Raw genomic sequence first — 236,165 nt, 5'->3', positions numbered from 1 at the left:
CTGGCATTCGGGGGCCTTGAGATCAGTTTCCAGGCTCAGGATGTGTCCCCCGGCAGGGCTTTTAGCTCCATGTCCCCAATGGGGTCACCGCACTGCCCCCAGGGAGAAGGACCTGACCGACAGGAAGGTGCGGAGATGCTCCCAGGAGCTCGGGTAGGTCAAGCAAAGCATCCCCTGGCCTCAATGCTCTCCTGCCTTCCAGCTGAGACCCTCAGTGCACTTCTTGAATGCCCCCAAAGATGATCACACCCTGCAGAGGTGGCACTGAGGTGTCTCTCCCCGGGCACCAGGAAGCCTGGCTTCCAGACCGTCTCATGCAGCTAGAAAATTAAATGACTGAGCCCAGCTCAAAAAGCCCGGTGCCAAGCTGGAGGGACACCTCGTGATGCACAGCCAGCCTGGGACACCCTCCAGCTTGGGCACGGCTCCCAGCAGCTCCTCCAGGTACGAGCAGGGCCTTGGGCCTGTCCTCTGGCTCATCAGCTGGTACCAAGACCCCCGTCTGCACCCGGGGTTGAATTCTGAATCTGCGGCAGCCTCTGCAGCCCTTGCGCCATCAGCAGAGCAATAGGTTTGCTCAGATGCGGTGCAAGGTGTAGGCGGCGGGAACGTGGGCGTGAGTTAGGAAGCCTCAATCGGGAGCAGCGTGTGGTAGGAAGACCGGCAGAGATGCCAGGAAACCTGGGTGGTGGGTCACGGGGTGAGGGGGGCACAGGGTCCAGGCAGCACCGCGCCCCCCACGTGCTGGGTGACGTGGAGGCAGCGGCTGCAGAAAGCGGGCACGGTGAAATCCTTGCCTTTGCTGTGGTCTGGGGGATCCGGTCTTTAACCAGGTGTGTGGATGGATGCCCCACCGATCTCCGTAACGCTGATATTTGGACCTGAACTCTGCGCAGTGCCCAGTCCGGTGTCACACCGATGCTTTGTTTTCAAGAGGAGGCTGATGATTTGGGAGCATCCGTGCAGAAGTTTGGACCAGGTGAGCCTCCGGGTTCGTCCCAGCCCGGGGAGGCTACGATTTAGCCGGGGTCAATCGTAGTTATGATCTCATTAGAAAATGAGACCTATTCTATCCCAAGCCATGTTGGCTGCGGGTTTTTATGCTGCCTTTCTCAGCATAGTAAAGTTTACCCAGCAGCGTAGTACTGCCAAGTAAAGTGATTTATGCGCTTGACTCTGTCTTGTGACAACCTATCCGTGACGTTGTCCAAGATCAAGGGCACTGGCCTATCGCTATTCTTGTTAAATATTGGCACAACGTTAGCTCTTCTGAAGTGCCCTGGAACTTCCCCAATATTTTTCATCATCCAAAGAGAAAAAAAGCATCATGGGTATCTGGACTGCTGGGCTGGTCTCAGTGGGGGCAGATACAGGACAAGGAGCAATGGGCTCAGGCTGCGGCAAGGGGAGTTGAGGTTGGATGTTAGGAAAAACTTTCTCACTAGGAAGGTGGTGAAGCACTGGGACAGGTTACCCAGAGAGGTGGCGCAGTCTCCATCCTTGGAGGTGTTTAAGCCCTGGATAGACAAAGCCTTGTCTGGGATGATGTAGTCAGGGCTGGTCCTGCTTGGAGCAGGGGTTGGACTAGATGCGACCTCCTGAGGTCCCTTCCCACCTGAATTGTAAGATCTCAGAAAGCTCCTCGGCCAATCACTTTAAAACTCTTGAGTGTAAGTTTGAAAGCATTCAGTTTGAGCAGTTGCTCGTCCACATCCTCTCTAGATGCTGATGGGACAGAAGACATCTCCCGGTCCTGGTGAGACACAAACGCTTCAACGAGCCTCTTTTCAAACGCAGAACAAATCCAAAACACTGTTTTCTGCGTCTTCAGTCAGACTTACCAGTCTTTTCTAGTAACGCAGCGAGAGGTTTGCTAACAGTTCTTGAACTCCAAACTACTGGGAAAAAAATCCTTCTCCTTATCCTAAAACCTATAGGCCTTGGAGGTTTTCTTTTTCATTAATAGTTTTTTCTTCCCTTATCAAGGGTCTGCATTTCCTGACGGCTAACTTAGAATCCTTTCTATCCGCTCCCCCTTCGCTCATGCATTTATTTAAACCTTTTATTGCTGCGTTCACCTCTCATTTTAATGAGGCCTTTTTTTTTTTTAGCAGGCTGTTGTCTCCTTTTGCAATTTAAGGGTTGTAGCTGTTGGCCTGTTAATGAGCTTGCTTAAACAGCTTCCCGCTGCCAAATACAGTGCTATTGCCCATTGCCACCACATCTTATTTCCCAAGCCCTCGTTGCAAACCTTGGCTCAAGTGCACAGACTCCAGCCGTATTGCAGACAAGCCCGGCGCTGCTTTTTACCTTTCTTTTCGTGTCTTTTTCCCTGCTGCTGGCCATGCCACGGACGAGGACCTGCAACGCCATTAGCAGTTGAGAGCGAGTGGGAACAAAGAGATCTCTGGCATTTTAAAACACCTTTCTTCACCCTGTTACGGGAAGGAAATGAACGTGTCAGCGATTGCCAGAGCCCTCCAAACTGATGTGGAAAGTGGGTTCAGCGCCCAGGCTCCGCTGCCTGTGGATGGTGGTGTGGAGGGTCCTGGCTCTGGAGGAAGCCACGGGCCACCCCAGGCAAGGGATGGACCGGGGGCCTGGCGCCCTAGTGTAGACAGGTGTCTCCTCCATTCCCTTTCCTTTCCTCTGCTCCCTGTGCTTCGTGCTGGCCCCCCGCTCCTCGCCCTGGGTGGGGTCTTTGGTGCGGCAGAAGCCCCCTTCCAGCAGCCGGTTTCATTACGGTTCGTGATGAAGAGGGGGGCAAGCCCCCTCCCTTCCCACCCCCGACTCCCATTAGGAGCCGCTCTAATTAATCAGGAGGTGGCTCTGGGCAGAGGATGGGCTGGTTGGGAGGGGGGCGAGGGGAGGGGGTTAATCAGAAAAATAAATATTCATCTTGAAATTTAAATAATGGGCTCATCTATGGAGTTAAGTGCCCTCGTCCCTCCCTCCCCAGTCCATCATCGGGTCTCCGCTGGTCAGCTTGGCCGTACGCTGGTAGCTATCAAAATGGGCTAGGCTGGGAGGGTTCAGAGTGACCTCGACGCACTGGGGGATTGGGCCAAAAAAACTCTCACAAGGTTTAACGAGGACAAGTGCAAAGTCCTGCATGGAGGAGGGAGCGATCCCCTGCACCGGGGCAGGCTGGGGTGACGGGCTGGGCAGCAGCTCTGCAGAAAAGGACCTGGGGGGACGGGGCAAGAAGATGAACAGGAGCCAGCAGTGTGCCACCAAGAAGGTGACCGGCATCCTGGGTTGGTAGGAGCGGTGCCCGCAGATGGAGGGCAGTGATTCTTCCCTCTATTCAGCACTGGGGAGGCCACATCTGGAGTCCTGTGTCCAGCTGTGGCCCCCACTACAGAAAGGATGTGGACACGTTGGAGAGAGTCCAGCAGAGGACAATGAAAATGGTTGTGAGGCTGCGGGACAGGACTGGTGAGGAGAGGCTGAGGGAACTGGGCTGATTTAGTCTGCAGAAGAGAAGACCGAGGGGGATTGAATAGCAGCCTTCACCTCCCTGCAGGGGGGCTGCGAAGAGGACGGAGCTGGGCTCTTCTCAGTGGGGGCAGATGGCAGGACAAGGAGCAATGGGCTCCAGCTGCAGCAAGGGAAGTTGAGGTTGGATATTAGGAAAAACTTTCTTACGAGGAGGGTGGTGAGGCACTGGAGCAGGTTACCCAGAGCGGTGGTGCAGTCTCCATCCGTGGAGGTGTTCAAGACCCAGGAAGACAAAGCCTTGTCTGGGATGATGTGGTTGGGGCTGGTCCTGCTTGGAGCGCAGGACTAGACTAGATGTAACATCCAAGACTAGACTAGTCAGACTAGACGTGACCTCCTGAGCTCCCTTCCACCCTCGCTGTCCGTGTCCCGGTGCTGGGGGCGCTGACGTGGCCTGTGGGAGGCCGTGCCCAGCTGCGGGGACGCGAAGGCCCACTGCGCAGAGGCCGGCCGGACGTCTGAACGTGTGTGTGGGGCTGACACAGGGCAGGAGCGTCCCATTGCAGCCCACATAGCTTCTGTATTGCCTGCTGGCGGCACTGCGCGCGGGGGTCGCATCCCACAGCCACGCCAAGCCCGGTCCTGGATGGGAGAGTGTGTCCACACGGCACCTTTGGGAGACGTGTTGCCAGCTCCCTGGGCCCAGTGCCTTTCACGTGACTTCTCTGCAAGCCTGTGAGCACCCTTCACCTTTGCACCACATTTGCAAAGCCTCCAGGAGCATCTCGCTTGTGGAGGGTGTAATGCTGCCCTGTGCTGAGAGCTCAGCTCCCCTGGGCCCTCGTCACCCACGGGAGGCTCCGGCGCTTGGCAGAATTGCCCCGTGCGCGTGGCAGGCGGAGGAGGGCGGGGAGGCAGCCCGGCTGCCAGGACTGTGCTTCTCGCCCTGGATCCTTCGGTGCTTTCTTGTCGGTTGGGAATTGGCTCCTTCCTTCCTGCAGGGCACGTGGCCCAGGGAAGGGAGCGGGGGGTCGCCCGGCTGTGCCCTTTGCCTAGGAAACCCACCCCCACTTCTCCCCCTGCACGCACCCGAGCTAAGGGGGCTCAGCAGCCGAGGCCCTGAAACAGCTCAAGGAGCCAGGCACGAATGCTGCAAATAGCTTTCATAGCAGCGGCTGCGTCTGTCCGGCAAAGTTTGTGTTGGATAAAATATAGCCCCACGACGCCACGACACCTCATCGCTCACTCCGGCTCCAGCAGAGCGCGAGACAGGCCCGGGCCGAGCCGCCGGGGTCAGCTCCAAGGCACGCTTTGTTTCCGGTTGCTTGCCTCCCGGCCCAGCGGGCTCCGGTTCGCCTGCCCCGTCCCCGGGACAGGAGGCTGGCCGCGCTCTCTGGGCTGGTGCAAGATGAGCTGGGAGCCTGCGCGAGCCACGGACGGCAGAGAGCACGTGTGGGGAAGCCCCCTCGCTCCCCTGGGTAGGGGGCTTCAGGGCCTGTCCAAATGCTGCAGAGCAGCACCGTGCAACACCTGAGCTGGCTGTGCCTGGGCGCTGGAGCCGGCAGTGATATGACTGTACTGCGTGGCACTGCCGGGTTAGCACGGCACGACTGTGTTAGTTTGTCATTGTCGTGTTAGCATGGCATTGCTGTGTTAGCTGGACTGGTCTCAGTGGGAGCAGATACAGGACAAGGAGCAATGGGCTCAGGCTGCAGCAAGGGACGTTGAGGTTGGATATTAGGAAGAATTTTCTCCCGAGGAGGGTGGTGAAGCACCAGAACAGGCTCCCCAGAGAGGTGGGGGAGTCTCCATCCTTGGAGGTTTAAGATCCAACTAGACTAAGCTTTGTCTGGGATGATGTATTTGGGGCTGGTGCTGCTTGGAGCAGGGGTTGGACGAGATGTGACCTCCTGAGGTCCCTTCCACCCTTGTTTTCAGTGATTCTCTGATTGTAATGGCACTGCTGTGTTGCATGGCGCTGCATGCACTCAAATTACCTCGGGTGTCCAGTGCTAACACGGCATGGCATGGGATTGCTATGTTACTATGGCACTGCCGTGTTGTATGGCCTTGTAACACGGCACTGCCCTGCTGGCATGGCAGTGCCCGTGGTCAAGTGAGCTCGGGCACACAGAGCTAACATGACCCATTTGTGCAGCACCACCTCACACCTCGCGGGCTGTGATACTCGAGCTAACGTGCCCCCAGCCAACCCGCGAGGCAGCGCATTGCACTCCGCAGACATCCCCACAGCCTCCCTGGTCTGTCCGGGCCCTGGCTTGCAGCCGGGCAGGATCCCCTGGCCTTACCAGGTCCGTGCCCAGCTTCCCGGACGAGACCCCCGTTGGCACCAGACTTTCAGAAGAGCTCTGGTGCTTTCCAAAGAGCTCAGCTCGCCGTTCAGCAGCCCTCGAGCACCGGACACAAGGTCCCCACGCGTGGGTCTGGCTCTCCGTGTTTGGAGAAGGGCTATTCCTCATGCTGAAGTCCTATCTAGAAACCCCAGGAGGGATCAGGGCCAGTTTGGGGACCGCTGCACGAGACAGCACCGCTCCCCTGCGACTGTGGGAGTCGTGAGACGAGCGCGCCAGCCAGCTGCTCTGGTCCATGAGCCGGAGAGCACGGTCAGCTCCCTGCGGGGACCGGAGCGATGCAAGACGGGAAGAGCCGCCCGAGAGGAGGGGGCAGGGGTCAGTCTCGCCCGCAGGAAGCTAACAAATGTCCAGCGGAGAAGGAGGGAAGGGGGCCTTTCCTCCAGGCCTCTCCCTGCACGCTGGTCTTCTGTCTTGGGGCACATGGGTGGCGAGCGTCTACGTCCCCCGCCGGCTGCAGCTCTCGTGTCCGCGTGCACAGACTGTGAGCAGGGTGGTGCAGGGCCTGGGCACACCCCCAGTGCCCCCTGCCAACCCTGCATTCAATGCCACGACAGCTCCCGGGGGTGATTGTGCTCACGGGCACGGTTGGCGGGTCACCTATTCGGGTGCTGGTGTGTTTGTGCACTTGCCCTTTGCACCCTGAAGCCCATCGCACACCCCCTCGTTGCAGCGCGGGCTGAAGGGTCTTGGGCAAAAGGATCTGATCCCCAAAACCTAGCGCTGACTTTCAAGCCAGGTCTATCCGGACATCTCTGCAGTGGTCTGGGTCATTTTCAGAGACTTTCTTTGCGCCCCTTTATTTCTGCTCCAGTCTGGGACGAGCCCCCCTCCACGCGTGCGGCCTGCATCAGCGCCTCTAAATACACGACGGCGTAGCATCGGGTGACCGAGGGGCTCGCCGTGCATCATGTTCCAGCAGCATCCCGAGCCCCAGGGGCTCCCTGTTTCAATCACAAGTGCTTTTAAGTCCCAGCCACTGGAGACGGGGCCAGAAATGCTGCCGATAGCAGGGGGGAAAAATACCCAATTTAATTCCATTTCCGTCTCGGCGCTTGGCAGGCCCGATGACTGACGAAACAAATACTTCAGGAAACAGGAGCCCGTCTCCCTCACCGCTTCCCTTCCCTCCTGCCTCCCACGCACGCTGCCAGCTGCGGAGCACATTGCCGCGCGTGCAAACACAGCTGGGGTTTCCTCCCCGCTGCCCACAGGTAACCCTCACGCTGTCCAGGGCCCATCCAGCGTCTGATTAAAGATTTAACGTGGCGTGCAGTTGATCAGCTCCCGAACGCTCAGGAGGCTGCCAGTTTGCACGGATTAGACGGCTATGAAAAAGGGGGTCGCTCGCCCGCCGACCCAGCGCCACGTCGGTAGCATCAGGAAGGGGGAAATGAAAAGCAGGTCGCGGCAACACAGGGGCGCGTTGTCATTCCCGGCGGGATGGAGGTCAGGCCGAGTCTCGCAGCGTGTTGAGTGAAGTGCACGGTGCTGCTCTATTTGCACGAATCGCCGCCCAGGAGAAGATGCGACGCCGGCCACGGAGAGGAGCAACGTGACATGACCAAGGTCGTGGGAGTCGATGGCTGCGCCCGGCTCAGATCCCAGGAGTTCCCGCCCCGCTCACGAAGGCCCGGGAGCGGGCTGCATTGCTTCCCTTCTCTCCATGTGGGGTTTACACCCGAGGAGAGAGCGTGCGACCAGTTCCCACGGCCAAAATGTTGCTTTATTCTTGCTCGGGGGGTGGAGGGGGTCGTCCATCAAGTGACTCTCGTTGCACACACAGCTCCCGCGCTCTAGCAGCAACTTGCAGACGGTGCTGGGCTGGCGTGGATCCAGGCGGGTCGCGCTTGCACCCTGCTTGGATCCCTGCTCCACCCCAAAGTTTAAAACCACCTGCGTGGCGGGGGCAACAGCATTTCTAGTCAGGCGGGGGGGCGGGGGGGTCACTTGACTTCACAGCTCGTTATAATCCACCTGATCCCTTCGAAACTTGTTGTTGCACGGGCGTTAACGACCCTCTTGTCTTTTGAAGGGTCTTGATGTTGCACTAATCAAGGTGACCCTTGTTCCTGGATTCACCCCTGGTGTCAAAGAGCTGCAGGGGGTACGTCTACCCACCGTCCAGCCGTGCAATTGTAGCTCACACTGATCTACCCACGGTGTCTATCGCTCTGCAGCCACAGCACCACAGAGCAAGGCTTAGACTTGCCTACTAAGCATCTACCAGCATCCCAGGCAGGCACTGCTGTCCACACTGGGCGTGTCTACATGTGCATTTACACCCGCTAAAATGTACTGCGCAGTAAGTGGGAGTAGGCCAGTGTCTATACATGCAGGCATTAAGGTGGATTAACACTGTGTGTGGACAGACTCGGGACTAAAGTTAGTCCCGAGTCAGTCCGTGCACACACAGTGTTACTGCACGGTAAGGCGTCTACATGTGCATTACTGCACAGTAACTAATCAGGCATAAATTTGACACCTGCATGACACGGGCATCAAATTTAGGCTCAAGTCGGCATAAGTCGCCATATGTACTGCGCAGTACAGGCATGCACATGCAGACGCGTGCACATACCGTGCGGTAATTTTGGTTACGGTGCAGTAAATGCGCACATGTGGACGCGCCCACTGGGGACAGCCACTGTCTGTGCTGTTACTAGTCGCCAAGCAAACCGGTTAAAAGGCTGCGTGGGTGCGTCTACACGAGCTGCCTCAGCCCTTTGCTCTGCAGTGGAAACACGCCCCGTGTTACACGAGGATCTCGAGCTCCCAAGGCCAGCTCTTAATGCTTTGTCGCATGCACGGAGCACAGCACGTGTTTAGCAATGGACCGGAGCTGCCCAGTTTGTTGCTGGAAACCAAATTTGCTGCACGTCCACCGACCGGACACTCTGGAGTTTGACCGAGACTTTAACGTGTCGGGCCTTTAGTCACCTCATAAGGAGGCGGTGAGATGTGGGGCCGGGGCTCGAGAGACTCGGGCTCTGACTTTGCTGTGTTACGGGCCCTTTGAGAGGTCGTTTCATTTTGCTGCATCCTTTTCTCCAACTTAGTGCTCTTGTGAAGGATGCCAGGCAAGAGCTGCCATCCCTCGCCTCCCCACCCAGCCACAGCGAGGGAGAAAGACATCCCCCGAGGTTGTAACCGGCTGGACAGCTGGAACGATCCACCTTGGAGGTGGCTGCATTTCAAACGCAGGTGGGGTCATGCTTGCTGTGTACTTTGTAAAGCATTTGGGGACTGTTCTGTGCTAAGGAAATGCAAGATGGCTTTGGTTTAATTTTCAAGCTGACAATTTCCTCCGCAAGTTACTGTACCAGATTTAATAAATTAGCCAGTACTACATGAGTGTTAGAAACAATGCCAAGAGCTACCCCGCCCCGCAAAAATAGGCCATTAGCCACTTCTGTGCAGCTGCCTTCTCGTTGTGGTTGCAACGGCAATGAATTTTCCATCTCCTGCTGTCGGCCACCCCAGACCAGCTGGCTTCGCTGGAGAGATACCGGACTAAGACACAAATTGGGTTCAGCAAGGAGCAGCATGGTGAAATCCTATGGCCTTTGTTACACAGATGATCTCATAGTCCCTTCTGGCCTTCAACGCTGGGAATTTGGTGTTTCTGGCCCGCATTTGTCATTTTCCAGTTGTGCAATCGTCTATTAAGATAGCCGCTTCGGAGCAAACGCAGACCTGCTTGCAGATCCGTCAGCCAGGAGGAGGCTTTGATCGGGGTGGGGATTTGCAAACTCGGGGACTGAAAGAGGACGTTTGCCGCTAGCTCGAGCATCTTTGTGCGCTCCGCCTATCGCTGAGTGCCGGGCTGCGGATGGGATGGAGCAGCGCTTTCCCCCCCCCCCCCCCCCCCGTGCAAACCCAGGTCCCAAACACTCGTAGCCTTTCATAAATGCGGGCCAATTTCCTTCGGCCCAAGCGGAGGCAGCCTCCTCGTCTCGTCGGGGTAGGCTCTTCCAGGACGCTCCTCACCCCGGTATCCGAGCACCGTCTAGTAGTGCACTAAGTGATGTGACTAACATCTGTCACGCGTTGTTTGTTCTCTCCTCTCCCCTGGGCAAGAAGTGTTTGCAGTGCAGGGCTGCTTTGGTAGATGCTTGTTGGTTCGGGGTTTGGGTTTTTGTTAATGTTGCTATGTATTTATGTCAGGAGCAGTAAGAAACGTGCCCCACACTTCGAGAGCGATGCGGGGAGGTTTGTGACGGCCCCAGTCCTCCGAGGCCCCGTCAACAGTTGCAGAAATGGGAGCGTGTTTCTACACCGCGCTGCCAAAGGCAGCGACTGCAATGTGCAGGGGAAGCATTTGTGTTCCTGTTATTAGGAATAGGATCGAGAGAAGCTCCCAAACCAAGAGCAAAGCCGTCCTGTGCTTGGATGGATGTCCATCGGGAAGGACAGCACCCCACCCTGGAGAAATGCCAGTGTAGGCTGGGTTTTCGGGAGGCGAGGGGACCTGGTCAGCATTGCTCTGCAGGGGCTGCATCGCTGCAGAAAACCACGGACGGCCCTCCCGGTGCCGGACGTTCACAGGGAGAAACCCGATGGTGTCGCATCTCCAGCTGCAGCTGTTTCCAAAAAGCGTGGTCAGGCTCTTCTTTTCTTTCCAATGGGAAAAAAAGGATTTTTTTTTTTTTAATTTGCTTTCCCATAACGCTGATTTTCTCAAACTTTCCACGCTCCAGCCACGAATGATTTACGGAGGGAGAGACGCCGCAGCCAAAAGGCGTATTCTTCCCAACGTGTTCACACGAGAGCTGGTGAGAGCGTCGGGGCTGCCCGTGCTGGCTGAGCGCCGCTTGCCCGACGAGGTACAAGACGAGCGAGGGGAGCAAGAGGAGGAAAAGGGAGAACTCGGCCTGAACGGGAGCCTTGCAGCTGTTGAACAGCTGCCCGGGGTAAGTGATGCGAGTCCTACAGCTTGCATTTTAAGGCTAGCCCAACCCCAGAGAGTAGACCGGATGATCATTTGGATGTTGGTCACTGCCAAGAGCCGTGACGTGCGGCCGGACTCGTGTTCGGGGACTTCCAGCGCAACCCTTGTGCACCTCACCTTCAGGAACAAAGCGCCCAGGCCGTGAAATGTCGCGTGCCACGTTGGCTGTTACACGAATAGACCTGAGATTATCCAGGTGCATTACTTGCTGTGCGCCGGCACACTTCAATTACCTCCATTTTATCTATTTTTAGAGCAGTCGTGAGCCCCATTACCATGATTACTGCTCCGCTCCGGAAACTTGTACAACTCGGTTGAATACAACAGCGAGGCCCGGCCCGTTTTATTCCGCGGAGAAACTGCCCGTCACAGCCGCGAACGCCTTCAGCTGTTCCTTGCTCGAAGGAGGTGCAAAAACAAGCCTGTCCGAAGGTGGCCGGCAGCGCGGGCTAGCGGAGCGCCCTGCCCCTCTCGTTCCATCCCGGTTCCCGGGCAGAAATGCAGAGAAGCCCGAACTGACCTCTTGTCCTTGAAGTCGGTTGCTTCAGGTCGGGGCCGAGGGATGTTGTTGGGCAAAACGGCAGCTGTCCGTGGGATAAACAGGCCTCTGGGTCAAGCCAGATCCTCCCGTCGCTGCTTCTGAGCAACACGAGATGGGAAAATAAATAGATCTGCTTGTTCTCCCGCTGGCAGGTGCATGGAGGCCGAGGCCAAGCTCTACCTTCTCCCTGCCGAGCCCAGGACCACAGAAACGAGTCTGACCGTGCACCCCTCCTCCAAACGCAAGCCGGTAGCTTAGAGGGATCCTGCAAGTTGCTCTCTAATGACCTCCGTTCTGCCTAATTGCAAGGAAAGAGCGGGCAAATCTTATTTTTCGGCTTGCCCCTGGACTCGGCAGAGCAGCGGTGTTGACAGGGTTGGGGGGAGACCCCAGGAGCCATATTTCAGTTTGTCTCTGACCGAGCCGGGAGGACTTTTCCTCCAAAGACCCCATCCCACTGCCAAGAGGTTCAGGCTATTGCACCTAGAGCTACGGAGGAGAGCGGCCCGAGGCAATGTGTCGTGAAACGCCATCGCCCAGCTCAGAAACGCCCGGCACGGCTCATGTCGAAGCTCCCATACTTCCTTGGTCGGCTCTTCCCCCTTGGCCCACCTTCTTCTTCCAGACTTGGCCTACAACCCACCCGAGATGGGGATTGCCCTAATCAACAAGGGCCCTACCCAACATGCAACAAATCTGCAATGGGGTTGTTGTGGCTTTTTTAATTTAATTTGTATCCGAGGCCAAATGAGCCCAAACTAATTCCAGATTCAAGAGTTCAGGACCATTAAGTGGCTTGCTACTGGCAAGCATCCTCCACCTGCACCAGGGGCTTCAGATGTTTCCAAAACCTTTGGAGGGCATCCTACTTGCAGGCCCAAGCCTGCAGGCTTGGGGTAGTTTTGCTTGCCCTTAGCCATAAGGCCCTTGGAGCAAGCAAGGGAGGATATAAAGTTGATTGAGCAAGACAATTAATTAGTTATTAACCCGTGAGGCATCGCTGACCACTGATGCAGCCAGGAGCACCCAGCCGTTCGGTACTGGGGAGAATAGCAGAGGTTCGCCAAGGGTCCAAGCGGCCGAGGGCTTGGTGTCTTTGTGCTCGTCTTTACAGAGGTTTCCAGATAAACTTTAACTAATTGCACACGACATGTGGCTAATACTTTTTCACAATTAAAGAACGTGTTCAGGGCTTTATTCCCCAAAGCAAGAACTTCGGCAGGCCGGCAGTCAGGTACGGCCGCGTGCAAATCTGCCCTCGAAGCACATCTCTCCAGCGATACGCCGGGTACTCGACCGACCACGTATGAGCAGCCATCAGTCCCAGAGTAAGACGCCCAGGGCTCGTGAGAGGCCCCCAAAGCATGCTAGTCAATCCACATGAGCAACCCGTATGCCTCCCACGTCTGCTCATCGGGGCCAGCACTCGGGAAGTGCCTCGTGGTTCACATGTGGGACTCAATGCCACAGGATGCCATGGACGCTGGATTAAAAACAACGATGCTGGCCGGATGAAAGGAAATAAAGTGGATAGTGCAACCGTTTGCTTCAGAGCCTCTAACTCAACCACTAACTAAGGGGAGGGTTGGATGAAACTTTCCCTGTGTGTGGGCTGCTCCATAAGTGCTTGCTCGATGGATTCCTTCACTTCCTCTGACACATCGCAGGCTCCCATTAGAGCCACGGCGCCGAACCAGGGCAGCCGTTCGACTCATCCACTTTGGCATATCCTACAGTAAGTGCAGGGAAAGATTTGTTTTAAAATTTTTTTTTACTATAAAACTTAACTGCCCTGCAAAGGGAAAACGATGTGATCAGGAACAGGGAAGCGACAGCCGTGTGGCAGCCAAGCCCGGCCTGGCCCTCCGGCCCAGCTGTCGAATCCCCCGTTGGTCTCAGACGCATGGCAGGCTGCCGTGATGGATTACAGACAACGCAGCAATAAGAGGAGGCGTCGGGAACGCGATCAGATGTGGGGATTTTAGCCCTGGCCTTATAAGGAGACGTCACCAATACTTTTAGTTAAAGTGGTTTCCTTCCTATTCGGTTTCTTGAGTGTTTGAGTTCATTATTTGCAACAGGGCAGAAGGGTTTAGACCCGCAACCCCGCCCGGGCTTGAAAATAAGGACCAAGGAGGTTTGTTGGGATGTTCGTGCCAGAAGAGACCGTTAAATCACCCGACCTCCAGAAGGATGCACCGAGACCAGCGGCTTGTGTGTTCGATTCAAGCATATGTTTCTGAAAGACATCCTGCCTTGATTTGATGACTTCAAGCCATGAGCCCACCACTTCCCTTGGTCGTTTGTCCCAGTGGTGAAAAAAGCAAAGCCAAAAAGTGAGATTTATGGCTAATCCGAATTCTTCCGTCTTTGTTTGGCCAAGGGAGGCCTATTCTAGCTGGGATGCCGGCTCCTTGGCTAGAGGAAGGCAAGGCAGGCGAGAGGAATGAGCACAGACATAGCGGGCTGCCCTTCCCGTTCGGAGATAGGAGAAAGAAGCAGCATCTCCCAGGGAAAAGCCAGGGGCCTGCTCTCCACGTACAGTGCTTAGTTATACATTTTTGGTCGTGCTTTCTGTTAATGCACAGCTTAGAAAGAGAGATCGAATGGGTGCGATAAGCCTGCGATGACAGAACTGTGTGTTCGAGACGTTTGTAAGCGTAGCATTACAGGGGAATTTCTTTGGGTAAATCTGGTATCTTTTATTAGAGCAACTCCGATAGTTGGAAAAAAATTCTTCTTGGCAAGCTTTCGGGCACAAACACCCTTTGTCAGGCCGAGGAAGCATCCGCAGCTGGCGCATGCACTCTTCCTGGGTGGAGTGAATCGTAAAGAAGCCAGAGGCCGGTCTGCATGCAAGCAAGCCGGTCCGGGGAAGGGATTGATCAAGGGTCATGCGCAGCAGTAATAGGCAACCTATTGACTTGCTGGGACTCTTCATATTCAGTCAGCCATTTATTAAAGCATCAATTAACACTTTATAAAACCTAAGTCGAACTTCATAGCAACGACTTCTCTTTCTTGATGTTCGTAGGAGGCCTGTGAGTGTTCCCTTTCTCCGTGGCTCAGTGGTCATCGTGCTCACCTGGGACTCCGACGACCACGTCTGGGCTCCCAGCTCTGTCAGAGGCTGCGTGTGACCTTGGACCGTGTCCCCGTCCCCCCATCAGTAAAAAAGGAGCTATAGCATTGCCTCCTCGTGCAGGGGAGATTACGAGGACAGATGCATTGAAGACCGTGCGGTGCTCAGATAACTATAATAATTTGGTCTGATAAGTACCTGAGAGAAGCGGGCTGGGGTGCAGAGACGGAGGCCTGAAATTGCCTCCTTTCTTGCGCTCCCCGCTCGTTCTGCGCCCATCTGCTGTGATCTATACTTAGATCATCGGTCTGCAATCTTGATCTCTGTGTCCTGTGCTTGTACAGCACCTAACGCAGCGGGGTGCCAGCGCGTGAACGGGGCTGCTGTGTTTTGATAACAGAAATGATGCAGCGTAATCATACCGTGGGGAGGGCGGACAAAATGCTAACTCGGGCTCCACGCAGCTCAGGCAGTCGATATCAATTTGATCTTTGCAAATGCCCTAGTTCTGTGCCCGAGTCTCATTGCTATTCCGCCTGTCGCCATTGTCTGCCTGTCCATCAGCGTCTCACGAATATCTGCACGTCTTCCCGCGTTGCCCTTAACGCGCAGAACAACAACCGCGTTTTTTGGGTGTTGCCGTACAGTGCCACCGCCCGCCTCTTACAAACCCTCTCGTCCGTGCCCGGCTCTTCCGTGACCCCCCTAGGAAATCAGACCGTGACCCCTTTTGCAAACAATGGCCATGGCGAGGAGCAGGTGGAGAGAGCTGGCACGCTAAAAAAAAAGAAGATTATAAATATGTCTCATGTATTGTATCACACCCTCACCACCCCTCAGCACTCACCCACTTCTGTACCCAAAAGGGGCTGCTGGCGGAGCTGTACCAGAAACGCAGCCCCCGCCCCCACGTACGTGGTTGAGCTGCAGTTTATTATCAGCGAAGGATTTCTTTTGCTGTTATAGCGTAAACCCGTTTCCCCGGCGGAATAAGCTATGCTAGTTAAAGGACCATTTTCGTCTCCACGTTGCAGCTTTTGCCAGCAGAGCTGTGTTGATGCAGGGAGGTGATTTATATACATTTATTTATATATACACACGCGTCTACGTGTGTGTGTATTTGTATATATACACACACCCAGATGTCATACAAAACAGCTTATTGCTGCTCTGAAGAGTCCTGACAGCAGCATTCGGCACGTTTGGACCCAAGACCCAAGGTGGGTCTGCACTGTTGAACTGGGCCAGCTGCAAAATATAGCTCCAAAGCCGTATTTCCACAGGGCTCGGCTGGTTTCCAGTGCTCCTGGTCAGCCGGTGCACAGTTGGTTGTAATTGTGATGTTAGCCCGTGGAACTCATTGGTGCTAGACGGCGCGGACAAGAAGAGCCTGCCTTGATTTCCACGCGGCCCGCGGGCAGCGAGTTCTTCTTATCCACCTCCTCGCACTCGGGATGGAAAGTGCAGTATAAATAGATCACACTCATCTAGCAAGGCCCCTGGAGTGCATGAGACATAAAGTGTTGTAGGGAGGAAGGGGGTGTCTGCAAGAGAAAGGTTGGGTTTTTCTTATGGTGTTATGCAAAGGCAGCTGTGAGCCCTGGGCCCGTCTGTCACGTGCTTCCCTCCCCGGGGTGAGTTTTACCCCAGCAAAGTACCGGGGCATCACCCGAATATGCAGAAAGGGTATCAGACGTGCCTGCCTTGGAGCCCGCCGTGGCCCAACCTGAACTCATCGAGGTTATTAGGCTGCCAAGACGTTCAGAAATCCTGGATGGCGATCCCTGCTGCTGTAGAAAGGTGCTGACCTGAGAGCTCTGGAAAGGGACGTCCGTTTATCCACCTGACGGCTGCTGCACAGACCGCTTCCTTCACACCGAGTTCGCTCCCCGCCACCTGCTCAGCCCCGGCCGGGCCTCTCCGCTTTCATGGCCGACCAAGACATTTGCAAATGGGTTCTCCTTGCTTGCGTGGACGACTCTCTGCTCTTCAGACACAGCCCACGGGCACCTTCAAATGGTGCGTGCACTAAGGCTGCACCCCAGGCTGGAGCAGGGGCCCCAAATTTGCAGCTGTTTGGATTGTGTTGGTCTGTGGAAGAGTTCAGGGAGTCTGTAGTTGCTCCCTTTGGGGTCACACGCTTCCCCCAGCAACGGTTGGGGTTGGCATTAATGTTGGCGTTGGCATTGGCATTGGGATTGGCATTGATGTTGGCATTGGCATTAGTGTTGGGGTTGACATTGGTGTTGGAATTGGTGTTGGCGTTGACATTGGCATTAGTGTTGGGGTTGGCATTGGTGTTGGAATTGGTGTTGGCGTTGACATTAGCATTGGCATTAGTGTTGGGGTTGACATTGGTGTTGGCATTGGTGTTGGCATTGGCATTAGTGTTGGGGTTGCCATTGGTGTTGGCATTGGTGTTGGCGTTGACATTGGCATTGGTGTTGGCATTGGCATTATTGTTAGGGTTGGTGTTGGCGACACAAAAGGCAGTGGGGAGCTCCACCAGCTCAGCCAGGAGCCAAGCCCTTGTGGTGTGAGTATGGCTTCACCCCCGTGGATTTTGCCTGTCTCCACCGTGGCCGTGGGCTGCCCTCTGTGAAGACGGCCGCCCTTTCTCCTCAGTCCAGTTAAGACAGCCGCCACTCCCATTATTTGCCAGGCCTCTGGGCTTGGGCTTTGTGGGTGGACAGGGAGCTGTCATGGAGATGGGCCTTTTGCTGGCCCGAGAGGAGAGTCCTGGAGACAGGAGGCAGCCCGAGGGGACGGCTGGAAATTGGGGGGATGGAGGAGGTGGGCGTGGAGAGCAGACGACCGTGGGCAAGGGGGAACGGGGCAGCGAGAGAAGACGATCGCAAGGGGCGCGCTCCAGACGTACCCTGCCGTTGGACAGGGGCTGGTTCTGCAGCAGCGGGTGCATTTGAACCCCTCGCAGGCGCAGCGGTGAGCGGGTCTGAGTTTTGTGGTGCAGACAATGCAGAGATGGTTTTTGCGGCTGCGAAAGGTTTGCGACCGAGAGAGACTTGGTGGGTGCAGGCTTCACACGAGTGCAAGGAAGCAAACTGAGCGCTCACAGCTATCTCAATCCGAGTCAAAAGCCCACCTGGTCTCAGGTGGCGGGTAGAGATGGAGAATGATTGTCCGAGCCACATCTCGGGGCGAGACCCTGCAAAAAGTAAGCCAGGCTACCAGTTCAGGGTAACTGGGATCCTGTTCCCAGTTCCCTGTCTCATTCGAGGGGTAGCAGTCACTCCTGGGCGAGCTTTTGTTTAAAAGCAGGAGGACGGTGATCTGCAAAGCAGTGTGTGCCAGCGAAAAAGGGAGACCCTCCAAAGGTTGCAGAAAAATGTGTTACAAAGGGGGCTTGAAGGTCACGTGAGAAAGTAGGAAATTTTGACAGATTTTTCTTTTTTTTAACTGTGGCCTCAAACGGACACCGCCACTGGAAACTCCCGAGGCCTGTCACATAGTGCCAAAAACTCCGGAAAAATAAAACCTCATATTGGAAGCACTGAAAAAGTGGTCCCAAAAGCAAAGAGGACAGAGATTTGTGTATAACTTCTGCAATAAATTAGGTCTAGGTGTTATTCCTACTTCCTTGCAATAGTCCTATTAGAGAATGTATCAATCAGGACTCGTAGTAGAGAGAATATCTTTTATTAGACCAACATGATTTTTGCAAAAAAAAAAAAATGTCTTTATTAGATAATATGTGTTAGAAAATACTGCAGCTAAATGAGTATACGGACCATTTAGTTTTGCTGGATGTGGCACACCTGGCATAAGTATGCCTGATGAGAAGCTGCAACCACAGCTAGTGTGCATTCAAGAAGTCTGGCTTTAGACGGGCGATCTCCAGTCTCCGTCACCCCAGGTTAGCAGCATTTGGTGTCAGAGTAATACGGCACTAAGGGCACAAGGCTGCAGAGTCAGACACCAGTCTATATTTTACACTGTTAAATTGCAAGATGCAGCAACGAGGTATGGGTTGTCCCTCCCGGATATTTCATTTCATGGGATACAGGGAGCACGAAGGCCTGTAATATTAGAAACTGAAGGCAAAGGACCTGGGGATTTGCAAAGGTACAGAGAGATAGGGAAGGCCAAGCAAACAGCAAAAAACAAATCAAAATGATCTGGGGTCCTGGGAGCTGCCACTTTGCGAAGAAAAGCACGCCGGGTGCATTTGCAATGGGAAGCAATGGCTCCAAGAGACGGCTCCGTAGTCTTCTGGTGTAGCCCACAGCGAGGAGGTATAGGCATTAATTAGGGAGCACCTTTCCCAGCTTGCGGAAGTAGGGGACAGAAAAGACGCCGGGTTGCTGTTTTCTCCCAAGATGGCTCGGACAGGCATCAATCACGCGCCGTCCGAGCAAATGGATGCATCTCCTGATAGCCCGAGCAGTGATCTCTCGAAGTAAACCGGAAATCACAGACTTCCAACACTAATTGGACATGGTTATTAGGCTTAATTAGGAGGCTTGTTGCATTCAGCATTAATTGGTTGCTCTTGTTTGTAACTTTGGCTTGGATGAGGGGAACTGCACCTTTCAAGAGGCCGAGTCCCCTGGCACGGGACGCTGCTTGGAGCAGGTCGTTGTCCGCGCCGCCCCGGGGCTCGGGAGGGACGGGCAAGGAGCGCACGGTACGACGTGGAGATGCCGGTCCTGTCCCTCCGTCAAATGAAATGTGGTGACTTTATACAGCGGCAGCCCCATAGTCCAAGCTGTGCGTTGTGACCTCCGTGATGCCCGTTAGGAGAACGTGCATTTGATTTTTCAAGGCTTTGCCGTTGTGAGCCAGCCCCGTCAAGTCCCATTGTACGTGCTTCGGTGCGGGCCCATAATTGCTGCCGTTCGATCGCCGGCGCTGGGCGATCCATTCCTAATTCCTATCCGTATCCCTGGGTCACTAAAAAAGCTCTTCCCATTGCTCCCAGGCAAACAAGCCTCCTGGTCTTTGGAGAGAGAGGATGTTTGTGCAGTGACGACACTGGATGGGAAATCCCAGCTGATGTGGATTTTTTTTTTTTTTTTTTTTAAGGAAAATTGTTCATGTCCCAAATCAAATTAGCCAGATCATTTCCCAATCCGTTAAGTCATTCAAGCACCATATGCAGCCCTACTAGAAAGCAAGTCTCCCCCACGCCAGACGTTTCAGCCTGGGGCTTTATAGTTTCCTAGTTTCCTAGTAGCTCGGGTCAGGGGGGACCTGAACAGATCACCGAGCCTGACCCCTGCCACAGGCAGGAATGGATGCTGGGCTCACAAGACCCCAGACAGGGGATCGTCCATCCTCCTCTTGAATTTGCCCAAGGTAGGGGCGAGGACCACTTCCCTGGGAAGTTGGTTCCAGATTTTGGCCACCCTAACTCTAAAATATTGCCTTCTGATCTCCAACCTAAACCTATTCTCCATCAGCTTATGACCATTGTTCCTCGTCACCCCAGGTGGTGCTGGGGAGAAAAGGGCTCTGCCTGTTTGCTGTTGATCCCCCCCGATGAGCTTGTAGGCAGCCACCAGGTCCCCCCTCAGCCTCCTCTTGCTGAGGCTGAACAGGTTCAGGTCCCTCCGTCTCTCCTCGTAGGGCCTGTCCTGCTGCCCTCTCACCAAGCAGATGCCCTCCTCTGAACCCTCTCCAGGCTGACCACATCCCTCCTGAAGTGTGGTGCCCAGTACTGGACGCAGTACTCCAACTGCGGCCTGACCACAGTCGCATAGAGGGGAGAATCACCTCTCTGGACCGGCTTGAGACGCACCTTTGGATGCAGGACAAGGTACAGCTGGCCTTGCTGGCTGCAGTCTGGCATTGGCGGCTCATGTTCATCCTGGAGTCAATAATGACTCCAAGATCCCGTTCCACCTCTGTGCTTTCAAGAAGGGAACTCCCCAGCCTGTATGTGTGCTGTGCAGTCCTTCTCCCCAGGTGCAGCATCCTGCATTTATCTGTGTTGAACCCCATCCTATTCTCGTCTGCCCACTTTTGTAGTCTGTCTAAATCTAGTTGCAGCCTCTCTCTCCCTTCAAGTGTGTCCACCTCGCCCCACATCTTAGTGTCATCAGCAAACTTGGACAGCATGCTTTCCACCCCCTCGTCCAAGTCGCTGATGAAGATGTTACACAGTGCGGGCCCGAGGACCGAGCCCTGGGGGACCCCACTGCCCACATCTCACCAGGTTGAGTACAACCCATCCACCACCACTCTCTGGGTACGCCCCGTCAGCCAGTTTTTTACCCATCCAACTGCGCAGGCATCAATGCCGCAGTCGCCTAATTTATTGATGAGGATGGGGTGAGAGACAGTGTCAAAGGCCTTCTTAAAGTCCACGGCAACACCATCATCCAAGGATTTAACTACCTGGTCATAAAAGGCAATCAGGTTGGTCAGGCAGGACCTGCCTTTGGTGAACCCATGCTTCCGAGTCTTTTGCCAGGCATCCTACATGCAGGCCCAAGCCCCGAGGCTCGCGGTTTGGATGCCCCCGGGTTTGGCTCGCCCTCGGCCACGTGGCTGCAGGAGCGAGCTAGGAAGGAATCTCCTATTTCCTTGAAGTCGGTGCATAGCCGTGATCCTCCCACCGGCAGTGAGCTACAAGGCTCTTGCAGGGAGTCCTCCACTACACGCTGCCATTTTAATCGCGCTACCTTGGTCCTGGGATTTCCCCTGCCAGGTAATCATGGTGGTCGTACATTCTTGTTCCCAGGGCATGTAGGTTCAACCGCATTGAGCAAGTTAGTTGCCCTCTTTTTCTCTGCCTCGGTTTCCCCACTTGCACGGGACTGAGTGTAACTCTTCTTCTGGGCCTCTCCGGTGGCCCTGGAGCTAAATGAAGGCGTGCAAAGCACACTCGAGATGTGCAAGGGGGAGGTAAGATGTGCATCCAAGGCGGTAATGGTGCATTGTCGTTGAAGGAGCGTGTCCTGACTTCCTGGCAGAGCAGGCTGTTGGGGTGTGTGTGAAGGCAGGCTACCCGGATACAGCACCGGTTGATTGTGCAATGCGTGTCGAAGAAGTGTGAACAGCTGAGGAACAGGTCCTCAGACAGCACAGAAACAGGGGTTGCAAAGCTTGCAGACTGAGGCCCGGCAGTCTCTTCCCAGTCCAGCCAACGAGGCATCCTCCTTCACCAGGTGCCTTGTGTTGTTTTGTCCTTTCCCTCCTGGATTGCAGATGGTGAGAGATGATGGTCCGGGACTGAAAGTTCCCGGGTCCCCTTAGAGCAGGGACATCGGGGTGACCCCCGCCCCTCTCCCCTGCCCGCGTGCCTCTGGCCTGCCTGGTGTGGACCAGCAGCTCTCTCCTCGTTGCACTACTGCGGTATAACACCACCAGAGGGAGAGCTCGTGAGATCACTAGCACAGACGGGACCGTTGTCATACCGATGGGGGTGGGGGGAGGTTTCCAAAACCCATTCAGCCCTCAGCTAAAACTGCCAAAAAAGGAGCTGCTACTTCCTTGCCCTAAATAGTGCTGTAGTGCAGCCACGTACTATTCAGCAGCTGCTATGTTCCACCCCAGAAGCAGCTGCATTTCACTGCTGGATTAAGTGATCCCAGAGATAGCCGGGGCTGTAAAGCCATCTAGCACTGCTCCCCTCTAGACACGAGCTGTTTAAAGTGTTGGTGCATGCCATCATCCGGACTCGTTAAGGGAACGACAGGCTCCTAACGTCACGTCTTTCTAGTCCTCTGTCTTCCGACGAGTGCTTCTGCCGCCGTTCGCTGGAGCGGAGTCGTGAGCCTGGCTGTGCACGCCCACCCGGGAGGCTACCGGGTGCTCAGGATACTCATTACACACGTGGGCTCCCCTTCCCGCCACATCCTGTGCTGCGAGGGAGAGGTTTTCTCCACGCCCAGCGTAGGTGGAGACGGCTGCTGCTGCAGAGGGGGAAGTGGAAAGGCTGGTGCAGATCATTCCCCTGCGGGCCAAAGCGTGACGCCCGTTCAGCCCCCACCTGGCTCCTGCTACCGTGCATCTCTGCACGGCCTCTTGCAAGCAGTCGGTCCAGCCTCGGGGGACGACAATGCTGGAAACCCAGTGTTTCCTGAATCCGGTCTGCGTCTCCATTCGGGAACGCCGTGATTCCACTAGAAACCTGGTGTTTCTGTATGGCTGGTATAAGGGAGAAGGGACAGGCAATATCCTACTCTCAGGAACCTCCTATATTTGCAACTAAAGCAGTCGGGGCTTGGTTTCTGCTATCGCGCTGGGTGAAGAGCAGCCCCGTCTCCTTCCTCATGGTGCAGCACCCTGGAGCAGGAGACCTGCTTGGAGCTGAAGGCCCGGGATCTTGCTCCGTGGGCAAGCAGGGCAGCGATGCCTTGAGGTCCTCGGGGCGACCCTCATTGCGCACGGCTGGATCGGGGCAGCAGCTCTCGGCCCAGCCCGGCGTGTGTGCCTTTGCATAGTCGTGTCTGTCTTTGCGGCGAGGTGCATGCATGGTGCCGGTCGAAAACGGGGGCGAGGGGCAGGGAAATGGAGGAGAGCGAAGGCACCGACTGTCCCTTCCTGTCTAAAAATAATGCGCTGACGCGGCGAGGCAAAGGCGTGCTCCAGAGGATGCTTCAGTCCCACCTATTGCAGGAGCAGAGGTCGTGAGTCAGGGCCCCTGACGCTGTGAGATTAGGGGTGGGGAACCGTTTTTCCCCCCACCCTTTTGCCTTCTGGTTTCTTTGGGTCGCAGGCAGCTTTTCCCCAAACCAGCCAGAACTTCCCTTATTTTTTGCACCCACCCCCCACCCATCATGAGCTCCGGTTCCCATGCCACCGCACGATGCCAGCAGAGCAATTCAGCCACTCTGTGCCAACTGGGCTGACACGTTCAGGACGGACCGGAGCCGAGCCCACGCCACGCCTCTCCGGCTTCCCTAGCACAGACCCGATGCTGTGCACGGCTGCGGGCTCTCCGGGCTCTTCGGTGCGCGCTCGCCGTCCTGCTCGAGCTCCCTGGCAGCTTTTTAGAGCAGGGCGTGGTGCTGAGGAACCAGGAAATAACCCAGGAGCCCGCCGTTTCCATTTCTCAGGTGTCCCGGGGAATTAGTGACTGCAGAGAGTGAATGCACAGCTATTTAACCACACGCACACCTATGCACAGCCCCGGGCCGTGCAGTCCACACCCATCCCCGATGCCTCTCTTCCAGCTCTCGCTGCCTGGCAGGGGACGCTGCTCACCCACGTCTGCGGCTGGGACCGAGCCCCGCTTCTGCGGATTCGGTGGGCAGCCAGGGCGTAGGAAAGCCCAGTCTGCCTTCCCCAATCTCTCTGCGTGGGGGACTTCTGCAGGGCACCGCTCTGGGGGTATAACTTCGCAGTGCTGACACGATGGGGCTGGGGAGCAGCGAAGGCAGCCCTCTGGGTATTTCTAATCTGCCCATCACCGTGGCATCGAGCCATCTCGGGCCACGCGCGTGCAAATCCAGGCCGAGGCGGCCACAGCGGGCTTATGCAAGTCATCCCAGACAGGTGCTGATAAAACCTTTATCGCCCTCCCCTCCAACAGCCATTCTAGAAATGACGCAGCTAACAGAAAAGCTATGCTAGAGCCGTGGTTTTTTGACGTTGCATTGGGAGCGGGGTTTATTTTAAAAGCTTCCTCCCCCCCACCCTGTAAAGCCAGGCCTCAAAGGGAGAGGAAAATTATAACTCATGAAATCTGAGATAATGTCCCCAAAATAGCTCTTCTACACTCAGCTGCAAGAACTGACATCTCCAGACCTGCCAGGGCCATAGAAGCAACCACTGGAAAGCCCCACCCTCCTTCCAGTAGTGTAAAGACCCCGTTTCGTGCCTTCTGGGGCTGGGGAAGACCAGACTTTCCACCCCAGAGAGGAGCGACACACTCCGCTGGGACTTGGCCGCGCTAGCGACCTGGTGTAGACAGGTCTACAGACCCATGCAACGTGGTTTAAAGGCACACGGAGCGGGCTGCTGACCCGTGCTAGCACGCACCACCCAGATCCCAGGTCAGACCAGGCCAGGCATGCACGCACACACGCGTGTGCACACACATGCCTCTGTTAAGTGCTTCAAGCTGGAAGCAAGGATGCTACAGCTGAACGCCTGGATCATGGGAGAGAGGAAGTGAAATTAGCTGGGTTTGTTGTTGTTTTTGGCCTCCGCAGTGCTTCGCAGGTGCCAGCGCGCTGAACTTTCCCTGCCCCGCTCCCCCGTCTCCCGGGGCTCCTCGTGGCACGGCCTCGCCGACCAGGGGAGGATGCCCGCCCAGCGGAGGAGGAGGAGGTGGAGCTCCCTCTTGCTCCCAAAAAAAAAAAAAAAAGTATTTTTTTTTTTTTCCCCCTTTGGTTTGTGGCTTTGACGCAGTTTCCTGCAAATCCTGTCTCATCCTGCCAGGCACTGAGCGAATGCACATCCCAGCTCGCAGCAAAGGGAGAGGGAGAGTCAGCGAGGGGGGAGCCCGAGTGCACACACTTTGCCAAACTGGCCTGACCAGAATGTGACACAAGAGCAGGAAATGAGTCACTCCAGCGGGGCAGCTGCTCTCTGGAGCATTTGCATAGAAAGAAACAGCAGGCCAGGGGAAATGGTCCCGGGGCCTTGCACAGCCTGGGCGGATTCAGGCCTGCGGCCTGCTCGCCCGCCCTCCATCGCCTTCTCCGTCCACGCAGCCCACGGCTGCCAGAGCTGGTGGGGCTGCGGCGTCACCGGCGCCTCCTCCGCTGTCAGCGTTTCAGCCTCTGCTTAACACGGAGCAAAACAAACCCCTCCAGCGGGGTCGGCCTCCCGCGGCCCAGCACGCAGGCTGGCCCTTAATCGTGCAGTGTACAAGCGCCCGGGTCCCCGCTGCACCGGCAGGGTGTGCAGAAGCGGGGCTGGGGTCATTTCATTGTGCTCCTTGCCCAAGGACAAAGCTCTGGAGAAGGGGATGAGACGGCCAGAGCTGTTTGAGCATCCGCCCCGTTGTCTCGGCTGGGTCCTGCCTGCAAAGCCCTGAGTCTGGCCAGGGTGCTGGGGGGACCGGGGGACCCCCTTTTGTGTGCACAGATTTGGATAGAGAGTGGCTTGTTCTCCTGGCTCCAAGTCCCCTTTTATTAATCATTAAGGACAGGAGCCTGTCCCTTCAAATGGCAACGCCGGCTCTTAAAAGGGTAAAGCCGCCCGCACCCCGCTGGGGAGAGAGCGGTGCAGGGGTGGCCCCATGCAGCACAACCCCTCACATGCACACCGCTCCCAGGGCACGTGTGCACGGCGGTGCAGGCGCTGGGGCCGTGTTGGGCTATGACTAGCGTGTGTGGGTCTCGGGGAGGGGTGTGCGTGCTTTACCCGCTCATGCTAAGTGATCTCTGGCCTATGCTACGGTCCAGCGAGCTGCCTTGCAAGCCGCTGTATTCGTGGCTGCGGCCAGTCCGGCCCCGGTACCACCCTGCGCGGTTGCTTAATCCATAAACCTTAAAGCCGGTCTTAAAAACTTCAGTTAACGCCTTTAACATATTACTCACCGCAGGGGGAGACGGGTTATTTTTTCCCCCGTTTGGCTTTCGTGGAGGTGTAGCCTGAGTCAGGGACTTTCCGTCTTGCCCCCGGCTGTTTAGTTAAGTTAAAACACGGTTTGAAAAGTTCACCGATTTTTTTTCCCCCCCCCTCCACCCTCTCTCTTTCTCTCCCCTTTTTGCAAGAGCAGAGTTCGAGCCGTGTCCCCTGCACCGTGTCCGCGGCCCGGGTCCGCCCGCCTGGCAAGAGCTGTCACTTTAACATCCCGTCACTGTAAATCTGTGCAAACAAACTCGGTTCTCCAATCACATTATCAGGGGCTGCGGCCCTAAATAGCACACATACTTTCTGTACATCTGTGGGCTGATTAAATATCTCTCCAGCCGCTCGGGGAAGCAGAGGCAGGCTCCTGACGGGATCTGTCAGGCACAGCTACATCACCCTTTTTTCACAGCATGAAACAGCATTTTCATGCGTGCTGAGTGACAAAGCTGCCTTAGTTCCTCGCAGATGAGGCAGTTTTTCCTACCATGCCGCAGACATTTACAGTATGCAGGGGAGGCCCTCCAGCATCGCCGGGGCTGGGGGGAGCGGGTATGAGTAATAGCGCAGGGAGCCGTTTGCAACCGGGATGTCACCTCCGGACCAGCCCCTGGGACCAGTGACTGGAAACCGTTGCCGTGCCAGGGCTGGTATAGTGGCCCGCGAGGGGACGTGCAAAGAGCTGCCGGACTCGGTTGTTAATGGGCAAACATGCACAGCCCAAAGTCGTTAGCAGTAATTGGAGGCCTCGGTAGGCAGACGGGTGATTTAATGGGCAGACCTCCTCCCCGATCTCTGCAGCCGGGCAGGCGGGGCAGCGCCCGAGGTGAGAGGGGCCGCGGGACCGTCGCCGCGCTCTCACCCTGGCAGGTGCAATTAGGCGGCAGCTACCCTCGCTTTGCAAAGAGCCGCGGTTAGGCCGGCAGCAGCTCTTATGCCAAGGTGCGTGTTCGTGGCGAAGCCTCGTGGCTCTGGTTTCTTCCACCCCGACCCTGTCCAGCCTCGTGCACCTGCTGCGGGCATCGGGCGGAGAACTGAGGACCCGCCACAAAAGGTTGGGATCTCTTCCAGCTGGGATTTAAGACTCCCAGCTGGGGGATCGGGAGCTCTGTCCCACGCAAGTCACTTGATATCGTGGCATCGGGTCCCTCGGTGGGGAGGGCGAGGGGATGGGCAATAGCTAGCGAGAAGGGCTTGGAGGGCCTGGACAAGCAGCTACGGACAGCCCGAGCCTCCTCTTTGCAAGCCTTTCCCCCTCGGGGCTGAAAGGCGCTTGGAGAACCGTAATTAAACTGGCCCTTGGGTCAGAGGCGAGAGTTACCAGCAACGAAACACGGACGGCCTTGAGCTCAGTGTCTGTTTTTAGATCCTTTCTAATAGGGACGTGGAGTGTAATTAGCCGGTGGACCAGCTTTCATAGCTGTTTGAGGCCAGAAAAGGCTTTTTAGATAAAATCATAGAATCACGGAGAAAAAACCCCCAGTTTGAAGGGCCCTTGGGCGGTCGCACCGAATCCACCTCCCTGCTCAAGGCAGGATCAGCCCCGAATGAACCATTTCCGCCACAGGTTTATCTAACCTGCTCTAAAAACCTGCCAAGGATGGAGCTTCTCCGACCTCCAGGTAATCCGTTCCAGTGCTTAACCACCCTCCTCGTTAAAAAGTTCTTCCTAATATCCAGCCTAAATTTCCCTCGTTGCAATTTAAGACCATTACTCCTTGTCTTATCCCCCGGCGGACACACCGAATAGCCTGTCGCCGTCCGCTTGACAACCACTCCAGGTATTTGAAGGCTGCTTTCCAGGCCCCTCTCGCTCTTCTCCGGTGTGAACGATCCCCGCTCTTCCTGCCGTTTCTTGGATGTCGCGTTGGGTCTCAGCTGATCGGTGCAGCGCTCTCGTGATCGCCGAGTCCCGGCGAGTCGTGCTTGGTGAAAGGGATGTGCTGACACCTCGAGGGGCGGGCTGGCTCGCATCTCACCTGGGTTGCCTCGTCGCGCCAAGGCTGCTTTTCGTTTTCTTGCAAAAGATTGCTGCAGCTCAGACAAGGTCTGGGCCTGACGGTGAAATCGCTGGGTGAGGAGCTTCGCCCGGCGTTACGCTGAGCTCAGAGTAGAGGGAAGCCCACCTAGAGACGTGACCCCGGACCCTGGCTCCTCTGTGCAGCCAGCGACGCAGCCGTGTCCAGCCCGGTAGATACGATGACTCCTCGTTAGCTGCCATGTTCTGGCTTATCGCGATGTCATTCGGGGAGGCTCGTCCCCGTGGGTCCCTGACCAAGCAAGGAGGCTCTTAGCCTCGTACTTTGACTGCTTCGCTCTGGGAAGACGGTTCGGCTCTTTTCTATAGTAAATCGACTGTCCCCAAATGGAGTCAGAACTGCTCTGCTGTGTGTCCTAAGCCCCATACTGCTTGCAGCGTAAGGAGATTCTCCTTGAGGTCTTCTAGAGGGCGGGTGCCCTGCAGCAAAGCAGAAAATTCATCATTTATTCCCGTTGCTGCCGCGACACCCCCGATAGCGGCCTGGTAACGGAGGTGCTGGCCTCGGATCCGCTTTGCATTTCGACCAGGCCTTGTGCTTCGGGATCACCGAGCGCTTTGCAAGCGCCGAGCCTCCTTCGCAAGCTATCGCCCTTGTTTCCCAGCGAGGGAAACCGAGGCATAGCTCATTAAGCAACATTTCAAGGGACACGCAGGGACTCCTCCAAAAATTGCTAAGTGCTGGTGGGTGCAGGAGCGAAGGCAGAAGAAATCACAAGCACCGTTTCCGGTGGCCTCTTGGGCTGTTTTCCTTCTCGAGCTCTCTTCTCGGAGCCCAGGCCCCCCTACCAGCCCTCGTGAAGTCTTATGATAAGATCACAGGCCAGGGGGCTGGAGCTGTGGAGGCAGGCTGCCCCGGTGACCTCTCTTCCTATCGCTGGGGGAGCGCTAAGGAAATGCAGGCCACGGCTTCATGCAAAAACATCCATGAAGGGCACTGCTGTATGTTGAAGGGTCGCGCTGCACCCAGCCCCGTTTCCTGGCTTAATTTTTGTTCCTTCCGGTACTTCTAAAAACCAGGGGCTCTTGCTCCAGGGTCTCCCTCCCTCGTGCGCTCAGGCTGAGCGATCTGGGGACTCTCTCTGGGAAGTCATGTCGTGGGGTTTGCCTTCCTCTGTAGGAGGGGGCAGGGTCCTTTCTTTTCTTAGGACCATCTGAGTATACCTGAACCAACTCTTTCCCTGGACATTGGCAGTGCCCTCGTGTCCGCTGCCTTATCCCTGGCCTGGGGCATGCAATGCAGCTGAGCGCGAGGGCTTGACGTGGAGCTCTTGGGAAGTCGGCCACCCGTGAACCGGGCACGCTGGCCCCTTCCTGCCCCACGTGCGTAGCTTTTATTGCACACCAGACGCACAACGGCGCAGTGTGAGCGCGAGCCGCGCTGAGGGTGAAGCGGCGGAGAAGCCACCACCTTTTTGCCAGCTGCCCAGCTCCGCACAGCTGCTCCTTCGCCGCCCCGAGCCAAACACAGGTGTGGGCTCGAGCAGTTGTTGAAACAACAAACCCTGCTTTGTTCCCCGCGCTGCCGGCTACTAGAAGAGCAGCCGCTTCGGGCTTTGCGGCTCGGACACAATTAACAAGGGTCACAGGACGAGAACAGAGCCCGGCTCATGCCGGCCCACGGAGAGCCAGATTGTTCCTGCTCGTCGTTCCCATGATCGCGCCGATGGGGCTGGATCCCCGGGAGAGCAGACCGAGGCCGGCTCTTGGTCAGCGCTGCGAGGACACCGTTAGCCTTTTGCTTTTCAAGCCACCACGTGTGAAAAGCAAACTTGGCCAAGTTTGAAAAGCAAAGCGCTCCCCAAAGCTGGAAGCAAAGCAAACCCACGGAGCGCTTTCTTGTCAAAGCCACTGACCCCGTGGCCCACGAGAGACCCACGCCCTTTCCAGGGTGGAGACGGCCAGCTGTCACTCCCGCCTGCCAGCAAATGCTCGTATTGAGAGAGATGCAAGGCCTGAATAGTTTGGAGCTGAGCTTTCCTTCCTCCCCACGTGTCCCCCCGACACAACCCCTCCACCCTGCGCGGCTCCCGCATTTCTGAGTCTGGAGGGAAGACCGTGAGATCCAGGAGGAGAAGGACGGGCCTGGGCTCTCGGGGCCCGGAGAGAAGCTGCATTCCTTCGTGCCGATGCGCGGGTCCGTCCCACGGGCCGGCCCCACCCTCCGGGCTTCGGGCTTGTTCTCATTTTGAGTCATGTTCGGATCACGCAGGATTTTACAGGCGTTAGCTCATTCGGTCTTGCACCCCGCGGGGAGGCGCGGAGCGGGTCTGGGGGCGCTGCTTCGTTGCACGGCTGTGGGGTACCCCAAAGCAGTGCCGTGCAGTTTGGGACAAGAAGCGATGCATCCCCTACCCGGGGTGCGTTCAGGACCCCTCGAGCAGCGATTCCTTTGCAGATCACAAGATCTCGAGACTTGGGGTTGAGCTGGCAGAGCCTCAGCCTCCCCTAAAACCAGGCAGACGAGTGCCACCCGCTATGATGCCACCTCCCTCGCTTACCGTGCCCCGGGGCTCTTTGCCAATCTACCTGCCGCGAGTTGATACTCAGACCTGCCAGCCTCAATCGCGTTCGTGCCCGGCTAACCCGGTGCCCGGCCGTGCCGCGGGAAGGTGGTCAGACACTGCGGAGACTAGTAAAGCAACTTTAGTTCTTCTTGCATAGCATCCGCGGCGCCATTGCCTTCTCGAAGAGCACGCAAACCAGGACGGGCCCTGCTCGAAGTTCCTCGCACGGGGCACGCGGGCAGGGGAGGTTCCTCCTTCTCCTGCAGAGCCGGGAGCCCCTGGGGAGATACGCCAAGAAAACCTTTATTCTTATTATTCTTTGTCTTGTCCCCACGGCCATGGTAAGCCGGGATATTTCTCATTCTGCACCCTCAGAAACAGCAGCTGGGGTAGAAACCAGGCCCTAAGGAACCACCAAGGACCTGGGGCCTTGGCTTTGACTCGTCTGATACCAAAGAACTAGACTGTGGTTTTTATTATGTGCAAAATATACCGTTTCAGCACCCGGCCTCGAGGAAGCTGTGAACAAAGATCCCCCGAACACCCTCCCGTCCTATTCCAGGTGTTCAATAGCGACGGAGAAAGGGAAGGGGCCACGCTTTGTACTCATAGTCCACGGTCGCCAGAAGTCATCCCACCCATGCCATTGTTCGACATGCCTGCTAGCCTCCCGACGGCCCCAGTAATAATGAGGCAGCCTCGAGATCCCAGCTCATGGCCCGGGATTCGGACGTGCCAGGCCTCACGGGAACGGCTGCCTGGCAGGGAGTTGCCTTGGCTGAAGCGTCACTGTTACGTCTGCACGCTCTTATCACAGGATACGGGTGCACGATGGCTGTCGTTTTAATCCTAAACAAAAATGAATTATGCTGACCATGGTTTTGCTACCTTTATATTGCCCGCAGGGAGGGAATAGTGGCACTGTAACAGCTTATACTGGGATCGATGGGTGCTGAAGTTTGTCCACACCGCTGACTCTCAGCCGGGAGGCAGCAGCACCCCGGGTGCCGTGACATCCTTTGAAGGGTGCTGTGGCATGCCATATAATATCCCCACTGTTAGGGGTGCGCACCCCTACCTGCGCTTCACAAGATAAAGCCAGAGGTTTCAAACAGGACCAGCAGGGTCAAAATCGTTCTGCGCTGTTGCCATCTTTCCCAGTTCTTTGTGATGGAAGAATTGCTCTATGACTTTGCCCGTAGTCAAAAGTTGAGCGAGAGCCATTCAGAGGAGCATCTAGGAGTCAGAAACGGTCAAGAGCCACCGGTCCACGTCCGAACCAGATTGCAGGAGAACAGCAGGCTACAGCAGACGAGGAAACCTGGTCCGTGGGATGGGACCTCCAGAGGTTACATCTAGTCCAAGCCCCGCCTGAGCCAGGACTGGTCCTGGCCAAACCCTCCCATGCCAATCCATTGTCTAACCTCCTAGCAAAACTACGCGGGCAACCCTGACACAACCAGAAACTGCAGGTCTGCTCGGTCCGTGGGTGTTTCTTTGCAAAGGGATACCAGAACGATCCCGCAGGTTTTCTAAGCGGTGTTCCCGCTCCTCAAGAACGAGTCTCCAGCGCGGTTTGACTCCCACCCTGGGCCAGACACAGGCATGGGCAAACCAGGCAGCCTGAAAATGGTCATTCTGGTTATGATTATTATCGTTATCTCTGGCAAAGGGGGCCCAATACTAGAAGTTGGTGCGGGGCCGCCAGGAGTGTAGGTACGGTGCGGCTCCCACCCCTGGTTTATAGGCGCTGGAGTGGCAGCGGGCCAAGCGGTGGCCGTTGAGTTAAAGATCTATTTGGTACATTTACTGATTTACTCGCACATGGGATGGGCTTGCTAGAACAATGACACTTCAGTTGCAACCACGTTATTAATTGATCCGGTTTTCCGCCGCAGGTTGGTTTGCTAAGCTCGTGGTGCCTTTGCTAGGTCATGATCCCAGCTAGGAAATATGTCTGCTGTGTGCTCAAGGAGTACCCCGGCCTGTCTGAATAGCCTGAGTAAAGCAAATACATACATGTGGGAGCGTGTCTCTCAGCGCAGCCAGCAACCCATGGATGTTTGCTCTCCTGCTGAGCGGGGGAAGTCACACTCAAGCAGCTGCTGCTGCAGGAGTCCTTGGGCCTGCCCTAGTCCAGGCAGAAAGCAGGCTAGATTTGCACCTTCTAGACTAACTGGATCAGGGCTGTATAGTGGAAGCTCGTGTGAGCCCAAGCTCACTTCATCAGACGCCTTCTGCAGATTAACACGGCTATCTCCCTCTCTCTGTCCTTCCCCGGCCAGAAACTCCCACGAGCCTGGGTGAGAGCAGCCCCTGGGACCAGCACTGACCTGGGAGTAGGCACCGGCTGGTTTCTGGGGGCTCGGGGGGGCCTGGGCAGAGACAGGTCGGGTGCCGGGATGCTGCTGCCTTAGGAAAGGGCCAGTTATTTTCCAACGTTTACCATTGTCTGCTTCAAGACAGGATTGTGTGTGTGTGTGTGTGTGTGTGTGTGTACGTGTGTGCACACTACTTTATCTTACCAAGATCACGTGTGTGCGTGCGCGGGGGGTTGGGGGCGGGCTGCTTTATCTTATTAGGATCACCTGTGTGTGTGCATGCACCCACATGCTGCTTTGTCTTAATAGAAGCACCTGTGTGTGTGTGTCTGCATGCTGCTTTATCTTACCAGGATCACACGTGTGTGCATGCACGTGCACTGCTGCTTGATCTTAATAGGATCACCTATGTGTTTGTGTGTGTGTGTGTGTGTGTGTGTGTGTGTGTGTGTACATGCATGGGTGTGCTGCTTTATCTTATCAGGATCACCTTTGTGTGTGTGCGTGGGTTATGCTTTGTCTTACCAAGATCGTGTGTGTGTGTGTCTTATCTTGGATCACCTGTATGTACATGCATGTGTGCACCCGCATGCTGCTTTATCTTACCAGGATCACCTTTGTGTGTGTGTGTGTGTGTGTGTGTGTGCGCGCGCGCGCGCGCGCTGCTTTATCTTGCCAGGATCACTTTTGTGCATGTGCTTTATCATCTCATTCCTGCTTTTAAACCAGACCCAGCCTGAGGAAGGGTGTGATTCACACGAGCAGGCGCCTGGATGAAGCCGGCTCAGGGAAGAAGGGCCCTTTGCGGGAGGGGGAAATCCTGGCTGCGAGGAGACGGGCGAGTGTGGTGCAACCAGAAGCAGCTGGGCGTCCGCACCTGGCCCTTCCACTCAGTTCCCTCCTGATCTGAGCTTCGCCCTCCCCCTCACCCCATCTATCTGAATCACCCTTTGCCTTCCTGGCTGGGAAGCGTGTGACGCTTGGCACGACATCCTTTTGTATCACGAATGGCCTCTTGACCACTGGTGAGCCTCTTACTGCATGGGACCTTCCCAGGACCCCCGCCCTGAGGTCAGAGCCTGGCAGGCCACACGCATCCGTGCTGCGCGTCTGGGCAGAGAGGAAGAGAAGCGGTCCCTTCAGGAAGGAAGCGGGCTGCTTTGTCTCGGGCACGTGGGAGAATATCCCCTCGGTCAGGGAAGCTTTCCGAGCGAAAAGGAGAAGCGTGGAAAAAACCCAACAAACCCAGTTCATTCCCGAGCGACCGGACGCCGGCAGAGCTGCAAGCCCAGCCCGCGAAGCCCAGCTCTTTGTGCTGAGCAGGGAGGAAAGCGGGGCATGCGGTTCGGATGTGGATGCAGCATCAGGAAGCTCGGGGCTGGTCCTCCTTCTGCCACGGGCTCCGGGGACGGGGCCACCTGGGGCTGTGTTCCCGTCCCTCCTCTGCCCACGTCTCCGGACAGAGATGCAGGGAAGAAGGGTCCGTGGAGATGTGGGGGGGGGCCTGGCTGATGTTCTCCCCCTTGGGACCTTTGTCATTAACCTCTGACCTTCGCCCGTCCCTCGTTTGCCGTCCCAAGTAATCTATTGCTATGCATTTCATGGCCTCCCGAATTGAGGGAGGCGTAGAGCTTTCCTGGCGGGCCTAGGCCTGCTGCCCTTTGCAGGACACGTGAGCTTGGCTTCAGGAAACTTGGCTAAAGTAGTTTGGAAACTGGTCCTTCATTTTTGGGAGCCCACGGCCAGGGTTTGGCTTTGCAGAGGCGGGGAGCCGTCGACTCCAATCGGAGCCGTGGTTGCCTTGGGGTTTCTGAAAACTGGGCACTTCCAGTTGGGTAGCCAGGATCAGCGATGCCTGTTGGCTAGGTTGGCCTGAGAGTCCAGCCCTGAGTTTTCTCAGCTGCAAACCAGAAACAAGGAGTCCAAGAAATAGTCACCCAAGGGCTCCGAGATCCTGGGGCGGAAGAGTCTGAGAGAAGCGAGACGTACGATTCGGCTAGAAATCCTCCGAGTGCTCGATGTCCAAAAAGAAACGCCGCTGACTTGCATCGTCCCTCTTGGGCAAGGGTTTAACTTGGCCGGTGAATGTGGCGCATGTGCTCGGGAAAGAGATCTGCGGGATCTGAAAATGCGGGAGACCGAAGCCCGCGCTTTACCTGCAGATACGATAGTGCGAACGCTGCTCAGCCTGCCTTCCCACCCGTCCGTTTCTGGAGAGCTGAAGAGACGTCTCTCCCCAGGCCTCTGGGCTGAAATAGCTGGTAACGGGCCAGCGAGGTCCGTGGCCTTTCAGACACAAGCTCCCGTCCAGTTGGAGCTGGCCCCAAACCCACCAGCTTGTGCACAAAGAGCGTCAAGCAACCGCCGGCCTTGCCCGGAAAGTCTTGCAATCAGGTTAATGGGGGAAGCAGATTCAGACCCGGCATCCAGCTCCTGGCAGATTTAATCCAGAGTGAAACGCTTCCTCCAGCAAGAGCAGTGAGGTCTACGTGCGTCCTGCTGTCCTGGGTGCCACGGCGTAGACTGCCGCTCTGTGTTTTGCATGCCAGCCGCGGTCGTGCTCTCCCCAGGAGTACACCATATTGGGCTTGTCTACACCCCTTTTAAGTGGGATTAGCCTAAAATCACCATTTTTAAGGTGCATTAAGGGCACATGTCCACAGGTGCATGCCCTTAACGCGCCTTAAAAAATGGCAATATTAGGCTGACCTCACCTAAATTTGATTCCTGCTTAAAGCAAGTGCCCAAATTTAAGCCGGCCTAGCTAAGTTGCATCAGCCCACGCGTAATGCACACTAGTGTGGTGTGCGTCAGTGGATGCGTGCAGCATTAATGTGCATTAGCGTGGCTACACGTATGCTAATGTGACTTAGCTAATTTGATGGACTTTAATGCTCATTAGCGCGTCTACGTGTAGACGTGCACCTAAATCACCTTAAACAAAGGCGCATTAGTTTAGGCGCGTGTAACTACACGTGTAGACACACCCATTGTGTCATGCCCTAGCGTCTTCTCTCCGAGGATCTAAATGAGCTTCCTCAACACGGGTGAATTAAATCTCCAAGACAAATCGCTACTACGTCCATTTTCGAGATGGGAACACAGAGGCAGAGAGCGGTCATGCGACCTTCCCAAGGTCACACCGTGAATCTGTAGCAGAGTCGAGACCCATCTCCGGAGCCCTGACTCCCAGCCCTGCCCTGAGCACTCCTTGGTTGAAGGTTCGTTAGAGCAGGGTCTTGATTGGCACCAAGCACAGAGCGATTTTTAATCGCTGCTCTATTTCCGCGCCCCTCGGCGCTCTGCTAGCGGGAAGTGCAGTTAGGTTAGAAACATCTTTTTCCTCCCAGCACCCCAGCACATCCGACAGCAGTTGGATACACAACCCCCACCCCCTCCTGTGAAAGCAGCTGCTGATAAGGAGATTGGCAGGAGAGGCCTGATAACAGATACACCACTGTGTTTTCTTGCAAGCAAAGAAGAGAATTGCCCAATCTCTGGAAGGAGACAAAAGAGCCAGGAAGTTTGTGATTTAAAAAGACCCTCATGGGCGAAACATTGAAGTGGGGAAATAAGTGCATCTGAAAAGTGCGGGGACAGAGTGATGGCCTGATCCTGCTTTCAGGGCCCATCGACTGAGAGCTGTGCGGGGTCACAAGGGGCTCCCATCCCATCAGGCCAGGGTTTCTGGTATCCCGGGGCAGCCGGGCAGATCTCAAGGCCCCGGGCAAGAGGAAGCTGTTGGAAGAGCGGGATCAACCTGCTAGTTGCTCGCCTCCGTGCCTGGAGGCGAGACGGTGCATCTCATACGGGTACCAGAGGACGGGGAGGCAGGCTGCACTGGAGTCACCAAGCACGGGGACCACTGGGCAACCCCGGCTGGACTCATCTACCAGTTCGCCGTCCCCTTTTTGTGAGAGCCGCGGCTCGGGCCTGGGTCTGCAGGCAAAGTATAGGTCTGGTTTGTCGGGGCGGCTGTACTCCGGTGAGGCAGACCCCGGTCTCCTTGCACAGAGCCTTGCAGATCTCGGTGGAAGTGCAGATCTCCAGAAGGCAAGGCCACACATACCGTACCTTGTAAAAGGGGCTGAGATCACAGATTGCTGGAGGAGATTAGCAGCTGCTTCCCCTAACCGGGCTGGCTGTGAAATCCCGGCTGCCCTGGGGACAAGCCCAGCTGCACTGGGACTCGGGGTCACTGCAGCTGAATGACACGCAGTAGCACAGCCGTGCCCAGCACAGAAGCTCACTGTGATGGCAGGGATGGGGCAGGCGTAGGTGGAACCGCTGGGGAATTGCCGCTTGCTCAGCCCCTGTGCCCGGGTCTCTTAACAACCTTTGCAGCAGCAGGCCGTCGGCCACTGTGGCCCCTGCTTTACCTGGGCCAGGGTTGGGTGCCATGTGTTGTGTTGTGTTGTGTTGTGTTGTGTCGGGAGCGACCCTGAAGTTGGGCTAAGAGGTTAGACAACGATTTGCCCGGGATGGTTTGGACAGGGATGACCCCGCCTCAACCAGGGCATTGGACCAGATGACGTCCAGAGGTCCCCTCCAGCCCCGCTTCTCCAGGACGTTATGAGGGCAGGAGAGGGGCCTCTTCACCCCGTGTGCAGCTGGATGAGTGCTAGTGACAAACGTCACGCGGGTGCACAGCACCGGCAAGCCCACAACAGCTTCAAGCGTGGTCAGCGGTTCCAAGTCTAATGATCACGTATGATTAGCTGCTCTGGACTCACTTGAGCTGGGGGTTCAGAGTCAGATCTTCCCTTCCCAAGGAAAATGAGTGCTTGTTTCTTCTCCCTCGCTCCAGGATGCGGAGACTGCCCTCATCCCTGAACACGGGTGTCTGCCCCTTACCCTTGGGGAGCCAACGCGGCACTGCCGGAGGGAGGCAGATCTCGCTCTCCAGCCTGTATCTTCTGAAGAAGTAACTAAGGGAGGAGACATCAGATACCCTTCACATGTGTCACAGGCTGGAGTGGAGCTGGGGAAAGCTGGAGGCAGAAGCCCTAGGCCAAAGCCCAGCTTGAGAGAGGAGCTTCAGGGATAACACGGCTTCCCTTTGTCAGACAAAGTGTGGGCTCCCCCGGGATCCTCGGAGTACAATGCCATGCTGCAGTAGCAGGGGATGCGGCTCAGTGACCGGGCCTGTCCCTTTGATCCTCCCTTCTTCAAATGGCTGCATCAGGATCCGTTGCATTTTGGACCAGAGTAAGTCAGAGGCAAAATAAAACGCTAATATCCCACCTCCCCCAGGCCTCCCGGCTTGAGGTGCTCCGACCGGCCTCAACATGCAGAGTTGCACAGGATCCCAGGCTCAACGCAGAGACCAGCAAAGGGCAGGTCAGCACATCTAGCGGGGTGAGCAAAGCCGGAAATACGTCTACACCGTTGACCTTTGCCGAGGGAAGAGATCAGGATAACTGTGAGCTCTGACAAACCAGGATGGGCGCCTAGAGCCAGGAAGGCTTTTCATGCAGGAACAAACCTGGCGTCGCCAACTCTCACCGTGTCCATGCAGCCCTCATGGCGCCGGGTGCTGCCCTAACCGCTGAAGCTCCCGTGCTCATGTCATGCAGGGAGGTCCTGCCACGTTGTGATGTGAAAATCTCCACTTTCATGTTCTTTATGAGAGTAAATGCCTTGCTTTTAGCATTCGGAGAATCCTGGCGTCTAAAAGGGACCTTGAGGGCCCTCAAGTCTAGGCCAACTGGGCTGGAAGGGACCTCGGGGGGGGTCACATCTAGTGCAACCCCCTGCTCCGAGCAGGACCAGCCCCAACTGCATCATCCCAGCCGGGCTTTGTCTACATGGGTTTTGAAAACTCCCAAGGATGAAGCTGCCACCACCTCTCGGGGTAACCTACTCCAGTGTTTTACTACCATCCTCATGAGAAAAGTCTTCCCAATTTCTAACCTCAACTTCCCTTGCTGCAGCCTGAGCCCATTGCTCCTTGTCTTGTATCTGCCCCCACTGAGAGCAGTCCAGCTCCATCCTCTTTGCAGCCCCCCTGCAGGGAGGTGAAGGCTGCTAGTCAACCCCCCTCGGTCTTCTCTTCTGCAGACTAAATCAGCCCATTTCCCTCAGCCTCCCCTCACCAGTCCTGTCCTCCAGCCCACAACCATTTCCATTGCCCTCCACTGGACTCTCTCCAACGTGTCCACATCTTTGCTGTAGTGGGGCCCGCAGCTGGACACAGGACTCCAGATGTGGCCTCCCCAGTGCTGCATAGAAGGGAAGGATCACGTCCCTCCATCTGCTGGCAACGCTTCTACCCATGCAGCCCAGGATGCCGGTCGCCTTCTTGGCACAAGGGCACACTGCTGGCTCCTATCCATTTTATTGTCCCCTGTCCCCCCAGGTCCTTTTCTGCAGAGCTGCTGCCCAGCCCGTCACCCCCAGCCTGCCCCGGTGCAGGGGATCGCTCCCTCCTCCGTGCAGGACTTTGCACTTAGGCAGGAACGTTGCTCTAAGTCATCCCCTTCCACCCTCTTATGCAGCGTTGAGCTGACAGAATTGGTTTGGACAGGGCCGATCCGGCCTCAGACGCGTGGATGTGACCTCTGCAGGTCCCTTCCCAGCCCACGGCTCGGGGAGGCTGCGATCCAGTGCTCCTGCAGCCTCCGCCGGGGAAGGAGAAGCTGGAAACGTGGACACATGCCGTTTACAAAGAGACCCTCGTGGTTTCTAAGCCCCGCTCAAAGGCCAGGGTGGTGATTTCCAAACCCTTCTCCTTGCTGCCTGGTCCCCACAAGGACAAACCCAAGTCCTTGCAGGATCCCAGGCACCGCGCCTGCCCCAGCTGTTGGGGCCATGGGCAGGAGGGTCACTTGGAGCCCCTTAGAGCAGGAGCAGGCAATTATTTTGGGTGGACGGCCGCTTACTGAGTTTTGGCATGGGATTGAGGGCTGCATGACAGCCAGCCAGGGGCGGATAAATAGTAATTTTCTACATTTTTTAGGGACAGAACGGCTTGGCGGGCCGCATCCAGCCCGCGGGCCGCATGTTGCCCACCCCTGCCTTAGCAGCTTCATCCCGACGACCTCTCAGCAAGCATCTCTCCGATTTCAACCTCCCTTTGCCCTCTCCCCCGAAACGGCACCAAAAGTCTCTTCGAACCACACGGTCCCTTTCGACGAATACAAACGCCAAAATCGCTTGCAAAAAAAAAAAAAAAAATGTAAAAACAATTTAGTTGCAAAACGGTTGCGGCTGCCCCCCAGGCTCGGGGGTGCTCGGCGCTGCACGCCTCCCCCACCCGCCCGGAGCAGTGGGCCCCTCCGCGCCGGGCGGGCCGCGGCCCCTTTAAGGAACGCTGGGCTCGGAACGTTCAGTGTTGAATGTATCAAATTGTAGCGGGTCACGTGACGCGGCGGAGCCGCAGCCGGAGCAGCAGCCGGAGCCGGGCGGGCGGCGCGGGACGCGGCAGCGGGAAGGGCGAGGCCCGCAGGCGGCCCCTGCCCGCGGGGATGAGCCGGGACCGGAGCCCTTGACCGCCCTCCCTCGCTCGAGCGCTCGCAGGGGGCCGCAGCCCGGCTTTTGGGGCGGGGGAGCCGCGATGCAGCCCGGCCTGCCCCCCTAGCCCCGAGCCGTGCCCCTGACAGCCGAGCCCCCCAGCCCCTGCCCGTCTCGGCCCCATGAGCCGGCCCAGCTGATCCCCACCCACCATACCTTCTCCTTTTTTTTTTTGCCCCTTCCCCTTGGCAAAGGGGGCAGTATTTTGTTGCCCCCCCCTTCATCCTCCCCTTTTCCCTGCCCCCTTCTTGCTCTCCCGCTGGCGAGGGGCTCGGGGCGGCCTGCCGGGGGTGTCGCAGAGGGGCGAGGACGGAGCAGCAGGCCTCTGGGGTGTAATCCGCTCCCTTTTTTTATTCTTTTTTAATTTCCCCCCCCCCCCCCCCAAAAAAAGAGGGGAAAAAGCACAAAAAACCAAGATGGCTGGAGGTGGCGGTGATGAGCGGGTTGGCTTCTTTTTTTTTTTGATCTGATGATAAAGCCGAGAGGCTACAGCAGCTGGCGTTGCTCGGGCTCGGCGCGGAGTTTCCCCTCGTTCAACTGACACATCAGGCGCCGACTTTGCGGGGTGGTGCCGCCACCAGATCCAGCTCCTTCTTTCTCTCTCCTTTTTTTTTTTTTTTTAATTATTATTATTTTTTTGTGACGAGGTTTTTTGGGGGGGGGGTTTGCCCCTGAATTTAAATCCGCCCTTCTCGCTCTCTCGCTCTCTCGCGCTCGCTCTTAAAAGCCAGAGGAAGAGAGCGAGGCAACTCAAAATGGCTGAGGATTGAATAGATCCTGCTGGAATTGTACATTTCAGCACTCTCCTTTGAGCTTTTTTTTTCTCTCTCCTCTCTCTCCTCTCACCCCCTTCGCAGGCTGGATCTAAAAGGAGGAATAGCTTTCATGTCAGAGGGAAAACAGAGAAGAGGAGGAAAAGGAGGGGGCAGGGTTTTTCATTAGCAGTTGAGAAATTCCTTTTCAGTTTGATCAAGGCATGCCTGCCTTCCTCCCAGCGACCGAAATCCTCAGCATTTGATTTGATTTGATTGTCTTATTTCGGATGATTTTCTTTTTTTGGTGAGGGGGTTCGCTCGAATCGGGAGACCTCCAGCTTCTGAAAGAAGCCAGGCGCGGCGGCGGCGGCGGTTTTTAAAGCCCACCCTTAGTGAGGATTTAGAGCAGGTTGCTTTTTTGCTTTTTTTTTTTTCCCCTTCTTCCCCCAAACCGATTTCTTCTTCATTCCTATTTGTGCAAGGAGGAAGGGGCTGGGAGGTTTCCTTTGGCTCCGGGCTGGATTTTCATCTGAATGACTGACTGACCCGCGGAGCTTTCCCATCCAAGATTCGCCACCAAAAGCCTTTTTCCCCCGTTTTTTAGGCTGCTCGGCTGGGTTCGAAGCAAATCGTTGGGGCGCTTGCAAGAATCCAGCTTGTCATTTAAGGTTTTTTTTTTTTGGTTTTTTTTTTTTTAATTTAATATCATCCTCCTCCCACTTGGATCTTAACTCTTTGATTTTTATTTTGAAAGACTTGAATTCCTAATTCCCCTCAGGGAGACAAGGAGGAAAACAATAATAAAATAAAAATCGGAGGCAGGCTCTTCTCTGGGGCTCTGACCAGGTTGGTGGGAGGGGGACCCAACCTCCCTTTAAAAATCCTGAATGTCAGTTGCCAACCTAAGACGCGAAAAGTCAAATCCGGAGTGCTAAATTTAGGAGGTTTATATGGAACTTGGACTCTGCGACTGGATTTTGTATGGATTTTTTTGCAACCTTTGGTAAGTTTCGATTCGCCGTCTGGAAGCGCAAGAAACAAACTGCTCTCTAGCCTCGTTTCAAATTGCGGGTTCTCCACCCAAAAGCTTCTGTCTCTCTTTTTTTTTCAGCTGTTCATGCCGGGTCTTAGTCGAATCGTATGTATCGATTTCTGTTGTTTGATTGTGCTCGATTTGATTTGATTTGATTGATTTTTTTTTTTTGATTTTTTTTTTTACCTGTGCGTTTTAGGCTCTGTTGTCTTAGTTCCTTTCCAGCCTGTGTCTGCATATGTGATTTCTGTTTTCCCTTCTCAAATAGCCATTTACCGTGAGACTTCCTATTGCAGGGGGGGAACCCAGTTTCCGTCTGCATCTGTAGCTCTAGCTGAGATATTGCGAGAGAAACTGTAAATAGATCAGCAGACATGGCTGAGAATTGGAAGAACTGTTTCGAAGAGGAGCTGATCTGCCCCATCTGCCTGCATGTCTTTGTGGAACCTGTTCAACTTCCTTGCAAGCACAATTTCTGCCGGGGCTGCATCGGGGAGGCGTGGGCCAAAGAGACGGGGCTCGTGCGCTGCCCCGAATGCAACCAGGCCTACAACCAGAAGCCCAATCTGGAGAAGAACTTGAAGCTGACCAACATCGTGGAGAAATTCAACTCGCTCAACCTGGAGAAGACGCCCTCGGTCTTGCATTGCGTCTTCTGCCGCAGGGGCCCCCCGCTGCCGGCCCAGAAGATCTGCCTGAGGTGCGAGGCGCCCTGCTGCCAGTCTCACGTGCAGACCCACCTGCAGCAGCCCTCCACGGCCCGCGGGCACCTCCTGGTGGAGGCGGACGATGTGCGGGCCTGGAGCTGCCCCCAGCACAACGCCTACCGGCTGTACCACTGTGAAGCGGAGCAGGTCGCCGTGTGCCAGTTCTGCTGCTACTACAGCGGGGCCCACCAGGGACACTCCGTGTGCGACGTGGAGATCCGTCGCAACGAGATCCGGGTAAGTGGCCCCCGCGGCGTGCTCGGCGCTGTACGGGATGAGCCCTCGACCGCGCGGTTGGCGTCCGCCTTGGCCAAGCTGGGAGGTCTTACGGGGGTCTTGGCCACTGCGCTAGCGTGGCTGCTCGCTCCTTCCCCTTGGCGCGCGCTTCCCCCACGGGGCCAGGTGGCACGCGAGGTCTGCCCACGCTGAACCCCCCTTGCCACGGCTACGGGGGGGATTTTCCACCTCTGCCCCTGAAGCCGTTGGACGTGGGCAACCTGCCGTTGGATGGTGGGCCACCGCGGCATAGCCGACCCCCCGCCCCGCCGGTCCCGCAGCCACAATTTGACGTAACGCCCGTTCTCGGTGCTGCGCGAGGGGCCTGGCGGGCGCGGGGATAGAAAGGAGGAAGTAAACAAAAGCAGACGTGTTAATCTGCGCCGGGAGGGTGGGGAAGAGACCCCCGGGAGCGGGGCACCGGATCGGGTGCCTTCCTCCGTGGCTGCTCAGACAATGGCGAGGGGGAACCGGTGGCATACTATTGGACGGGAACCTTTTTGCACCGCCCGATGACAATGGGCCGTCGAGCTGCCTAGCAAACTCGTTAGCTCCGTGGAGGACGGAGGTAACTCGCTGAGACGGCTAATCGTGGGCGCCGCATAGGTGCGCTGTGCTGCAACCCGTCCTCCCGGCGGGGCAGGCTGGCGGGGCCGGGCGCCCGGCCCCGTGATCTGCCCATCGCCTGGGAAACAACAAAGAGAGGATCCTCTCCTTTGTAAGGCCCATCAATGTCAAATCGCTGTCTCCTTTCTCTCCCCACCTCCTGCAGCCCAGCTCTACCAAAATCCAGGGCGCCCCCCGCCCCCGTGCGCCCATTGCCTCGGGAGCCGGGTGGTGGGGCAGGATGTCCTTGGCCCCCGGGCTCGGGGTGGTGCGTGGGGTGCAGGGGAGGATGCTGGCACAAAATGGGCCTCTTTTTTTAAATTTTTTTTCCGCTGGTGGGGACTGGGCTTGACATTTGCTCTAACAATGGAGAGTTTGTGGCAGGGAGAGGGCTGAGACACGTCCCCGGCCCCGAAGCAGCGCGGAGCCCTGGGATTTTTGCAAGGCGGTGCCCAGAAGTGGAATAATAGGGGGTTTTGTCCGTCGGGACCACAGGGTTGTTGCCGGGTGGCCCCTCCTCTGCCGGGTCCCGAAGCCCTCGGGCCTTTGCTTCCCCGGCTCGTCAGACCCTCGCAGAGAGGCCCTCGAATTCCTCCCAGCATCGCAGCCACGCAGAATAAATATTTAACAATGAATTGAATGGTGATTACTGTAAAACGGGGATGATTTCCTGTGTATTTTAATGTTGCCAGAATGAGTCACCCTTCAGCCATAAAAAAAAAAAAAAAAAAAAGAAGAAGTCATAAATAAAAATTGCAGCATAATTACCTTCTAGTTGGATGGCTGGGCCCGGCCCGGCGGGGCGGGGGCCTGGGGAGAGAGGAGCTGGCATGGAGGGATGGGAAGGGGATTTTCCTCCCTGGTTTTGGGGGGAAGCCAGAGGCCGTGGTGGAGATGCTCGTGGCTCCGCTTCCTGCCCACCCACGGGAAGGGGGAAATCCAGCCGGGCCGGGGGAAGTGCTGCCGTGAGCCCGTCACTAGGAGTTTGTCTCTTTGTGGGGCAGATGCTCGGCCCCAGAGATGCCGCGGGTCTGGAGCCAGCAGCGGTCGGGAGCCCGTTGCGTGGGATTCCCAGGGAGCCGACACGGTTTTTCCAGCTCTGTTTCCAGGCTGTCCTGGAACGGCCAGGCGGAGCCTCTCGCAGCGTCGAGCCAAACCCTGAGCCTCTTGCCCAGCTTCTCTGGTGGGAATTTGGGAGGCAGAAGGGCCCAGTGGGCTCAGCCCAGCTTTGGGCATCGCTGGGGTCCAGGCCCAGCTCGCCTATGGCTGAGGACCGGTCTCCTGCCTCAGCCCCGCTCTTCCCCCATCGTTAAAGCAGCGAGAAACCCCCTTTCCCCCAGCTGCCGAAGGCCAAGGTGGTCGGTAGGATTTGGCCCTCTTCATACCCCTGTGCTCCTTGGCAGCCAGGCAAGAAACCACGGCTTTCCGACAGCGGTCAGGGCCTGAGAGTCCGCAGTCCGTGCCCGTCCTCCTGCAGCCAGGGTCGCTGTTGGCTGTCGCAGAATTAATTAGAAGTGGGGCGAATCCCTCGTTAGCCCCGGAGGGAGCCAGGGAAGGCAGGACGAGCAGAGTTGGGGTGCTGGTGCGGATGGGTGAGTGCCCCTTAGCTGGGGAGAGCTGGGAGAGGGGGAAGGCGCTGAGAGCTAGCGCACGGCTGTTTGCTCCCCGTGTCCCGCCGAGCTGCTCTTGGGGGGCGCGGGGGGCTGTAATGAGGAGATCGGGGGCTCGGCCTGGTTTTGCATGCTGGGACCTCGCCGAGGTGCGCTGGTCTAGCGGGCGCGTGAAACCCAGCCGTGGCAAGAGCCTGGGGCTGAGCTGGCCACGGAGGTCCGGGGCAGGAGATGATGGTAATTTGGTGGCGCTGGGCATGGCTTCCCCAGTGTGCCCAGCCTGTTCCAGGTGGCCCTGCCTGGCTTGTCTTGCCCACCTGTGCGGTCTCTGGGAGGGGATCCACCCCACTTTGTGTCGGCGCTACCACCTGGGCAGCGCCCCGTAACAAGAGGAGGCCTCCGGGTCCCGGGCTCAGCGAGGGTGTAGGGCAAGGTGCACGCGGCGTGAAGGCCGTGCTCGGGTGCAGCGTTCGTACAGCGCCTGGCACGCACGGCCCTGATCCGTGACTCCTGGCGCCTGGCATCAGGCAGACGGCACATACAGCGTGCGGTGAGGCTCTCTCTCACGTGCACGGTGCATTTTTTTCCTCCCTCTCTGACACGGTTTTTCCCCTTAATTTCCTGTTTTTGCAGCATTTAAAACAAAACCTGAACCCTCGGTGGTGCTGCTTTGACATTCGGTTTGTCTAGAGGCACCCGCCCGGCTCGGGGGGGGCACTCCTTTCCTTCCCGCTGTGCATCTCGTGGTCCTTGCTCTCTCTTCGAGCGGGACCTGTTTCCCACCCTGGAGAAACCCCAAAACCCCTCAACCCCCCAGCAGCACATTGCTTCCAAATTGTGAGCTCGTGCAGTTTGTCTGCAGAGAAAACAGCTGCATCCGATGCTGGTGCCGTGTAGCAGGGGGTGCAGGGAGGAAGCCCGGCAGAAGGGCACGTTTCACCCCAACCTCGAGCTGCTGCCCTGGGTTTTGCAGCACAGGCCACTGATCTAGACCCGTCAGCGTGTCCCCCTCCCCCCGCGCACTTGGGGATTCAAGATGCCGTTTCTAGCTATCGCCGCAGCCTTGCTTTCTGCAACGGGGACCCAGCAGGGTTTTGGTCCTGCTCTTCACCGAGCTTTGAAGGCGGAGCTGCGGATGCAGGCCGCGGGGAGAGATTTCTTCTGTCTTATACCCTTTTTTTAATTTTAATTAATTAATTGTTTTTGCAAGGATGCCGTTTTCGGTGAGGCCTTCCGAGCAGCGCTCCCTCTGCAGGCGCTGTGCCGGCATAGCCCTGTCCGTAGAGGATTTGGTTCGTGGGTGGGGAAAGAGGGTTTTTTGGCTCTGTGGTTAGTCGGAGGGAATTTTTTTTCTTTGAATCACCCAGGTAGCCGGGTTGAATTCCTCCTCCCTTTGAAATACCAGAGGACGGGGAAGTTGGCGCTTGCCCGTCGAAAAGTATGAAGCGCGTGGGGGAGAAGAGGGGTGGGGGACGATCCCTGTGCAAATGCACCTTGTGGCAGCGAGGTGGGGGCAGTTTGGTGCAAACCTCAGCCTGGTTCTGGCTTTTCCTACCCAGCTTCATCGACGGCTCCAGCAAGGAGCCACACCTGGTGGCTTGCTGATGGCCCCAAAGGGCAGGGCTCTTCTGGACCCACAGAAAATGTCAAGGCCCCGGACTGGGGTGACTGGGACCAGCAGGGGCTGTGGGCTTTTGCAGATCAGGTGGATGTTTCCCTTTTTATTAAAAAGGAACAGGTTTGGTAGCTTGTGCCTGGGGTTTGATTTCGGAGGTGTAGCCGTTCTCCAGGCGGCGGCTGCATGCGTGTGGATGCACAGCCGTGCTTTTCACCAGCACCATGGCGGAGGTCAGGATTTGTGACACCGGGCACATTTTCCTTGTCTCTTTGCTTGCACCGTTCTCGCCTGTAGCAGATCCCAGGGGGCCAGGCCTCGGCGCCGGAGGAAATCCCGCAGGGGCTGCCTGCACCCCCCGGCCCCGGGGTTTTGACAGTCATCGCTGTGCCTGGAAGTGTGGAGAAGGGGGGGTTGCACTGATTCACTAGCTGGAAATCCGGTGAGCTCAGCAAGGCTTACACCAGGCGCAAATTTGCTCCTCGGAGCCTGCGGGGAAGAAGGGTGGTGCCTCGCATTCTTGGGCCATTGTTGAGCTCAGCTGGCCGGGCCTTTCCTGGCCGGGCCGCGGATAGAAATATGCGTCTCCTCCTTCGCTTTCCCGTCTCCGGCTCGCGCCTGCCGCTCCGCTCGGGCCTTGCAGCGCCGTGGCATGCGGACAGCTGGCAGTCGCAGCTGCTTGCGACGGAGCCCCGTGCCCCTGCGCTTCCCACAGGCTTCGGCGCGAGCGGCGGAGACCGTGAGAAACGGAGAGGCCGCGGCCGGGCCGGGGGACGGAGGCGAGGGTTTTGGGCGTGGAGCTGGTGAAATGAGCAGGCAGCCGAGCCCCGTGGGAGGCGCCAGGCGGAGCGGCGGGGGGCTCGTGCTGTGACGTGGAGGGGGCGTGCGGCTGGGAGACGGATGTGCCGCGTAGCGCTCAGCGCCTCGTCGCCCAGGGGCCTGAACTGCCTCGGAAACGGCACAGACGAGGCCTCTCTGCACCCCCGGGGGTAGATTTAACCCAGTTTATAGCTCGGAAGACCGAGGCAGAGATCTCCTGGCGTCCAATGAACCTTGTTCGAATAGCAAGAAGATGATGGCGGGAGCGAGGGAGGGAGGGAATGGTTCTCCCCTGCCACAAAGAGCAGGACGAGCGGCAGGCGGTTCGAACCGCGGCGAGGAAGCATTAGATTAAATCTCAGGGAAAACCTTCCCGGGTGTCGGAGCAGCAGGACGGCGGGCCAAGCCGCCAGGGCGAGCTGCGCAGTCGCCTTCCCCGGAGAGGCTGGACGGGCGCGTGCCCAGGAGGGGCCAGGATGCACGCGCGGGGTTGCACTGGCCGATCCCCGTGTTTCCGGGGAGGGGTGCGTGGATCCCCCCAGGCCCGTGCACCCCGGTGATCCCAGACAAGCCTTGCCAGTTGCTGCTGCCCTTCTGGGAGCCTGGACATCTCGAGCCATCTCCCACGGCCGTGCTTGAGCCTGCGAAAACACAGCTGGTCGCGGCAGGCCTCGGTCCTCACCCGTGTGGGTTAGTCTGAACCAGCCCGGGGTGTTTATGCAGCGCCGGGCGCCGCAGGAGCAAGGCTGGCTCTTGTGCCTGGGGTCTCCGCACCGGAGAGGGGAGCAAGGGCTGATGGGGGCAGCCGAGACGCACGTCCGAAGACCTAGCAGAAGGGGGAGGAGGTCTCCGTCCCTCCGCTCTGCTGCAGCAGGGCCCGATCCTGCTCTGCACTCCTCCGGGTTTGGCCCCGGTCGCTTGGAGCAGATCGCCGCGGTGGGGGCGGGGAGCGCCTTTGGACAGCCTCACAAAGGCCGCGGGTGGTTGCATCCGTGCAGCCGACCGCAAATAAAGGGCTCCTGCTTCCCGGCAGCCCTGACCGCTCTCCCTCCGGAGGGGCCGGCGCTCGCCTGCCGACCCGTTGGAGGAGCCCCCAGCTTGCCAGCCCGGTTGTGTTGCCCGCTTGGGTTGTGCGTTATACAAACCCCCTCGCCCTGGCGATCGAGTAGGGTTTTGGCCTTGTTGCAAGAGCCGGAACCCTCCGGCCGGGACAAAAGTAACCAGGAGACGGGCCGGAGAGGAGGGAGCTGATGCCGAAACAATGCCGTAGCCGAGAGAGCGGAGAGCTGCGCCGAGCATTCGGGGGCCTGGCAGCAGTGCCGCCCGCGCCTCTCGCGTGTTCGCTCGGGGCTCGATTCTGCTCCGAGGTGCACACGGGCACACACGTGCACACACGCACCTGCGACTCCCGGGCAAGATCCAGCTTGTGCTTTTTATTTCACCCAGGAGAAATAAAAAGCACAGCCCCGTGACGGGCGTTTCGCTTAGCTCGCTGGTACCAGGGGTCTGCTCTTGCTGTGGGACGTTACCCCAGTCCCTTTGCTCTTTGTGCCCCGGTTTCCTCCGCCGTAAAATGGGGGCAAACACTTCTTGTCCCCTGCAGTGGGGCTGGGCGGGTGCCAGGCCAGCCGACGAGGTAGCATCGTGTGGACGGATCGTGCCTGAGATTGCTGACGCGGCTCGGAGCCGTTCGGCTCCGGATGCACCAGAGAAGAGGAGGATTTTGTTGTTGCGGCCGGGAATTGCTCCCCCTTCTCTTCCACGCACCCAAGGGCAACCTGGCCCCTGCAGTGCTGTCCTCCCGCGCGCGATGCAGCTCTCTGCCGGTTTTAATTTAATGTTATTAAATTGCACTGGCAGTTTCCCTCGCAGCGTAAAGGCTTAATATAAACCCTGGCTCGAACCAGCGCTTCTGCAGGTTGAAGACCCTGTCCCCTGGCAGCCGGCCCCCTCCCCCCTTTGCGCTCCTGGTGTTTTGCTGGCACTGCAGCTACGCTCGGGTTTTGACGCTTGACTGGACGCAGCCAAATATCGATCGCTCTCGGAGGCCGGGTCTCTGCACCTCCCCAGCCGCTGGGAGGCAGCGACGGGGGCTGGCTGGGTGCGGGGAGCAGGGATGGGAAGGGCTCCCAGCCCGTGGATGAAATGCAGGGGCGCGCTTTCCTCCAGGCTGGGCCGGCCCCCATGGCAGGTTGCTGGCTTTGCAGGAAAGCGGCCGTGTGCTCAGACAAAGGGAGTGTGTGTGTGTACACGTATATGTATGCACATGTGTGTGTACGTGCCTCCCTTTGTTCTCATGGCCGGGCACACCGGACTCCAGCGGTCCCCCTCGAAGCTTGGCCTGCCCAGGCCGTGGGTAAGCAGGAGATCTGTGTCCCATCGCATCCTGCAGAATAGGAGGGATAGGAGTCCGCTCCCTCCTGCCATGTTTCCTCCACGGTTTTCATGGGCACCCCAACGCCGTCCGTCCCTGCAGAGGGAGGTGTGGGTACAGCTGCTTCCCTGGGGCCGGTCCTGGCAGCTTCCTGGGGACTGAATCTGAGCAGTCTGTGCACCAGCGACAGTGCCCGTCCCTCTTCCTGGCCAGCAGCGATTGCTGCTCGTATATCGATGCGCCGCTCCCCAGCACTGACCCACGCTGGAGCGGAGGGACGTACTCCCAGGGCCGTGATGCGCTCGGGTGTCATTGTCCGTCCTGTGACTTGCAGGGAAACTGAGGCACAGGCTGGGCACGAAGGATTTGGTCAGTGGCAGAGAGAGGGAGGGGTTTAGGAGCTAATCGCTGGTCTGTGATCCTGCCGAAGCACCCCGAGGAGGTTGTCGACGCTAGAGCCCGCCGGTCCAGTGAGCTGCGCGGCCCCGCGCCTTGCCCCGCGGCCGTCGGCTCGTGGGCTTCGGCATCGTGCGGTGCTGGGCCCCCGCCGGCCCGTTCCCGTTCCCTGACCTTGACTCTTGTCAAGGGCAGCCTGTGATTCTTGTCATCATCCGTTTCATTGCGTTCGCCAGCACTAATCTCCATTTATCAGAGTGCTCCACGGCGATCTAATAATACACCCCGGCACCACGGACAAAAGCCAAATCTTCAGCTGCGGGCCCGTGTTAAACTCAGAGGGACGGCTGCTGCAGTCCAAAAGGCCCGGAGCTGGCGGGGAGGAGACCAGAAACCCCCCCTGAATAGAAACCTTTAATGTCACACTTTGCACATGGGCTCTCCCTGCTTGGCTCGGCCATAGGGGCAAAGGGTGGGACAGAATTTGATCCGACGGGGGCCGTGCGGTGTCCTGGGAGTCCGGACTCCCGGCCCCGTGGTCAGCCCGAGCCAGGCCCTGCTGGGGGGAAGGGAGCCGGCGCGGACCTTGGAAGGTCGAAGCAGATTTCAGAGCCGACGCCAAAGCGCGCTGTGCAGATATCCAGGTAGCAAAGCAAACGGCCATAAAAGCAGGCGGCGGCCGGGCTCTGGCAGGGCTGGAAGTGCGGGGGAAATGTCCCGCTGTTGGAAGGCCGAGGATGGGGCTGAGAGCTAGAAGGTCCCGGGAGCCCCTCGACCCTCGCGAAGGGCCGGGCTCCTGCGCACTAGAGCTGCAGGCACCTTAGAGATTGGCACCGGGGCAAATGCAGGAGGGACTCCTAGGCTGGAGACCTCCTCTGACACCATCGCCATCCGTGGCCCCAGTCGAGTCACTTCACTTCCCTGCCTGCGTTCCCTTCTTGTGCAAATGGGGAAAAGGTGGGGTCGGTCTCCCATTGCATAGGTTGTCTGTTGGGGCAGGACCCAGGTGAGCGCCAGGGGTCTGAATCGGGAGCCCTTGTTCCCTCGGAGCTGCTTCCCTGCCCTGCAGTGGAAGCTGGAGCAGAGACTGGCAGGAGCACGCCATGCTTGTGCCCTTCCTGCCGGGTGCTGAGAGAGGCATGAAGAGAGACCCCTTTTGCCCTCTTTGCAGAGGGTACTCCATGGACTTGCTTCTCCCATCCCTCTGCTTCTCATTTGGCCCCGAAGCAGCGTGCTCGGTGTGGTTCTGTGTGCCCCGCAGATACCAGTGCCATCTGCACAGGGATAATGCTGAAATCCAGGGCAGCTGTTTCCAAGTTGGGGGCAGGACACAGACCCAGGCGAAGGGCTAAAGGTCTGTGGATGCAGCCTGCAGACCCTGCAGCCTATTGATGCTAGCGAGATTTTTGCCCCGGGCTTCTTGCAGCTTTCTGATGCCCAGCTAGTCCAAGCCCCGGCCCCTGAAAGTCAAACCCAAAAGAAAAATGATGCTTCAGGGTCTTAAGATCAATAGTGTCAAAGGCCGCTAATAAATCAGGGGAGATTAAAACCCAATGACAGGCCTCGAGATGTTTGCAGAAATGAGGTCTTTACGAGCGAACGGCCGCGATTAGTTATTCGGGGTGCTGCGTTCTGGCGTTACTGCCCTCCTGGCGTGTTGTACGCTGGGGGGGGCGCCTGTCCCTGCGACGTGCAGAGGCATCCTGGATAACTCGTGTCTCATTATATGGATCCAAAGCGGGCCTTTGGATGGGGAGTTTGGCGAATCCTTGGCTTGGCAATGCAGGGGGCTGGCTGGACGGCTCAGGAAAGCCCTGCCAGCTCGGCTCCGTGTCGCTGAAGTTTCCGAGGGAAAGGTCCATTCAGATGTGCTTTGAGGTGAAGGCAATTTAGCTCGGGGGCTTTCGGAGCTGGAGAGCTGGTGGGTGGAGGACGGTGCGGATGACTTGGGGCACCGCAACCACGTCCCTTCTGCTCAGCCGGGCCCAGCGGTGCGGTCGGAGGGATGCGTCGCACAGGTGTGAGGAGCGTGCACGGACGTTAGCAGGTGGCGGGTAAGGGAGCCCAGATTCAACCCGGCCTCGATCGGCTGGTCTGAAAGGAATCGGATGAAATTCAAGTAAGGACAGGACCGAGCAGGAAGCGGCGGTCTTCAACTGCAACGAGGGGGATGTCGAGCCTGATCTAGGAAGACCTTCCTCCCCGGTAAACACCGGAACGGATCCCCTGGCGAGGCCGGGGAGTCTCCGTCGTGGCAGCGGTGACGTGTGGCTTAGACGAGGCTTGTTGGGGGTGGTTTAGACGGGGCCGATCCTGCCCCGAGCCAGGGGGTGGACGAGGTGACCGCCTGAGGCTTCTTCCAGCCCTGTTGTGTGTTTCTGAGAGCCAGCGAGCAGGGTTATATTCCCAAGGTCCCCTGTGCACCGGGCGGGTTTGCACAGATAAAACAGCGGGCAAGATTTTCCAGTTTTCAGTAGCGCGCTGTTGTCCTCGCTGCCCTGCCCTGCCCTGCCCTGTCCTGTCCTGACTGCCCGTTCAAGGGCAGCCGGGCCAGCGGTTCTGCTCCGTTCAGCTTGCAAAAGAGCACAAAGCCCGTGCGCTAGGAAATGCTGCTCCGTGGCATAGCCAAAAAGGTGGTTTTTTTAGGATTAATTCTCCATATCTGCAGGGCTAAAAGCACTACCCTACCTTGTCCTCTCCGGTTTTCACCGGAGGTCCCTTCAGAGGATCATCCCCAAGAGCTTTTGCAGCCAGCGACTGGATGAGCAGCACTTCGGGCTTTCACAGAGAGGACGTTTCTCCTGGTGCGTCTCGGGTGTTTGAGTTAATGGAGTGTAAATGAAAGCCGGGCGCTCGGGCCGGCTGCAGGCACAGCTGCTGCGCCACGGACTGGTAGCTGCAGGTCCTGGTTGCCAGCCCGAAAGGCACGGGGAGCTCCCACCCTTCACCCCCGGTATTTCCCTGTGATATCAGAAGGGCCTGGCAGTTTCTCGACAGGTCCAGAGAGCGGGGAAGGGGTCACCGAGAGGCAGGGAATGAGCAACCCCGGCTTCGCTCCAAACGGCAGATGCCCCCGAGGTCGGTGACATTTGGCCTGCTGGCACCGACACGGGCACTGGCACTTCCAGGCCGTGTGCTTGCACGAGGATTTGCCATGCCTCGTGCAGTGCGGGGTGGAAGGGCCCGGTCCACAGCAAGGGCAACAGTGCTGAGCCCCGACCCTCTTGGGCCCCAGTGCCCAGGAAGGTGATTACCGTATTTTCTAGCATACAACATGCCCCCAATAAGATACGCGCCTTGTTTTTTTGAAAGGCAGAATGAAGAAGAAAAAGTAGATCTTTCCTTGAGAGCCTCGGTTGCGGGGAGGGAGAGAAAGCATCCTGCAGCCGGATCCTAGAGAGCCCGGCAGCCATGACCATATTTCCTCATGTATAATATGCATCTTGATTTCCAGCAGCTGAAGTTTAGGGGGAAAAGGGTTGTGTTGTGTGCCAGAAGGTACAGCATCTCCCTTCTCGGGCACGGCGAGCTCCTTTCATGCCAGGCATCATGAACCTGCAGAGCTCCCTTCCCCGAGGCGTGGCGGAGGCGAATGATTTAAGAGCCCTCCAAAGAGCAGACGCTTGGAGATAACCGCGGGAGCCCGGCGGCTCAGGATTGCACTGCTTCCTCGATCTGGATTCAGTCTGGCTGGAGCCCAGTGCAAAGTGGGGTAAAGGAAACTGGGTGCGTTCAGCTTCCCTCATACTTCAAGCCTTACAGCAAACCCCGTGGGGCTGCTGTTGCCTGGCCCGCTGCGGCGGGAGGAAGGGTTCCCCATCGGAGACCGGACGATGGGCCTGCCCCGACCCGCGCCCATCTGTTGGGTGCTGGCAGCTGGCTGGACTGAGGTTTGACAAAAGAGGTTTTGTCAACACGTGTCCGGGCAGAGAGGGGGATCCTGCCCCGTCGCCCATGCTGGTCTGAGCTGGGGGTGAAATTCCTTCCTGCCCCCAGATGTGCCAGCCTGAGCGGCGGGACAGGCCCCTCCAGCCAGGAGCGTCGGGGGTTTTAGGTCCCAGTGGAAGCATCGGCTTGGCCCAGTTGCTGTCCCCAGCAGTGGCACCCAGTGCCTCTGGGGAAGATGGAAACCCCCCCGACACCTGTAACCGCTGGAGGGGGCCCCACGCTGCTGCTCCTAAATCATCCCTGCCCAATACTTGTTGCAAGCTGCCGGCCAAAGAGATCCCGCAGCTGCCCTGGGCGTCTCTTCTGCCACCGCCTCGCTGTTTGAATAGCGAAGACGTTTTTCCTGCTCTCCGATCTAAATGTGCTTTGCTGCAGGTTCAGGGCTTTGCTACTCGCCCCGTCCTCTGCAGCGGTGGAGAAAAGGCGTCCTCCTCCTTCGCGGCAGCCCTTGGGGTGCTCTGAAGGCGGCTCTCGCCTCCCCTCGTCATCGCCCTTCCTGCAAGCTGAACGTGCCGGGTTCTCCTGCCCTCTCCTCGTGTGGCTCGTCTTCTGAGCCGTTTCTCATTTTAGTTGCCGGCCTTTGGACCCTCTCTGATTTCTCCGCATCTTTTTTTAAAGCTCAGCGTGGTGCCCCAGTGAGACTGTCCCCCCACCCCAGTGAGGGACACCTGCTGCTCCTGGGGACACAGCCCCAAACCGCCCTGGCCATTTTGTGTGGCTGCATTGCGCTGTTGATCCGTCCAGCCAGCGTGTACTCGCGTCCGGTTAGTCTTCCCGAGGTGCAGCACCGTGCGCTTGTCTGCATGGACCTTCAGCAGGTTGTCTCTTGGCTGGCTTTCAAACACTGGTCCCAGGGCGGTTATAGACTCATAGAAAATGAGGGTTGCAGGGATGTCAGGAGGTCACATCTAGTCCAGCCCCTGCTCCAAGCAGGATCAACCCCAACTACATCATCCCAGCCAAGGCTTGGTCTACCTGGGTCTTCAACCCCTCCAAGGATGGAGAGTGCACCACCTCCCTGGGCAGCCTGGTCCAGTGCTTCACCACCCTCCTCGAAAGTTTTCCCTAATATCCAACCTCAACTTGCCTTGCTGCAGCTGGAGCCCATTGCTCCTTGTCCTATATCTGCCCCCACTGAGACCAGCCCAGCTCCATCCTCTGTGCAGCCCCCCTGCAGGGAGGTGAAGGCTGCTATTCAATCCCCACAAATGCAGGCCAGGCCCGTCCACCCTGCCGTGGGTTTCTGGGTCCCTGCCGGCCGTGTTCGATCTCGGTGCGGGGCACGGTCTGGCACTGTGGCTGAGCCGGGGTTTGTTCCTTTCCCTGGCTTGTCTAGACAGGCCTCCAGAAACCCACGCCCCACTCGGAGAGTAACGGCGGGCTCTTTCCCATTAGGAAAGGAGCCAGGAGAGGGGAGGCCTGGACAGGGCGAGGGTGGAAACGTCGCTCCCCGTGCTGCCCATCTCGGCAAGCCTCTCAGTACAGACATGTATATTTAATGCCGATCTCTATCGCTTTGCTGTTTAAAGGGAAAAACGCCGCAAGCTGCAACCAGCTGCTGGTTGGCAGCCTCGCTCGAACATCTGGTGTTCCCGGGCTGTTCTCGGGAGAAGGGTAATCCAGCCCGGCGCGTTCGCAGCAGCCCCCGCCGAAGCGACGGAGCCAGGCTGGTGCTGGTTTTTAAGGACGTGGCGTTTCACACCGTTTCGTACCGACGTGTCGCGGCTGAAGCGCGCAGCGTTGCCGGCAGCCCTCGCCCCCTTGCACCCGTGGCTGTCGGGGGGCCGGGTGCATCGCCGCAGCTCGCGGGGCGACCCCAAATGCCGCTTGCGGGGGCTGGCGCAGGGTTTTGGTTGCTGAGTCCAGCGCAACGTGAATTCCTCGGGCTTGTTGCTGTCTCTGGGTGGCTGAAGCGGCGGTTTTCTGGTACAGGCCCGCGCGTTTGCTTGCTTATGGGCGGCTAGGGACCTCCGGAGAGCTGGCTATGAAAGTGAATGATGAGGCAATTAAGGCTGGAGTACCGGGTTTCCAAGAGCCTAAATCCCTTGTTCAGGAATGACTGAGCGCTGGCTTTTCCGAAGGAATTAGGCACCTGTCTCTCCCTGCTGCCAAAAGGAGTTAGGCTCCTGCGCGCTTCACTTCTAAGGTGCCTGAGCTGGCGGGGGGGGGTTATGAAGCTCCTCGCTTAGTGCTGATCTTCAACGAGGGTTGTAATCCTGATGGCTTGTGGAAGATGGGATTTAGGCGCCTGGGTCCCTTGGAGGATTGGGAGTACAGCCGCTTTGCCTGCCCTGGAAGAGGCACAGGGTCTGGACCGGCTCTGGGGATCTGGTTGCGCCGGTGCTGAGCAGGCGCGCGGCTGCGTTCGAACCGGTTCAGCTCCAGCTCGGGGCAGTCGCGCTGGCCCGTGCAGCAGAAACCGCCTGGAGCGGGGGCGAAGGAGGCTTGGTGCCGCCGGTTGAACCAGATCCGGTTTATTTAAGCTGACGCGCGGTCCCCGGCGCAGACGAGGCCGGAGGCTGGAAGGATGGGCCAGACACGAGCACGTGCCCAGCGCTGTCTCCTCGCGGCTGCTGCGTCCAAACCGGTCTGAGGCCGGTTCCTGGCAGAGGCGCAGACTCGAGCCCCCCAGTGACTGTCCCAGGAGAGGGCTCTGATCGTCTTGATACCGAGCAGCTAGTTTCTTGGTCCCCTTGGGGGGGAAGCAGCTGAGGTGCCCAACTCCCCTTGGCTCCCAGGCAGAGCGGGGCGCTCGACAGCCAAGTCTAATGCTTTGGGACCCCCCTCTCCCCCGACACCGCGATCCCCTGGAGGCATGGGGGTTAAGAGAGATGCCCAGGGCTGCGGGCAGCATCGGCAGCAGAGGAGAGGGGTCAGCTCTCAGGTTTCTTCCCAGCCTTCCTGGCCCTGGATTGTCACACGCAGGGAAAGGGACGTACGAAGGCAAGGTGGGGGTGTCTGAATCCCTTGGAAACCCTGCCCCTGACATTTGATCCCAGGCCTTTGTGCAAAGGATCATTCCCGTGTGAGGTTGGTGGCTCTACCTCGCCCCAGCCCGGGACCTGGCTCTGTACCGGCTGCATTTGTCTCCTTCCAGTGGTTCCCCTTCTCTCTCCTGTCCCTGTGCTCTCCTCCAGGCTCTGCGCTCCCTGCTTTTGCTGGGGGGAAACAATGGTGAAAAGGTTAATCGGGAACAGACCCAGACCTGCAAGGGTCCCAGCCAGCGCTCCCTCTCTCCCTCCCTCCCTGTGGCAGCCCCGGCCTGGAGACCCCCAACGTCCAAGTACCGCGAGGGGCAGAGCTGCTTAGCTAAGGTGTGGGCCGAGCCCGGCCAGGCCAGGGCGGGCGGCCTCGGGGGTCCGGCAGGGGCTGCGGACGGCCCTGAGCTGCTTGCCCGGTGCAGATTGCCACGAACGCACCTCGGGGTGCTGCTTGACGCCAGCTCAGCTGTGGCCCCGGGCGAGCGTCTTTCTTTGCAGATGCAGCCGCCGAGGGCCCGATGGGCAGCCCGTCGGGGTGCGTGGGGACGGAGGCCGTGTCCCCAGCCAGGCTCTGTCCTCCGCTTGCGTGGGGGCTCGCGCGGTCAGCCACCTGCCAGCGCTTTGTTCCTGCGCGGAGAGCGTGGAGGGAAGAGAGGCAGAAAGGAGAAGGGACGTGCCCAAGGTCATGCTGAAACTCAGTGGCGGGCTGGGATGGGGACGCCGGTAGGGGAAAGGCCGGCGCGTGTGATGGGAGTTGTGACCTGGCCTGGCCTGGCACCGTAGTACCCGAGGTGCTGTCTCTCCCTGTGGCTGGGGGGCCGTGAGGACGGAGACGCAGGGGTGGGCGCTGCATGGCTGCGGGGGAGTCTCTGGGCTGGATGAGGACAGGACAGCTGCTGGGGTTGGGATGTCTCCACTGGCACGGAGGTTGTAGGGGACCGTGACGCGGGGAAGAGGTTTCTGGGTCCGAGTGAGAGTCCTAGCAGCTCCAGGGTGTCTTGGGGGGAGCCTGGGGGCGGATGGGACTGCCCCTCCAGCAGCCCCCCGCCGCAGCTGCTTCCCAGGGCACAAAATAACCGAGGCGACGGTGCGACGCACCTTTCCCCTCCGCAAGACCAGCAGCGGGGAGCCGGGACTGCCTTTGAGGCTGCAAAGCTACTGCTACTCCCAAAGCAAAGAGACCCAGCTGGGTACAAAATGCTCCAGCAGCTCCATGTTGCCCCATATTGCACTTCAGGAGAGGGGCAGGTGCCAGAGCTGGGGCAGAAGGGCAGGACTCCTGGGTTCCCGTCCTCACTTGCTGGGTCGCATCCGGGCAGGCCCCGTTCCCCGGGGGCTTGGGGACGCTTAGACCAGCAGCCAGGCTGCGAAGCCCAGCGGGGATGCGCCGCATCCTCTGCTTGTTCCTCTCGTCCGTGTGTCAGGAGCCCTGCACTGCTCGGCGCTGGGGGAGATTTGCCTTGAGCTCAGCTGGCCCAGGCTTGCTGTCCTGCAGCGTGGAGGGTCTGAGCTCCCAACCTGTCGGTGCTGGGCAGAGCTGCGTGGGCAGGGATTCAGCAATGCAGAGAGATGCAAGGAGGCTCCTTTGAAGCGGAGGCCTGAGCAAAGGACGAGGCTTGCAAGGGCCGAAGGCCTTGAATTGCAGACTCACCGAAGGGGGGGGGGGTAGCTGGGAGGAAGGGGGGGCTTGGCCCAAGACCTACGTGTCTCGATAACCAGTTACTGTAAATTTATGTAAGATGAAACCCAAGCAGCAAACATTTCCTTCCTGTCTCTGTAAATGGATCGGCCTCCACTGCATCCCCAGGGGGGTTGGAGAGATGGTGAAAGAGCCCGTTCCCCTCTCCCGGGCCTGCTGGGTGTTTTGGACGGGGTGACGGAGGGGAGATGGGCAAGGTGGCACGGGGCAGGCTGGCGGGTCCCGGGCTGCGGGGCTCTGCGCAGCGATTCCCCGGGGCCGTGCGTGCGTCTCTCTGCAGCGGCAGCACCTGGGTTGTGTCTCCTCCAACCTCCAAGCGAGGCCAGGCCGCGTCGTGCATGAAGGGGCTTGGGGGTCGTGGCCGCTGGCAGCGCTCGGGGGTCTCCAACATGCTCCATGGGGGGGAAGATGGCAGGAGACAAAGGTTTTCATCTCGGAGCTAAAATCAAGGCCCTGAATATTCCTCGTCGCATCCAGCTCCTCTGGGCAGGGATGGGGCGTCCACACAGTGTCTTGCTCCAGCATCTTGTTCTGGGGCAACTTCCTGCCCTTCTGAAATCCCCTCTCTGGTTTCCGTGGGGCACCGTGCCCTTCTCTTCCCGGCATCAGGGCACCGTGCCCTTCTCTTCCTGTCACCAGCTGCTGCGGCGTGCTGGGCAGCGCTAGACGGTGACTGCGTTCCACCCCAGAGGTGGCTGCACCGCAGCAGCTGGCGAGGGGTCCCTAGGTCGATGGGCAGGAGCAGTGCGGGGGGTCTCGGGACCAGGGATCGCTGCTGTTTGGAGCCCTGGGGTTTTTAGGACACGAAGCGTTGTGTTTGGTCTGTGGGGGAAGCTGGAAAGCAGGACAGGTGAAAGGGAGGTGGTCCAGCCTCCGGGATCGGTCACACGTGTGTGTGCCTGTGTACGTTTGTATGTACGGATGAGTATGTGCATGTGCGTGTGCATTTGTGTGTATAGATGAGTGTGTGTGGGCGTTTATGCGTCAGCATTTGTACGGGGGTATGTGTGTGTGTGTGTGTGTGTGGAGGGGTGTATGCATGTCCATGGGACTGTGGGGGGGGTGCATGTGTGCATGCGCACACTTGTGTGCATGGATGCATGTGTGCATCTGTGCATGGATGAGTCTGTGTGTGTGTGTGTGGGGGGGGAATTTGTGTTTAGCATTTGTATGGGAGGGGGTGGATATGGGGGTGTCCGTTCTGTTTGGGAGTGTCTGTGCATATACACATAGGTGCGTGTATGCATGTTCTTGGGGTGTTATGGATACGTGTACGTGTGTGCATGCATGTGTGTGTATGGATGAATGTGTGTGCATGCATCTGTGTGTATGGGTGAGCATACGTGTGTGGGCGTTGGTTAGCATTTGTATGGGGGTGTATGTGTGTCTGGGAGTGTTTGTGTGCATGTACGCATGCATACGGGGGTGTGCATGCATGTCCTTATGGGGCTGTGTATGCATGTGTGTACGCGTCCATGTGGGAGTGTGTATGTGCATGCACATGTACGTCTCAGTGTAGATGCATTTGTACGCAGGCCTGCATGTTTGTGTGTGTGTATGTGTAGGCGTGTATACGCGTGTGCATATCGCATACAACGCCCCCGGTTTCCATCGGTTGCAGGGACTGTCCCTCCAGTCCCGGTCTGTGTGGGTTGTGGGGGAGCTGCCGCAGCCCCCGCAGGACACCAGCCCTGGGGCCCAGCTCCGTTCCCCGGGGGCTGGAGCGGGCAGCCGCCAGCCCGGCCCCGTCTGCTTGGCCTGCACCTGCACCTTCACCGTCTTTCCAGCTGTCCCGGGGCCGGCCCCAGGTAGCCGAGATAAGGACGCACAGATCTGCGGGGGTTCGAATACCCATGGAGGCCGGTTCCTCCTCCAGCCTTCTGATGGCGTCTCCGCCAGCTCCCGCGTGGGCACCGACGTGCTCTTATTTAGCCTGGACAGGAGAAGAGTGAGCGGAGAGTTGATCACGGTCTTCAAATCCTCGGCGTGCCGTGACACAGAGGTTGGAGACGGGCTTTTTCTCGTGGCCGTAGGGACAGGACTAGGGGCAACGGCCTCAAGCTGCAGCAGGGGAAACTGAGGCTGGAGACGAGGAGGAACGTCCCGACTCTGAGGGTGGTCAGATGCTGGAGCAGGCTCCTCGAGAGGTGGTGGCGTCTCCGTCCTTGGAGGTTTTCCAGAGGCGCTTGGCTGGGAGGGTGTATTCGGGGATGATGCTGCCTCGAGCAGGGGCTGGACCAGATGCCCGCATCCCGCCAGACGTCCCTGGATCGTGGTCAGCGTGGTCCTAGCGGAGACTGGCTTTCCTAGCCCCTGCACCGGTTCACTGCTTTGTTTCTCCCTTTTGATCCCTTCCACCCCTTACCATTTGCCTCTCCCGGCGGTTACCCCTCCTTCCCTTGCCCTATCCTCTGCATTGCACTGGTTTTGTTCCTTGCTGTTTTGTACCGTCTCTGGTCACAGATGGGAAGGGAGCTCATCGGGTCCAGCCCCCCCACATAGCGCCTCTGAATGAGTTAGTCTCCAAGGTGTCCCACCCTGCCCTGCTGTAGGTTTACCCGCTCCCCGTTCTGCCTGCCATATTGTTCTGATTAGACCGTGAGCCTTGTTCTCCTTCAGAAGAACCATAAAATTTGCACTCGACTGACACCTGAGATCAAACACTAATCGGGCCCTCGGCAGCCCTGGTTTTCGCCCTGGCGGTATTTTTGTGCACGCCGTAACAACGCCGATGACAGCACGCTTTCAGGGCTGTATTTATTGGAGTGTTTTGACTGCTTTTAACCCTTGGGGCCCCTACCTCGCGTGTCTGATTCTCCTGGGGGTTTTGCACAGGCAGTCGCGGCTTAAGGTCGTTCCCGACTTCTATTCGGGGGAAGAAGCTGTTTTGCGTGAAATGTGGGTTTGGCTTCTGTGCGGGGGTGATTTATAACTGGAGCAATACGGTAACAGAGAGAGGGGTCCCTGTCCTGGGGGGCTGCCAAGCCCCCAGACAGCAGGGGCTGGAGCCCCCAGGCCCAGCACGAGGATTCGGAGCAGGGCGAGAAGCTGGGCGGTGTGTCAGGGGAGTGTGCACGGGACATTGCGCTCTGCAGATGCACAGAGCAGGCAAAGGAGCGTGACAAGCATGGGGGGCTGCTCTCCGGGGGGGTTGCGGTCGATTCACCAACTGCACGGGCAGTGACGGTGGGTTTCCGAGCAGCCGAGGGCGGGAGGAGCGAGGCAGGCTGGGCAGAAACCCCGGGTGTGAGCCAGGATGGCTGGAGGATGTGGCTGAGCTGGGAGACTACCCGCGGGACCCGGGAGGCCGTAACCCGGGGGGAACCTCCTGGGTCATCCAGCCTCTTACCCAGACACACGCACACGCGCACCTGGGAGCTGCCCGCAGGGACCCACGGTGCACACACCTCCTCGACGGAGCGTTTGCAGGGGTCTCTCGACCCACCACCGTTCCCTCCAGGGGTAAACAGCAAAGGTCCCTGACGTGACCGGCGCTCGCAGAAATGTCCTGGGTCTTCCCCCAGTTTTGCCCGCAATAGCCCTGCTGGGATCTCGCCTCTGCCGTCCTTTGCTCCCCTTCATCCTCTTCCCTCCAAACTTCCCTTCGCCCCCTGATCCCGTGGCAGAGCCTCTGAGGAACCGGCCCTTAAGCCATTGCTTGCATTGCACCCGTTGCAGCTCCCTTTGGTCGGTCTAGTGGAACAGGCTGACCTGGAGCTGCTAGTGCTGCCGTGCGGGGGCCTGGGCGGTGATGGGATGCAGCCTAGGCACAGATTCATTCGTCCTTTATTAATTAACCCATAAGATCATTTTGCAGCCCCTCTCTGCCCATTAGGCCGCTACGGTTGGGGACTGTGCATGGAGGAGACAAGAGCATCAGTAGGTGTCCAGCCTCACATGCTCCTGGTAGCCATTGCCCAGCACCGGCAGGGAGGGACTCAGCCCATTTGCCGTACTGGATGGTCACGAGGGCTGCGCGAAGACTCGGGGCAGCATCCCCTCGCTAGCGACCTTCTTGGGGCGCCGGCACAGCAGGGGCAGGTTTAAATCACATTAATATTCGCTTTTGTCTCGTGTGAAAAGACAATTCCTGACCTTGGAAGGAGAGCCAGGAGCGCAGAGGTGCTCAGGCTTCAGGGAAATGCCCGTGGAAGAAGCTGCTCTCTGGTTTTCCCCGTTTCAAGGTCAGACAAGAAGCGCAGGACTGCCCTGTGAGGCTGGGGAGAATCGCCGTTTGGACAGTGCGGCCTGTAGATTCAGATAGATGTGACTGGGAAGGACTGGGATGTACTGGTTTTCTGCAGTCCCCAGGAGGACTCAGTCCCTGGTGCAGAGAAAGGGCGATGTCGCTCCTCCGTGTGGGTAAGGTGTCTTGCATCCATGCTCCTTGCTCATCCCATGCGCTGGTGTGGTAAGTCCCTTCCTGGTGGGACCTCCAGCCACTCATGGTCACCAGTCCAATTGCCACAATCACTACGTGGACTTGCATGTCACAAGATTAAACTGGTGGCTTCTGTGACCTCCTCCACTCTGCCGTTGTGGAGCCCGAGGGCTGGGAACGTAGCTCTTCGGAGACGGCTCACGTGACTCCAGGAGCTGGGACTTGGAAGAAAAATGGTAGCGAAGGAGACTGGTGCTGGGTGGAGACTCCCCCGCTGTATATTCCAGGCCTGGGCAAGTCACTTCCCCCTCTCTGTGCCTCGGTTTCCCTCTCCCGCACTTCATGGTGTCCCTTGAGGTGCCTTGCTGCACCGGCTGGGAACTTGCGTGCTGCATCTGTGCAGTGCCTGGCGCTGGACGGCCCTTATTCCAGCTGCAGCCTCCTCGTGCCACCCTTTGCTGCCCGCGTGGGTGTGTGCGCACCACACCCTGTGCACGCCAGCTCATTGCAGCCGTGCAAGGAGCCTCCCTGCTGCTGCTGAGCCGTTCCCCTGCAGCTGCAGCACGTGGGTGGGGGGAATGCAGGCTCCTCTCTCTTGGTGGTCACGAACCCTGTTTATTACTCATCCCGCGCTCGGGGCTGTACAAACACAGTGCCGAAAACAGCCTCGGCCCCACAAAACCGGCTTGCACTGAGATCATTAAAAGCAAACTGGCAATGGCTTCCTTCATAGATTCATAGATGTTAGGGTCGGAAGGGACCTCAATAGATCATCAAGTCCGACCCCCTGCATAAGCAGGAAAGAGTGCTGGGTCTAGATGACCCCAGCTAGATACTCGTCTAACCTCCTCTTGAAGACCCCCAGGGTAGGGGAGAGCACCACCTCCCTTGGGAGCCCGTTCCAGACCTTGGCCACTCGAACTGTGAAGAAGTTCTTCCTAATGTCCAGTCTAAATCTGCTCTCTGCTAGCTTGTGGCCATTGTTTCTTGTAACCCCCGGGGGCGCCTTGGTGAATAAATCCTCACCAATTCCCTTCTGTGCCCCCATGATGAACTTATAGGCAGCCACAAGGTCGCCTCTCAACCTTCTCTTGCGGAGGCTGAAGAGGTCCAGTTTCTCTAGTCTCTCCTCGTAGGGCTTGGTCTGCAGGCCCTTGACCATATGAGTGGCCCTTCTCTGGACCCTCTCCAGGTTATCCGCATCCTTCTTGAAGTGTGGCGCCCAGAATTGCACGCAGTACTCCAACTGTGGTCTGACCAGCGCCCGATAGAGGGGAAGTATCACCTCCTTGGACCTATTCGTCATGCATCTGCTGATGCACGATAAAGTGCCATTGGCTTTTCTGATGGCTTCGTCACACTGCCGGCTCATGTTCATCTTGGAGTCCACTAGGACTACCAGATCCTTTTCCACTTCCATGCCACCCAGCAGGTCATTCCCTAGGCTGTAGGTGTGCTGGACATTTTTCCTCCCTAGGTGCAGCACTTTGCATTTCTCCTTGTTGAACTGCATCCTGTTGTTTTCTGCCCACTTGTCCAACCTGTCCAGGTCTGCCTGCAGTTGTTCCCTGCCCTCCGGCGTGTCCACTTCTCCCCATAGCTTTGTGTCATCCGCAAACTTGGACAGAGTACACTTCACTCCCTCGTCCAAGTTGCTGATGAAGACATTGAAGAGTATCGGTCCAAGGACCGAGCCCTGCGGGACCCCACTGCCCACACCCTTCCAGGTCGAGACCGACCCATCTACCACGACTCTTTGGGTGCGACCCTCTAGCCAATTCGCCACCCACCGGACTGTGCAGTCATCCACATCACAGCCTCTTAACTTGTTCACCAGTATGGGGTGGGATACCGTATCGAAGGCCTTCCTGAAGTCTAAGTATATGACATCCACCCCTCCTCCTGTGTCCAGGCGTTTTGTAACCCGGTCTTAAAAAGAGACCTTCCTTCCTTCCTTCCCCATTCACACCTGACGCTAGCCACATCGTGGGTCCTGCGCAGAGGTTGGACTCGGGGCTGGTTCAACTGCTCTGGAGGGCCCGGCCCTTCCTGGGCCCGACATCTCCATGAGTTCAGGAGGCTCGTGGTGCCCTGGCCCTGTCAGCAAAACAGCCGAGCACCAAACGTCTGCTCCTGATGGAAGTCGGAGGCAACAGCCTTTCCCTGCAGCGTAGTTAATCCCAGCAGCCCTCCTTCCCTTCCCTGCTTAACCTGGGAATTAATAACTTGATTCTCCACCCCGAGTGGGGGTTTAGAAGAGCAATAATCCCCTCCAAATTGGGCTTCGCTGCTGTTCCCCTTCTGGCCTCCGTCGCCAACATCTCACCTCTCTGTGCTGCTTCCTTTCCCAGCCTGGTCGTTCCCACCTGTGCCCTTCCTGTCCTGGTGCCTGGCCTTTTCCGAGGGCGTCCGTGTTGAGGGGATGGAGGGCATCCGTCTGCAGGTCCCATCCCAGCCGTGCTCCCATCGCCTCCTGCCAGGAGCAGCCAGAGCTGAGCAGCCGACTCGGGCGGTGGGGGGCATTTCTGCATCCGTGTTGATTCTGGGTGCGTTTCGTGGGGCCCGGGAGCCTTCTCCATCTGGAGAAGACGGGAGATTGGCCCTCTCGGGGAGCAGTGGGGTTGGCGATTGTGTCCGACGCCCTCTTTTTTTGCTGTGAAACCGCATGGGCCTGGCGCGGTTCTGTGCAGCCCCGTTGGCTGGATGCACCCGATGGGGCAAGGCTTGCCGGGGCCTGTGCGCTGCATGTCTCCTTCAGTCCCTGGGTGTGTTTCCACTGTGCTGACCCTCGGTGAAGCCGGACGGGAGAGTGGAGGGGCTCAGACACGCTCCCCAGCCCTGCCACTGCCTTGTTGTGGGACCTTGGGCACCTCGTATTCTGAACGGGGAATCGGGATTTCCACGAGGCTGTAGTAGCAAGAGCAGTGCCTAGTAGCACCCCAGGGGTTGTGAATGGGGAGGGGACGTGGGCCCGGCGGCAGCGGGCATCTCTCGAGCTGTTCTCTTTGCTGGCGGCAGTAGTAGGCTTTTATCTTTACCCAAATGCAAGCTCGGTAAATGCCTGGCTGGTATTCCTACCCCGCAGCTGGCTGCCTAGACTCAAGCCCCATGCCCAGATGCCGTGCAGATGGGCTGAGCGTGAGCAGGGGGAAAGCACTAGCGTCTGTCATTGTCGGCCCCGTCTGCCTGTCCCGACTCCTGTTCCGGTCGTTGTGGGAAAGGGGGTCCTGTGGAAATGGGGGCAGCCCTGCAGTTGTCTGAAGGCAGGACGAGTCAGAGGGGGCAACTGGATGACAGGGGCATGAATTTGGGGTCCCGCATCCTCCCAGCTGTCTGAGTGCCCAGATCTGCTCCTGGGCATTTGGAGCCGCAGCCCAGCCAGACCCAGGGAGCTCCGGCCCTGAGACGACCGCCCGGGGACAGGGCTGTGAAGCAGCACCTTCAGAGCAAACAGGGGCTGAAGCCCTCCCTGGGCCAGACCCCACCAGCCAGGCCCTGGGCTCAGAGAGGGGACCAGCCCCACGGGATCTCCTGGCAGCTCGGGGTCTCGCCTGCCTTGGCTGTTTTTTGTTTTTTGTTTTTTTTTAAATAGATTCCCACCCCCCACCAAGCTGTCCCTCTGCCCCTGCCCCATCCCGTGTGGCCTGATGGTCCCTGACCCCCACCCGCCCCTCCTCTCTTGCAGAAGATGCTGATGAAGCAGCAGGACCGGCTGGAGGAGCGGGAGCAGGACATCGAGGAGCAGCTCTACAAGCTGGAGTCCGACAAGCGGCTGGTGGAGGTAGGCAGCGCTGGGTTGTTGCCCGGGGCTCAGGTGTTGGCAGCGGGCCTGGGCTGTTGCTGGGCTGGTACCTCTCACGTGCCGGTGCTCCAGCACTTCAGGGGGCAAGGGAGCGGGGGCTGCTTGGTATGAGAGGTTGTGGCCAGACCTGGGTTTCCCAGCCACATCCAGGGTGGTCCAAAGGCCATGTCTGCTAGGATCATGAAGCCTCCCTGGCAGAGGAAGGGGTGCGGGGGTGGGTACACTGCGAACTGAGGATGTCTACAACACCCAGGAGCTGGGAGATCCAGGAAGATGGGCATCGGGAAGGGGAGATGCACCTCTGCACGGTGGAGCTGGGTGACCGGATGTAGAAGCAGCCCCGTGGATCCAGTGAGATCCACCCAGACCCAGGGAGATCCGTTCTCCCTGCAGAGCTTCCATGCCGGCTGGACCGCGCAGGGAAGGGGGGGGATTGCAGCAAGTATGGACATCCCCGTGCTGGCCTGGCCCAGCTAGCCCCAGCCACAGTGCCAGGGACATAAGGACCTCGGCTCCGACTCTGGGTCAAAGTCCTCTCCGTTGCTGTTGCTCCCCTGTGAGCTGGACCAAGCCAGTGCAGGCTCGTGGCCAGCAACGCCTTCCTTCTACGAAGCAGACACTTTTGCTAGGGCTCAACCCAGGAGTCCTGGCGCCAAGGGGCAAGGCTGGCTTCTACCAGCATCCTCACTGGCAAATAAATAGAGAGAAAAGCCAAGGGGCTGGGTGGAGGCAGAGCCAGGAGTGCTGCAGGGCGTGGGGAGGCGGGCAGGCAGGGCCTGGCAGTGCTGACCCTGGCATCCCCGCAGGAGAAGGTGAGCCAGCTGAAGGACGAGGTGCGCCTGCAGTACGAGAAGATGCACCAGATCCTGGACGAGGACCTGCGCAAGACCATGGAGATCCTGGACAAGGCCCAGGCCAAGTTCTGCACCGAGAACGCGGCCCAGGTGCTGCACCTCAACGAGCGCATGCAGGAGGCCAAGAAGCTGCTCAGCTCCGTCCAGGTCATGTTCGACAAGACCGAGGACATCAACTTTATGAAGGTGAGGCCGGGTGGGTGCTGGGCCGTGCATACAGGAGGTATGGGGCAGCGGGTGCAGGGTGGGTGGGCGCTGCTTCGGTGCCATGGGGGTCCCGGCTGTGCGCACTCCTGGTCTGGGTCCCTGGTGTCTGCTGGACTTGGACCTTTTCTGTGACGGCGTGAGCAGAGCCACGGGGCTCTGGAAGGGGGCTGCCGCTCTCCCCAGGACCCTGGACTCTCGCTGGGGTGGTGAGTGACGGGGTGGGCAAGGGGCTGGCACCAGTGCCACAGTGGCCCCTTCAGCTTGCAGCTCCTCGCCCCAAGCTCAGGGGCCAGGAGGCAACATCCACCCTTCCCTCGGTGGATCATCCCCCTTGCTCTCAGGGCTGCCAAAGCGATCGGGCTGGGAGAGACAGGGGCCAAAGGTCTCTGGGGTGTCGGGAGGGTCGTGCGTGGGTTCTTGCTCGGGATGGACGGCTGCTGCACTGTCCAGGGGCAGGTTTGTGGGGGAAAACCACACGGGGAAATGCAGCATCTGAGAGCCCCCCTAACCGGTGGTCCGTGCTCCAGGAGAGGGGAAGAAGTCCTGCCCCCAGGACTCAGCTGGGGGCTGCTAACAGCGTTTCTCTCTTCCCTCCTAGAACACCAAGTCCGTGAAAATCTTAATGGACAGGTAAGTCCGTGTCCTTCCAGAGAAGGCAGCAGGGGGGGATGCTGTTCCCTGTACTTACTGTGTGCGCTGGGGCCAGGCACTTGTCCCCTCTGTGCCTCAGTTTCCCTCGGGGGCCCTCAGAGCGGTGCCAGGCGTGGGCAGCTCTAACAGGAGGTGGGGTGGGGCCTGCCTTGGGCTCAGCGCAGAGGCGATGCAGCCTGTGTCTCCCATCCTGGCCTTTCCTATGTGGGGTCAGGGCGGCCAGTTTCCCCCAGTGCCTTGGGGTGACCTTTGTGGGGGCATTTCCCAGCTCCCGGGGAGCTCGGAGTAGGGTGGGCTGAGGAGGAGAGCAGAGAGTGAGGGGAAGGGGGTGCTGATGGGATGGAGAGTGTCCCTCCTGGGACGCGCCGGCTCCACCCGTGCCTGCAATGGCCAGAGAGCCGGGGGCATCCAGCGTCCGGCCGACCCAGGAGGTGGGAAGGGGCTTGGAGAGCTTGAGTGACCCCCGGTTTCTCCCCGCATCTTGGTACCTGTCCCTGAAGGACTCAGAACTGCACGGGTGGGAGCCTTCCCCCCCCCAAGATCGGCCACCTCAACTCCAAGCTCTTCCTGAATGAGATCGCCAAGAAGGAGAAGCAGCTGAGGAAGCTGCTGGAGGGTGAGTGGCTCCCCCTCGCCCCTGCGCGGGCAGCCCCCTCCCTCGCCGGGGCCTGATACGGGCCGGTTCTCCCGCTCCAGCACCTCCCTGATACCTCCCGTCGCTCCGGATTGGCACCGGTGGCGCAGGGCTGGGGTTTGGCTCCGGTCTGCCCAGGCTGGCCAAGCGGCTCTCCGTGCATCACCAGGGTGCTAAAGATGAGCCGCTTCCAGCGCTGAAACCGCAGCCTTGACCGGGACCAGAAGTCTCCCGTTGCCCGTGGTGGAAGGGGGTCCGTGGAGGTTGGATGGCATCGGGGCTGGACGTGCTCTCCGAGCGGCTGCTCCTCGCCCGTCGGCCCCCGGTGCTGTCTGACCAGGCCACGTGCGCGTCTCTCTCTCGTGCAGGTCCCTTCAGCACGCCGGTCCCCTTCCTGCAGAGCATCCCCATGTACCCCTGCAGCGTCAGCACCTCCGGCGCGGAGAAACGCAAGCACTCCACGGCCTTCCCGGAAGGCAGCTTCCTCGAGCCATCGTCCGGAGCGGTCGCGAGCCAGTACATGACCCAAGGGGCTTCGGCTGGCGAGGGCCAATCCGCACAACCCATGGTGCCTTGTAGCTCCACGCAGCACATCGTCGGACTTCCCAGCGGCCCCCAGCCCGTCCACTCCGGGTCCGTGTTCAACCCCTCCCACTACCCCAATAGCACATCATCTCAGCAGTCGGTGCTCTCCCAGTACGGTGGGCGCAAAATCCTCGTCTGCTCTGTGGACAACTGTTACTGTTCCTCGGTGTCCAACCACAGCGGGCACCAGCCCTACCCTCGGTCGGGCCACTTCCCCTGGACAGTCTCCTCGCAGGAATACTCCCACCCGCTGCCCCCCGCCCCGACTGTCCCCCAGTCGCTCCCGGGACTTGCCGTGAGGGAGTGGATTGACGCCTCCCAGCAGCACGGACGCCAGGATTTCTATAGAGTCTACGGTCAGCCTTCTGCTAAACACTATGTCACCAGTTAACCATCGCACTGGCCACGGAGTCGGGCTCGTCGTGCGTTCGGAGATCAACGCCCCGTTCTTTTATTTCTCGCTTTCTTTTTCTTTCGTTCTCTCCTTCCTTTCGAAAATCCAATCTGGTCTCCTCCTCCCCGCTGCCGCCGCCAGGACTGGTCTCTCGGCGCCTTTTGCTTTGGAACCATCGTTTTTAATTTAATTTTTGCAAACCTTCCTCCTCCCCCCCTTTTGCTGGGTCATGCCTGCTTTGTTTGGGGTTGCTAAGCCTAAAAAAAAAAAAAAAATCAAAAAAAAAATCAAAAAAAAAAAAAAAAAGGACGACCAGATCCTTCGCCATTTCCACGTCTCTGAGTTCTCCACGGCTTGGTTCGCTTTTCTTTTCCTTTCCCTTTTTTTAAGAAAAAAAAGAAAATCTCTCGTATTCCATAAGAACCGATCCTTGTAGATTTGGGGTTTGGTTTTGTTTGTTTGTTTTTTTAAAAAGGCTGATTTTATTTTTTTTTGGTGTTAAAAGGCCACTTCTCCTGCCTATGGGTGATTTTTTTTTTTTTTTTTTTTTCCTCTCTCTCTCCCCCGCTCTCTCCTTCCTTTTCTTTCGGAGATTTGTAAATACACAATGGCAGGAAATTTAATGCACAAGAGAATTAAAAAAAAGACAAAAAAAAAGACAAAAAAAGGGAAAAGCAACTTGGGGGAAAAAAAAACCCACACAAAAAAACAAAAAAACCCACAAAACAAATAAATAAATTCTGTTTTAGTTTCCGGGAGGGCGGAGACCGCGCGGCCGCGGCGGGCACGCCCCTTCCTGCGTATCGCTGATGCAATTTCCTGTAACAAGCACTTTGTATAAAACAAAAAGTGGACTTCCTGCTCTGAGGCACAGGTATTTATTCTGTAACCAATTTTAGAACACGGGGAAAAAAAATAACAAAAAAACTACAAAAAAACAAAAAAAAAACCCAACAAAAATATTCAAATAAATGTGATCACTTAGTGCAAACGCCTCGCTGTGCTGCGGCTCTGGTCCCGGGTGCGGGCCCGCCAGGCGCTGGACTTGGTTGAAAAACGGACCGTTTTTACGTGTGCGTTTATATGTGCATATGTATTCGGGTGTCGGTGGCGGTCTAAGGAGCCCGGGTCAGCCGTGTTGGGCCCGTGGCCTCGGGAGATGTGGCCAGAGTCGATCAGGGCCCCTCCTGCCTGCCTGGAGCTAGTCGACGTCTCGGCTTTGCACGGCCCCAGCACGTGGGAGGATGCAGGAGAGGCTGGGAATAGCCGTGGTCGCTACCACGGGCGAGAGCTTCCACCCCGGCCTGGCTGGTGGGTGCATCGTCCTCGTGCCCCGAGTCCAGCCCTGCAGAGCCCAGGAGCAGAAAGGGAGGCCGAGAGCTGCTGGGGCGCAGTGCACAGCTGCCCATCGGTGCGGGTATGCGCACACGTGTGTGCACCGCCACGGAGCCGTGGCGCACCAGCAGGAGCACGGAGCAAAGCAAGACCCAGCAGCAGCATGCGCATGATCCAGGTCTGCCGGCGGGACTGAGGCTTAGCTCTGCGGGGAGCTGCGAGTCCAGCTTACTCTGAGGCCAGCTACTGCTTGCTCCTGCTCAGCTCCGTGGGCAGTGCTGGCGTCTCCCCGTGGCAGCCGGAGTCTCAGTGTTTTTCCTCCAGAGTTTCCCTGCACCCACGGCCCTGCTCCTCTCCCAGCACGGAGCCCCCCTCCCCACCGACACGTTCTGCATATCTGTGGGTTTGCCACAATACCGCTTTCACCAGTTGCACTGGGGGAAACTGAGGCACGGGGCATGAGTGGCCTACCCTGACCTCTGACTGCTCTGGGGCCAGGTGTATGTTCCCCTTTGGTGTATATGGGCTGGCTGGGGCAGGGTGTTGGCTCTGCTGCTCTGGGTGCTCAGGGAAGCCCTGGCCAGACCCCTGTCCCTGCCCAGGCTGCTGGGAGCAGAGGGGGCTTTCCCTTGCCTCTGTGGCAAGGATGTGCCAGCCGTGCACTGGGGGGCTGCAGCACTGGGGCATCTGGAGCTTCCTGGGCTGGGTGGTCCACCCCACAAACCGGGTGGAGTCTCCATCTGGGCCCCTGGAGCCGTGGGGCGGGCAGGGACCTGCGGGGTCACATCCATTCCCAGCCTGGCCTAGGGGAGGATCAGACTCATCCAAGCCAGCCCAGACAAACCCTGTGTCCAACCTTGAAACCAGTGACACAGTCACCCCCAACACAGCCCCAGGCATCGCCCCTGCCCCCAGGATACAGGGGGGCTGCTCCTGCCGACGTCCTGCTGCTGCCAGGAGGGTCGTGGGTGCTGCAGAGCCCAGGCCCACACCATGCCCCTGCTGCAGAGGAAGGCAAAAACCCCCAGTGCAAACCAGTCTGAGCAAGGGGGGGGGAAATCTCCTCCTGCCCCAGTGCAGCATTAGTCTAAGCCTGAGTGTGGGGGCAAGACCCCCCAGCTAGGACCCTGCGGGGTTGGTCCTAGCAGGAGCACTGGCACAGCCCAGCCCCAGCCCCAGCCTGGGCTGCAGCAGCTCCAGCGCCTCAGGGGGAGGCCTGTTCCCCGCCTGGGATGTCCCTGGGTCCCAGGCTGGGCATCCTGTGGGGTATGTTCTGTCAGTCCCTTGAGGTCCCGGCTGCCCCTGTGGGCAACCTCCCCTATGCTACTCCAGCAGGATTTCCCAGGGCAGCCCTCGGTGCATCCTGGCCATGTCCCTGCCCAGGGACCCCCCCAGCTACAGCCCCCACTCCCGTGGAAGCCCTGGGTCAGCCAGAGCCGGACATCTGTCTTCAGCCTTAATGACAGCGATCGTGGCCCAGCCACGCTCGCGCCTGGCCCCCAGGTTCCCCCACCACAGCCCTCCCCAGCACTGAGCTCCTCTCAGGATGGGGCCCCACCTCTGAGCAAGTACCTCCCTCCCTCGCTCACCCACCCACCCTCACTCCCACCACCTAGTGCCCAACTGCAGGGCCCTTCCCAGCTGCATGTATCCAGCTTTGGCTCCGCCTCCTTTCCAAGCCCCACCTCCCAGGCATGCTCAGTGGAGTCTCAGCAGCTTTAAAGGGAGCTCAGTCTGCCATCTCTGCTGTGCAGGGGAAGGAAGATGTTTGGTCTGGACCATCACTTGCACCTAGTGCTGGGGGAGCCTCCTTTGTCCGTGCTACGATTTACGGTACTGACCCAGGCCAAGCAGGGGGGCAGGCTGCTCTGCCAGCTCCAGCTTATCCTGGGCATGGCCGGTGTGTTGCACCAGTGCCCTGCGTGACACGGGCAGCCTCTGTGTGTGGCACGTGGCAGATCAGGGAGGGAACAGGGAGCATGGTGGCAGGTACAGCTGGGAGCAGAAAGCAGAGCAACGAATCGGGCAGGGAGAAAAGCAGGCAGAGCAGCATATAGGGCATGGAGCAGAAAGCAGAGCAGCAGATCAGACTGGGAGCACAAGGCCAGAAGCAGATGGGGAGGGAGCACAGGGCAGGAAGCAGAAGGCAGAGCAGCAGATGGGGCAGGGAGCCCAGGCAAAGAAAAAGCAAACAGAGTGGCAGATCCGGCGCAGAGCATGGGGCAGGGAGCAGGCAGCAGAGCAGTAGAGCGGGCAGGGGAAGAGGATCAGAGCGGCGGTTGGCCTCCGCTGGGTCGCACACAACATCGTTGCTGATGCTTGGGTTACCGAGCCTGTCGGCCCCAGGCAGGAGAAATGGGGATGTGGAGGGAAGGGGCTCCTCCCGGCCCCCGCTACTGCGGCAAGCATGGCCCCGGGGCTGGTGTCAGCTCGGGTCTCGCTCGCGCATTGGGTCCATGCGTGACTCGTGGCCTGGGCTCCTGGTTACAGACCTCGGGACGTGGCTTAGCCAAGCTGGGGCCCCCGGGGGAAGGCTTGCTGCAGGGCGTGTGGGTTTGCAGCTGCCCCGGGGTGGTGGTGGGGAGCTGCTGAGACCCCAAAGACCGTCCGAGCCAGGTGACTGCAGGAAAATGCCTCCTACCCCCCAGCCCAGCCCCGGGGAGGTGTCGCCCAGCCTCTCCTGGTGCCCAGGCTGCTCCCGGGGGGTGCCCTAGTGTAGCCGAGACTCCGCGCCTCACTGGAGAGGTGCTCAGGCCACGTCTCTCTGGCTCTGCGCTGAGACCAGCTCGGGGTCCTCAGGTGAAGGGAAGCCTGACCAGCCCAGGCTGAGCCGGCCTGGGGGGCAGGAAGGGATCTTCTCCGATGCCCAGATGTGTACGGACTTTGGGGGGTTGCATTCCTCCTGGCTGTCTACGAACAACCTTTGCAGCAGCAGGACGTGGGGGCCGCGGCGTTCCCAGGGGCAGGGTCGGGAGCGATGTCTCGCGTGGTGTCGGGGCTGACTGTACGGGGATGTAGGCGCTGGGCTGATCCTGCCTCCTGGGCTAGACGGCTCCAGGATCCCGATTTACCCGTCCCGCCTTCTCCCCAGGTGCGGCAGGCTGCGAGCCCGGCTGGGACGTGACCGGCTGAGGGGTAAGTCGGGGGCTTCCTCCCCATGCCTGCGACCCGTCGGCTCTCGGGGGCTTTCCCTCCGGTCTCCGAGTCCAGCGCCCTGCAGGGGACGGCATCCGTGCCGTGGGCAAGTCTCTCGTGGAGGTTTGGGGCACGACCGGGGCAGGGTCCGTCTCTGCTGTCCCAGGTGACCCTGTTTGTACGGCCCGCTATGCTATCGGCATCTTTGCAGTCGTATTATCCCAATGGCTCCGAGGAGCACCCTCCTCTCCCCGAAAGCTGCATCCCGATTCTGGAGGAGAAGGCATTTCCAGACAGTTGTGCTCGTTTCCATCTTGTGCTGAGCCTCCACCACGACTTCCCAGGGTGCTGGCGGGAAGGGCGAGACTCGGGGAAGCCTGACACTTAATTGATGGGTGGGCAGGGGGACGATGGGGGCTAGAAACAGCCCATCCATGAACAGCTCGAGCCACGACCGGGGCGAGATGGATGAGGAGCTGCGTGAGGAAGACGGACGAGCAGCTGGCCCGGCCAAGCCGGTGCTTGCTGAAGGACACGCGGCTGGGTGGGAGACGGAGCTGGGGGAAGACTGATGAAGAACATCTGGATCTGGGCGCAAACATCTGGAGACCCGGGACGGGAGGGAGGGCAGAGTCTCCAGTAACGGCAGTGGTTTCGGGAGCGTTTTTGCTTGGTGTCGCCGGTAGCTCGTGGGGCCTGTTCGCAGTGGTTGGTGCTCCCGTCATTGGGGCCCGAGCCCCGGGGAGATGAAGTCTCAATTTCCCCTGGAGGGTTGAGGCCAAACGCAATGTGCAGGAGGGGAGAAATGGGGCCCGCAGCGTTGGTTTGGGATGCCGACTGTAACCCGGGGCCCAGTTGAAATAGCTGGACCAAGCTGTGGAGGGACGGGACCGCCCCGCACCCAGGCCTTCCTTCCCCTACCTGCCCTAACCCGGGCACCCTGCAAAGCTCCGCGTTATTTCCAAACGCCAGAGAACGAAAGTGGGGCGATAAAGTCTCCTAACAGCAGAGAAGAGCTAGGAAGGGGAATGGATTTGGGGGCCTGAAGCCACGCGGCTCAGCGGTGGGGCGATGACAGCCCGGGGCCGTGTCCTTCACTGCTGTCAAGGGCTCGCGGGCCCGGCGCGCGGCGCCTTTTTTTAGCGTTTGCATAAATCTAAATAAATAAACAATCAGCGCAGAGATGGGGGGGCGGGGGGGATACAGTCGCTCGTAGGCCTGATTTGGGTTCGACTCGCAGATGTTTGCCAGGAGATCAGATCTCCACGTTCGTTATTTGTCCCCTTTCCCGCGCGGCGACTCTTCTGATTTTTTTGAGCTGCGCCATCTGCTTCCCGACGGTGTCCCCCTCCCCCTCCCGCGTGCCCCCGGCGGGCGATTGCCCCAGGATCTCGGCTTGGATTAACCGATGCAAAAGATGCGTTTAGCGATAGACACCGTTCGGGGCTTTTAAGCCCCTCTGATGGTACCGAGGGGTCCAGCTCCCGACCGCTGGGCCCTGCCAGCACTTGCTTTTCAACGCTTTGATGATGACTCCTCGACGCGGGAATTACTGGGTGTAAATCTGTGATCTGGGTTGTGACGGACATGGTGCTGGGCCTGGTCTGGGGGTATCTGGGAGGCCTGGGGAAGTCCCAACTCCTCCTTTTCAACTCTTCTCTCCTGAAAATGAAGCACGGCGCTTAAATGCGATGGGAAGTATATTTAGATGTCATCAACTTCAGCACGGCACTTCCACCTTATAAATATGGAAGCCCATCTCGGGGAGCTGTTTAAGGTGCCTCATCAGCTCCTGGAAAATATGCAGCAGTATTAATTAGCTGGGATTTGGGTCTGATCTCATGATGAATAAATGAAGATCCTCGCTGCATAAGATAAATGACTCTTAAAAAAGAAAGCCGGTTCCCCAGATTCTTTCGCTGTTCTGCAGAGCGCCTCCCGAAAGGCTCGGCGTGCCGTCGCCGATAGCAAATGATGCTTGCGGCTGCCTCTGGGGTGACACCCAGCAGCTACCTAACAGCTGGCTGGTGCTGATGTTGAACAGAAGGCAGGGGGCCCAGCGCGGATGAAAGCCCCGCCGTGCTAGGTGCTGCACCAAAATGGAGTGGGGGACAGTCCCTTGGAGTAGGCACGAACAAACCCCAGCACCGCAGGAGGGGCCAGATTCTGCTCCCAGGCTGGTGATTAACTCCAGGGAGAAAAACTCTTTCTGGACCCCAAATGTGGCATCGATCTGAGTCCGAGCAGAGGGGCAAGGTCCTCCCCAACCTGCTTGCAGCCCGGAGACAGCGAGGGACGGGGGCTGCAGCACCGAGAGCAGCTCGGCCCCCCGTCCAAAGGCCATTGCGTGTCAGGCCTGGACGGATCCACGTGGTGACTCGCTCCGTGCCAACGCTCGGGCTTCTCTTGGCAGCTCCCGGCGCTGCCCGTCCAGCTGTGCCAGCTTGATTCATGTTGCAATTTGCATCGTTTTGCATAATTTGCCCATCACCTACTTAGCGCTGGGGCTGGGGGATTGAACGCTGCTTCAAGGAGCCCCCGTGTCTCAGCGAGCTGGGAGGAGAAAGGAGGCCATGGGGCCTGTGGGTGGGTCATGGCCGGGCCGGGGTGAGAAGAGAGAGGAGGCCTGTCCGCATGCGACAGTGCAAATGGGTTAAGTGACTTGGCCAAGGGCAGGCAAGGAGTCTGTGGCAGAGCTGGGCACCAAACCCTGGTCACCAGCGTCTCGCCCCAGGGCCTTCGAGGACAAAGCTCCCTGCTTCCTGAGGAGAAGGGAGCTCTGAGCCGCTGGAGCCGGGGGAAGGAGGAGGCCACAAAGCAGGGTGATGGACTTGCTTCCCGTTAGGTGCCGGGGCTACGTCGGGGTGACCGTCACATTGCTCCGAGTCTGGGCGACGCGTTGTCTGAGCTGCTTTGGATGGGGCTGATCCTGCCTTGAGCAGGGGCTGGACTGGATGTGACCCCGAGGCCCCACGGGTCGATGCTGCTGGGTTAGACCAGAGCCCAGGATGCTCCAGGAGGAGAATTGCCCCCCTTACCCTTTCTGCCCGCCCCGCGCCAGCCCGGGACCACCGCCAGCCCCGCGGTGCTGTGCCAAGCCCCGCTGCGTGAGCCGCTCCTGTCCACGTTGTAGGCTCAGCTTCCGGATCGTCCGTGCCAGCAAGTGGTGTGGGGGGCGGTGGGGGGAAGTAGCTGCCAAGGGTCTGGGAAAAGATGCTCATTTAAAGGGCCAGTTTTGCCACCGCCCCCCATTCGGTGGCCAACAACAAAGCGCTGACCCGGGGGGACAAAAGCAAGCTTGTCGGATGTCCCGCGCGGTCCGTGGAGGAGGACGGAAGGGGATTTGGCTCCCAGCGCAGAGCTGGGCGCTGCAGAGCCACGAGGAGCAAAGCGAGACGCTGGCATCCTCCGACACCCCCCAGAGCCAGCCGCAATTGGGAGCACAAAGCATGAGCCAGGGGTGACTGCCTGCTCCCCTCCCACCCCCCTGTACTTTGGTCCCTCTCCTCCTTCCCCGCCAGCTTCGGCCCCTGCATCCGGGCCAGGAGGGGAACGTCCCGGTTGCTGTAGAAACGGGGATGAAGGACACGTTTCAAACAAAACCCCCAGAACCGGCTTTTGTCCGGGCCTAGCTGAGGCTTGGCGCTGGGCTGGGGCCAGGCCCGCCTTGCCCCGTAACAAGACCCCGAGTCCCGGGCAGCCCCAGACCAGCCCGCGCAGGCCAGGCCCGGCAAGGCGAGGAAGGAGGGCAGGGACAGGGGTGCAAAGCACCCTGCACCTCCATGAGCGCGCAGGGCGGGCTGCCATTGTCCTCCGTCCATCACGACGCTTCAGCAGGAAACCGAAGCACCGCCGGTGGGGGAGGAAGCGGCCGCACAAAACCCCGGGCGCCTGCAAAATGGGTCACGCCGTGCCCGAGCGGGATGAATGGCAGCAGCTGCGCTCCATCCGGGGGGCTGGGGGGGTGAATGTATAGCTGCATGCATATGCATCGTGGCGCACAGCTGCTCGTTAGGGCCAACTGCTCGGGAGAGGCGTGGCGGGGGCGGGAGGGGGCAGGCGTTGCCTTCAGACAGCAACTGCGGCCCCCTCCGCGCCGCAACAGCTGTGCCAGGCTGGTTGCGCTGAGCCAGCAGCTCCGAGGGGCCTGGGCTGCTTCACGTTCCCCCCCCCCCGCACCCGCCCCAGTGCTCGCTTGGGAGCTACTGGGTGCTAGAGCCGGGGGGTGCGGGGGGGAGCTTGAGGCAGACTCTGCTACCGAGCTGCCGTGGGGCCTTGGGCATGACACTTTGCCTGTCTAAGTTGGGGCCACGTGGCCAGCCTCCGACATTGAAGGTTATCGTGGTTGAGTTAAGGTGGCGGGAACGGGGTTGCCGAGATGGCCCGGGTGTCATCCTGCCAGGCCACTTCTCGGGGACGGCCTTTACCTGGGGACCACGCGCCGCTCCCCTGCAGCCCCCGGGGTGCTCCGAAGCGGCCCCCAAGGCTGTGCGGGGCGGGAGCAGGCCCGTAGCACGGCCAGGCATGGCCCCCGACCCCGCCACGGGAGCAGGGCCTTGCAGGGCAGGTCGTAAAGGACCCTCATAAGCTCCCACTGCTGGAAGTGTCCTGCGTGGGCCCCCACACCTGTGGCGCTCGCCCTGCTGGGCTGGCAATGGACGGAGCCAGGCAGGGATGCCCAGGCCTCTGTGCGTGGTCCTGGCCACCCCAGGGAGCAGGGCGCGGGGCACACATGGACAGCCTGGACATGGGACGAGAGAGATGGGCCCTGAGGGAGCAGCCCTGTGCGCCCAGGTGGGAGGAAGGTGGCCGCCCCACGACCGTGGGCAGTTACTGGGGCTGCAAGGACCGGCCGAGGAGCCCTCCTGCTCCTCCGTCAGCCTGGGGGGGGACGGGGCAGCTGGGCACGTGGCCGGTCTGCGGAGGGCTGGGAGGCTGGTGGACACGGGCCGCAGGCTCAGCGACAGCCCCCGGCATGCAGGAGCCTAATCCCCCCGCCCCTCCTAACCTTAACCCTTGCCCCCAGCCCTCAGATCACACAAGTGCCTCCATCTCGGCGCCTCGGGCTGCCACGAGCGTCTCTGGTGCACAGGTGCTGGGGCGAGGGATTGGCACAGCAGCCACGGACAGGCCGGGAGCCGGACAGCTGCCCCGGGCCACCGCGGCGGCCTCGAGAAGCCCTGCTTTGTAGTGGAGCCGCGGCTGAAAGCCTGCGGGGCCGGCACCTGTTGCAGGCGGGCGTCGCGCTCTTGGCAGGAGCGCAGGATTAGCTGCCGTCTCCCCCAGCTGTGGCCCGGCGTCGTGCCGGAGGGGCTCAGGGCTGCTTCTCTTCCTCTGCGGCTGTGCTGTCCTGTAGCCTGTGCAGAGATAAGGAGCTGGGCCCCCAGCACGGAGGACCAGATGCTCTGCCTGAAATCAGGGGGCATCTTTGCAGAGCTGGGGCTGGGGGGACCCGCTAGACCCCGGAGAGGCCTGGCACGCAGCTCGCTGCCAGGGGATGGGGTGACTCCTCGGGCCACAATAGTTAGCTCACTTTTCCCCATCCTTCCTCCTGCAGCCCCGAGCGGGTCGGAAGTGTCTGAGGTTTTCTTTCCTCCTGACTCTGCTGCGAGGTGGCCAGGAGCGCGGGGTTCGGCCTCGGCCCCTTGGGTCCTCTCTTGCCTCTGCACCCACCAAGCCGTGTTCGTTGCCCCGTGGCAAATGGAGCAGGAAGGTTAGACGGGGCAGAGTCCCGGATATTAGTTGCAGCAAGGGAAGCTGAGGTTGGATATTAGAAAAAACTTTCTCTCTTGGAGGTGGATGAAGCACTGGGCTACCCAGAGAGGTGGTGGCATCTCCATCCTTGGAGGTGTTTAAGACCCAGGTAGACAAAGCCTTGGCTGGGATGATGCAGCTGGGGCTGGTCCTGCTTGGAGCAGGGGTTGGACTAGGTGTGACCTCCTGAGCTCCCTTCCCACCCTCGTTTTCTATGATTTTGTGGTTCTGAGTCCCGCCTGGTAAAGTCCTGCTTGTGTTTCTACAACGCAGTGATTGACGTGGAGGTGTGCAACCCCCAGCGTCGCCAGCGTACGTCCACACTGCCGTCCAGCTGGATCTGCTGCTCGCCTTTCTGCTCCTTTCCCTTTGCTCCCTGCCCAATTTGCCGCTTGGCCGTCTGCTTCCTGCCATATCTGTCCCTGTACCGCATGTCACCTGCAGAAGCTGCCCGTGTCGCTTCTTCTGTCCCCTGTGCCACAGGCTGCCCGCCCCTGCTACAGACAGAGCCCGTCTTGCTCTTGTGTTACCGTTTGGCATCAGCGTGTGCGCTGCCAGTTGTGCGGTCGCGGGGCTTTGCAAGCAGACTCGGTTCCAAGGACGACTCTGGAGGGGTTGGATATTTTTTCCATTTGAAAGGAGGGGACTAGACAAGTTAGGGATGTGGGGGTGTACATGCACGCACACACGCATGCATGTGCATGCACACACGCTTCTGCAGCAGCACAAGACTTCTGCAGCCTGATCCACTGTCGGCTTTCTCCCAGTGCTGGAAAAGGAAATAACTGAACAGATTGCAATGTAAAAAAAAAAACCCCAAACCCCACACACAACAACGCCACTCGCAGCCAACTGCGCCCTAAACTGTGATTTAGTGGCAAGCCAATGCGAAGCCTCCGTGAGCCTGATTCCACTTGAAAAATAAAAAAAGTCTTAATTGCAATTACTTGGTTGGCGTGGCAGCCCAACAGCTCCGTTGGGTGAAGCCGTTGGGGTGGATTTGAATGGATGCTCGTTGCTGACGAACGTGCCGGCCTGGCAGCTTGCCGCAGCCCCGTATGAGAGCAAGGACCAGGGGTCTCGTTGAGTGGCTTTGGGATGGGAGGTAGAAGGGGAAGATTTCCACCTCAGCAGCCCCCAAGGCTTTCTCTGTGCTCTTCGAGGCCTTATCTAATTTGCACCAGAAACATCAGAGACGTGTTAACTAAACAGCAGTGGGAAAACTTGCTTTTATTTCTCCTTCAGCCTGAGGCTCCCCTGCCCCTTTCTCCAGTGCCTTCAACTCCTTCTCCTTTCCGGAGCCCTAAATTCATCCCATAAATGTAAAGCGAGGCGTCTGCACGCAGGGAAGCTGTGGTTAACTCTCCCAGACAAACGCAAGGTCACACGCAGACCGGTCGTAAATTAAATCGAGCCCTACTGTAAATAGCAGCAGGCAGGGGAAAACGCTGAGCTCTAAAGGCGGGGGGAACCGATCTATAATGCTGTGACACGTCAAACAACTTCCCGGGGCGTTCACTTGCCAAAGAAATGTTCTTCACATCCAATCCATTAGGCAATGAGAGGTGAAAGTATATCCTAGTTTGCTTTAAAAATATCCAGGATCAGTGAAAACCAGGCCTTAAAAAGAAAATAATGAAGTGTGACTATCTAGAGCATTTGTTTCCAATGGGTCTGACAGCCTGGCAGCTGTCCTGAGCATGGAGGAAAGGTCTTGATGGTTTAAAGGGATCCAACGACTTGTCTCTCTCTCTCCTTTTTTGCTTTTGCCTGTTGGGTTTGCAGGGAGAGGCAATACAGAGGTGTCGAACGGGTTGAAAAACCCAGAAAGCTTCCCCCAAAACCGCGGATGTGTTTTCACAGAATCAGCCCCAAACTGTCCGCGTTTCTTTGTTCCCGCTGCCCCCAGGAGAGCTGCTTCTATCGATTGCTCTCCAAAGTGATAGTGAGCGTTTTCACCATCTTGACTGTGTTTTTCAAATGAAAGCCTTTAAAAAAAATAAAAATCAAAGCATGTCTTTTCCAAGAAAGGAGGAAAAAAGCCTGCCTCCCAAAATTCACCGTCCCTTTGGGCCTGGGGAGAAGGTTTTTGGATAAGGACAGACAAGGTTTTTTGCATAAATGTGATATCTTTTGTTAGACCAGCTCAATAGGTGGAAAAATTGTTCTTTGCAAGCCTTTGGGCACAAACACCCTTCCTCAGTCCTTCGGCCAACATGGCTAGAACCAACACCTTTGGATAAGGATGGTTTTTTCCTCCTTTGAAAAACTGGCTTTTGGTTTAAAAACACGCTGACTGCTCCTACTCGCACCTAGCATCTCATTCCCCTGACGTGAGCCGGCAGAGCTGAAGTGCTGCAAATGTTATGCCAGCGATTCTCGACCGGGATGCCACGAGATCCTTCCGAGGGTGCCACACAACACTAGCACCGTTAGATGTGCAAACCCCTACGTGTGATTCCCAAGATAAACCCGGCGATCTCGAACGGGGACGTGGCGTGCCGGAACAGCTCTGCCCTGCCGGGGTCTGTGTCTTCCAGATCTTTGCAACAGAAGAATTTGTCCCCCTCTTTTTTTCCCTGTAGGTAGGAAAGGAGCGAAAGCGAAGAGCTGGCATTTTCCGAGCGGGGCCTCGGGTCTAAGGAGGTAGAGAACCACGGGTCTGGTTGGCTTTCAGTGCAAAGGCTTTGATTGGACTGGCCAAAAAATCAAGATTCGACGCAAGCCCCAGACGAAATGCAATCTCCAAACCACGATGTGTGTTTCTACTAAATCGGAGTTTATTTTTATTCTTGACAGAGACATCTACACATTGAGTGGAACATGACTGAATATTGCATCCCCCCCGTTGGTCCAATTCGAAAAAGGGAACGTAAACCCTGAACTGGTGTGGATCAGACTGTCTGCTGCCGTGGGAGCGGGTGGGAGAGCAGGGCTGGGGTGTTCTTCGGGGAGTGCCCTTGGTTTGTACGGTGCCCTAGTGCACAACGGCATGATCCAGAACGAGGTGCTACAGCCTACAAATACAGCGAAGGATGATCCAAGCACAGTGGGCCACAGCCGTGATGAAGCATATAAAAAAAATGCAAAGGACCTGGTTGGAAAATGGGAAACAAATGAGACTCTCTCCAGCCGGTGCTATCCCATTACCCAGGACCCAGGTGGAGAGACTGGGTCTAACTGGGGGGGAAGGAGCTAAACGAAAAAAGCCGCCCACGTCTGCCTAGGTGCAGGAAGAGAAGCCCAGTTCTCGACTCGCTGTCCTGTGCTGTCTACTGCAGGTGGGACGGGAAACCAAATCTAGCCCCCTCCCCGAGCTCTGCTTTCCCCTCCGAGGACCCAGGCAGAGATGGCAAAGAGCCGCTACCAGACAACAGCAGCGCAAGAGCCACTGGCTCCAAACCGAACCGAGACCATTTAGCATGGGTGTTTTTAGCGGGCGTGTGGCAGGGGGGTACCGGGGTGCCGTCATTCACTCCCAGAGCCGCTTCCCCAGGGCTGTGGTTACAACACTGACAGCAGGGGTGGGCTGACAGGGATGCCCTGGCCCAAGCGCAAGTCATGACACTGGATGCAGGAGTTACTGGGTGGAATTGAATGGTCCACGTTACATGGGAGGTCAGATGAGACGAGCATCACGGTCCCTGCCGGCCATGCAATGTGAATCCATCGCCTCTCTGCCCATCTCTGCGAGAGGCCTCGGCTCTCTCACCTCGCTCTGGAGGGGGGAGAGCGGGGCGAGAAGGACACGGCCCGACCTCCGCAGTGGGCTGTGGGTGCGCCGTGCTGCTGGGACGAGGGCAGGGGCGCTGCTTGGTGTCCCCAGTCAGCCCAGCTAGAAATAGGGACCTGGCCGCATGGGTTGGGATCAAAGATACCAGCTGGATGTGATGCCAGCTTCATCACTCCGCTGTGTGCCACTGGCTACAGAGAGACCACGCTAGCCCAGTGGCTTCAGCCGCAAAAGGACCTCCAACAAGCAGGCAAGTCGAACAGCCCAGTGAGTCATTTCTAGTCTCTATGGCCAACAAGTCACTCTTTTGCTCCCAAATAAGGTTACAGGAGCCACCTCCCGGCGTGCCCAAGGCAGGCGAACGGCGAGGGTGAGCTCTTCGCATGCAAACGGCAAACAACGACGTGTGTTCTCAGCTCCTCCGTGGAGGGCGTTATCAAATGAGTTTCCTGCTCCTTTAAAAACATGATCGAAGAGCAAGGAGGAGCCCACCCTGAACCTCTCCTGCCCCGGCAGGGACCTACCTGGCCGTGGGAATTCGTTCATGCGGAAGGGAAGGGGTAGGAAAGCGTTTCGGAGGCCGGGCACCTACAGTGCAGCGGGAGCTATGGGGTTTGAGGCTCTGCCCCAACACACAGTTTGTAAGAGCTGGGATTGCTTCCAGGGCTCGCACCGAGCAGGTGCATGAACAGCAAGGAAGCAACTGCGCAGACATGCGCTGCCCTACATTTCTCCTCCCGCGGAGGACTAGCCCCTGGGAACATACGTGGTCAATATTCCTGGGGTCTAGAGAAGCTAATGCAGCTGCCAAGTTACCGAGCGAGCCGATTTCAATGGATCTGTGCAGCTTATGGCTCTTTGCTCATCCCATGCAAAGCTGGCACGGCCGCCTGGCATCTTTAGCTCTTGCTTAACAACTGACTTGAGCCTATGTTTTTCCTCCAAAGCTTTTTTGTCCCTTGAAACCAGCTCTTTTGGCCTCCCATGCACGTGCCCTTCTTCGGGGTTGGAGACGGCAGCAGATGCTTCCTAACGTACTAGCCTGGCGATGCAGACAGGGCGACATTTTTCCTAATCTGCCCGTCCATCTGCTCCCTGGAGAGAAGGGGGCAGCGCTTTGCTCCATCTCTGTCCCCCTATGTTGAAACTGCAAAGCTGCCCATCGCCGGGGTTGACTACTCTGCAACCTGAGCCAGCACCCGTCTCTCTGGGAGGGAGCTGCTCCCAAGTGCTAACGACTGAGTCGTCGTCAGCCGGGGCTGGATCAGAGGAACTGGTGACTTGGGGTGAAAGACACTTTCCCCCCAGCCTCTCTGGATCTCTGGTCTCCTCTGACGCGTGCCTCCGCACAGGGAGGTTTTAGGCTGGCGTTCCTGCCTGCTCGCGAGCGCTCCAAGTCCCCACGGCGGGGCACGCCCAGGGCAGCTCCGGACATGAAAAAAGGACATCAGAGGAGGCCAGAGAACGTGTTGTACAGATTTACGGAGGAAAGCCGGGACCACGTCTACAAGCTCTATCTTTGCAGAATACGAGGAGGGCATGAATTGTGCTTCGCTGCGGTCACCTGGAGGGCACTGGAAGACCAGAAGGGCTTGTATGACACCAGGACTAATTTCACAAGCAGAGCAACCCGCTGCTACGCTCAAGTTGGCTGCACAAGTTCCTGCCAGCTCTAGGGGAAACGCTGCCTTCTGCTTTGGCTGAGAGAAATGCCACCCCTGCTTCTCTTCCTCCTCTTTAAATGGTTACGGGCGTGGGTTTTGCGCTCCTTTCCCACCTCTGGGCATCGGGGGGGAGCACCCTGCGACTGCGCCTTGTTAAGAGAGAAGTCCCCGGTTATGGCTATAGGGCACAGCAGATTGTGCATGACTTCTACCTGTGTTACACGCAATGCCTCGGCGTCTACCTGTTAGCTAACCGCACGGTAACACAGCAACTCATCTGTCACCGGGAAAAGCTCTCGCTGACACCTGAGAATGCCTTGAGTGATTGCAGCACCTGTGAGCGCACGGAGGTGCGTCCTTATCTCAGCCCCTAGAAAGCAGCCCCCTCCCCTGAACCCACCGGCCTGCCCTAAACCAAATCGCAACCTTGCTTCTGGTCAAGAACTCATTTTCTAATTAGACATTTAATACTATTTATGCACGGGGTAGGGGCAGGGGGGGGTGGGGATGGAGAATTGCAATTCCTTTATTGGGCAAAAGAATAGGCTAAAGAGCAGGTCGAGTTCCAATTCCAGCAATCGGTTTAACTGTGGTTCCCTTTTAACAGCTGTAGCTGTGCACAGATGGAAAAACATTTGGTCAGAAAGCAGCAAATTAGTGTTTTCAGGACAGACTCGTGCCTCCCGCAGCTCCACCGGCGTCCCCGCAACTCGCTGCGCTTTATTTTATTTCTTCTTGGCGTTGACGTTTTTGCAGACCCAGTTCATGCCGTCCTTCGGACAGAACGCAGACACAGAAAGGCAGCGTTAGTTGGGCGTGGAAAAAAGGGGTCTGGCCACCTACCTACTCCCCCCCACTCCTGTATCACTGGGCAAACGGCTACTGGGGTCCTCCGCGCTCGGCCCCTAAAATGCTTGGTGTCAATTGTTACGGTCTCTTTGGCCGCTGGATGCTGTCCGAGCATGGCTACAGCAGGGCAGGGGTGAGAAGTGTTGGGGTGCGACTCCTTAGAAGCCCCTTGCCCTGCTGCGGTTTTCTGATACTGGGGCTACTGAAGGACCTAGGCTCAATCACTTCCCCGTCTACAGCATGGGAGCGGTAACACTTCTCCATCCTGCAGGCATGGTGGGAGGGCTGGGCGGCCAGGCAAGGAGGGTCCAGGAATACAGCGCCCTGCTGAAAGGCAGCTGCTGGCCCACTCGCCCTGCAAATAAACCCAGCTACGAGAGCACCTTCTCCTCGGACTCGTGCGCTGTCTAAACGGTCACCCAGCTTGCCCCTGTGGGACAGCTGTCTCCAGTGGCGCTGTCCCAGGCAGGGTCCTCTGGATTTCCGAGCAAAGCAGATGTGAGCTGGGAGCCGCCGCAAGAGAGCGGAGAACCCCACCCAGAGAGTGTAAGTTGTCTCCCTGGCTTGCTATGCTGTTTGATCTTCCAAACGCAGCCCTACGGGCCGTCTGAGCCACTCATTAATCACCCTCCGCTGTCCGGGCGCAGGGTGGGGTTTGAATTCCTGGTCTCTCGCTCCTCGAGCCGGCGCAGAGGGACGGCCCCGAGAGCTGGTGCCTCTTGGCACAAAGCAACAACCCCTCCTTTTGGAGAGTGGAAAAGCGCCGGTCGGCTCTGTGCAGTCTGCTCTGGCCCTCGGCCGGAAAGACGGTAGCCCTTATGTACCTAATGGCTAACGAGCTGAAATAAGAGCAGGAATCCCCTGGGGTTAACAGAGCAGACAGAGGATCCCGCTTGCAAACAGCAGTGTCCCTGGACAGCTCTTCAGCTGGGGATCAGTCACAAGCCAAACTGACCCTTGTTGCAACGTTAGATTAAAAAACCAAGCCAAGCAACCAAGCCACACCAGTTTACAATGAGGACACACGCACACCTCTAATAATATCTCTAAATCTACCCTCCGGCGGGGTCTCTCAATTTGTATTTAGTGCTGCAGCAGGGATCAGTGCAAAACAAATGGCCTGAAATCCTAGGAGCAAAAGCAGGGGGAGGGTGGGAAGTCGTAAGGTAGACTCATTCAAAGGCCCCACGGCTTTTGTGTTCCAGCTTTCCACCGGCACGGCTAACCTGCGTGTAAAACGCACAATGCTTTCAGTGATCGGTAGCGGGATTTGAAGCTTGGTGCTGTTAGAGAAGGATTCGCTGCGTGGGGGAAGCTGCAGGTTTGCCGTGGGGGTGGAAGGAGCAATGGTGAGGCCCTGGCTCCGTAGCCCTCTCTAGAGCTCTGTGCAGTTTGCTTGCAAAGAGGTAAAAAAAAAAGAAAAAAGATTCCCGTTTCCCCTGCCTCTGAAGCAATAATCACATTTGCACACATTATGGCATACAAGGCAAGCAGAGCCCCTCATTCATTTTGAATGTGGGTTTATTTGCTGAACGAGAACAGCTGAGACAGCTTAAAGTAATAAATATCAGCTGACACCCTCTGCTATTCAGCGCAGTAATCCCAGAAACAATACATCACTGCAAAACAACAAACACGCATCCTATCTCCCAGCTAATCTGACCAGAACCTGAATTTACAGTGATTAAAACTCCGCCCGCTGCCATTAGGGAGCTGGGGAAGGGGAAAGGCAAGCCGTTTTTACTACCGGAGAGGCGAGGGTCATAAAGCAGAGTTTATGATGGGATTTACCATGGCTGGGAGCCTGGCTGCATCAAGCGTATAACGAGGGCGAAAGAATGATAATGCGCTACGAGAGAAGAAAGGTGAACTCCAGATGGGCTTAAGATGTGGAATTGGGTCACCTCACTTTGAAAGCAGGAACGGCTTTAAAACCGTTCTCGGGCATGAGTTAATTCACAAGAAAACCACGTTTGATATCTAGTTCGTTGGCAGTGAGGGGGAGACGGCGAAGGGGAGCTGCTAAGAAAAGACAGTGTTAGCGCTGTCAGACACGAGAGCAAAGTAACTGGCTAGTGGCCACCTACTATAAGGGCATCCTTATGCTTCCAAGGCAGCTTCACTGTGGATGGCGTCCTTTAGGCAAGCAGCAGCTGAGCATATTTTGCTGATGGGGAAATACAACGGGAGGGAGAGGTGCAGGACAAGGGTAGGGGCTCGGATCTGCGATGGGCTGCGCTCCACGGAGAAATGCAAGGGGAGAAGCTCCTCCGTCAGCAGGGCAAGGAGCAGGGTGAGGAGAGGAAAGAGGCAGGTCTAGAAGACGGGACCAAACCCGCGGCAGGTTTAGCAACGAACGGTGTCCCTGTCTCCGTTTGTCTTCATGCTTTCTTGCCTCGGCATATTTAAACAACGGCTCCTTGCGAAACGGACCGTTTGGGTCTGTGCGACTACGCGATACAAAGCATAAATAATAAATGCCCTCGCACTGCTGTGTTCAGAAGCGGCGTGATTTACCGTGAGCGGTTATTTGAAGGATGAGCGTGAGTGTGGCATTAGCATGCCAAGCTCAAGGAGATATTAAGTGCAAACCCTTGGCCAAGAAGAGATTTAGACTCCCTTTTGGATTTGGTTCTCTCTGTTGATAGAGAGAGTTCGGGTGACCACAGGGTTAACTGAAAACCCAGGATTTTCTCCCTTCTGGACAGCTGAGTTCAAATCCTATATATTGGTCACGAGGGCAAACGACACTGACAGGAACTGCTGACCGCCGTGTCCGGCGGCTCTGTGCTGAGGACAGAGCAGATGCTGGAATATCGTGGGGTGCCGTGGTGGGAGGCGCGCTGGGAAAGGATGGTGGGCGCTGCTAGAGTAGCTGGGGCTGGTGCAGGTTGGGATTAACCAACCCCCACCTGCACCCCACTTGCTTCAAACTCTGAGTTACCTGCTCCTCAGTTTTAACCGCCAAGCCAGACAACTCTGAACACAAGCAGATGGGTCCTTTCCTCCCCATAAAACCCTTCTGATTTAAGCTGCCCTGGTTTAGCTTGTCGTGCAGGCGAGGCGACAAACTTCTGCCCCCCAGTCGTGAAATAAAGGGCAGCGAGGTTTAACCCCTTTACATCATCCTGTATGGGGTCAGAGGATTCAAAATTCTCCGTCTCCAGCAGGTTCAGCTTTTATCTGTGAACCCTTCACTCCTGTCGTCCCCTTGCTGCTTCTGCCATCGCGCTGACCCTTAAAAGACATCCCAAAGCAAAACGTCCAGACTGCTGCCAGATGGACATCTCCCTTTAGACCCCTGGTGTCCTGTATTTCTGACACAGCTGCAGTGACTCTCCTCCTTGCCTCCAAATGAAATATCACAAGACTCTGCTCCGAATGTCGAACCACAGCCTCTTACCCCAGCTGCTGGCTGCCTGCTCTCTTACAGTTGCTGTTATCCAAAGGGGGACTCGATGCATTTTGAGTTGGCGGCTAATGTGATTAAAATATGGATGATCACTGGTTTGCTAAGCTGCCGGTCAGGCTCGTGAGCTACGTTGTGCTGTTGGGGGGCTGTTTAAGAGCAATGCTGGTCTTGCCCGTGTGACGGGTCCTGGCCATAGCATTCACGTAGTGCTGGCTGCGCCGGCTGAGAAAAGGAGGCAGGCAGAGGTGGCTACAAGCCATCTTTCCACCTCCCGTAATCTTTAGGGGCCAATCAAGCTAGAGCTGTTTCGGGGCTGCTCTAATTACCTCCTGCTTCACTTTTTCCTGGTGTACCTTTGATGGGGCAACGTAACACGGGGCATACGATTTTCACCTGCTGTTAGATGCACGGTATCAAAATGCAATCTCCAAGAGAGTCCAAACCCCAACAAAGGATGGCTGCGAGCCCACAATTCCCTTGCCCTTCTCTTATATCTGTCACCAGGATAATTATCCCCTCAATCAGTGCCTCAGTTCACTTACTCCACAGTGTCTATTGTTCTGACTCCGTGGTATGTCAAACCGAACACCGCTGTCCAAACTGCAAGCCTTTACTCCAGACCGTAAGATGGAGTCCAGTCTGCTAGGGACATCTGTTTTTTTTCCTTTCCTAACTAGCCCTGAATTAGGACATTAGACTGAAGTGTGAACCTCCTTCAAATTCAGATGCAGTGCACTGGAGATCCCTCTCTTTCAATATTGCCATAAAGTCTGATTAATTAAACGGATGACAGAGCTACAGCTTGGGGGAGAGGGTGAGGAACTGATGATGCTTGTTCTTCAGAAGAAAAAACAAGCTGTTTTGGGGTTTCAGGAGGATAACACGGGGCACTCCATCCAACCCAGCCACCACTGTTTGGACCTTTCTCAGGAAGTTCTCCGGTCCCAAAAGGTTAATGCTAAAGGATGAGAAGACAAGGTGGATTCCCTCCTTGATTAACATTTTTATTAAATAACCTATTTCAAGTAATAGTTAAATTCTCTAAATTTATATCATTCTATTAACCATAATCTAATCTCATTAACCTTGAAATCCCCAGTCTTAACTACCCAACTCTATACATTATGGCGCTATCAGCTAAACTAATTAAATGACCTTCAAACTATTTCTCCTTCGTTTATTGCCATTATTTATCCTTGCTCGTTGTTCTTCCTTGCAGCCCCTGCAAAACTCACTCCCTCTAAATTCAGGTCCTGTCTGTACTCTTCGCAGACCATCTCTCTTCTTAACCCAATCCACCGGCCCCATCTGCGCAGTTCACCCCTGGGTGCTGCGGCGTGCTGGCAGCAATGGTTCGTGCCCTCGTTCTTTTGCTTTCATTCCAAGGATCTGATGAGTCTTGGCTTGTCACATTCTCATTTACATGCCTACCTACCTCTCTCTCTATTTTTCTGTGGCTAAGCTCTGGATTTTCTGAGAGGTTCTTACAGCAGAGGAAGGGGATGGAAAGTACAGCTTGCCTTGGAGCAGTGTTGGGAAGAGGTGGCATGTTCCTGTTCTCTTTTTTTAATCCTGGCCTTTAAACAAGTTATTGTTTAAGGATGTTATGCTCTCTGAGGCTAAACCTGGATGAATGATCTCTTCCTACGCTAACGGTGGGAGAAAATTCTCGCCATAGTTTTGCCATGGCCCGAAATATCACTGATCAGAAAGTTCCCTGGCCATGGAAAGAGCTTGGCTGGATGTGATGCAGGCTGGATTGCTGGGAAACTGAAGTGCTTGGGCTCGTTTGCAAGGGGAGTGGTTATCTGCTCAAGGAGCTACAAGCAGTTTCTGCTTTGCCAGCCCCTGCCGGACAAACACTGCTGTAATAAACCACCATCTTTTAGGGTAAGAGCAGATGGGGGTGACGAAGTGGAATGCTATTTGACTTTGATGACGGCGATGAACAAAACGCCTCAGTCTGCAGATACTTAATGCCTTGGCTGCTGTCCTCTGCTATCTGGGAAGAAGCATGGGAGTAGATTTTACTTTGAGGCTAGATTGCGTTAGACGGGGGCGTTTGCTGTGTTAGTTAGATACAGATGCATTGCTTGTGAACCGGAAAGCCTGAGAAACAGCACACAGTGCGGAAGCAGGCAGGCGATTCTGGATTGGATTGGGAGGGAAACATTTCTCAACTGAGGCTTCAAGATGAAACTCCTAATTTTGGAGCACTTTGTCCTCTCCCCTCCTCGTGCATTCCTCGGCTGTTATTTCCCAGATGAGGGGGGGGTGTGCAAGGAGAAAGGAAGACTGACTTGGAGCAGTATAAAGTGGGCATAAGCCAGGGGAGCGGGAGGAGGTGACCAAAGATCCATTTAAACATCTGAAATACAAGCCCACGTTCCTTTTTTGCGCCTTGTTCCTTCAAGAGTAGCTCATGCTTGAATAACAGGCATTGAAAGGCACAAAATCATCACCCTGCCTATGGTGATGGTGTGATGTTATGTTGTCCTGGAACAGCACTGCTTCACAATAAAGATTTCAGGCCTGCAATGTTTCACTAGGTTGGTTGCAAAGGTGGCTGAATTTCTAACTTAGCCGAACAAACCCCAGCCCTCAGAAGGGCACTGTCCAGTCTATGCCGCGGAAACAAGCTTTTACCGAACGTGAGATGAAGACCAGTATTTTCCTGAGTCTGTTTCTTTTGGAAAAGGAAGGTTGTGTTCTGTTGGGGGCAAGCATCCTCCAGAGCGCTTGGGTCATGACACTGCAAGTATTTTGCTAAGGCACAAAGCCTCGAGAGTGCAACTGAATTGGCGCAGGTCCTGTTTGCAGTGCAAGCTACTGTGTGGCAGGACCGGGGAGGTGGTTATAGCACCCGACTTGATTAAAAACGCAGTTCAGCCTTGATTCCTGAATGCGACGCAGCCTTGTCGACAGTTTCAGCCGTGTCGTGCTGCTTTTACCTGCGTGGTACCTGCTACCTGGTAGCACTTGCACTGTAGACTGGGCCAGAGAAACCACCTGGGTTCTCCTCATTAACCCCCTACAGACAGATGGTAAGGCACAAGGGAAGATCCAGCCCGCCCTGTCCCCTCACCTGCACTCCCTCTCCTGTGAGGGCCGAACACGATTGGATCTGCCAGACTCTGTCGCGGATTGTGTGCAGGTTCAGTCCCTCGGCGATCTCGGAGGCAGGGGCAGCCGTGAGCAAATCCTGCTTGTTAGCGAAGATGAGCACGGGGACTCCGCTGAGCTTTTCCTCATCCAAGAGCTCGGCCAGCTCCTGTATCATTTAAAAGGGAGTTAGGGGGAAGGGAGATGAAAAAAACCCAAACCCTTCCACCACCAGAGGTTGTCTCTAATTAGAATTATATTTAGGGCAAATGTTGGAAGGCAGCCTTTCAGCAAAGCCCAGATCTCCTTACCAAATAGCAAGAGTGTCTGCAATCACAGGGGCCCGAGGTCCACAAGCAAGTTCTTTCAATTACAGGTTACGAAAGGCTTCAGCTTAGTCTGAAATTAGCTGCCGGTTTACAGGCTAAAACTCTGTGCTTTGCCAATCCCTGCTCCCTGGAGACCAGGACTGATGATGCAGCAAAAACCCCATGTAAATTGGCTGTCTCCAAGAGTCTGCCTGGAGTTAGTCTGACTCATGTCCTAGAAACCAGGTGGTTCTCGCCCTAATAGATTTATGATGATGCTAGTAACGAGCTTTGGTTTTTGTCCCAAGTTTTCTGAACTGCGATTCAAATCGGGAAACTCTGCTTCAGATGTAAGAATCTCCCTTCCAAAAGGAAGCTGATACCTATTAAAGGAAGGGAATAGCTGCAGGCCAGGCCGGGAGCGGTTTTATTGGCCAGACTGTAGTCCTACGTGCGTGGCACAATGTTGTGTGGGATCTTAGGGTTGACTGGCTCGCAGCTGAAAACAGCCTGCTGCTCCTAGGGCAGGGTCTGGATGTACCGTGAACCCACAGCTATAAGACCTGAATGCCTGGAAGCTGGGCAAAAGCTTAATCTGAACTCGGAGCGGGCAATCCCATTTCACTTCTTAATAAGCATCTGTCTTGTGACCAACCTAACACAGCTGGTGCACCATGCACAGCAGTCTTGATAAAGGAGCTGAGATCTAAATGAATATGATGCAGGATGTATGTCAAGCCTCTGGACCCTGGTAAATTGTTGGGGGGGGGACCTACACAGCTGTATAATTTCCCTGAAGTACCTGTCTCATTGCTGGGACTTTACTTTCCATGGATACTGGCCTGGCATCTTCTACGAACATGTAGTTACCGTGAAACCTTTGGGTTCAATGAATGCAGTAGCAGAGACCATGCTGCATCACAAATCAGATTCTAGCCCACAACAGCAATCTGCTTGCTTGGTTTGGAAACCAGGGCAAAACAGAATCAAGATATAAATAGAGCTGGCTGGGAATTTTTTGACAAAATGTGTTTGTTTCTTTTCTGGCTGAAGAGGCTGATTCATCAAAACTGGAACTCTGTGTGGGGATGCATCAATTTGGCCAAACTGAGTGAGGGCATACACTGGGGGTACGAGCACCCCACGTTTCAGTTCCTGGCCTGCTTGGCTTAGGCGAGTGCCCTCGCTTTCCTATGCTAGAACTAGTCTTCCTCTCTTTGGCCTGAGGAATAATTATTTATGTGAAATGGAGCAGCTCCAACAGGAGAGACAGAGAGAGAGACTCCCCAGAGCAGCCAAGAGCCGGGTGGAGATGGGAGAGTCAGGTTCAAGCGCTTACTCTGAGCCAGGCACTTAAATCTAAGCCTACCACATCACAGAAAGACGCCTCAACCGCTGGGATCTGGCTATTCTGGGCTGGGCAGTGGGTGAGGTTGGTCTGCCTGTCTCAAGCAATTCAGAGAGGCCTCAGCTGGGTTCTCATTGGAACACAGACAAATTAGGAAACCTCAGAATTGTTCACGCACTGGAATTCATGTTTCCCAGCCAGCCTCACTTACAGAGTCCTTGCCTTTTTTTTTCAGTTGTGTTCCAGAGATGATCGAGTCAATGTGATTGCTTTTAAAACTTTTTAGAGAAGAAAATGAGATTCCTTGAGGTCTTGTTCTGGCAAGGCTCAAAGGCCTTTAAGAGGTGTGGGTTTTCAAAATGTGCTTCCTTTTGTTCATATTCAATTAATTTGAGGGAATAAGACTCCTTATTTCCCTTATTTCTCACCTACCAAAGTGATCTGTGCTTTGTGTGCCACAGCAAAGCAAGCTGAAGGGAGAGCCCCCCAGGAAATTTGTCTTTATCACAAACCACCGAAGCATCTTCCTAACGTGCATAAGGAACATGATATAACGTCAAAGAGCTGGGCAGAGGTTACGTACCTGACCCGTTTCTTCAAACCTCTTTCTATCTGCGCTGTCGATGACATAGATCTGTAAAGATGCAGGGGAAGGTATTAATTTACAGAAGTGGAAGATTGATGTTGTAGCTGTGATGGTCCAGAAATGATGCGAGGTGCAAGGGCGTTGTTATTTAATTTATAGGAGTAGTACGGCTGGAAGAGCCCTCAAGAGCTGACCCCAACTGAAGGATCATTCTTGACTAAACCAACCTAGGCAAGTATTTGTCTAACCTGCTCTTAAATTTCCAAGGAAGGACACTGCACTACTTCTCTAGGTAATCTGTTCCAATGCTTAACCACCCTCATAGTGATAAAAGTCTAACATCCAATCTGAATTTTCCTTGGAGCAATTTAAGACCATTGCTCCTTGTCCTGTCCTCTGTGGCCAGAGAAAACAGTCTATCACCCTCCTTTTTATAGCTATGCTTCAGGTATTTGAAGACTGTTATCAAATTCACTCCCCGTAGCCCATTCATTCTTCTCTTCTCCAGCATCAATAATCCTAGTTCTTTCAGCCTTCCCACATAAGTCATATTTATCCAACCTCTAATCATGTTTGCTGCTCTCTGCTACACTTTGTCCACGTATTTTTGGAAGTGAGGTGCCCAAACTGGACACAGTGCTGTAGGTAAGGCCTCGCCAGTGCCAAATAGTGCAGAAGAATCATTTTCCCTTGACTTGCAAGTGACATTTCTATTACTGCAGCCTAGTATGCTATTTATTTTGCAACAAGAACACACTGTTGGTTCACATTCAACTTACAGTCCCCTATAACCTGCAGGTCATTTTCCGTAGTACTGCAGCCTAGCCAGTCCTCCTTCCCCAGTCTGCATTTGTGCATGCGATTGTTCTTTGCACTTGTCCCTGTTGAATTTTATTTGAAGAATTTTTGTAACTTTTTTGGGTTTACTGAGCTCACTCTGAATCCTAACTCTCCAGAGTGCCTGCAACTCCACCCAGCTTGGCGTCATCGTAAATTTGCCAAGTGTGCACCCAATCCTATCTTCCAAATTGTCAATGAAGATATATTAAACGGTACTATACCCAGGACAGGCCCTTAGGGAACCTTGTTTGATACCTCCTCCCAAGTAGACATTGAGCCATTGATGGCTACTTGTACAGCACGATGACCCAACCAGTTACATATCCCCCTCACAGTAGCTTCATCTAGTCTGTATTTCCTTAGCTTACTAATGAGAAGACATCTGGAAAGCATTGAACTATATAGAGCTAGTCTATCAAATGAATCGAAACCAGTTCCAAATAACATTCCTTATGCTTAGAGATGCACACATTTCATGCACTGTGCAACCATCAGCTAATTCTCTCAATAGCTCAAAAAACGAAGGGGAGCTGCATTACAGCTGGGGAGAGCAGGCTGTGAAATGCTAGTGTCAGAAAAGGAGCTGGTGGCAGGATCAGGATTCAGATTGTCTTCCACCCCTAAATTCAGCCCAGGAAAGCATGCTGCCTCCTGGCAGCCAGGTCTCCACCTTCAGATGATCCTCCACAACAAAGGGAGTGGCTGTCAGATGAAGGACTGTCATGGGGGTTGCATGCCTTTCCAGGGCAGGGCAGGGCTGGGGCACTTCAGCAAGGAACAGCAGAAGTGAAGTTTGCACTGTTACTGCCTGGGCGCATCTACGCACATGCATTTACTACCCACTAACCGAAATTACTGTGCAGTATGGGCACGTCTACACATGCGCGCCCATACTGCACGGTAAATGTGGTGACGTATGCCGATTTGAGCATAAATTTGATGCCTGCACCATGCAAGTATCAACTTTATGCCCATTTAGTAACTGCACAATAATGCACGTGTAGTTGTCTTACTGCACAGTAACCCTGTGAGTGTGGACTGACTTGTGACTAGCTTTAGTCCCAAATCAGTCCACACACAGCGTTAATGCGCTTTAATGCCTGCACATGTAGACGCCGGCCTATTCCCACTTACTGCACTGTAAATTTAAACCAGTGTAAACGCACGTGTGGAAACGCCCTCCTGTGTTGTACCTGTTTTTTTGGACAAGGTCGGTCAATTCAGCACCTCTCTCTAGCACTGAATTTGCCAATTTCCTTCCTGGAAAAACTCAGAGCTTGGTATGGAAATCCCTGGCTGCAGGTAAAGCGGCTATACCAGAGAAGGATGAAATTTGCTGGATATTCATTTAGTACAGACAGCTCCTCCCCTCCGTCTGGACTGCGCCGTCTTTATTGCTAATGCACTTAAAGCTGCAGAATCATTTTAAATAATCAGAAGGGTTCAATAAAGGTGGAGCCTCTGGGTTTGCCTGCTGTATAATGCAGGAGGTATTATGCTGACTCAAATCAATGTGATCCAATCATGGGCACACTAGAGAAAGCTGAAAGACTCACAGTTCATGGGTAGGTAGGTAGGTGAATGAATGATGATAGACATATCCCAGTGTAATTTATATGGTTTGTATGCACAACCCTGTAAATGATGCTGAGATCAGGTACAGAGGCGTGTGTGGTTATCCTGGGGTAGCAGCACATCATGGGCAGCTATTATGGTATCTTCTGTTTTTTGGCAAAGAAGCAAACAGCTTATCCTGGCATGGAAGTGGAGATGCAACACCTACACCAGTATAACTGATATCAATGGACTTTTACCCTGGTCCCTTCAGGAGCAAAGCTACCCTGGTTTAGGAGTTGATGCCATCTGCTCTCTCCATTTTTTAAACAGGTTGAATGCCACCCACGTAAATGCGCTATCTGTCCATCCCCTGAAAGACAGGGAAGCAGGGGAGAGGGCGTGTGGGCTGGCTGGCTGAGGAGACCTGCAGTGTTTCCCAGTCAGTAATGACTGGAAATTGCTAGGATGTTATTTGACAGCTGTGCGGTGGCTTCCGTGGAAGGAGGCTGGTTTCCAGGGAATAGATGCCCACAGCACCCAACCACTGCCAAGATAAATGGCGTTCCTGCTGGCAGTCTCGGCAGGAGACTCAGCCCTTCCAGGCTAATTTAGACTGAGAACAGTGAAAAAAGGGAACTCTGAACAGCAGCGTTTAGTAAAGGTTGGAATGGCCTTCTTGTGCAGACATCTTCTCTCGCCTGCAATGACTCGAACAGGGGGCTGCGGCACCCGGGGGTGCCCCAAGAACTGCCATTTACTGGGTCAGGCCGTGGGTCCATCTTACCCAGCTCCTTGTGTCCCACAGTGGCAAAGAGTGGATGCTGAAAGGAAGAGTAACCTGGGTCTGACCACAGTTGTTTTCTCCACTGTTCCTCTCTCACTTGCTTCCTCCAGCGTTTAAGGTTAAGTTTACAGAGGCTGTATCCCTCCCTTCATGCTTGATCGCTACTGATGCCCCTTTCCTCCAAGAACATGTCCAATCCCTTGTGAATCAGGCTGAACACTCAGCTTCCAGCACAGCTGGTGGCAATGTGCTCCACCCTTGAATGCCACGCTGAGTGAAAAAGCACGTCCTGGTGTTGGTTTCAAACTTACTGTCTCCTACTTTCACACTGTGACCCCCCATTTCTTGTCTGGTGAGAGAGGGTAAAGAATAAATCCCTACTGACTTTCTCTTCACCACTGAGTATTTTGCAAACCCTTCTCATGTTCCCCTTCAAGTGTCTCTTTGCTAAACTGAACATTGGACTCATCAGTCTCTCCTCACGGGGAAGCCCCTCCATAGCCCTCATCATCCTTGCTGCCCTTCTCTGGACCTTCTCTAGTTCTTGAGATCCTTTTAAGGGTGCCGTGCAATGTAGCACTGTTAGGTGTGCAAACCTGATTCTCGCAATAAACCAGCAAGATTGCAAATAGAAATCTGTAGCGTTAAAAACACTCTGTCCAGTTGTGGTCTTTCTGAGTTCTTTGTAGAACTGCTCTATTTATTATTTTCTATAGTCAAAAACCAGTCAAAACTAAGAGCTGGCATTTTCTAAGGGATGGCTCGAGTCTAAAAGCTTGAGAACCGCTGCTTTACTGCCTCAGGTTTCCAGGTCCTTCTGTGACAGGGATGCTGCAGGTTGGTAAGGGATGGTGTAAGCTAGGGATGGTCAATCCGTGGCACAAGCGGCATGTGTGCAGCACATGACAGATCAGGGAGGGAGCAAAAAGGCAGACAGGGCAGGAAGCAGAAGGCAGAGCAGGAGATAAGGCAGGGAGCACAGACTAAGGAACAGGAAGCACAGCAGTAGATAAGGCAGGGGAAGGAGATACGCATGGCACTCAGGGAGGGTGCAGGGCTAATCTGTGGCACGCCTGCCAAACAGGATGCCCCTACATTGGTGTAAGTGCACTTGCCCAGAAGTGGAAGAGCTGAGCTTTGGTGTCGTTAAGACAAGAAGTGGAGATGACTAGAATCCAGAACAGGATGTCATCTCCCGAGCTTCGATCTGGCCAAGCCAAAATGCACCAGCAAAACCTGCCTTTGGCTGTTTAGTGACATGTAGTGAACTAAGCTTTGAGGCTCACCCAGGCCCAGCACTCAGCACCAGCACAGCCCCTCTCGCCACGCTGGGGCATCGCAGGATCCTAGTCACCTGATCCAACCCCTTGCATGAATGCAAGATGCTGCCTAAATCATCCCTGTTCAGACACCTCCAACGAAGAGGATTGCCCCACTTCCCTGGGAGTCTATTCTACTGCCTCACTGCTCTGACAGGAAGGAAATTATTCCTGAGATCTAATCCTAAGCCTGCTTGGCTGCAGTTTACAGCTGTTGTTTCATGTTGCCTTCTGCAGCAGCAGAGAACAGTTGTTCAGGGCTCAGAAGGAAGAGTGCCCCTTGCTGAATCACCAGGCCTTTCTCCCACAGCTCCCCCAAGCCCAGCTGCAGAGATCTGACCAGATTAATGTCTGACACAGCAGTGCTGCAGGCAAACGCCATGTTGTGTAGCACGAGGCGAAGGCAGCAGGCACATGCAGAGTGCCTTCTTCCCACCCAGACAACAACGAGCCAAAGAGCTGCAGGTGCATGCCTGAATGCGCAATCACCCAGATACACACACCTTATTTGCACTGGGGAGGCTTCCAAGTGCCCAGGTGTGTGGCACAGAGTGAGCTCCCATTCAAACACACCTGCACTGACTGAAGGGCGCAATCACTTCGGGCTTTATTAGGACTTTTGGAGGACCCTCCCCCTCGGTCAGGATGGAGCTGGGGCAGGTCTCCTGAGAACAGCACCTCATCTCGCCTCCGCACTCCCTGGCTCCTGTAACGGAGGACGTGGACTCTGCAGCACAAGTCTGCAGTTTAAATCAGCAATGTAGGGGCTGCATCTGCACAGCCGAGAATGGCATTTTCCCTGCATTTTTAGGTGCTCTTCTAAAGGAGAAGGCTCAAATCCAGGGCTGGAGCAAGGGGGGCTACACCCTCCCTGCTGATGGCAGATGTGGGTGTTGGTAATGACGATGTGCCATGCACAAAGTCCTGCTCAGCGGTGGGTCTCCCAGGTAAACTCCTGAGCAGGTGACTGGCAGGAAGCTGCGTGCATTCATTTTATGCCTTCCCCCAGCCATGTTTGTGCTGGGCACCTCCTTGGTCTGGGAGTGACGCTGCTGCTCAGTCTGCAGTGTGTGACGCAGTGCCCACTGCGCCACTGCTGCTACACCCTGTGTCAAACTCCCACTGGCCACTTCCCCTCTGCCCATTCCTGTGCTACCCCTGCCAAAGGCCTTGTACTGTTCTGGCTGAGGAAGACAGGGTCCCCCTCTCCCTTCCCTTGTAGGAAGAGTGGGTGTCAAGCCACTGCTACAAGGCTGACAGAAGAAAACCATAGGATTTGAAGGCCTGTGACTTGGCCTTGGCAGCCTTGCCTTTGCAGTGCATTGCCTCTTGCAGACATCGAGTGTTGGCTGTAGCCAGCAAGGGCTCCTCGCTGCTGCTTTGCATGGCTGACTTATGCACTTGCTTTCCACATGCAGAGCCACAGCTGAGCCCTGCGTGATCGTACTGCACCAAGGCTGTGTTCTGTGCCCCCGCTGCCTTGGTGGGAGGAGGCTACCTATGTTGGTTCAAACCCTTCACTGCAGAAGGGACCCCCTTTTCCATCAGCCTTATGTGGGCAGGTCTCTCTCCCCTTGTCACCTCTCTTGTGTGGTTTTTCTTCACGAAGGCAAGTAGCTGAGACTCTGCTGTGGTCATGTAACATAGCATCCTGCCTTTCCTATACTGCCTCCTCAGCTTAACCCCAACCCCCCACCCCGTGTTTAAAACATGAATCATCTGATGCAGAGAAACCTTTGTATTGGAACGCTGCCTGCCGTGTCCCCCGTGCATTACACAGATGCTGAGGCGTGCAGCTCTTTAGCGTGTTACACTGAAAGATGGTGTAGTTCAGCGGTTCCAGTGCAGCAGAGAGAAATAAGGTTGCAGGGTCTCGTTCTAACCACACTGTTGGCTTTGTATTTTGTACTACGGTAGCCCCTAGAAGTCCCAATTGCTGACTGTGATCTCTAGACACTGTATGACCACAGAATAAATCGATGTTCCCGAAGAGCTTAGATTGATGCAAGGCATGCTGTGTGTACACTGGCAGGCTGCTTTCCACCTCTCTGCTTCAGTTTTCCCACGTGGAAAATAGTGATGAAAGCAATGCCCTAGCATTCAGGTGAATTTATTTCTCCAGCATGAGCTGAGCCCTCACCAATGACCTCTGGACAGACCAATGGAACAAACAGTGCCAGACAATAGAAAAATACAAGATGGCCAAGGCCTGCATTTGCAGATTGTCCTCTAGAGCATCTCAGCTCATCTAAGTGCCAGGCTGGTGTGTTACAGAGCCAGGAATTACAGCCAGAAATGCTAGGCCACTGATAAATGACAGGTGTTAAGAGCTGTATGCTCTCTGCTAGAGCCCTCTCCCCTCCCCGCCTCACCACCATCTGGCTTTAGCCAGATCTCAAACAGCTCTCTGCCCCTAACTCAAACAGGTGAGAGGGGCTCATCTCTTGATCTGGGTGGAGTGACAATAAGGCAGAGCTGAGGCTTAATGATTGGAAAGCAAATCAGTACCTCATATAAAGGACTGGCGAACAGACTGATTCTTGTATACGCTCAGGAAAAGTTATTCAGATTAACTTTTAATGCGACTTAAGTCAAGCAGCCTGTATTCCAGCCATGTGTGGACATGCTTATTCAGAATTAAAGTTATTTAATCCAAGTTATTTTATTTCACTTTGGAAGATGGAATTCAAGCTGACTCTGAAAATCTGTCCACACAGGGGTTTAATGCCGTTTAAACTAATCCACTTTTAAGTACAGCCGTTAATTAACTGGGACTCACTTTCCTAAGTGTCCCTCTATAGATGATCATTAGCAAGGATCCTGGTTTTCTCTGATTAAAAAAAAATCCCCAATTTTCACCTTAAAAAAATAACCCAAAATCCACATTTTTCCATGATTAAAATAAAACACTATAGACAGATAGATAGATATAGTGGTATTTCATTTTGATCATGGAAAAATGTGGATTTGGGGTTTTTTAAATCCAAAAATTGAGGATTTTTTTTAAATCAAAGAAAACCAGGATCCCTGATCATTATGGATCAAAAAAGGCTGTTAGGTTTCCTAGCCTTGCTGGACTTCCCATTTCCCTTCCTGGCTGAATCACACTTGGGGGGCGTGACGTGTGAAGTCTTGCTTGCTGTTCGCAGGTCACAGAGAACAGAGGGTGTTTGTTTTTTCTTGTGCATCCAGGCTTTGCAGGTTACCATATGGGGCCAAGAAGGAAGATTTTCACTTTGCATTGCTACAGGTGTCAGCATTTGGTTTTGCCTTCCTCAGAAATATTAGGTGTTAGCTGCAGCCAGGCTGGGGATTTTTGACTGGGTTGTGCCAGTGCTCCTGCTGGGACCAAGGCCGAAGGTTCCAGGCTAGAGGGTCTTGCCCCTCTGCTCGGGGTCAGACCAATCACTACCCTTGGGATCAGGAAGAAATTTTATCCCACAGTTAGATCTACATGGACTGGCTTGGGGTTTGCACCCTGCTCTGCAGCAGTGGTGGCATGATCCTCTTCCTTGGACTGCTTGAGCATATTTTAACTCCTCCTTGTCCTTGCAGAGACAGCACACTGACAGTGCCCTTGTTCCCCTGCTTTACCTATAGTAAGTTAGGGTGATATCTGTGGCATTATGCCTGATAGTGGGTGGCTGGTGAAGTTTTTAACTCGGTGACTCTCAAGCAGGTTGTTAAGGTTCCCTGGGATGCAGTGAGAACCTTTTAAACACGTTGCAGGATGTAGCTCAATATTAGCGCTAGCGGGTGATATGCACGGTTCACATGATAAACTCAGAGATTTCAAATAGGAACCCAGAGTGTCAAAACCATTCTGACCTGGTGTGATCCTTCTCAGTTGTTTGCTACAGAGGAATTACTCTCTCATTTTTCCGTAGTCAAAAATGAAATGAAAGCTCAGAGCTGGCATTTTCTGGGGGGGAGGGGGGCGCGGCTCTGTGTCCAATGGGTCTGAGAACCCCTGGGTTAGAAAAACACTTGTCTAAGATTGGTTTAGAAAGGGATGATCTTGTCTTGAAATTCAGGTGTGACCTTCTGAGGCTCCATCCAGCCCTCATTTTCTATGATTCTGGGATCCCTTCTATTGGGGTAAGTTAAAGGGGCAAGCAGGTCAATGTGTGTGGATCTTTTAAATGAGGTTTCAAGATCAGAGGTCCCCACTGATCTGGATGGACCTCAAAGAACCTCTGGTCAAATGGGAGGTTTGCCGCAGTGCCCTTGCTCAGGATCTTTCCCCCTTCCTTCTTACGCAGACTCCTGCACAGCTGTTGCCTCTGTTCAGAAGCAGCTGCATTTTGGAGGCGCTATTTAACTTTACCTATACAGCACTTTGATACTGTGCCATCCGCTCTAAGTGTAACAACCCTCCATTACAATTAAGCATTTAGCTGAGACTCTTTACAAGCATCAATCTGTAAAGGAACATAGGTCGTACAATAGAAGCACTCACTTGGGAGATATGAACTCCCCTCCTGCATGCTTTCCTGTCAGACCTTGGACAAGTCATTCAACTTTTCTGTGCCTCAGTGCCCCCACCCCCAGGACTGTAAAATGACCTACCTCACTGTGGGAGGCTGAGTTCATTAGCAGCTGTAACATGCCTTGAAATTCCCCAATGGGAAGCACTACAGATGTGAACTAGTACGTGTTGGGAAACAATATGCTATTTTAATGAGACTGGCACAAGAAGTGTGGGTGTGGGTCCAGTGCACTGTGCTGCAGATGTTATGAATAAGCAGAGATGTTTCTGCAAATGCCACCCTCTCCCTTCCCCGCCGCTTGTTAATCTGTTCCGAACGGTTCATGTAAGACCCGCAATGGTGCTGCTGCCTGACTTCCTGGCTGACAACATGGAAAGCCCGTATGTTCATGTAGCACTCAATCGTGGTTAATACTCACAAGGACATCAGTGTTTTCAAAATAGTTCCTCCAGTACGGCCGGATCTTCCTTTGTCCGCCTATGTCCCAGACGTTCAGCTTGAAGCCTTGGGACTGTACGCTTTTAATGTTAAAGCCCTGCAAGAGAAGCCACAGGCAGCATTACCCTGGATCTTGGGATCGTGTTCAGGAGAGTATGGCTTTTAACACCGTTATCACGGTGCAGGAAAGAGGCACAAGATGGGTCTGGGCTGCTATTCAGCTGCAGAAGAGGTGAGAGGGAGAGCAAACGAGATTCTCGTGCATGTCTGCGTGCATACATTCTGGGATCAGGGGCTGACATCGTCATGGCTACAAAGATGAATGTGGCAGTGGGGGCCTCTGGAGGGTTCAGGAGGGTGGGTGCAGGAAGAGGTGAGAGAGGGAGATGTGAGATAAGGAGGAAAACAGAGGGCGCACTGAGAAGCAGCATGCAGCGGGGTCTCACGCAGAGCCAGAGGTCGGAGGCTTAGTCGACACCAGGCAGCGACGCGCTGAGCTTAAAAGAGCAACAGCTGCGCGGCTGAAGGGTCCGTTTCATCAATTAACGCTGCGACTGAAAGGGCGTTCAACTGGAAAAACAGGATGTGGTGTGGGCTGGCAACGTGCTGCCACCCAGCCTGGGGGAGCGGGGCTTGGAATCTGAGCGTGGGCTTTTCGCTCAGGGGTGCCGGGGGCTGGGAGTGTCAGGGGGGTGGGGAGGGGAGAGGAGTGTCTCGTGCAGCTCTCGAGCAGCCTCCTCTGGCCAGCTTGGGCGCCGTGCTGGTGGTATGTGCGACCGCTGCTCCAGTGGGGAGGCTAAAAGCAGGGCAGTTCGTAGCAACAAGGATGGAGGGGCAAGTTCCTGGGACTCCCTGGGGGAAAGGGGTGAGGGACAACCGGCCAGAAGCTGTGACACGTCCCATCAGCTGCTTGTGTTTTTATGAAGACCAACAGGGCCAGACTCTGATCTGTGTTACACCAGGGCCAGAGCAACTCTGCAGGCATCTAGGGTGCTTGTCCTGTGTATTTGGTTCCAGAACCAGGCCCAAAGCTCGTGTCCCTGATGGTGATCGTGGGCTGTAGCCATCATCCTGCTGACATCCTGCTATAAATACTGGAGTGAGCTGCATCTATCTCGACATCTAATCCAGCCCCCACATTCAGCCCATAGCATTTCCCTGGTGCAACTTTTCTTTGCCCATTTAATATGGTGCGTAGGACAGAGCAAGGTGGAGGAGCAGCCTCCCATCTGGGCAGGGCCTGTCTTACCTGTGTCGGTGTGATGTGGCTGATGTCTTCAGACGCCAGCTGTTTCAGAAGCGTGGTCTTGCCGGCATTGTCCAGCCCCAGGAGAAGGATCCTCACCTCCTGGTCTGGTGCGCTCTTCAGTTTGCGCAGGATTGACAGTAAACCCTATGGCAGACAGAAAGACCACAGGTATTAATGGTGTGTTAAGATGCCCTCCCACTGGTCCCCGAGTCTGGGCTGGGCCCGAGTCTGGGCTAGGACCCAAAGCCTGCCGCATCCTTTCATCCCTCTGTTCCCCCTGTTCTGGTCTCTTCCTGCATCTCCATCACATGCAGTGTGGGGAGCAGCTGGGCTACCTGGGCTTTCCCAGGGCTGTGTTGTTCCAGTCCAATAACCCACTCGCAGGGTCAGAGAGTCAGTGTCCCTGGGATGCGGTACACTAATGACCTGCAGCCAGGCTACCGGGTGATCTGTGCTGCCTTTCCCATCAGCAAAACCCAGTTAATCCAAATCTCCCTCTTAGCTGGCTCTACCTTACTTTGGACCCTGGCATGGTTCCCTTACCAGTAGCCTCTCCCCCACCATCCGATTATCTCCAACCTCATTTATCAGTCTCCTAAGCATGCTGGACAAATGAGATTGGTGCAATTCTGGACTCTCAGGACACAGTAGCTAATGGCACCCTTTCGATCCCTGAACCCCCTTGACTAGGAAATGCACCGCAGACTCAAGCTGCTGACCGTATCAGTCAGAGTTCAGGAATGGACTATCTGTGTCGGTTGACCTGCACTGCAAACCACTGGAAAATAAACTGGGCTGTGTGCATGGCCCAAAGCAGAGCTCAGATGCCTGTGCTGCAAGGAAAGGGCATCAACTGGAAGAGCCTCCTGCGTGCTGCCACGCAGTTGTAAATCACTCGTTGCCTTCATTCGGTTCAGGGGGTCTGGGGCTAATGCAGCTGCCCCACAGAGGCAATGGAGCCAGTGGACTCTGAGTCAAGTACTCCACTGCTGACCTCATGAGTAGGGACCTACTTAATTCATGATTTGACGGTTTTTGCGCAGACCATGAAAATCAGTGGTATCCACTGAGAAATATTCCACTGATTGCAATTTCCTGCAAAATCAACCTACCCCCGCCCCCCAACCATACAATACGCTGTTTTACAATCTCCCAATCCTTACTGCGATACTGAGACAACACAGCAATGCCTCTCTGCCAATCTGTGGCGACAGCGGGGCCACAAAATTGGGCCTTCATGCTGCGAGCAACCCACGAAGATGGCTTCGTCTCACCACGAGTTAAGTAGGCCCCTAGTCATGAGCGGCCTCGGGCTAGTCCCGTTACCCCTCTCAGCCCAAGGTCCCCTCCTGCCCCATCTCTGACTCCACTGTTTTGGAGTTAAACTCTTCCAGGCAGAGAGAGATGTTTGCTCTGCGTGTGGGGCACCCACCACGGCAGAGCCCAGGGAGAGAGCGTGGCTGATGCCAACACATCCTTTCTGGGACTTCTGCATTCCCTTCCAAGCCAAGTGGCATCCAGTCCAGCTCTACTGGGCGTGTGTTCCCACCAGGAACCACTGCCACCGCCAGAGCCACCGCTTGGCAGCTGCGCACGACCCAAAGTTCAGACCCCTGAAGAAACCTGGAGTCTGCAACTCAGAGTTCAAATACCAACACTGCCCCAGGCTTCTCCGGTCCCATGGACCTAGACCTCCCCAACGGTACGACGGGGACAAAGCTACTGGCCTACCTCATGATGTGGGGAAGAGGATGCTTGAGTTATGAGTTGTAAAGTGCTCTGAGGATGGAAAAAGCTATAAGCTGTAAATATTTTTTACAATGGGGAGTAGTAGATACGCTGGAGGGGAGGGCTAGGATTTGGAGAGACCTTGACAAATTGAAGGACCGGACAACAAGGAAATCTCATGAGGTTCAATAAGGACAAGTGCAAAGTCCTGCACTGAGGAGGGAGCGATCCCCTGCACCGGTGCAGGCTGGGGGTGGTGGGCTGGGCAACAGCTCTGCAGAAAAGGACCAGGGGGACAGGGGACATTAAATGAATAGGAGCCAGCAGTGCGCCCTTGTCGCCAAGAAGGCTACTGGCATTGTGGGCTGCATTGGTAGGTTTGTTGCCAGCAGGACAAGGGCAGTGATTCTTCCCCTCTATTTGGCACTGGGGAGACCACATCTGGAGTCCTGTGTCCAGCTGTGGCCCCCACTACAGAAAGGATGTGGGCACATTGGAGAAAGTCCAGCGGAGGGCAATGGAAATGGTTGTGGGCTGGGGGACAAGACTGGTGAGGAGAGGCTGAGGGACCTGGGCTGATTTAGTCTGCAGAAAAGAAGACTGATGGGGATTGAATAGCAGCCTTCAACTCCCTGCAGCGGGGTTGCAAAGAAGATGGAGCTGGACTGTTCTCAGTGGGGGCAGATACAGGATAAGGAGCAATGGGCTCAGGCTGCGGCAAGGGAAGCTTAGCTTGAATATGAGGAAAAACTCTCATGAGGAGGGTAGTAAAATATTAGAACAGGTTACCCAGAGAGGTGGCGGACTCTCCATCCTTGGAGGTGTTTAAGCCCCAGGTAGACAAAGCCCTGGCTGGGATGCTGTAGTTGGGGCTGGTCCTGCTTGGAGCAGGGGGTTGGACTAGATGCGACCTCCTGAGCTCCCTCCCAACCCTCATTTTTTATGTTTCTAAGATTTTCCTTGGAGGTCAAAGGAGAAACAGGCTAGAGACTGCTCCATGGGGGTTTCCTCCAGACCGGGATGGGGAACACTGCCTGGGGCAACAAGAACTCTGCTTTCCCTGCTGCCCGGTTCTGGGGCTAAAGGGCTTTGAGGTGCAGCAGAACGAACTGTCTAGTGCAAAACCACTCCGCTCTGTCAGGTGGCTGATGCACTGCAGGAGTACAGGCTCCCGGCTACCTCTCTCAGCACACCGCGTCTGAGCGCAGCCAACCTCCGCTCCACACAAGGGTGGCATTGATAGACTCGGAGGAAACCGCATGGCACAGATAGCCTTGACTAAACTGCTAATAACGCTGGGAGGACAAAGCTCTGTTTGAACACTTCCTCTAGCCGCTCCTGCTCGGGGAAGTCTGTTACGGTGAATCCATCTCGCCAACGCACAGCCCAAACGACAAACCAATGTCTGCCAGCCTTGGAGCAGGGAGCTTCTTCCAACCAACTTCCTTATAAAACCATCGGTCACAACTCCAGGCTTTTAAAGACTGCTCGTGTGATGGCACAGCTGAGGAATCCAGCACCTGAGGCTGGAAATGCAATGGCAGGATTGAATCTCATGGTCAGCCCTGCTTGCTTGGGCTTTCGTCCTGCCTGCCTCTATCATCAGTAGCCTGTCAATCTAGCCGAAATGCCTATACCACTGGTTGTCAAGCTTTTTAGCCTAAAGGCAACCTTCGTCATTTTTTGGGATTGGAGCCGAGAACGACGGAGCTAGAATCTAGCCGGTACCAGGTATGGGCAGTGGGGGCAAGACTTCACCCCACCGTGCCCTGCTTTTTCCACCATCTGCCCCCGGTCTGTATCTAAGGGGACAAGCGGTCCCCACCGGTACAGCTGCTCCACCAGCGACCTGCATGTCAGCAACTGAAACCACGTGCATCCAAACACTTCCCAACAGCCCTGGGGAAGAGGGGAGCTGGGCTAAAATTTCCAGCCGAGTGACCCCATAGCCACCTGCCCGTGCGAATGCCCACGGTGGAGCACGCTGCTGGGGGGAGATGGGAAGCAGCTACAAGTGCACCCTCCAAGGGAGGAACGATTGCTTACCTCCCGGCACAGGGGCCTTCCACCCTTCAACTGGATATCCCAATTGAAAATCACTGACCTAGACCTTCGTGACATTACGTGTTGTTATGGTAGTGCCATGAGATACTGCTCGGGAAGAGGCTGCTTTTTACTGAGTGCTGTGCAAATAGTGTAAAGCACGGTGGAGGCCCCTAAGAGTTTACTGCTGGAGATGAGCAACGAGAGGGGGTGCGAGATGGGGGCAATCGGACACATACTCCCCTGCTTATTTGCTCAGGTATAAATGCTAGCAGCCTGACATTTTTTAAATATGATTTTTGGGTTTTTTTCTGTGCTAGAATTTACAGTCATGGCGCTCAGCTTGTTAATACGCAGCTTGAAATAACGCGTGCATACACCCCAAATTAATAGGCGCCTTGTGACACGCACAAATTCTGCTTCTTTTTCCAGGGTCACGTGGCTGAACAGAGATGCAGCGAAACTCCCTATTGTTTTTTCTTTATGGGCATAATCCAAAACCAGTCCAAGTCAATGAAAGTATTTCCACTGACTTCAGGGGGCTTTGAATCAAGCCCTATTATTTTAGGTTAGTGCTCCCAGTAAAAGGCTGATGAAATGCTAATCCTATTCGCAGCAGTGTTTGCTAAGAGTAGAACAATACATCCCCTGAGCAGATCGGGATTAGAAACCTTTATGACTCGAAATTCAACTACAAAATTCTGAATGCGCAAAGGGCCGTGTTGCAAAGTCTCATTTATCTGCCATTGAACAAGTCTCAGGGGCAGGAAGGAGCAACAGCGGCAGACGTTAGGAGATCCCCTCTTATTACATGATGATGATATTGCAGAGCAAGTACAACTGCCTACAAGGAAACGACCGCTGCTATTCAAGTGACACCCCGGCTGCACGGTTGATCACAGGATTATCTGGGTTAGCCAATAGAAAAGGAGATATTTATAGAAATAAAAGTATTCTCTAAGGTATAAGGTAAGCTGATTTAGAAGGCTGGAAGAAAAGCAAACTGGGATCTAGACACGGACTCTCCTTCAGCAGCTCCGGGGGCATTCGCATTACGCAATTCACGCCTGGGGTTCAAATGCAATCCAGTTTAACTTGAAACACACAATAATTTAGGCTCCTGGTTACACCTGATTCTAGTCATATAGTAGTTTTAATATGTAGCAAAAGCCTCACTCTGTAAAACCAGCAGGGTGTTTTCTCTCGTTTTAAATTTGGCCTTATAAACATCCAAGCAGGTGAGCGACGAAGGCATTAATTGCTCCTTGATGGCTTAGCAAACTAGAGAAGTAACTCAATTAATTTCCTGGCTGCGTGGCTGCGCTATACAACGCATGGCAACCCGTACTACACACATGCTGAGGGACTGATCTTTTTTTTCTTTTTTTTTACTGGCAAACAAAACATTTTAAATTCGCTTTTGAATGGGAAAGCCATAAACGTGGGCAGTAAAGAGTAGGGTTACACATATTCCAGAGGAGAGGGCAAGATCACAGGCACTGCAGAACAAACCTGCTGGGAAGGATTATTTATTCATTCCCTATATTGCTGCAGTGCCCAGAGCCCTAGTCGCAGACCCCGCTGCATTGACACGACACAAATGCAGAGCTTACAGTTATAGTTCAAGGCTTTGTCTATGTTACAAAGCTGCGCCATCCTCGCCGAATCAGCCAAGGGTATGGAAAGATCAGGCGCACACCTGGCCAATTTACCCTGCCTGGAAAACACGCAGCCTTCTCGCTGCCAGATACAGCTGTGCTAAGAGAAAGGGGACTCTGTTGGCTTTGCTTCTGGCGTTCGAGGAGGCGGTGCAGCTATACCAATGGCAAAACCCCTCCTGCTGCCATATGGCAGGACTCGGGTAGGAGACTCTGTGGATATAGCTCTCCTGGCAAAGCTGCAATGGCAGCAGCCTTGGGATGTATGCAAGCCTCGAGACAGAAAATGGAAACAGCTCAAGGGCGAAGCATGAGGAACCAACACAGGTCAGCAGGACAGGCCCCGGTTTCCATATGTCAGCAGGAGGGATGTGAAGGAGAACAGTGAAGTGGCTTGGCTTTATGTCTGTAAGGAGCTCCTCCCGGGTATGGAAGAAAGCACCGATGTTTCTGTTTAAAGGCTGGCATCATGGACTGCCGGGGGTGGGAGATGATCTAGGAAGCCGGTGAATGGATGTAAAGGACCAAAAATGATGGGTCTTGAACAGGACCTTCGTAGCAGCGCTCTGGGTGGAATATGAGCGCAGCAAAACTCAGGCTTGTCGTGGCTAGGGGAAAGGGTGGCAGAGAGGTTAGGATGTGACATAACCATCAGTGAGAGAGTGCCATTTTCTGGATGAAGATATTGCAATATATATTTATATGGCACAGTTTCAAAAAAAATTCAGAACCCAGTATTGAATATTATGTGCCGTCTTAAGAGAGAAACAGAGCAAGCTGGAAATGAGGGAAAGTTACCACCATAACCTTCAGAGAATAAGGATGTGTGGTTGAGGGAAAGCATGTCATTTCTAGGTTTTAAAATACCCACAGAATCACCAAAGGACTTTTTGTTACAGCTCCATGCAGTAATCCTGTTTTCTTTAGGAAAAAAGCTACACGTATATAAAAATGCAATGACATTTATAGACCTAGCTATGGGGTTTGCGGGTTTATTCAGCTTTAAATCCAAGCTGTATGGCTTTCTAGAACTAGCTGATGCATGTAACTGCGTTCAGTGCCACAGAAGCAGTTCAAAGCAAGATTCACATTTATAGGCCAAATAAGAAATTAGTCTTGGGGGAAGAGAGCATTGAAATAACCTGTGTAAATATCCTCTTGGAACGGAGGATATAAAGGGTGTAATGGAGGGAACAATCTCCTGTTATGTTCTGAGCTTAAAGATGGGGCCTTGCAGTCAAAAGAGAGCAGAGAGTCGCGTCCCTAGAAGTAAATAGCTTCTCTTTAGCTGCATTAGCCGCAAAGCTCAGATAATGAATATAAAATATAACTGCTGGGAAACCTGCCCTTGGTTACCAATAAATGTTTGCCGAGCAGATGTGGCATTAACGACAGCTCCAGCGAAGTCTGCTCAAGTACAGGCCTACTGCAAAGAGTTTCGCTACCCAAACCATCGCTTGGACCACGTCGACTCCTCTCCTCGCGTCTTCCGCTGGCTCCTACCCCTCCGTCTCATGAAGCGCAAACTATTTGTCTGTACTTTCAAGGCCCTTCATATCCTCTTTGCCGCTGCGATGTCAAGCCCAGTTCCAGCCTCCATCCCCAACTGATTACATTTCAAGCCGGCGCCTCTGCTGCCAGATGCTGGGGGAGGCCTCCTCATAAAACAGCCTCCTTCTCCACCTTGACGTCGATGCCTAAAAAACTTTGTCCTCTTCCCAGGAGCTGAACTGCTGTCACCACCGCCGACCACACTGACCCGACTGTCTCGCTGCTCCCTGGACCTTGCAATGCGTCTGTAGCCCTACGTGGTCGTTAGCCTCATGGGTAGACTGTACGCCGAGTGGGGCAGAGACCGTCTCTCTACTGTGTGTTTGAGCAGCATGGACTCTCGATCCGCAACCTAGGAGCCCCGATCACGGACTACGGTAGGCAAGGAGGGTCTTTGGAGAAGGTGTGGCTGGATTTACACCGGACTCACCAGCCGTTTCGGGCAAATGGTGTGTTGTACCCAATCTCTCGCCGTCAGCCGCAGTTCACGTGCGGCGCATCATTATGCAACGCGTGTGGAGGGGGGGGAATCCTTCCCGACGGCGGCACCTGACTGACTGATGCCCGGATGAATGACGTTTGATTGCCTTTCTCCGAGCCCGCATCGCCACAATGTTCCTAACGGTCATCCAATCACCCAGCCTTTTTCGAAATACAACCACAGTAAATTAATCTATTGAGCGCACTTTATTCAGTACTTCTTACGCTGGCAAAACTCCCAATGAAGTCATTAGCTTGCTGTGTCTCCACCATATGGTGTCATTCAATGCGGGCAATTTCTTTCCGTGCCGAAGTCTAACATTTGCCGGATTCAATTCACCTAGACAGCTTTCCCCGCTCAAACCCACTGACGCAGCTTTCTGTCAAAAGAGGTCACACGCCGGTTTCTCTTTTGCCGCCCTGCAAGAGAGCTACATCTCCAGCTTTTGCACGTGCAAAATTAAACGGGCTCTACGAAAACAGAGGGGAGGGGGGAAAAAAAAAAGTCGAGGAAGCCGAGCGGAGGAAGTCTGGGCAGATTTCCATAGGAAGAAAGCTCGCGCGTGAAACCTGCATCTACGCGCTTCAACCGGGACGCTGCCAACCTGCTCCTTTCCCCGCGTGAAACGTAGGTCTCTTTTCTAGAATACCGACACGTTTTCTCCGGCCGTACCTTGACGGCTACCGGCGGTCGGCGCCAATTTTAAGACCTAATTAAAGCAAAGGCCTGACGTAACGGGCTCGTACGAGGAGGAGAAAGTCGCGGAGCTCCTCGGTCCGCTCTCCAGGCGTCCTCGAGGGACGCCGGTTTTCAAGTCGTGTCTCCGGCAGCTCGCGGTCGGGGGCGACGATCCCCGAATCCGACGCGGGGTGTTTTGCGGGGCCGGCTGATGCCTGCGACTCGGTGTTGCCGTCTGTGAAATGGACCCTGTTCCCGAACGCCGCGGCACGGTCCTGTCTCGGACGGACGCCGGTCACCGCCGCCGCGCGCGGAGGGAGTCCTCTCCATACCAGCCTTCCCTCGGCGCAGAGAGAAACGGCGCGTGCCGCCCCGTCGCCGCCGGCGGACATAGGACGGCGATGCTGCCACGCCGCCCGCCCGCCCACCCGTGGGGTTTGGTCACGACAACCCCACTGCCACTGCCACCCCGCCGCCGGGAGCCCCTCCCCCAGCCCTGGCGGGGGCCCGCTCCGTGCCCCGCTTCCCTGGCGGGGCCCCCGTGCCGCCCCTCCCCTCCCCTCCCCTCCCCCGCCCGGGCCCGGGCCCGGCCCGCGCCCCCCCGGCACTCACCATCCTCTACGCGGCTCCCGGGTTACCATGGGCAACTGCGTCATGCACGCCGGCGCCGCCGACGTCTAGCGTCACCCCCCCCCCGCCGCCGCCGCGGTGACGCAGGCACGCAAGGACGGAACGTGCGCGAAGCGGCGCGTGGAGGAGGAGTAGGAGGAGGAAGGGGTGGGGAAGGCCAGCCCCGCCCCCTCCCGGGCTGTGAAGCGGGCGCATGCGTGTTGGGCGCTGGAGGCGGGGTGGGGTGGGGTGGGGCGGGGTGGCTGCGGGGCGCTGATTGGCCGGGGCGGGCCACGCCGGCGGCGCCCACGTGGGATGGAGACGCGGCAGGTAAGGGGGGCAGCGCGTGCAGTGCGGGGGGAGGGGGGTTGCAGTGCGCCGGTGTAGTGCGGCACGTGCCAGCGATGCGCAGGTGGGCCTGTGCAGCGTTGGCTTGTGCAGCGTGGCCTTGAGCAGCACGTGCCAGCGATGCCCAGTGTGGGCGCAGTGCTGGCGTGTGCAGTGCTCGACAGTGCAGTGCGCCAGTGAAGCGTGGTGGGGCCCCGCGCAGCGCCCGGGGCGAATGTGGCTGCTGTGGCGGGGGGGTGCAGTGCAGCGCAGTGCAGCGCAGTGCACACCCAGGGGTGGGGGAGCCCAGGGCTACCCCTCGGGGTGCTGCACATCCCCTCCGCCAGGCCTCCAGCCCCTCGCCCTCGCCCGCAGCGTTTTGACGGCGCCCCCCGCCTCGTGGGGTGGCGTGCGGACCCTGTTGCCAGCCCCGTTTGCGGTCAGCGAGCGAGCGAGCGAGACCCCCGCCCGCCCGGCGCGCTGGGCAGTAACCAGGGGGTTAATCTTGACTCGCAGGCCGGACCCGCCCGTCCGGGGTTCACGGGGCTGACCGCGTCCCCAATTAGTAACCAGGCTTTGCAGGGGATGGCGGGACGCTGGGCGCCTTTTGCCCCCGCGGGCACCGGGACAGGAGCGGGGTCAGGGGCCCTCGCGACGCCGTCGCTTCACCACCCCCGTCCCCGTGAGAGCAGGCCGGGCCGCTTCCCAGCTCTGCTACTGCCCTCCTGGGTGTCCCGAGGCATGTCCCTTAATCTGCCTGTACCCCGGGCACGGAGCAGGACCTAGCCCCGGTTGGCCGCTGCCTCTTCTACGATTTCCCCCGTCTGAAACGGGCGCAGGCTGCGCGTCCCCTCTTCCAAGTGCCTCGTGAGGATCCTCGGGGTCCCGTCAAGTGCCCCAGAGAATTGCGAAAGATGCAGCATTTCCCAGGCAGTGATGGCGCTTTATAAGTCACCTTTTTTTTGCATTCATCCAGGGAATAATTAACTTTCTCTAAGACTCGGTGTGTGCGCAGCTGGCGAGCTCCAGCTAAGAGCCGGCAGCTGGGACCGCGCTCACGGTAAGTCAGCTTGAAACCTCCTCCTAGCCTGGGAGTTTTTGGCATGGGGCTGTTCCCAGTGCTTGGATCCCAGGATCTTCCCCCTGCTCCCAACCATTAGCCGTTGGCTATTTCGTCCGGTGCCGCCACCTCCAGAGCGCTGCAGGCAGCGGTTGGTGGTTGCAGCCAGCTCTGGGGAGGCAGGTGAGTCTCCTCGTTGCAAGGAGCCGTAGGGAAGTGGGGATGTCCCAGGTCGCAGTGAAACCCCTCCCAGGCCCACGTTCTCGCCATTGCTGCCACACTAGACCTCAAACACGATCCTACTTCGTGTTGACCCTACGAGGATCGTGGAATCAGCAACGTGGCAGGTTCCCGCTGGAAATGTTGGGGCTCGTTGTGAAGTATCCGTGGCAGATGGAGCTTGTAACCTCTGCAGACCCAACAACGATATCCGGGACACTTAAAGGAGTGCATGGGACTGGAGGGCAGCTGCAGTGTCTGAAAGCCCTGCCTGGGACAGCGTCGCTGGCCTCAAAGGAAAGGATCGGAGGGCTCTCGAGCTCTTTCAGCCCAGGCTGCAGGGTCCCCAGCGAAGCACCCACAGCCGTGGGGGGGCTTTAGGATCGGGGGCCTGCGAAACATTAAACCAAGGTGGTGAAGCAGTCAGGCCGGGAGGTCCAAGGGAAGGTTTCTTTCTCAGGGTTGCAGAAGTGTCGGATCTGGCTCCATATTCAGTATTACCCCCCAGCCATGGCTTGGTTAGACCCGTGATTCCCACCCGGGTGCTGCAGCAGCTTGGGGGTCCCGTGAGATCCTTGTAAGGGTGGCGCGCAGCATTGCAACTGCCTACGTGTGATTTACAAGCTCGGCCCAGATTTCAAATAAAAATCTGTAGTGCCAAACCCCTTTGGCAGTGGGGGGCTGTCTGAGCCGTTTTGTAGTCGTGAGGGGCTGGATGCTCGAGAGATCCCAGGCAGAAGCCATGCGCCGTGCTATGGAGAATGACCATCCCCTCCCAGTCCGTACCAATTTGATCATGGTGGGGAAAATTCCTTCCTGACCCCAAATGGGATCAGTTTGAGTAGAGGGGCCCGATGATGGGCTCAGAGGGCTGGTTTAAGAGCTCTGTGATATGCCCCTGCTTCAGCTCTGCTTAGCCAGCGAACACGGTGGCTACATGGCCACCTCCGTGCCAGCAGCTCTTGGATCCTGGTGCCATGATGGGGATCTCGGTCCCTGTTTGTAGGGAGCAGCTCCCGAGTGGGATAAAAGTCACGGCCTGTGCTGGGCACAGAGTCATAGTGAGGTCGGGCTGGCAGGGCCCTCTGGTTGCCACGTCTGGTCCAGCCCCGTCTGAATCATCCCTGTCTACGAGGCACGATGGAAGCTGGTGGGTTGTATTGGTTTGTTAAGAGCTGGCTTGCAATCGCCCCCATCGCTGCACATCAGTCCCTATAATAAAGCTTAGGTGGTGATGCACCAGGGATGGTGCACAGGTGAAAGCTGCTGTGTCCCCCTCCAGCTGCTTGGAGCTACTGGCACCCTTGACCTCCTTGGTCAATGGACTTGGCCATTTTGACCTTGACCTTGGACACGGGAGCTGGTGTCGTGCTGGAGCGGGAGCCTAGCGGGGATTGCTGCCTGCACAGAGGCCGAGCCCCAGGGGCTCTGACCCCATGCTAGGCGCTGTGCAGATATGTGACCGTGGACCTGTCCATGTTACGCTCGTGCCCAAAGGAGGATTTTGCCGATGGACCTACCTCGGCTTGGGTGGGGTGCAATACTTCGTCATGGCCCTGAACCAACAGGAGATGGCAAAGGTGGGGTTGGCTTGATGCCTTGTATGGTAGGGGCTGAAGTCGGGGTCTGGGTCCCTCTTTGCTGGGTGAACACCAGCAAGCCCTACATCGCCATGCTGGGAGAGTCTCGCAGTGCGGACGAGCCCATGACATGGGCTTATTCACTGCTTCTCTCTCTCCCTGGGCTTCTGCGGGGTGGCCTGGGACGGGGGGCGTTACCAGAGACAGGTTGGTTGCGGAGGCTGATCTCTGGGCAGTGTCGGGCATGGGAGAGCGGGGTCCGTTTACCAGTGCTCCCCTTCTCCAGCTCCGCCTTACAATGGCACCCGCTTCGGCCAGCTTCGACATCGATACCCCGCGGTGGGACCAGACCACGTTCGTGGGGCGCCTCAAGCACTTCTTCAACATCACGGACCCACGCACGGTGCTGGTGTCGGAGCAAGAGCTGGACAGGGCCAAGGTGCTCGTGCAAGGCTGCAGGTACACAGCTGGGCAGCCCAGGCGCCTGGAGGCCTTTCTCAGGGCTACACCGTGAACCATTGAGGGGTTGGGATGGGGGCGACACGCAGCACGAGGCTCCTCACTGAGCCCTCCCGGTGGGGGTTCCCATCCAGCCCCCGCGGGTAGGAAAGAGGTGAGCAAAGCCTTGCACTCCTGCCGACGGGGGGAGTTTGAACCTAGGGCTCCGGGGTACCGCGAGATCTGGTGGAAGGAGTCGGGCGGCCTGGCTCCCACGTACTGGAGCACGTGTCATTTGGGTGTATAGCTCCCTGATGCCCCATGGCGGGGGAAACCAGGCTCTCCCAGGGGGAAACCCTTTTTCAGCAGAGCCCTGCCTCAGGCACCTTGGCAGGACATCATGGGTGGAGGATCATGACGGCAGGGCACAGCTGTGCCCAGGTGGGTGCCTCCCAGGTGCTGATGGCTCTCTGGTTGGCAGGGCAGGCGTCGTGCCGCCGGGGACCAGCCAGGAGCAGCTGCTGTATGCCAAGAAGCTCTACGACTCGGCCTTCCACCCTGACAGCGGGGAGAAGATGAACCTCATCGGGAGGATGTCGTTCCAGGTGCCCGGGGGCATGGCCATCACGGGCTTCATGCTCCAGTTCTACAGGTAATGCTCCCTGGACAGGTTGGGAGCCAGGGCGGACGGGGCGGACCAGTGCCCCTTGGTGGGAAAAGGCTGTTGGACGGGATCTCGCCCTCACGGCGTGCTGCAACGTGATGAGCAGGTCTCGCTTGCAGCAGGCGTCTCCTGCATGCCAGGGCGCCCTTCAAGGGGTTGCAGCCTCCTCCCTCTCCTCCCCGTCCTGGCCCAAGCTGTCGTTGCATCCTGCCCTCTCTTCCTCTGCCACATTTCAACATGCCAGCCTTTCTGGGAGTGACGCGGTGGGGGCAGAAATCCTGAATTCAAGGACAAAACGCGACCTGCCTGGGAGGCTGCAGGGAGCGGGAGGGCGGTTTTGTTCCCTGCTAGCAGCCGGTGCCAGAGCTGCGGTGGAAGGAGCTCAAGTGCCCTGGTTCCTAGCCCGGTGCCCTCTTCTCTAGGTCACGCTTCATTCAAGTGTGTCGCTCCCTGATGCCCCGTGGCAGGGGATACCCAGGCCAGAGGAGCACTGGCCACTCTTTCTGGTGTTTCCCTGGTGGGGTCCAGTTGTGCTGGGGCTTTCCAAACTGTCTGGGAGGCTCCACACTCCCTGAAACGTGGCAGTTTCTGCCTGTATGTCCTTCCCCACCCCCATCTCTAACACAGCCTAATAGCGGGCTCAAAACCAAGTCTGCAGTGCCTGATGGAAATGTCTCCTGGCCCCACCAACCCTCCCCGTTCTCCCTTATCTTATTAACCAAGCTCCACTGCTGATTCAGACTTTTTCTAATGATTAACCAAAGCCAGCCACCTGCTTTCCTGCCTTTTTCTGTCCTTTGCATCCTCTGAGATGGGGGTGCTCCCACAGTCCCAGTACCATGTTCCCCTTCTCCCGCTCTCTGCCCTGGGGTGTTTGGGCAGCGTTATGGGGCCCTCCTGCTTTGCTTTCCCATCTCAGTGCATCTCTCTGGTGCATTCAGGGACCGAGCTTGCGCTGGGCCCCATCGTTGGACCCAACGCTGGTTGCTTTCTTCTCCTCTGGGATGATCCTGAAGAGACCAGCTGGGGTGGGTGCATGGTGTCTTGTTCCTCCTGCACCCCGCTCCAGCACATGTTTGCTCTCCCCTGCCCCCCCACCCCGGCACACCCCAGATGCCCTGCTTCTTGGGGGGCCAGGCCCCATGTGCAGCCTCCTGCACCCACTCTGAGCTCTGGCCTCCCTGCCTGGCAGGACGGTGCCCGCCGTGGTATTCTGGCAGTGGGTGAACCAGTCCTTCAACGCCTTGGTGAACTACACCAACCGGAACGCCGCCTGCCCCATCTCGCTCACGTGAGTGTTGCCCCGTCCCTGCCGTTGTGCTCCGGCTGGAGCTGTGCACCCTGACCCCAGACATGCCCAGAGGCCCCGTGCCCCTGGGTGTCTTGGGATAGCATCCCCCCCCTGCCCCGTGGATGGGACGCACTGGGAGTTAGGAGCCCTTCTGTAATGTTTCTACTGCCAGCTGAAACCTGGGACTTTTGGGAGACGTTCCCCACTTGAGCTGCAGCTTGCCTTAGATGCCTCCAGTCCTAGGTTGCAGCACCCAGACTCTTGAGCAGGGTTTGAGGGGTGGGGGAGGCCTGCAGGTATCTTCAGCAGGGCTGGGTGGTGGGAACACTGGTCTTCCAGGGCCACGGGCACTGCCAAGCCCTTCAGCCTACCCAGGCATCCACATGCAGCTCCACGAGTCTCTCGCAGCCGGGCTGCCCCGGCCTAGCTGCTTCCTGAGATCCTCTCTGCTTTGCATGGACCTCTCAGGGCTCCCGGTCCTGGCATCCCTGTCCCAGGGGAGAGCCCTGGGCATGGGGTGTCTGCGACCACGTCTGCACAGGGCCAGGCTCCTTCCCGGCCAGGAGCAGTGTAGCTACGTCTGCGCTGTGGGTATGGCCAAATAACAGGGGTGTCCTGGGCTCCAAGGAGGACACCGGCGGCAACCCCAGTGACCCAGCCAGGGGCTCGGTGGCTGTGCTGGGGGACTGTTGAGTCACAGATGGGTTCCCCCTTCTCCAGGCAAATCGGAGTGGCTTATGTCACTGCCACCAGCACCGCCCTGGCAACTGCTGTGGGACTCAACCTCTACACTAAGGTACTGTGGGCAGTTCCAGGGAGCGGGTGGGATCAGGGGGCAGGCAGGGGACTTGCTTCTGGAGGCCAATGCTAGCCCCTGGCTGGCCCCTCCAGCGGGGTCAAGGAGCCAGGTCTGGTGGTCTCAGGAGACTGGGTGCAAGGTCACAACCTGGGGCTGTCCCTCTGCCCTGTCCCAGGGCCCTAACAGGGCTGCTCCCCTTCTCTGTCCATGCAACCTTGATGCCCCCCAGCGTCCAAGGGCCTTGCTCAGCTTGCTCTTCTTCCTCCTCAGAGAGCCCCACCCCTCGTGGCACGCTGGGTCCCCTTCGCCGCGGTCGCAGCCGCCAACTGTGTGAATATCCCCATGATGAGGCAACAGTAAGTCAGTCCTACCCAATGCTCTGGCCTGTGGGAGTGTGACTGCACAGAGGAGGCAGGGGCAAGGAGAGCTCAACCTGGGCAGCCAGGACTCCTGGGTTCCTGGTTAGAGTCGATGCTCTCTTGAGGTCCCTTCCAGCCTTACTTCTCTGTGATTGAAGTTAGTGCCAACTTAAAGTTGTTACTGGATGGTTTTCAAACCCACTAATCCAGTTGTTAGATAATGGCTCCATGGGGCAGAGAAAGTGTTGGTCCATTGGCTCCTTATAGAATCACAGACCATTCAGGTGGGAAGGACCTCAGGGGGTCACATCAAGTTCATCCCCCTGCTCAAAGCAGGACCAGCCCCAGCTACATCAGCCCAGCCAAGGCTTTGTCTCGTCAGGTCTTCAAAACCTCCCAGGATGCAGATCCCACCACCTCTCTGGGTACTCTGTTCCAGTGCTTTACTACCCTCCTAGTGAGAGTTTTTCCTAATATCCACCCTCAACTTCCCTTGCTGCAGCCTGAGCCCATTGCTCCTTGTCCTGTATCTGCCCCCACTGAGGACAGTCCAGCTCTTTGCAGCCCCCCTGCAGGGAGGTGAAGGCTGCTATTCAATCCCCCTCATTCTTCCCTTTTGCAGACTAAATCATCCCAGGTTCCCCAGCCTCTCCTCACCAGTCCTGTCCCCCAGCCCACAACCATTTTCATTGCCCTCCGCTGGCCTCTCTCCAATGTGTCCACATCCTTTCTGTAGCGCGGGGCCCACAGCTGGACACAGGACTCCAGGTGTGACCTCCCCGGTGCTGAATAGAGGGGAAGGATCACTGCCCTGGATCTGCGGGCACTGCTCCTACCCGTGCAGCCCAGGATGCCATGAGCCTTCTTGGCAACAAGGGCATGCTTGGCTCACTGTTATGGTGAGATCATCCATGATGAAAGTACGTGGGTGCTTCCTCTGCCTCTGGGTGCTATTGGGAACAGGATGGAGGAATGGACGGACTCCTGGAGTGATACCAGACCAGAGCTGATCACGAAGGCTTGTGTCTGGCTCCCCTCCCTGTAGCTGCCAGTTTGGAGGAAAGTGAAAAATCCCCATGACATGACCTAAGAAGAAGAGCCAACGGTTCCATCCTCAGTGGCCACAGAGCTTGACGTCCGGTTGTCTTCATATTGGCATGTGTACTGGCATTGTGCAAGGCAACTCGCATCATCTGCGAGGGCTCCTAATGTAGGTTACTGAGCCAGCCGTTGGCAATTCTCTGTTCAGAGCCTTTGCTTGGTGCTCCAGGACCTGTTCTGGACTTCGTTACCAACTCCTTCCATGCCAGGCCATTGTGACTGACCTGAGGATACGTGCGTGTGCTTGTGCATGCAGGTGTGCCCGTGGTGCATCTCTGGCCCACGCAGGGGCTCAGCACCTACTGTTATTGCAAGCCTTGGCGTTTTCCTGCAGCTCTCACAGTAGAGGCCTATGTTTGCCTGTGCATGGAGCAGGATTCTAGTTCTGGCTCTGCCAGGCCCGGGTGTGTTTGTGTGTGCGTGCACGCGTGCATCTACGTGGCTGACCTTGCAATTGCTCGCTTTCTGCAGCGGGTGGATTCAGTATTATGGGGACAGTTGTAGGGCAGATAACACCGAGCTGTGGGTACCTCAGTGTTTGGCACACAGCAATTTTCCTTGTGCCAGGAGGTGCCTGGTGATGAGCCCTGTAGAAACAAGGCCTGGGCAGAGCAGCTACAAAGCCCTTTGCTCAGGTTGTCCAACACTTTCAAAGTCAGGAGGCGGTGACCCAGACCCTCTGCCCGGTTCTCCCCATGCAGATTAGCCAGGGGCAGGGCTGGGGAGCAGCACAACCCATCTGTAATGGGCCCAGATGTTGCACCAAACGGGGCGGGTGAGCGCTGTTCCAGCAGTGCCCCGGAGATGGCAGCATTGCTTCAGCTAGTTTAAGTTTGCCGGGCAGCTGGGTCTGTACCCTGGATCTACACCCTGAAGCAGGCAGACCCTGGCCTGGGGATGCTGGGGCCGGTTTAAATCCCCAGCCAAGATTTAGAAAGCTGAATCACCAGTTGCCTCCTAAGGGACTGGCCTTGCTGTGGGAGGTGACTAGTGCAGCCTCCAAGCCGTGGGCACGGCGTCTTCCCAGGGATTGCAGGCAAGGGAGCAAGACCGGATTGGGAAGAGCCGGCTCCTTTGGGTTAGGGCGGGAGGATCTGTTGTTATGGCAGCTCCCCTGTCTCAGCCAGGCCCTGCATGGGGCTGGGCAGCACCAGGCCTCCCCGTCTGTGTCCCTTCCAGCCTAGAGAGCCTTAGCACAGCGCTGTGCATGGGACAGGAGTGCGTTACCTCGGGCATCGCATCCTAAAAGGGGGTCAAGGCCCAGAGCCAGGCCTGCTGAGCAAGCATAGGGGCCTTGCTGTCTCTGGAGAGTATGGGGAATCAACCCAGTTAAAAGCCAGGCTGCACCCCCCTGGGCAATGGGCCCAGCTCCCCTATGACTGCACCTCCTTGGTGCTGCTCAGGCCTCGTTCCCTACTCATGATGCACTGGGATGAGTGGCTAAGCCTAGGAGATGGGCTCGCGTCAATGAGGGTGTCGGACGGGCTGTTCTGGGTGACAGGAGGAGGTGTCATTGGGCTCGTGGGTGCAGCTGCCAGGGGGCTGGTTGCAGCCTGTGCCTCGGCCCTGAGCACCCACAGCCGCCTGCCTGCTGCCTTTAGGGAGCTCATCAACGGGATCGCCGTGACGGACGAGAACAACAACGAGCTGGGCCTCTCCAAGGTGAGTCTGGGCTCTCCGGGGCGGGCGGGCTGGTGCTGACATCCATGCCGAGGCCTCTCCCAGGCTCGCGCTTCCCCGGGAGCGGTCACAGGGCCAGGGCCAGGAGAGGGGTCTGCAGAGCTGCTGGACATCCGCTAGCCCCTGTGGTCCTCCGTGTGCCGCAGTGACCCCCAGGGACATGGCGGGAGGACGTAACCGGGCCACTCGGATGATGCCACAGTCCTCATAGACATGCTGGGGGCCATCCCAGCTGGTGAGCCCTTGGCACTGCCCGTGCCTGTTTTTGCTTTCAGAGAGCTGCTGCCAAGGGGATTACACAGGTGGTGATCTCCAGGATTGCCATGGCCGCGCCTGGCATGAGTAAGTGCCTGCGGAGAGCGGGGCAGGGATCCTGCAGCAGCTGGTTGGGTTGGGGGGGAATGGGATGGCTGCACCCCTGTGGGGTGCTGGTCCCCTTCACACACCGTGGGCAGGAGAGAAGCCATGCTATGGCTCGGCGTGCATGAGGGTAGTAGACGAGGCCCTGCCCCACGCAGACGGCCTGCTTGACTGGCACTGGGGGCGGAGGAGGATGGCCTTTAGAGCTCCCATTTTGGGTGAACCTTGCCATGTTGAGACCAGTCGCCTCTTTGAGGCCCCTCTGGGAAGTGCTGCGCTGGAACTGGGCTGGAGGTGGCTGAGGACTTTGACTCCTCTCTCTCTCTCTTCTTTTTTTGCTAGTTATTCTCCCAATTATCATGGAGCAGCTGGAGAAGTTTCCCTTTATGAAGGTGAGGCCTGAGCCGTCCTCTGTTCTGCCCCAGCTCCACCTTCCTGGTGGTCAGGCATCTCCGTGGCCCTGCCGACCCCTTCTCATCACCCGTGCTCTCCCCGAGACCAGCTCCACAGACACTGGCTTCCCTCCCTTGTGCCATCTTCAGTTCCCGGCTCCTCTCGCTGGCCTGGGGAGCGACAGGGGCCCGGCACTGGGTGGATGGAGCAGGGGTGCACAACCCATTGCAAAGGGCCAGTCCGCAGGTCTGATCCCAGAGTCGCAGCAGTTGATGCTGCCACTGCTCCCTCACTACCAAATTTCCAGACCCATCCAGCCCGCAAGCCATAGCCTGAGTACCGGTGGTGTAGAAGACCTTCAGCGATGCTCAGAAATGCACGCACATCTAACACGCAGGAAAAAGGAGTTGCTGTATTAGACCTGGCCACAAATTTCGCTCCCTTCTCCATGAGCAGGCGTTGCGGTAGCCGGGGCTTGGGATTTCAGGAGCTCACTCCTCTCCTCTCATCCCTTTGCAGAGGATCCGGGTCCTCCACGCACCTTTGCAAGTGACGCTGGTCGGGGGCTTGTAAGTACCTCGCAGCTGAGCCCGTGGCTGTTCTCCAGATCCCAGGGATGCCGTCTCCATCAGCTTGTAGAGCCCGATACCCAGCACTTGTGAGCGTGCCCAGCTCCGGTGGGACCCCGCAGAGCACTCGGTGCTGCTGTGACCGGGCACGGCCTGGTGCAATGAGAGCAGAGTGCCCTGAGGGGCGGCCATCCTCTGCTTTGGCTGTGGGCACTGAAGAGCCTAGGGGCCTCTTGTGCTGTTCCCCCCCAGAACCGCTACCTCTGAGTCTCCCAAGCCTTTGTGAGTTCAAGGCTCCCTCCTGGATGGGACAGGAGCCTTACGCCCCTTGTGGGGGCTGAGATGCCGAGGGCCAGATGCTGAGAAGGGCTTAGGTGGCATATGAGTCCCTAGGTCCCCTGGATCCATCCCCAGTCCTCCTGCCTACTCCTGTAGGCACCCAGAGGATGCAGACGCTGGGGGTCCCTCAGTCCCATTGCCTCTGTTGGGCGTGGGAGAGGGTGATTCCCAGGCCCGTAGAGGCCAGGCTGTTGCTTGAGGAGCAGGTGTTGGTTGTCTCCGGTAACGTGGTTGTGTGTCTCCCCACAGCCTCCTGTTCATGGTGCCGGCGGCCTGCGCGCTGTTCCCGCAAAGATGGTACGAGCCTGGCAGTCTCTCCCCGTCTCCCTTAGGGCTGCAGTCCCCCTCTCACCACGCCATGTGCCAAGGGGATCTTTGGCTTGTCCTTCCCCCCGCGGCTCTGGGGCAGAGCTCCTCTGTCCAAACACTCCAGCCTCCCCGACCCAGGGGCAGCAACGTGACCTCCCTGCACCGGGAGCGGCTCCTTGGCCCCTTGGTGGTGGCAGCAGCTGCACTTCTTCCATGGCAGCTGCCCAGAAAAAGGCTGGAGACTAGCATCCTCCAGCCAGGTCGTGTCCGACTAGCACAGGCTGTCACCCTCTCTCCTCTCCCTGCAGCTGCATGGCGCTGTCCAGCCTGGAGCCGGAGCTCCGCGCCCACATCGTGGCCACGCACGGAGACAAAGTGCCTTACGTCTACTTCAACAAGGGGCTGTGAATGGGGCCTGGAGCCCTCCAGATCCCTGCACCCTCTGGTTGGGGCCAGTCCCACCTGGTCCCCGTCCACCACCGCCACCCCTGCTCCCAAAGGAGAGGACCTGAAGCGACTCCTGGCTGCTCTCTGGTTGGATTCTGGGTCTCATTTTCCCCCCCAGAGGAATTCCCTCTGGCTGGGCCCACGTGTGAGCTTGGCTGAGGTGCCGTCTGCTGCCCTAGCGGGCAGAGCGTGCCTGTCCGGCCCGGCTGCCACGTGGCACCATAGGTCCATCAGCCACAAGCCTGGAGAAGCCTCTCCGGTCCCCTGACCTTTCTGAGCAGGCAGCCTGGCTTAGGGGAGGCTGAGGCCTGGCTCCGACGCTGCTGGGGTCCCAGCTGCTCAGCCTCCCCCGTGCCTTTCTCCAGGACTGTGCCTCCTTCCCCAATTTAAACAGCTCCCTGCCCCTGCTGAGCAGGGCCTGGTGGGAGTGCACACATGGTGCTACCCCTCTTTTTTCACAGGGGAGGCTGGTCTCAGCCAAACCTGTTGCGGGTCAAACCCATCGCACCCCAGGACCTTCCACTGCAGCCGGAGCCGCGAGCCCTTCTGCTCTCAGACTGGGCAGCTTCGTTCCAAACCTTCACCTTTGCCCCCTCCGGCCTTACGTAGGCATCCTCCTCCTCTCCCTGTGTAACGAGTAACCAAATGTCTTAAATGAACAAGGATCTCTGCCGTGGCCTTGGGCTGAATTGACTGAGTCAGATTTTCAGTCCCCGAGCTGTGTGGCAGACAGACCACAAAACCACCCGTCTGGTCCCGCGTCCTCAGCTCAGCTTAGACGTGGGTTGCAACGAAGCCTGGAGATGCCTTATTTTTTTTAAGATGCCTTTTATCCACCAACCCTTCATTTGCAAATGGAAGCACGCACAATTGCCACGGTTGCTGTAGATCCTACTCAAAGACCCTCCGATATGCCTCTGCTGTGGCATTCAGCGTGCGAGCTGCTGTCTGAGCCACGCTGGCATCGATGGTTCAGGGGTCCGGCTGGGACCCGCATCGGTTTCAGCCTGTCGTAAGACGAGGGAGCAAAAAATCTTGAATCCTAAAACTAAAGGTTAAGGAAATGGGACGTGATGAGGTGCCAGATAGGAGGAGGAAGAAATAAATGTCCAAGGAGTTTTTAAAACCACTGCTGATGCTGCCACTGTCTTTTGTCACCAGGCAAGGGGTATCTCCAGTGATCCCACCAGTGACCTCCATCTGTGGCCACTCCAGGTGGAGGAAATGGGCAAAGTGTAGTGGTAGGTCGTGTGTGTAATTCAGGAAGAAGAAACCAGGAGCTGGAGGAAGGAGGGGTGGCTTAGCTGAGACGGATTGGGACCTGGACCCTGGCTACAGGGATTTAACCAGCTGCCCCTGGTCAGATCAGCATGGACTGTGGGGGTTTTGCCCTCCTTTGCAGTGGGGACGTGTCCTTAGCCTGGGGTCTCTCCAGCATATATTAACCTTCACGGCAGCAGGACGTTGGCCACCACCTGCTTGTGGCTGGTCCGAGGGCTGTGCCTCTCATTGCATTGGGGTGGCTGTATGGTTTTGCTAAGAGATTGAGCGCTGGATTTGTATAGGGTGTTTTGGATAGGGCTGAGCCTGCCTCAGGCAGGGTTGGACTGGATGACCTCTGAAGGCCCCTTCCAGCCCAGTTTTTCTATGATTTTGTTCGGGAAGAAGAACCGGGGAGTCTGGAGGGCCAAGCCTGTGTTGTGCAATGCTGCTTCACGTAGTTGGGTCTGCAGATACGTGGCTGTGGAGGTCTCAGAGGCAACTGTGCTCCCAGGCCCTCTGCTCTAATGGGTGTGTTGTGGGGTAGGGGTGGAGAGGGGCTACACCTTTTTCTTGTCTTGCATAGATACTTGCTCGAGAGCCTGGAACGGGCTTCTGAGACGCCAGCTGCTGTAGCCAAAACTCAAAACAGCCGGTGTCTAAATCCTGCCTGCCTGCGGGTCCAGGCAGCTCCTCTCATCTGCAGCGAGCCCCTTCGTGGCTTGAACCGTGTCCTGGCTGAGCACAGGCCGTGCCCGCGTGGGGAGCAGCCTTTGCAGTGCTGCCCAGCCAGCAGCATCCCAGAAGGCTTCACAAACAAATGCCAAGCGCCTTTGTCACAGCTCCATCTCATTCATCGCTGAAATGTGGTCACCTCTGGGGTGGAGCATTGCAGTTGGGTTTAAGAGCAAGGCCCAGCCCTGTATAGGACAGGAATTGAAGAAGCGTCCTGTATCCTAGGGGCCTGATCCGGCCCGTGGAGCCGTCCAGCTGCAGTGCTCCCCGTGAGTGGGAAATTTGGCAGAGGCAGCAGTGCTAGCAGCAGTAATTGCTCCTGGAGCCATGCCAGTTCACACTGCCACCGCTCCCCACTGCCCCTACCACCTTTCCAGACCTATGCAGAGCCCTGCAGTCTGGATGAAGTGGCCCCGTGTGCAGGTTGCCCCATGACTAGATTCAGGTCGTGTGGACTGACTCCTGTGCACCGGATCAGACCCACAGACCAAGCTTGCACTCCAGATCAGGCATGCAGGCCAGCCTGCAGGGCCGGAAAGGTTGAGCCCCGCTGCTGTGTCCAAATAAATCTGCACCTGCGTTTCAGGAAAGCGGTAAGCAAGGATCCCAGGTTTGAATTCAGCGATAGCTGTAGCAACTGGGTCTCCAGGGCCTTGTCTGCACTAGGGCTCTTCCACCAACCTTTCCATCATCGCTGCCATTTCAGCTCTCGGGCACTAACGACCTTGGCTCTGCCTCCTCGTCGGCCAGTGTGATTTACAAGCACGATTAAGGCATTTTAGTTTGCTGCCCAAAAGGATTCGAGGCTGTTTAGACTTGCATCGTTCATTCATCCGGGATGCTTTGCACAGAGCTGATCCTGCCTCCGCAGGAGTTGGACTAGATGTGACCTCCGCGGGTCCCTTCCAGCCCCGCGGCGCTGGGATTTGCATCCCTTTCATGGCATCTTCCCAGGTTTGGGCTCTCGTAGCTGTGCTTTAACATGTCTGGATTTCTCTTACGGGCGACTCAGGCTTTCCTGGGGTGGAAGGGCTTGTTTTGGGAGATAAAGACAGTCTCCTTGCAATGCTTTTTTTTTTTTTTACCCTTCGGGTATTGATCTGTCTCATCCGCATGATCGAAGCTGGGAGAGAGAGTACAACGGGAGGGGAAGGGAGCACGTGTGTTCGGTGGTGGGAAGGAGCACGTGTGGGTGTTGTGCCATGGTCCGTAGGGTAGTCCCAGGGGCCGTGCACCCCTGGCCTGGGGATGCTCTGTCCAAAGTCAAGCGGCCTTAGCGTTCCTGAAGGTAGCAGCATTTCCCGGGGGCAATTGCCTGACGTATTTGGGGAGTGTCCCTGAGTCCAGCCAGCGGCGCTGGACGCAGCGGAGCGGGTCTGAACGTCCAAGGCTGTGAGCTGGGCCGCAGCCAAGTGCCAAGCAGCTGTCTGGCTTGCTCAGGTACGCCCCACGGCCCCCGAATCGCTGCCTGGCAGGGCAGGGCAGGGCCTGTGAGCCGTCCCACCCCCCGACTGGACAGGCACTGGGATGGATGGGGGCAGGCAGGCGCTGGAGTGGCAGCCCCAAGTGCCTTGGCCCAGGAAGAGCGCTGGCTCCGACCCGGCGTGTTTACCCCGAGCGTATCGGGTGTTACAAGAGCAGCAACGTTCCCGGCCTCCGCCTCTTTCCACCCTGCCGGGCAACTTGCTCCTGGGTGCCACCTGCCCCACCGCCCCCCTTCGGCTCAGTGGCCTGGGGCCTGCCCTGTCTGTGCCCTCCTCCCTCCTGCTGCACATCCCGATCTGCCGGGAAGCCTTGGAGCTGGAAAGCCCTGAGCAACCCCCTTCCTTGCTCTTACCCCCATCTCTTTGCACCTTCCCCAGAGCCCGAGCCTGATCCCCCTCGGATGCGGGCTCTGATCTTTCCGTAGCAGAAACAAGCTCGGCGGGTCTAAAAGCCCTAATTAAGGTCTCTATTTAGCAATGCACTTGCCAGACTGAATAACCCCATGTTCCTTTTAGCCCTCCTTTCCCTTCCCTTTCCTCTTACCCCAGCCTGCTTTTGCTAGGATCTCGATTCGGCCCCAATCCTGCGGCTGAGGCCAAATTCTGGGGCCCTGCTGATTTGTTTTTGGGTGGACTAGATGTGACCTCCGCAGGTCCCTGCCACCCCTCCTTGTCTGTGACTGCAACCAGTGCTTGTTTAATCTGCACGCAACTCCCAGGGATGGAGCTTCTCCGGGCAAACCTTTTCCTGGTCTTAATTACGTTTCTCTTTCACTTGCCAATGCAAAAAGGAGCAGGTGCCCAGATTTGGCTCTCTCTGCTCCTGGCTCTCGGCGCGCAGTCCCTCTTTGCCCCGAAGTCCCGCGTTGCGTGGCGCACGCCCGCACCAGGCTGGGGTTGGCACATCCTAGCCGTGCCTCTGCCCAGCCCCGAAGGAGCCTCGTGCCTTGTAATTAGCAAGATGCTTCTTGTAGCGTGCTGCGCCGCGGGTGTGCAAAGCCGGTGCCAGTGCCTTGTTTGCACTGAGCTCATTAGTGGGCTGGCAGGCCCCTCCCTGGGACAGAAACCTGGCAGGCTGCAGTTTCGCTGTTGATGGGGCGTGGGGGTTTGGGACGCCAGCGTGGGAATCGAGCTGAAGTTAGGGGGGGCAAAGCGAGGTTGACCGCTTTCTTGGGCGAGGGTCTCTAGGTCCGTTCCCGTGGCTGGAAGGAGCCTCTCGGTTTTGAGTGCCAATGCCGTCCTCCAAGAAAGCCCTCGATCCCGTCCAAACTCATTTTGCCTTGGCTGTCTCTTCCACTGTACTTGAGGCATGCGGTGCTCAGCAGCCGATGAAGAGGCCAGGGTGGTTGCTTTCCATCCGTGCTTGGATAAAGTATATGAACAGGTGTGGGAGCAGGCCGTTCCCTTCCCACTGCCCGGGTGAGTGCCCTAACCCTGCGGCAGAAGCCGTCAGGCTGGTTGTGGCCTGACCGGTCCCAAATTGGTTTGGCAGGAAGGGCGGAGGCTGTCCCCAGCGCGGGCGTCTGCATCCTCTGCTTAGGATGCTCTTCTGAGTTCGAATTCCCTCGGGCAAAGGTCGGCCCTGAACCTGCTCTTCCTCCTCCCCAGTGCGCCAGCCACGCGGCTTTTATGGAAAGAGTCCTGCGGCACGTGCGGAGGTGGCGCCTGGGTGGGGGGTCTTAGGCTGACGTGTCTCGGTCCCACTTTAGGAGCTGAGCTGGACTTTGAATTTAGCCTCGAGGGGTCAATCGTGGCGCCACGTTCCACCGAGCTCAGGCGAGGCGAGGGGGTCTCAGACCGTCTCGCCGAGGAGACGGACGCTGCTGAACCGTGCGAGCCACCATGCATCCTTCCTGGATGTTTGCTCTGGCCCGTTCCCTGCTGAGAAACGTGGGATTCGCCCCACAAGGTCCTTTCTAAGCCGTCCCACAACATCCAGCCATGGCTCCTTTTGTGTCCCAGCTCTGCCGCTGTGCAATATTGGCTGCGTGGATCCAGCCCTCAGACCCCCACCTCTAAAACCGGGATCAGCCCCAACGGCTTCCTGAATGCCCCGCTCGCCACTTAAGCGGTGGCATAGCGGTGAGTAAATTGCACTCTGGGCTCAGCCCTTTATTTTCCACGTCGCGCTTCTCCGTGCCGTGGAAAATGTGCACTTTAATTTCATCTCCGAGCAGCCCCCGATGGAAACGAGGCCAAGCCGAGACGGGGAAGCGCGAATGCGTGCGACTTGGTGCAAGAGAGCCCAGCACAGCTGCTTGGTCTGGAAGCCCTGCATTGTCTCATCCGTTCCCCCCGGAGCCCACCCTCGCAGCCTTGCACCAGTTTTAGCAGCGTGACTCTTTTTCCATGCCCCAGCCTCCTCCTCAGAAAGGCTCTTGGCTCCCCGAGCCCCCTGCAAGCCCCGAGGGGTTAACGTGTTTTGAAATGAAGTGCCTCTGCCTGATGTTTTCCAGCAGATGCTCGCTGGGAAAATGCCAGTTTTGGAGCCTTGACTCATTAAACTTCACAGGGGCTGGGAGAGAACAACGCTGTGAGTCAGATGAGTCCATGCAACCGTGCGCACGCCAGGACAAAGGGGCAGCCTCCGAGCGTGCCTCCGATCCAGTCACCTGCTCTGCATTCCCAGGCGGCACGCCTGCCAGGGGCCCTCGGGCAGGACGAGTGGGTTGTGCAAAGCTCGGCTGCAAGCCGGGCACCTCCTCGGCGTGACAAATTGGGGCTGGGATCGTGGTGCTGCGCCTCTGTGTTCCCACAGCCTCGGAGGCCGCAGGCAGCGTGGCTATCCCGGCACCATGCCACGTCTGCGTGGCAGGGCTGTGAATTCAACTCCAGCATCCCAGGGGAGCAGCCTAACCACTAGGCCAGGGAGCCGTGGCATCCTACAGTGCCTTGAGCCCCGTTCAAGGGTGCCGTGGGCTTGGGAGCTAGCCCTGAGGGGTGCAAAGAGACGACCCAGAGTGTTGAGACAACCACAAAAGCGTTGTGCCGTGTTGATGCAGTTCTTTGGGTAAACCTGAGATCTTTTTATCAATAGTTGCAAGCTTTCGGGCACAAACGCCCATCGTCGGGCTGAGGAAGCATCCTCACTTCGTCTGTGCTCTTAACTGCAAGTGCTTCCTCAGCCTGATGAAGGGTGTTTGCGCCCGAAAGCTTGCAAAGATTTTTTTTCCAACTATTAATAAAAGATACCAGGTTTACCCAAAAAACCTCGTCGGCCCATGCCCTTAGACCAACACGGCTACAACCTGCACCTTCTGCCGTGCTGTAAGTGCTTTGCGACAAAAGAGCGTCTCTAGCATTTTTCTGTACATAAGGAAACAAGTGAAAAATGAAGAGCAGGCGTCGTCTTAGGGGTGCCTTGAGTCTGAAAAGGTTGAGAAGCACTGCATGAGGCCGTGTCTCCTCTCCCCATCCAGCCCGACCTCTGGCACCGCGCAGGCTGGAGAATTTTGCTTTGTTCCCCTCTGTGCAGAGCCCGGTCGTTTGGGTCTGACCCGAGCAAAGCACCCGGTCTGGCCTCAGAGGTGGAAAATCCAGCTCTCCTTCCCAGGGCAAAGCACCTGGCTGCTCCTGCCTGGCACACGCTGCTTCGTTAAGATGGGAGGGCGCCAGCCAAACAATGGCGAGGTTCAGATTCGGGCGTGATGTAACTTGTGAGGCATGCAGGAAGCTGTGGGTGCAGGTGAAAGGGGAGCTGCTCACTGGTCTTTGTGCTAGCGAAAGCACCCTTTCATGCCGCGGTAGCGGCATCCTCCTCTGTGAAGGGCACGGAAGGCTGAATCCTCCCCAGAAAGGTTGTTCTTGCCACTGAAAAAGTGAACTTGCCTACTGTTTGCAGGGCTTTGTCTCCATGCCCCTCCCTGTATTTAAGCAGAACTCCACAGCCCCCAAATGAACCAGGACACGGCATGTTTTCCCAAGCCCGAACACCTGCCTGCGGGCTGAAAAAGAGCTCGGAAGATTGTGCAAGACCCTCAGCTGTGGAGGCCAGCTCCACATATGTGTATGCCTGTTCCAGATACTTTTGTGCCTCTTCCAGATTGGGTTGCTTTTGCCAGACTCTTCCTATGCTGCGGTGGAGCTGCTGCAGGTTTGGCCCCACTGGTCTATGCCTGCATTGCCGCCCATCCTTCGTCTTGAAGCAACAGTAGCAAAGTCCATACACCTGCATGGCACCTCTTGCGTCAGGGTTTTCTGGATAATGCTGGGTGGGGAGGAGGTAGTGCAAGGGCTGAGCCAAAGGAGAGGATGTTGGCCTATGCCCTGTTGGTTCCCACCATGAAAACATTGCAAGGGCTGCCCCTGCTGTCCATAGGAGCAGAAGTGGGGTGCATGGGGAGTGTAGTGACAGTAGCCAGCTCCACTATGAAAGCCAAAGAAACCAGGGATAGGCTGCGTGTCTCTTTGCCAGGTCTCCCTGCAGAGCTCAGGAGCAGCAAGGCTGCCCGTGGACGGGGTTTGGGACACACACAATCAAATAGCATGTGCTGAGTTCAGACCAGACCAGTAACCTGGCAGACAGTGGATGATACCCCAAGAGCTTTCTTGCAAACTCCCTTTCAGCTGAATGCAAAGCAGGCAGCATCGTTTTCCAAGGGCAACTTGCAGCTTGGCTGCTCAGAAGTCCTTTGCCTCGCACGTGGATTTGGGTCTTGCTGAGAGCAACCCCAGCAGAGAGAAGCTAAGGGCAGGCTGGAGAGGCAGCACCGCAGATAGCAGGAGAGAATGGAAGAGAGAAGGAAAAAGGCAAGTGCCACAGCCTGGATACCTGACACCAGGGGAGCTGAGTAACCCAAACCTCTTCACATTTCTTTTTCAGGTGTACCGTGTGCCTTGTCAGCTGCTGAATATCCTGGAGTTGCAAGCTTTCCTTGAGTGGAAATATGCAGCTGTATATAACAAAAGCTGAGATCCTGATGTATGATCCTATATGACCCCCTTAGTCCTGGGTCTGCAGCCTAAAAGGGCCAAACATGTACCCGAACCTGGTGGCTTGTTGGCCAAGCGCCTGTGCTATACTTCAGTCCTGGCTCTGGGCATTGACCTCTGGGGAGACGCGGAGAACAAGGGGTGCCGTTCAAGCTCCGGCGTCTCTACCCCTTCAGACCCACCGATGCTCCCTGAACGTGGCCGCCTGCCAGGAGAAGTTGAGAAGCTCACAGTGGTTCATTTGAGCCACTAACGAGCATGTAGGTGCTCCCTGCAGGCTTCCTAGGCATCTCCCCCAGCTCCCTTGCACTTGAAATGCTTGCTTCCTCAGCCTGACGAACGATGTTGAAACCTGAAAGCTTGCTACGAATTTTTTCCAACTATTTGAGTTGCTGTAATAAAAGATATCGCATTTACCTAGAGAGCCTTAGCCTGAAAATGCATGAGGATCACATGCCAGGCTGGCGGCAACGGGCTGGGGGCAAGGTGGACACCATCCCCTGCCCCCTGGGGTGTGGGCTGTGCCCTCGTGCTACCTACAGCACCCGCTTTAGTTGGTCTACATGGTGCAAATCTAGCCCGCTTCCTACTCGGTAGGCAGAGAGCCAGAGCGGTGCTGGGGAGGGGGCTGATTTGACTTCACATAGATGAGTGAGGCCAGCTCAGCACTGTGCACGTGAAGGGCATAAGGGGCAGCTGGTGAGGCTGGACAGGGTCAGGGGGAGCCCCGAGGCTGCTGGAGTGGGCGCAGGTTGGCACACGTGTGTCGGGGAAGACCCAGGCGGGCATAGCAGCACGTGCGGTGCCAGGGGAGCCAGAGGCCCAGGCTCGTGGGGCTGCCTGCCCCTTTAAACGCAGCCCCTTCCGCCACACCCAAGATGGCGGCCGCCCCCGCTGCGCCCCGCCACACTCAACATGGCGCCTCCCCCGCCCCGCCCCCTCGGCTTTGTCACGAGTGGCAGCGGCGCCCGCCAATGAGCGCCGGAGCGGGGGGGCCCGCCGCCCAATGGGCGAGCGGCGTGGGCGGGGCGGCGGCTGGGGTGCCCAGCTGCTGCCGTCCCGGGCCGCAGTCTGGCTGGGGCGGCGGGCCGGGGGGTGGGGGGGATGGAGACGCGGCTCCTCGGTGCCATGGCCCTGCTGCTCGTCCAGGCCCTGCCGGGGGGGCTGCCGGCCAGCGCGGAGCCCGCCCAGGTAGGGGGCGGGGCCTCGGGGGGCGGGGCCTGGGGGGGTCCCAGGGTGGGGGCAGGGCTGGAGGGTCCTGGTTTGGGGGGGCAGGGTTGGAGGGTGCCTATTTTTTGGGGGGGCTTGCCTGGTTTTGGGGGTGCCTGGTTTGGGGGGTGGGGGGTCCCTGATTTTGTGGGGGCAGAGCTGGGGGTCAGGGCGCCCGGCTTGGGGGGGGGGCAGAGCAGGGGGTGGGGATGGCGGTACCCGGTGTTGCGGGGTGGCAGGGGAGGCGGCGGCGGCAGCGAAGCGGTTGGCAGATGTCGTCCCCGTGTCACGCGTGTGCGTGTCTTCGCGGCCGTGCTTGGAAACGTTTCTGTGCGTGGTTTTGGGCGGCGTGTGCACGCGTGCGCACGGCGCGGTACGACGGCTGCCGGGCTGGAGCGCTTCATCTCTGCGGGACTCTCTAGACGTGGTCCCGTGCTTGCAGGAGCAGGCCTCCCCGTGACTGGGAACACCGGGCGGCTCGGCTCAGGCGGCGTGTCCTCCGCGTGGGGGGCTGCCACGTTGCGTGTCCTCCGTGGTTCGCCGCCGGTCCCGTTTTAATTGACTCGAGCGACGGCGTTTCTAATGGCAGCTAATGGCAGTCGCCGTCTCAGTTGCGTTGGAAAGACGAGCTCCGCTGGTGGTCTTCTGGTCAATGGCAGCACTGCCTGATAAGAGCAACAGCTGCTTACCAGCAACAGGAGCCGTGTGCTGGCTCCCTACGACCCCAGCGGCTCTCACCAACAGCAGGGCCTTGATGTGCAGATGGTATTCCCAGAAAGTTGGGAAGCCTGTGCCCCTTTGCACGCTGATAAGATGTTGTACGCCCCGCAAAGAAAGCAAAAGACAGTCCCTGGCCTCGAGAACTTGCAGTCCGGGAATGATAAGTGGATTAAACAAAGAGGAAGTAGTAGGGGAGGGCGACGCAGCAGGCAAACAAGCTGTCTTTGACTGGCTGTGCAGGTTAGGTTGTACGTTTAATCTTTTAAATCAACACACCAAAAACAAAATATAAAAGCAACCAGACCTGGACGCGTCTGGCATGCGGGAGTGGGGCGGAAGACAACGGGAGGGGAGCGTTTCTTGGCAGGGTGTGCTTCCTGTGGGGAGCAGATAAATGCAAGGACATCTCTCTTTGCTTTCCTTTGCATAGTTTATCGACTTAAAACTCCTTTGGTCTGACTGTTTCGGTGTGCATTTGTATCTCAGATACCTAGTATTATCTTGCTGCCTTCTACAAATTAACATCAGATCTGAAGTCCTGAAGAGGCGGTGGCCAAAAACCCCTTTTCCTATCCCTGCCTATATGCCACCTGTCACTCGAGCTGTCATTCCTCCATTGGGCGCTATACGTATGCTCAATTTGGGACATCTGATTTCTTTCTGTGGCTTTATAACTAACAGTCTCCACGTGAACCACGTTCCACGAGACTGAACTGCATGCAAAGTGTGAAGAGCTCTGTGCTCCTCTATGGCAATAATTTGAGACGAACAAAAATCTAGCAGAGGATAATATTGCTGAGAGGACCTGTTTGGTAAATGGTAATTTCATTGAAGTAAATGCTGTAGTTCGGGGGTTGATTCTCCCTTCTCTACGTAAGGGAGAGGCTGGATCCCTGCTTGTGAGGGAAGAGCTCGACTCCAAGCAGAGCGCTCTGGTGAGCCCCTCCATCGCACGGCATCGTGGCCTCTGGTGAAACCTCCCTCGTGCACATATAGGTGAAGTGAAGGGACCGGCCCCTTTGTAGACTCCAAGCGGACTCTGTTGCCCTCGCCACATTTAGGCAGTAGGTGAAGTTATCCCTGTGCATATGGAGATTATATCGACATCTTCAAGTGCATTGGGGTCTTTCAGAAGGAAGGTTGCGATCTCCATGCTGAAACGTTTGTTTTTGGCTTGCTGATTTCTGCAGTTGTTGGCAGGAGACAGCGAAGATCAAAGTACGTTCTGGCCTCGCTCAGAACGGGAGCCTGTAAATCACTCTCCGAGTGGCGTGTAGGACTCCTCGTGCTGTGGCGGCTGCACCACGGCCAAACTCCGGGCACGGCCGTGGCATCTGGGTGTCTCACGTCTCCGGGTCCGTTGCTTCTTCTGCAAGGATGTCTACGTTCATTCGTTAGAGCTCTGCGGCAAATGCAGTATCTGACCTGAACGCGTGTCGTGGCTTCTGGGTGGGGGCTGTGGAGGACTTGGGGCTGCTTCCTAACTTGGGCTCTTAACGATCTTGCTGAGAATCCACTTCCAAAACCCACTTGGGTTAATTAAAAACAACCGAGAAGCTTCCTGGAATCCGACGCAGACGGCGCTTACATGGCTGTGTTCCGGCAGGGAGCCGTCACGGTGCCGTGGCCGTCGGCCACAGCTAGACGATATGCTCTTTGATCCTCGGGGACTGCTCCACGCCAAGAAGGGTCAGGCCAGGTCAGGACGGGAAGCATCGATGCCGTTCTCCAGCAGGTGGCAATCTTCCCTCCGAGTGCCTGCTCGGCCGTGCCGGTGGATGCATCTTCCCGACTGCGGTCGAGACCCCGGCCGGTCGGGAATTGAGCATCCCTCGGCCATTTCTAACAAGGCAGGGACTCCGCGCGCTTCCCCAGGGGATAGGTGTTTGGCCTGCTTGAAATCCAGGGGCATGTTTCCAGTCCAGACATCGACGCCTGTCCTCTGTCACTTCTCGTGCGTTTGCAGCGATCGTGTTGTGTAGCGCTGCCGTGCGCTTCCAGATCCGTGGCGGGGCGGAGACTAGCCGTGGCTGTGTTTCAGTGGTATTTGAAGAGAGAGGCCAGTGATTTGCCTTGGCCTAATTACCCCTGTGGACTAGCGGGGTTAAGCGCATCTGTTTCTATTGCCAGCATCAGGCAAGCGACTGATATGGCTTGCGGTGCTTCTGACCCAGTGTTTTTCCAGCTACTCAACTGGGTTGACCAGTCCAGCATTGGGCTCCGACTCTGGAGCAACAGCAAATTCCTTTAATAGCTGTGCCATCACACCCTAATTCCCGCGTGCGCAAGGGCTTGTGTTTTAGGTCGTTCAGAGAGAGTTTGGAAGCCTTCAAGGTAGCAGGCCTTACACAGAGTCAACGTAGGATTGTCCTCTTCAAGCTATTTTAGAGAGAAAACGGGTGGGATTAAATAGACCAGTTTAATCCTGGCAGAAGATGACAGCGGGGTGCTTTAGGGTTTCACTTGAGGTCTCCTGTTGTCTCATCCCTACTGACGACCTGGAGGCAGGAGGAGCAGTGAGACGATGAGCTTTGCAAGTCGCACAAAGCTGTTTAGTCAGACCCGGAGAAAACCGAGGGGAAGTGGGACCCGAACAACCTCGGTGAACGAGCAACACAATGGCAGTGAAATTCAGTAATGCTCTTCATAAAGTAATGACTATTATGGGACAGGGTGACGGGGAACTGAAACTACTCAAAACTCCTTCTGGTGGACTGAATTAACACAGTCAACTCGGGAAAGGGATCTGGGGGTCAGTGTGGGCAGCTCAGCAAAACCCCCCTGGGATGGGGAACATTATTGATAACAGGGACAGTGTGTACAACAGGACTGATTATTCACATATAAAAGGATATGGCTGAATAAGGTGGGGCTCAGAGGAGGGCGGCAAGAATAGTCACAGGTCCTGGCGAAAGCTTTTGTATGACAAGAGATTGAAGAGTGCGGGGTCGCTTCGTTCAGGAGGAGACAAATGTTGTAGAGAGGTTCTGATAAAAGCATATTTAGCACGGGACAATGTAGATGAGGTTGGGCCAGACCGCCTCCCTGCCTCTTGAGGCAAGAGCCAGTGAAATGATTCCACATATTATTATAATTGCACCCACACAATGATCAGTCCGGGTTATTATTTGACACAGAACTAGGCTGTAGTTCTTCTGGCTGCAGAAAGGTTTTGGGGCCAGGAATTTGGCAAGATTGAAAGAGGGATTGGATGCTTACAGAGACCTCGTGGATGCCCCGCGGTGGTAATGGTGTCGAAGCTTGGAAGGGCTGTCACACCTGGTGCTTAAACCCTAAAGCGAGTCTCGGAGATCTATGAGCTGCGTTGAGAACCAACACGTGGGGCAGATCATGCTACGTCTGCATCCTAAATGATCTGTCTGTTGCATGGTTCCTGCGTCTTCCCTGGAGCACTGGTGTTGGTTGCTATCAAGGTTTGCCTCTTTCTGCATTGCATGCTTCTCGTTTCAACTCATCTCCCCTGGCGCCGGACTATGGATGCAGCACTGCTGGGCGAGTGTTTCAGCTTTGGTCTGTACGGGGCAAAGGAAGGATGTAGGAGACGTGGAGTTTCAGCAGCACTTTCTGATCCTGGGAAGATGACAGCAGCCTTCATGCAGGTTCGGTCATGGCGGAGTGGAGACGCTTATTGCTGGGTGCAGATTATCCGAGGGTAGACCAGTGCTTCTGGTGCAGAAGTGCCCTCATCCTCATGCCCACCTGGATGTCTGCAGTGGTCCCACAATATCCTCGTGAGGACTCGGAGCTTCACGGAGCTCTTCGAGGAGCGAGTGCCTACTTTCCAAACCATGCTACATGAGCAAGGGGAAATGCATCTGTCCAGAAGCAGGTGGCTGTTGCCATCTGGAAGTTGGCCATCCTACATGGGTCCACAGCTACCCAGTTCAGGGCTGGCAGTCAGCTGTTAGTGCTGTGGCCACGGGGGCTTGCAAGATGGTTATTCATGTGGTGTAACCCACGCGTCGGGGATATAATTAGCACACCTTGAAATAGCAGCTGGCTTTGAGAGAATGGCCTCCTCCAAGTGCACAGGGCTCAGCGATGGTACTCACGCCTGTAGTTTGCCAGCTGTAGGGAGCACAGTGAGCATGTCAACCAGAAAGGACCTTGTTTGATGGCTTTGGCAGCCTTGGTTGCCCTTAGAAGCGGGTTTGCGAGGCATCAACATGCAAAGTTGTTGGAAGGGGCATGAGACAAGTGTGCTGAGGAGAGCTGGCATGTGTCCGCTTGGACAAACCAGAGGCCTTACTCCCTCCAAATAATGTGGCTGTCTGCCCTCACTTACGTTGCCCGTGGCTCGTGAAGCCATGACCATCAAGCTGTGGGCGACGGCAGTTTTAATTAAAAGCACTCACCAGTTGCAGGACCGTAATGCATGCTGTTGGTGGGCTGCAGGTGAGATGATGCCACCTACAAAACCATTTGGGACACCAGCGTGGCCAGGGCCACCCGGGCCGTGGTGGTCTGCTGCACCTTGAACAGTTCCCACTGGGAGAAGGGGGAGCAGTTTTGCCTGGCGTGGTCTCAAGACGCTGCCGGTTTGCAGGCCAGAAAGCGCATCTGTCGTCACTGGGACTAGTCCAGGCGAGCGAGGGGAATAAAGAAAGCCTTGTGCCCCAATCCTTGCTTGGCAGCGTGACATAGGTAAGGGCCTGTGGTTCTTGCCGTGCTGTATGCAGGTGACTCTATCAGCTGTTTCCTTTCCGTGGTTAATAAACGTTGTGGTTACAGCATCCTGACTCCTTTCTTTCCTGGGAATTCACATGCCGAGGCATTTTGCAGCCAAACCAAAGTTATTAAAACGGTGCCAAGATACCAAGTCGGGTTTAGAAACTGCTGCTGCCTACCAGCTGCCCGCAAGCGAATGGCAGCTCGGAGTGCGTCAGTGCATGGGTGGGCAGAACCAGCCCTTTAAAGTGCTGCTGAAGTTGACGGTCGAGGTGTGTCTTTTCCTCCCGGAGACAGCAACGCGGGGTAGGCCAGCCAGCTTGCATCTGCCTGCTCCGGTTCACGGAGCGGTCCATAGCCCCTTCCACCCCGAGTTGTCCAGTGGCTGCCTTGGGGTACCCTGGAAGAGGGCTTGCGGGTGTTGGTGCCTGAGCTGAACGGTTGCTCGGGCAGCTTCTTCTGCAGAGCGCAGTTGTGCTCCCTTGTCCTTTGGCCACATGCTTGCACAACCGTCCTCTTCTCTGTTGGCTTTGTCCCTCTCTCCTACTCCAGGAGGCCTTCTGTCCTTCAGTGGGTCGTTGGAGCCTGTGCCCTCTCCGTGCTGACATCTGGGCTGTAGCCTGGCAGAGTTGCACGGTCCAGGGAAACGACCAACCTGTGCTCTCCCTCTCTCCACACCTCCACTTCGCTCCCTTGCCCCCACGTTGTGCGTCGTTGCAAAACCAAGGTTCAGCAGTTGTGTAAACTCAGGATGCTTTTATTTCATCTCTGTGCACACGCTATTCAGGAGCGCCTCTGAGCCATCCCAAAGACACAATACGATAAGAATTTCAGTTTTAATGACTTGGGAGGGAGCATGTTAGTGTCTGAGACCAGGGCTGAGCCATGGTCGGGCAAGAGGCCCATTACCAGTATTGCTTTTGACCTTGTTTCAGGCTGAGACAGTAATTTGCTGGAAGCCCCAGAGTAGAAGAGGGAACTACTTTTCCAGGCTGGTGGAGCAGATCCGTCTGCCTCTGCAAAGGAGCCTTCTTGTCACCTGCTGACTGAGCAGCATATTAAGGAGCAGGGAGCTGGTGAGCTGCAGCGGCAGCCGTTGGAGGCTTTGCCCGTGAATCTCAGCAAACCTCTTGAGTTTCTCCTGCATGAAAAAATTCTCCGGCGCTCCCTGCCAGAAGCAGGGGAAGATTCAGACGAGCTTTATCAGGATGCTCAACTAGCTTGCAGAGGCTTTGCTAGGCTCAGTGTGGACTCGGACTGAATAGCTTACAACAAATGCATAGGACGGGGAGGGGGGGGTCCAAGTGCTATTGTCCACAAGAGTGTTATTCTTTGCTTCATACAGACATTGGACTGTCCTGGGACAGTGCTGCCGTGGCATTGTGACTTACCAGTCTGTGGTATGACGCTCCCAAGCCCTATGCAGTCGTGCTTGCCAAGTCTGTCTTCATCTCGTGGGAGGGTCTATCATGAGCGGCACATTTCAATCTTGCCCCTGCTTAGAAGTCCTTTCTGTTCATGCATGAAAAGGTGGAGGAAAGGGGCTCCAGGCCTGACTCCCCTCCCGGCCCTGCTGCAGTTTCTAGTGCAACAACATGCTCCAAGCGGCTCCATGGGTCCGTCCCTATGTGCATGCTCAGAGGGGAGGGATTTCCAGGTTACGACCAAGACAGCTGTTCTGGAGGGTGTTGCATTTTGATGGGAGGCTTTTGCTGCATCCTGGGTGGAAGCCAGGCAGTTCACATAGAGCACCTTTCCTCTGCCACGGGTTACCCAGAGCTGTGAGCTGGTAGCGCTCGGCTGTTCAGCTAAGGGGCAGGACACAGAGCAAGTGGCTCCATGTGCAATGGTTAAATGGTGACCACCTGTATAGAAACTGGCAGGCCGCTTCCAGGACGTGGGAGGCAAGGGGGAAGCCAAACGATCACGAAGTTTGGAATAAGCAGGGGTTGGGAATTACGGGATGCCTCTAGCGGGCCTACTCCGGTTTCTCGCTGCAAAGTGGATGGGTTAGGGTCGCCTTAAACACTGGCTTTTACCCCCATACCCAGGTAGGTTAGGCAGCAAATGTTCACCTCCATGGACTTGTGTGAGTGCATGTGTAATGGGGTCTTTGGACTAAATCTGAGCAAGTGAGCATCTGTGTGTGTGTGTGTGTGCATGCTGATGCGTGCGCGTGCGCACACACATATAATTTTAGTTGGTAAGTTGATTTTTTTTTTTTAGTTGATGTATCTAACATTTTAAGCAGGCAGGGTAGGGGTGTGGTATATATAAAAATAAATAAATAAATAAATAAAATCAGCTTTGATTAGTCTGTAAGGTGCAAGCCTACCCTGCCTTCTACTTGACTTCAAATGAACTTGGCTAACCATGTCTCTCTGGATTAATTGAGCCTGCTGCATAGACCCCCTCGCAGCCAGGCGGTTGGACTAGATGGACCCCGTGTCCAAACCAGGATCATGATTGTCTTGTTATAAAGCTGTTAACTCAGTTTTAAAGAGAAGAGGAATGAGACAAAATTCTCTTCCAGATAGGACTGTCTTTGGGTCTGGGAGTCTGTCTTTATGCAGTTGGAAAGTATCTTTTTTTTTTTGGCTTCTCCTATACATTTTGGGTGCCTGAGTGTTGAGTCCTAGATTATGACTGGCGTTTCTTTCTTGTCACTTATGTCCCTTCTCTTATCATTGGCTGTCATGTTTCTGCAGAGTGAACACTTGGAGGGCTGAGTTTATATAGAGCTGTCGTTGAGATACCCTGCCCGCTGCCGTGTTAGGTTATGGCTTTGGCTAGGCTGCCGTCCTGCAGAGAGGGACCTGGGGGTTACAGTAGATCACACGCTGAATACGAGCCAACAGCGGACTGGTTTTTTTGCAACAGAAACCAGCAGCATCCTGGGTTGTGTTGCAGGAGCGTCCCTTGCAAATCCAGGGCAGGGATTCTTCTGGTCTGGTGAGGTCTCGCCTGGAGCAGCGTGTCCAGTTTTGGGCCCCGCACTTCAAGGAGGATGTGGACAGGTTGTCCAGCAAAGATCAGCCACAATTAGGGGCATGGAAGCACGACTCACGAGGAAAAGCCGAAAGAACTGGGGTTATTTAGTCTGGAGAAGAGAAGACTGAAGGGCTGCATCCAGGCGAGTGCGGACATTTGTTTTCCCAGGGACAAGTGACACCTTGTGCCACTGCTGCTTGTCCCTGGGGAATGCCTGTGCCACACACAGCCTGGCACGGGGCAGGTTACCCCGGGTGGGGTAGGGGAGGCTGGGGCCAACAACCGCGTGACCCTAGCAGCCTTACCTGGGGAGCTGCAGCCGCGGCGCTCCTGCGGCTGGGGGCCTGGCCAGCAGCTGGAGCCGGCTAGGCTCTGGGTTTGGGTGGTGTGTGCTGCTGCCACGTGGACTGCCCCACTTCTTTTTTTGGCGTGGGGTTTTTTTTGACCCTGGGATCTGCAGCACCACCTACCGCACGTCCTCGCTCGTTTGGACGTGGCCAAGAGGGGCATTTGATAACAGCCTACAAATACTTGAAGGACAGTTGCAGAGAAGGGTGGACATGGGCTTTTCTCCGTGGCCACAGGGGACCGGACTAGGATCAACGGCCTCAAATTGCAGAAGTGGAAATGGAGGTTGGAAATTCGGAGGAACTTTCCGACTCTGGGGGTGGTCAAGCGCTGGGACGGGCTGCCTAGAGAAATTGTGCAATCTCCAGCCTTGGAAAGTTTCAAGAGCAGGTTGGACAGACGCTTGCCTGAGATGGTCTAGTCAGGGGAGATCCTGGCCTGAGCTGGGGGCTGGACTTGATGACCTTGTGAGGTCCCTTCCAGCCTGACTTTAGTATGATCCTATGTTGACTTCTGTCTCATAAAAAAGGAACAGGCTTCAGTAGCAGTAAGCTTTCGTTTGCCTCTTTAAGTTTCTTGTGATCTAAAGCTTAGATAAAACCGCATTTGCAGACATTATTTATCACCACTGATTATATTGCATTTACTAAGACTTACGTATTTCAGCTCAGGCAAAGTCTGCTGCAAATTGCAGTCAAAAATAGAAGCTAGTTCTGAACTTATTGCCTTCGCTCTTTATGCCTGCTCTTTTTCTGTTTGCCAGCTCATGATCACTTTCCTCTCTCTCCTGTTAATTTTCTTGCATCTTTTACGCTTAATATCCCCCATTATGTTTCTGGTTCGTTAGCTTATTCGAGGTTTTGCTGTTCCGGCCTGTCCTTGAAAGCCTGTCCTTGCTTTGGCTTGACAGAGAGGGTGTAGCAGGGGTGAGGCCATGAGACGAGGAGTCAGGAATTGTGCAGCCTGTTCCTAGCTTGGCACCGACTTACTGCATGTCCAAAGGCAAATCCCTTGACCTCTGGTGACTCTAGTATCCTCACAGGAAAACCATGCCTGCCTGCCTCATAAGATGACTTAGGTAGGTCCAACATTTAGTCCCGTCTCATCCCTTTCCAAGGTAGAGCCCAACTAGACTTAATGCGGTGACTGAAGCAGGCACTTTCTCAAGAGAAGGCAGGGTAGATTTGCACCTTGTATACACTAAGTCAGAGATATACAGCATAAGCTTTTGTAACCTCAAGCTCCGAACTTTCTCAATAAGCATCCAGCTTGCTGAAACTGGAGAAATGCTGTACCAAGACTGGGTTTCCAGGTGTTCTTAGGTTGTGGGAAATGAGAAAACTCCATTATTGCATTGCTCTTTGAGCTGCCTTGCCTCACACCTATTACCACATAGCTTTGGCCTGGAACAAGGAATAATTGAGATTTCAAGGTTGTATTCCCTGAGCTGACAAATCCCAGCCTGGACTTTGTGATGATTGGTCTTTAATAGAGCAAATACTTTCTTCCTGCGTTGGAGATGTCCACATAGGTAGTGCGATATAGCACCTTGAAGCAAAATCCTTCTGGCTGTGGCACCCAGCCTCCAAGATTTTAGAAAAAGGGGGAGCTGAGGCATTATATAGCCCCTGTATGTCCTAATGACACTTGAATAAATGTGATGTTAACCAGTAAATGTTTTGGCTTTCCCTGTCCGGGTCAGTGTGTAAAACCTGGAGCTGGGATGCGGCCATGGCAGGAGAATGAATGAAACTCTCTCCAATCTTTCCAGCTTTTTTGACCAAAGCTTAAGGGAAGTGAAGAATATTATGGCTTATAATTTAAGAACCCTTTATCAAGAAGCAATGCTAAATCAGTTTACTGATAATAAGTGTGGACTACTTAATATATTTTTATATACTTCATCCTTTACCTGTATTCTCTGGACCATCATGGCTACAACAGTACTGCGACCCTGCTATAGTAAGGGAAGAGCGAAGTTGTGGTTGTGATGGTCCAGAAATTAATTAATTAATTAACTTTCAGTGGGATTCACGCTCCTAAAACATGGTGTATTCAGGACTTCTCGGGCAGAATACTCTTTACTAGCATATAACAACAGTGCACAACAGTTGAGGACAGACACTGAAGAGGAAACTGCATCCGGGTGAAATCATCAGGGATGCTGGATGTAAATGTGCAAAAAAGTATTGGCCTTACCACTATTACTCATGCAAAAAAAAAAGTGCCTTTGTATCTTTTAATGTCCCGGTAAGTGGCTATACCTTGATAGTGAATGTAGTGCAAAAAACAGCAATATTGCTGTATTGGTGCAAGCCCGACTGGAAAGAAGTGGAAAAAATAACCCTTGAGCAGTTAGGTGTAGCAATAGCTTAGAAGAAAGGGGTAGAACTGGATTTAGGACAGATGCGATAGATCAGCAAGGAGCAGCGTGTCCCCTGAAGCACTAAAATCGGTCAGGTTATAATTGTGGGTTTGAAAAGAACGGCACAGCCAGTGAGCTGCGGCTCTCCCGGGAAAACACTGCTGCAGGGGTCAGGCAGAGGCTGCAGCTGGATTGAAAAAACACTAAATAATTGCAGGAGTGGGAACACGTCTTCCTGGTTTTGAACAGGATGAGCTATCGCGCTGTCAGAAGCCAGCATGCGCAAGCATCCATGTTTTGCAGTCCGTTGTACATGTGATGACTGATTAAGCCTCCCCCACCCCCACGCAGCTGTGCGGCCTATGAAGGCAATGCCTTGCACACCCCTCTGGCCTTGCACACCCCTCTGACCTTGCACACCCCTCCGGCCAGCAAGGCTGCAGAGGGGTGGCATCCTGCCTTTGACAGCTGGACCCCCTGCCCTCTCCTCTCCATCCCCTCTGAGGGTGGGAAGGGGCCCAGCTGCAGATTGTGCCTTTTGGGCAGGAGAGAAGGGGAAGTTGCTGGGGCCAATGCAGCTTATGCAGAAGCAGAGGAGGAAGAGCAGGCCAGCAGCTGTGGCCTTCTCAGAGGCTTGAAGAGCCCGCTTGCACCTCCCGCACTAGGAAAGCAATTTGGGGCCCTGATCCCACATCCCTCAGTGGTCTCTCTCCCCTTTTGGGATCCCAGAGCTGTGGAGGAGAGCGGAGAGTCTTGTAGGGCACTAGTCGGGTGGCACCAGTACGGCGACTGGTCGTGCAAGCCTCGCTAAGGTAAGTGTAGCCTGTATTAGTTGAGTTTGGGAACAGCCAGCCCTCTAATGCCAGGAGCAATCTGGGCAAGGAACCCCTCAGCTCCCTTTTTGGTCACACACTGCAAAACTGCATCATTTGGTTCAGACCGGGGGGAACGCTCAGATACTTGAGTCTGGGTATAGGGGAAGGGTGGGAACAACAGGGGAAGTGTTCGAAACGCATCGCCCCGCCAAGCATGGGCTGGATATGGCATCCTTTAATCCTGTGACATCCAGCACACGGACACACCACCCCTCCGAGCATGGGCTGGGCATGGCATGCCTCGATCCTGTGACATCCAGCATGCGGAGACCATGTGTGTTAAGGTGCTGGAGTTACCTGCCTGCATTTGGAGATTAAATGCTCCAGTGGGTCCTGGGAACTGTTGGCTGTTGTACAGGGGGAGCTAATTTTACAAAGCCTGAAGACAACCATTCTCACAGCGGTTTTCCAGCTGAGATATAGCTTTCTAGGCGAGGGATGAAGACTTTATTTTATTGCGCAAACTTTTTTCTGTTGCTAGACGGTTACGCTCTGCTTTTGTGCAGCTTTGTTTCCATCAGTACATCTTTTGAACCGCTGTCCTTTTCCTTGGGGACCGTGTACTGTGTAAAACCATTGCTTGCCTTTCAGCTATCACCTTTCATTATCCCAGGAGTCTTTCTGAAGCAAAAGAATGGTCTTTCCTTATCTTGTGCAACCCAGGATCTTACACAGTTCAAGTCCCCTTGCTGAGTCTGCATTTGTCAGCAGTTTTCCCCAGCCCCGCACCAGACACGGAGCATGTTCCACGCTGCTCAGAGCCCTGGAGGGTGAAGTGTCTTGATGAACGTGCTAACCCTAGAGATTAGCGGACAGCTACTGGCAATGCTTAGGGTTGAGCAGCCAGGCCTTCAAGGAAGGGCTTTTTTTGTTCAGATGAGCTTTAAAAGAGCTCTTTACCCTTCTGCATGTTTTAAAAGCATAACTCACCTTTGCATGTGATCCAACCCTAATTTTCTATGATTACTGCCGTGCATTTGCATTTTCACAGATCTGCATTTTGCATATTGGCTCCTATTCCATCCAGGAGAGCGCACACAGCACCAGCAGACTCTGCCTGTGTCCCAAGAAGGGTGTTTGTGCCCGAAAGCGTGCAGAGAACCATTTTTCCAACTATTTAGTTGGCCTAATAAAAGCTATCACATTTACCCAAAGAGCCTTGTCTGATTTACCAATTCTATCGCAAACTCCCCAATTCTGGTTCTCACGGGGCCCTGCAAAGTCATCCCCCTCTGCCTCAGCCTGTCCGTTGGAGACAGCGAGCCAAATCCCGGCTGTACCTCCAGCAACGGGTGTTGTGAAATGAATTATGTAATTGTACAGCGTGCGCCGAGTTCAGCACGTTTTGGTCTCTTCTGCTCCGGAGCCTCGTGCGTTAGATTAGCTCTGTCCAGTTTAAGATGCTGTTAAGAATGAAGAAACGCTGGCCTTTTTTGTCGTAAGATGTTCCATTGCCTTGAATATTGCTGACAAATACTGTATACATTTGAGACTTAACAGGAGCTAAGAAAAAATACAGTAAAATAAATAGTCTTCAAGGCAGGGACCTTGCTGTCTCTGCTGCCCAGGCAGTCTCTCGCACGCTATGGTGCTACCATAAACCGACAATTGCATTTATAGTTCTGGAGCCCCCGACACACCAAGACATGGGGTATGTTTTGCATGCGGTGGAGGAGAAATCAGGGTGAAAGGTTTTCCTTTGCGCAGCTCTTAGTTTAATTAGATCCTACAGCGAAGTCAGGAGGGTGAACAACATCAATCACATTCCCTTTAAAGGCCGCGGTATGCCAAGTCACAAACTTGGGATGAAAACAGCAGGTTCAATCAGAGAGGCTGTGAGATGGGAGAAATGCAAATAAACAGCCCAGCTGTAGAGGGAATATGGAAGCCAACTAGCAGCATAAACTCTTTGTCAGTCCATCATTTGAGTGTGAAATATCCCGAACATCTAGCTTAGCTTGGACTGCCATTCGTTTCAGCTCCTTGGGAAGAGGGTCGCTCGATGCCGTCTCCCCGCAAAGCGAGGGGAGGAGGAAGGAAATCTCCAGAAATGTTTAGAAAGGGCGCTGCCGGTTTTCCCGTTGAAAACGAAATGGAAAAGCCTGCGTGCTTCTCGCGACTCATTGCTAGCTTGCATTTCGGTTTGGGCAGCGAAACTGGAAAGTTGGTTTCATTTTATAATTGGTATGTGCTAGCCGGCTGTGATGCTGCGCTCTTCGGGCTTCCAGCACTGCTGGAGAATCCGCCGCGCTTGCCAGAGATCTGGGCTTCTTTCAAAACACATTACTGCAAGCTGGATTTCCGTGGTAAACATCCTGTCCGACTTGTGCTGGCTTAAAAATACCAGCATCTGCACTCTTCCTTTGCTCACTTTCCCTTTGTTCAGGCGTGGTGGTAGTCTCTAGGGAGGAGATCTTTAGGCATGGAGCTTTACGAATAGTCAAAGGATAGCTTTTATAAACTTTGGGACCTGATGTTTGAGAGCATCCCTCTGATCTGCCCCGACACCGTTCCTCAGGTTGTAATCTGCAGCCAGGGTTGGCTGCTGGGTGGGGGGGAGTGCGGTGACCCGGTCTCATACCCCTTAAATTCCTCCTTCCAGTGGTGTAGTTGAAGGTGTGCAACCGGGGCATGAGCCCCGGTGAAGAGGGGTCCTGAAATGGAGCAGAGGGGTCGAGGTTTTGGCTCTGTAGCGATCAGGAGCCCCCTCCTCAGGCCCTTGCTTGCCCTTCCCTGCTGCTGCCAAGTTAAGGGCTTTGGATCTGTGCTTGCCCTAAAATTGTGGCGGCTGTGGGGCGAGGGGAGGGCTAACCCCACCTTCGCCCTCTTTTCAAAACCCTAGATCCGCGGTTTCCGCCCGGGTGGCCGACCTTGTCCCGTGCGAGCAGCGGAGGGGATCTAGGGCGTGAGAGCCAGTCTCCAAGTCACAAACAGTAGGGTATTATTTAGTGAGGAATAGTTAACAGAGTCGTTTGCTGGAGCATTCACATGCAAAAGGTCACTTTCCCGAGCTCGGGTGCAGCCGAAACGAGCGCGTTCTTTCTCAGCAAGCCAAGCCGAACCCGAGAGGCCACGACTATAATGAACGTAACTTTGTTCTCGGAGGAAAAATCCATATGAAATAAATATGCTTGGCACTCCCAAGCAATGTTTCCAGCCGGCGAAGTCGAGCGACTCTTGCCGACTCGGTGGTATTCGTTCTGCTGAAGCGCTGGTGGGTGGAGGGTGCCACAACTTGTTCTGTCACTCACAGGAGCTCTGTCTGAGCCGGCTCCTCTTCTATACATAGGGACTTGGCTCGCGATGGCTCTCGCACTTGGGGATCCTTAAGAAGTGATTGAAAGGCGTGTTCGCTGCTTCACACCTTGTTTGCGCGCTAGCGACTTCCTGCAGCCAAGCGCTCCTTCGCAAGGAGCACACGCCACTTCTTTTGGGCCCACGTTTCGACCTGTATTGAAATGCAGATTGGATAGGAAGCTGTCCGCCGGCTTCTGCGTCTGCAGGGGCGTGCGTGGCTCCGTGGACTTCCCGAGTGGCGGTGGTCCGCCGCCTGAGAAGGAAGCAGAAACGATCCTCTGGGTTTCCCACCTCTAGAAACACTGAGGAAGCAGCGTTCTCTGCCAAAGCACGGTAGAAAAACTCGCAGGGAAAGAGGTTTATTTTTGAGCTTCTAAGCTGCTTTCCGAAGATTGAGCAGATTATGGCATCCTTAAACTTGCTCTTTACTCCTTGCGGTTTGCCTTTTGGCCCAAGTTGGCACGGGCGCTGTGCTAAGATACGGCCTGTGTGCCGATGGAGGCTGAGCGTGCATGCCTTTCCTTTGGGTCCATCCGTGGCAGCGTCATGCCATGGACCCCGGGGGCTTGTTGGCTCTCCTGCAGTTCCCATATGATGCTACCAGATGTACTTTTGGTAGGGTCCCCTCTTTTCTGCAGACAGTCCTAGATGGGAGAATCATACGGTTGCTCGTTGTTGGAAATGCTCTTGGAGCTTTGCACGCAGTTTGTTTTCTCGGGCTCCCCCACGTTGGCAGAGGAGAGGCCGCAGGACAGAGCGTTTGTCTTGTGCTGCCGCCAGTGCATCTGCATGCATTTTTGAGCAGATCCAATGGTTCTGTTCTGCTCCATTCATTGTGGCACGTGGGCATCTTCCAGTAGCACAGCAAATACCAGTAGCCAGGATCTGCTATCATTTTCTTCTTTTTCTAATGGAGAAAATTATGCATAGATTAGACCCAAACATTCCCAGGTTCAGGCTGAGACTAGGATGAGGTTGAGCTGATTGAAGAAGGGCTGTGGACAGATGTAACTTTTTCAACCATGTTAAAAAGGGAGCAGGAGGCGGGCAGCTGTCAGCTGGTACAGGATCTATATTATGCCTGCGTGCTCCTAGAGGGGTACAATTGAGCTAAATTCCTGTTGTTTTAACCGTGAATGAAACAGGGTTAAAGTTGGGATGGTTTTGCTACGCTTCTAGGGGAGCATACAGCTGCAGCAGTTGCATCCTAACAGCGCCATTTGTTACCGCTATCATCCTTAGCTCCGTCAACATCCCCATCACTCCAGGTGCAGGTGAAGCTGATGGATTTGGGGGACTCTTGAGAATAGGGGTAGCCACATGGTCAGGAGGAGGGCGGTGGATTCGAGCCAGGCCAAAGCTTGGTTTCCTTTTCAGCCTGCAGCAGATTTCCCATCGATGTTGGTAGGTGGGCAGTAGGTTGAGGGGTCCTTGTAACTAAACTGTGCTCAGGACTTTATACTGAATCTGTAGTTATATCTGTAATTATACTGTAGTAGATTATCTGCTTCTCAGTTCATGACTGATTTCTTCTTCATCTTCCTTTGTTTCTGTCTGTCCTGCCCTTGTTGGGCTTCCCGGTACTTTGCCCGCCGTGACCTTATTTGTGCTCCCCTTCCAGCTGCTGCAGTGAACAACAGTAGGACATTGTGTGTGCATGTCGGAGCATCATTGCCGGGCATCGGAGTCAGCGCTGCGGTTAGATTAACACTGGACGGGGAAGTTCGTGGTTGTGAGTCATTGTTTAAAGTTGCTGACGGATGATGTGACTTCTGCTCACACTTGAAAGGTTGTCCTCAGCTCTGAGTGTTAGAAGCTGACGTTTTATTTTTAAATGAAAACTTTGGTTGCGCACGCTCCGGATGCCGTGTGAGCCATGTGAATAGATCATTCGTGGCCGATCTAGCCTTCAGGCTGTATGGTTGACACTGCTGTCATCTGCACACGTATGCCAGGCATGATGTTATTCGGGGAGTTGCACTTCAGGAGTATTCCTGGAAATGCCATCTGCTCCTGGTAATTCAGTTGGGCATCTCTCCTCGAAGAGCTGCCTCGATAGTCCGTGCCTGTGCATTGCTACGACGTGCTTTACGTGGGCAAGTGGAGAAGTTTGCTTAAACTTCAGTGAGAGCAGGATGTGACTGCTTGCCTGCTTTGCAGTGCGAGCTACAAGAAGACTGCAGCAGAACTTTGGGTGGCGAATTGGCTAGAGGGTCGCACCCAAAGAGTCGTGGTAGATGGGTTGGTCTCGACCTGGAAGGGTGTGGGCAGTGGGGTCCCGCAGGGTTCGGTCCTTGGACCGATACTCTTTAATGTCTTCATCAGCGACTTGGACGTGGGAGTGAAATGTACTCTGTCCAAGTTTGCAGATGACACAAAGCTATGGGGAGAAGTGGACACGCCGGAGGGCAGGGAACAGCTGCAGGCAGACCTGGACAGGTTGGACAAGCGGGCAGAAAACAACAGGATGCAGTTCAACAAGGAGAAATGCAAAGTGCTGCACCTAGGGAGGAAAAATGTCCAGCACACCTACAGCCTAGGGAATGACCTGCTGGGTGGCACGGAGGTGGAAAGGGATCTTGGAGTCCTAGTGGACTCCAAGATGAACATGAGCTGGCAGCGTGACGAAGCCATCAGAAAAGCCAAAGGCACTTTATCGTGCATCAGCAGATGCATGACGAATAGGTCCAAGGAGGTGATACTTCCCCTCTATCGGGCGCCGGTCAGACCGCAGTTGGAGTACTGCGTGCAATTCTGGGCGCCGCACTTCAAGAAGGATGCGGATAACCTGGAGAGGGTCCAGAGAAGGGCCACTCGTATGGTCAAGGGCCTGCAGACCAAGCCCTACGAGGAGAGACTGGGGCACCTGGACCTTTTCAGTCTCCGCAAGAGAAGGTTGAGAGGCGACCTTGTGGCTGCCTATAAGTTCATCACGGGGGCACAGAAGGGAATTGGTGAGGATTTATTCACCAAGGCGCCCCCGGGGGTTACAAGAAACAATGGCCAGAAGCTAGCAGAGAGCAGATTTAGACTGGACATTAGGAAGAACTTCTTCACAGTTCGAGTGGCCAAGGTCTGGAACGGGCTCCCAAGGGAGGTGGTGCTCTCCCCTACCCTGGGGGTCTTCAAGAGGAGCTTAGATGAGCATCTAGCTGGGGTCGTCTAGACCCAGCACTCTTTCCTGCTTATTCAGGGGGTCGGACTCGATGATCTATTGAGGTCTCTTCCGACCCTAACATCTATGAATCTATGAAACTGTTCCTAAGGACTCTTTCAACTCCGTGTCTCTGGATAGACTTTATAGTGGTGCCTCCGCAACGTCCAGGGTAAGCCGAGATCAGACTCGGTGAGACTGCTTCCTTCCCCGAGTGCCCCATCCCAGCTGAGGTTAGCAGAAAGCCTTTTGCTGATCTGCTGCAGAGGAGTTAGAGGTGGAGCATTCTTGATTTAAAAAAAAAAAAACCCAACCTTTTACATCTGGCTCTCTCTGTCCAGATTGATGACCCAGAGCAGTCCCTAGGCTTTCAGGGCAGTCTAAAGCCCATTTATTTATTTTTTTCTCCCTTTCGGGACGTTATGTGAAGTGCAACGAAGGGTGTGATGTTGCGGGTGGCTTGGCGAGGTTATCACTAATCCACAAACCATGCACTTGGAGAGTGATTTATTTTTCATACAGCCTCAGCTCTCTTCTGCTCCTTCCTGGAACCTGGCGAGTTCTTCGGTGAAGAATTGCTCAAGACGGTGGATGTGGTTGTGGGCCGATTGCCAGCTCCCCCCCAACTGCAGGCTTTGCTTCGGAAGGTCCCATCCCGGTTTCCCCGGCCGCGTTCGCTTGCGTGACATCCGCAGCGAGGATTAGGGTTGCTCGCTCGAGGTGCGTCACTCTGCCTTCAAGGCTGTGTGCGTGCTTTCCTTGGCAAGTCGGGGCAGATGATCTTAGCAGCGACGGAGATTAAATCTTTCTCTCGTGTTTTGAAAAGGGTTAATCAGAAGTGTATTCATGCGAGAGGTCACCTCGCAAGAACATTTTAAAAGCTTTCAGCGTGGTCTGGGCTGGCACTGCTGAAAGATTTCAGCCCTGCTCTTCTTGCCTGCCCCCTTCTCCTGATTTGTTTTTGTAACTTCTGGTACATTTTTCTTTCCTTCTCGCAGACTATTTATTTTTAATATGAACTTTGGGAAGGAGACTTTCTCCGAGAGACCTAAATGCACGTCTCGCAGATATAGTCATGTCCTCCGTCTCATCTCCGTAAGGTTGGCTCGGTTCCCGCGGGTGCGTGAGCAGCAAGATGGGGAGGGAATGAATGGGTTGATGCCCCTCGCCAGTCTAAACTGCACCGCTGTAACAAAAGGCAGATGAATAAGCATTCGCGCTGGTGCTTCCCTGCATGTGTCGTCACTGGCCATTAGGGCAAGCAGCCATAAAGGGTTTCCCTGGTTTTGGGGAGGGGTCAGAGTACGCTGCTCGCCCAGGAAGAAGAAGTGTCCTCCACTGGAAGGAAGCTAAGGAGACCGCTGCAGATCCGACTGCTCGTCGGCCACGGCTGCTTGCGGAGGGACTCTCGTAACACGGTAGTAAACACAGGCACACGCAGGGCTGGTTGCAGGGGATCAAATAGCATCTACTCGCCGACGGGCACTTTTAATTGTGCTTGTGGCTCCGCCACATGCCCTGGCAAGCCTAACCTTGTGAAAGCGAAAAGCCCCCGTGAAGCAGCACAGGCCGCTTCGTTTCCAAGAGCCACTTTGTCGCTGCTCTCCACCGATGCCTCTTTGAAGCCGGATGAGACTTTCCTCTCGCATCTCCAGGTTGGCACCTTTCTGCGCTGGCTTTGAACCGTGGCACAAAGGCGGCCAGCATTCACTGGGTTGGCGAGAGCCAAAACAATCCTGGGAGGATAGAGATTGGATGCAGGGCGGTAACATGCGGCACTACAAGATCCAAGACTTCTCTCTAGATGGCCTGCGTTGTCAAAAGCATCCTGGCCAAGGCCTGCCTTGTAAAAAGTAAACAAAAAACCCCAACTTCCTATCCGAGGCACTGATTCAAGGTGGAGTTGTTTGTGCATTTAAATGGAGCTGAAAAAGCCCTGTGCTTTCATTTTGGCAGGCTTCTAGAGACAAGTGTGTGACTTCCTGAACAGCTGTTTTCACGAGCCTAAGTCTGAGCTCCGTGAGCTGCGACTTGAGGCGCGAAGCAGTCTAGGCGTACACCTGCCACTGCACGACCCGAATCATCTGGACGCGGTTCAGAGAAAGAGCTCCGTGTGCATGGGCTCAAGATATCACTTGTTTTCAAGAAGTTGTCTGCTTCTGCCCTGCTTCCCCCCGCCCGAATTGGCTTTCCCCGTGATTTCAGCATTTGCAGCGGAGAACCTGTAGGGATGGTGACGAGGTGCATTTTGCTTCTCAACTTCCGGTCGCCCTTTCAAATCTGTTCCAGGGTGGCAACAACGAGGGCTTGACAAAATCCAGCGCCTTTTGCCAAGATGCAAGACTGAAGTCACTGGAGCTAAATCTAAACTCTTCGCTAGAGCGAGAACGTTGCCTTCAAGTGGGGAATCGAGAGGAGGAACAGATCCCTCTGTTGCCTAAACGTCTGTCTCACGGCTTTTTGTTTGATATTTGTACACAGTCTTCAGTGCACTTTAGGGGGAATAAAAATAGCACGTCTGCTCTGAGGAGCTTGCAATCTGTTAGATGTGACAATGCGGAGAGATGGCACCACGGAGGGGGAAGCTGTACAAAGTGGGATGAGAGGGTTGCTTTGTGTAGCGCTCGAATGCTGGTCTCCACTATCGAAATTACTTTTATGGACGTTTGGCACTTGCCGGGAGCATTCGGTGAACCTGTGGGGAGAAATGGGCTTTGAGGAAAAGGAAGACCAGGCCACTGTTACGTTTATGACCTCTGGCTGTCCAGGCAGTTTTGCGTTGGCTCCTGTGACCCCAGCTGACTTCCTGCCCTTTGGGCAGGGGCTGGACTCGAGGACCTTCCGCAGTCCCTTCCAGCCCCAATGTCTATGACATCTGTGAGATGTCCGGGCGAGAGATGGACTGGGTGATGGTACATTACACCATTACTTCTGGACAGAATACTTTTAAATATTTTTGGGGCACCAGCTGCTCCAAAGCAGGCTTTTTCTCTCTCTCTCTCTCTCTTTGCTTCAAGCACTTGCATCAAAATCTTATGCCAAGAGCCTATATATTTTCCACGGTTCCATCGCTTCAAAATCCAGCTTTGGGACTGTGTATGGGAACCTTAACTTTGGCTTAAAATAAAATCTACCCTGGATGGCTATGGAAAAAAACACTCGAGTTCACATTTCCAAGGTTAATCCAATCAGCTGTCATCGTCCTTGGTCTTCAGAAAGCCTAAAACGATGGCGGTAAGAGGAGTGACTTGTCCTGTTCATCCCAATCGGGACTCCCACAGGTTTTGTTCTGCGGCTCAGGCGTTTTGCACTCGTCAAAGGTGATGTGAAACATAGAAGTTTTTGCCAAGGGATTTCCCGCATCCGGGTCCCTGCCAATGTGTCTGTTGTCTGATCCCCCTGGCTCTGGCCCTCCAGGGTTTTCAGTACAAAGGGAGTTGAACTGAATGGCAGTGCACGTTTCCTCCCTTCTTTCACAGAATGAAATCAGGAAATCGGTAGAGTCCAGCATGGGAAACACTGAAATGTAGGCTGGTGACTTGAGTTGTGTAGTGAAGCAGCCAAGGTTTCAAGGTTGGGGGATATAAGGGACTGAAACCAAGTACCTGTCCTTAGTATATAGGTACTAAGGATGATCGGCGTTGGGTTGCCTGGCTAACGGAAGATCTTGGTGAGGGAAGTGGTGCCAAACTGTACCTCTTAGTGGAAAACCTCTTGGAAGAACGCAGTCGTGGGATTTAGTATCAATGTGCATGTATTTCCAAGTCCAAGCAATAGTCTGGAGCTGCTGTGGAGTATGAAGAGTTTCCTGTCATAAAATAAAACTGTTCCTGGGTTTGAGTTGTTGCTGCAGTGTTTTGTGTTACCGCTTTCGGTTGTGTGCGCCCTGCACGTTAGGAGACGGTGTGTGCATGTGAACTAATTAAATGAGCAACTCATGGTAGTGGGAAATGATGCCTGGAGGCTATGGAGAACCTCTTGTGACTGATAAACCTGCGAGGCATGTCTCTCAGGGCTTCCATATCTGTGAATGATGGCAGGAGTCAAACTTTATCTTTTCCTGGCCTGGAGTTGTGATTTCTTGACGTCATGGGACGTTGGAGAGAGTGCAGCGGAGGGCAGTGAAAATGGTTGTGGGCTGGGGGACAGGACTGGTGAGGGGAGGCTGAGGGACCTGGGCTGATTTAACCTGGAGAAGAGAAGACCGAGGGGGATTGACTAGCAGCCTTCACCTCCCTGCAGGGGGGCTGCGAAGAGGCTGGAGCTGGGCTGGTCTCAGTGGGGGCAGATACAGGACAAGGAGCAATGGGCTCAAGCTGCAGCAAGGGAAGTTGAGGTTGGATATTAGGAAAAACTTTCTTACAAGGAGGGTGGTGAAGCACTGGACCAGGCTCCCCAGAGAGTGGTGTAATCTCCATCCTTGGAGGTGTTTAAGACCCAAGTAGACCAAGCCTTGTCTGGGATGATGTAGGTGGGGCTGGTCCTGCTAGGAGCAGAGATTTGGACTAGATGTGAGCTCCTGAGGTCCCTTCCAGCCCAAATTGTCTATGATTCTAAGGTAATGAATGCAATGTGTTACATAAGTGTCATTTATTGTTACTGTAAATTGCATACAGCCTGCCCCAGAATATAATATACACCTTATTTTTAAAAGGTAGAATGAAGAAAAGAGATTTTCCCAGAGTTACGGCTGCTGAGAGCAGAGACAAAGCCTAATCTTTAGCTGACCCAACTTCCCTTTCCTGCTTAACTAATGCTGAAATCCTAGCTGCTGCTGAAGACCGGTCTCTCTGGGTAGACCTGTAATTTTGAAAAGACCTGAAGAGTCTCCAAGGCTAGGAAATAGGAGGGAGACCAGAAGCAGCTAGAAGATGGCACAATTGCGCTAAGAAAGGTTAGTTTGATTAGTGGAGTGTCAAGACCCTTAAAAGGAACGAGGGTCATTAATACCTGTAGAGCGAAGAACAACGAGACGTTCAGTCACTCTCTCTGCTACCTCGATAGACTCGCTTGCAGAGCAGGAATCAAAGCAGGGGGGTCCTCTCCTGGCCAGAAAAATCAGTTTTTCTGCTTCATTTACACCCCCCCCGTTTGAAGGGCTGATTTTTTTTTTTGAGAAACAGTGCACATGCTGTATGAGAGTATAGGTATTATTACCAGCACGGTCCCCAGCCGTTGCAGAGACGCTCCAGCAAGTATATTCAACACTTCCTATAGAAGAGACTTCCTCGCAGCCAGCTAGTTGTGTCACATACCTTTATCTCGGAGCTCCTCCTTCCATGCAGGTGTACTTTGGCCCAGTTCTGGTTTAAGACGAGACATACTCGCTGAGCAACCCGTGGCTCCTTTTTCAAAAGATCTCCAGGAGTTTTGGGGCGTCTGATTTCAGGTCTGGTAAAACCGGCAATGGTAAGATGCTCTTTTTCAGAACAAGGCTGTCGGTCTCTGTGCTGAGCAAACACGGGGAAAAGTCGTGAGACCTCGGTGTATTTGGTTTTGGAAGGGCCTGATCCCCGAGAAGGGAGCGGGGAGCCAGAAGATGAAACTCGTGGCTGATTGCTGCAAGTAGTAATGAGAGAGAGATGGCTGGAGCCGGCCATCCTCTCCGTGCAGGACAGGACGTATCTTCCACCATCTCTTCTTGTATCCTGGGCCTGCGGGGTCTCCTGAGACGGACACAAAGGGATCTCAGTCCTCTTGGTCCTTTCAGTTCTTTTTCTATTCTTTACAACAGCCTTTTTTTCTAAATGAAAAGGAATTGCCTCTGCTTTCGCTAGAGATGGCTGATGAAAACTCAACTCCTTGGGGTCTGCTTCTAGGTCTCGTGAACGGGATGACTTTGCACCTGTATGAGTCTTTTTCTGATTAAGGGCATCAGTAAACCGTGAGCTTGAAAGATTAGCACGCGGCAGCCAATTCTAAAGCTAACGAGTGTTTATCGTCGAGGTCTGGCTTTCAGCAGTGCTCCAGGCTTCACAATTATATACAGAGCAGTTACCAGACCTAGCGCGTTTGTCTGGAGAGCTGGAAGCACTTTACAAGCATTAGTGAATGCCGGTGCCTCTGTTATGAAAATATTATTCAGGCTTTTCTAATGGGACGCTAAGGCTGCAAGTCCTGACTGCTGAGGTTACAAAGTGGGGAGCAGGGAGCAGATCATTAGACTCCCAGTTCTTCGCTCTAAAGATCAGTCTCCGCTCCCGAAAACGCAGGGTGTGCGTAAATTAACTTTTTATATCTGCCCAGCCACGAGAGGATCCAGAGGGAGGTGATGGAGTGTCACTGGGTCCTTATTTTCCTCCCCGGTAAATGGGACTTAAAGCAGCTGCTTGTGGAGGAGGTTTGGCTTAGGTAGTCAAATAGCCGGTGGGGATTTCAGGGTGCAGAGCCTGAGCTGCTGTTGTGCCGCGTATTTGTTCTGTGCAGAGAAGGACCTTTGCAAGACCGGGCGACGGAGACAGCACCGTGGACGTGCCGAGCGCCCTACATTCCCAGGGAAAAAGCAGGGTAGGTAGGAATGAGCGTTGCCATATAGCTCAGGCTGAGGGAGATGCACACGGCCGTCCTGAAGGACAGAGCCTGCCTAGCGGCCTGTGACCTCTTAACTTCTGTGCAATCGGTCAAAACAGTTGCTGTCGTGGGGAGCAGGAGAGCTTGCCCACCCTAGGTGGAAAGTGCACCTTTCCCTCTTTGCCGCTCTCACCCACCTGGATCCTCTGTATTATTTGCTGCGGTTCCCTGCCATTGCCTGCGCGCTTTAATCTTGCCTTCCTCCAGTTTTGTGTGGCCTTCAGGCAAAGGAAGACTGGCCAGGGCTAGTGAAAAGTTCTTGTCGCCGATAGAGGTTAGTGAGTAATACAGAGACCTATTCTTAATCCTTCCCTAGGCTCTTGGGGCGAGCAGGCTGGTTTGCTGGCCCAGCGTAGAGAGATCACAAACCTCTTCTGTTCCGGCGTGCGGAGGCGACTGGTGTCTGACAATAATTGACCAAAGGCAAGCGTGACCGTGGGGAAAGGATCTATTTTGTAACCATAGTTTTTGCTTTGCGTCTAATAAAAGGTATCCCCTCTGACCCAAGAGTTTCAGAGTTTTGTATTTCTCTATGGGGAAAAGAGGCCTTTCATCTGCATCTGTCGTCTTGATGGCATCCCTTTTAACGTGCCTTTACAGTGTTCATTCCCACTTCCCTTCTTCACTTAACTCCTTTTATGTAGTTGTCCATCTGATCAGAGGACATCAGCAAAGTCCCTGTTTTCATCATTTGGTCTTTGACATTCCCTCTAGGCTGAAACTTGGCGAGCGGTCTCACCCTGGGAGCAGTTGAGGGGCGGCGAGGAAGTCACTCGGTTGCAGAAAGTTGCATGCAACTTTCTCATGTGTAGTTTTTTTGCATGTTTTATTTATAATTTTGCAAATGCCCTTTTCTGCTTCAAAAAGATGAAAGGCTGAAAGAGCAGTTTCAGAACAGCAGACGGTCTAAATAAACTTTTTTCCGTGCATATTTTGAACACGGGCATGAACTCCACAGGTTGCACCTCTCTTCCCTTGTAAAATATGTATTAGAGCACGCGCAGGATGTGTAGCATCGCCAAAATAATGCTGCTGCAGCTCGTAACCTTTCCTGGCTCTTCTCTAGAGACACTTTGTACTTATTTAGTTTGTACTGAGTTAAATAGATAAAAATGCAATTAATTTCCATGCGTATGTGCAGGCTGGGTGAGATAATACTGCAGCAAACATTTCAAGCTTTTTACTTCCCATTTTTGCATTTAAAGACTTACTACGTCATTGTTTTGTTTTGTTTTGTTTTGTTTCCTTGACAAAAATATCAGCGCTCGGTTTCCTCATTTAGGTTGAGGAAACCAAGCGCTCAAGCCATGCAGAACGGAGGTTGAGTTCTCATCCTGGGCTGTGCTGCATGAGCAGATGGCTCCAAATACAGGCCTTTGGTACTGTTATACTTAACTCACACAAACAGTAGGTTTCTTATACTAGGCAAGATTGCAAGCTTGGTTTCACTGGTGTCAATTTAAAGTAAAGGGGTCACAAATGAAATAGTTACACCAGTTTAATGCATGGACGCTTACCATGGACTATGTGTGCTAGGCACATCGAGAGGCCGAACAGCTTCCACATGAGATGTCTGCATAAGGTCCTAAAAATAAAGTGGGAAGAGCAGAATACCAAACACAGGGGTCCTGGCACATTCAGGACACATTTAAAAACGGCCATCCAGAAAAGGAGGTTGCAGTGGCTCAGCCGTGTCAGAAGAATGGGAGAGCACAGTATCCCGAAGAATACTTTGTACAGCGAATTTTGAGACGTCTCTAGAAAGCGGGGTTGCTCTCTATGGCGGTACCACGCCGTGTGCAGAAATGTGGAGTCATTGAGCATCGATGTAGAAACCTGGGAGGAGCGCGCAGAGTCCCGTCCGATCTGGAGCCAATATCCGGCACTGGGTGCAGCTCCACTTGAAGCAACTGGAAGCAAAGCAAGAAAGAAGAAAGCAGCCTGCTGTAAACCTGGCCTCCAATTCAGACAACACCCGGATCTGTGCAACTTGTTACAAGATGTGTCGCTCTTGAATTGGGCTCGTCAGCTGCAAACCGATTCATTGGGCAGCTGACTAGACCTCTTATGCATGCACCAGGATCCAGAGGATCTACGGTTGCCTGCTAAAAGTGCTGATTCGGAGCAGTAGATGAAACGGTGATGATAGATCAGCTGATGTGTCCTCCACTCCCTCTTTAAAATGATGTGGTTGCATGTCCACCCATGCCTAATTAGCTGCCTTCTGTAGAATTGCTCCAATTAAGCTCATGTCACGGAGAAAATTCATATGCATCACACAGCACCACTCCCATTAGGGCTTCATTCAGTTTTCTTAAGTTCTGCTCATAAAATCAGGTTGTAAACAGCCCAGAATACCCCTGCACGTACCACTACGTTCGTGCTTCTGTTTTCACAAAGGTCAAAACTTCCGGGAACAAAACAAGATCTCCACAATAATGCCGCTTTCATAGTTTCATAGTTTCTTAGGTTGGAAGGGACCTGAACACATCATCAAGTCCAACCCCCTGCCCTGGGCAGGAACGAGTGCTGGGATCATAAGACCCCAGCCAGATATCTATCCAACCTCCTCTTGAAGACCCCCAGAGTAGGGGAGAGCACCACCTCCCTTTCGGTATTCAATTTATTCACAACTTTTGGTTGTCCAGCTTCAGTACTGCTCTTTAGAGGGCCTCTTTCAGTGCCAGTCTGAAGGTGTGAACGCCATCGGCATATAAGGGAACAGCTTGTTGGGTCGTGTCTACCTCAACACTTCCCTTCGGGAGTTGAACTCAAAGTCTGGTACCTCTGGTGGCCATTGCTCACCCCTTGACATGTAGACCGTTATCTCTGAACAAAAGTTGGTAAAAACATCTGAAATGGCCCCATTCAAGAGTGCTCTTAAATCCAGCAGGCAGGGTTCTCTGGGTAGAAATGATATCTTTTATTAGGCCAACTAAATAGTTGGAAAAATGTTCTTTGTAAGCTTTTGGGCACAAACGCCCTTCTTCAGGCATTGGGAGCCTCCACTCTTAAGTCCAAAACCAAGATAGGAAGAGAGATTGCAAACAACTTAATTCTCCTCTGCAAAAAAAAACAAATCTCTGCTTTCATGCCCCTTGGTCAAGGAAGTGACTTATCTCAAGTTCTCCCCAAAACCCGGGAAAGAATTGAGGGCTTGAGCTCATCCTGGGTTTGAGACGTCAGGAGTTGCTTGGTAAAAATTCAAAGCGTGTGTCTGAGAATGAGCCTGCCCTTTCTAGGTGACGGGGACCGCTGTTTCTCTCCTCGTCCCTTTGCACGCACCAGTATACTGGCAAAGATGCACCGCTCACCTGCAGGATGTGCCTTGTACATTTGATAGTGATGCTGTGTATAGGCTGGCATCGGCGCTGTATGCTTTTGCTAAATGCTCTCTGGCCATGATATCGTATCAGCCCAGGGGTGCATGTTTTTATTGGGATCAGCGACTGACTGATGTAAGGAAACTCTCCAAAATGGAAAACCGTCCCCACTAGGAACCAATATCTTTATTTCATATCCTTTCTTGCTCCTGCAGAAGGTCAGAGGGTGGTTTTGACAGCTTTCAACAAGGCCTCTGTGGTCATTGTGGCCACGAGGTCCCACAACACTATTCATAAGTGTTGCTTATGGGATGCTTAAGACTTATGGGATGCTTTCTCGTGAGGTGGTTGAGAGCGACAGGTTGTCTTGTACGTACCCCGTTTGGGTAGCAGAGACTGACTGGCTTGGTCCATAGAGCACCCGTAATTAGATCAAGGGCTTCCAGATTCATTTGCATTTAGATTGTAGCCAGGGCCCATCCGGGCCGTGAAAGGAAGCCTGGGAGGGGGGTGTACTCCTTACTCGTGTCGTTTATGTGCCCTGAGGATCCATTCGAACGAATGCCTGGAGATGCGGGTGGCCACACACCACTTCCAGGGACATAGAAGGACCTCTGGGGATGCCGAGGTTAGTTGTCGGGAGTCGGGCAGCTGTGCTCGACTGAAATGGGGAAGCACTAGAATTAAACTTCCTGTTGCCCAGGACGAAAGGGGAACATTGCAGACCGGCCCGGCCGATGAGTGACAGACGGACGGACACAGGCGATATCAGGATGGGGGAGATCCTTTTCTACCCATTTGCCGAGGGGAGAGGGAAGGTTTTCAGTATGACACAATATGGTCCAGGCTTGCTTCACAGGAAAGCGGCTTGGTTATTTCCACTGTTTATCTTGATTTTGGTTTTAATCCCTTGAAGAGCTCCTGTGCCGCTAGCGCCGTGTGCTACGTGCGAGCTGAACGCGACGAGCGTCTCTGCCGCCTCTTTGCAGATTCGTCAGTACAATAGAAATTTTGCACTGGAAGTCCTCGGTGTTGTAAGAGATTAACACAGGTTTTGTAAACTTCCTTTTAAGTTGAGCATGGTTTTGGGGGTTTTTTTTTAATCATGTGACAGTCTCTTCTTTTTCTTCTGGTATGACTTCGGTGCAGGCTGAAGTCGGGCCTCTGCGATGGAGGTATCCATGTCAGGTGGATCCAAAGATTAAAGTAACGCTAAGAGCAGTACTTGTAGGAGGAATTCAGGTTATGTCTGTATATGTATTTTCACCAGTTAATTATTGTGCTGTTGCTTCTTCCCAAGCCAGGGAGATTCTGTATGCCATGCACTGTTTCCAGGGTGTGCAGTGGATTAAAGCCCTCGATCCACCCGTGCAGTTTTTGGTTTGGGACCCAGAAGCGTGGCACGGCCGAGACGGAAAGAAATCTCTGGATAGTTTAGAACAGGGCTGTCCAACTGGTGGCTTGAGAGCCACGTGCGGTCCGGGAGGGATTAAACCGCAGCCCTTGGACTCCCCCCTGGGTATCGCTTCCTCCATTTCTCCAGCAGCTTCTGAGGCCTGAGCATCCAGGCTTCCTCTTCCTCCTCTGGCTTGCACTTCTTGTCCCTGCCCCAGGGACCTGGGGAACCTGGGGCTCTTGGATCCAGGTGGCCCTGGGAGGCAGGGGAGCCTGCATGGCAGCAGTGCTCCAGGTGACTCGTGCAGGGGAGACAGTGTGGTGGCATGGAGAGCATGTGGTGGAGGAACCTGTGCGGTGTGGCCAGCACAGAAGGCAGAAATGTTGCATGCCTTTTTACTTCGGTCCCAAACGCCCCCCCCAAAACTTTGATAGCGACCAGATGCATAATTGCTGCACAGCAGCTGGAGTGGTCTCTGAACCATTAGCAACCATCTTTGAGAAGCCACGGAGGAAGGAAGGGACCCTGGAGGTTATTTTTAAAAGGGAAAAAGAAGCACCCACGTATTGCAGATCAGTTGGCCTAAGTTTGTTATTGGGAAAGCTACAGAAGCCACTAAATCAGTTTGTCAGCACCTAGAAGACAATAGGGAAGTAAGGAACAACCACCATGAATTTGCTTTGATGTGGTTTGTTCTTGGCAGTCTAATTTCTTTGATCAAGGTTTTACCCCTCTCTGGATGGAGGGTGGAACAGGAAGGCTGACCTGTCATGATTTGAATAAGGCTTTTGATTGAACTCCACGTGGTCATCTTCATATGCAAATTAGGGAAATAGTAATTCCATCGAATCTATATGCGGCTAGTGCATAACTGATTAAAAAACTACTTGGAGTAGTTACCAGTTCACTGTCAGGCTGGGAAAACACGCTAACGGCTGTCTCCTGGCGGTCTGACCTGGCTCCGGTTCTGTTCCTTATTTTCCTTAACAGTTTGGGAATGGAACAGAGATTGCTTATGGGTACAGCATCCACAGGGGAGGTCTTGCAGGTGCTTTGGGGGACAGGATGAGAATTAAAATTATCCTAAAATCGGTGAAATTCAAGAAGGGAAATACTTTGCATTTGTCTTTAGGAGAGAAAAATCAAATTTGGAATATCGAATGAATGGGTAGAGAGCGGTACTATGGAGAAGCGGTGTGAGGAGGGGGAAGGGGAAGATGGGTGGGGGTCCGAGGGTGCAGGGGACAGGCACGGGGTAAATGCCCGGGGGGCAGGCAACAGGGGGCAAGCTGCCACCCCACCAGCTAGGGGAATCCAGCTGGGGACTTGCTTTGCCTTCTGCAACCCAACTTCATTACCACAAATGGTCTTCATGGGACGGTCCGCTCTTCCCCATGACGTCCAGGCTTCGACTTGAGCGTTCGTTCCCCAAAGGGCGAGGCTGAGGGATACTCTTAATGCACGAGAGAAGAGTTGGAAGTGGCTGCCCTCGGCCTGCCGAAACAGCCCGAATCTTGGATATGTTGCTGCAGATGAGGACTTGGTATACCTCTTCAGGTGCCGCTGATGTTAGCTAAATGCGGGTGGAGCGTGTAGTGCACGGTGTTGCTGGGGCTGACGCTGAAATGCGACGCACCGACTTGACTTCCTCGTGGCTCCTTGTATAACGACTGGCTGTCTGGGGAGCTGCTCACAATGAAATACACGGATGGGAAACCACTCTCAAGACTGCTAGGCATATATTAATATAACTTAGCCCTGATAACACTCCTTCTTGTAGATCTCAGTCTACTTCTCTGGTGGGGAGAGGAAGTATCATTCTCCCCATTTTACAGTTGGGGAAATAGACCCGGAGAGTCCAAGCAGCTTGTTGGTCCAGGAATTGAATCCACGTCTCCTGCTTTCTGGCCCAGTGCCCCATATGCTGGATCCAGCTAGGTTTGCATACAAGTCTAAATCTGTTAGCTGACCTGCCCAGTCCCCGTGAGTAGGTGATTACAGTATAAGGACAGCAAAAATCCACTTGGGGAGCATGGATTGGTTAAGCCTGGCGCTTGAGGTGATCCCAGTAATTTGGCATCCGTTCTGGCCAACTGAGCAATGAAGTCTCCAGATATGGTCGGACTAAATACATGTTTTGTGTTGGTATCATGAGCATTGCACTGGGGAAAGAGAGAGCAAACAAATGATGCAAGCTCCTGACTCAGAGTCATTTCACCCAGCCTGATGGGGAATTGCTCCTGGAAGACCTAGGAATAAAGTTCTCCAAGTTGAGGTTTGGTTGGTCTGTGCCCATCTTGGGGTGCTCATTTGTTAAAGGCCAACAGGCTTTTTACCTATTCCCTTACTGCCTAGCTGTGTACTGTGCACACCCACCCCAGGACTGCTAGACATCTGTCTGTTCCCTGATCCCTCGAATAGAGAGTTGGGATACAAAGCCAGTGTAAGTTAAACTGGGATATGTGTGTCTGGCCATGCCCCTAGTTTTGTAGGGAACCGCAGTCCTGTCCTCCTTGCTCCTTTTGATCAGTTGTAGAGGAGCTGCATCCAGCAGCCTCTATTTAAAAGGAAAGGTTTGCCCCTTCTTGCGCGGGAAGTGGGGCCAGCGGATGGTTCCAGTTGACGACACCAGCCAGGGATTTCGTGAGCGTCCCGAAGGCGCTATTTAGATTTTTTTTTTGATCTTGACATGCCTTCCCACTGTTTCACAAACACTTGAGCTAAACCAGTGTGGATCTGTACTTAAAAACACCTCCACATCAGGGCACTGCTTCTCTTTAATTTTATTTGCTATCATGTTTTACAAAGCAAGCCAGTGCTTGGAGAAATGATAGTGCCCTCTCTCCACAAGTACTCGGCAGCTTTGGAAGTCTTTGTAGGACCTACATTGTAAAGCAACTTTTTAAAATGGAGCTTTTTTAGTTTATCTTCCCCCCCCTCCAAACCCTCTTTTACCTTATGCCAGTGTTTTGTCGGGTGATTTTAAAAGGACAATCTGAAATATTTTTTTTATGCTCGAAAAATGGTCTGTGACCTTTGAAACACCTGTCATGTGCTTTTGCACTTGGTGAACTTTGGTTTCCTTTTGCTCTTCACTTTGTTTTTTTGATGGTATCACACAGACGCTCGCACATCCGCAGCTGTGAGGAAGCTGCTCCTTCTCTTTGGTCTCCGAACCGTGCTCTCTGTCGGTGTGTGTGGACTGGAAGGGCTTCCCTCCGTGTTTGTGCTGAAGCTTAACCACAAACTCTGATATTTCTGTTTTTTCCTGTAACGGCGGAAACCAAGGTCTGGTTTCTCTGTGCTGGATGGCAGCAGAAACCTCTGATAATCCTGGAAACGTGTACAAATTTCGAGAACCGAATCAAGAGGAAGTAGAGGCTCTTTCCCATAAAAACTGAAGAGCGAGATGTCTGGATTTGCCCGTGCAATGCTTCTGCACGGTCAGCAGAATCAACCCCCCAGCCGAGAGAGACCCACGGTGGACTTTCAGCTCTCTGGGTTTAACCCCTGACTGATCTGCCATAGCCCTCTTCCCCGGGTTGACGGGCACAGCTGATGTCTCCTCTGTCTGAGGTTTACCACGTGCCTAATAAACACTTGACATGTTAAGCCTTCTCTTCGTGCACTCAGAAGTCAAGGTTGAAAGGGTGTCTGAGCGGTAGATGCATGTCACTCCCGACTCGGATGAAACGCCGTCTCCAAGGACCCTGGGAGGATTGTTGTTCTCCAAAAGAGCCTCTCTGAGCAGACGCCGACCTCAGGGTCTAGCTGCAATAGAAAACTCCATCAAAACCATTGCCAGCCATCCTGGCATCTGTGCTGTTTGCAGCAGCCACTGCTTTCTCAAAGCTGGAGCCGCCCGCCACTTTGGCACTGCTACTTGGCGTTGGCTTCTTTGGCATCAGCCTACTCATTGGAGTTGGCACTGGCGCCACAACAGAAGGGAAAAGCTGAAGGGAAGTGCCAAGCAGCGATGAGACAGGCTCTGAAAAGAGAGAGCGACTGCCCCAGTGAGAGAAGGGAAATTGCTTGTCAAAGTCCTTTTCAAGGTAGTGGCAGTGCTGGCATCAGCACTGACCAAAGCATCGGCACCAGCCCCCGGGATCCAGATGTGCCCTCACAGGGCGGGCGGGATCACCTGGGGACATCATTAGTACGGGCAGAGACCATTCAAAGAATATCACTGTGATTATTGACAGACTCTGCCATCTTCCAGGATTGAGGAGGAATGTCCTCTGTCTGTGTTTGATAGTGACCCCAGGGCCAAGAGCAGACGTCCTGCTTGCAAGTGCTATCACAAGGGATGCAGGTGGCATTGTGCTGACCCACCATCACAAGGCTGTACTCTTGCTACGTCACCTGAGATGAACTGACTCTCCAGGGGACGGTCTTCAGGCATCCACCACAGATCTCCTCCTCACTGCCCCTCTGCAGCCCCGGGGAAGAGAGGAAAATAGGCTCCCCAGTGTCATTGCTGCCCAGGCCACTGACAGCAGTGCCTGCAACCTCTGGAGGAATAACAGCATCCCCAGTCACTGCTGCAGGAGTCACTGCTCACCCCTGGCCTTGCCTTGGAGGCTGGCAACTTTGAGAGGGACCCCGGGTGTTATAGTGGTGGCCAAACAAGTGAATTCACATGCACATTCACATGCATCTTTTATATCACTGCTGCAGCAGCCTTGGCCAAAGTCACATTTTTACCAACAAAGGCATGTTGAAAGCAGGCAACAGCCTGCGGCATGCCCCAGCTATCATCTAGCTTATATAAATAGATGGAGAAGTGATATATGATGCCTCCAACCGCCCCCCCAAAACTCAGTAAAAACCCTCTTATTCCCAGAGGAGACCTATCCATCTCTCTCCTCCATCACCCACACAGCCCTGCCAGCCAGACAGCTGATTTGACAGGAATATTGGAAGCCGCATCTGATCTGAAGCCATTTCACACCGATGGATCTTGTTTGGTCTGGTATCGCTGTGGGCATCTGGGTGTTAGGAGCGGCCTGTCGGCATACGTAAAGCAGGGAGCGCTTGTACGTCACACCTGGCCAGATGTGGTGCCACCAGACCTTCCTCCTCCTGAGAGCCAGTAACAGCTGGACGAGCTTCAGGACCGGACAAATTGTGACTGATCAGGAGTGGTCTGGATGTAGATCTAGCATGGCACGAACAGCTCAATATTAGGGATCCCTCTGGAAGAATTGTTTGTCCCTGGGGACAGCATTGAACAAAAGCCTGCATTTCTGCTTTCCTATTGTATTTTTTTTCTCCTCTGATTCTTGGGCTGAATGTCAGGATTGGGACTGACCAGACCACTGTCCTGTTTATTACCTCTGAGCTGTCCGGGCAGCTTTGAGTTGGAACCTTTGACCCTTCCTGCCCTTGGGGCGGGGGCTGGACTCGATGATCTCCCAGGTCCCCTCCAGCCTTAATGTCTAAGCAATCTGTGAGTACCCTGCAGCTGGGTTCCTGGATCAGGTGGCTTGCATTTCACGGCATCGTGGCCAGGTATTTCATCTAGACTAGGGGTGGTGAGCTGATGGCAGGAGTACCACACATGGGCAGCCTCTGCGGGGCACACGGCAGACCAGGGACTGGGCAGGCAGCAGAAAACAAAGCGGCAGATCAGGCCGAGAGCAGTGTGGGGCTAGCTTGTGGCATGGGTTGCCCTCGCTGATCGGGACCTGCCGTGTCTTTTGGCTGGTTAGCTGCAAGCAATGGCCAGCAATCCCTCAAGTCCTGGGACTCCTACGTCCGAGCAAGAGAGCTCTAACCAGGGCCAAGCACGAGGGTAAACAGCAGAGGTTCTCGATGTGATCGACCTGGCACGATCAGGACTCAAGGCAGGCCTCAATACACCAAGTCCTCAATTGAACGGATAACGGACGTGTCTTTCACCTCTCGGGTCCATCTTGCAGCACATGCAGCTGGTGATCGGGGTCATCTCTTGTTGCCCAGGCATTTCTCAGGAGGACACGGCGCGCTCACCCTCTGTTCAGGACCTGCTCCGGAGACTCAGGGAGACGATTCAAGTCTCTCTTGGATAGCTGCCTACACAAATCTGTTCTGGAGCAGGTCATCCTTCCAGCAAACCTCAGCCAGAAGAGGAATGAGCTCCAGGCAGATATCGACAGACTCAACCCTCCCTTCCTGCCATGTGGCATTCCCCGGGCACAGCGGTGCTGCAACCTGGCCAAAGGTTCAGACCTCAAGTAGTCCCTGATTTCTGTCTGAACTGGCTGAGCAACTCGTTTGTCATCGTCCCAAGACTGCATTCAGCATCAGGAGAAAAAGCTGCGCGTGCTCAATAGTTCACCCTCGCCATGCATCTCCGAGGCCCTTCTGGTTTTCCCCCGAGCGGGAGAGCCCCACAAAGAGATGGCGCAACAGGACGAACGGATTGCATGCACCCACGCTAAGGAGCCGTGTTTTTCTCGGAGTAGACTTTCTCTGCTACCATCTGCTATCTTTCCTCTGGATCTGGAGTTGCTTAGTTTTCTGCTGAGCTTTTGCCTCTTAAATACTCGTTGGCGGGAGAGTCCATGGAAGCTCAAGCGGTCAGAGGAAGTCCGCTTTAGCAGTGGGGTCTGATCCGACGCACAAATGCCTAGGTCCGAGATGCGGCTAATCCACAAATCCCTCTGACCGTGACCAGTACACGGGGCTTCGGAGGAGAGCACGGGAACCCAGAGCACAGGCCCGAAAGAGAGAGAATCGGTGGTGTCTGTTTGCTCAGCTGATCCCAGCGTATGTCGCAGCGTGTAACGTGGTGTATTTGATGGTTGAGTAACTCTTCGGACTCGTTATGTAAGAATGACAGGACAAGGAGCAACTGTCTCAAGTTGCAGCTAGGCGAGTTGAGGTTGGATATTAGGTGAATTTTCTCCCTAGGAGGGCGGTGAAGCACTGGAGCAGGTTGCCCAGGGAGGGGGTGCAGTCTCCATCCTTGGAGGTTTTGAAGACCCCGGTAGACAAAGCCTTGTCTGGGATGGTGCAGTTGGGGCTGGTCCTGCTTGGAGCAGGGGGTTGGACTAGCTGTGACCCCCCTCCCGAGGTCCCTTCCACCCTCATTTTCTATGATTTTGTGATTAATGACCTGACTTGCAGAAGGTAGAAAATCCAGTTGCTAAGTAGATGCAATTTGTCCCTCCTTTATTTTTATTTTTTTTAGCCCTTGGTTCAGTTACTTCTCTGCCTCTGTTCCCGTTGATAAAAGGGGATGCTCTCACTTACCTAAATCTTCCCGATACTAAGGAAATACTTGCAGAGTGATTTCTCTGCGAAAGTGGTATGCAACCCCCAACCTGCCTGTGCAGGGGAGCCCACAGGACTGCATTCTCGTTCAGAAAAGACCGGGAAACCAGGGTGCAGCTGGGGGGGAAAAACCAGCTAATTGTCTCGTGCTGTTTGTTGTCAAACTTGCCCCTGGCCTGTCTGGCTGATAAAGGTTGGTTTGCCTGGTTTTAATGTACTGCGATTGCAGATCAGAAATGGTGAGACGCAGTCAGACGCTTGGTGCTTGCAAAGCCGTAAAATGCTTTGAGGATCAAGACGAAATCTCTCCCTTGCTCAGTGGGCCCCTGTATCTGAATTTATCTCCAAGGAGCTCTAACGCGCAGAGACTGAGACGAGGCAGATAAAAGGCAAGTTCCTGTCCTGTGCGGTTCCTCCCCGGTTTCGGCCGGCGCATGGGAGTGGCAAGTCGTCTCGCTGGCACACGACGAGCAAGAACAGCTGCTGACTGAAGCAAAGCACACACACACACACACGCACACAAAAGTTCTTGAACTTTTAAAGCCTGGCTCTGGCAGATTACCTTCCCCCAGCGTCCTCTCCTCCTCCGGGTACTCGCTGTACCCTGGTTTGCGAGGGAACAAACAGGACCTGGCATTCTCGGTGACCAGATCACTTTGGTTATCGGGTGCAATCGCCAGCTGGTACGCGAGTGTGGGACTGCAGCCCGCTCTCGGTGCGGGGAAGCACGGGTAACGGCCCCGTCGGCTCTGCGCGTTACTGCGCCACGGCCCAATCCTGATCCTTTCGGAAACTGGTTTTGGGGGGGTTTTGTTAGCCTGTGCTTCATTCTGAGTAGTGCTGCAAGAGCAAAAAATCAAGGAAGGGCACTTGATGCCTGAAAGCTTGTCCAACAGCTTTCCTGACTGTACCAAGAAACGATGCACAGAGAAATCCTTGTCTCTGACGTTCCCTGGCCCAGCACCGCTACGAGAAGGCTCCCACTCTTATTAAAAATGTTTAAAAAATCAAAGCAGACAAAACCAGGGGATCGGGTTCAATCGGTGTCTGTTTTTAGCAGAGCCCCCTCGTTCGGGGATCATTTGCTCTGGTTTTAATCTGTGCCCTCCACTCCCCTCCTCCCTGTCTCTCGTGCTTCTTCGAACCCTGAGAAACCACGACCAGGGTTTGAATTGCACTTGGACTCTGGGGGCGGGGGTTTAACACTAAGTTAAACCGGTTCACCGATTAACAAGTCCACCCAAGCGATCTTCCCCCTCCAGGTTATGATTTTCAAATCTTACAGAGGAGCTCAGCCCCCCCCCGAACTCCCCTGTCGTTCGGACCCTGACCGCAACACATCTAGCTATTTCTGCGTAGGGAACTTTAATTAAATGTCACGGCACATCTGTTTGCAGTTGTCAACATTTTTCTGTTTTTAAACCCGGTTTCCATTTCATCTGGGTTGCCCGAGCAGAGCCGCCGTAGCTTGTTAACGTGCTGTTCGAGGTCTGTGTGCGGGGCAGGGTTGCTAAATAACGTCCCCCGTCTGTTTTCGGTAAGCCGGCGTGGTGGGAATCAACAGCTGTCTCGAATTTTTTGTTTTTGCCATGCCCGAGCTGATGTCATTTCCCCGTTGCAAACACGGCGGCTCTGGTGCGCCTGAGATCTGTCACGGGGTGGGAGGGGACAGCGAGAGGGAGGAGGGGAGAGCCGGGCAGGGCATGCCTTGTCCCGGGACCCTGTTTACTTAACGTTCCCGGCTGAGGAAGCCCTGGTTTAAATAGGATTGCAGAAGCTGGCTGCCCGCATCAGATGAGGCAATGATGACTATGGGACTTTAAATTTCGTGGTTTCAAAGCGCTAGCGCGGAGGGTGAGAATGCAGGATGCCTTTCCTTCTGGGTTTGAGACAGGTAACCCGTTTTTCGGTGGGGGCTGCTGGGTTTGGGGGCAGGGGAAATGTAGCATTTTTCAGTAGTATTTTTTATTTTTAATTTTTTTTTAAGAAAACGTCTTCTGGCTTGTCTGAGAAGAGACTCTGGCAGCCCAGCTGGTGTTTAACTTGTTGCAAAAGTTAGCCAGGAAGGAACTAAGCTGCAGCTCGGAGAACAAAATGCGGTGGTTGTTTGCAACAGGTTGACTTTGACTTTCTCTTTCTCTTACAGTTTTCACTTTGGTTTTTTGCCAGTTTTTCCCACAGGCCCTAATATGGAAATGTGTTTACATTGCTTTAGATCTGCCGCTAGATTTGGAGGAGGGCTTTTTTCTTAATTTTTTTTTTTAAGAGCAACATTTACGACCTGTCACGCCGACTAAAACATAAAACTCGCTGAAGATCCAAACCAGAAAGCGGCCGAGACGTCGGAGCAAGCGTGATGCTTTCCTTAGCAAGGTGGTGACCTCGTTTTGGTGCCTGGCTTAATCGTTCGGAGGAGTCTGTGTTTTAACAAGAGACAATTCCTAGGTGATAAGAGTGGATGGAAAGAGAAATGGGAGCAGCTGGCTGCCAGCTCTTTGTTTTTAAGCTTTTGAGAGTTTTAAACCTGGTTTTTTTTGGTGTGGAAGGCTTGTCTGTAGAGGAATCCAACTGTAAGCTGTTCCCAGAGCCGCTGAGGTCTGAGCTATAATAGATACTGCAGAAGAAGGGGCCGCCGGCTGTAAAATACCCACGATCTGAAGCATATTTTAAGCTTGGCACTTTCTTGTGCTCCAAACCAAAGCAGAGTCTAACTTATATAAAATAAAGAAATGACTAAATAAAAGTTGCTGAGTAAGCAATCCTGTTGGAGCAGAACTTTTTTTTTTTTGCTTGGTTGGTCAAATATAGGTTTTATTTTATTTTTCACCAGTTAGGACATGGTTTTACAGAGGGAACTACCTCGAGCACAGTGACCTTTTGCAGTTGAACATGACGGCTAAAATAATGGGCCGCTTGTTAGGACGACGTCCAAGTAGACTCCGTTAAAAGTCGGAGCTGACTAGGGAAGTGCATCGCCACCACAGCTTTAGGGAAGGAAAAATGCTTTTCAGGCACCGAGTGCCATTTGGCCTCCGTGCGATGTATGCTCAGGCTCTTCATTAATTCCTCAGTCTGCAATAAGATTTTGTAAAGTCACGCCAGGTTTTCAGGGTGGGTCAGCTTCAGATTTATTTTCGTTCTGCTCGTATTTCTTAAAAATGCTTGGGTCCTCTGGAGTGAGGAGCTCCCAGCTCCCATTTACTCTGCTTGAAGATGGGCTTGTCTCGGCAGAGGGCATTGTGATGCTTGACTTCCTTTTTCCCCTCTTACAGGATAGATTTAAAAAAAAAAAGGAAAGAAACCTCGCGGGTATGCGATGTCTAAACAGGAAGTAGAAACAGGTGGTATCATAAAAACCGTGGCTTTTTTTATCCCATGTTTCTGGATAAAAATACAGTGGGGAAAAAAATATGCCTAGGGAGCATATTTTAATTTCAGTTTTATTAGCTGCTAGATGAGAGAAAATAGCCAGCTGCTTTGGCAGTCGTTCCCTGTGCATTAAAAAAATACCACGCAGGAATCGCTTTGCATGCCTTGGAAATGGGATAGCTACTCAGCGGCGCGCAGGGTGCGGGCACTTTGCAGCCACTTTTAAGACGGGAAGTAAGAAATACTACGTGCAGTTAAAACTGCAGGGGGAATTTAGGATGCTCTGATGGTTTGCGCCTTGTTTCTCTGTATCTGCTGCCGTCTCTTCTCATATCTGGAATATTTTGGGACGAGATAATGTCTCCGTTTGGTGTCTGCGCGGTGCCTAGCACAGCAGGGGCCTGATTTGTGAGTGGTGCTATCGTTCACGAAGCCACAATCCATTCACATCCCTGTTTGACATAGATTCGCCTCCCTTGTGATGCTGCGTTTTCCGTGCCACAGTAGGCTTTTGATTCAATATTGGGCTGCATTGACTTATCTTGAGAGCTAGTGCGATCCAGAGGAGGTTAGATGAGTATCTGGCTGGGGTCCTCTGAACCCAGCGCTCTTTCCTGCCTATGCAGGGGGTCGGACTCGATGATCTATTGAGGTCCCTTCCCAACCCTAACATCTATGAATCTATGAATCCTAGCATATAGTATGCTGAATGTCAAGCATCTTTTATGTGCTTGGTTGCACTCGCTAGGATGAAAGCCCAGGCCACCCTTGTTAAATCTCGTCTGGAGACCGCTGGAAAGACCCACCCACGAGAGGAGCACGAGGACTTTGGTCAGCCCTCTGGAACGGAGATGTGGTGGGGGGAAGATTTATGAGCCTCATTTGTTGATAGACACCTCTACGGTAAAACCTTCAGCCGTTTCTTCTTGGCACTGATATGAGGTCTGACCCACAGCTTGTTGAAGTCTATGGGAGTCTCTTCATGGTCTCCAGTGAAGGAAGATGGTTCATGACTGATTTAAAAGGTTCCTCAACATACACCCTGGCGTGGACCTGGGGGATCTCCTTCAGCTGCAAAACTCTTCTTGCTCGGCATGGGAGCGTTTTGACAAGCAAAGCAAATGTTCATTTTTCATTGTCAAACATCAGGGCAAAGGCAGCAAAATGAATAAGCTTTCTGTTTGAGCTGGCAAGTCTTTTGTTTTTGGTTTGTGGACAATTTTGCAAGGTTGCTCTTCATCCCAGCATCCGCAGGAGAACAGGTCTCGGAAATATAATTTTATTTGCATACAGAATTAAACCCAAACTTTCCACATTTTTGTCCGTTAGAGTTTTGGATGACTGCTTTCCTAAAATGTTCATCTTTCCAAAAGTGTTTCCAGTTCTTCTTTAAACTGGTCAAATCATTGTGGCCATTTAATGTTTTGATAGATGAAAGGAGACGCAACGAAGTCAGTCAGTCAGCAGTGCTTGGCAGTGGTCTGGGAGAAGAGCCCGCATAACTTCCCACGGTGGTACAGGCCCACTCGTCAGATGGAGGTTGAAGCACGCTCTGCTTCCTGGCTCTCTGGTGCTTCTCCGCGTTGACTGCACCAGCCTTGACCCGGCTTCTCGGGACTGAGCGGTTGCGGGCAGGCTTCTCCTAGTTGTCAGTGGGAATGCTGAATTTCTTGAGACCTCACTTGACCATGTCGCTGTATCGAAGCTTTGGCCCTCCTCTGCATCATGGGTGGTTCTTGAGTTGGCCGTAGCGCATGGCCTTCAGCAGACCATCTTGAGGCATGCGCGCCACGTGTCCCACCCAACGAAGCCTGCAAGGGTCCAGCATAGTCTGCATAGACTGTAGGCCAGTTCTCTCCAGGATCTCGTTAGCGATCCATTGGTCCCAAGTGACTCCAAGTGTGTTTCTGACACAGCGAAGGTGGAAGCGGTGTCAGATGTAACGTGTCAGATATAGCGTGAACTTGTACTTAACGTTGGCCTGTGCTAAGGAGAAGGTAACTGAGTTCAGTTAAGGACGTTTGGGCCTTGCAAGACTGATTTCATGGTCTTAAAGGTCTTGTCTACACTGGGGAATTATGTACCTTCTTTCCAGCAATATTGTGCTCTTCTGATGCTAGGAACAATGTGGTCATAGGGTTTCAGGGTTGTCATGGTGCCATTGTTCTCTTTAAATGTCCCTTAGGGATACAGGATCTTAATAATTAATTTGATCTGTTTTTCAGTTTTATGTGAACTTTCTACTTCAGAATTTTAGGTATTTTGAAGTGAGGTAAAAGGAAATCAAGTTCTGTCTGCTTCATTGTTTTGATTCATTTATACAGCGCATTATGCGTAACTTTTGCTCTCTTGGAAATAAGTCTCATGGATGGGTCAATTCTGAAGGAAAAAAGTAAAAGCCTAGTTGGGAAATGCATGCATGGGGCCTCCTCTTGAAGTCCCCTCATAGCAAATCTTATTAAAATAGCCTCCTTGCTTTTGTATAGCAGAACTTCTCAAGGGGTGATATCTTTTCTGGCCTCAAATTGCCCAGGGTGGTGCCTTGGCCAGGGCAGGTCTGCTGAGAAGGAATATTGGACCCACAATAGCAACGAGAGGCAGCATCCATCGAGATTACTGGGTAGGAAAAGCAATTCAGATGAAGTGCTGACCTCCCCTTAAAAGCAAACTGTAAATGTAAGAAGGTCAGTATTTCATGCTTAATAATAATAACAGCGTATTTACTCGAAGGCAACCTTGATTATAAGGCAGCCTTCCAATGATTAGGTTCTATCTATCTATCTATCTAGATATATATATATATAGCGATATCTATATATATAGGTATAGATGTATATGAAAAAATTATAAATTTGTTAAATTTTTCTAGGTATATAATTTAAATATTGGAGATTTGCCTTGAATTTGCCCCCTTCCCACTGCTACAGCAGGGAAAATAAATGGGGGGGGGTCAGGTGACTCTTGCTCTCTGCTTTCCCCCCCCCCCCCCCCCCCCCCCCCACTTTTTTCCCTGGCAGCCACTTCTCCCACTCCTTTCCGTCCCCACTGTCCCTAAGTACATGGAAGTGAGGAGAACATTTGAAAACAATAACCTTAAAATTACACATGGCTGTAGCAATTTGCATATAGTACCCATACACTTAGTTCATCCCAAATTGATGCGTTACCTTTTTTTTTTTTGAAACACCCTTTTCAGCAGCACTTTGGCACCTGCTGATATGTGGTACAAACTGTGCATGATAGTCCAAAGCCAAAGGCCCATTATTTACCACATAGCTCATTAGGCTGGCCCCACCAGGTTCAACAGTATTTCAAGCCATGGTGACCCCACAGCTCAACGCTGCCAAGTATGTACAAGTATGTGTACTCCATAGATTCATAGATGTTAGGGTCGGAAGGGACCTCAATAGATCATCGAGTCCGACCCCCTGCATAGGCAGGAAAGAGTGCTGGGTCTAGATGACCCCAGCTAGATGCTCATCTAACCTCCTCTTGAAGACCCCCAGGGTAGGGGAGAGCACCACCTCCCTTGGGAGCCCGTTCCAGACCTTGGCCACTCGAACTGTAAAGAAGTTCTTCCTAATGTCCAGTTCTGCTCTCTGCTAGCTTGTGGCCATTGTTTCTTGTAACCCCCGGGAGTGCCTTGGTGAATAAAACCTCACCAATTCCCTTCTGTGCCCCCGTGATGAACTTATAGGCAGCCACAAGATCGCCTCTCAACCTTCTCTTGCGGAGGCTGAAGAGGTCCAGGTGCCCCAGTCTCTCCTCATAGGGCCTGGCCTGCAAGCCCTTAACCATATGAGTGGCCCTTCTCTGGACCCTCTTCAGGTTATGCACATCTCTCTTGAAGTGTGGCACCCAGAATTGCACGCAGTACTCCAACTGCGGTCTGACCAGCACCCGATAGAGGGGAAGTATCACCTCCTTGGATCTGTTCGTCATGCATCTGCTGATGCATGATAAAGTGCCATTAGCTTTTCCGATGGCTTCGTCACACTGCCGGCTCATGTTCATCTTGGAGTCCACTAGGACTCCAAGATCCCTTTCCACTTCCGTGCCACCCAGCAGGTCATTTCCTAGGCTGTAGGTGTGCTGGACATTTTTCCTCCCTAGGTGCAGCACTTTGCATTTCTCCTTGTTGAACTGCATCCTGTTGTTTTCTGCCCACTTGTCCAACCTGTCCAGGTCTGCCTGCAGCTGTTCCCTGCCCTCCGGCGTGTCCACTTCTCCCCACAGCTTTGTGTCATCTGCAAACTTGGACAGAGTACACTTCACTCCCTCGTCCAAGTCTCTGATGAAGACATTAAAGAGTATCGGTCCAAGGACCGAGCCCTGTGGGACCCCACTGCCCACACCCTTCCAGGTCGAGACCGACCCATCCACCACGACTCTCTGGGTGCGACCCTCCAGCCAATTCACCACCCACCGGACTGTGTAGTCATCCAAGTTACAGCCTCTTAACTTGTTCACCAGTATGGGGTGGGATACCGTATCGAAGGCCTTCCTGAAGTCTAAGTATATGACGTCAACCCATACTCCTACGTCCAGGCGTTTTGTAACCTGGTCATAAAAAGAGACTAGATTAGTCAGGCATGATCTACCTACTACGAACCTGTGCCATTTTCCCCTCAGCATAATTTTTCCTGCCAGGCTCTCGCAAATGTGAGCCTTGATAATTTTTTCAAAGACTTTGCCAAGGATGGAGGTGAGACTGACTGGCCTATAGTTGCCCGGGTCCTCCTTCCTCCCCTTCTTGAAAATGGGGACCACATTGGCCCTTTTCCAGTCCTCCAGGACCTGGCCTGCGCGCCATGAGTGTTCAAATATTCCCACCAGTGGCTGTGCAGTGATGTCAGCCAGTGCCTTCAGTACCCTCGGATGGAGCTCATCCAAATACTGCCCTCCTTCCCTCCAAGGATCTGTGTGCTAACTAGCCCCCACTTATGACTGGATCTGGGTGTTCTTGTTGCAAGTCCTGGGATTTTCCAAAATTTTATATGTGGATGAGACACAGGACAACTTGGTCTGGCTCCACTTCATGGAAGGTGGGGCCATACTGATCATGTGTTCCTGGCTGAGAGAGGGAGCAACAACAGAGGGATTCTGGATGAAGAAAGAGAAATCATTGGGAATGGGAAAGAAAGGAACAGCCCAGCTGAGGGAGTAAAGAGGAAATAAAAATGTATGCAATGTAGTGGCTCACCATGACTTGGAAAAGAGTCATTGGCAAGGGGGAGTGCACTCACTGGACACTACCATATATTTTATTCAGATGGGTTGCACTAAGCTATTCTTGTGGTAGGCTCCCATCAGCATCTCGGCCTTTTGGCTAAGATCAAGCATTTTGGGCACTAAGGGGAAGGTGTCAGGGCAGGCTCTTCCTCTCCTCGTGCCAGCCTGGTATTGCAGTACCTCCAGGCCTGATGCCAGTTCCCTGTGGAGGGAACGCCCACCCACTTTTTAAGGAGTAAAACAAGAAAAAGAAGGTTCCCATCAGCACGTTTACTCAGTGTAGGCCTCGTGCTTTATAGTCATGCTCAGTGTTGGCTACATTTAATTGACTTCATAATTGATTTCCATTGCTGAGCACATGCTGCTTTGGGCAGCGGTTTAATGATAGACAATATATTTTGTGAGGTTTCCTTGTATGCAATTATAGGATGAGGGACTCCTCCCCCACCCCCCATGCCAATTTGGGGGGAAACCTTGATTTGTATTTGAGTAAATGTGGTAATAAGTGTTAAAAGACAATTTCAGGAAAACTGATCAAAATCAACCTTCCCATTTAGGTTCCCTTACTTCATCAAGTGCTAATGCATCCCTTCACTCTAGTTTGTGTGCGAGCATTTGTTCGAGTGTTAAACCCCAGTTAACTGACACTTCAACCTTGTCCGATGTGGCAATGATTTCCACGGTATTGGCCGTTTTTTAGCTGGTTGAAGGGCTGTAAACTGCTGTTCCCCTGGTTGAAGTGTGAGAAAAGGAGGGGAGTCTCCCCTCCCCAAAAATTATCTGCCTCTAAAATTAAAATGTTCCCTGCAGTGTTAAAAGTCAGTTTTCCTGTAATATCAGCTAAACTCCCAAAGGCTTATCTTGGATTTAGGTGTACTCTGGTGTCTGAAGCCACAGCCTCTGGGAGCGTGTGATTATGTGAGAACGTTTTACCCACAAGCAGAGCAGGCCTTGAAAACATGACCCTTGTATACAGAGAGGATGAAAGCCAGGAAGCAAATAAAATATTGGTTCATTCTTTCCCCCTCTGCCCCCCTTTTTATTCTTTAAAGAAACATCCTATGAATTTTTAAAATGCTTAAGCTCTGTTTGCTGACATCATCACAGTTATTTTGCATTTTGCCTTCCTGGAAATGACATCACCAACCAGGCAGGCCTAAGATCGTGGTAACGTGATTTCCAGCAAGGCATAAGACTGATAAATAAATGAACATTTCTAGGTAATGCTGCCGTAGCACTTGGGCCCTGCGTTTGGCATGTCCTTGTTCACGTGCCAAGGGTAGACGGTACCTGCGCCATATGTCAGAGTTCGTAAGACGTCTCTTATCTCGCAAAGTTGATTCCCCACGCCGTGGCAGAGAGCAGCATCTGTTTGATTATTGAGCAGTTCACAACATTTAATGCTTTTATTAATTAAATCTGTGCTCCCCAAGCCGCAGTATTTTCGACGTTTGTGGTTTTCCTCTGTTGCACGTTGGGAGGATTTTGTGCCAATGCAAACGAGGGGCTGTAAAGTCAGTGTATGTTCACTGGTAGGTGCACCCTCGTCCTGACCCGAAGCTGCGTCGGCCTGGCTGGTCTCGACCCCCACGCAACTCCGACGCCCGGCAATCCTGACGTGCGATGGGTAGCGCTCCCCTGTGCTCCTGCCAGCGCTGGCTCGCAGTGCTAGCTAGCGAAGTTGAAGATGATTGATTTATGCTGAGTGCAGTTGGGGGCAGTAATGAACCATCAAACACGGCTTAATTTATGATATCCGTTAGAATTTCATCCTAAAATCTTCTGCAGTGAAAGGCTGGCTTCTTTAACTCCTTGCTACCCAAACTCACCGCGTTTGAACGAAGACGGTTGTTTGCTTCAGTTGCCACGCGGTTCCTTTTTCATCACGCATCGATGGTGGTCAAGATTAGCCAAATTGTTATCTTCTCACATGAAAACTAATGGAATGAAAGCCTTAACATGGGTTTAGCGTAGTTGTTTCCAGCTTCTTATACCTGACGCCGCTTAAGCACTTCTCCTATGTTGATTTGCCAGCCATTTGACTGCTGAGTGTTTCAAAGCGTATTATGTAAGATCAGACTGTGAATTAGACAAAATACAAAGCAGGAATATATCCGTTTTCTGAAGGCTGTCTAATATAATTCCTCTAACTCTTCTTCCCTAACATTGGTGCGTGAATATGGCATTTGTTACGCTGACTCTTCTACTACCCACTTCTAGGCGCGAGTTGTAATTTGGTGTTTGAACATAGGCGAGTGCCGGACCGTGAAGGTCAAGTATTACTGTTCAGATAGTTTGATTTTTTTGGTTAGGCTGGAGAGACCAAGTAAGGAAAATCTTACCATTTGAAATCAGAATGGTACTATAAAATACCCTGTGATTTGTTTAAAGGCATTCCAGTACGATCTTGTGGGAACGGTTGAGCATTGGCAACCACAACTAATGATATTCGTATTAATAAAACAATGTGGCTACAATTAATGTAGCTGCTGATTGGTAGCACTTTTCCATGTGATGTATGGAAGGAACCACAAGGGAAACCCAGAGGCAGCCAGATGTTTTAAGTCAAGAACACCTAGCATCAAAGCATCGCTTAGGAAATGAATGCGATCGGTGAATAAACTGTATTATCGGTGCCACTCCACCTCACCGAATACTCTGTTGAAAATGCGTGCATCAAGGCTGATTTAAGACTCGGCACTTGTTCCTAAATTTCGAATGTATTTACTGTCTTGTATTTGTATGCATTTAAAAAACCACAGCTGGGGTGAATTCTTAATCGGGTCGTTTTCAGTTCGGAGTTTTTTGTCAGGAAACGTTTGCCTTTCACATCTGATTATGTGTATATATGTGCGTGTGTGTGTGTGTGTGTGTGTGTGTGTGTGTGTATATATATATATATAGAGAGAGAGAGAGAGAGAGAGACACATCTCAAAGGGACCATCCATGTGAAAGGCAAACATGTATATGTGTGTGTGTATGTGTGTGTGTGCATATGTATTTTTTTTAACCTAACCCAAGCATTTTATGGCAGATTCTTACCAGCAATCAGTCATCCAAGAAAAAAGGGTTTTGGTGATCCTTGTTAAGACTACAGTGGTTGGAAAGGAAGGTGTTGCTTTGCTCTATATGAAACATAGCCAGTGGTGGAAGGTTGGTTAGATTAGGTATTGATGGCACCTGGACATGAGACTGGGAGGGACCCGCCTCGGTCATTGGTTTCAGTCCCTCGTATCCCTTTTCTTAAACATATCAAGCTTCATTTCAAAGCTGGTTCAGTTGCTTGCCTCTGCTGTGCCCATAGCCAAGCTGTTCTAGGCTCCCACACGTCTCATGGTTAGAAACCTTCAATGCCTAAATTACGGTAAGTGGTGGCCAAGTTCTTACATTGCTTTTTGCTTCTCCGCAGAGGTGCATGGTTCACTTTTGTCAGTGTTTGTCAGCATCCAAACGGCTCAGGCATTTGTTTGAAATCTCCTTATTCTGGTTGCGATAGTGGCACCTCGTTGTCAAAATGTGTCCTCCCCTTCTGTCTCTCGTATTGGTTCAAGAAGTGATACTAATGGAGGTTATCGGTTTAAAAAGTTCTTAACTGAATATTTGCACAGGGCAGAGCAGGGAGATTATTTCTATAATTATATGCCATGTAATCTCAATTGTTGCTGATCTGTGAATGATGGTTGAGGTGGCATATGTGCAGAGATTAGAGAGGTGAAATGGTTCAGTCTCAACACTTGACCTTCCTGATATTTATAACCCAATTTCAGAGCAAGGTCAGAATATAGGTTAGGAGAGAAATAATTCTCCATAGCTAATCCTAGCACTGGCATGGGTGTTTTCTGTGGTTTAAGAGAAATGGATTAACACTCTTACTTCAGGTGCTCAGCATACTTCTATCCAGATGAGTATTTTAAGGATTTTGTTTGTAAATTACTTGAAAATGAGGAGTCCCCGATACTACATTTTTATTATAACTTTGGAAAGGCTAGACTCCATTTTAAATCAGTGCTAATGTAGGATTTAAGCAACGATATTGTTAAGCTTCTGCTCAAAACTGTGGCATTGCTGAATCACAGTTACAGGTTTATTATTAACGCCAGCAAACGAAGTAGGAAGTCGTTTACTTTTTTTTTATGTTGCCGTTGTGTCACAAAGGCTATAGCTGTAATCACAAAACAAAACCGTCCACATTCATACATCAAAATTATACGAAAAAGAAACTCCAAGCACATGGTCCCAAGTCTTGAACCGTGATCACAAAGGTCAGTAAACTGGCACTGGGGGTAGGGAATTTAATCCCGAGTTTGAGGGCCCTTTCTTGGAACCAGTTAGTCTTAACATGATTCATATCAAAGATCCACCAACACCTGTTGCCCAGATTATCTCAGCTCTTGGAATAAGCCCAAAAAGGGAGCTAGAAGTTACCTAGAACATATGGTAGACGTGATCTCTTTTATTAGACCAACTGAGTTGTTGGAAAAAAAGGTCTTTGCAAGCTTTCAGCCGCTTTTTCCAACGTTTTTCCCCAACTACTCAGTTGGTCTAATAAAAGAGATCACATCTACCCAAAGAGCCTTGCCTACCTATGTCCTTAGACCAACACGGCTACAGCCGACAACCCTAGATCGTACGGTACTTTCTAGGACAAAGCCAACTCCTGGAATTGCACGTGGAAACTCATTGGAAGCCCTTCGTTCTTTGCAGCCTTCCTCGCGGACGGACTTCACGCACCAACGTCTAAGCGAGCAAACTGGAGTGTTCTTGCCCTCACAGAATTTGAACATCCTTCAAGAGTAACCCTAGGTAGAGACTATTGCAATATCCATCCTGGAAGTGCCAGTCGTGGGTAACTGGGAGGTCACAAAAGGTTGTAAGTAGCCCGGTAAAAATGGGTGGGGAAAGTGGATTTGCCCAGACACCTATAATCAGGCACTGGGATCTGTTCTGCAGTGTTGGTATTTAAAGGTAAGTCCTAAAATGCTTCGGTAAAATCAGATCGGGGGGAGAGGGGTATGGTTAGGGAAGGGAAGGATTTTTTTCCAGCTAGTGAAAAAAAACTTGCAAATGAATTCAGAGCTAAATGGGAACAATGACGTAACATTTGCCTTTTTTTTAATTCTTAACTGGAAGACACTAATGGTTACAGTCTGACTAGCCTGAAAAATTCTTTCACTGATTAAAATGACCTCCACAGCGTCTTGTTTAAAAATAGCCGTTAAACAGGAAGGTAGGTCAGTAAAATGCACTGGTCCTTTAGTTTTGCTTCCGTGAGAATCTTTTGCACGTGTGAGTTTACGTATTTTTAAAAATATTTTTCCAGTCTCGTCCATACCCATTCTTTCTTTTTTTTTAAATTTGTTTTCCATACCAATAAAAAGATGTGTTGTGTTGTGCTGTGTGTGTCCAGGAGACAGCATCTGGAATATTGATAGTTACTTAGACATGGCAGCGTTGTGACTAATATAGTTCAGCGGGGGCAGTTTTATGAAAATTAATCTTCATGCAAAAGAACTGCTGTTGAAAGCTACATTAATTGTTGTCGAAACACCGAGAATGTGTACCTCACAGTACAATTTTTATTTTTAATTTTTTTACAACACGAGTTTATAAGGTCCAGCTCTACAAAAGCCTGCCTGGGATGCTGCATTTGGGGCTGGTCCTACTTTGAGCAGGGGTTGGACTAGATGTGACCGCCTGAGGTCCCTTCACACCCTCATTTTTGATGATTCTGTGCTTCTAAATGCCAGATCAAAGCATTGACTGTATTGCACATCAGAGTATGTGCAAAAGAGCATGCAGAGATCCAACACGCATGTCAGACTTGCAGTGGTGATGAAATAAGCTTTTCATGCAACACAACGTCTGATGAAGGAGCCCTCTATGCAAGCTGGCATTTTGGAGCCTGGTGGAAGAACAGAATTGCCAGGAGGTGTTTCAATGAAGAGGGTGTGAGCCAAGTCCATGTGGCGGGGATGGCAACCAGGACAAGCGCTAAGTCCTGCACTTAGGATGGAGTATTTGCATGCACAAATACAGATTGGGGAATGACTGGCTAGGCTGCAGTAATGCAAAGAAAGATCTGGGAATTACAGTGGACCAAAAAATGAATATAAACCAGCAATATGTTTTTGTTGCAACAAAAGCCAACAGCATATACTGGGTTATAGTAACAGGACTGACCCTTGCAAATCAAGAGAAGCGATTCTTCTGCTGTATTTGGCACAGATGAGGACTCACCTGGAGTAATGTGCACAGTTTTGGGCCACAGACTTCAAGGAAGATGTGAAAAGGTTGGAAAGACTAGGAGCGATAGCCTCGAACTGCAGCAGATGTTTTGGATTGGAAATTAGGAAGACCTTTCTGGCTGCGAGGGTGGTCAAGCGCTGGAACCTCTGGCTAGAAGAGTTGTGAAATCTCCATCCCTGGAAATTTCCAAGGGCAGGTTAGATGGACACTTGGCTGGGATGGTTTAGTTGGGGATGATCCTGCCTTGAGCACGGGCTGGGCTAGACCTCATGAGGTCCCTTCCAGCCCTACTTAACTTCCAGGTCCTATGATTTTTCGTGCAGCCTTCTGTGCCCAGAAGCCATGAAGAGGAGTGGGAGAAGTGGCCTGATATATATCCCTGGAGGAGTGAAGGAGCAAGAGGGTGTGTATGAAGATATCTAAGTCTTAACAAAGCAGGTAGCAACAGACAGTTCACAAGAGAAAATATTTGTGGCTTCCTCCACCTGCACAGCTGATGTAGAGCCTGCTCCAGTCACACACTGAAGTTGTCCACTTGGACAGCATATACCTTGTTTCATGCATTGGTTTGTAGATCCAGGTGGGGCGGGGGAAATCAGTGCTCGTCACAACCCGAGGGATATCCTTTGAAGAAATGATTCTCAATTCCAGTAAAGGCCAATGTGTTCCTTGCAGATGAGCTATCCGCAGCAGTCTCCCAGATACTCTTGTCCTTCCATCAGTATGATCAGAGTCTAGCAGAGTTTCCTTCCTAAGCTTTGGTGGTTTCACCACATATGTCTTCTCTGAGATGAGATTGTTCAGAAGTGACGGCAACTGAAAACCTCAAATCATATGCAAAACCTCAGGTTGCTGCCCCGCAAAGGTCCACAGCAAATGAGCTGGAGGAACTTCATAGAAAGGTTCAAGCAGGGGTCTTCATTTCTTTTGGTCCGGTTTCAGCAATAGAAACAGGGGCATCCCAGTCGGGTGGTGAGGCGCACTGCTGGGGGCTGACAGCCTGGGAGTCTGAAGTGGCCGGCACAAGAGGTAATCTGTGTGGTCTAAAATTTTTTTCCACCATATTGGAGAGGAAAAGCAGCACAAGTTCTCACCGTGTAGGACATGAGCAAGAAGGTCACTTGATCTCAGGCACTACCAAGAACCCATGGATTTGCTGCACAGAACAGTAGCTGCTTTGCGGGCTGGGAAAAAATGTTCTGGTAGAAGAGCTGTCCAAGAGTACGGAGGAATGGCATGAATGATACCTACCTACCCATCTTTGAGGACCTCGTGGGATCATCTTTTAGTAGACCCGTCTGCCCCCAGAACCGGTAAACGTCGTGGCCCCACAAGTCATCGTAGGCAGGGATGGTGTTGCACAAAGCTGTGACGGGAAGTGCTATCATCTTAAATGAGGTTTTTGCAGGCCAGAGGGAGCCCGTCTGCAAGTTCAAACAGAGGGATGATGCAGTCCAAAGATCTTGTGATGAAAGGCGCCAGCTAAATCTGACCCCTTCCAACATTCAAGCAACTGGGGGGAAAAAACAGTGACATTTAAACCTTCGTTAAAGGTCCGTGTGGCGGGCGGAAATGGATCTGCTACTAAACAGTGATGATCTTGGAAGAAGTCTGCTTTGAGCAGAACGAAACAGGCTGGTTCATTCCTTCGACCGTTTATTTTGGCGCCGGGGGGAAAGCAGATTCTGAAGTGGCATTTTGGGACTCCCACCTCTAGTCCAAATCGTATTTGCTCAGTCAACATGCGCCGTGTTGTTTCTGAGTTTGTCACAGCTGCCAGCCCAAGCTGCTGTTCGTTGTCGCGTGCATTGCCAGCGGTGTTACAGATTTTTGCAACCGGACCCTTATTCTCGGTGTTATTGCTTGAGCTAAAAAAAATGTAGTTTGCTGTTTGGCAGAGAACCGTGGCTCTATGGGACTAATGGGAGTTTTGAAAATAAAAGCATAATGTGAAATAGAGAGAGAAGGTAAGACTTAGGAGACCCAGGTAGCTGATATCTTGCGAGACATGCCGTTTCTGGTAATTTTCTAGCCATTTGCCTGACCATAATTACCTTTTTAGATTAATGTGGTAGTTAACTGAAAACGTTATGATTGGCTTAGCATAATGACTTAGACGTTTGATCATCTTCCTAGAAATTGCAGATGGGAAAGACTTCAGGTTCTTGGGGAATTGTGATTCTATTAGCAGTTTTACACAAGCCCCTCTAAATGAGAACATAAGATGTGCAGCTGTGTAACACCGTTCAGTGGTGTTAATGCTTTCTGATTGGCTTGAACTGATTTCAAAGCACGTCGGGCAGTCAGGCAGCGCTTAAGGAAACACAGCGAAGATGGTTGGGAGATCTCCGTGACTGGCAGGACAGGCAGCCCTCTGTGTAATTGCATCTTGGGGTGGTGGATTTTGGGGGAAAGCTTGTAAAAAATATCCATGCCCAACTCTGATGTCCTAGGTGGAGGGGCAGGGAAAGCAGCAGGCTACAGGCTGTTGTCCTGGGCAGTTAAACTTGCTCAAAACTCCCTTCAGAGTTCATGGGGGTTTTTGTGAACTCTTCTTGTAGAAGAAATCTGGGGCAGGATCCTGTGAGCAGCAGAAGAGGATGTCAGAGCCTTTTCCTCTTTTAGAAACTACCGTGGTGCTTTGATGTGGGCACTTGGGCGCTGAAGCCAGAAGTGTGGCTTGTGTCGGGGGCGCTAGTTTGGTTGGGGTGGGGGGCGGTGGTAGGAATGCCAGTGCTGACACCTGCATGTTCCTTGCATCCCAAAATAGGATGAGACTCCTTTAGGAAAAGGCTTTGAGTGCGGTGTCACTTCCCCAACCTGCAAGTGGTGGCAGTGATGTATTTTCAGAAAGTGATAAAATGGCACTTGGCTAAAAAAGCTCTGAAAATGGGGGAACCAAAATATTCAGGGCTTCCAAAGGCCTGTGAAGTACCAAGAATAACAGTCACGTCTTTTTACTTGGAAGCACGTCACCTAACCCTGCGGTTATGCTAGTCGTAACGTATAAACAGATGCTATTTTAAGATTCGCTCCATCTTCTCTGTTGACATAGCACATTTCTCTTTCTCTCACCTGACCCACTAGAGAGCGGCTAGGCTCTACCTCGAGTGTAAGTGGATTTTTGTTGGTAAGTGAGCTGGTAGTTCATTGGCTCAGACAAAAAATTAGGCTTGTGCAGTCTGTGTGCCAAGCACGGATTCATGAAGACTCAGGCTGTGTTGCACCAAAGTCTGCTGGAAAGAACTGATGTGGCTTGGACAATATGGAGATCCCCAGATGGAAGGTACTCTGGAAGTCTGCAGTGTCGTCTTTTAGGGCCTTCGTACACACCACGGTTTTTGCCCTTTTGTGCGCTGCAACTTCATGTCTGTTTGCATGAGTGGTATTTCTGGACTCTTTCTTGTGCATTAAAGTAAAACTCCTTGGACGTAGTTTAATTTGGCTCGCCAGGAATTAAAGCGTCGCGTCCATGGATTTGTTGTGTGCAAACTCAAAGATGTGTAATGAGCCTCTTTGGTCACCAAATGGCTGCGACTTTTTTGTGGTTCACCCCTTTGAATTGCTTTTGTTTTTGAATTGCTTCTGCTTTTTTGTTGTGCAGTTTGCCAGCTCTCTTTGGCATGGACACGGGGCATATGGTGGGGAGCCCCAAGCCAGGGGGGCAGTGCTGGACCATCCTGCTTTCCTGTGGTGCTGGCTGGAGACCGAGCTTAATTCATTAAAAAACCTAATGTGTGCAAACACTAATGTGTCACTCCAAAATAAACAAGTTTAAATTTTATAAACCTATTTAATGAGAATTATAACCCATGGTGTGTACAGGCACCCTTAAAGTGTAAGGTAAAGGTGCACATAGGGTTTATTGGTTTGAATTGCTCCAGGATTATTTTTAAGACGGCTTTTTATATGCTAAAGTTATGCTTGAAACATGATTGTAGTTCCTTCAGTACGCGCCTGTCCCCAATTCTTCCAAAATGGAAGTTAACTGGAAAAATTGTGGTACGACTTGTAAACTTCCAAACTTCACAAACGCACGGTGGGCTTGTCTACGTGACAGGGCTGCAGCCACTCTGCAGTGTTAGCCTGATCCTGATGGCAGTCCCTGGTATAAGATGCGGCCTGTGATGGCAGAAGTGCTTCTTCTGTTAGCGTAGCACCCACACCTCCTGGACTGATGGTAGCTAAGCCCTTTGGAAGAGCTGTGTCCGGACAGGGGACTTGGCAGCAGAGCTGCATCGGTGGGAGAATATGATCTTTTCATCCTCATAGCTGACATAACCATGTCAGCAACAATTACAGTGTCGCCTAAACCTTGCAAACCTGTTTCAGAGTCTTTTAAAGAAGTCCTTTGCTCTGTCTCTTCTTTTCATGTCACATCTGCACCTGCAAGTGCATGCGGAGGCCAGACGTACCACAGCCTGGAAAAACTGTTCTTTCTTGTCATGCATTGCATTGCCTCCACCCAGGCTTTCAGGTCTTTAGAACGGGACTGGCCAGAGCACTCGGTAATTATGGTGTCTCGTGGAGCAGTCCTGCATTGTTTAATGCTGGATTGGGATGAGATGACCTCATACCACGGTTCTTTTCCATCTCTCTACTGTCCAGAGCGAGGACTGGAGGGTGATAAAGTAGAGCTGATTTGGCTCCACTCCTGGAATATTCAGTCTTCCAGGAAGAAGTTTTACAGGAAAGCTGATTTTATAAAACATGGTGCTAATTACAAGAAAATAATTTCAGATCAGAATCTTGCAGGAACATACAGTAATTGCCACTTGGACCTAAATGAACCCAAGCAGTCCTCACTCTGATTATACCAGTCTGGTTATAATTGCATTTCCTCTGCTGGGCACCAGCCTCAGTAATACAGCAAAGTTAAATAAAACCTGGAATAAAACAGCTCTCCTACGAGACGCCTGGATCGCAAAGCATGATGCTTTAAGAGCGGAGAGGAGAGGCGATGTCGTACGGGAGGGCTGTTTGATAGGTGAAGCCTAAGAGCAGTGGTATAGGGAGAGCTGGTTTCAGCTCTAAAAACATTGGGTTGGACTGGCTGTCGGGGGGCCGTCGAGTCCTACCCCCTGCGTAAGGCAGGATCACGCCTTTCTAAACCATCCTATACAAGTGGGTGTCTAAGCTGGTCTTCAAACCTCAGGAACAGCCGTCTCACGCAGCTACCGGGCACAGTGCCCCCGAGCACCAAAAATGCTCTGACTTGCCAAGGGTAAAGCAGGGGGACGAGGGCGCTGGCAATGCTCAGCTGCTGCAAGGACGGGAAGTCGTTTATTCAAACACACTCGAGCGATGCAAAGAAGAGGTCTGTGTCCCCCTGCTACGGAGGGAGGCGAGCCTCCCTCTGCCCCCCAAGTCCGCGCTGATCCGACCCGAGGGTGCTGTGGACCTGCTTGTGACCTCGGGCAGTACTTACTCTCTCTGGGTATATTTGACTTGCCTACCTCACGGTACTGCCCGGGGAGACTTAATTCATGTTTGTTAAAGTGCTTTGAGATCCTTGTTTAACATGTGCTGAAAAGGTATTGTCAGTAACCTCTGTATCTATTTAATTTTAGGACAAGGAAACCTGCATGGGGGTCAACAATCAAAGTTATATATGTGAAACAGGCCACTGTTGTGGACAGTCACAGTGTTGCAACTACTACTATGAACTTTGGTGTAAGTCTTTCCTTTTTTCATAGCCCCCCTCCGTAATCATGCATGCTGTACTGTGAGTCTTTGTCGTATTCCTCGTGTTTTAATGAACTCTTACGTACTTCTGTCCAGCGGTACAGCAGCAAGAGAAACCTCTCATTTGGGCTGGGCAGGGAAACCGTGTCTCCTGAAATGTGCTTGGCCCAGCATTTTTGGGGGTAGCGGAGGATGGTTCTTCCTAGCAACAGCTGTGACTGGGAACTTGGATTTCAGTGTGAAAAAAAAAAGTCTTTCCTAATTGCCTTGGGCAGCCATGCTTGGCCTTGGAGATGAATTGGTTCTTGTGAAGTAATAATCTCCAATTTTCTTTTCCCCCCATTCAAGGCCATGTGCTTATTTTTATTTCTTCGCTGCCAGGTTTGGCAGCTCCGTGGTGCAGCTCCACAATCTCAGCTGAAGGATCAATTCACTGCGTTTTCTCCTGTTGTTATTTTACAGTGTCTGGAAACAAAAAAAAAACAAACCCCCACAACCTTGGGTCAATTTACGTACAATTGGCTTTTATAGGGCTTTGTTCTGCTTAGGCGTCAGAACAGGAAAGTTCAACCTCCTAAGAAATAAGACATTCAATTTGGAGTACAGTTCGGTGTATAGCCTGATTATGTGCATCAGGTCCTGATGTATATAGGCTGGTTTTGACCCCTCCAGTTCAGGGGGTCCCCCCCAGGCTACTTGAGTATTGCCGATATTTCTTCTCTGAATAGTCCAAAACAGGATTCTTGCATGTTCCTTTATCTCCGTTGACGCTAAAGAGCTCCCTGTCAAACCAAACTCACTGTCACTTCTGGAAGGCAGCGCATACTTCGTTAGCAGCAGTCTTATCAAAGGCACAGGAAAAAAGCAAGGCTCAAAGGTCAGGAAAGAAGGATCAAAATGGAAAGGCACTTGCTTCTAAAATTGTATCTGGCCGAAGGATTCCTCCCTTCCCCCTCATCAAGCCCAAAAGGTGCAGTGGTAATATTCAACATACTTTTATAATGCCAGGGTTTAGGAGGAAGCTTTGTTCAAGCAGCTGGAAGGCCTTCTGAACCGTCTCGCTGCTCTCCAAAGCGTTGACACCGTTCCTCGCCACACCCTGTCGGGTCTTGTTGCTTTTGCATAACTGTTCTACCTACCGCTTAATCCCTCTGACACACTGGTAGTCTCAGCTTCCCAAGTGGCATGCTTATGTGAAATGTATGAAAGCAAGCATGGGCAGCTCTGATCGCACCAGATCCTGGAGCCGTGACACCTGATGCTTCAGCCTTTGCATGGACATTTGCCTTGCTTTGCTAAATCGATGATGAAGCTTGGAGGGTGCGGCTGTGAATCGAGCACGCCTGCAGAAGGCTACGTTTGAGATGCGCGCTGAAGTTACCTGGCTGTGGAGAAACCAGCCAGAGGGGCTGTGTCTGCTAAGGGGTCTTCTGTGTTTTGCTGATCTATTTTATTTGCCAGATAGCGCAAAACGCGCAAAGAAACAAGAGATCGATCGTTCTGGAGGCGATGGGGCTCGGGGTCCACGGATCCTTGCAACCCCCAGCTGAAATCCTGGCGGGACCAGCGCTCCTTTGTCCTTCTCTGTGGCAGAGCTGTGGATGAAACAGGGGAGAGGGAAAGTCTTCATTCACAACTTGTGCGGCCAACAAAGATTCCTCAGGGTTTTTCTGTAGAAAGCTGGGCCATGTCCCCATGTCCTTCGTCCTGTATCTCCTCCGTGTGCTGCATGCCCTGCAGTTTCCATGCCTCTTTGCGAAGGAGTGGCTGCATTTGTGGGGGAAGGAGCGTAGGCGAGACGGACACGTACGCGGTCCCACGTACGTGGCCGAGCCCTCAACTACAGCTGCGCTCTGCGGGAAATCCGTGCAACCGCTCCATATGCCTTTTAAGAGATGCTTTTATTGTGTTAGAAATAAAACCATTGGCCCAGTCACTCCCATGTCATTGTAGAGAATTTGTTTGGTCTTTTTCTTTAACGCCGGTCCTGAATTTTCAGCGCATGAACAATGTCCTAGCACATCCTAAACGGTGCCAGGGGCTAGCTGGAGTTCTCCATAGCTGGAGATAAGATGTGGGGCTTTCTCGAAGTGAGATTGAGATCATGGAGCCAAACACGCTCTCTGGGCACATCTGCCGAACTGTTCATCAAGTGCTCTGTAGGGCTGGGGACGTGCTTTGAGATCCTTCAAGGTGAAGGGCACTCTGAGAAAAAATAGCTATTATTTCAGGCAGCAAAGTGACCCTTTGGAAAGCAGCAGCCCTCCACGTCATCGGTGGAGGGATTTGCTTAAATAGCTTCCAGTTCGTAGCTGCTCACTTTAAGCCCGTTACTGATTTTGGTAAAGCCTTCGACTTGAGCCAGGTGCGGAGGCTGCGTTAGAGAAGCTGCAACATGTGTCGGCCATTTCGAGCCCCTGGCACGGCTGTGCGTTGGAAAACGAGGCCCACGGCTTTTAGCTGGTCTTGCTGAGTCAGATCCTTGATTTATTTACCGCATTGGCTTGGAAGGAGGGATGGGCGAAGGGGGTCGGTTCCTTGTGCAGCATGCAGAAAACGAGTCTTTTGGCCAGACGTCCCTCCTGTAACACAATCCCGTGTTGTGGCTGATGGGAAGGAATCTCAGGAACAGGATCTCGTTGCCCTTTTGCGAGTTGAAGGGAGGTTTGGTCTCCAAGCGAGGTCGTCGGAAGAGTTCTGGAAAGAACCGGCACCGAGCAAGGTCTGCAGTAATCGCAAACTGATTTGGGAGCAGGGAGGGATAGGAAGCAAAATCAATGTATTTTTGTTAAGGGGTGGAGCGGAGAAATAAAGAACTTGATATGCCAAGCAGGTGGATGGGCTGTGTTTAAAATTAGATAACAGCGTCGCTCACATTTTCCACCCACCCCTTATTAAAACAAAAATCCAGCGCCTGGTTGCCAAATAACATAGCCCTAGAGTTTGAATGCACGAAGACTCAGTTTTAAGTTGCAATGTGGCTAGAAGAAAACGGGATGAAGAGTTCACTTTTGGAACAGACCCTTCCTTTTTCTTGAGATGAGGATCTGTGAAAGGAAAGTGGAGGGAGGGGGTATCCAACAGCAGTGGGCTTTGTCCATCGTTGAAAGAGAGAGCGAGTGCCTGCTCGGGTGTAAGCCGGCATTTTTTGTCTAAAATCCTCGAGGATCCCGGGCGGAAAGCATCGCCAAAGCAGCACCGCGACGGACGCGGCAGGGACCGCTAGAAGTAGGTTGCTGAAGGTGTTTGCATACTGCCCCGTTTTCCCTTGCTTCTGGTTAGGGGCCGACTTAATTCACGGTTTCACGGCGTTCGTGGAAACTGCGAAGTCCGGGATTGGCCACGAAGTCGTCATCAACAACAACAACAACAAACTGAACAAAACGAAAACTATTCCCAACAAATAATCTCATTAGTTATTAAAGTGGGGGCGGCTGCCCCCTCGTCCCCACTCCCCCTGCTGGGGCTTCTCCGCCAATCAGTGCCGAGGGGTAGGGCGGCGCAGCCAGCAGTCAAAATGGCGGCCTCCCTTCATCCCGCTTCTCCCTGCCGGGGCCTCTCTGCCAATCAGCACCAAGGGGCGGGGCCGCATGAAGAGTAGCCAGCAGTCAAGGTGGCAGCTTCCCCCTCCTCCCTCCCCGGTCTCTGCCAATCAGCGCCAAGGGGCGGGGCCACCATAAAACGTGGGTGACTGCACGCCAATGAGCAAGTTGTGAAAAACCCTTTGTGTCGCCACGACTTAGATAGGTCCCTAATTAGGCTAAGCGCCTCGTTTCTAAATGGGGGGAGCTTTCATATCCAGGCACCGGGAGCAGAAGGAAGAGAGGGGAAGTTCTCCATCTGCCCGCAGCAGGGTTTATACTTTGGCATCTGTTCCTACTGATCATCTGCACCTTCCCCCTGTACGAAGTGTGGGGGGTTTGGGGGTGTTGCCTCCCCCCAAAAGCAAACCCTCAGCCAGGGACTTTGGGCAGAGCTCGTACCTCGTTGGTGTCTAAGAGTCTAGCAGCTGCTGCACCACGCGCGTTCCCGGCGGCTTTCCGACCCAGATTCATTTCCAAGAGTTTGCAACAAACTCTGATTCCCTGACGGTGAAGTCATGCATCTGTCCTCTCCTGGCTTTTTCACCCCTGCTCTTCTGTGGCAGGTTTGTCCTGCTCCTTGCTTTGGGCTCAGCCCTCCAGCTGGTTGCCTTGACTTTTCTCTTCTTTGGCATCTCCCGTCATCTTTACCTTTGGCAGCCCAGTGCGGTAGGTTTCCGCGGCTGTGCAGTAGTCCAGTCTAAACGGGGGATAAGTTAAATGTGGCAATTTCTGCAACGCTATTTCCTCATCCTATCTATAGCCCGTTCCAGGAAGTCAGAGTCTGGCAAAATCATGTTAAACTCGTTTATGTGGTTTGGTGAGAGCAGCAAAGAAACGGGAGGAAGAGGAGATGATGGGCCCTTGTACTAAGAGCCTTCTTATATAGGCATCTGCATTTTGCCTGTTCTGGGCTGTTCTAATCTCTCGTCTTTCACCGCCAAGGAATAGCAGAATAACTCGCCGGCATCCCTTCTTCATAGTCGCATCCCACCCTCCATCTCTCTTGTTGGGCTTCGGACTTAGCACCCAGCCTTGCCTGTGTAAAACCTTCTGCAAACACCTTCCAGGGCAGCTCGGTCGCAATCTGAAGCTAGTCGTTCGCCTTGGATCCAACTGAAGCTGTTTAATTTATAGTCTGCTAACATCAGAGGTGGGTGATGACACATCTCGGTTTCGGCTTTGCATTGTTGCAACCAGTCTGGAATACCGAGGCGTTATTTATCTGTCGATCGTTTCTCTGGGAGGGAGGCGTGGGAGCTCGCGGGGGGCGGCTGCCCGCCTGCGTCGTGTTGGCTCTACTCGAAGGAGAGTAAAGCAGGGATTTTCGGAGCCGTGTAACGTGTCTTCATTTGGCGTGGTGGTTGCATCGGGTGTGTATTGACCACTGTGCTGAAGGTTAGAAACGAGCTGCCACTTGCGTCTCTCGCCCCATGCTTCGGTCAGCAGCTCTGTTCGAGGACAAGTAAACAGGACTTGGAGTTTCTAGAGCTGCTCGGCCTTCTCTGGCCAGTGCTGTCCGCAAACATTTACTGCATTTAGCAGCTTTTATGGCGTGCGGGAACATATGTAGTCCAAATTGAAGTTCCTCAAGGGACACTCCTGACTGAAGCCGCCTCCTCCTGAAACAGCGGCCCCGAGACCAAGAGTGCTTGTTGCAAGCCAGCCACAAAACGCCAGCGCACCGGGGGAGCCAGTGCCGACTCAAATAATCCCGTTCTCGGGTGCAGCGAACGTCGACTCTTGAATGAGCTTACGCTCCTTTTTTTTTTTTTCTTTTTTTGAGGAAGAGTGCCATTTGGAAGAGCATCTCTGAGTCGATGAAACCATCCCATTTCCCCTTCTGTTTGAACCCGATACTGTCAAGCCAGGGCTCTTACCCAGCAGGTTTGTCAAGCAGACAGAAAAGCACTCAACAGCGTATTTTGGCCTGGCCTTTGTGAGCTTCCTGCCAATAAAAGTGGCAGTAGCCCAAGTTAGCTGTGAACTCCAGGGCAGATTATTCTGTTCCTGCCCTTGGAACATTACAGAAAACATGTTTTCCATTTTGCACAGGACAAAGGGAGCTTCCCTTGTTGAGATTTGCTGCTGGGAACATCGGCATTGGCGGACGTGGTATTTATCCGGTCCCTCGTCAGACAAAACGTTTCTCCCTCCTTCATGGAGAACTGTTTCTATAGGGAATGCCTTGGGGGGAAAAAAGAGAGATCGGGCAAATTTGTGGCCAGTGGCCCAGGTGGCTCTGTGTCTTTAATCCTTGATTTCTGTCATGGGAAGAATAGTGAACCGACCCATCTCTCATTGCATACTCTCCACGTGCGTGCAGATGTCTGCAGAAGCAAAAAAAGATTGGGAGCGGAGTTACAGCTTGTGCAAATCCTTAGCTGAGCTCCCGTGCTGGCAGCGCCTGGCCCAGTATTGCTCCTCCAGCTTTCCAGCAGTGCTTGATGGCATCCAGGAAGCCCATGTCATGCTCTTGGCATAGGGCTCCTTTTATTAAAAGCTTCTGACACTACCTGGCACAGAGGTTTCGGGCCAAGCTCAACTCCTTGGCTGTGTGTCTGACACAATAAATGCTCTTGGATGGCCTCGCCGTCAGCCTGCTGGCATGTTTCACCAAGAGCATGCTGTGGATGCCAGCGCTTCTCAGGGCTAAGCCGTTTGTGGAACAGGGAGGGCTTCAACTTTTGACTCTTTCCTAAACTGACAACTGGAAATGTCCTTGAGTTCGACAGTCCCTTCCATACAACGCCGCGTTTCAACGTAGAACTTGACCAGCCAATTTCTTCCCTGCTTAATTAAGAGAACTCGATGCCACGAGTCCCTAGGTCAAGAAAAGGCTGGCCGGTCTTCCAAGGAAAGCATGTTTCCATCCCAACCTGTCGTACTTTATTAAAACCACTAGCGGTTTACCCCGGGGTGTCATCAGGTTGGCAGTGAGATGCATCCCCACATTCCTCTTCCTTGGAGTTTTCCTCTGTGATTGTCAATGCAAAATGTATTAAAAAAGAAAGTGGTTCTTTAAGCTCGGTGCTTTGGCCGAGGGGGGGGTGATTGGGGGGGCCATCGCTCAACTTCTGCTGACGCTAGTTATGCTCTGGGGTTGGGGCACTTGAAGCCGCAGCTCCTCCTCTGCCGTGAATCCAGTTGCCCTGGTCCTTAGCCGTGTGGTTGCTTTCACGGCATGCTGCCTCAACCGCAGCGCACGGACCAGAGCTAACAGCTGCCGTGAAGGCAAGCCTGGCCCTTCGCATGGTCTTTATTTGTTCCCGCCCCGAGCGTGCTTCCCTAAATTAAGAGTGCAGCTGTTTCCCCGGCTCAGTTCGCAGTACACCCTGCGTGGCAGCCAGGACCGCCAGCAGCCATCGGATCATCCCCTTGCTGTTTCTGATCCCCGTGGGTGTCCTACCAGTGGACCGGTCATGAGTTGAGCGAATATCCTTCCTTCCCCAGAAAGAATGACCTCCTGTGCACGATCCGGCACCTCTTTCTGTTCATGCTTTCGCCATTGCTGGCTCCAGACCAGTCGACAGGAGGTGCGTTCATGGACACTCATGCCCTAATGCACTTTCTTTCCCAGTTGTGGGCATCCTCTTGACCATGTATCTTAGTGGGCTTCTTAGCTCGTAGCCTTCGACCCCGCCAAGGATTCAGCCGGACCAGCCGATTGAGACTCTGACAGGCCGCGGGGTGAACACTTCTGCTGCAACACCCCACCATGGGAATAAACCCGCACAATAGCACTGCCCAGGAGTTGCTCCACCGACCAAGACACGTGTGGCTGCGGTGAAACACAAACCACAGAACGTCTCTTGGTCTCCCAGCTCCTGAAGGGATTTCACACTAGAAAACCTTGGCAGGGCCATAGATTAGGCCACATAATGTGCCCAGTAGTGGAACAATCCCTAACTGCGGTGGCAGGACACGCGAAATGGCACCACATAACCTTATCCACATTGCTTTTTGCTTTGTACGGTCAGCACGCTAAGAATCTGCTAGGACTTAAAGATCTTATGATCTGCAGCCATATCATCTTTTTTACTAAGATTAGTACCAGATCTGTTAGGAACCGACACGGAAAGGGTCAATGAACCCTTGCCGTCATATCTTAGCCGGTGGATACCCTTTCGGTAGATTCCCCGTGAGAAACGGCCGAGAGGTGTCGACTGCTTGGAGTCATGGACACGCTCGCGACCCTCTTTGTAGGAACCTGGGTGTTAATTATCTGCACAGCAAACCAGGAGTAAACGGGGCGATTGTTTTTTGCTGCCCTAGACTGCTGGAGGTGTTTTGCTGCCTGTTGTTACACAGAAGCCGTGCATCACCCCAGGAGCATCTATGGGTCTGTATTGGCATGTCCACAAAGCTCAGCAGATTCCTTGGGAATAGAGGATTGATAGAGAAACTTTTTCTTCTTTTAATTTGCTGCATGTAGGCCTTGATGAGGCAAGTTCTCCTCTATAGGCCAAACTCTTCTGTTACCGCTGAGATTGCCTAACCGTGACAGCTCTCCAGCACGTCTCGACTGAGTACGTGCCACTTATCAGCGATGACGTCGGTCGTTCTTGGGGAAAACAGCTGATAAAATGCATGACAGTGAATCTGTTTTCACGCTGCTTGATTAAGAAGCTGTAGTAGTTGGGAAAGGATAAGCGCACGGGAAAGCTGTTTTGTCAGCGTGGTCCAGGGACGACGCTTTTTAGACCGTGTACAACATAATAAGGGCCGTACTGGGTCGGACCGCGCGTCCATCCATCCCGGCAGCACTGTTTTCCTGTCACTCCTCCGCTCACATCTCTGGGCAGAGTTTCACTGCTCGATGGTCACAGGCTCCTTGGACTCGTCCAGGGGGCAGTGGGCACTGTCGATGCCCCCCGTGATTAATCTGTGACCCTCACTCCCATCCCTGATTTTTCTTTTCTTTTTTGTCACCTGCAATCAGTTGTGCAGTTGTTAAATTCAAACCTGTCGCCTACTGATGCCCCCGGGTGTCTCCTTCCTCGCCCAGAGTATTGCGTGCAGCTCTGGGCTCCACGTTTTACAAAGGACGCGGAGAAAGAGAGGGTCTGAAGGCAGGCGGCAGAGATGATCAAGGTTGGACTAGAGGTGACCTCTGGAGGTCCCTTCCAGCCCTACTTCTCTGCGAGTCTCGTACAGTCTCAGAAACGAGCTTTTTACCATCAGGATATGTCATTTTGGATTGGTGTGAGTACAATCAGTTGCAAAGTTCCCATTCGAATAAAAACCCGGTTGTGTGACGTGCTGTCAGCATTTATCGAAGGCAGCGATTCTCAACCAGGGTGCCGTGAGATCCTTTCCAGGGCGGTATGCCACGTTAACACTGTTCAGTGTGCAAACACCTCCCCGTAGTTCGCAAGATAAATCCTGGGATTTCAAATAGGAATCAAGAGTGCCAAAAACATGCTGACCCGTTGTGGTCGTTCGGAGGTCTTTGCAACAGAAGACCTGCCCTGTTGTGTTTTCCATCCTCAAGGAACCAGTGAAAGCTAAGAGTGGCATTTTCCAAGGGATGCCTTGAGTCTGGCAAGGGGTGTCTTGCATCTAAAAAGACAGAGCTGCTGATCTACCAATATCTTTAAAAAGTATATGATGCAGGCCAAAAATTAGACTAAAAAATAACAGGAGTCTAAAGCAGTTACTTCATAGGCGCTGTGGTCTAAGGGATGAAGTCCCCTAAGCTGGGTGTGAATATGATGTTGCATACAACTCATTTCTAGAAATGCTTTTGTGATGTTGATCTTCCAGCAGATCACGTACAATTCAAGCAGCGTCCGGGCATTTGAATTTCACTTCTGGAAAGACACCTCATACGATTTGTGCTAAAGCACAAAACCCACAAGCAGTGGAAAAATAGATATTCTGCACCTGTGGTTTTGTTTTCACTTCAGAGTCTGTAAGACAGAGATGCAAAAATAAACTTGTTTTAATATTTAGGGGTTTTCGTGTTTTTGTCGGTCGTGTCTTCAAGCTTAGAAAATGTAGCTTGTGCGAGAAACAAGCTCTGCTTTTCCCTGTGTTTGGAGTCTCCGCTCTCCTACGTTATCACAGGGGGATTTTTTTTTTCTTTGTGATTTGGATAGAAGTATTTATCACAGAAGATAATTATTGTCCCCCTGTTCCACAAGCCAAATTTCAATGGGAATTAGATGTCTAAATACCTTGAACAGTCTCTCTCTCTCTAGCCTCAAGTGTTTGACTAGCTTTGTAATGTGTCCGAGTCCTGTCGGTCTTGCTGCACGGATAAAATCCGGTGTCCTTTTTGAAGGCGAAGGGTCTGTCCGGTGGTTTGGGGCTGACATGTTCTGCTATTCACAGCTCTAGCCTTATTTTTGGCTTGAAGACCTGTTTCAGCAGGGGGGATCTGTGGGGTGACGGTGCCTGGCCAGCGCGGCCTCGTGCCCCCAGCCAGCATCTCCCAGCATCACCATTCAGCATCCTCCTCTCCATAGCACCAGTGCATGCTCAGCGCTTCCCAGTTCACTCCAGGGTCCCAGTACATTGCTGCCAAACTTAACTGGAACCTGCGTGGTTTGCAGCCTCGAGCAGTACATGCAGCGTCCTCAGGACTCGTGGCTTTAACTCTGAAACTTTTGCTGCTTCGTGCCTTGTCCCATCATCCCTTTATATCGGCTTGTCCGTGTGCATGTTATGTGGCTCGCATTCCCCATTTGTCCTCTGAAATAACTGGCTTTTGTTCCTCCCTGTTTGCCTGCAGGGTTCTGGCTGGTATGGACCATCATCATCATCCTAAGCTGCTGTTGCGTCTGCCATCACCGTCGTGCCAAACACCGGCTCCAAGCCCAACAGCGGCAGCATGAAATCAACCTGATCGCTTACCGGGAAGCCCACAACTACTCGGCCCTCCCCTTTTATTTCCGTACGTACTTCATGTCGACCTTCCTAGGTGCAGAGTGGACCGCCTCCTGCACAGTGGTTTCTAGCCAGAGGGAGGAAAGCGATTGCTGCCCGGAGGGCGTAGCACGGTCCAGTCTGGGAGCAGAGCTGTGCCAAGTGCAGCACTGTTATTATGCAGCTCCTTGCAGGGCCAGGCCTTAGAGCCTTTGGGCTATCCAGAGCTGCGGGGAGGTGTTAAAAGCACCGCAGTTAGCACCGTTTGGGGCCCGGCTGCATCGGCGCTCCTGCTTTTATATCTGCTTGTGCAGCTTGCACGGCTGAGGCTTGGAAGGAAGTGGCTTGACAGAAGCTGGTCTCCCGAGGTCGGGGGAAGGCGATGACTCAGCTGGGATCTTCCTGCTTCCCAGCCCTGCGCTCTGATTACTCGACCGCACTGGGTTTCCAGCGCCCTCCTGGGAGCTGCCGTGAGTGCAGTGACTGGCGTCACTTTAATTGCCCTGATGCCTTAAAACAACACTACACTGGAAACAGTGCTTCTTTTCCCCCCCTTGATTCAGCCCGTTATGCTGACACGGGATGTTTTGCTGCCCGTAGAAAAGCTTTTGTAGGTTTTGGAGACGTTTTAAATACGTTGGTCACGGCCGCCCTCGGCTGCCACGACGAGAGCGTTTGACTCGGGTCCTGCCCAGCAACGCTGAGTCCAACCTTAACGCACAAAAAGGGGGTGAGGCCTTTATTGCAATGGCGATTGCTGCCTCTTGCATGCGTGAGATGGCACCGCCGTCCAAGCTGAAAATGCAGATCTATTAAGTCATGTAATCTGTTTCCTGTGCCCGGTACGGGATCCTTGTCGGGTATGGCGTGGTGCTATGTCCAGGGTGGTTATATAGCCAACACCTAGACCTGGGAGTTGAGGGACCTGGCTTTTGTTCCCTGCTCAGCCCTCGTGCGACCTTCAGCAAGCCACTTCTGCTCCGTGCCTCAGTTTCCCCTTCTCCACCATGGGGGGACTTCCCTGCCTCTCTGTCAGGGCGGATTTTGGAGAGCTGCGGTGACCTATCTTGTCATTTGCAACGGGCAACTCCATGCCCAGACTAATGACTTCTCTCTGCCTCCCCGTTTCAGGATTTTTGCCAAACTATTTGCTGCCCCCCTACGAGGAAGTGGTGAACCGACCGCCGACCCCGCCCCCACCGTACAGTGCCTTACATCAGCAGTGTGGCCCAGCAGGCAGCAGTAGCACAATCCCCGACGCCCCACGGACCCTGCAGCCAGCCCAGAGCTCTCCCGCCGCACCCGGCAGCAATAACGGTGGCGTCGACGGCACCGGGCCTCCCAGCCTCGGAGATGCCGAGCCCGCCGTGCCGCAGACGCAGCAAGCGGTCACCAAAAGTCAGGGTTTTGAGCCAGGCAACTCCAGCGGCGGCGCCGAGCTGGAGGAGACGGCCGAGCCCACGTCCTACCCGGAGAAAGATTCGGAGTGCAAAGAGGAACTGCTTAAGGATTACGGCTCGGAGAGCTTAGACCAGAACGGCGCCATCCCCGAGGCCAAAGACAAGACCCCGGGGAGGCAGCGCCGCTTCACCGGCGACTCGGGCATCGAGGTGTGCGTCTGCAACCGCGGCCACCACGGTGACGACCTCAAGGAGTACGACGGGCTCATCGACGACGCGCTGGACGGGCCCCTGGACTTCTGCGACAGCTGCAGCGGCCGCTCCCACGGGGACGAGGAGGAGGGGGGCCTCTTCGGCGCCGCCGAGGAGCAGCCCCGTGAACACGGCCACCACCACCTGCCCCGGCAGCCGGTGTGCGTGCTCTTGAACACAATAAACGAGCAGGACTCTCAGGCCAACAGCTCTCCCAGCTAAGCGGAGGAGCCGGAAGGGAGAATCTGATCGAGGTTGAACCCGTCGGGAAGGGAAAGGTGGCGCAACCTTGTTTCCTTGTTTCTTTCTTTCTTCTCCTTGGTTTATATTTTTCCAGCTGTCGTTTGGGGAAAACTCTCCCAAAAAGCACTGCTCAGCGGAGAGGCACCCGCGCCTGGATTGCATCTCGATCACGCCCGCGCGGGGGGAGGTGGGGGGAGGCTCTCGCATGTCCGAGCAAAGCCATGGCAGACTGGGTCGTTCCTCGGGATGATTTTGGTGACGGGTTCTTAGCGTTTTTGGTTGTTTTTTTGTTTGGTTTTTTTTTTTGACCCAAAAAAACCTGCTTTCTCTTGCAATCAGCCAAGCTCAGCAAGTCGAAGCCTGGGAGGATCAGGAACATACGCTGTGGCTCCCCGCCTCCAGGTGTCTTCCCAGAAGCAAAGCAGCTTCTGATCGTCCTGGCAGCCAGCAGCCCAAGAGTTCTGGTTTGGATTCAGACCCGTAAGGGAGGATTTCTTTTCTTTTTTTTTTTTGTCTTCGAATTTTCTCCTGCCCCGACGATACGTGTTTTAAGTCGGTCCCAGCGCTGTAATTCCTGGTGCTTCAGCGATTAGGACGGCAGGTAGGAAGGAGACGGCCCGCTTGAAGCTGGTAACCAAAGGACCAGTTTCTTCCAGAGGGAATGTTAGTCTAAGACGTGCAATTTGGAAACGAGGGTATTGCAGATTTTGATTTTTACTTTTTTGGCTTTTTTTTTTTTCCTTAAACGTATTCCTTCAGGCAATGCCTCTAAGAGCACAGCTAGGAGGTAAGACTCCAGGCAGCTGGGCTGCCTTTCCACATACTGTGGTCTCTCTAAAGGACGTTCAACTCGCGTGCTGCCAAAGGGACGGCTTGCTTTATTTGGCCCCCTTTTGGGCAACGCTCTCATTCAGACGACAAAATCAAGAACAGGGCTCTGGCCAGCGTGCCTTCAAGTGTCAGTGACGCATGGTGAACAAATGGAGACGTGCGCTCCGTCCGTGGTGAAAGGATGACGTGCCGCACGGACGTGGAAGACCTGTGCAGTATTCTTTCATTCGTTCTGGGTTGGTTTGTTTTTTTTCTTCTTCTCAATCCAAAGTTTTGGTGCGATTTTTACCGTTGACCACTTAAAAAACAAAGAAACGAATGTCTGTTTTCTTCCTTTATTATTATTTTTTTTTTTTCTGGTGGCAACTGGCTACTGTATAACGTCTGTGAGCGTATGTGTGTGTGACTGCAGTGCATGCATGCGTGATCTACTGGTAATACAAAACCTGCTGTAAGACTGCAAGAAAATTTACTGTAGCTGTGCTTTACTAAACAGTAGCGATTTCGTTAGTAATAACCCGAAGGAAAACACAAATACTAAAACTAACATTCCCTGGAGTGCCCCTGTGGAAAAAGGGCAGGACTCGGACTGTATATCGTGCTTGAGGTTTGTTTGGGTTTTTTTGTTGCTGTTGTTGGGGTTTTTTTTCCCCCCTTCTCCCCTTTCTTAATTATGATCGTCCAGATCATTACTGTTACGGGAAAAAAAATACCGAAACCTGAACTCAGACATTCAGATGTGATTGATTGAAACCAAAATCAGTTTTCAATAAGGTGGAAACCAAAATATAAAGTCTTTTCTCATAACTCGACTGCGTGCGCATCATTTCCCGAGCTGAGAACAGAAAAAAAAATATCTGCCCTTAAACGCTGCTTTGATGGGCAGATGCAAGGGGGCGTGGGGAGCAGGGATGTGGGGAGCCAAAGGTGGGTTATTTGGGGCACCTCTCATCTTTCCCTGCGTGCGGCAGATGTGATCCGTGCTCGTACGTCTGTTCAGAGCAACTCTGTCACGGGGACCGTTCTTGTGTTTGGTAGGATCAGACCTGCGTTTGGTACGCGAGGCCGCCCGGGGACGACCTGCCACCTGCTTTTAGGTTTGTGAAAGCCTGTCCCAGGGCGCAGCGTGCCGGCGTGGGTAAAGAATAGTCTACGGCACCTTTAACTGAAGGGCCAGCTGGTCGGGACAATTAGAAGCAGTGGGGCTCCTGTTCTGGACACGCCAGATTTCCCTCCAAGCAAAAGGAAGAGGAGATGCTATTCCTGACATTTCTAAGGTAAGACGGAGCAGTGAGAGGACCCGTATCTCTTTGCTCAACAATACCTCTCGGGCCGCTTTGAAAGATCAGACGGCAAAAAGGCTACAAAGGACTCTCACTCGCTTTCATTTTTTTTCTGAGCCACCTTTCTCTTGCGGTAGAAAGTCCCTTTGTTCCCGAGTTGCAGTCGTCATCCCAGACTATCTTTTAAGATGCCCCAGGAAAGGTCACTTTGCACAGATGCCCGGGCAGGGAGCGTGGCACAAGCGCTCTGTAGATCTGAAGGTGACATCCAGCCCCGCTGTCACACTTCTCCTTGTTTTCAACCTTTCTCCGTTTTTTGGTAAGAGCTCAGACAATGGCAATGGGCTTTGACTGGATATCACTTGGCCAAAGGCAGCTGTCGGGTTCAAGGAAGTGACCTTTGGGATTGTCTGCAAGTTGGAAGCAAACACAACCCAAACCTACAAAACCAGGGCTTTTTCTGAGTCCAAGCAAATGGTGGTAAATGGTGGCTCGTGGGAGGAAAATCTGGGGACAGATTATGTTTCAATGCTTTTCCTGCACATTTAACAATCACATTTACATTCACCAAAGCCTATTCCGTAGCACCGCAGGCTTAGTGCTGGTCCATGTGTGAACAGTGCTTCAAACAAGGAGAGGCAGAAAAGACGGCAGCGTTCGTAATAGGTGATGACGAGAGTCACTTTAAAAATGCACCTTTTCGGAAAGATTGTGTTGGTAGTGAAACATGACGTGTAGGGATTGTTCGCTCCCATCAAAGTTGGATCATTTCTGGGGTGTTTCAGGGATATCAGTGCATCGCATAAGGACGAGCGAAGAATACCTCATCTGGAGGAAGCAGCAGTGGAAACGAGCAAGAAGGGTTGCGAGTAACGTGGCCCCGCAGCAGTGCCCTGCCGGAGAAGCACAGGTGCCGTACAAAGAAGTGTCAGCCCCGGCGTAGGACGCCCGTGAGCAGGCAACGCTGCTATCCTCCAGCTCTGGGAGCTTTCTGCGCTGCGTGTCTTTGTCCACATCACACGCATCCCAGCGTGTGAGCGGAAGTCAGTGGGTGAAAACCTCCTTCAACCAAACCCTAAGGGGCAGTTTTGGGGCCAAATCTGAATCTAAATCAGCCTCTGGCTGTACTTTGGGCTTCTGCTCCTCAGTTAATCATCCCTTCTGCCCTGCGGTCGATTCCTTGGTCTCCATTGAACTGGGGACCGTGCTTGTAATATCTCGCATTCGGTAGACCCTGGCTAGGGAAGGAGTCCTAGGCACAATAGCATTTGCAGTGTTTGGTGTATTAAGCAAATGGCTTCAAGACCTGTTTGCAGAACCCAAGGAGCTCGAGTCGTGCAAAGGCAAAGGGCACTTCGCCCATTCCCACCCGCGTGAACCGTCATCCACGACTTGCTCCCAGGCCAGGTGGGGAGAAACCAGATCCTGGTTGTGACAGAGGCAAAATCAGACCGCGGTGATAGGCGGTGTCTCCGACCTCCGGCCGTCACCTGCCTTGAACCTGCATTCCCGACCGGCCCCTGTGTGTCCAAGCGACATCCAGGGCTTCTCTCTTACACCCTGGGTGGATGGATGCATGCACGCGGTTGAGGGGTTCACACACTTGCAGGGCAGGGTCGAAGATTTTATTTCTACGCTGAAGCCAGCAAAATGGGGACGCTCCTCCAGAAACTAACCCTTTTCCCTTCAGCGTTGCATCCCTGCTTCAGTCCCTCCCAGACTCCATCCTGCTCCTGCCGCCCCGCCGAAAGGCTCTTCCTTCCTGCTCCAAAGCACGAGCTTCGATCTGTCGGAGCTGAAACGAGTGTCTAGAGAGGGTGCAGGACTCCCCCCCCGTCCCTCCCAACCCTCTGGACCCAGAGCCCCGGGACTACCTCATCTCCCCCCTGCTTGGGGAGGGGGCGTAGCGCAGCCCAGAGATGGGTGGTGTCATGGGGGAAAGAGGCTGTGGCTTGCTCTCATGCGTCGTGCCTGCTCCTCTTGCCAGGGCTGGGGCTGTGCCCCCACATGCAATGCGGGAGGGCACTTTGAGCCCCATTTGCCCCCCCCCCAAGCCAATCTCCCCCCTGTCCCCCACACCGATTCAGGCACGCGAGACGCCAGCCCAGCCCGGGAATGAAAGACGCAGCATTTCTGTTTTCCATCTGACGACAGCTGTGTCCGCGGGTTCGTGCTTACTCAGTTCCTCTGGCCGCCTGCCCGGAGCAGAGGAGCCGCGGGGGCATTTGACTGTCACCCGCTCCATCTCGGCGAGGAAACGCCTCCCCTGCTCCCGCTGGCCCTGTCCCTCGGGACCGTTGTGTAACCTCGTGCTGAGCGGGGCCGAGAAATCGGTGGGTCTCGGGAATTTCGGCAGCAATCGGACTCTGGAAAGCACCAGCCCCCCTGGCCTGCGTGCGCGAGACCCTTTGCTGGCATCGATGGAGGAGAGATCTAGAGTCGCTGCTGCTTGGCCGTGCTGGATCGGCAGCATCGCCAAGCGAGAGGCGACGTGCTCACGTCTCCCACGCGCTGCCCCAGTCACGGCCTCACGGCTTTAGGACGCCTTTCCCCTTTGCCTATGGGCATCATAGACTCAGAGGGTTGGGACGGATGTTGGGGGTCATCCAGTCTGACCCATGCACTGCTACTCCTAAATCACCCCTGTCCAGTGCTGCTCCGGCCTCCCGTGAAGCCGAGTCCTGTGTTCGTGCTAAAGGGCCAGCCGGGGGGCCGGGCTGGTTGGTTTTCCCCCTTGTCTAAATTTCTCAGGTCTGGGGTTTCCAGGGCCTCATGGGACAGAGCAGGGCAGCCAAATGGCAAATGGGAGGCGAAGCTCATGAGAGAACGCTCCAGGGAAGAAGCAAGGAGGTGTAGGGGGGCTGGGGAAGTGAGGCCAGCGGGTGTCTGAGAGATGCTTTGCGCCTCGGGGTTTGGAGGCAGCTGCTGGCCTTGCACTCGGGCATGGCCGGTGCAGGCGTCTGTGACTGGGTGAGTGACTGTCTCTGCATCTTTTGTCCCCAGTGGGGCCGCACTTCCCTGCTGGGGCTGTGGGGTGACCCCCTCGTTAGCAATGCGCTCCAGGATTGCAGCCCACGAGTCCCCGCATTGCTCTGCTGAAGTCTCAGATGACTCCAGTGGTCAATTTACCCCCCCCGCTCCTGACCACTGGATGCAGCAGTAAGAAGGCCGGATGCTGCAGGCGCCTCATCTACACTAGAGCTGACCCGTGGTACAAGGCAGCAAAGAGGTCAGAGCCGTGGGGCGCTCAGTGCTGCCCAAACGCACGGGGAGCCAGATGCTGCTTTTTTAGGAGAGCTCAGACAGAAGAGGGGAGGGGAAACTGAGGCACGGAGCAACACCCCACTGGGCCAGGGTCATGCAGGTCGTGGCTCCTCCGAGTTGCGATCGATTGAACGGCACCGCCAGCTTCTGTTGGGGCCAGCGCCGGAGCAGCAGAGCCACCGGGACCGTGTGGGTTCGGTCTCACAGTGGCCCCCGCGATGCTCAGCTTGGACCCGCTCCTCTCTGTACCTGCAGACCGGTTTAGTCCGGGGTGCAGAGAGCACCTGTCTGCCAGGACCAGGGGGTTGCAGCTGTGCCCCCGTCCCACGACCTGCTCCCCGCAGCCACGGGCTTACACCAGGGCACCGCTGTCTCCCCCAGCACCGGCAGCCGCTCCGGTCTGTCCCAGCCCCTAATCGCTCACGCGCGGGGGAACAAGGGAGCGTAGGACGCTGCGGCCCTTAAACAAAGGTGCCGTCCCCCAGGCCACCGCAGAATTACCCCGGGAAGAACCAAGGACAAAACGCCAATATTAGTCGCACCAGCTCAGGTGCCATCTGTCCACGGTTGTCCCAGGGTAGGAGCAAACGGGCTCTTGCTACTTCTCACATCACAGCTTTGATGATAATAGACAAAGTCCAGAGGCTTTGGCCCAGAAAGCCCAAGCCTTTGGCACGTCGGCCAGGTGAGAGTCTCTGTTAGCAGTGCAGGACCTATGACACACAGCGGATCCGTTCGGGCTGCGTGCAGCAGAGCCCACCCCAGGCAGTTGGCTGCCCTTGGCCGTGTGTTTTTGGCATTGGCTAAAATCCCCCCCCACCCCAGGCCTGCTGGTATTAGCTGCCTAAATCCTGAATCCGGGCGCCCCCGAGTTTGGCGCTGACTCCAGGCTGGGATCCGGTGGATTCGTTCAGAGGATTGCGCCCAGGACGGGAGCATGGCGCCATCTAGCCCCGGCCGCGGGGATCTCCCACCGGCCAGGGTCAGGCCTGAAAGAGCTTCATTCCTGCTACGCAGGGACACAGGCTTTATCTGTGCTGGTCTGCAGGCAAAAAGATATGCAGAACTTTTGGCAGAGGCGATGCCTTTTATTCGACCAGCTCAACAGTTGCAAAATCTCTCTGTCACGGCGGGGTCCTCGCGGAGGGCCGTGATCTCCTTGAGGCCCTCTCACCGCGCTACTCCGGCCCGAGGGCACCCTCCATTCTCGCCCGCCACGTCTTGATGGAATATGCAATAGGGAGGCTGCCTTGTGTTACCTCGGGCCTGTCAGCTCCTGGACCCCTCGTGGGTCTCCCCGCACAATGGGCGCTGCCCAAGCACCCTAGCCTTATGGGCTATGCGTGGCTCCTACCTCCCCTGATACCACGCCCCAAGCCTCGCAGATGTAATGGATGTTGTCCGGTCTGTCCCTCTACTGTGGCCCACCCTGGGCTCCCTCTCTCGGGCCCAGCCTCTTGCTGGGACTCTCGCCTGGCCCACTCTGGGCCTCCCCTGCCGGTGTGGTTCCGCTTCGGGACTCTCCAGCGGGCCTCCGGTCCTATGGGCCAACCGCACGGATACCCTCCCTGACTCTGGCTCCCCGCGCTGCTACTCCCCGTCTTCTCAGGGGCAACCGCAGCGCCCTGCCTTGGTCTGAGGGGGATTGCCGCACTAGCCTGCGGCCGGGCTCGCTATGCCCGTGCGCCCACACTGGGCTACTCAATAGTACACAAGGGCGTTCCCCCTTTCTGGGGCTCGCCGCACCCACGCTGGGCTACTCAATAAAACACAATGGCGTTCCCCCTCTTTGGGGCTCGCCGCGCCCACGCTGGGCTACTCAATAACGTATAAGGGCGTTCCCCCTCTTTGGGGCTCGCCGCACCCACGCTGGGCTACTCAATAAAACACAATGGCGTTCCCCCTCTCTGGGGCTCGCCGCGCCCACGCTGGGCTACTCAGTAATACCGCCCCTTTCCTGGGGCCGGGGGGCTATGTTCCCCCACACGCAATCCGGGGTCTCAGTCCCCGTCCGCAACCTATGGGTTGCGCCCGCGACCCACTGGCCGCGCCTCTCGCCGCCAGTTGCTCATGCACTGGTGTGCGAGCTGCGCCTTCCCTGGCGCTATGAACAATAATGCGCCCTCCTGGCGCTAGGGCACCCCACACTCTCTGGGGTCCCTGTGATTGAGGCCTCCTCCAACCCCTACAGCCTCACCCAAGCCTCCGGGTGTACTAACACAAACACAACGCAAAACCACAAGCCCCTAGGCTGTAACACAAATGCAAGCCGCCTGGCCATAACTCCTCATCATAGCTCAAGCCTCCAGGGCTGTCATGAGCTGTACTTGCTACTTAGGCTCCTTCCCATCTCTCGGCCGAGGGAGCTCCTGCCTCTCCGGCTGCTGGCAGGGAACTGCCAGCCTGGCCTCAGCCCTGGGCTTTATAAGGGCCAGGCCCCGCCCCTACAGGCAGCTGGCTCCGCTTGGTTGCTCCGGCAACCCACAGCTGTGCTCACTTGGTTCTGCCAGGGCTCTCTCCCTGGCAGTTTCTCCTCTCTTAGGAGCAGGCACTAAGGTGCCCTGCGACACTCTCATTTTGGTAGGTTCTGGCTTGTTTTTTCTGGGTGTTATTGAGGACTCGGGGTTGGCCATACTGCAGCATCCTGTCCTCTCTGCAAAGGCATGTCCCCCAGATCCCGCCACTTCACACACATTTCTCCTGCCCCGTGTCTTTGCAGCTGGGAATTAGAGCAGCTGGAGTCCTGAGACGGGCCTGCCGCGGCTTTAAGTTGGACACAGGTTGGTCCCCAGGTGCATCTCGTCCAGGGTCGGTGCTACCCGTGCGCGCAGGCAGGTTCGAGGTACCGGTATACGCCAGGCTCGGTGCTAAGCACCGAAATCAGCTGATCTAAACATGTCCCCGGGGAAAGGAATCCAAGGGAAATGTAGCATAGGGAGTAAATACAGCTTGGGGGTCAAAATGATTTCAGCTCTATCTAGGCAGCAACACTCATAATCAAGGGCTCTTAATGAGCTTTATTTTTGGCTTTTTGGGAGAAGATACAACGGGAGAGGAGGCTCTCATGTGCGTTTGTGTAGATTTATCATCGGCTTTGGTTCCTTGTGGGGGACCGGACAGAGAAACAGTCCACCCTGCCTTGTGTGCTGTTGCCTTGTCGCTATTTAGTTAAATATTAAGAGCTCAAGTAGTAGGAGGTGGGGGGGAACATCTAATTGCAGAGCTGCCTCTTGCAGGCTCTGTTTTCTTTGTGGCAAAAGCAAACACAGACTCTTGGCTCTAGGAAAAGGTTACCCCGTCGCCGAGGGCAGGCTGAAAGCCAGCTAGATTGCGGCGCGGCTGCGGATCGTAAAACCCGGGAGAAGGGAAATGCCACATCGCCACAGGGTAAATGTTAAAAGGCACCACGCGATACCAGCGGATAATATGCCCGGCTTCTCCCACCACGCTCCATGCCCCTGCTGGGACGGGGGGTCACCAGGTTGGGGGCAGCTCTGGGCTCGGTCTCTGTGTTTTGTCTCTTCGTGCCTCAGGCCTGCTCTGTGCTGCCCGGGTTTGCCGACAAAGCTAAAAGTGTGCAAAGATCGTGCATGTGTGCACATGTGCATGTGCACACGCCTGACGTGGCTCGGCGGGACAGGGATAGTCGTGATGATGCAGTGTATGAGCTGGGAGGGACGTGGTCCTGCTCTCAGGTGACAAGCGCTCGGGGTCACCGGAGCGAGGGGAGGAGGGTGGCCTAGCCAACAGGACACCAGCCGTGGGCTCGGTTCCCTGCTCTGCCACCGCCTCTCCGGCGAGTCGCTGGCTGCAAGGGTACTTTGCCCCCCGAGACACAGCTGTGAGGACTGCAGGGACATGCTGACACACGCAGGCACACTAACACAGACACGTGGTAACACAGACATACGGGCATGCTAACACTTTCACACACATACATGCTCACAGACATACAGGCATGCTAACACATGCTCATACAAGCATGTGCTCACGCAGGCACTGTCACATGCACGAATATACAGAGATGCTAACATGCTCACAGACACAAGCACGCTGACACAGCCATGCAAATACATGCTCACACAGATGCACAGGCATGCTAACACACCCACACACTCTCAAGCAGGCATACGGACACACTAACATATGTTTACACGGACATGCTCACACACGCAGACATGCACACACTCACCGATGCACTACCACTCACCTGGGGTGCTCAGGTATCACCAAGGGCAGTGGCTCTGGTGGCTCACCCACCCCAGGGGTGTGCAAGGCCCTGCTCCCCAGGAACATGTGCTCACAAGCACGCCCGCCCTGGGAAGGTGTCAGCAAACGGCTTTGCTCCCTGCAGCATCAAGAATCACGGGATCCCCCCAGATCTCCCAGTACCGCAGGGGGCAAGATCGGCATCGGGGGGGACGTGGTAATGGTGGGGGCGCAGGGAGCTGCTTGCTGCCCAAGGAGACTAGGGGAAGTGCCTGAGGACAAAGGTGCCATCAGTGGCAGAGCCAGGCTCTGTGGTTGGGTCTCTGCAGTGCTGGCCAGTGCTCTGACCCCTCCACCACGCGCCTCACCCCTGCCCTGCGTGGAGTCGCAAGGGCACGGGGGCTACTGGCACCCGTGGGGGCACGGGCCTGCCAGCCTACCTGGGCGTGCACATTTTGCCCAGGTAAGTTGTGCCCAGTGAGAGCACAGCGTGTCCGGGTGACTCGGGCCCCTCCCAGCTGGCTTCACCCTGCTCCTTCCTGCCGCTGCAGCAACACGGAAGCTGCCCCCTGTCCCGTGTCCTCGGGGGACCCGGCGCTGGAGACGCACAGGACAAACTCCGAGCAGGGTGCAGCCGGTAAGCTGGCACCACCCCTGCAGACCAGCCCTGCTTGGGCACACAGCCCCCACCTCCATGCCCCCGCCCATGAACGACCCGAGACCTCGTCCTTTCATCAGTCGCTTTATAGCAGCCAAACAGCGCCGACGTGAGGCAACCCCAAAGCCTTGAATGCACCCGCTATGCTCAGCCCTGTGCAATGTCCCCCGCCTGGCCCCGGGGCTGCGTCACGGCCCGGCCCGCTCGGGCTCCCGTGGCACGGCCTTGACCTCGAAGCCCGTGGCCTGCAGCACGATGCCGAACTTGCCCGCCAGCGAGGGCAGCGGGTGGTGCGCGGGGAGCTCCAGCGTGAAGCGCTGCAGGATCCAGGACAGCAGCAGGAAGAGCTCCATCTTGGCCAGCACCTCGCCCAGGCAGGTGCGGATGCCAGAGCCGAAGGGCATGTAGCTGGGCGTGGGTGAGTAAATGCGCTGGCCTTTCTCATCCAGGAAGCGTCCTGAGGGTGGAGGGGATGGCGCCATCAGGGCCCGGAGCCCCGCCGGGACCCCTCCACCCAGCAGGCACCTGCGATGGGGCCCATCCAGCCCTTCCCAGCACCAAACACCGCCGAGACCGGCCTGACTCATCGCAGCTGCCCCGCTCCCCGCGTGTCTGCGAGACTCACCTGGGTTGAACTCCTCGGGCTTGTCCCACTCGTCCTGGTCGTGGTGGATGGCCCAGATGTTGACGATGACGTGGGTGCCCTTGGGGATGACGTAGTCCCCAATGCTGCGGTGCAGAAGCAGAGGTGAGTGCCCCCCTCTGCCGTCTTCCCCCCACCCCGCCCAGAGCCAGGGCCACCGCTCACCTGGAGTCCACCAGGGCCACGTGGGGGATGAGCAGCGGGGCCACGGGCCGGATGCGCAGGACCTCGCTGATGGTGGCCTCCAGGTAGGGCAAGCGCTGTCTGTCGCTGAGCTGGGGTCGTCTCTCCAGCCCGAGCTGCTGGTCCAGCTCCTCCTGGATCTTCCGCTGCACCTGTGCAGCAAAGACGGGGTTAAACAGGGGTGTTGTGTGTCAGAGGCCCAACACTGCTCAGGAGAGTCTCCTGCAGTGGAACTAAGCGAGTCCACGGGCCAGGAGGGCAGCACAGCCCCGCGCCGGGCGCTGGGGACCCTCCCACTATGAACCCACCCGGCCACCTCTGAGCACAGCAGGACCCGGCTCTGGGCCTGAGGGGTCCGGCAGCATTGCAAGGCAGGGAGGCGATGGCTGGGGCTGGTGGGGGGAACAGGGCCCAGGTAGGACGGGGCGAGGCCTGGGGGGCCGGGCAGTCGCACCTCGGGGTAGTGCAGCATGTAGATGATGGCCCACTTGAGCGCGGTGGTGGTGGTCTCCACGCCGGCCCCAAAGATGTCGCCCACGGTCATGAGCAGGTGGTCGTCGGTCAGCTCCAGCCCCGGCTCCAGGCGGCTGTTGTTGTTCTCCATGTTGAGCTTGGCGCGCAGCAGCGCGTCCATCAGGTCGCTCACCGAGTCGCTGCAGAAGGCTTCCTGGGGGCGGGCGGGGGCGTGAGGGGAGCCGCGGCAGCCCCCCTGGGTGATTCGGAAACCGGGGGCGGGGATCTGCCGGTTCAGTGCCCCGTGCCTCAGTTTCCCCAGCTCTGAGAGCCCACCCTGGCTCAAATGCCTTTCCCTGCTCTGTGCCTCGGTTTCCCCAGCTCCTGCCAGGGCTTTGCTGCCTTTGCAGCGGTCTGTGCCCAGAGCCCCTACCTTGTGCTCGGTGAACTTTTTCTGGAGCAGCTCGTCACGGGCCTTGACGCACTGTCGCAGCCACGCCAGGTCCTTGTTGGGGAAGTACTGCGGGGGGAGGAGAAGGGCAGTGCCAGTCGCACCCCCGCCAGCCCTCCCCCCGGGATGCCCCCTGCCCCAGAGACCCTGGCCCCTCTCACCTGCAGCCAGGGGAAGATGTCCACCAGGCTCTCCTTGCCCACGGTATCCACAATGCCCTGGCTGTACTGCAGCATGGCCTCGAACTCGGGGTCGCCGCGGCGGTAGGAGGAGTTGAAGCACAATGAGCACACCACGTTGGTCACGGCGCGGGTCAGCTCGGGCGCCATGGCCAGCGGAGCCCCCTGCGTGGCCGCCAGCACCTCGCACAGCCCCTCGGCCTCCCGGCAGACTGGAGGAAGGCATGGGGGGGAGGTTGGTGCCTCCCTTGCATGGGCCGAGCCCTCGGTGCTGGGAGAGGCGGGGGAACTGCCGGGGGGGCAACCACATGTGGATCGGGGTGTGCAGCGTGGCCGTGGCCTGCCCCAGAGCCGGACGGGGCTGAGCTGGGAGGAGGAAGGGGAGAGGCGGAGGGTCTCTAACCCCTAGCCCACGCTCCTCTCCAGAACCCAGGTGTCCAGGGCCTCGACGCGCCAGGGCCGTGCTGTGACCCCCCCCCCCCCCCCCCCGGGCATAATCAGGTGCTGGGTAAAAACAGTGCGAGCTAGGGGGAGAAGCTGGGCACCGCCCTCTTGGATGAGCCTGCTCCGTGCCTCAGTTTCCCCATCTTGCCCCAGCAGGGAGGTGGCACGGATGCTGGCCAAGCCCATGGGGAGGGGCTCCGCTGAGGGGGGGAGGGGGGTTGTATCTGTGTGCCCCTTCCCAATACTCAGAGGACTGTCAGCAGCTGAGAGAAGGCAGGGAGCAGACAGGGAAACTGAGGCAGGCTCTGCCCCTGGGTAACACTCACTGATCTTCTGCAGGGCCACGGACCCCTCCCCGAACATGGAGAGCGCCGTGTGCACCAGCTTGCGCAGGAACCGCCAGAGCGGGCTGTAGCTGGCAAAGGCGATGTCCTTGCCCCCCCGGGACATCAGGTCCGAGGTCACCTGCGGGCCGAGCAGCGGGATGCCGTGGTCAGGGGGAGAGGACCCGGGGCCCAGCGCCTGGCAAGGCACCTGGGGGTGGTCCACAACCACCCTCCCCTTCCTTCCGGCTGTGCTGCCCTAGTGTTGAACAGGCACCCGCTACGCGCCAGGAGGGATTCCCCACCCCCCGGTCACCTCGGAGCTGGGGAAACCGAGGAAGGGGCCAAGCTGCTCCCCTCTCCCTGCCCCCCGGGGCGAGGGGGACTCACGGAGTGGGGCCGGCCGGCGAACTCCTTCCCCTTCTTGAACAGCACCTCGCGGGCGTGCAGGTGGTTGTTGACCACCACCAGGTACTCGGAGCCGAGGCGCAGGGCGTAGAGGCAGCCGTAGCGGGCCTGCAGGCCGGTGAAGCAGGTGTGCAGCTCGCTGTGCCCGGCCAGCTGCAGCAGGCTGCCCAGCACGGGCAGCGAGGGCAGGCACGGCGGGGCCCGGTGCCCCGGGTCCGCCTTGTCCCGGGACAGGCGCCGCAGGGCCAGCAGGGCCAGGGCCAGCAGCAGGGCACCCAGCACCAGGCTCACCATGGCTGCGGGGCTGCTAGGAGCGCGCCGGCCCCCGGCGAGAGCGGCTTCTTATAGGGGCCGGGGGGGGCCGTCGCCTTGACTGGGGGCTGCCTCTCGCCTTGTCCCAGCTGCCTTATCAGCCGAGATAACGGCCGGCCGCGGGGCCTGGAGCTTGGCCAGCCCCGTCCCTCGCTGCCAGGACGCAGGGCTGAGATGGGAGCGGGGGGAGCTGCGCCTCCGATGGGACAGGAGAGGCTTCCCTTATATCGCACGGCCCCGTCCCCCCTGCAGAGCCGAGTGCCGGGCCCCGCCGCGCTCGGCGCTGTACACGGAGGCAGCTAGACAGCCTGCGGGAGCCTTTTGCTGCGCGCTGGGGGTCGAACCCGTCGTGGGAACCGGGAGACCGGAGCCCCCCATCCCGCAGCCCCGGGGGGGGGGGCTGAGAGGCTGCGGGAGTCCGGCGGGGGTCCCCGAAACCCAGGGCCGAGCGCAGCGGCGAGGTCCCGGGGGCGGGCTGCAGGGGTGCGACGGGGTCACGCTCTTCCTGCAAGGCTGCCGGCCCCGGGACGGCCCTCCCCGCCCTCGCTGCGGGCAGGTGTTGGCCGTCGGGCGCCCAGATGTGCACGGCGTGGCACTGGATCCAGAGCCCGCACTGCAGGGGAGAGGGTGGAGGGGACGACACCATCCCTGGGGGTGGCGATGGGGGGAGCCTTTTCTGGGGGGCGACCCTGTCCACCCTGTGCTAAGGGGGCGCTGCTCTGGACCCCCGTGCCCCAGCGGGTGGGCGGGCGCCCAATGCCCATGCGGGTGCAGCTCGGGGCGCGCCCAGGGCTCGAGGGCCAGGCAGAGCAGCGCTGCTGCGGGCTGCGCACGTGCACCCTTCCCGCCCCCGCCTGGCTTCGCCTTCCGCGCTAGTGCGGCCGCGCGCGCTTTCCGTAGCCGGGCGGGAGCTGGCAACCCAAGATGGCGGCGGCGGCGCCGGGCGCGGCGGTGGGCGAGGCCCAGGCGCGCTTCGGGCACTCGGTGAAGGGGCTGCTGAGCGAGAAGGTGACCGGCTGCGGCACCGACGTCATCGCCCTCACCAAGCAGGTGCTGAAGGGCTCCCGCAGCGCCGAGGTGAGCGGCGGGACTACGGGACCCGGCATGCACCGCGCGGCCTCCCGCCGGGCCGCCCTTCATCGCATGGCATGCTGGGAGGTGGAGTCCTGGGGAGGCAGGTGCATGGAATGGGAGGGGCGCGGGGCACGCTGGGAGCTGTGGTCCAGGGGCGCGGGGCACGCTGGGAACTGTGGTCCTGGGAGGCAGGTGCATGTACTGGGAGGGGCGCGGTGCACGCTGGGAGCTGTGGTCCAGGGGAGGCAGGTGCCTGCAGCTGGGCAGCGCAGTGCATTGTGGGAGTGCTGCCCCTGCAGGCCCTGGTCCCCTGCCCGGCTCCTGGTGCAGGGTGCAGCCTGTGTGCAGCCCCAGGCGTGGGCACGCGGGGCCCGCGCCTCTCGGCGGTGAGCCACACGACACAGTCACCCCGCCCCTGCCCCCAGTTCCCCTCCGGTCCTGCCGGGCAGCAGCCCCAGGGGATCCCCGGGGTGCTGGGTCTCCCCCTCTGACTGCAGCCTGCCTGCGTGTCTTTCAGCTCCTGGGCCAGGCCGCTAGGAACATGGTGCTGCAGGAGGACGCCATTCTGCACTCGGAGGACGTAAGCGGACGCTTTCTGCCGAAGCCAGGGCCATCGAGCCATGGGCGGCGTGGACGCAAGACTGCGCGGCCTCCTGCTGCCTGCGTGGGGGGGATCGTCTCGCTAGAGTCCGGGGATGGGGGTCCTGGGGCGGCCTCTGCTGCCATTCGGGCCCTTATCTTCTCTGTGCCTCAGTTTCCTCCCTTAGAAAATGAAGCTGAGCGCGCTGGGCTCGGAGAGGGGAGGGCATCGGGATCTGTGAAGCCTCTGCACGTGCGCACAGCGCTGCCCTTCCCTCCGCGTGGAGCTCGCCCCCGGGAGAGTCGCGCTGACTGCCTTTGACCGTGCCTGTGCAGGGCGAGTCCTTGCCCCGTGCTCTGTGAACGCTCCTGTGGTCGTGATCCAGTCTAACCGGCGCGCCCGCCTGGCTCTGGGACACACGGGGCTGCAGCCCTGCCCTGGCTGAGGGGCTGCTCGAGATCCTTCAGGACTCGTGCACTGTTAACCTCCCCCCGCTCCCCCAGTGTTGTATTTTGGCCCCCACTGGCGGGACGCTGGTGAGCTGTCGGGGGGCGGAGTGCGGCGTGCTGGCCCAGGGCTGTGCTCTCTCCCCGTCTAAACCGGCGCAGAACAGCCTTCGCTCTCGGGGCGGCAGCTGCAGGCAGTCGGATCCAGGATCTCAGCTGCCAGGGTCAGAGCACCGAGGCCAGACGTAGCTACCCCGGTAAACGTCACTGAGCAGGCAGGCAGGCAGGCAGGGGCATCGACTCTGCTTGGGCAGCACAGGACCCGGCCAGCAGCTCAGCTCTGGTGTTGGCAGGAGTGATGTGCATCTAGCCCTGCCGAACACGGGCCGCCCAGACTGAATCCAGACGCTGGCACAGTTCCTCGCCTGTGCCTTCTCCCTGTGGACACGTGGCAACACAGGCAGGCAGGCGTGGATCCCATGAAGGAGTGCGATTGCTCTGATGCACCCCCTGGATACGCCCCGCGGGCGGGTGGGTTTAGAACAGCGCCCAAGCTGCTCCCGTGGAGGTGAGAGCAAAGGTCCCAAGGCCACGCTGCAACCAGAAGGGCTCGTGCGATGAGTGTCCCTGCGGTGCTGGCGCTGAGCTGCTGGGGTGGAAGGGACCACGGGAGCTGCTGCGGAGTGGAGTGGGGTGATTTTGCCTGGAGATCTTGTGCCAGAGAAGGTGTCTGATTGTCTGCTTTGTCCTGCAGAGCCTGAGGAAGATGTCCATCATCACCACGCATCTGCAGTACCAGTAAGTGGGGGCTCTGGACCTTGCAGGGCTCTGGCTTGCTCTGCTTGGGGCCTGCCCCCCAGACAGGGCCAAAAGGGAGGGTGCTTGTCCCCAGCTGTGTGGAGCTGGATCAGCCTGACCCAGGAGTGGCCGAGGCTCCCCCATCCCCAGCACCACGTGCTCCTGCTGAGCCTGGATGGTGCCTCCTTAGCAAAGGCAAAAGAAACCACCCCAGTCCCCCTTCCCATGCTGATCCCTTGCGTCCTTCCCTCCTCTGGCCGTTGGTCATCGACGTTTGTGCAAGGCAGGAGCATGCAGCTGCTGGCAAAAGAGCTCCCTGTGACCCGCAGCCCTTCCCCCTGCCTGGGCCAGGAGGTGCCTGGCAGCCGTGGGGCAGCTCTGATGGGAGCTGCCGGATCCCAGCCTTGCTCTGTCTGAGCAGAGGTGCTTCCTTTCCCCTCCCCAGCCCAGCTCTCGTGCATGGCCAAAGCTGGGGCCATTGGGAGCCTGTCCTAGAAGCGGCCTGAAGGGTTTGGCTCCTGAGCTGTCAGTCGAGCCCATTTTGCAGCCCCACTGCTCTCTCTGACCATGCCGTGTCCCTTTTCTTCTTCCCTAGGCAGGAGGCCATCCAGAAGAAGTGAGTATGCCCTGTTGTCCTGATTCTCCCACCTCTCTTGCTCACCCCCATTGATGTGCCCTGCCCGGCAGGGTTTGTCGGGCACCCGGCTGTGCTGTCGGCAGGTAGCACTGCACCGCCGTGGGAGCAGCATCTCGGAGGTGCCCCGGTGCTGTCTTCTCCCCGGGGGAGATTGAAGGAGAGACCCAAGGGCTGTTTCCAAGGCTGGGGAGCCCCTTGGGAGAGCTCAGGGGTCTGCTGGAGCAGCAATGCCAGAGGGGGTGACCTTTTCTCCAGGCAGCCGCTGGCAGCTGGTCACATTTGTTATGGGAGCTGCAAAGAGAGGAGTGACATTATCAAAGCCACCAGCAAGGAAGTGTCTCTGCAGCAGCCTCCTCCTGATCAGGCCAGGGGGGCAATCTGACCGTCCAGGGCCAGGAAAGGAGTCTGCTTTCACAGAGACAGGAGACGGGGAGAAATGAGGCAAAGGGGAATTTGAAAATTGCAGAACCAAAGATTTTTGGGGGGTTTTTTAAGCCTGGTGTGAATGTGTTCATGGGCATTTCCCCAGGATGCAGAGCAGCACACTCTGGGTTGCAAAGAATATTGTCCCCTAGATTTAGGTTTTGACACAGATGTGCACGTGTATGGATGCATGTTTCTGCACGTGCGCACAGCCTGAGCTGGGTCACAGTCCTCGGGGATCCAGCACAGGCCTCGGCACTTCGTGCAGGCAGCTCCTTATCCCCTGCTGCGAGTTCAGCTCGGCCCTGCCCTGAGTGGGTAGCACCTTCCTTCCCTGTGGAAGATCACACCCATCAGGCCTGTTCTCTGCCTGCCCCACAGCGGGTGTTCAGTAGATCCTGCAGGTGTCTGGGATCTCAGTAAATCCTTGCCTACCCCACAGGGTTCGTAGCTTGGAGACTCGCAGAGGCCTGAGCTTGGGCTGCTCTGGCCTGGTCCCAGATCGATGTGTCCATGATGCCCCAGGAAGTGGGCGCATGGTCCTCTGGACCTTTCCCCCTCGAACCCTCTCTGGTAGCTCCCTTCTCTCCCCTGCGCAGCGGGAGAGTGGAGCCCAGAGGGCTTGGCTCAGGTGACCCTGGAGGCCCCTTCCAGCCCTGCGATGGCAGGCGTGGGGAGCCGATCTCGCCTGACCCCTCTCTCCTCTCCGCTCCTTAGCGTCGAGCAGTCGTCCAACCTGCAGGACCAGCTGCGGCACCTCCTCAAATGAGACGAGAGCCCCGAATTTCTGAGACCGCTGCCGCCAGGGTCGCCGCTAGGATGTGCCGTGTCGTGGGAGCTGCTGATGCCCTTGCTCGTGCTTCGGTGTTGAGGTGGCATGCAGAGCTGAGCTGGAACGGCTGGGGGCACCCACCCCTCTGCTTCTCACACCCCCTCTCCCATGGTTAGCTGCTCACTTGCATTCAGTTTTGAGCGGACTTTACCCTGCCCTCCAGTGCTCAGTCTCTTCCCTGCGCAGCGCACGGCCTGAAGAGCTGCCCTCACCTCCTCCGGGCTGCCATGGCCTGGCTAGCGGCGCCGCAGCCACGTGTTTAATATGAGCAGCTGGCTCAGCCCTTGTCTCCCACGGCCCCTCCACACTCGTTACACTCCTCCCAGCCGTGCTGGACCTGGTTTTTGCAGACCTCACGGGGTGGCCCCCAAACCCTTCACAGGAGGTTACACGCCCCACCCTGTCGTGTGTAAGGCTGGCGCTCACAACTAGGCACCGCCATCTCCATCTCCATGGCGTGCTAGCCAGAGAGACAAGCAGCCACCTCTGCTCTGTGGCGGGTGCCAATGCTCCGGTGATTATTTTACATGCGGATGCAGGTATTTAACGTGGGCCAGGGTCTTTAATTGGGCGTCCAGGTATACAGAGGAGCCGCGGTCTCTGCCATAATAAATCTCTGTAGCAAGTGCTACCCGTACGCTGTTGTTCTGGCTTCCCGTGTGCTCTGTGCAGCCGGGGCGTGGACCGCGGGCCCTCGTGCCAGTACGTCTGCTCTCCGTTTTGGCCTTGAGCCGCATTCCTTCTGTTCTGTGGCTCTTGATTACACAGCCTTGGCTTCATTATGCAACTCTGTACAGAATCAGTAAACTATTCATGCCTCCAGCTGCGCGGGGCGGGCGCACGGCTTCAAGAGATGCAGTCGCCGCACCTGCCCCATTGAAGCCGGCTGCCGTGTTTCCAGGCGCCGTGCGCGGAGGCAGGACGGGGTCCCATTGAAATCGGCCCCGGCGTTTTGGTGAATTGCCTGCCCGGCTCCATGGTCTCTCCCCTCCCCCAGCCTCAAGTGTCTTCTTCACCGTCTCTTGTATTGCAGCGTTGCTTGAGCAGGGAGCTCAGGCTGGCACGGCGCCCTAGTGTGGTGCAGTGCCGCGGTTTGGGGGTTTCCCACCCCCCAGCTGAGGGAGGCATAAAAAGCACCTCGATTTCCTTTATTCTTCTCAAGGGACGCTGGTTCCTCTTGGATTTCTTACCCCTCCCTTCTTTTCCCCCCACAGCATGTGTCCTCATTAGTTTCCACCCCTTGAGATGACCGACCCGGGGTAACAGGGGGTGCGTGACGGCTAAAGGGGAGCCTGGACTTTGCTCCGTCCTTTTGCGCTGGTGGGGTGGGGTGGGCTGGTCGCTGAGACCCCGAGAAGGAGGTGGAAGTGGCTGGGTGTCGTTCAGGAGCTCCTGGACCCCCTGGCTTGAAGGGCGCCCGCTTGCCCAAGGACATCCGCCACCAGAGCTAGTGCAGGGCTGACGTGTGACCGTGGGACGGGGGCAGCTCCCGGGCATGGCAAGTCCCGGGTTAGGGTTAGGGTTGGGGACGTTGCCCAGTCCCCTCTGGGGGGTGGGGTCAGAATGTTGAGACACCCCTGCCCCGCCCCTGCACTCTAGCCAATCCTGGGCAGGGGGCGGGGCAGGGCAGAGTCCACAGCTGACCAGGCAGTGCGGGAGGGCCCGATTCCGCGCGGGGGGGGGGGGGGGGGGGGGAGACTGGGGGCGCTGGGCCCACCCCGGGGGTGGGGCTTGGTTGGGAGGTGGTCTTAGGATGGGGGGGCCTGGTCCCTGGGGGGGAGGTCTTAGGGTGAGGGAGGGGGGGCTTGGTGCCCCTGGAGGGGGTCCCAGGGTGGGGGTGGGGGGTATAGATGCCCCTGCCCCCCCAGGCTGGGTGCAGGTCCCCCCCACCCAGCCTCACCCCGGCTGCTCTGGTTGCAGTGGCGGCCCCGTCCCAGGAGCAGATCCGCAGGGAGGTGCAGGTAAGGGGGGGTCTGGGGCATGGGGCTGCCCCACCCCAACCCTGGGGGACGGGGGATTTGCCCTGGGATGCCCGGTGGGGTGTGGGGGGGGCCTGGCCTCCCCCCCCCCAAGGTCCATGCAGCATCGTGGGAGCCTCGCATCTTCCCGTCGCAGGATTATTATGGCACCGTGCTGCAGAAGTCGGCAGATCTGCAAACCAACGCCTGCGTCACCCGCCCGCAGCCCTTGTCTGCCGCCGTGCGGGCAGCTCTGGAGAGCGTGCACGAGGACGTGGCGTCCAGGTGAGCCCGTGCACTTGCCCCAATGCCCTGATGCTGCTGCCTCCATCTCCGCCCCTTGCGCCGGCGCCTGATCCCGGGACGTCCTTCCCGCAGGTACTACGGCTGCGGCCTGGTGATCCCCGAGCGCCTGGAGGGCAGCCGGATCCTGGACCTGGGCAGCGGGAGCGGCAGAGATTGCTACGTGCTCAGCAAGCTGGTCGGGGAGAGCGGGCACGTCACCGGCGTCGACATGACCGCCGCGCAGGTGCGGCTTGCCGTGCACGGCGGGCTCCGGCGCGTTGGCCCGGGTTCCCGTTTGCTCTCGGGGTCGGAGGCCAGGATTCAAAGCTGCTGGGGACGGGGGAGTTTGTGCCATTCCTCGGGGTCCTGGGGGGCGGGGGTCCCTGCGGCGGAGGGCGCTTTAGGAGGCAGCTGGGCTCCTTCCCCGCAGGTGGAAGTGGCGAGGAAACACATCGGCTATCACACGGAGAAGTTCGGGTACCAGACACCGAACGTCGACTTTCTCCAGGGCTACCTGGAGAGCCTGGGAGATGCCGGGCTCCAGGATGAGAGCTACGACATCGTGATGTAGGTGCCGTCCCTGCAAGGGGGGGTTGGTCCCTGGCCGTGGATGGATCGTGTCTCCCCCCGGGGCTGGAGCTGCCCTGTGTCCAGAGGGCTGCTTGCTTCCTCTGTAAACTCGTGTCCGGTTGAAATCCGGGGGCTAAGGAACCGGTCGGTGGTTGTAACGGCACGGAGAAGAGACAACTTCGGGGGGGATTTGGTGGCAGCTCACGAATAGATCGGGGCGAGGCAAACAGCTTGCCAGCAAAGCACCCCCAGGGAAAACCAGGTCATAAGCTCCTAGTGACTCATAAACTCGTGTGACCGGACTCTGGAGCAGACTCCCAGTGCAGGCACTGGCCCGGGACATCTTCACCAGGACACCGGACACACACTTTCCTGGGGCTATTTGACCGCAGCCGTCTTTGCTGCCCGAAGCAGGGGGGCTGGACCTGATCTCACAAGGTCCCTTCCAGCCCGAATCTGCAAACGGAAGAGGCCCAAAAATGCTCCCCTCTGCGACTGTGTTTTCTAATGGCCCGAAACACGGTCTACAGGGCACCTGGGGGTGTCTGCCGGTCTGTGGGCCATGCTCCCGGCCTGATCGGGGTGGTGGGGCTGGCTGGCCTCATGAATTCCCCGAGGTGAGGGAGGGAAGGGAGCTGGTAGCTCATCTGGCCGTGTCCCGGCCAGGGCGGTCCTGCCAACAGCTCCTCGAGGTGGGACGTGGAAGGTGCCCCTGCCAAGATGTGAGATCGAAGGCGCCCGCGCTGCCCAGCTGCAGGGTCGGGTGGGCTGCTCAGGGCCGCTGCGTTTGTCTCTTTGCTGAGCTTTTATCTCCTCCTCAGCTCCAACTGCGTGGTTAACCTCTCCCCCGACAAAAGGGCCGTCCTGCAGGAGGCTTTTCGAGTGCTGAAGGTAACGTGTGTGTGTGTGGGCATGCACACGTGTGCATGCACGTGTCCGTCCCCTTACTGGAGCATCTGTGCCCCTTCTTGAGAAGCAGCTGGCACCAGCCACTGCCAGAGGCCGTACAGCCCCTCATTTGGTTTCTGGCTTTTCTACCACGTAATAATTAGCAATGGCTGGAAGCCTCGTCCAGCGGCCTGGCAGGAACGAGCTCAGCAACGAAGCGCTGTTGCCAAGCTGGGCCACGGCCTCGGGCTCACCCTCCCCGCTGCGCTGTCCCCTTGGCCACGCAGGCTCTGACGGTCCCTCGTCCCCCTCCGTGGCCCTGTCCAGGGCCGTAGCCGCTCGGTGCGTCTCACCCACGCTCTCTTCCAGCCGGGGGGAGAGATGTACTTCAGCGACGTCTACGTCAGCCAGGACCTGCCTGCGGACGTCGGGAAGCACCGCGTCCTCTGGGGTGAGCGGTGGGTTTCACCTGGGGCAGCGCGGGCTAGTGGTCGCCTGGATCCCCTGTGCGATGCCTGTCCTGGCCTGTGCCTGCAGGCGAGTGCCTGGGAGGAGCCCTGTGGTGGAAGGACCTCTACCAGATCGCCCAGGACGTGGGCTTCCGCCCCCCGCGCCTGGTGACCGCCAGCCCCATCACCATCGACAACAGGGCCCTGGAGAGCGTGGTCGGTGAGCGAGAGCCCTCCCCTGTCCCCGGCGGGGAAGCTGGAGCACGTGCAGAGAGTGCCGGGGTCTGGAGGCCTGGAACAGGAGACATGAAACACCGCAGCCTGTGGGCCAGGCGCGCAGAGCCCCAGGGGCTCGGGCCCCGTTACCCGGAGATCCTGCCTCTGGCACCCCCAGAGGGAGGCAGAGCTGGCTCCAGCCCCCAGCAAAATGCAGCCACTTCTGGGGTGGGATGTGGCCGCTCTTTACAGCACGCTTCGGCCCTCCGGCCTCACAAAGCCCAGCCCTCCTACAGGCCCTGCGGAGTCCACCCGGGTCTGAGCATCGAGCCGGGCCCGTTGCAAGGAGTCTGCGGCAGTGACTCGGCCACGGGACCGCAGCTGGTGGCTGTGCTGGTGCTGCACGAATCGACGTGGAGCTGGCTCCTCTCCCAGAGCCTGGCCGGGGGCGAGCAGGGCATCGCTCTGCAGACCTCACCCCCATCTCCTGTGCCTGTTTCTCCCCTGGGCAAAGCAGTGGGAGCCTGCGGCGGGTTGGCACCGATGCAGGCAGTGTGGGTAAAACTAACTTCTCCCTTCGCTTTCCCGTCAGGTGACTGCCGGTTTGTTTCTGCGACCTTCCGGCTCTTCAAAGTGCCCCCAGCGGGTGTGGGCGGGCGCTGCCAGGCCATCTACAATGGTGGGATCCCTGGGCATGAGCAGGAGCTGGTGTTTGATGCCAACTTCACCTTCAAGGTGAGCAGGGAGCCCCGAGACCCAGCGCCAGGGCTAGGGGTGGCTTTGAGTGGGCTGGGGCCACATGTTGTGGTGTGCGGGGGGCTGCTCCAGTGCCACCACGGGGTCTGCCGTGTTCTCTGTGCCACACGTGACCGTCCCCTCTGCCCCGCAGGAAGGGGAGCCCGTGGACGTGGACGAGGACACTGCCGACATCCTGCGAGGCTCCCGGTTCGTGGAGATGTTCCAGATCCGGCCTGGCAGCGGGCAGACCCCGGCAGCCGGGGGCTGCTGTCCAGGGAAGGCTCAGGTGGGTGCCAGCTGCTAGCCCCGGACTCACAAAGGTCTTTTCTTGGCCTGTGTAACGGCTGCCATGGTCCACCCCAGAGGCGGTTGCATGGCAGGCGTGGGGAACCAGCCTCGCAGCATGTTCGGTAACGGCGAGGTGCGGTGCAGCCGTGCACACCCTCGTGCCCTGGTGGGGTGGGATTCAGGTGGGCACGTGCTCTGGGAAGGGCATGTCCTTCTCCCCGCTGAGCACAGCCGGGCTGGGCAGCCCAGGCCCACGGTGCTGTGCGGTTGCGGTCCTGGTGCCAGACCCTCCCCAAAGCTGGGATGCCCGGCCCTGGCTCTTCGGCAGCCTGGGGTATTTTGGCAGCCCTGACTGGCTCGTGCGCAGCCCTGACTCTGCAACCCAGAGCAGGGTTATCTTCCAGGACCTGCTCTCCTCCTCCAGCCGGCCGGCCTCCCCCAGCTGCAGCTCAGCCCGGCCCGGGGCCGCGAGGGGGGTGATTGACTGGGGGGAGATAAAGCCGAGCAGCTGCGCGTCCCAGAGCTGCAGCCTTGGGCTCCCCGGGGTGGGCAGACAATGTTCTGGGCTCCTCTCCCAGCAGGAGGCATAGCTCAGATAAGCGGCCCGGTGGAGGAGAGCTGGCTGCCCTTCCAGCAAAGGGGCCGAGGCTCCCTGAGCGAGGGCCAGCTGGAGCAGTGGCAGGGTGTCTCGGGGCTGGCAGTGGATGGGCGAGTGGCCCGGTGCATGCCGCAGCCCTGCCTTCTCCGGAGGTGCACGCGGGATGACACGAAGGACACGAGAGGCACCAGCCTGGGTGCACACCTGTCCAGCAGCAGGGAGGGGGTTCCCAGCCTGGATACAGGAGCTGCGCCTGGCGTGGGGTTTGCTGCCCGGGCGGCTCGTTTCAGAGCCACCTTCCCTTGCAAGCTAGCTGGCAATTCAGTAGAGGTCCCCTGTCCCTTGGGACTCCTCCAGGCCCTTGTAACTCTGAAGCCAGGCTGGGCTGAGGCAGAACAAGCCGCTTCTAGGACGTCATGGGGGTGCATTACTCTATCCCTATCTATGCCCTCGCTGCCTGTGAGCTCTTGGCCTGACAGGCCCCGGGGTCCTGCATTGAGCCGCGTGCCCTGTGGGTGACTTTCCAGCCTTGAGGGCCAGGGCCAGGGTCCGGACGTGGCCAGGGCAGGGGGCTCATGTCAGTCATTTGCTCACGGCCTTCCACAGAGGAGGTCGTGGCCACCTCAGTGCTGAGGGGAAACTGAGGCACAGAAGCAACCAGCCCAAGGCTGCTCAGCTGCAGAGCTGGGCGCGGAGCCAGCGCCCGGGCTCTGACCTTGAGACCCTGCTCCTCTCCCTGACATGCCCCATGGGGAGGTGCACCGGGCTCGCGCTCCAGCCTGCTCCCCGCTGTCCGGCCCGGTGATGGATGCGCCCGTGAGGCACGGGGGCCGCACGCTGCCCTTGCCTCGATCGCTATCGCCAGGGAGGCCGAGCCCTGCCTAGGAAAAGAAAATAAGGATACCCTTGGGCTGGAACATCGCCGTGTCCCAGGCAGCCGGCTCCGGCACGTCCCCCCGGCTCTGCTCCCGTGGGAGACGTGCTGTTGTAGGGTCAGGAGAAGGGACGCGGGGCTGGGGCTTGTGCTGTGTTACCCGGGAGGCTTCCTCCCAACTGAGCTGGCTGCATCAGGGTGTCTGGGGGGAGCTGGTCCTTATGCATGTGTTTGGTTGCCTCCTCCTGGAAGCGGACGTGCTCCGCTAGCAGTCAGACGGGCGTCCCCGATGCCAGGCACCCTCCCAACTTGGCAGTGGCGGGCACAGTTGCTTGGATGCTTGCAGGGGGCCCTTTGCCAGGAGTGCTAAGCGCTCCTGGAGCCACCGCAGCCGGCTCCCCAGGGAGAGGGTCATAACGGGCTCCTTGCACCGGCCAGGAGCGGATGTCCATGCTCGATGAGGCCAGAGGATGTTCAGCAAAAGGGGGAAATTCCCAGGCTCCCCATGCCGGGAGGTGTGGGGGCTTCCAGCGCTGCCCCCCAGCCTGACCTCAGCGGGTCGTGCGTCTCCTCCCTGCAGGCGAAGATCCTCGATCCGTTCCAGTTGGCAGAGCGGCTGCCCCCGAAGGGCCCTGCCCCGGTGCCGGCCAAATGCTGCGGCCCCTCGGGGTGCAGGTGAGCGGTGGCCCCGCGGCAGACCCCAGCACAGCAGAGGCGAAGCATCCGGGGGAGACTGCGCAGGGCTGTGCTGCGGCTGCTGGGTTGGAGCCCGGACCACAATAAACCCGACCCCGGTGCATGGCTGCGCCCGGTTGACCTGCCTTTCTGTTCGCTTTACGGAGAAAACTGGTCTGTGTCGGGTGTGGAGGGAGCAAGTCCGGGATGGGGGGCCCGCTCTGGCCCCTGCTCTCGGGGTGTCCAGGCGAGGGGGGCTGGTCTGCATTAGGCAGAGCTGGGCAGCAGCACCCCTAGGAGAGACTCAGCCTGTGGCAGCTGGATGGGAGGCTGCCGGCATCACCGTGCAGCGCACGTCTCGGGCTGGGGGCCAGCGCCAGTGCCCCGACTCCAGAAGCTGCTGTTACGCTTGCAGCCCCTTCGTGGCACCGAGCCTAGCACCTCCTGTTCCCCACAGCAGGTCGTGCCAGGGAGAGACCAGTGTCGTGGTTCACTCTTCCCCGTGACGTGGGAGGACTCGGAGCCAGGGTCTCCCCGGGAGGTGGAGGCTGGCAGGTGACTCGAATGCATCCGACTCGGGTGCGGGGCAGCGCTGAGCTTTGCGGCTCGGCTGTGCTGCAGGTGGCTGATGCCGGAGCACCTCGAGCCTCTCCGGCACCGTCCCTGAGGCCGGCTGGAGGCTCCGGGAGCAAAGCCGAGCTGGGCCTTTTGCCAGCGCCGCAGGGCCGAGGCTGTGCAGAGACTGGCACCTGGTGGACACACGGACGCACGACAAGCACTCGCCGTCTGCTGCCCAAACTGCCTGGCCTTTCTCGCCCCTCTCCAGAAGCCCCTTGGCTTGGGTTTGCAGCCTGAAACTGCACTTTTACCTCGCCTTCCCTTGCCTCAGTTTCCCCAGCTTTTGACAGGAGGAGGCTGCAAAGCATAACGGGGGCAGAGGTGTCTGCCTGGCAGCCACTTCAGCAGAGCTGGGCATGCGGGGAGCAGCCAAGGCAACCGTCTCAATGGGCTGGAGGGGTTCAACACCAGTGCCCATCACAAGGCCAGCAATTTGCTGCATGCCCTGATGCGTGCAGAGTGCTGGCTGCGGTGGGGCTTGCTAACGTGTCGGGGTTGCTTTCCTGCGTAACGCGTTCTCTAAAGGTCACGCGTCAGCCTCCCTGCTTCACGCAGACCCGCGGGACTCGGGGGAGCGGCTGAGCACGCGACCAACCGCATGCACAGGAGCAGGGAGAAGGTACACGGCTCATATCTGCCGTTGCGTTGGGGTTTAGCACCCATTAAAGGTTGTGTTTGGCTGGCCCAGGGAGTCAGCTTGCAGCATGAGACCTCGACGCCATCCAGGAACCCTCTCATCCGGTCCCGCTGCCTGGCACGCAGCGTTGCCCCCGGGCCGACGAGGCATCTACCGCACAGTGAGAGTCACCCCAAGCACAGGGAGAGCACGTGGTCACCGGTGGAGCTGGAAACCCCCTTTGGAGCAGGAGCACCAAAACCGTGTGGGCCTGAACGAGGTCTGAACAAGCTGGAGGGGCAGTTTGGCTGCAGAAATCAAGGCCAATCAAGGGGTCAGTAGGCAGATTGACCTGTCTGGATGGGCTCTGAGCGAGACCCGACCTGGCGTTTCCCAGTCTGGCCAGTCCACGTGGCCTGCTGGGGGAAGGCCGTGTTTCCTGTCTGCAGACACCTGCTGCTGGCACTGCTTTTCAGGCCCTACCACATCCAAACTCTGCAAGTCGCAAGCTCAGTCTCGGAGCGGAAGAGCCATGTCCTGACCCTGGTAGGGGAGGGGAAAGCTAGAGAGCCAGTAGGGACGCTCTGTGAACTTGCCCCTGTGCCTTCAACCCCTCCACTCTCATCAATCTTTTTCTGGGTTTTTATCCTGGCTTGCATCCTTGACCAAACCCTGCAGGAGCTTTGCCCAGTTGTGACAGGACAGATTGAGCTGTCCCAGCAAGCTGAATTCAGACGGACGCCGGTGCCGAGAAGGCCTGCTAGGAGGGTGGGAGGACTTCCCCGACGAAGCCCAGCCGAGAGATTAATCTCGGGGAAGCAGAGCGCGGGTAGCTATTGTGACCCGACAGGGAAGGACGGGGAGGCTGGGCTCGGAAAGTGCCGCAGCGGCTGAGACCGGGGCGCTTTGAGCCAGGCAGGTGGAGGGAGATGGCAAAGGACTGAAGATAGGCTGGTGTGCGGGGAGAGCAGCAGGAAGGGTGTCATGAAAGGGGACAGGAGAGAAGGGAGCAGTCGAAAAGAAACTCATCCCAGCCAGAAATAAGAGACCCCGGTGGGTATTGTCCCAGCGGGAAGACCTGGATTTGCTACTGGGAGCTATTAGGACGGTTGTTACCACGTCCGTGGAGGCTTTGGGGACCCGGGAAGGGAGCAGACGGTGAGGAATATCCCCGTGACTTTGCAAATCCCTTGAGTGCATGAGAGACATCGAAGGAGAACCAGCGGTAATGGTGCAGGGCGTGGGGGGCATGTTGTGTGTGCAAGGAGATTGGGCTTGGTGGTTGGATGGCCTCCGTCTCAGGAGATGGTAGATGAGGTACAGTAATGAGGAGGGCTTTCAACAGGCCATAAACGGGAAGAGGATCCCGGTGATGAGCAGGCCAAGCCCACAGGTGTGCTTGAGGAGTATGCTTTTGACTGGTGCGTGTGCTCATACCAGGAGCCAAGGTAAGAAACCAGGTGAGTTGGAGCTGCTCAGGTATGAGAAGGGTTATGATATATTCTCAGGCCGGTTCTCCCGAGTATTGCACGACTGAACTGATCCCTTCAGCGTGTCCCAGGGGGCTGGGACGGGACGAGCATGGGGTGTACATCGGACACCGCTGCTTTTTGGAGACGCTGCGCCTCGCTTGCAGATGCATGACAGCTCTAAGTAGTACGACTGCTGATGGGGTACAGGTAGGCCATGAGAGAGCTCTTCAGGTGTCCAGCCAAAAAGTACGGGGAGAAAACCTGTTCCAGGGAGTGATTTCAGGCCAGGAAAGCCAGTAACAAAGCCACCCTAGACCCATCGCTTGTTATTTTTAGACTTCCAGAATATGGAAAGTCCTTTACTCAATATGGTCTAGCTCTGATATTGGACTTCGTTCCAGTGAACCAAGAAGAGATCACTGCTGACCTAAAAATTAGCAGTTGCCTAGGTAGCAGCAATCATGATCTGATTACAATTACTCTGTGAAACCGCTTATCGTACTAATGAGTAAGACGTGTACTTGGCAATTCAAAAGGGCCAGTTTCGCCAAATCTTTGGAAATTGCTAGCGTAAGGAGCGGGGAACATGGAAGTGATCACGAAACCTCTTGAAAGCCATCCGATGGGATGTGCAGAGCTGCGAACACGCGTTGTTCTGCTGACCTACCAGGGGATGCAAACACCAATAGTGTTGCTAAAAAAATAATAATCCCCGTATCAAGAATTGGGGAAAAGTCATTCATGTAAGTCTCAAGTTAAAAATGTAGATGGCTGATGGGAAAACCTCAAAGAATCAATGCGGTGTCAGCAGTCAATAGACTTGCACACATTTAGAGGT

At 55.4% G+C, this 236,165-nt stretch overlaps 7 protein-coding genes, 1 long non-coding RNA gene and 1 pseudogene across 15 annotated transcripts; 7 read left to right on the top strand and 2 right to left on the bottom strand.

Annotated features, from left to right (window-relative positions):
* The first annotated feature begins 40,125 nt into the window (after positions 1 to 40,125).
* On the top strand, positions 40,126 to 71,573 carry TRIM8 (tripartite motif containing 8). 2 transcript variants are annotated; one of them, XM_014595634.2, is made up of 8 exons: positions 40,126 to 42,013; positions 42,122 to 42,148; positions 42,340 to 42,987; positions 67,141 to 67,236; positions 68,064 to 68,297; positions 68,917 to 68,948; positions 69,470 to 69,585; positions 69,972 to 71,573. In XM_014595634.2, exons 3-8 carry the CDS (start codon positions 42,418 to 42,420, stop codon positions 70,577 to 70,579), a joined length of 1,656 nt encoding a protein of 551 aa, XP_014451120.1. In that variant the 5' UTR covers positions 40,126 to 42,013; positions 42,122 to 42,148; positions 42,340 to 42,417; the 3' UTR covers positions 70,580 to 71,573. The 2 variants fall into 2 exon arrangements, with proteins under 2 accessions (XP_014451120.1, XP_006278773.2); XM_006278711.3 differs by lacking the exon at positions 42,122 to 42,148.
* Positions 71,574 to 83,564: 11,991 nt separating this feature from the next.
* On the bottom strand, positions 83,565 to 115,342 carry ARL3 (ADP ribosylation factor like GTPase 3). Its single transcript, XM_059730208.1, has 6 exons — positions 115,237 to 115,342; positions 106,486 to 106,629; positions 105,217 to 105,333; positions 95,806 to 95,856; positions 93,550 to 93,735; positions 83,565 to 86,976 (listed from the first exon to the last, which is right to left on the bottom strand). Exons 1-6 carry the CDS (start codon positions 115,237 to 115,239, stop codon positions 86,929 to 86,931), a joined length of 549 nt encoding a protein of 182 aa, XP_059586191.1. The 5' UTR covers positions 115,240 to 115,342; the 3' UTR covers positions 83,565 to 86,928.
* A 141-nt stretch (positions 115,343 to 115,483) lies between these two features.
* Positions 115,484 to 128,297, top strand: SFXN2 (sideroflexin 2). Of its 2 annotated transcripts, XM_014595630.3 has the most exons (13): positions 115,484 to 115,563; positions 116,537 to 116,620; positions 118,706 to 118,878; positions 119,339 to 119,509; positions 120,714 to 120,812; positions 121,533 to 121,608; positions 121,882 to 121,967; positions 124,673 to 124,733; positions 125,027 to 125,093; positions 125,454 to 125,503; positions 126,024 to 126,073; positions 126,662 to 126,709; positions 127,030 to 128,297. In XM_014595630.3, the coding sequence occupies exons 3-13, from the start codon at positions 118,718 to 118,720 to the stop codon at positions 127,127 to 127,129; spliced, it is 969 nt and encodes a 322-aa protein (XP_014451116.1). In that variant the 5' UTR covers positions 115,484 to 115,563; positions 116,537 to 116,620; positions 118,706 to 118,717; the 3' UTR covers positions 127,130 to 128,297. The 2 variants fall into 2 exon arrangements, with proteins under 2 accessions (XP_014451116.1, XP_019341559.1); XM_019486014.1 differs by lacking the exons at positions 115,484 to 115,563; positions 116,537 to 116,620 and adding an exon at positions 118,375 to 118,419.
* Positions 128,298 to 136,689: 8,392 nt separating this feature from the next.
* WBP1L (WW domain binding protein 1 like) lies at positions 136,690 to 208,289 on the top strand. 4 transcript variants are annotated; one of them, XM_059730207.1, is made up of 4 exons: positions 136,690 to 136,770; positions 194,191 to 194,293; positions 204,623 to 204,784; positions 205,888 to 208,289. In XM_059730207.1, the coding sequence occupies exons 1-4, from the start codon at positions 136,708 to 136,710 to the stop codon at positions 206,628 to 206,630; spliced, it is 1,071 nt and encodes a 356-aa protein (XP_059586190.1). In that variant the 5' UTR covers positions 136,690 to 136,707; the 3' UTR covers positions 206,631 to 208,289. The 4 variants fall into 4 exon arrangements, with proteins under 4 accessions (XP_059586190.1, XP_006278771.2, XP_014451114.1 ...); XM_014595628.3 differs by lacking the exon at positions 136,690 to 136,770 and adding an exon at positions 175,474 to 175,667; XM_019486019.2 differs by lacking the exon at positions 136,690 to 136,770 and adding an exon at positions 175,475 to 175,627.
* On the top strand, positions 175,678 to 176,532 carry LOC132251227 (uncharacterized). The gene is made up of 2 exons (XR_009463151.1): positions 175,678 to 175,889; positions 175,989 to 176,532. It is a non-coding gene; the product is annotated as an uncharacterized LOC132251227 (long non-coding RNA).
* On the top strand, positions 182,452 to 182,576 carry LOC132251274 (U2 spliceosomal RNA; annotated as a pseudogene).
* An 8,675-nt stretch (positions 208,290 to 216,964) lies between the features above and the next one.
* Positions 216,965 to 220,375, bottom strand: LOC102567971 (steroid 17-alpha-hydroxylase/17,20 lyase). Its single transcript, XM_006278707.4, has 8 exons — positions 219,963 to 220,375; positions 219,576 to 219,714; positions 218,788 to 219,017; positions 218,609 to 218,695; positions 218,177 to 218,389; positions 217,705 to 217,874; positions 217,522 to 217,625; positions 216,965 to 217,353 (listed from the first exon to the last, which is right to left on the bottom strand). Exons 1-8 carry the CDS (start codon positions 220,272 to 220,274, stop codon positions 217,085 to 217,087), a joined length of 1,524 nt encoding a protein of 507 aa, XP_006278769.1. The 5' UTR covers positions 220,275 to 220,375; the 3' UTR covers positions 216,965 to 217,084.
* Positions 220,376 to 220,538: 163 nt separating this feature from the next.
* On the top strand, positions 220,539 to 225,726 carry BORCS7 (BLOC-1 related complex subunit 7). 2 transcript variants are annotated; one of them, XR_009463150.1, is made up of 5 exons: positions 220,539 to 221,369; positions 221,884 to 221,946; positions 222,121 to 222,960; positions 223,147 to 223,190; positions 224,968 to 225,726. XR_009463150.1 is itself a non-coding variant. In XM_006278718.4 (5 exons), exons 1-5 carry the CDS (start codon positions 221,217 to 221,219, stop codon positions 225,017 to 225,019), a joined length of 333 nt encoding a protein of 110 aa, XP_006278780.1. In that variant the 5' UTR covers positions 220,970 to 221,216; the 3' UTR covers positions 225,020 to 225,726. The 2 variants fall into 2 exon arrangements, 1 of the variants encoding a protein (XP_006278780.1); XM_006278718.4 differs by lacking the exon at positions 222,121 to 222,960 and adding an exon at positions 223,786 to 223,806 and having other exon boundaries at positions 220,970 to 221,369.
* Positions 225,727 to 226,671: 945 nt separating this feature from the next.
* AS3MT (arsenite methyltransferase) lies at positions 226,672 to 232,776 on the top strand. 2 transcript variants are annotated; one of them, XM_014595626.3, is made up of 11 exons: positions 226,672 to 226,732; positions 227,003 to 227,043; positions 227,198 to 227,325; positions 227,419 to 227,569; positions 227,756 to 227,892; positions 228,717 to 228,786; positions 229,153 to 229,234; positions 229,321 to 229,452; positions 230,041 to 230,183; positions 230,338 to 230,472; positions 232,527 to 232,776. In XM_014595626.3, coding segments are annotated over exons 1-11 (1,119 nt in total). In that variant the 5' UTR covers positions 226,672 to 226,731; the 3' UTR covers positions 232,626 to 232,776. The 2 variants fall into 2 exon arrangements, with proteins under 2 accessions (XP_014451112.3, XP_059586189.1); XM_059730206.1 differs by lacking the exon at positions 226,672 to 226,732 and having other exon boundaries at positions 226,896 to 227,043.
* The last annotated feature ends 3,389 nt before the right edge of the window (positions 232,777 to 236,165 follow it).

Source organism: Alligator mississippiensis, chromosome 6, assembly GCF_030867095.1.
Source record: "Alligator mississippiensis isolate rAllMis1 chromosome 6, rAllMis1, whole genome shotgun sequence".
Taxonomy (NCBI): Eukaryota; Metazoa; Chordata; order Crocodylia; family Alligatoridae; genus Alligator; species Alligator mississippiensis.
Note: the sequence above shows the minus strand (reverse complement) of the source record. Positions and strands in the feature narration are given on the sequence as shown.

What these genes read in the sequence shown, in the direction of transcription:
- TRIM8 (XM_006278711.3), top strand. Translation starts at nt 42,418, where the DNA reads ATGGCTGAGAATTGGAAGAACTGTTTCGAAGAGGAGCTGATCTGCCCC. An exon ending in TCCGTCGCAACGAGATCCGG is followed by an intron (nt 42,988 to 67,140) that starts GTAAGTGGCCCC and finishes CCTCTCTTGCAG; the next exon opens with AAGATGCTGATGAAGCAGCA. An exon ending in AGGACATCAACTTTATGAAG is followed by an intron (nt 68,298 to 68,916) that starts GTGAGGCCGGGT and finishes CTTCCCTCCTAG; the next exon opens with AACACCAAGTCCGTGAAAAT.
- AS3MT (XM_059730206.1), top strand. Translation starts at nt 226,933, where the DNA reads ATGCCCCTGCCCCCCCAGGCTGGGTGCAGGTCCCCCCCACCCAGCCTC. An exon ending in GAGAGCTACGACATCGTGAT is followed by an intron (nt 227,893 to 228,716) that starts GTAGGTGCCGTC and finishes TCTCCTCCTCAG; the next exon opens with CTCCAACTGCGTGGTTAACC. An exon ending in GGCCCTGGAGAGCGTGGTCG is followed by an intron (nt 229,453 to 230,040) that starts GTGAGCGAGAGC and finishes CTTTCCCGTCAG; the next exon opens with GTGACTGCCGGTTTGTTTCT.
- LOC102567971 (XM_006278707.4), bottom strand. Translation starts at nt 220,274, where the DNA reads ATGGTGAGCCTGGTGCTGGGTGCCCTGCTGCTGGCCCTGGCCCTGCTG. An exon ending in TCGCCGGCCGGCCCCACTCC is followed by an intron (nt 219,715 to 219,962) that starts GTGAGTCCCCCT and finishes CTCGGCCCGCAG; the next exon opens with GTGACCTCGGACCTGATGTC. An exon ending in ACATGCTGCACTACCCCGAG is followed by an intron (nt 217,875 to 218,176) that starts GTGCGACTGCCC and finishes TTTGCTGCACAG; the next exon opens with GTGCAGCGGAAGATCCAGGA.
- BORCS7 (XM_006278718.4), top strand. Translation starts at nt 221,217, where the DNA reads ATGGCGGCGGCGGCGCCGGGCGCGGCGGTGGGCGAGGCCCAGGCGCGC. An exon ending in CCATTCTGCACTCGGAGGAC is followed by an intron (nt 221,947 to 223,146) that starts GTAAGCGGACGC and finishes TTTGTCCTGCAG; the next exon opens with AGCCTGAGGAAGATGTCCAT. An exon ending in ACCACGCATCTGCAGTACCA is followed by an intron (nt 223,191 to 223,785) that starts GTAAGTGGGGGC and finishes CTTCTTCCCTAG; the next exon opens with GCAGGAGGCCATCCAGAAGA.
- WBP1L (XM_059730207.1), top strand. Translation starts at nt 136,708, where the DNA reads ATGGCCCTGCTGCTCGTCCAGGCCCTGCCGGGGGGGCTGCCGGCCAGC. An exon ending in CTACTACTATGAACTTTGGT is followed by an intron (nt 194,294 to 204,622) that starts GTAAGTCTTTCC and finishes GTTTGCCTGCAG; the next exon opens with GGTTCTGGCTGGTATGGACC. An exon ending in GGCCCTCCCCTTTTATTTCC is followed by an intron (nt 204,785 to 205,887) that starts GTACGTACTTCA and finishes TCCCCGTTTCAG; the next exon opens with GATTTTTGCCAAACTATTTG.
- SFXN2 (XM_019486014.1), top strand. Translation starts at nt 118,390, where the DNA reads ATGGCCCTGAACCAACAGGAGATGGCAAAG. An exon ending in GTGCTCGTGCAAGGCTGCAG is followed by an intron (nt 118,879 to 119,338) that starts GTACACAGCTGG and finishes TCTGGTTGGCAG; the next exon opens with GGCAGGCGTCGTGCCGCCGG. An exon ending in ATCCCCATGATGAGGCAACA is followed by an intron (nt 121,968 to 124,672) that starts GTAAGTCAGTCC and finishes TGCTGCCTTTAG; the next exon opens with GGAGCTCATCAACGGGATCG.
- ARL3 (XM_059730208.1), bottom strand. An exon ending in TTGAAAACACTGATGTCCTT is followed by an intron (nt 95,857 to 105,216) that starts GTGAGTATTAAC and finishes GCATCTTTACAG; the next exon opens with ATCTATGTCATCGACAGCGC. An exon ending in TCACAGGAGAGGGAGTGCAG is followed by an intron (nt 86,977 to 93,549) that starts GTGAGGGGACAG and finishes TTCTGTCCGAAG; the next exon opens with GACGGCATGAACTGGGTCTG.